Source organism: Anabrus simplex, chromosome 1 (genome assembly GCF_040414725.1).
Source record: "Anabrus simplex isolate iqAnaSimp1 chromosome 1, ASM4041472v1, whole genome shotgun sequence".
Lineage (NCBI taxonomy): Eukaryota > Metazoa > Arthropoda > Insecta > Orthoptera > Tettigoniidae > Anabrus > Anabrus simplex.
The window spans coordinates 518344938-518633295 of NC_090265.1; the positions used below are offsets into that span (position 1 = coordinate 518344938).

Below are 288358 nucleotides of genomic sequence, written 5' to 3' on the forward strand. Positions count from 1 at the left end.
TAAAAATAAGCAGTTAATAAAATGAATTGCAGAAAATGTCAAAACAATGACTGAATCTAAAATGTGGCTGAGAATGACGAATACTGGCTTAATAAACACGCATTCCCACAATTTGGGGGCTATGATAATTAATGTTCATATGCAGTAGGTTAGCAATGTCTATCATACACCAGATTATATGTCATGAAAACCCGGACCCTGATAACGTCTCCGAAGGCAGCATGATTCTTCTCATAATAAGTATCTTCCGAATATTAATGGCCATAAAATTGTGTGCTAAATCAGCGAACATTTTGTTGGTCGCAGATGTTGATAGATGGGGTATCTTGTGACATGGCATGAGAATGTTGTGCGCTGGATCAGCTGCCGTATTGTTGGACGTAGATTATGATGCTACGTATTTCTTTTGATTTGTCGGAACTCTGTGTGTGGGTGTGCTTGTGCAGTAACAGAGGAACAGCTAAACAATCTGTACTCACTCTCTTCTCTCCTAAACCCAAAACCATATCTATGATTCTATCCTTTTCCATGCAGTGGAGAATAATATTTTTAAAAATGAGCTAACAATTTAGGCAGCTTATCCACTTTGAAGGGTCCTCTCTAATTTTGTTTCCGACTTGCTCTTCTTTCTGTAAAACTATTTACTCCCGTGATAAGCTATCACCTCTGGTGAATCTTGCCTACCAAGCGACCTCCGCTCAGCCCGAAGATCTCCATTTTACGAGGTACGCGTGGTCAACTCTCGCCTACTACCTTACCGTCAGATAGATCCTCAGTTGTTCTCACGTTGGCAAAGTGGACCTCGACCTAGCCTTCAGATTCAGATAAAAATCCTTGAGCTGGCCTCGAATCGGACCCAGCGCCTCTGAGTAAGAGGCAGAATCTTAAGGCCTAAATCGCGGTGGCGGCATAAAAATATATTGCCTATAATAATCTGGAAGAAACAGTCTTTCTAGTGCTGAATTTTTTTCTGAATTTAGCTTAGTAATTCGCGAGATAACACAAACAAACTTCCTCTCTTTATAATATTAGTATAGATTTAGAGGATATTGACATTGTCGTCAACCTCATGGCGACTTCAAAAATCCAATTTACGACAACTGAGTGCTTTACGTGAAAGAAGACAAAAACAGTAGGAATATTGAAAGACACGCTATAGCCTTTATATCCTACGCAGCTAGGTTCACAAGTGTTAAGCTTTGATAGTTGGACATTATACATTTTTAAAAGAGAAATTGAAAATAAAACCCGCTCATACTCAGTTTTGCCTGCTGCCATTTCTTGATGGATACAGTATTTTTGTATCCATCTCTTGGCACAGGCCAGAGTAAAGTGTAGCTTTCACCGAAGTCCCAGTCTCAACCATGGCTGTGGCAATATGGAAGCTGCTGGGGTATGGGTGGTGCTGAGTAATGACATTCAGAGCACGACTAGTGCATCTGAGTGTTATGAAAGGTGTTGCTCATAGGGTTAGTCGTGCTGTAATAGCACTTTCTGACCCATTGAGGAAAGCAATGGCAAACTACCTCACTCCTCATCTTGCCTAGTACGCCTCATTTTGGTGCTGCCATTGGTTTTTGCGGTTTCCTTATAACCGCATAACCTTTGGTGGTGCTATTTGAGGATCCAACCAGCCTCTGGGCTGATGACCTAACAGACAGACATACTCAGTTGTGAACTCGGGCCTGCATGCAATTTTTAAGTAGGTCGCACTGAAAATAAATGACACAAGAGACCGAGTGAGTTGATTGCGCGGTTCGGACCGTGTAGCCGAAAGCTGATATCGGGCGATAGTGGATTCGTATCTCACTATCTTCAGTCTTGAAAATAGTTTTCTGTGGTTTCCCATTTTCACACCGGGCAAATGCTGGAACTGCCAGCTTATCTAAGACCACGGTAACTCTCTTCCCTATCATATCGTCGTCAAAAACGTATCTTAGTTGCTAGGCCCTATGACGTTAAAAAAGGAGTAACTTAAACGCCTTTTCAAAACAGAATAAATCTACTTTAGATGTGTAGAGCTTGGTGGTTGCTTATCCTCTGACTGTCTCATAATCATCACAGATAAAAAAGGCCACGGACGCTTCCTCACCACTCTTAACCCTTTCCTATCTCATCGTCCCCATAAGACCTATCTGTATCGGTGCGACGTCAAACAAATTGTAAAAAAAAAAATAGTATTAGTATACTGAAATGGCGTATGCCTTTTAGTGCCGGGAGTGTCCGAGGACAAGTTCGGCTCTCCAGATGCAGGTCTTTTGATTTGACACCCGTAGTCGACCTGCGCGTCGTGATGGGGATGAAATGATGACGAAGACAACACATACGCCCAGCCCCCGTGCCAGTGAAATTAACCAATTATGGTTAAAATTCCCCACCCTACCGGGAATCGAACCCAGGACCCCTGTGACTAAAGGCCAGCACGCTAACCATTTAGCCATGGAGCGCGATATTAATGTACTGAAAAAATGAAAATTCACAGCCTGTTTCCAGTCATTCGACCGGGTCAGGAATGTAATGAACGAAGTCCCCATCTAGCGGCGAGGATAGGGACTGTGCCGGCTGCCGAAGCCTGTCGCACTCCTCTGGGGCAATGATTAATGAATGACCGATGAAATAAAGTGACATTGGAGAGTGTTGCTGGAATGAAATATGACAGGAAAACCGGAGAAAAACCTGTCCCACCTCCGCTTTGTCCAGCACATATCTCACATGGAGTGATATTAGTATACTAATGAAAACAAAATACTAAAAGGACAAAAATAAATGTACGACCTCATCTACTTTGTGTAGGAACTTCAGTCTGACGCAATTTAAGTTGCCTGCGTGTAAATTTCAACGTTCAGTTTTATTTTTCTAGATGGCAGAGAAATGTAAATTCCATTGCATGACCTATTGCTGAGTTTTAGTTAATTTTGTCGGGTAAACACAAATTGTGTCACCAGAAACATTTACATTCCGACATCGTATTTCGAATAGACATTCTTCCACCTTCAGGAAGTCCGACTATTTGTGCTGGACTTGAAACTGTGATCGTGAGATCCAGAGACCCGCACTCTACTACTGATCCTCAGAGAGAGTTGCCAGAAGACAAAGGGGAAAAAATGGTTCGCTCTTCCGTTTAAAATCAAGGGCTATGTATAGGATAATTGTTAGGTTACGTCAGTGTGGTGTAGCGGCTTCACAAGGCCAACCACGGGTGTGGCTCTTCAGCCTGCAGCAAGTTGTGAACTTGAGAGGAGTGCAAGAATGAATTGTGATTGCTCATCGAGACTGAATATTATGAGGAAATTTTATATTTACAGTTAGTGACACTCATATTCTGACACAAAGAATTAAGGAGTAATTTTTTTAAAAAAAATCATTAAAACTTCATGCGTAGAATACATTTTATAACAATGAAACGACATAAACATGTAAATGAAAAAAAAAAAGAAATATTTGTAATAATATGTTAATGTCTGACTTTATTCACTTCTTCTTTATAGAGGAACTTTCGCTTATTTCAAATGAAAAGAAAATGAAAATCCACAGCCTGTTTCCAGTAATTTGACCAGGTCAGGAATGGAATGAATGAAGCTCCTATCTAGCGACGAGGGTAGGAATTGTGCCGGCTGCCGAAGCCTGTCGCACTCCTCCGGGGCAATGATTAATGACTGACAGATGAAATGAAGTTTGCCCCTATATTTTTCCTAAAACATTAATATCTCATTCATGCCGAAGAAACCACGAAGACAGCGCAAGTAGGCCTACCCATACGACGATGAGTGTCACATAAATTAGGCCTACTATTTTATTCGCACGAAAATGAATTTCAAACAAACAACCTGTGAAATGATACGCCATTGCCCTTTATGAACCTCCCTGTGCAGCCATGAGCTGCCCAGGAGACTGACATTTTCCTTAAGAGAAGTATAAGACTTCAATTTATCGAGAAACTCCAGTAGTGACAGCAAATACAGTAGAGACCAAGACCAACTACAATATCTCAGACCTTAACCGACCTATCGAAACTGTCCATAATGGCGGCAGCTGGAGTGCTAGCATGCGTTTGTTTTGATATGTGTAAGCCGTGTTGTTACCAAATATTTACGGAAATTTGAATATTATTCATCGTACATTATATTTATTTATAGTCTTAAGAAGGTTACAGTGCCGTAAGAAGCTATTTGTTCTCAAAGAGCTTATTTATCGGTGGTGATACGGTTAATGTGTTCTTCTTCTTCTCTGAAAGGTTTTTTCTTCATTTTTAGTCACCTATGCAAAATGTTTATAGTTTAATGTGCTGTGTGCCTGGATGAGTAAGAGCTTCAGTGTTTTCATTTCCAAAAGACCTAATATTAAGACAAAATTGGGTTAAGAACATTCATAAGGAAAACTTCGAACCGAATCATAGGACTAATAATGTTGTGTGGATTAATCATTTTATCATTTTTTAAATCAAATGTATTGTCAGACATTATATACCCATAGAAGTGGTGATCTAATTCGAGTGCCGCGCAAACTTCCGAAGTTTAAACTAATGATGCCTATCCTAGCATTTGCCTTATCAGCCAACGTACCTTACTACAAAGAACATTAAATCATTCCCAGAAATCATGACTAAAATTTATGATTAAAGACTAAATTATTCTTAAACGGTGGTGCAAGAATGATGTAATTAATTTTCAACGTTATACAATGAACATGCGTAAACTAAACCTAACCCCATTTCCCGTGGAGTGAACATGAGGATTATGTTTTATATATAATACAATTATACCATCAATTCTGGTGAGTTTTAAGCTGACGAGTGCTTTAGATGATCAAGTGTATCATACAAATGTCGCTTGTACCTACTCAACAATACAGGTAGATTTTGGAGGGTTGAAATTTTGTTAGAGAAATTTGTTTGCGTGTTTTACATAACGGGCTGTGGTTAATGGTAGTGTGGCATCTATATATCGTATTTGCTGACCGGAGATTCATATGTGAAATATTTTTGTACTCTCTGTCTGTTTCAACCTGACGTTGATACAATAATTCTCCCTTCGTTATTTTCCCCTCTGAAATTTCATTTAGACTTACAATACGCTATCACGCTACTTTTGGTTTTTAATTATTCATATTTTGAGTTAGTGAGTTGCATTTCATGACGTTCGACTTGTGATATTTTCTTTAGGTGACTCGAAATAAACATGCATAACCTTTCCCTCAACCTCTCATATCGCACACCGATGTCCGCCATGTTTATTCTGGATTATGGTCTGATGTAATTGTAGTTGGTCTTGGTAAAGACAATACGCGACACTCAGCGAGATATCGAGGGACAGCTATTAGAGCTCTCTCTAGCGGGTAGACCTGAGAACTACTGATTATGTCATAAGAGCACGTGTATTTGTGTGTGAAGTTTTTGGTGTCATTTATGCGTTTTCAGTGAGTTGACATAATTAAATAGTAGCGTGTGTCATTCCTTGATATCTCCTCTCAACATGAGGGGAAAGGTATGTGCTGTGTTTGGCTGCAGTAACTATGAAGTAGAGAAGAATGCGCGGTCTTTCTTCCGTTTGCCTCGTGACACGAAAATGTAAGTAATATTGTGTTTGCATATATATTCTTCCAGTGACAAAGAGATTTTTATAGTACTTCATAATCTTCTGACCTGCTCGACCCATATTTTAACTGGCTTAAAATATAATACGCATATTTTATTGCAGAGCGCAGCAGTTAACTGTCAATACCGATGTGTTGTTGTAGGTGTGATCGGTGGGTTTTAAAACGTCACAGAAGTGGCTTGGATAAGGTGTACAAGAAAGAAGGGACGTTACGCTTATATAAGAATTATAATATCTGTTCAGATCATTTCCAGGCCAGCGACTTTAGAAGTCCTCGACTATACAGCCAAGGGCATGTTACATTTTTTACTCTAATTGTACGTAAATATTCCTCAAAGCATCACTATCGACAACATTTTCATATTTTTCTTTCTTTTATCCCTCTTCTCAGATTAAAGCCGGGATTTTTTAGATTTTCTTTCTGTTAGTAGGCTTCATGTTAAGAGGAAAATTGTCCAGCTTTTAAATGTTAATTCATTGCGTCATGTGTGTAAGGAATGTGCCGATATTTTTATTGACAAGTGTCTTAATGTGATGATACAATGTTTTTTTAAATGAGAAAAAAGACAAATCTAACCGTAAAAGTACAGGCAGGAATGCTAAAGCAAAAAAGTAATGCATAAATGAAAGATCAAGCCCTTTCACAGCAGTCCATTTCACATCTTGTTTATATGTCTAATTTCAGTCTTTAAATAATAACCTTTTATATGATTCTTCATTCATTCATTTATCCAGAATTGCTTTAGCAACTTCGAAGTTAATATCTCAATAATACTTTCTTTCTAGACGTAATTTATTTATCCATTTTCGTATATGCATTTCTATTGATATTTGAATTTAGCGCGACTTTTCAGGTCAAGTCACTAGGAGCGCCACCGTCGAATTGTCTCCCATTTTATCAAGGCTAAATCCGTAAATGTCGCGTATTGTCTCTACTGTATTTCGTGACAGTGCCAAACAATCCAGCTTTTGCCAAACAGCGCGCTCGTTCAACTTCGCATGCGACTGCAGCGCCAATGCTACCTCTAGTGTATTAGTTACTAACTCTATACTCGAACCAGCCCTCAAATACAGGTAAAAATCCCTGACCTGGCCGGGAATCGAACCTGGGGCCTCCAGGCAGGAGGCAGGTACGCTACCCCTACACCGCGGAGCCGGTTATTGCCTTCTACGATACAATCAAAGCTTTACATCAAGAACTGCAGGATTTTAAAAAAAAGCGAATATATGGATAGATTTTTACCAAACAGACGGCGTGATAACGTCAGAAGATTAAGTCTAACTACGAACTGCGGCATACCATAACGCGCTTCTTATTAAATGTTCATAAAACTACTGAAAAGGGCAGGCAAAACAATACGACTATGGCAGACATATCAAGACGAGTTATCTGACTTCTTTATAACGAATGCAGTGAAGTAGCACGGCTCCTCTAATAATAATAATAATAATAATAATAATAATAATAATAATAATAATAATAATAATAATAATAATAATAATAATAATAATAATAATGTCCGCCTCTGTGGTGTAGTGGTTAGTGTGATTAGCTGCCAGCTCCGGAGGCCTGGGTTCGATTCCCGGCTCTGCCACGAAATTTGAAAAGTGGTACGAGGGCTGGAACGGGGTCCACTCAGCCTCGGGAGGTCAATTGAGTAGAGGTGGGTTTGATTCCCTCCTCCGATATCCTGGAAGTGGTTTTCCGTGCTTTCCCACTTCTCCTCAAGGCAAATGCCGGGATGGTACCTAACTTAAGGCCACGTCCGCTTCCTTCCCTCTTCCTTGCCTGTCCCATTCAATCTTCCCATCCCTCCACAAGGCCCCTGTTTAGCATAGCAGGCGAGTCCGTCTGGGCGAGGTACTGGTCATTCTCCCCAGTTGTATCCCTGAACCAAAGTCTGAATCTCCAGGACACTGCCCTTGATGCGGTAGAGGTGGGATCCCTGGCTGAATCCGAGGGAAAAACCGACCCTGGAGGGTAAACAGATTACGAACGAACGATAATAATAATAATAATAATAATAATAATAATAATAATAATAATAATAATAATAATAATAATAATAATAATAATAATAATACTTTCTTAAACTGTTTAGACCCCAAGGTTGGTTTTTCCTCGTTCTCAGCAAGGGATTCCATCTCTACCACCTCTAGGGGTGTGTCTTGGAGCGTGAGACTTTGAGTCGGGGATACAACAGGGGAGGAGGACCAGAACCTCGTCTAGGCGGCCTCGCCTGCTTGCTGAACTGTGGCCTTGTGGGGGGGGGGATGGGTAGGTCGGAAGGGATAGACAAGGAAGTGGGAGGGAAGCGGCCGTGGCCTTAATTAGGTACCATCAAAGCATTTGCCTGGAGAAGAAGTGAGAAACCACGGAAAACCACTTGGAGGATGGCTGAGGTGGGAATCGAACCCCTTCCCCCACTATACTCAGGTGACCTCCCGAGGCTGAGTGGACCCAGTTCCAGCCTCGAACCACTTTTGAAATTTCGTGGCAGAGCGGGGAGTCGAACCCGGGCCTCCGGGAGTGGCAGCTAATCGCACTGACCACTGCACCACAGAGGCGGACAACAACAACAATATTTATTAATAATAATTTTCTATGGCTATTGCTAGCCTGCTGCAACATTTGGAAGGCAAACCCTCCGATGGGTGTGGGTGGCATCTGCTATGTATAAAAGAGTGTGTGTTTGCGTGGTGGACGGTAATGTTACGTGTGGTGCATGAGGTGTTGGAATGTGTGAGACAGCTTATACACCCAGTTCCCGAACCAACGTAATTAACTGTTTACGATTAATAGTACTTCGACCTGGCCGGGAATTGAAGCCAGGGCTCCGAAAAATCAAGGCCAAAACTTTGATCACTCAGCCACGAAACAGGACGCGAGCGCCTTGACAGAGTTGGTTTTGGATGTTAACCTTAATTTAAGGACATTATCGGAGAAATGAAATGGCGTGTGGCTTTTAGTGCCGGGAGTGTCCAAGGACAAGTTCGGCTTGCCAGATGCAGATCTTTTGATTTGACGCCCGTAGGCGTCGTGATGAGGATGAAATGATGACGAAGACGACACATACACCCAGCCCCAGTGCCAGCGGAATTAACCAATCATGGTTAAAATTCCCGACCCTGCCGGGAATCGAACCCGAGACCCCTGTGGCCAAAGGCCTGCACGCTAACCATTCAGCCATGGAGCCGGACTTTTATCTTCTCTTTCCACGGTTGAGCGTAATACTGACTACACGTCCGTCGAATCTTGCCCAGTACGTTTTATTCGCCGCGTTTTCGTTGCAACATAGTGCAAAAGTGTCGATGCAGAAAGCTTTTGAACTAAAGGTGGTCCGGGAGTGGAATATACGGTAAATCAAACGCTATTTAACGAGCGAGCGCTATTGAAATGAGTACTGGCGCGTGTAATAGCGTGGACATTCTGACGATGTCCTCCTCTGTTTCGTTTCCTGTCATCGATCAGTGGATGTCGTGCTAACGCAATCGACCCTTCCAACATTGCAAAGTGGGTCTCTATACTGACACAGAAACTTCTTCACTAATGCTTGCCCCATATCACAAATCGCCTTTTGTTCTCATAAACACCGGAGATGACGATGTCTTAGGCCAGTGCTTCTCAAACTGTGGTACTCTTTAGAATGTTAGAGGGGTACTCGAGTAGCCTTCGGGGAAAAAAGAGAAGAAAAATTGAAATATGGAAATAAATAATAAGAAAAATATGTTTACATGGAACCATGCTTCGCTTGAAAGTTTCACCTGGACTACGACACATCAGAAAAGTGTGTCACGAGATGCAGGCGTTCGCAATGTCTGAATTCCAGAATTAAGATCGAAAAGGTCTCATCCTTATTAATTAATTTGATACTGAGGCTAGAATCTATCGTTCTGTGAAACTTTCATACAAACAGGGTATTCTGTGTTACTTGATTATCAGTGTATTATACTTGATACAGACACAAACTCATAAATTTCTTGTGATGTGTTGTAAAAATCTATTTCATTTCACAACCTTGCCTTTTAACGATGTGTATTTAAAAATGGTTTATAATAAATTAAAGGGCTGTAATATTTTTGAACTTATCATTTAGGAACTTTTGTGTGGGGTTACATTGAACTTTCAGACATGAGTGAGGGATACAGTCTCCTAATAGATTGAGAACTTCTGCCTTAGACGAACATAAAGTCATTCAGAAATAAATAAATTAATAAATATATCTTGGTCTCTCCGGCCTTTTTTCCAATTAACTGGGATCGACAATTTGTGTGGATTTAACCCAGTTTTATGGCCGGATACCTTTCACTATTGCGTACTTCTGTGGCAATTTGTAGTTTGATATGTTCAAGGTAAACGGAAACACCCAGCCCTCGAGCTAGACGAATTAACCAAAGAGTTAAAATCTTCGGCCGGGCCAAGAATCAAACCTGTTGGTATGTGATCATAGTCATGGAATTTCCAGCTTTTTATGGAATCCGGAAGTGACTTGAATTTTTAAAATGCCTGATATGTTGGTCAGGATTCGAACCACGGCTACTTCGGTGAAAAGAAAGTGACGATGTCACTTGGCTATCATGACTCCAACGAAAATAAACTATTGGGACGGCTCTAGACTTTGGAAGTTGCGTGGGTGGACGGTAGACGGACTCATTACAGATTCATAGGCGCTTTGAAGTAATGTGACACAATGAGCCTATCTCAGGGAATCTCATTTACCTAATGATTATTTGAATAAAAGATGAAAATCATGAAAGTTCACCAGCGACTTGAAGGGGAGTCGTAGCTAAAATCTTCGGCCCGGTTCAGAATCGAACCTGGCACCCTCTGTTGATAGTGATAACCTGCCAAATAGCCAGCAGGTATTGGAGTAACACGTAGTCGCCGTAACGATATACTCAGCCGTGAAAATTGGCTTGGGTGACGGGATTCACTGCCTCTCGTCTCGCATAGCTCGTCTCCTACTTCAGAGGGCTGGCATAATAATGATCAGTGGCGTATGCTGGTATCAAGACGTGGGCTACCACTAGACTTAGGCTACCCCTTTTCGATAGTTGGTTTAGGGAACATCAAGCCTTAAGCATTTTGAGCTGCAGCCAACAGCCAACAGCAAACGGAGCTTCCCGCTGTGTTGTCAAGGCTCCTTCACAAGCTACTGCCCTGGCCTCTGCCACCGTCAATACTCAACACCTGATTAATCGAGTTGGTAGCCTAAGGTTTAGCAAATTGACGTCCAGCTTTGAGGCTAAATGGATAGAATGCTTGTCTTTGGTCCGACGGCCCCAGTCCAATTTTCAGAATCAACCCCCTCATAGTGTTAATTCCCCTGACTTGGGAACTGGGTGTTTATGACGTCTTCGCCATTCATTTTATCTTTATTAGGTCACCACGAAGCCTATGTAGATGCCATGCACCATTATTATTATTATTATTATTATTATTATTATTATTATTATTATTATCATAATCGTTAAATAACAATGTTGAATTTTACAGCGGTCGTACCCATCGTTCAATGGTTAATTACCTTCCTCGGAAGATCAGTGGTGGTGTCCGACCCATGATCACGGGTTCGATTCCAACCAACAAAAGAGAACACTAAACCTGAAAGATTGCGTTTCATTTTAGCAGATCTACCAATAAAAAGGAAACTATATTAATCCTATAACAGCAGCCCTGCAGTGTCTTCCTACAAGGGTGTAGAAGTAAACGGGAGTGAAATGCCAGCACTCCGTTATCTATATATTTAAGGCAGAAGGATGAGGTGAGGAAGTATATACGATGAGTAACGCATGGTGATAGTTAGCAGTGGCGATCTGACGAACCGAAGCCTAGCACAGCTATCCTCCGCCGGTCCCCGCGCCTGTAGGCAGACAGCAACAAGCCGCGTGAGGCGAGTCGATGGGAAGGGGCGAGAGTCTGGGCTGCAATATCAGTCTCCGAAGCCTTGATCTCAGAAATACGTGCGACGTGTTTTCTCATTGCTTTCAAGTTTTGCAAATGGAACAATGTGTCAGATGCTTACAATATAATGTGCTTTAAATTTCCATCGCTCGCATTTGAGGTTTGGGCTTCACTGATAGTCTTGGTAGCCCTCAGTATACGCCACTGATAATGATATTAAAATCAAACCTAAAAATGGATGTGTTATTGTCAGAAATACAAAAGCATATTGCTTTGTGAACTATTAAATATCTAGCAGGTAGAATTTTATTCAAGGCAAAATCTGAAATAGTCTCCGTTCTTCACGCACGTCGAGTGGTGTGAACGGGAGCGCTCTAGCTCATGAACACCCTGAGCACGCGCCCGAACCAAACCCCATCAACTGTTATGAATAAATTACTCAAACAGAAATTCATACCATATTACAGCAAGTAGCCTACTACAAGTGCTCTTCTGTAATCTGTAGACAAGCAGCCAAATACTGGTCACGATGAATATCTACAGTACAGAAAGTTGTAGAGATCCGTCACTTTTTGAAGGAAGCGATCGTGACCTTGTAAGGTACAGTACCAACTTTTGTCTGGTGTGTGAATAGGAAATCACGGAAAACGATTCAGGACCGCCGACAGTGGTGTCCGAATCCATCAACTCCCGAATGCAAGCTGAGAGTGACGTGACTCAAACTGCGCAGCCTCTCACTCGGTGTCTTTGGTCTGTATACATTTTGTACAGGTTGATGACGTTTCGAATAGGACTACATTACAGTATTCTTTATCAAGGTTCCAGAAAGTTAAAATCCAGTGTAAGCTGTCTGGTGATCAGTCTCCCACAAAGCTAAATCTAGCGTGAGCTGTCCGGAGGTCAGTCTCCCAGAAAGCTAAATTCAGTATAAGATAATAATTTCGTGTTGGCTATTTCTAGCCGAGTGCAGCCCTTGTAAGGCAGACCCTTCGATGAGGGTGGGCGGCATCTGCCATGTGTAGGTAACTGCGTGTTATTGTGGTGGAGGATAGTGTTATGTGTGGTGTGTGAGTTGCAGGGATGTTGGGGACAGCACAAACACCCAGCCCTCGAGCCATTGGAATTAACCAATGAAGGTTAAAATCCTCGACCCGGCCGCGAATCGAACCCGGGACCCTCTGAACCGAAGGCCAGTACGCTGACCATTCAGCCAACGAGTCGGACAGTGTAAGGTGTCTGGTGATCAGTCTCCCAGCGAGCTAAATCCAGTATAAGTTGTCTGGTGACCAGTGTCCCATAACGCTAAATCCAGCGTAAGCTGTTTGGTTATCAGTTTCCCAGAAAGCTGAAATCCAGTGTAAGCTGTCTGGTGATCAGTCTCACAGAAAGCTAAAATCCAGCGTAAGCTATCTGGTGATCAGTTTCCCTGAAAGCTAAAATCCAGTGTAAGCTGTCTGGTGATCAGTCTCCCAGACAATTAAATCTACTATAAGTTGGCTGATGGCCAGTGTCCCAGAAAGCTAAAATCCAGTATAAGCTGTCTGGTGATCAGTCTCCTAGAGAGCTAAAATCCAGTGTAAACTCTCTGATGATCAGTTTCCTAGAAAGGTAAAAATCCAATGTAAGGTGTCTGGTGATCAGTCTCCTAGAAAGCTAAATCCAGTGAATGCTATCTGATCACCAGTTTCCTAGAAAGGTAAAATCCAATGTAAGGTGTCTGTTGATCAGTCTCCTAGAAAGCTAAATCCAGTGAATGCTATGTGATGATCAGTTTCCTAGAAAGGTAAAATCCAATGTAAGCTGTCACCAGCTAAAATATAATGTAAGGTGATCGGTCTCCTATAAAGCTAAAATCCAGTGTAAGATGCTTGGTGATCAGTCTCCTAGAAATATAAAACCCCATGGCAATATAGCCCTTGAAGTACCTTGGCCTACCAAGCGACCGCTGCTCAGCCCGAAGGCCTGCAGATTACGACGTGTCGTGTGTTCAGCACGACGAATCCTGTCGGCCGTTATTCTTGGCTGTCTAGACCAGGACCGCTATCTCACCGTCAGATAGCTCCTCAATTCTAATCACGTAGGCTGAGTGGACCTCGAACCAGCCCTCAGGTCCAGGTAAAAATCCCTGACCTGGCCGGGAATCTAACCCGGGGCCTCCGGGTAAGAGGCAGGCACGCTACCCCTACATCACGGGGCCGGCCTCCTAGAAAGATAAACTCCAGTATAAGCTGCCTGGTGATCAGTCTCCTAGAGAGCTAAAATCCAGTGTAAGCTGTCTGGTGATCAGTCTCCCCGAAAGGTGAAATCGAGTGTAAGCTGTCTGGTGATCAGTCTCCCTGAAAGGTGAAATCGAGTGTAAGCTGTCTGGTGATCAGTCTCCCCGAAAGGTGAAATCCAGTGTAAGCTGTCTGGTGATCAGTCTCCCTGAAAGGTGAAATCGAGTGTAAGCTGTCTGGTGATCAGTCTCCCTGAAAGGTGAAATCCAGTGTAAGCTGTCTGGTGATCAGTCTCCCTGAAAGGTGAAATCGAGTGTAAGCTGTCTGGTGATCAGTCTCCCCGAAAGGTGAAATCCAGTGTAAGCTGTCTGGTGATCAGTCTCCTAGAGAGCTAAAATCCAGTGTAAGCTGTCTGGTGATCAGTCTCCCCGAAAGGTGAAATCGAGTGTAAGCTGTCTGGTGATCAGTCTCCCTGAAAGGTGAAATCGAGTGTAAGCTGTCTGGTGATCAGTCTCCCCGAAAGGTGAAATCCAGTGTAAGCTGTCTGGTGATCAGTCTCCCTGAAAGGTGAAATCGAGTGTAAGCTGTCTGGTGATCAGTCTCCCTGAAAGGTGAAATCCAGTGTAAGCTGTCTGGTGATCAGTCTCCCTGAAAGGTGAAATCGAGTGTAAGCTGTCTGGTGATCAGTCTCCCCGAAAGGTGAAATCCAGTGTAAGCTGTCTGGTGATCAGTCTCCCCGAAAGGTGAAATCGAGTGTAAGCTGTCTGGTGATCAGTCTCCCTGAAAGGTGAAATCGAGTGTAAGCTGTCTGGTGATCAGTCTCCCTGAAAGGTGAAATCGAGTGTAAGCTGTCTGGTGATCAGTCTCCCCGAAAGGTGAAATCCAGTGTAAGCTGTCTGGTGATCAGTCTCCCCGAAAGGTGAAATCCAGTGTAAGCTGTCTGGTGATCAGTCTCCCCGAAAGGTGAAATCGAGTGTAAGCTGTCTGGTGATCAGTCTCCCCGAAAGGTGAAATCCAGTGTAAGCTGTCTGGTGATCAGTCTCCCTGAAAGGTGAAATCGAGTGTAAGCTGTCTGGTGATCAGTCTCCCTGAAAGGTGAAATCCAGTGTAAGCTGTCTGGTGATCAGTCTCCCTGAAAGGTGAAATCGAGTGTAAGCTGTCTGGTGATCAGTCTCCCTGAAAGGTGAAATCCAGTGTAAGCTGTCTGGTGATCAGTCTCCCTGAAAGGTGAAATCGAGTGTAAGCTGTCTGGTGATCAGTCTCCCCGAAAGGTGAAATCCAGTGTAAGCTGTCTGGTGATCAGTCTCCTAGAGGGATAATATCCAGTGTAAACTTTCTGATGATCAGTTTCCTAGAAAGGTAAAATCCAATGTAAGCTGACACCAGCTAAATTATAATGTAAATTGTTTGGTGATCAGTCTCCTAGAAAGCTAAAACCCAGTATAAGCTGCCGGGTGATCAGTCTTCTAGAGAGCTAAAATCCAGTGTAAGCTGTCTGGTGATCAAAACCAAAACCAAACCAAACCCCATGGCACTACAGCCCTTGAAGGGCCTTGGCCTACCAAGCGACCGCTGCTCAGCCCGAAGGCCTGCAGATTACGAGGGGTCGTGTGGTCAGCACGACGAATCCTCTCGGCCGTTATTCTTGGCTTTCTAGACCGGGGCCGCCATCTCACCGTCAATAGCTCCTCAATTCTAATCACGTAGGCTGAGTGGACCTCAAACCAGCCCTCAGGTACAGGTAAAAATCCCTGACCTGGCCGGGAATCGAACCCGGGGCCTCCGGGTAAGAGGCAGGCACGCTACCCCTACACCACGGGGCCGGCTGTCTGGTGATCAGTCTCCCCGAAAGGTGAAATCCAGTGTAAGTTCCCTGGTGATCAGTCTCCTAGAGAGCTAAAATCCAGTGTAAACTGTCTGGTGATCAGTCTCCCTGGAAGGTAAAATCCAGTATAATCTCCCTGTTGATCAGTCTCCTAGAAAGCTAAAATCCAGTGTCAGCTGTCTGGTGATAAGTCTCCCAGAAAAGTTAAAATCCACTAAGCTGTCTGGGGAAACTCATTACTTCTGGTCGGGTACATCAGTCGCCTTGATAAAGGATACTGTAATGTATTCGGAATATCAGCAATCTGTACATAAGAAATTACATGTTAAAGTTGCCATTGCATTCGGCCATGCCAGGAACTACTGCTTGCTTACGTCCGGTGCTCTGTCATCTTGCTCTGTCGCCAGGTACAGTAGCGCGGTAGGTCTGTGACTGCTCAGTTAGTCAGTCGATCAGTCGTTGGTGATACAGTGGTTTCTCTCGCTCTACCGTTCCGTGGATATACAGTTATTTTATTGTTGGTTAGATAATTTTCACATTTCTTATTTTTCTTTTGCATTTGAATATTCTCTAAAATTCAATTTTTTCTATCAGTAACGCGATTCTCGTTCTCGATGCAAGCTCCTCGGGCCGCTGTTCTCTACCCAGTGCAGTAAACAAACATTAGCGCCACCTCATCCAAGTGCAGTCATGTTTTGAAAAAGTGAATACATAGAACTACAACCCATTCTAACCCGGACGACAAACGTAACAATATTTTAACAGACCGTCGCAGATTCACGTCTGCGATAGGTCAGATATATCCGTCACTTTTTGAGTCATCGAACAAATCGAGATTTTAGGCCTACAAAATTGTATAGCGACCGCGTTTTTTTTTTAATTTCCAGGGCATGGCATATGGATTTGGAAACTGGAACATGGCGTGTCTGTGGTGATTGCATGTCTGTCAAGGAATTCGCTAAATTCAGTTAGAAATAGAAGGTCGTGACGGCTTTTATGACCGATATAAACTGTTCTTCATTCCATCACAGGGTCAAAGTACAATTCTCTTGTGCACGTATACAACAGTGTATTGAATATGAGAGACAGGGAAGTCCCTGCTAGGAAAGGCGTGGCGTGAACAAGTATGCTTTTACATTTTAATAAAGGAAGCTCAGGTGTTGCAGTTCCACTTAACATTAATTTAATTTGCGTCACATTTGTGGTTTGAAATATTTGTTTAAGGTTCTTGAACTATGTAGTATATACAGGATGGTTAAAAAGGTTGCGCAGAAACTGTAGTATCCCATAGGGGGATCAAAATACAACCCTACGGCGATGTCATGTCTGATTGAATGTGGCGGATAACAGCTCCAGTAGCTTATTTCTAGTGTCTCACTTAACTGCGTCCACAAACGATTACCACTTCACTGATTTCAATTACTGAATACATAGTTTAGAAACGCAGAGTATTTTGGAAAAATATAACAAATTGTCCATTATGTCATTCCTGACATTCCAAGACTTGCCCTGACGCAGTGTTTCTTCTTAGACTATAAGTTTCTATTAGAAATTTGAGTGTGGTTCTATTGTACGGGAATGTCACCAGGAATACTTCATACAAGAAAGCAGCACAGCACGTTTTGTTCTGGGTGATTTCCGAGAAAAGGGTAGTATTACGAAAATGTTGCCAACTCTGGGCTAGAAAGACTTGGGAGTAAGGAGACGAGCTGCTCGACTAAGTGGAATGTTTCGAGCTGTCGGTAGAGAGATTGCTTGGAATGACATTAGTAAATACATAATAAGATTCTGTGGAGTTTTTAAAAGTAGGAAAGATCACAAAATGAAGATGAAGTTGGAATTCAAGAGGACAAATTGGAGGAAATATGCATTTATAAGAAGAGGAATTAAGGATAGGAATAATTTAATCAAGGGAAATGTTTGATGAATTTCCAACTACTTTGAAATTATTTAAGTTAATACTAGATAAAGAATTGAAATGAAATGGCGTATGGCTTTTAGTGCCGGGAGTTCAGCTCGCCAGATGCAGGTTTTTTTTTTATTTAACGCCCGTAGGCGATCTGCGTGTCGTGATGAGGATGAAATGATGATGAAGACGACACATACACCCAGTCCTCGTGCCAGAGAAATTAACCATTTATGGTTAAAATTCCCGACCCTACCGGGAATCGAACCCGGGACCCCAGTGACCAAAGGCTAGCACGCTAACCATTTAGCCATGGAGCCGCAAGTGCAGATCAATGATTGATTGATTGATTGATTGATTGATTGATTGATTGATTGATTGATTGATTGATTGATATGTGTTTTACTTCGACGAAGCTACTACAGTTCCTGCACAAACCGTTGAACCATCATGTGTACTGTGCACATTTACATCGGTTGCTACTATTCTGGTTTCGTTAAGATCAGCGGTAACTCTGTCGACCTCCGTTGGTTCAAACCTCACAAAGGCTGTTGGATTTTTGAAGGGCAGAAAAAGGCTGTGTTGTGTTGGAATATAAAATATCTCCAGTGGCACATTTGGGGTTTACCCAGCAAAATCAGCCATAGATCGTCCAACAGAGATGCGGCTGATAGACCAAAACAGAATGTCGAAAATGACATGTAAGTGGACTATATGACGACAGATCAAAATGTCTATAGCGCGGTAGGTGAGACCCGACGATTATTATTATTATTATTATTATTATTATTATTATTATTATTATTATTATTATTATTATTATTATTATTATTATTATTATTATTATTATTATTATTATTATTATTCGCTGTGGCTCAGATAAGTGTGAGTTGTATTATTAAATGTCTGGATGCTGATATACATACATACATACATACATACTTGTTGTATAGTCCCAGGGGCTCTGAACCACGGGGAGCTTAGCTGAGTCCTGGCATTGCTTCCACTTACTTGTGCCAGGCTCCTCACTTTCATTTATCCTATCCATCCTCCCTTGGTCAACCCTTGTTCTTTTCCGACCGCGACGGTATTAGAGCACTCGAGGCCTAGGGCGTCTTTCATTTTCACTCCCTTTGTGGCCCTTGCCTTTCTTTGGCCGATACCTTCATTTTTCGAAATGCTGGGTCGCTTCCATTTTTTCTCTATGATTTGCGTTATATATAGGATGGCTGCCTAGTTGTACTTCCTTTCAAAACAATAATTACCACCACCACCAAGTTGTATATAATGAAAGACTCTTTGACTCAAAGGTCTGCATCGCGGCCTTCCGTTCAGAGATTGCCAGGTTCGATCCTGGGTCGGGATGAGGATTTTAGCCCCGCCTGGTTAATTCCTCCGGTTCCGAGACAGGGTGTTTGTTACAATGCACACACAACATACAACTTTACTAACCACCACAGATATATGCAATAATGAATATATCTCTCTACATAGGATTAGCATCAGGAAGGACATCCGGCTGAAAAACAAGGCCAAGTCCAGATGTGCGGAAGCAGTTCGCATCTATGTCCCATCAGGGTGTGGGAAAAGCGTCAGATATAAAAGAAAAGGAATGCTATCAACTTTGTAGTTTTACATGCATGGCTGTTAGTATCGTGATCATAACCACAGATCTTTCAGTTTTACATGGAATCCGAACCACAAAAGACCTGAATTCTCATTTCAAAAATCTCACAAGCATTAGCCGGGATTCGAAATACGGTCGCCTTAATCAGAAGCTTGTGTTTGTATCATTCCGCTATCACGCCTCCTTTATGTTATGCTCGTCAGTGCTTAGCTAATAACTCGCTCGTGAATGAACTTTAGAATAAATCCTCCGTATTTTATGAAATCATTTCGTTGATTAGTAATAGTTGAGTCCGCTTCTGTGGTGTAGTGGTTAGTGTGATTAGCTGCCACACCCGGAGTCCCGGGTTCCATTCCCGGCTCTGCCACGAAATTTGAAAAGTGGTACGAGGGCTGGAACGGGGTCCACTCAGCCTTGGGAGGTCAACTGAGTAGAGGTGGATTCGATTCCCACCTCAGCCATCCTGGAAGTGGTTTTCCTTGGTTTCCCATTTCTTCTCCAGGAAAATGCCAGGATGGTACCTAACTTAAGGCCACGGCCGCTTTCTTCCCTCTTCCTTGTCTATCCCTTCCACTCTTCCCACCCCCCACCAAGGCCCCTGTTCAGCATAGGAGGTGAGGCCACCTGGGTGAGGTACTGGTCATCCTCCCCAGTTGTATCCTCCGACCCAATGTCTCACGCTCTAGGACACTGCCCTCGAGGCGGTAGAGGTGGGATCCCTCGCTGAGTGCGAGAGAAAAACTAACCCTGGAGGGTAAACGGATTAAGAAAGAAAGAAAGAAAGGAAGAAGTAATAGTTGAAAGTTAATAAGATCCTTTCGGCTGAGCAGGGATTACTTTTTCCACTAATGTTACGTCTTTTTCTAACCTTTTCTCTATAAAAAAAAGTGCATATTGTGGTGAAGAGTTAGTGTTCCCTCTCCATAGGATTGTATTCAAGTGACCATGGGTTGAAACCCAGCCGCTGGCAGCCGTGAAGATAGTTAATCTTAGTCCTTTTCCGTCCCAGTATCCTCGAAATCCTAACTGTGTTAGTGTGCGTATGTGCAATAACGAACACATCTCTCCACATAGGATTGGCATCAGAAAGGGCATCCGGCTGAAAAACACGGCCAAGTCCAGATGTGCGAAACAGTTCGCTACTATGATCCTATCAGGGTGTGGGGAAGGCATCAGATATAGAAGGAAAGAAAAAAGAATTAAATTTATTGGGGTCGGCACTTGATGTGAATTTGGCTCAGTGTGTTTCTGTTGTGGATAGTAATGTGGTGTGCCGAAGTTAAGTAAAGAGATGTGTATTAAGACGAACCCAAACGAGTCAGAGGAAGTAAGTAAACACACTTAAATCCTCGTCGCAGCCGGAAATCGAAGCTGAGGCTCTTTGAACCGAAGACTTAACGCTGACCATTCGTCCAAGGAGCCGAACGACCGCCCAAGGATCCGAACGGTGATGAATATCTACTGATAACAGTACAAACATGTAATAGCCTGGCTGAGTGGTTCAGATGGAAGAGCACTGACTTTTTGAGCCCAAGTTGGCGGGTTCGTTCCCGGCTCAGTTTTGTATTTGAAGGTACTTACTACGTAAATATGTCAGCGTTGTGTTAGCATATTTACCGTCACGTAAATATGTCAGCGTTGTGTTAGCATATTTACCGTCACGTAAATATGTCAGCGTTGTGTTAGCATATTTACCGTCACGTAAATATGTCAGCGTTGTGTTAGCATATTTACCGTCACGTAAATTCCGGAACATCGACGTCTCCGAAAATCATAAAGAAAGGTACTTCATGAGACGTCACACCATGATTATTATTATTATTATTATTATTATTATTATTATTATTATTATTATTATTATTATTATTATTATTATTATTATTATTATGTGATATATAGTGGTTATCTCTATGTCCAGCCCCATCTTTTTTACCTTGAGAAACGAACACCATATATGTTTTAGGATGAGTTAATTCCAGGTTCATGGGTGTCTGATAAGAAGTGGAAGTCTCGTTTCTGAATTTTCTCTACTTCCAGACAGGAACCAAACCTTCATCCTTCCGCGTGAAGTGAGTGTGCCGTTATCAACATAATATATCAGTGTGTCTGCGTAAATAGAGGTCTCTTACCCAGAGGCCCTGGGTTCGATCCTTGTGTCTTTGATTCGATCCCAGTGACTAAGTAGCTACTTTGCAGCATTCAGTTCACAACTATTACAAACTGTCTGTGTTCAAGCGCTACGGACTGCAGTACATGCTACGACCTCCATATCACTTGGAACGGATATCCCATAATACTGATGATTCCATCGAAGGACAGTTGAACAATGAAAGAGGTATTTATTCTAATGCATTGTACTGTAATTCAGTAGTTGCTACGATTAAAATTCCAACCCTCGTATGTATACAAGATGGGCGAAAAGTCGCTTTCCCCAACATTCCTTTAGGTCTCGTACACATTTATACAGATGTCACAATTGGAATTAACGAATAGCTCGTCTGTAAGTAGTCGATTGGCAACCGTGCTCGTGCGTCAATTGCTTTCTGATGTAATGTTTTATTATCGATCGATAAATAAATAAATAAATAAATAAATAAATAAATAAATAAATAAATAAATAAATAAATAAATAAATAAATAAATACCGTATTTACACGAATAATCCCCGCCACCGAATAATCCCCGCACCCTAACTTTAGGCAGGCTGATTTTGAAAAAAATGCCAACATTGACTGAAACAAAACCCGCACCCCAATTTCGTGCCTCAATTTTTTCAAAAATATTTACGCGAAAATTATTCGAGTAAATGCGGTAAATAAATAAATAATCTGCATTTAGGGCTGTTGCCCAGGTGGCAGATTCCCTGCCAATTGCTTACCTAGCCTTTTTTAAATGTTTTCAAGGAACTTGGAAATTTGTCGAATATTTTCCTTGGTAAATTATTCGAATAACTCCTCGTCCTATACATGAATATTTGCACCAATTTGTTCTCTTGAATTCCAACTTCTTCTTCTTCTCCTTCTTTTGCTACCACTTCCTCCCACACCTGTGGGGTCGCAGGTGCGAACTGCGCCGCACATGTGGATTTGGCCCTGTTTTACGGTCGATGCCCTTCCTGACGCCAATCTTATATGGAGGGATGTAAGCACTATTTCATGTTTCTGTGGTGGTTGGTAGTGTGGTATGTTGTCTGAATATGATGAGGAGAGTGTTGGGATGGACACATACACCCAGTCCCCGAGCCAGAAGAATTAACCCGGACGGGAATCGAACCCGGGACCCCCTGAATCGAAGGCCAGTACGCTGACCATTCAGCCAACGAGTCGGACTCCAACTTCATCTTCATATTATGATATTTAATACTTTTAAAAGCCCCGCTCAAGCTTATTCGTCTACTATAGTCATTTCAAGCCATCTCTTCACTGACAGCTCGGAACATACCACTACTGGAGCATCTCGTCTCCTTACTCCCAAGTCTTCCCAGACCAAAGTTTGCAACATTTTCGTAACATAACTCCTTCCTCGGAAATCGCCCAGAACGAATCGTGCTGCCTTTCTTTGGATCTTTCCGAGTTCTCGTATCAAGTAGTTCTAGTGTGGTTCCCATACACTGGAACCATACTCTGATTGGTGTCTTGCAAGAGACTTACACGCCCTCTCTTTTACATCCTTTACAATCCCTAAATACCCTCATAATCATGTGAAATCAATCAATCAATCAATCAATCAATCAATCAATCAATCAATCAATCAATCAATCAATCAATCAATCAATCAATCAATCAATCAATCAATCAATCAATCAATCAATCAATCAATCAATCAATCAATCAATCAATCAATCAATCAATTAATAAATCACTACTGATCAGCATTTAGGACAGTCGCCCAGATAGCAGATTCCCTATCTGTTGTTTTCCTAGCCTTTTCTTAAATGATTGCAAAGAAATTCGAAATTTATTGAACATCTCCCTTGGTAAGTTATTCCAATCCCTAACTCCTCTTCCTATAAACGAATATTTGCCCAAATTTGTCCTCTTCAATTCCAAATTTATCTTCATATTGTGATCTTTCCTACTTTTAAATACACCACTCAAACTTATTCGTCTACTGATGTCATTCCACGCCATCTCTCCACTGACAGCTCGGAACATACCACTTAGTCGAGCAGCTCGTCTACTTTCTCCCAAGTCTTCCCAGCCCAAACTGTGCAACATTTTTGTAACGCTACCCTTTTGTTGGAAATCACCCAGAACAAATCGAGCTGCTTTTCTTTGGATCTTTTCCAGTTCTTGAATCAGGTAATCCTGGTGAGGGTCCCAACAATGGAACCATACTCTAGTTGGGGTCTTGCCAGATGTGATTACCCCCAATGAAGCTCTTTCCTTGTATTAAGACCTAGGTACTTACAATGATCTCCAAAAGGAACTTTCATTCCCATCAACGCAGTAATTAAAGCTGAGAGGAATTTTCCTATTTGTGAAACGCAGAACCTGACTTTTAACTCCGTTTATCATCATACCATTGCCTATTCACCATCTCACAACATTATCGAGGTCATTTTGCAGTTGCTCACAATCTTGTAATTTATTTATTACTCTGTACAGAATAACATCATCTGCAAAAACCCTTATCTCTGATTCCACTTCTTTACACATATCATTGATATATATAAGAAAACATAAAGGTCCAATAATACTGCCTTGAGGAATCCCCCTCTTAATTATGACAGGGACAGATAAAGCTTCGCCTACTCTAATTCTCTGAGTTCTATTTTCTAGAAACATAGCCACTCATTCAGTCACTCTTCTGTCAAGTCCAATTGCACTCATTTTTGATAATAGTCTCCCATGATCTACACTATCAAATGGCTTAGATAGGTCAATCGCGATACTGTCCAATCTGTAACGTTTCTTTACAACTTCATTAATGCGATTACCTCAATGAAGGTACAGTGATCCCCATGACGTACCAGCACCTTATCAACACAATAATTAAAAATGAGAGGAGTTTTTTTCTTGGTGAAAGTTTATTGTTTTGTGTTTGTTGTGCTGGGGGTTACGTCTCAAAACTCACGAGTCTCAAAACTCACGGGCTGTAATTAGTAACAAATAGTACCAAAACTCACGACTACAAACTGGTAGCTAAAGTAAACATTCTAATAAGTCTCAAAATTCACAAATCCTGACAGCAGGTGCTTGCGATGATTGTAGGAGGGATGAGGTGCGCGGTGACTCACGCTTCCCTTCAACCCATGATTTTCCACAGACTTAGGGCAGTCACCCAGGTAGCAGATTGCCTATCAGTTGTTTATCTAGTCTTTTCTTAAATAATTTAAGAGCCCCTGGGGGCCGTTTATAGCCGCTTCTTACGACAGGCAGGGGATACTGTGAATGTTATTCTGCCACCCCAATCCACGGCGGGAAAATAATGGTTAGTGAATGAAAGAGACCAAGGTGTATTATTATCATTATTTTAAAAATATTTTGCTGTTGTCTTAAAGTTAATATAATGCATTTCTTACTGTACCGGGCGGTACACCTCCACGCCGCTAATTCAAACTTTGCGCCAGTTGAAAATCCTCTGCTGGAGGAAGTCCGAACTTTATCTAATGTATTAATTTTCAAGTTACCCAGAAGATGTCACTACTTGGAAATTTTGAAGTTTCTGAACTGGGTCGTTTTCGACGTATTTTTGTTTTGCTTGTAGTAAGAAGTGTGAACTTTCTCTTCTAGAGGACACCACTGAAGAACTACAATAGTGCACCCTAGTGCAAGGTGAAAGAACTGTTTTTTGGAGAAATTTTTATTTCAAAAGTTTGCTTCTTGTTAAATTTCTTTCTGGTATTGTTTAAGTTGGCTGTATTCCCCTTTCTTTCCCCTTGTTTTGAATTTAGCCAATCCCGAATTTCTTTAATTAATTTACGACCAATAAGGGGTTTCTTCTTCAAATTGGATATGCTGCTTAACCCTAACCAATAAATGATTGTGGGCGGGTGTTTTCTTTCCTGAAACGCCTCGAACTTTCCGCGAGAGTATATAAACTGCTGATTTTAGGGTCTCTGCGCCACTTCTCTACCATCTTTCAGTGTGTAAAGTACATAGCAGGGGGCGGGAAGCGCCTCTTTCTTCGGGCAGCTGTTCAACAACCAGGTAATGGCCGTTTAAGAACTTCTTTTCTTGCTAGCTCAGCAGTTTAACTCTCGGGGCGGGTCCGAAGTTTTTTTTACCATGCAACCTTTCCCTAAAATGTAAAGACTCTTGGTATCTATTCTCTTTTAAGCTACGTATTGGGATAGAGAGTGCTTCACCCTCTCGAGCTCCCTCTCATATTGTTTTGAGGTGAACTTATTTCTCACAACCGATTCTTCCTTAATGTAATGTAAATTGTTCTTTTCTAAAGTCACCTCCGTAGTATGGGATTAGCCCTTGCATTTGCGGCCTAGAGCCAGATTAGGTTTTAAACCAAATGTATTAGGAGTGCAGATCGCCTCCTCTCAAATTGTTATTTTAGAGGTCATGTAATTTACCCTTTTTCTCACTTAATAGACCTCAGTAGGTTGGGTATTTTACCCCGGTGTCTATGTCCTTAGAGGACAACTTGAAGGTGGAGTTTGTTTGGCCTTTGATAGGCTTAAAGTTGAGAGCGAGTGGCTCTTTTTTTGAAAATTGAGTACGTATGCCTCGAAGAGGCTTTTCTGTGCAATTTAGAGCAAGTGCTCCTGGGCATGAATGGGGTTTTCTGCCCCTCTGTTAAATCTTGTTTTGGGGTAAAGTTGGGCTAGTTGCCCAAGAATTGTGAGTTCGGGGCTCGAAACCCAAATCCTGTAAATACTGTAATTGTACTTTTGTTGCCTTGCTATACTGTACCTGCCATTTTTGTTATTTCTGCATTTTGAAAAGAAAATATAACCTTGTTAAATTTTAAATTAACTTTAATTTCGTAGCCTGAGACCTGTTCACCCCCCGCACCTTCTTTCACCTCTACCTACCACAAAAACTTGGTAACACTTACCATTCACATAAATTTATAATACTGGCATGTGGCCTCCGGGGTGGTGAGGTGCAGGTCTTTTAGAGTTGACGCCGTATAGGGGACCTGCACGTCTGTGAGGATGAAGCCCTACCGAAGATGAAGTCTAATGCTGAAGACGGCACGAACACCCAGTTCCCGAGCCATAGGAATTAACTAATGAAAGTTAAAATCTCCCACCCGAGCGGAAACCGAACTCGAGACCCCTTGGACCAAAGGCCAGAATGCTAACCATTTATGCATGCAGCTGGACGACATAAAATTTAAGTAGGTATATTGTCCGCTGCTAGTTAAAAGAAACTGTCAGTTGTTAGTACTGGAGCTTAGCTCCATAATGCGGCCAGAAGGCGGCATTTACTTGAATAAGGAATTTTATTTAGAGATATTAGATGTCAAGCCAGTTAATTCACTCATTTAGTTTCAACATTTGGAGATTCATTTGGAAAATGGCGTATTTTTATAATTTTCGTAAGCGTTCATCTATTCGCTTACTTTAGTCGGTTATCTACCAGACACATTTAAACCGAAAAAAGAATATCCGTGTCGCATCCTAATATTCCGCGCGATATAACTGAATGATATTTGAATCATTCGATTATTTTATTTGATTATTTATTCGATTATTTAAATAATCGGATGGAAGTTATTTGATTATTAAAAGTATTCGATTACCGGGCGAGTTGGTCGTGCGTGTAGAGGCGCGCGGCTGTGAGCTTGCATCCGGGAGATAGTAGGTTCGAATCCCACTATCGGCAGCCCTGAAGATGGTTTTCCGTGGTTTCCCATTTTCACACCAGGCAAATGCTGGGGCTGCACCTTAATTAAGGCCACGGCCGCTTCCTTCCAACTCCTAGGCCTTTCCTATCCCATCGTCGCCATAAGACCTATCTGTGTCGGTGCGACGTAAAGCAACTAGCAAAAAAAAAAAAAAAAAAAAAAAGTATTCGATTAACCCATCACTAATAGAGTGGACATTTAACCACTCAAAGAAGAACTGGTCCTGCTTGTGAGTTTTCAGACTGGCGCAGGTAGAGAAACTTACTCTTTCCAATCCTCTTCCAGGAATTCGTGAGTTTTGAGACTGACCCAGGTAGAGAAACTTGTTCTCACTAATCCTCTTCCTGGAATTCGTGAGTTTTGAGACTCGTGAGTATTGAAACTCGTGAGTTTTGAGACGACACGGTGCTGGGTTGTGTCTGTACGTATTTTTGCAATGAATCACAAATTAACCACAGAAAAACGAGTTTACGTGCTACAACATTGGAGTAAGCACAGTAAGAACACACCACAGGTGACAGAAGATTTTGAGATACCATTTCCTCATGTTCAGTCACCATCTTGCAAACGATTAGAAACTTAAGCAAACGATTGGAGCAAACAGATACTTAGTGTTACGGAACTACCGCGAAGCGTACGACTACGAACTGTTAGACCGGAACAAAATGCTGAGCTCCTTGCTTAGAGTTGCATCAATAATCCATCTAAATCCACTGGGACCGGGCGAGTTGGCCGTGCGCGTAGAGGCGCGCGGCTGTGAGATTGCATCCGGGAGATAGTAGGTTCGAATCCCACTATCGGCAGCCCTGAAGATGGTTTTCCGTGGTTTCCCATTTTCACACCAGGCAAATGCTCGGGCTGTACCTTAATTAAGGCCACGGCCGCTTCCTTCCAACTCCTAGGCCTTTCCTATCCCATCGTCGTCATAAGACCTATCTGTATCGGTGCGACGTAAAGCCCCTAGCAAAAAAAAAAAAAAAAATCCACTGGAAAGGGGTCTCTTGAACTGGGATTGGCCGTGCCACTTTAAGAAGCTTACTGCACCACCTGAAACTGGGACCATATCGAACATAACTTTTCAAGTGCTACGCGAAGATGATGCAAACAGTCGTTTAGACTTCTGTAAATGTTTTCTTATTCGACAAGAAGCCGGTCCAGACTTTTGAAAAACAATTATATGGACCGATGAAGCCATATTTAAGCTAAACGGTCGAGTGAACCGCCACAAATGGGCTAGTGAACATCCATATGAAATTTTTATCTCAAAATAATTAAATACTCCTAGTGTGACTGTTTGGATTGGCATTTGGAGTGGAGGGGTCACAGGACTATTATTTTTTTGAAGGAACGGTTACTATCGACCGTTATCTTCGGATGTTACAGGAGATGATTATTCCAGAACTTGGAAACTTTTTTATTTTTTCATTTGTTTTTTACGTCACACCGACATACTAGATAGGCTTTATGGCGATGACGGGATAGGAAAGAGCTAGGAGTGGGAAGGAAGCGGCCGTGGCCTTAATTAAGCTACAGACCCAGCATGTTCTTCGTGTGAAAATGGGAAACCACAGAAAACCATCTTCAGGGCTGCCGACAATAAGGTTCGAACCCACCATCTCCCGAATGCAAGCTCACAGCTGCGCGCCCACTTACTCGGTGAACTTGAAAACAACCACCGTTTTGCTGATATGCAGTTGATATGCAGCACCGCCTCATTTTCGTGAATCTCCATGAATGGAACACCCACCCAGATCATGCGATCTGACATGCCATTTTCGACTGTGGAGTGCCTTGAAGAATGATGTTCTTACTCACCGCAGGATCTGCATCAGTTGCAACAGATGATCGAACAGTCATTTGCGAAAATCGATTGAAGTGGGAAGTTATATTCTGCCATCTGTAAATCAGCGCCTAAACTTTGTCAAACTGGGCTGCGTAGCTGAGGTGGCCTTATCTTGCGATTCGTTCATTCAATGTATTATTATTATTATTATTATTATTATTATTATTATTATTATTATTATTATTATTATTATTATTATTATTATTATTATTATTATTATTATTATTTTTGCTATGGGCTTTACGTCGCACCGACACAGATAGGTCTTATGGCGACGATGGGATAGGAAAGGCCTAGGAGTTGGAAGGAAGCGGCCGTGGCCTTAATTAAGGAACAGCCCCAGCATTTGCCTGGTGTGAAAATGGGAAACCACGGAAAACCATTTTCAGGGCTGCCGATAGTGGGATTCGAACCTACTATCTCCCGGATGCAAGCTCACAGCCGCGCGCCTCTACGCGCACGGCCAACTCGCCCGGTATTATTATTATTATTATTATTATTATTATTATTATTATTATTTTTGCTAGGGGCTTTACGTCGCACCGACACAGATAGTTCTTATGGCGACGATGGGATAGGAAAGGCCTAGGAGTTGGAAGGAAGCGGCCGTGGCCTTAATTAAGGTACAGCCCCAGCATTTGCCTGGTGTGAAAATGGGAAACCACGGAAAACCATCTTCAGGGCTGCCGATAGTGGGATTCGAACCTACTATCTCCCGGATGCAAGCGCACAGCCGCGCGCCTCTACGCGCATGGCCAACTCGCCCGGTTGTATTATTTTTGTACTACATTCAGATATATAAGCTTATAATACACTAACATTTATATTATAGCTTTATTGTTCGTCGCACCGATACAGACAGATCTTACTGCTTTAGGACAGGTTTAGGACTGGGAAGGAAGCAGCCGTGGCCTTAATTGTGGTGCAGCCCCAGCATTTTCCGGATGTGAAAGTGGGAAATCACGGAAAATCATCATCAGGGCTCCGACAGTGCGGTTCGAACCCACCACCTCCCGAATACAAGCTCACAACTACATAACTCAAAGCGCGTGACCAACTTGCTTGATTTATATTATAGCAATATCAATAAAATATAGCCTATAGGCTTATATCATCATCATCATCATCATCATCATCATCATCATCATCATCTTACACTCTGCTATGCGTGTTACTTCGTCCACCATCGATTTTCTTGGTCTTGGTCTTGCTCTGGTTTTCTTTCCCAAAATCTCGCCTCAATTTTATTATGTTTGAATAAAGGCATTGTTGCTTAGCAAATGACTAAAATGTGATGTCTTCTTTTTCTGAATGGTATTTATGAGATGTCTGCATTCTCTGATTAGGTTTAGGACATGTTCTTTAGTTTTCATTTCCTGCCATTGGTATTTTTCTCCAAATCGGCTTCTCCATTACCTCCATATGATCTGTTCTTCCTTTAACAACGTCCTGCTCTCGCAGCCATATAGAACCTCACTCCAGATGAAAGTATTTTGATGTTGAATCACAATGAAATTTTCTTTTCTCTATCGATTCAGGCATGTATCGCACTAGTCATACCGAAGTAAGACTCTTGTTGCTAGATATATTGGTCCTTCCTCTTTAACATGGCATATTATTCAACACTAGTTTGAAGATGCAGCTGTGTAGAATTCGGCCGGTTGAGCCCGGAACCACCGCCGGACAGCGGTCTTCGTGCCGTCCTCGGAAATGATCTTCTGGCCTGTTACGAACTTTTTCAGTGGATTTACCCGGGCAATGCTGTCTGGTGTGAGCGAGGTGCAAGGCCGCCATGACCAATCTTTGTCATTAAGGTCTTCTCGGCCATTAATGAACTCACACCACCATCACTACTGCACACTTCTCAAAGCGAGACTGTCCGCTTACTTCGGCTCTATTGCGCTTTGAATCTTGATGGATGTTCGTCCCTTACTCCGTAGAAAACGAAAAATTCTTCGCTGTTCACATGACGTAGACATGTTTACCATATTCAGCGAATGGCAGTGGTACCATGGTCAGTGGTGTCAAATTAGCTTATTCAGAGCCATATCTGGTTTCTATTTTAAATACTGTTTAGCAAGTGTGAGATTTAGCCGTCACGGGAAGTCTGGTTTTACTAAAAATGAAAATTTAGCCTTCCTTTTCGGCTTTTTAAAGTGAAATAATACCATTCCTGCATATAACAACACAGCTGCATACTTTATTTCAAACCGTTTACATCTGTTTTCCACACGGCATAAATGCAAGGAAGCTTGAAGTAAATAAATACCGACATGCTTGTTGGTAAAACTCATTGAAAGAGGTAGCTGGTCATCTGTCCCCATTTTGGCGGGTTCGATCCTGGCTCAGTCTTGTGGCATTCGAAGGTGCTCAAATACGTCATCCTCGTGTCGGTAAATTTACTGGCACGTAAAAGAGCTCCTGCGGTACTAAATTCTGCACCTCGGCGTCTCCGAAAACCGTAAAAGTAGTTAGTGGGACGTAAAGCAAATAACATTACTTAAGAGGTAGCTTTAATCGCAATATTAATGCGTGTTCTCCCGTGGGCTAATGGGGAACTAGAAAAGGTATTTTATCAGATGAACATTGTTAAGAATAAAATCGCAATAGAGTGAATTCAGCGACACTGGGCTGGTGCTGCTGTCTTTGAGAGGAAGTACCATTCTCTCTCCTAACATTTATCGGAAGAGATCCAATCCTTCGAAGAATGAAGGCACTGGAATAAAAAAGAGAAGGGCCACGAAGGGGCGTAAAAATTAAAAACTCCTTAGGCCTCGCAAATCTCATAGGTTCCGGGTCAGAAGAGATCACAAGTTGACCAAGGGAGGTCAGATAGAGAATACAAAAAGTGAGGAGCCTGGCAAGTGGAAGAAATACGAGACTCAGGTAGGACTCTGTGACCGCCAACCCACACTCCCAAAATTGAGAGCCCCTGGTGTCCCCTTGTAGTCACATCTTACTACAAGCAGGGAAAACTCTTTCTCTTCATGTGTCTTGTCCTCTCAAAGCGTTGGCGATCGGTAGCATGATATGTTTCTTATTCGTAGCTGTTTGAAGCAAAGAAACTGTATTTAGCTCCATTCATTTTTCGTGGGAGTAAATGGTATTTACCGCGGAGTAGGGATAGCGTCCCTGTCTCTTACCCGGAAGCCCCGGTTTGATTCGCGGCCAAGTCAGGGATCTGAGGGCTGGTTCGAGATCCACTCAGCCTACGTGATTACAATAGAGGAGCTATCTGACGGTGAGACAGCGGCCCCGGTCTAGAAAGCCAAGAATAACGACCGAGAGGATTCGTCGTGCTGGCCACACGGCACCTCATAATGTGCAGGCCTTCGGGCTGAGTAGCGATCGCTTCGTAGGCCATGGACCTTCGGGGCTGTTGCGCCATGGGGTTTGGTTTTAAGATGGTACGTATTGTTTCGTAGCATATGGCCAAAGTATTCAAGTTTTCTTCTCTTGGTGATATTGACAATTTCACGTCTTTTGTTCATACAATTCAAAACTTCTACGTTGGTCATTTTGTGTGTCCATGGTATTTTGAGTATCGTTCGGTATGTCTACATTTGAAATTCCTCCAGTCTCTTGCAGATGCATCCAGAGGCAGGCAGTCTCGATTCTTCGCGACTCCGTTTGCAGCCCATCCCTACCAATCTCACAGGTAACGCTCTCGCACAGTACACCCCGTATTTAAAGCAAACCTGATGTGCAAAATCATGGGGCCGCTACTAGCGCCACGCTAATGCGATTTGCAGGAAATTTGAATCAACATCATCTTTCAGATGTATAAACACGCCTACTAACGTTCGTTAATCTAGCAAAACCCCTTCTCGGTGTTTGGATACTTTTCCGCCAGTGTATTATTTAGAGTTTGGCAACACTGGTCGTGTCGCCGAGCAGCCGATAATTAGTACTGAGCCGGTCGCAGTATACAGTGTTTCATCGAATTTATAAATCGGTTACTCAGTCACACTCGTATTTTTGGCTGAAAAAATAGAGGCAAAAAATTTAAATTGCCCTCGTAGTAAAAACAACCTTAAAATTAGCAACCATATTTTGAGACTAGCAAATGTACCCGTGCTTCGTACGGTATTCTACATTGTATACGGATTCTCCGTAAATTACTGTAAATGCAGTGAGTAAGACTATATTAAACTGCACCTACAAACGGACTTCACAATCAGGCGACTCGTTCAGTGTTCTACATGGTTGGTCCTGTGACATTTTCCTGTATCTCCTATATTTATGCGTTAGATTCAGTTATTCAATGAATGGGGGGAAATTTGGTACAGTTTTCACATACTACTTTATTTCTTTGATAGTCGTGTGACCCTGGAATCATAAAATTTTGCGAACATTTGGCCACTGGTCATGCCAATGTGCTTGCCCAATGTGATGATTGCATCTTTCCCATAAGTGTGCCAAACAATAACATATTTTTAGGTAAACAGACAAAATGGAAAATGGATTATAACTGAGGATAGGCGGATGACGACAAATATGTAAATACCAAGTGAATGTATTGGAAAATCAAATGCCCCTCAATAAATTATGCTGGTGTGAGTTATGGATACAAGAAAGCGGTAACAGAGGAGAAATTTAGGCGTAGGGATTCTTAGATAAAAAGATGAGAAGATGAGTAACGGTGTTATTACTTGAGCTATTCGAGGACGGTTATAACCTCCAACGATATTCCGCCAATATCCCGCAGAATGGCCGATTGACGCCTCTCTTGCCTTCTACCCAAGGAACAACCACAAATTTAAAGGCATGATGAGGAAAATGGCAATACTTTACTTCCCTGCTGGCGTGCAGTCAGAGACGTTGCCATGGTAACCTGTAGGTTCGTTGTCGGTCTGTCGGTCACTCAATGCAGAGCATGATACCCGCAGAAAATAGTAAATTTCTCCGTCATGTGAAGAGTAAGGTAAATTATGAACATAACGAAAGTTGTTTATAATGAAGATGCGTTTCACATACCGTCCACGGAGTTTAGAGAAAATCAATAGTATAAGAGAAAATGGAGGAAAACCATTCTGATTTTCCTATAAACCCCCTATATTCAAAGATTTTAATATGAAATGCATATCGAAACCTTCCTCGGGATGAGTATAATCCAAATATGAAGTTTGGTTGAGATCTATCCAGCCGTTTCGCCGTGATGGTGGAACAAACAAACAGACAAACAGACAAGAAAAATAAAAACCACCGATTCTGTCTTGAGTTGACCTAAAACGGATAAATATATGAAAAATTGGCAAAACAAACGAAATTACAGACAGCGGACCCCTACAACTTTATTTATATAGATTAATCATGTACTGCTTATCATATTACATTGTTTATTCACTTTAGTGATCTAATTCAAATATCTTTTACGAATGTCCTTTACATGTATATTTTAGGAGGTATCGTCGTTTTAGTGAAAGTGCAGGGATGGTTTAAATATCGCAGGAAGAGAGCTAACAGACAGGTGGTCGGAAGTACTTTGAATAAATTGCACCCCGAGTGACGTGTATGCAACAAGAAGGAAAAAACCAATGCAATCTAGAAGGAAGTCTTACACGCCTATCCCTGTAAATTCAAAATTGCTTGCGTGTGAAACCAGGACCGTTCCCTAGTATATAACTAAACCATAAAGCTGATAGCATTTCTCAGGATGTATACTGAAGGCTTGTTGGTTCCTCAACATATACTGTATACCGTCAGCAGTGATAGGACAATGAGAAATGAAGTATTTTCCCTTTGCTTTCCTCACCGAAGCAGAAGATGCAGTTACATATCAGTCTGCCAAGCCCACTGAAACACATATATCGACCGACCCTATAAGCAACACTTTCACTCTATTCACTGCGAAGACTCACTCTATAAGGAAAGGCGTTAGTAGCATCGCTCATACATCATTCACTCCATTGTCGAAGCCAAGGTTGATACTTCCACAAAACAAATTAAAGTAACATTGATTTCATCTTCTTACCGCGTGTACATAATTAATTAGTTTGAATATGGATCGCCTAAGAACTGTTTTTCTTTCTCTGCTATCCACTGCCATGTATAGACTACACAATGGCAGTCGCTGTCGCTTGTAATGGAATCTAATGTGCTGAGTAAACACGATTGTGAACATTGTGTAGTCTTTCAGCATGAAAGAGATATTGAGACCCTACTGAACTAACAAAGCTAGATCATTTTTCACTTTCAGACTGGTTTGCATGGCCACAAGAACGATCTTTAAACACACTTCCATTTCAGATAGTTATGTTATTCGGTATTCAGTCTGCAAGCCTCCGTTAATGAACAAACCCCATTGTGATGAAGATGATGCTTGTTGCTTAAAGGGGCCTAACATCTAGGTCATCAGCCCCTAATGGTACGAAATGAGACGAAATGTAATGACCAATTAAAAGTCAACAATCAGTGGTTTCAACTCGCAATGCCTCACATTCACAGAAACTGACGAAAAACAATAATATTACTGACCAAGGGACTGCTTCTATAGCACAATACTGAATCGATGATCCTAGTAGTCTAAAGGGGTCCAAAATCCAAGTCATCGGCCCCTCATAAAGGTATTTATCGCTAGGAAAGTAGAACCATGGTATTTGTCATGTTACGGTGCTAATCAAAAGTAGCCTTGACTCGCGGTATTCCACACATTATGGTACTACTCACAGGTAATGAAACTCGCACATGTAATAGAGACCTATTGTGTTTCGCACATTGCAGCTCCATTTACAGGCAACGCAAACAAACCTATGGTGTTCATCACAGAAGTGTATTAACCACAGGGACCCGCACTACCCCGTGGTGTTCTACATATTGTAACGGTTCAAATCCCGTTACAAGATGATATCTGTATTTTTATTATTTTATCTGTATTATTATTATTATTATTATTATTATTATTATTATTATTATTATTATTATTATTATTATTATTATATCAGTATTATTATTATTATATCTGTGATATTATTACTTTTTTGTTAGGGGCTTTACGTCGCGCCGACACAGATAGGTCTTATGGCGACGATGGGATAGGAAAGGCCTAGGAGTTGGAAGGAAGCGGCCGTGGCCTTAATTAAGGTACAGCCCCAGCATTTGCCTGGTGTGAAAATGGGAAACCACGGAAAACCTTTTTCAGGGCTGCCGATAGTGGGATTCGAACCTACTATCTCCCGGATGCAAGCTCACAGCCGCGCGCCTCTACGCGCACGGCCAACTCGCCCGGTATTTTTACTATTATTGTAATTATCATTCTTATTCAATTCAATTTTGCAATGCTTGTCGCTTGCAGGATTGTACTTAGATGTATGCATATATACGTATGTGTAGAATAACACTCAAGACATGTACAGTGAGAATTATTATATATCAGATGTTGGATATGACGTTGCTATATTGTGCAATACTGCTGGCATTTCTGTCAAGTCATCGCCACGTCATGGCTACGTCATCGTGCGTACTTAGCACTGAGCTCAGTTCCTTTGAGTTTCTTAGGGAGCCCCAGGGGATTTCACCATTACATGTAATACTTGTCGCGTATGTGGGAGTAGGTCATTGTTATTTCTGGAGGTTACGTAGCTGCGTCAACCAACGTCTATAAAAGGTGGCTGCATATTGTAGTGTCAGTCATTAGTTAAACGGAAGCTGAACAGTGAAGAAGTCAAATGGATAAGTGGACAGTTAGTATTCTACTGGAAGCAGAGGCCACAGTTGGTCATTAAGGGAACAAGATGAAGAAGACTCAGTGAGGCATTAGTATTTGGTCATTGAGAGAGTGAGGCCTAAGTTGGTCGGTCACCTAGTTGAAGATACGGACTCAAAGGCTTACCATGGAGTCATCGAAGGATACAACTTTCAATGAAGTAATACCATCCAGACTTACAAAGAAGTCATATGATATGGAGAAGAAGCAGTCACATGGATACATCACCAAATTAGGCGTGACACATCTACAGTAAACACCCGTTTTAAGGAATACGTCGTAATTACACTCGAAGTGTTGAAGGTACAGTCAAGTGAAACAGTGAGGGATATATTTTGTATAAATTGTTGAATGTCCGGTCAAGAAGAATTCAAATTCATGCCTAGTTTCTTTCAGTTGCAATGTCATAATTTCATATTCTCATCTGTTTTATCGCAACAAGACTCACTGTTTTATATATTATTTAAAGAATATATTTTGTTCTATCAAACAAATTCATAGTTTTATTTCAATGACAGTAAAATATCTTAACCTCAAAATTAATGGGGAAACCGAACGCCAATCTCCTTTTCCCAGAACTTATATGGTATGTTGTCAAAAGTAAGCTTATTACCCCACACCCTAGATATAGTCAAGATTCTCATTCTATTATTGCTGCACTGAGTGGTAGCTGGCGCCCTTCAAATAACGTATGTGTAAGTAAGCAGGTAAGAAGTAAGTGTGAGTACAGGGTTCGACGATTGTGTATTTTATTTAATGAATATTAATTTTCATAATTTCCATTTTAAATGCAGATATTTCATATATTTCAATATAAATGCAGTTTAATATGTTTGTAAATTTAGTAGGAGAGTCACGAACATCTTACAAAGTGTCGAGGCAACGTGGGACTCGAATAAATTCAGAATTTGTTCGGAATGACAGCATATCATAGGTTCATTTTGGGAAGAGTATGCACAATATAAGCCAACGGAATTATTACCGGTAAATGTCAGGAGTGTAATTTTGATTATATATATATATATATATATATATATATATATATATATATATATATATATGTATTTTGGGGTTATGTCAAAGGAATTGAAGAGGGAAATTAATTTGAGATCGCGCACTATCACTAGTGAACCAAAGATGGACAAGGAAGACAATAACAAGTCATGTGACGACGAGGTTGTTGCTTCTATGAACATCCAAGGTGAGGTGGGAAATAGGGAGCAGGTGAATACGATGGAAGCTTCTGAGGTGATTCAGGAAAGTGCAGAAGTCGAGAAACACACTGAAACTCAAAAGGAAGTTTTAGGGGGAAGGGACCTACAACTTTTTAATTTGCTGATGGCCAAATTTACCGAGATTAGTATTAAGTTAAGTAATAAGATTTCTAGTAATCGGGAAGAAATTCACGAGATTGTAGACAAAAGACTAGACAAGATCCATAATGCAGTGGGGCAAGATATGAGGGAATGTGTCAGTAAGGTAGAAACGTTTGAAAAAGAGCTTGGGCAGGTCAGAGAACTAAAGAACAAACAAGAAACTTTGTCGCAGAAGGTTACAGAGAAAGAGGAAAAATTACAGGAAGAATTGAGAATAATGAAAGAGAATGCGGAGAAAATGGCGGAAGAAAAAGTTTTGAATTGCCAGAGGGTACTACGGCAAGAAATGAGAGAAGGTCAGATTACAAGAGAAATAGTAGTAACGAGTAACGAGTGGTTTATACAATAGGGACCAAGATTTGCCTACGTTTACTGGAAAACTGGAATTTGTAACATTAGTTGAGAAAAGATTTGCAAATAAGCTGAGGGATAATATCATCGAATGGGAATACGTGTTAGAGATCTTATCTAATTCCTTCATCGGTGAAAGTAAAACCTGGTTTCAAGTGTACCGTAAGGATATGTCTAATTTAGGAGAATTTAAAGAGAAGTTCGTTGACAAGTTTTGGGATGAGAATATACAAGATCGTGAGAGAGAACGGATTATGCTTGGTAAATATAGACAACATGAAGGAGTGCCTATGACAGAATACTTTCTGACACACGTGCTTATATGGAAAAATCTTAATAGTATTGGTTCAGAAGTTGATATCGTAAGGATTATGTTAAAACGTTATTCTGATTGGATTAGGGAAGCTGCGTGTATGCAGAAAGTCAGTACTATCAAAGAAATGGAGGTATTGTTAGATAGTTTCGAGGCTCTGAATGGTAGCGTAGGTGGTAATCGACCACAAAGTAGAACTGTAGAGGGACCGGGAAACAGGTCAGATAATTATCAGAGGAGAGGTAACAATTATGATCAGCCGAGGGCTAATAGAAATATCAATAGTGATAGAGGTCAGCAGAATTACCGGAGAGAATCGGAAGATGGGAGGCGTGCAGATGTGAATTATGTGAGGAATTATAGACAGAATAGCTGGAGAGGGAATAATTATGATCAGCCGAGGGCTAATAGAAATATCAATAGTGATAGAGGTCAGCAGAATTACCAGAGAGAATCGGAAGATGGGAGGCGTGCAGATGTGAATTATGTGAGGAATTATAGACAGAATAGCTGGAGAGGGAATAATTATGATCAGCAGACGACTAACAGACATTTCAATAGTGATAGGGTTCAGCAGAGTTACCAGGGGCAATCCGAAGAAGGAAGGCGAGGAAACTTTATAGGCCAAAGTGACGGAAGGCGTGAGGATTTAATTAATCAGAGAGAGAGAGTAATAGACCAAATACGAATGTTATTCAGGAATAGTCATCGAGCCAGAGTAACGCACAGGGAATCGGATAAAGTAAGTTAAATGAACAGGCAGAAGGTAGAAGTTGAACAGGTATGTAGTATAAGTAGTTATGTAGTGAAAATAGATTTAAGAGTACAGTGTGATTGTGACCTAAGTAATTTTAAGTGAGATATTTAAGTAATGACGTAGTCGTAGATAATGAAGTAATTAATAGTAGTAGTAGTAGTAAGGTAGACGTAAGAAGTGTTCTGTTAAGTGATGGAAGTACTTATAATACTGAGAATATGATGGAAATAGTGAGGTAATAACTCCGATGATGGAAATTGTGATATGAAGAAGGTAAGTGAAGGTACTATTAGATTTTATAACAGCCGTTGGGTAAGTCACAGAGAGTAAATAAGATGATAGCGTTACCAATCACGATAGAAGGTAATTGTAAGTTTCAACCATGCCTTGTTGTACCAAAAATTGTGTATTCAGTTATTTTAGGAGCTGACTTGGTTGAAAATCATGGAAGTAGAGTAGACTTTAATTTAGGTGTGTGTGTTTGTTCTATGATAAAACTAGCAAAGAAGTACGTGTTAATTATGATGGTCTGAGGTAAGTGTTTGGTAACGTGTGTTCTTTAAAGATACATGAGAGGTAAGTGAAGGTGTTCCTAGTGAGAGGAAATGTTCTGAGGTGTGTCATGTGTCTATACAACCAGTATCCGAGGGATAGTCGTATGAGGCAGTGACGTGAGGTAATTTGAAAGAATTGCAGGAGGAGCAATTGTGTTCGATGTTAGGTAAGCATCGAGATGTATTTAGTGGTTAAGTGAGGAAGAACACGTATATGAACATAAATTTGTAGTACATGAGCATTCTTCATTTGTGGGAGGTAAGTACCCCATTCAACTTAAAAATGCTAGTAACGTCTAAGAACAAATAAACATTATGCTAGATTACGGAATAATTGAACCAACTTGTAGTCATAGTATTGATTTTTAATTATTGTTGCCAAGTAGGATGTGATTTATTGAGATATGTTAATTAGGGCAAAATTGGACGAATTTAGTTTGGGTGACAATGTGCTACTCAGAGTTCCATTCCCATCATCTGCAGAGGCGGGAAATATGTCTAAATTCTTTCTTTGGTATCAGGGGTATTTCACTATTGTGAACCGTATCGGGAAGTGTGCATATTCCTTAAAAGATCAGGAAGGGAAGATTGTCGGTACTTATAACATTAGGAATTTGAAGAAATACGTCACGTGAGATTTGTTGAGATAATAATATGATTAATTTTGTGAGAAACTGGCAAAATAAAACTAACATATGTGAATCTGCGTGTGAACCAAGTGTCGTATTGGTGCATTGGAAGAATAAGTGCTACATTGTCATGGGTTGTATGGCAAAGTGGAGAACAAGACATTGGACAGTTATCTACGAAAACAATATGCGAGAAAAGTTCTCATATAAGTGATATATCACAAAAAGTTTTGATATGTTAAAAAAGAAGAATGTAGTGTAATCATTTAAAATTATTTGTAGGTGTTAAATTGAGTGCTGTAATCTTGTGATTTGTATGAGAGAGACAGAGAGAGAATGGGACACTGGACAGTTATCTACGACGACAATGTGCGAGAAAAATTCTCATACCTTTGATATTTTATAAAATGTATGGATGTTGACAAAGAAAATTATTGTTGTATACTTCTTTAAAGTGTTTATATGTGTCAGTGTTTTATATATATATATTATGTTGTTCATAAATCAATCGATCCTATGTTCTTCGATTTATTTATGAGGGAGGCGAATTGTAACGGTTCAAGTCCCGTTACAAGATGATATCTGTATTTTTATTATTTTATCTGTATTATTATTATTATTATTATTATTATTATTATTATTATTATTATTATTATATCTGTGATATTATTACTATTATTGTAATTATCATTCTTATTCAATTCAATTTTGCAATGCTTGTCGCTTGCAGGATTGTACTTAGATGTATGCATATATACGTATGTGTAGAATAACACTCAAGACATGTACAGTGAGAATTATTATATATCAGATGTTGGATATGACGTTGCTATATTGTGCAATACTGCTGGCATTTCTGTCAAGTCATCGCCACGTCATGGCTACGTCATCGTGCGTACTTAGCACTGAGCTCAGTTCCTTTGAGTTTCTTAGGGAGCCCCAGGGGATTTCACCATTACATGTAATACTTGTCGCGTATGTGGGAGTAGGTCATTGTTATTTCTGGAGGTTACGTAGCTGCGTCAACCAACGTCTATAAAAGGTGGCTGCATATTGTAGCGTCAGTCATTAGTTAAACGGAAGCTGAACGGTGAAGAAGTCAAATGGATAAGTGGACAGTTATTATTCTACTGGAAGCAGAGGCCACAGTTGGTCATTAAGGGAACGAGATGAAGAAGACTCAGTGTGGCATTAGTCTTTGGTCATTGAAAGAGTGAGGCCTAAGTTGGTCGGTCACCTAGTTGAAGATACGGACGCAAAGGCTTACCATGGAGTCATCGAAGGATACAACTTTCAATGAAGTAATACCATCCAGACTTACAAAGAAGTCGTATGATATGGAGAAGAAGCAGTCACATGGATACATCACCAAATTAGGCGTAACACATCTACAGTAAACACCCGATTTAAGGAATACGTCGTAATTACACTCAAAGTGTTGAAGGTACAGTCAAGTGAAACAGTGAGGGATATATTTTGTATAAATTGTTGAATGTCCGGTCAAGAAGAATTCAAATTCATGCCTAGTTTCTTTCAGTTGCAATGTCATAATTTCATATTCTCATCTGTTTTATCGCAGCAAGACTCACTATTTTTATATATTATTTAAAGAATATATTTTGTTCTATCAAACGAATTCATAGTTTTATTTCAATGACAGTAAAATATCTTAACCTCAAAATTAATGGGGAAACCGAACGTCAATCTCCTTTTCCCAGAACTTATATGGTATGTTGTCAAAAGTAAGCTTATTACCCCACACCCTAGAGATAGTCAAGATTCTCATTCTATTATTGCTGCACTGAGTGGTAGCTGGCGCCCTTCAAATAACGTATGTGTAAGTAAGCAGGTAAGAAGTAAGTGTGAGTACAGGGTTCGACGATTGTGTATTTTATTTAATGAATATTAATTTTCATAATTTCCATTTTAAATGCAGATATTTCAATATAAATGCAGTTTAATATGTTTGTAAATTTAGTAAGAGAGTCACGAACATCTTACAATATAGAAGGTACTAATCATAGGCAAGCCAAAACCATGGTGTCGCTCACCCGTGGTGTCGCTCCTAAAGTAGTACTAATCACAGGTATTGTAAAAGCTGGCAACGCACTCTGTTGCTACTAATCACAAACCTGTTATGTACCTAACGTAGTGGTACTACGCGCAAGTAAAAGCGACTCATGGTGTTCCCCGCATGGTGGTACTAATCACAAGTAGTTTCATGGGTCTAAAACAATCATCCCTTGGTCGCCCCTTTTAGTCACCTCTTAAGACACGCAGGGGATATCGTGGGTGTATTCTTCGGCTGCGCCCCCCACGCACAAGGGGTTGTGTGTTTGGTCTGGGAGAGGTATTTTATTTCCCTCAAGTCCGTCGGCAAACCGGTTAGGACCCCTCTATCCGCCACCTGGGACGCGCCACATGGGAGTATCACCTCTCCCTCTGCTACGCCAGCGTAGTAGCTTCGTGGAAACCCCATTGTGCTGCAGCCCTAATGGGCTTTGCAGGGCCAAGCAACCACTACTCAGCCCAGAGGCCTGTAGACTACGAAGTGATGCGTGGTCAGAGAGACGAGTCCTCTCGGCCGTTTTGCTTGGCTATACAATGTTGCACAATCGTGTTTACTCAACACATTAGATTCCAATGCAAGCGACAGCGACTGCCATTGTATAGTCTAATTATACATGGTAGTGGGTATTATACTATCGGATAGCTCCTCAGTTGTCCTCATGTAGGCTGAGCGAAATTAGAACCAAGCCCTCAGATCCAGGACCCCCTGTGGGTGGGGGCGGTAGAATAACAGCGACGGTATCCCCTGCCTGTCGTAAAAGGCGAGTAAAAGGGACCCCAGGGGCTCTGTACTTTGGACCGTGGGTTGGCAACCACGGGGCCCTTAGCTGAGTCCTGGCATTGCTTCCAGTTACTTGTGCTAGGCTCCTCACTTTCATCTATCCTATCCGACCTCCCTTGGTCAAATCTTGTTCTTTTCCGACCCCGACGGTATTAGAGCATTCGAGGCCTAGGGAGTCTTTCATTTTCACGCCCTTCGTGGCCCTTGTCTTCCTTTGGTCGATACCTTCATTTTTCGAAGTGTCGGATTCCTTCCATATTTTCTCTCTGATTAGTGTTATATAGAGGATGGTTGCCTAGTTGTACTTCCTCTTAAAACAATAATCACCACCACCACCACCACCTCAGATTCAGGTTAAAATCCTTGACTTGGCCAGGAATCGAACTCGGGACCTCCCGGTAAATGGCAAGCTCGCTACCCCTAGACCGCGGGATATAAGAGTGGCCAAAAGTGTCGCAATTGGAGATCAGACCGATTGATCGGGAATGAAGTCTTTAATGCCCCTTTCTTTTACAAGTGCATTATCGTTCCAGGATGTGCACTTTGTATACCCTGTTGTATACCCTGTTGTCCCGAGACATGTTTCCTTACAGTTTTTCATACTAAATCCTGTGAACAACTCATTATAAGTAGATAAATATTGATATTTGTATAGTAGAGTAGCCACTGACGGCAAAAATAGGAATACCAAACTAGGAAGACCTTTCTTAAGAAAATAAATTCTCTTACGTTACACAGTAGATATGCGTGTTATAAATGTATCAAAAGACTTCATGTTGAGGTGCCATTGTATGGAGTGAAAAATGGACAATACCTGGTATTTCTAAACGGGAATGTGATGTTGTGGAGGATGTTGAAGATAAGATGGGTAGGTCATATGATGATGATAATAATAATAATTTCGTGAGGCTATTTCTAGCCGAGTGCAGCCCTCGTAAGGCAGACCCTCCGTTGAGGGTGGGAGGCATCTGCCGTGTATAGGTAACTGCGTGTTATTGTGGTGGAGGATAGTGTTATTTGTGGTGTGTGAGTTGCAGGGATGTTGGGGACAGCACAAACACCCAGCCCCCGGGCCAATGGAATTAACCAATGAATGTTAAAATCCCCGGACCCGACCGGGAATCGAGCGCGGGACCCTCTGAACCGAAGGCCAGTACGCTGACCATTCAGCCAACGAGTCGGCCATATGATAAACTGAGTTGTGATAAGAATGATTCGGTGAAAATTGACCAGACGAAGTTATATATTGATGATTTTCTTTTTTTCAGAGAAGTGTGAAGGAGAATCGATTACAGTGGATGTAGGATACAACAATTACGTACAAGGTCTCTCATATAAACTCAGACCGAACGCACGGTGTTTGTACTCTGTGCTACGGCAGCTGCCCTGCTTTAAGCTTGTATACAATATCTTATAAAAGATGCTGGAAGTGTCGCCTTTCCTGGGTTATACAGACATTGTATCTGGTAACCACATTCTGGATGACGCGAGTGAGGTCTGCCACTGTAATGTTTCTGATTTCATTCGTAATATTTTCTTTCGATTCCTCCAGTGTGTGAGGATTTGTTCGATACACATTTTCTTTCAGTTAACCCCACAAAACTCATACACTGTTAGATCTGGAAAACGAGGGGAAAATAGACCACCACTGATGACTCTGTCTGCAAACACTTCCGAGATTGTAGGAAGGGAATCTTTTGCTGTGAGCAGGGGCTGAAACTTGTTGAAACCACCCACACGAATTTTCTTCTTCCGTTAAATGATGGAAGAACGGAGTCAAAATGTCAGCTTGGTACCTCTCTGCATTTACTGTCATCTCGAAAAAGGCTCAATTATTCGTCTTGCACTAACAGCAACCAAACACCAATCTTCCTGTCATAATGAGGGACTTCATAAACATCATTAGGATTTTCTGCACACCAATAGCGAGACTTTATGACTGTTCAAACGACCATAAAGATGACCTCATCCGAAAAGAACGCAAGCTGTTGGTCGAATAAACGATCATTCAATGATGCAAGACACCACTCACAATATCTCACTCTTGTGGCTCGATCAGCAGGTTTTAAACAATGGGCCCTAGTAAACCTGTACGGTTTGTGATGTAACAGCTTTGTAGCTCTGGGTGCAAAAGAAACCGAAACCCTACTTGTTGTGCTAATTCTGTGAGTGGTTTATTCGGTGACCGTTCAAGATCCGCACCAATGTCATCTAGCTTTTCCTATGTTAAAACTCTTCGTGTGTGCGCATGTGTGAGCACTGAGCCAGAAGTTCCAAATTTCTTTATAATTACGTGAATCTGTACTCATGAAGGTGGCACTTAAACAGGAGTTTGCTGAACAAATGCATCGCTTACCCGTCGAGCTGACTCGTACTTAGAATAACTTTTACATACGAAAATACGGCGTTGAAATGATTACTGTCTCACCACGTTAACAGCTGAGATTCAGACTGGCGACTGATGAGTGCGAGGTCGAACACATGCACACTGCTTGCAAGGTCAAGAAATATGCGCGCGCCTCCAGTACTGCAGTTCACGTATCGGAGTGTAAAAACGCCGCCTGGACGGTCTTAGTTTATATGGGACACCCTGTAGATATCAGTCCGGCTACTTGGCTGCATGGTCAACGCACTGGCCTTCGGTTCAGAGGGCCCTGAATTCGATTAATTCCTCTTGCACGGGGTCTAAGTATATGTGTTCGTTCTTAATACGCTTCTCTTCATCTACACACAACACATCACACTACCAACCACCACAGAAACACAAAATAGTGAATACATTCCTCCACAGAGGTTTGGCGTCTGGAGGGACATGCGATCGTAAAAATGGACCAAATCCACGTGAAGAAGTGCTGATCCCAAAAAATCTGGAAAAGGCTAATAATAATAATAGTATGTTAATAATAACAACAACAACAACAACAATAATAATAATAATAATAATAATAATAATAATAATAATAATAAACTTGAAGTCAGTAATTCATCACAGACAAATGACCTCGAAAGACATAGTCGTTACGTTCATCGATTTAAAAAAGAGCTTTTGACTCTGTTGATAGAGAAATATTAGATAAAACCATACGTGAGTTTGGAGTTAAAACCAAATTGGCAAACCTGATCCGCGAAACCCTTACAGACACAGTCTCGAAAGGTAAATTTATGGGTGAGATATCACAACCTCTTAAAATAACACAGGCGTCAAACAAGGTGACGGCTTACCTCCACTCCTTTTCAACTGCATCTTGGAAAAAGTTGTGAGAATTTGGAACGAAAAATTGAAGCATCATAATGTTACCACTTACGCTGGGGAGAAAGAACAAAGGTGTTGCAATAAATTGCCTAGCATTTGCAGATGATTTTGCCACATTCTCTGAAAGCCTGACTAATGCAGCAGTACAAGTAAATCTTCTGGAAGAGACAACCAACATAGCAAGCTTAAGAAGTTCGGTAGAGAAAACAAAATTGATGACGAATATAAAAAGTGCTCCAAAATTGCTAGGAACAGATATTGGTTCAATCGAAAGGGTAAAGCAATTCAAATATTCGGGGGAAACAATCCAAGAAAATGGTTTGGAAAAATAAGCTATAGGGGCAAGGATACAAAAAATGGAAAGAGCATATGGTATAATAAAAAATACATACAACAAAACATGTTTATCTAAAAATCTTAAAATGAAGCACTACAATACAGTTGTGAAACCAGAATGCTTATATGCCAGTGAATGCGTAGTACTCAATTATAAACTTGAAAGATTGGAAGTACTAGGAAGACGAATTACGAGAAAAATACTAGGCTCCCTAAAAACTACAGAATTTTGGAAATTAAGTAATAACGAAATTTATCAGAACACAGAAAACATATGTATAACAGTCAACAACCAGCTGGATTCAAGAGATCAAAAAAGACTTCTTTTTTTTTTTTTGCTAGTGGCTTTACGTCGCACAGACACAGGTAGGTCTTATGGCGACAATGAGATAGGAAAGGCCTAGGAGTTGGAAGGAAGCGGCCGTGGGCTTAATTAAGGTACAGCCCCAGAAAATGCCTGGTGTGAAAATAGGAAACCACGGAAAACCATCTTCAGGGCTGCCGACAGTGGGGTTCGAACCCTCTATCTCCCGGATGCAAGCTCACAGCCGCGCGCCTCTAACCGCACGGCCAGCTCGCCCGGTCAAAAAAACAGACTTGGAAAGAAACAATATCAGAGAAGGAGAAGTAATGGAAAGATAAATTTTCAGGTAGAAAGTTTTAAAGATAGAAAGATTCCGAGGGAGGGAGGCACAGAAAACTGCCACAAAGTTGTCTGAAGAAAGAAAAAAGAAACGTAGTGAAACAATGAAGGAATACTGGAAGAAAAGGAAGGAACAACAACAAAGGACGAAGAATTGAAATTGGAACGTGGTCCCTAGTAGGCCCTAACGCAAGAATAATAATAATAATAATAATAATAATAATAATAATAATAATAATAATAATAATAATAATAATAATAATAATAATAATAATAATAATAATAATAATAATAATAATAATAATAATAATAATAATGTGGTAATTCTATCCAACAACAGGCAAGAAGCGAGTCAGTCCCTGGAGAAAACTTCATGCGATTGCATGTAAATCTGGACACCAAATCTCATATGAGAAAACCCGATACATGGAAGGATCACCGCGATACTTAGATAAACAAGCTCTGGTAACTCAGTTTGGTAAAATCCCTCACATAAATAATTTCAAATGCTTAGGGGAAATCATCCAGCCATCCGCATTAAATCCTGAAGCAAACAGAGAGAGAATTTGTAAATTACAAAAAGCCTATGGAATCACATGCAACAGGTACAACAAAATGAATATATCGGAACGCTAAATTAAAACACTATGACACTGCAATTAAGCCTCAAGCATTTTACGCATCAGAAACCTTGATGCCGGGCGAGTTGGCCGTACGGTTAGGGGCGAGCAGCTGTACCTTAATTAAGGCCACGGCCGTTTTCTTCCCACTTGTAGCCCTTTTCTACACCATTGCTGCCATAACACCTATCTGTGTCGACGTGACATAAAGCAAATTGTAAAAAAAAAAAAAAAATCTGATCATTGGAGGCAGATCACTAACTAAAACTTTAGAAAAATAAAAAAAGGAAAATTCTCAGGAAAATCTTTGGCCAGTATGCATAGAAGGAGTGTGGATGAAAAGGTCACCAGAATTATACCAGACTTCTGAGAAATTATCAGACACTATTAGAAAAAGAAGACTGAAATTTTACGGCCATATTCAAAGAATGGACAATGAAATACTTCGTTCGTTCGCCTCAAGGGCAGTGTCCTGGAGCTTCAGACTCTGGGTCGGGGATACAACTGGGGAGGATGACCAGTACCTCACCCAGGCGGCCTCACCTGCTATGTTGAACAGGGGCCTTGTGGAGGGATGCGAAGATTGGATGGGACAGGCAAGGAAGAGGGAAGGAAGCGGCCGTGGCCTTAAGTTAGGTACCATCCCGGCATTTGCCTGGAGGAGAAGTGGGAAACCACGGAAAACCACTTCCAGGATGGCCTCTACTCAGTTGACCTCCCGAGGCTGAGTGGACCCCGTTCCAGCCCTCGTACCACTTTTCAAATTTCGTGGCAGAGCCGGAAATCGAACCCGGACCTCCGGGGGTGGCAGCTAATCACGCTAATCACTACACCACAGAGGCGGACAATGAAATACTTACTAAAATATATTTAATTATGCTTCATCACTAAAAGTCAAGAATAATTGGATATTTTCAGGAAGTCAGCATAACAGGAGAAATTATTTGACAGGCTGCCTGGCCGGGGAGGTAAAGGTAAAGGCGTACTCGGTTCGCCCGGAAGGACGTGGATTCGAATCCCCGTCAGGAAGTCGTAAAATTTAAGAAATGAGATTTCCACTTCCGGAGGTGCATATGGCCCTGAGGTTCACTCAGCCTACACCAAAAATGAGTACCAGGTTAATTCCTGGGGGCAAAGGCGGCCGGGCGTAGAGCTAACCACTCTACCCCATAGTGGAAGCCTTTACCTTCCACCCCTCCCAGGGCCTTCATGGCCTGTACAGAGGTGACTTTGCTTTGCTTTGCTTTGCTTTAGCTAGCTATAGAACGTTGGTGAACGAACATCATTTTGCTGAAAAACAGATGAGAACCACCACTGCATAGACGGAAGAACGAAATTCACCTGTCAAATATCGGGCTCCTTAGTTGGGCACAACGTTGTAATAATAATAATAATAATAATAATAATAATAATAATAATAATAATAATAATAATAATAATAATAATAATAATAATAATAATAATAAACTCCTTCTGCCACTTTTACCGCAGCTGGATGGGATCGCGGGTACGATGTATACGGCTCATATGGCCATGGGCCAGTTTTACGGTCAAATGCCCTTCCTTTCGTCAGCTCTATGTGGAGGGAACCCGACTAGTATGTGTTTCTATGGTAGTTGGTTAGTTGGTAGTATATTGTATTGTGTGTATTAAGATAAATACAAACATCGGTCCCCAAGCCAGACGATTTACCTAAGCGTGGCTAAAAATCACGGCCTACCGGGAAGAGAACCAGGGACCCTCTGAACTGAATGGCGCTATGCTGACGATCCAGTGGCCGTTGTGCCAGAATGTTAGTGAACAAGAGCTGTTTATAGCGCCGGAAGCCAATGACGCGGCATTGTCGCATTTAAACAGTTCTAAATACCATCGACCTCAGCCAGAATTGAACCTCGAGAACAGAAAAGAACAGGTGACTAACTATGCAACTAAAGCCAATTGTTGCTGATTAATCATAATAACTAATGATTGTCTGACTGATGAACAAGGAAGTGTGAAGCGACAGCTAGGCAGCCGAACTCCATCTGCCGTTATAAATTAAAGGGAGGTGTCAAGAGCTCTCTGTGCTCTAGCTCCTTGGCTGGATGGTCAGCGTAGTGGTCTTCGGTTCAGAGAACTACGAGTTCGATTCCCGGGGGCTGAGGATTGTAACTACATTTGATTAATGCCTCTGGTTGGGGGACTGGTTGATTGTGTTCGTCTCAATAAACTTCTCTTCATGTATACATAACACACTCTACTACGGACCTAACCACCAGAGAAACACGCATTAACGAATACACCCCTTCAAGAAGTTGGAGTTAAGGCAGGGAAGAAGAAAAAGAAAAAGAATCAGGACTTAAGAGAAAGTCTGCTCAGCGGGATCCTTACTGAAATTTTGGCGTAGAAAAGGTCCGTAAACTGAAAATGAGATTTTGGTGCTAGCAGATAATCCAAAACTTGTGAGCCATAATGTCATCTTTATTTTTCTTGTGCTACTGACCACGCTGTTCGGGTCACGTAGCTGTGAGCTTGCATTCGGGAGAGGGTGGGTTTGAGTCTCACTGTCGGCAGCACTGAAGATTGTTTTCCATGGTTTCCCATTTTCATACGAGGCAAATGCTGTGGTTGTACGTTAATTAAGGCCACGGTCGTTTCCTTCCCAATGAAAAGTAATCTTAAAGAATTTTTGTCGTTGCCGGTACGACGTAACACAAGGAGGAAAAAATCGTATAACGCTATGCTGTTAAATTTAAATGGATTGTATTAAAGATAATTTATATTTTTGGAGCTAACGAGTGAGGCTTTAATTAAAATGGAAATTGATGTTTTATATATCTGTACTTTTAAAAAAAATGAACAGGTAATTTGTCAGAAGAATAAATAATTGAATGTCAAATACTGATTGTTTTCCTGCCTTCAGATGAATACGGTAATTAGTTTTAGTTGGTACGATATTTTTTACATTTTTGAACCTTACACATTGTATATAAAGCACTTATTTTACTCTTTCTTTCTTTCTTTCTTTCTTTCTTTCTTTCTTTCTTTCTTTCTTTCTTTCTTTCTTTCTTAAACCATTTTCCCTCCAGGGTTGGTTTTTCCCTTGGACTCAGCGAGGGATCCCACCTGTAACGCCTCAAGTGCAGTGTCCTGTAGCGTGAGACTTTGGGTCGGGAGGATGACCAGTACTTCGCCCAGGTGGCCTCATCTGCTATGCTGAACAGGAGCCTTATGGGGAGATGGGAATATTGTCAGGGATCGTCATCGTCATTGGACGTGGCCATAAGTTAGGCACCAACCCGACATTTGCTTGGAGGAGAAGTAGAAAACCACGGAAAACAACTTCGAGGATGGCTGAGATGGGAATCGAAACCCCTTCTACTCAATTTACCTTCCGAGGCTGAGTGGACCCCGTTCCAGTCCTCGTACCACTTTTCAAATGTCGTGGCTGAGGCGGAAATCGAACCCGAGCCTCCGGAGGTGGCAGCTAATCACACTAACCACTACACCACAGAGGCGGGCATTATTCTATCTTCTACTCAAAAGCTGTAGAATGTAAAGCTTCACATGGGAGACATTGCCTTCTCAGCTCTTCATATCATTCTACAAGGCATTCTTATACAATTACTAGCTGTAGTACCCGGCTTTGCCCGTATAGTTTTGGTCTGTTTACCTTTAAGATTTGTATTGCCCATTAGTTACTGTATGTGGGAAGTGAACTTTTATAGAATTCATTATGGATATGTTGATTGATATTTTTTATGACCTATTGTGTAGTTTTAGAGTTATTTAGATGTGTTTGATTTCAAGTTTTATTATTTAATTTACTTGTCGCGCTATAGATATGATGTGCACGATGCCAACTGTCACCAATCTGCTTTGCGACCCCAAAAGCAGTGGATTCAACACTAATCTCGGACATTTTAGACTATTTACTTTTAAGCCTCTCTCAGCCCCCTGTCCCAACGGAGGCTGAATGTGGACTTAAACGGTATCCAGAGCGTCACAATTCGTCTCAGCGACACATAAACAATGGATTCGATATTAATATAAGTTAGGCTATTTTTCATTATTTTTACATAGCATCCCCTCCTTCCACCGGCCCCGTGGTGTAGGGGTAGCGGGTTCGATTCCAGGCCAGGTCAGGGATCTTTATCTTGATCTGAGGGCTGATTCGAGGTCCACTCAGCCTCCGTGGTTAGAATTGAGGAGCTATCAGACGGTGAGATAGCGGCCCCGGTCTAGAAGCCAAGAATAACGACTGAGAGGATTCGTCGTGCTGACCACACGACACCTCGTAATCTGCAGGCTTTTGAGCTGAGCAGCTGTCGCTTGGTAGGTCAGTCGAAATAGTTCGTTGTACAATGTATACGTAGATGAATTGCCTTTTGGTTGCTTCTAGCAACTGTTATCATAATTATGTTGAGTGTGACACAACACAGCTGTAAACAATGCTTGCCTTTGCCGTCTCTCGCAACACCACGACACGCTCCTCACAAAAGACTTCCACTAAAGTATTTAAAAATAATTACAGCAATGAACATTGATACCACAATACCATATTTTATTTAGAAAATTATTCTTTCTTGATGTGTAGTGCACCTAAAATCTTATTATGTACAAATGTTGCTGAACATTTTAACTTTTGTCACACATTTACTCGACAACGGGGTATAATGCCAATAAGAAGTTGGTGTAGTAACAATCATTCAATTCAGTTTCGAACCAACTCTCTTTGAGCGATGTGGTGGTGGTGGTGAGTATTGTTTTAAGAGGAAGTACAACTAGGCAACCATCCTCTATATAACACTAATCAGAAGGAAAAATGGAAGGGGTCCGACACTTCGAAAAATTAAGATATCGGCCAAAGGAAGACAAGGGCCACGAAGGGCGTGAAAATGAAAGACTCCCTAGCCCTCGCAAACCTAATAGCGTCGGGGTCGGAAAAGAACAAGAGTTGACCAATTTAGGTCGGATATGATAGATGAAAATGAGGAGTCTGGCACAAGTAAGTGGAAGCAATGCCAGGACTCAGCCGAAGGCCCCGCGGTCGCCAACCCACGCTCCATAGTTCAGAGCCCCTGGGGCCTCTTTTAGTCACCTCTTACGACAGGCAGGGGATACCGTGGGTGTTATTCTACCGCCCTCACCCACAGGGGGTCTTTGAGCGAACGTAATAACAAGCTTATAAGTTGTGCGGTTTGATATTTTTCAAATTTGATTTGAACAGTTTTTTATTTAACTTTTGTTCGTATAGTTTTCTGTGTTGTAATCGAGTCAGAATTCGGTATCAGTTAGATATTATAGTTCTGAAGTTACTGAAAAAATGAAATCAATTTTAAATACGAACAGCTAAGTGATGTACGGTTGGCATTTCACCACCTTAGCCGTTAAACTATGGAGAGAGTCAAATAAAACCTATTAAACATTTTTTAATAATCTCACCATATTGATAAATAATCCCTTTGTTTATATAATTTGACAGTACAGTATATTGCATTAGTTCTACCTGCTTTAATTACATTTATTAGTTATCAATAGGTTTTAAATTTAATTCTACCGGGCGAGTTGGCCGTGCGCGTAGAGGCGCGCGGCTGTGAGCTTGCATCCGGGAGATAGTAGGTTCGAATCCCACTATCGGCAGCCCTGAAGATGGTTTTCCGTGGTTTCCCATTTTCACACCAGGCAAATGCTGGGGCTGTACCTTAATTAAGGCCACTGCCGCTTCCTTCCAACTCCTAGGCCTTTCCTATCCTATCGTCGCCATAAGACCTATCTGTGTCGGTGCGACGTAAAGCCCCTAGCATCATCATCATCATCATCTGTTTACCCTCCAGGTTCGGCTTTTCCCTCGGACTCAGCGAGGGATCCCACCTCTACCGCCTCAAGGGCAGTGTCCTGGAGCTTCAGACTCTTGGTCGGGGGATACAACTGGGGAGAATGACCAGTACCTCGCCCAGGCGGCCTCACCTGCTAAGCTGAACAGGGGCCTTGTGGAGGGATGGGAAGATTGGAAGGGATAGGCAAGGAGGAGGGAAGGAAGCGGCCGTGGCCTTAAGTTAGGTACCATCCCGGCATTCGCCTGGAGGAGAAGTGGGAAACCACGGAAAACCACTTCCAGGATGGCTGAGGTGGGAATCGAACCCTCCTCTACTCAGCTGACCTCACGAGGCTGAGTGGACCCCGTTCCAGCCCTCGTACCACTTTTCAAATTTCGTGGCAGAGCCGGGAATCGAACCCGGACCTCCGGGGGTGGCAGCTAATCACGCTAACCACTACACCACAGAGGCGGACAAAGCCCCTAGCAAAAAAAAATAATTCTAGGGCGTCCGAAATTTTATTTTGGCATCGGGCCCAAATCATATTCGTTACGCCCCTGTGTTTACGCGATACATGCGTACAGTTCACGTGTCGTTATTGTTTCTGTTGTATTCCTAAACAAGCACAGGATATAAAATTCATATTTGTGTATTGACAGCTAATCTCTATGACCCTCCTAATCAATACACAATGCAAATTTAAAAATTGATTGGCTTTCTTCCTTGCCTGGATGATATTTATACCACAGTATGTCATAGTAGTTCCTAAACAAGCTTTGATGTTGGCCTAAAGTAGTCCCATGTGTACTGGTAGTAGTCAAAGAAGTATTTAGTTATCACATGTCAAAGGAATTCATTTTGTTTCCTACATATAACCTAATGAAATGAATGTAATTAAACGTATTTACTTGTCACATAGAGGCTGCCTGGCCGAGGCGGTAAAGGCGTGCTCGGTTCGCCCGGAAGGACGTGGGTTCGAATCCCCGTCAGGAAGTCGTAAAAGTTAAGAAACGAGATTTCTACTTCCGGAGGTGCATATGGCCCTGAGGTTCACTCAGCCTACACCAAAAATGAGTACCAGGTTAATTCCTGGGGGCAAAGGCGGCCGGGCGTAGAGCTAACCACTCTACCCCATCACGTGCCGAGGTTAACAATGGTGGAAGCCTTTACCTTCCACTCCTCCAAGGGCCTTCATGGCCTGTACGGAGGTGACTTTGCTTTTTACTTGTCACATGGCGTCCGTATACAAAATAGCATATTTTGTTTTCTCGCCACAATCTAATGCGCTGGATGGAACGAGACACTAGAGACAATAAATCTGTTAAAACTTGAAGTCTTCACTATTTGTAACTGAGAGCCGTGCAAGCAGCTGCTTCCGTCTGCTCCTGTGTCTACCTGAGCTGGAACACTGCTTACTGTGCCGAATTGCGCCCACCTTTCATTTTTTATGACATACAAAGGTCACAGCACCGTTTGAGGATTAAAATTTCATTTTTTGTTCTTCTAGATTCGCATGATTATCGCACATTCCTTCGTCTCTGCATCACTTTTCACGCAAACATTCCTAGTGATTTTCTTTTAGATATTTAGATTTTATCGAAAAGTTGTGTGTTCCGTTCAGAACAGTGGGGTTGGCATATGAGGACAACACTGCTCTGTACTTTGCATGACGTTTGTTGAGTTGTATTATTTACTCTCTTGATCAGTTAATAAACAAATGATCAAGGTATTCTTACCTCATATTTCATAACTTAATTGGATGATTCATTTAAAATTTCGCAGAATTTTTTAGGTACCGGTTCTTCAGGATAAACCAAAATGGTTACATTTACAGTAATTAGAAGTTGAAGGATTTATAGCCCGAAAACCAACAAAGATTACAATTTTAATTTCTGAAATATATGTCAGTGTACCTGTTAGACCGGCTCCTTCACTAAATTTTCAGTGTACTGATCTTCACTTCAGAGGGACCCGGGTTCTATTTCCGTCCGGGCGGAGGATTTTATTCCCTTATGGTTGATTCCTCCGGTTCGCGGACTGGGTATTTTTATTTATCTTCTCTTATACACAACACATCACACTACCAACCACCAAAGAAACATACAATAGTGAATACATCCCACCACAGAGGATTGGGGTCAGGAGAAGCATTCGGCCATATATAGTGCCGATTCCAATGAACTGAGAAGATGATGAAGATGATGTGATGTGATGTGATGTGATGTGATGTGATGTGATGTGATGTGATGTGATGTGATGTGATGTGATGTGATGTGATGTGATGTGATGTGATGTGATGTGATGTGATGTGATGTGATGTGATGTGATGTGATGTGATGTGATGTGATGTGATGTGATGTGATGTGATGTGATGTGATGTGATGTGATGTGATGTGATGTGATGTGATGTGATGTGATGTGATGTGATGTGATGTGATGTGATGTGATGTGATGTGATGTGATGTGATGTGATGTGATGTGATGTGATGTGTACCTATTAATCTCATAGTGATTCATCACCTCTCTATTTCACACTTGTTCATCAAAATATATTCCTACTTTTAAAAGTTTTTAAATCCTGGATTTTCAAAATTTTCATTGTAAAACTGGCAGTAAATAATTATTTTCAAAATTACTTCCAAGTTTTTTAACATTTTGAAGCGATTTTGTTTTAATTCTAAAGTCAGTAGTCAGGTTAACAATCTGAACCTCAATGGTTAAGATATTGACAGTGGAAGATAAAGAAATATATTTTTACAACTTTGAAATTTTGACGTATTTTTATCAGATTTTAAAAAAACAAACTTTCTCTTAAAGATGGCTGAGATTGAGTTTGATGATATAGACAGCTCTAGAAATGGCATTCATGCAAAGTATATTTCAGTTATCCTGAAAATTGTAGAAGTTATGATGTAAACGGTCTTTAAAAAATACATTTTTGAGAAAATAAGGGATAAATGTAGGCGTGGCAAGTTGGAGTTTGAATGTCCACCCATCAACTTTGATCACATTGGAGAATATTTTATTTATAACTTGGACAATTTCATAGATATCTGGAAGAAAGTTGACAGATATGAAGGTGAAAGTTCATTTTAGTTTAATATGGTAATAATGAAAAACTGCTGGACTTTTTTTTTCCTGGAAGATGAAACTCAAGTGATTAATGTTGTGTGAATTCGTGGCTAGAAATATGAAATAACAGCATGGTCATGGTTACTCACTCAACATTCCTCCTGTCGCATCATCAACTAGGTTTCCTATGATAACTATACGCACCTTTTGAATCATGGGAAGTGTTTCATCTAGTACCCCAAAACACGTGGGCCCTGTTGTACCGGTACTGTACGAGCGGCACTGTCACTCGCTAGGCACTGATGGCGTGCGGCAAGGCCTCCTAACACGGACCGTACCGTAGTGTTCTTCGTAACCATGACGACGCCAGCGTTTATACAGCGTGCGCTTACGAGCGAATATTGAGCTATACAAATTTAGTCTTCAAATAGCGCTTCCCGGGCAACCCACGATGTCATGTCAGAAATATCTATATCGAAATTCTCTCTTGTTGTGGATTCATATCAGAGAGAAATAACTGTACCAAAATTGTCTCCTATTGTTGATTTATGTCACGGACGGCCTCGTGGCTAAATGATTACCATGCTGGTCTTTGGTCCAAGGGCTGCTGTTGCTTTGTTCGATTCCAGGCTGGGTCGGACATTTTAACCTTTATTAGTTAATTCCTCTTGCTCGAGGACTGTGTCTTCTTCAGCATTAGATTTGCCCTAGCTAGCCCCCCATTCTCACAGACGCCCAGGTCGCCCGCGAACGTCAGCTCAAAAGACCTCCACTTTGCTTTACGTCGCACCGATGATGGGATAGGAGTGGTCTGGGAGTGGGAAGGAAGCAGCCGTGCCTGCTGTGAAAGTGGGAAACCATCTTCAGGGCTGCCGGCAGTGGGGGTCGAACCCACTACTCCCGAATGCAAGTGGATAGCTACGTGACCCAAACCACCAGGCCACTTGCTCGGTAGGGGTAAAAAATCAATGGTCATTATTCACATATGTTTGTATGTGTATCTCTCTGTTGCTCTGCATATTTTAGATTCGTGGAACGATCGTTTTCTAATTTTCGGTGTTTTGGTTTGAGATAAGTAGTGTGCGAAATAAGATTACTATCCTAATATTCACTAGAAGTGAATATGAAACTCGGGTGAAATTTCACACTTGGAAGAGCCACTGTCAGCGCTGTGGCTCACGTCTGGAATCTCTGAACGATGCTGATTCCTAACGCCAACCAGAGGAAAAGAATGGAAGACTTTCGACTCTTCGAAAAACGAGTGTATCGGCAAGAGTAAAGGGAAGAGCCGAGAAATGAATGACTCTGTAGGCTTCGCAAACCTAATAGCTTCGGAGTCGGAAGAGAACGAGCGTTGATCAAGGGCGGTCAGATGGGATAGATGAAAGTGAGAAGCATGGCACAAATTAATGGGCCTGGCTGAGTGACACACTCCCAATGGAAGCGAGCTGCATGTATCACATAGCAACCCCCTGTCAGTTTTAAATATCTGGCAGTACTGGGAAGAGAAACTGGAATTCCTAGCGCTAACCGTTACACTACGGAGTTGGAAGCTAAACAGCCGGGCTGAATGGCTCAGACGGTTGAGGCGCTGGCCTTCGATCCTGGCTCAGTCCGGTGGTATTTGAAGATGCTCAGATACGTCAGCCTTGTGTTGGTAGATTTACTGGCACGTAAAAGACTCCAGCGGGACTAAATTCCGGCATCTCGGCGTCTCCTAAAACCGTAAAAACGTAGTTAGTGGAACGTAACGCCAATAACTTTATTATTATTATTATTATTATTATTATTATTATTATTATTATTATTATTATTATTATTATTATTATTATTATTATTATTATTATTATACAAATTTGTTACTTTCATTGACCTGCCTCAGTCTCATCCTTGGGCTTGACAATATGAAAGTGACTGAGGTATGAGTGATGCTAGTAATACCATTGCTTATGCAGCCAGTCCCTGTTATAAATGGTGTGAAAATATCGCTCATAGGGTCGGTTGGTGCATGCATTTCAGTAGGCTTGGCAGACTGATATGTAATAGCGACGGCTGGCTTGGTGAGGAAAGCAACGGGAAACTACCTCACTCCTAATTTCACTAGTACGCCTCTTCAGTGACGCCTAGGCTATTGATGACAGCTGTTGGCGGAGCTGCAGATGATCAAACCAGCCTTCGGGCTGAATACCCAACATACATTATTATTATTATTATTATTATTATTATTATTATTATTATTATTATTATTATTATCCTCTATTTCGACTGGCTATAGACCACGTTATTTCAACCGTTTCCCAGTTTTCCCGCATTCGCTTTCTCTAAGCCTCCTTTCTTCCATCAGCCCACTTCTTGCCTGCTTTCAACTTCGGCTTTTTTTGGATTCGCTGGTATGCTCGAAATTTCTTCTGGTGAGGAACACGTTCCTGGATGTCCTCATGCGTGATTCCTATTTCTTGCAGGTCATTTTCAACTTCGGTGAACGAGTCCCTTGCTTTTCTTGTTTACAAAGTAGGAAAAGATCCGCTTCGTCAATCTCTGCGGGTTCATACATGTTATATGGCCCTAAAATGAATCCCACGTTGTTTCCGATTGGTGTCCGTTATCCTTCCCACATGCATTATTATTATTATTATTATTATTATTATTATTATTATTATTATTATTATTATTATTATTATTATTATTATTATTATTAGAGTCTCCGTGGCTCAGGCGGCAGCGCGCCGGACTCACCGCTGGGTTCCGTGGGTCAAATCCCGGTCACCCCATGTGAGATATGTGCTGGACAAAGCGGAGGCGGGACAGGTTTTTCTCCAGGTACTCCAGTTTTCCCTGTCATATTTCATTCCAACAACACTCTCCAATATCATTTCATCTGTCATTCATTAATTATTGCCCCAGAGGAGTGCGACAGGCTTCGGCAGCCGGCACAATTCCTATCCTCGCAGCTAGATGGGGGCTTCATTCATTCCATTCCTGACCCGGTCGAATGATTGGAAACAGGCTGTGGATTTTCATTTTCATTATTATTATTATTATTATTATTATTATTATTATTATTATCTTGTAACTTATCCCTGACATTTCTGGGATCGTTGGAGCCCCCAGGCTCATTTTGTGTTTTGGCCGGGAGATTAAGGTCGGATGCCGTTCTTGACACAACGTGATATTTTAAGTGAAAATCCCAACCTGTGATCGGTCGGCAATCGAACCTCGGTCTCCAGGTAGAAAGCCAACTGTTAAGTCACTCTGCTAAGTACAACCCATCTTCTGATAACAATATGGCGCCAAATACCGTGTGTAGGCATTTTAGAATAACGCCGTTTAAGCTGCTTGATAGTCAGTTTCGACGTTCTATTTAACCGCATCTCTGCTGGATGATCTATGGTTGAGTTCTAATTAGGTTGCCAGGCAACACCAAATATGTCATCAGATATCCTTTACACATGCCTTTGCTGGTGAGATGTAGTGTTTACAGTGCACTATGTCTTCTGGTTTGGGCTAGAATAAATTTGTTACTTTCATTTACCTGTCTCATTCTCATCCTTGGCTTTGACAATATGAAAGTGACCGAGGTATAAGCAATGCTAGTAATATCATTCCTTATTCAACCAGTCCCCGTTTTGAATGGTGTAAAAATATCGCTCATAGGGTCAGTTGATGCATGCATTTCAGTGGGCTTGGCAGACTGATATGTAATAGCAACTTCTGGCCCGGTGAGGAAAGCAACGGGAAACTACATCACTCCTCATTTTCCTAGTATACCTCTTCAGTGATGCCTGGGCTATCTATGGCAGCTGTTGGAGGAGCTGTGGAGGATCAAACTAGCCTTCGGGCTGAATACCCAACATATACGTACATACATCCTTTACACGCCGACATTGTACGACATGGAGAGTCGAATGGACTTTTTTGCGCCCTTTAAAAATCCTACTTCCTCTGCAGGGTTTGAACCCGTGATCTTCCGATCCGGAGTCCGACACTATCACTGATCCACCGAGGAAGCTAAAACTTCCATTGACCCATTAGGTTCCTGTTCTCCTTTTGAGTTTGCCCTGTGCTCTTGATCTTTTGCCACCTGCATGCACCTTTTCCTGTGTTTTTTCGGTCTTTTTCTCATCCCACAAGTCCCACATCAAGACAAGGGCTGTCAAGATGGCACCTCAATAAGTGTACAAGCTCGCTGGGGAGCAGGAACGAGCTGGTCGGGATGCTGAGAAGGGATGGATGAAAACGAAGTGAGATTGATGAGAGAGACCCTATCTATTTGAAGATGCAGTATATGAGGATGTGGCGAATCCCCCTTTCAAGTCTGTCCTTCACTCCTCCACCATCCGTTGCTTCCTCTTCCGTCAACATTATCTGAATTCGTGTCTGGTAATCGTCGTTGCGCCTGCGAAAACCGCCACGTGATGATGTGGGATAAATAGTGACCCGCAGAACATCTATCATCAAGAGCGAGCATTCTTTGAAATTACTCACACAAGATTGAGCCTTAAATGACAAAACCTTACCGGGCAAAGTTCTTCGCTGAAATACAGCGAGATCAGGTGAGATCATGGTCATTGTTACTCAGCGTTGCTCCTGTCATATCACCACTGTAGTAGCCTATGTCTATACGTAGAACCATGCACGGATGCGGATATCCGCATTCGCGAAGTTAGTGTCTTGACGGATACAAATTGTATGACAGTGCGGGTAATTTTGCTGATAATTTCTAAATAATGAAATGAAATGGTGTATGGCTTTTAGTGCCAGGGAGTGTCCGCGGACAAGTTCGGCTCGCCAGATGCAGGTCTTTTTTGATTTGACTCCCGTAGGCGACCTGCGCGTCATGATGAGGATGAAATGATGATGAACACGACACATACACCCAGTCCCCGTGCCAGCGAAATTAACCAATCATGGTTAAAATTCCCGACCCTGCCGGGAATCGAACCCGGGACACCTGTGACCAAGGGCCAGCTCGCTAATAATCCCTCATAATCATGTGACTGTAGATGCTAACCATTTAGCCATGGAGCCGGACGAAGTTCATTGATTTACACTCAGGTATAGGCCTATTCTTATTTTTGCTTGTGGTTAGGCAACCCTTGATATTGGTATGGGAGAACGGTGATACATAAAGAACCTCGAGACCATAAAGCCTAACTGACTCCTGCCCGCAGTTAGTAGAAGGAAGGGGCCAAGGTTCCGAAAGAGAACCGCTCAATATGTTGGTATCGTCGCGAGAGGAAATCCCTCATAATCATGTGACTGTAGATGCTCTGGTGCCAGGTGTCAGGCCTGTTGTATCATGTTTACAGATCTATCCGTTTCAGTACCTAGGGTGCAATATAGTTAAATATTTAAAATACCCTGGATAACCATTGGCGGATGTGGATGTGGGTGCGGATGAAGGAAGTGTGGATGCGGAGCGGATGCGGATAATATTTTGTATATCCGTGCAGGACTCTATCAATAAGCACCTTTTGAACCAGGGGAAATGTTTCATCCAGTACCGTGATTTCTTGCTTGTCCTTGTCTCCTCTTTCTGTTGTTCCCTCTGTAGTGACATGTCCTTTGTCTTCTTCTTCTTCTTCTTATTATTATTATTATTATTATTATTATTATTATTATTATTGTTATTGTTATTGTTATTATTATTATTATTATTATTATTATTATTATTATTATTATTATTATTATTATTTCAATGTTACTTTAGTCTGCCCATTATCCAAGTCTCTTTAAAGGGACTGTTGGAGCGTGACCGTCCCCCTAGCACCTTTTCATCTCTTCCAGTCTTCGTGCTTGAAAATATTCGTCTTGTAAGTGTCTTTCTTTTGAGTGTGAAGCGGATGTTTGTGTCCTGGATATTTTAATTGTTATTTTTTGGTATAAGTTTACCTTATCTGTAGTGTTTTATGGCGTAAGGCCAATTTCCTTCAGATCCTCTCTTATTTCTGTGATCTATTTTCATCCTATTTTGCTCTCTTTATGTATTACTTAACTCAGGTATAATAATGTTCTCATCACAGCCGGAGATGGGAAGTAATTGAGTAAAAAATCGAATTACTTGTACGAGTACCTTTTGAGGAATTTTCTACTTGTGATTGTTGCTCTTTACAAAATATAATTTTTACTCGTAATTTACTTCTTGAAATAGTATTGCAATCATGACATTACAGTTTAGTCATCGTTACATTCTAGGAATAGATATACATCAATGGGAGCAGAAACTGAAAATTAAAAAAAAATAATAATTGATGATGAAGATTTTTTTCTGTTCTACTACGGCAGATTCAAAAGTTTCACCAGTGCTGGATGAAGTGCTTTATTACCTCTCCAGTATTTACAAAGACATCAAACTTATCCTACAATATCCATCACTGCTGGAGATGTTCTTAAACCTAAACATAGTTATTGTTTCAAGTTCCCCTTAGAGCGTCTTGTCAGCAAATGCAATGATGTAGGGTAATTAAGTTTAGCGATCAGAATTTTAAGAACCAATTATTAGTTTCTAAAGTAAATGGCAAATTATCTGAAATGCTAGAAGTCACTAGCTAACAAAATACAGTGCAACCTCGGAATGCGAGTAGATTGGTCTAAGAGTGTTTCGCAAGACGAGCGAACATTTTAAATAAATTGTAACTTGATAAACGAGTGAAGTTCCGCAATACGAGCGTCACGTGTGCCTATGTTTTCCCCTCCCCTGTTCGCTGTTCGTTTGTTGAATGGATGAACGAGATCTTATGTCCTGTAGTGAAGAAATACCTTTCAGAAAATAATCTGCCGCTCAAAGTCTTGCTGGCTATGGACAATGCTCCTGCTCATCCTCCAGAGCTTGAGGCCTTGAGGACGACTTACTGGAGGAATTCAAGTTCGTTGAGGTTAAGTTCCTTCCTCCCAACACTACTTCACTACTACAGCCTATGGATCAGCAAGTCATTTCGAACTTCAAGAAGCTATACACCAAAGCACTATTTCAGCGATGCTTCGAAGTGACCGAAGGAACAAACCTTACCCTCCAAGTGTATGGGAGTAATCATTTCCCCATCGTGAACTGCCTGAAGATCATTGATAAAGCCTGGGATGGAGTCACCAAGAGAACTCTCACTTCTGCTTGGGGAAAGCTGTGCCCTGACTGTGTTCTTGGGCGTAACTTTGAGGGGATTTTTGGTGACAATGAGCCGCCGATTGTCGATGAAATTGTGCCCTTAGGGAAGACTATGGGGCTGGAGGTGAATGACATGGACTTTCAAGAACTGGTGGAAGAACATAGCCAGGAACTGACCACCAACGAACAGATGGACCTGCATCGCGAACAACAGGTCGTGGTTATGGAGATCTCGTCTGGGGAAGAGAACGAGGAAAAGTGAATGGAATCTCTCACTTCAACTGAGATTCGGGAGAAGTGCAAAATGTGGGAAACGGTGCAAAATTTTGTAGAAAAACACCACCCGAATGAGGCTGTAGCAGTGCGTGCGATGAATCAGTTCAATGACAGTCCAATGTCACATTTTCGTGAAACTCTCAAAAAGAGGCAAAAGCAACAGTCATTGGAGAGGTTCCTCGTTAAAGTTGCACGAAAAGAAAACAATCCCAGTAAGCCAACAGATAGCAGTGAGTCCATTAGTGAAATTCGTGTTACACAGTAACTCTTCCCATGTCATCTCTAGTCTCCCTCTCACCAACAATGATTCTATTGTAAGGAAAAGTGCACTTTAATTTGTTTTACGTTATATTATGTTTCAGAAATGGTATGCGAATAAATATTTTTGTGTTGTGAACGAATCATCAGCGTTTCAATTGTTTCTTATGGGAAAACTTGCTGTGATATACGAGCGCTTTGGATTACAAGCATGTAGCCGGAACGAATTATGCTCGCAATCCAAGGTTCCACTGTAATTATGGGAAAAATCATTTTGCAAGTTCCCAGTGCCATGCTGTCTCACTTAGTGATGATAGTAACTAATTGCGTGTCTCCTAAAAATGGCGGTAGGCTGTCACTATTGTAACAGACGCAGAGTTTTGAGAGTTTCGCAGACTTGCTTACTAGAAACTGACCACGATGTATTCACAACGGTAGCTATTCTCCAGCTGAGCGCGCGAGTCAACACAGCGCCATCTTATAATAGAGTATGAGTGTTACATCACATACAGTAACTCCCATAAATATTCGGCCACTGATAAAATCCACGAAAAAGTTATGACAATAACACAACCATGAGCAGAATGTGAAGCCAAATGCGTCTAAGTAATGCAACTACATGTGGTTGCTTATGCCGAAGAGGAATCACGGAGCATTGATTTACAGTATGCTGTAAAATCAAGGACATTGCTCACATGAGTGAAATGACACGCCTCAAATATATTCGGTCACTCGGAAAGGCCGGGATTGTCGTTGTGTTCATTGACAGAAACAGGGCAGATAGCGTTGCAGAACGTTCATTTCAGTAGTGCGGTGCTGCAAGACACGACATTTGCTGCAGTGTTGCGGACTGGTATCAAATGAGGTGCAAAAGACAACACAATACCACGTTTGAAGAACGCCAGCTCGTGATATTCCATCATGCTCGAGGTAAATCGCATAGAAAGATACCGCAGATGCTTAACATGCAGAATAATAGTTGGAGATATAATCAGACGATTGAAAAATGAAGACGGAATTGATTCAGTTCCCCAGACAGGCAGACCAAGAAGGTTGACAGAACGAAAGGAGCGGTTTGTGCTTCACAATGTGAAACGAAACCCGAAAATTAGTGCTCCGAAACTGGCAGCAGCTGTTTTAGAGAAGTGTGGAAAGTGGGTACTGAAACCGTGCGAAGAACACTGCTAAGGAATGAGTTCTTTTAGGAGAAGAGCTAGGAGCAAACCATTCATTAGTGTGGTAAATAAAAAGAAGCGGTTAGAGTTCGCAAAAACGAACGTAAGCAAACCCAGTGCTTGGTGAGAGGATGTGTTACTTGTCGATGGGTAAACGTTCAACGTCTTTGAGTCCGATGGAAAGCGATTGGTGTGGCGGAAACGTCACGAGGAACTGAAAACAAGCAATTTACAAGGAACTGTAACATATGGTGGAGGAAGTGCAATGATGTGGGGATGTGTTGCATCGAAAGGGGTTGGTGCACTGAGTTTCACTAAACATATATTGACAAAAATGGGCTATTTGGCTATCGTCAAAGACAATTTGCGACAGTCTGCGGAGCAACATGGTATACAGCGTACTTTCAAGTTCTACCAAGATAACGACCCCAAGCACAAGTTGTAACTTGTCAGGGAGTGGCTGCTGTACAACTGCCCGAAGGTTTTGAAACTCCACCACAATCACCCGACCTGAACCCCATCGAGAATGTGTGGAGTCAAATGAAGGCAGCTCTGCAATTGCGGCTGCCAAGTTCCCTCATAGACTTGAAGAAGAGATTACCACAAGAATGAGCGGCATTAAGCCATGATTATATCAAGAAAGTTATCGCCAGTATGCCGAATCGACTGGAAGAGGTCATAAAACATCAAGGTGGACCTACAAAGTACTGAATGTGTAACAAGGTTGTGAATAATGCGAGTTTATGTTGCTTTTTTTGTAATAGTGGCCGAATATTTTTGAGGCGGCGCTGGAATTATTGCTTTCATTTAATGTACGACAGATGGCGTACTAATGACTGTCAGAAGAGTTTGACTCACATCACAATGTTTCTAGAACGTGGTATTATGTCTTTCTACATGTTTCGTTGTATTATACAGTATCAGTATAGTGTAAGAGTAATTGCCCAAAAAAATTATGTCAAAATCAGACTGACCTAATATTTATGGGAGTATCTGTATTTAGCACAAATTTTGCCTTGCTTTTTCAGATTTTCATTTTATTTTTATTTTTGCAACAGGTATTCTCTTCTTTTACCTGTCAATTGGGACGTTAAACATAATCGTAAGTTAAATACTCTTGGCGATATACAAGTTCTTCCCAAACACTAAAAGCGCCTTAAAGTTTATCTTTCCATGTACTCGTTCTCGAGGAACCTTAGTCTACGTTAAAAAGAAGAAGACCACACAAAATTAAGTAATGTATTTTTTTTCTTAGTGAACTTTGCTATCATTTCACCCCCGTGCGAAAAGAATATCAGTGATATCTGTGAAGTTATTGTAATTTTACTGATCACTTTTTGAAAAAGGCATTTGTAATTGTAATTGAGTAAACCATTTCACTGGTAACTGTAATTCAGGCCATTTTTTTCCTATCTTCTCATCTCTGATCACAGCATTCACCAGAAGAGAGTATGAAATATTGGAGAAGTGCCGCACTCGGAAGGACCACTACTGGCGCTGTGGTTCACGCCGCGAATTTCTGAACAATGCGGATTCCCATTCCCAGCGGTGAGCATGAATTAATTTGGTAAAGCAAAAAGATCGTTCCCATAAAACTGTCCTTTCGACTTTAAACACTAATTGTTCCCGCAAACCATGACTATTAGCAGAGACTGTTCGTAACCTAAACGATATTTCAGTACGATAATTTCCTTACACCCTGTTTATTCTCAAATATAACAGCGGATCGCGTATGATATCCGAAACCAGAGAACGGTACACAGTGGGCGACCGGCAATTTCGTGTGTTTGTCCTGTACAGCAAATGAAATCTAGACCGACTCATGCACTCTGCCAAACTTACTCGTACACTCTTAAGTATATTCAGGCGTTCTACAAAAACTGTTAGTGCGAAAAGAAAAAAGGAAATGGCCCTTTTCGTCGTAATTTACATGTTGTATAGAAGTTCCAGGCTTATCCAAGAATTTTCATTCCCGCGTGAGTTTGGAACGGGTTTCACTCAGTCTCCTGAAGTTAATTGAGAAGCTATTTGTTATGGGAGACAACGAGGCCAGTCCAGAGTGTCAGCAACAATGGTTGAGGAAGTTTTCACGTGATCCAAACCAAATCAGACCAAACTCCATGGTGCAACAGCCTCGAACCTATCAAGCAACCGCTGCTCAGCCCGAAGGCCTGCAGATTACGAGGTGTCGTGTGGTCAGCACGGCGAATCCTCTCGTCCGTTATTCTTGGCTTTCTAGACGGAGACCGCTATCTCACTCTCAGATAGCTCCTCAATTGTAATCACGTAGATTGAATGACTCAATCCTCAAAACCAGGCAAAAGTCCCTGATCTGGCCGGAATCGAACCCGGGGCCTCCGGATAAGAGGCAGGCACGCTATCCCTACACCGCGGGCCTTCACTCTGATCCATTGTCTTCAAGTGTCCAGCTCCGTGGCTACCTGGTTAGCATGCTGGCTCGGTGCTATCTTCAGCGTCAGATTTCATTCCACTGCCAAGCTATTTCAGCATATTTAAATTCTCTAAAGTTATAACATGTAAATCGGTATAATAATTTCAATTCCTTTCCATGGTCACCAATAATACTTGCTATTTCCACTTCACGACGCGAAAAATACTATTCTTACCTCACGTCTCCCTAGCCCGCCCTCATTTCTTGGCCAGAGAGAGGGCGAAACCCTCTAGGTGGCCCGCCCCATCCCTTCAGAGTGGGGGAATGAAGGCTTTACAAAATAAAAGGTAAAAAATACTAAAATGTTGGCATTGTGCTAAATAAATATGCGGTTTTAAACATATGAAAAACTGTGTTGAATATTGAGTTGAGTGTTGAATGTTCAACTGCTGCGCAACTTTCCATCCAAGTCAGTCTAACCTCTGCCTCTCTTTACTAAAAACTAAGTTATATCAAGTGTCCTTATTGCTCGTACATTTGTTGACATTCAGTCCGAATGACGTGTAATATAACCCGAGTCATACTCTGTGAGTAGCTTACATACAACCCCTACTACCTGGGTTTTGCTGAGTGCAGACTACATACCCTTTGTGTATTGCATATGTATGGAATCCTTGAAAAGTTTGTGTAGTTTACCTTCACCCATACAGGCAGTCCCTGTGAAAAAGGTGTAAAAGTATGGCTTAGAGGGTGTGCAGTGCCTAGAACTTGGCGGGTCTAACAGCCTCCTCTGACTCAGTGAGGAAAGCAACTTGAAACTTTTCATTGATACTCGGGCTTTCTGCGACAATCCATAGGAAAACAGTTGGGGATCCAACCAGCCTTCGGAATGCAGTATTATTGCATTCCTTGAACCGTCGAATAAGAATAGAGGGTGTAGCGTGTTCAATCGAGGATGTCTTACTTGTGGCAATTTTCCCACTAGAATCTATCTTGTCTTACCTTCCTTGACCAACTCTTGGTCTCTTCCATTTCCTCTATATTAGATGTGTAACGCCTAGAGTGCTTCAGTTTCACGCTTTTCATATAGTAAAGAGAAGATTATTATTTCGTTCTGTTTCCCTTATAATAATAATAATAATAATAATAATAATAATAATAATAATAATAATAATAATAATGGCTAGCGGTACCTTTTTTAAATTACTGCCAAGATTGCTTTTCTCTTTCATCCTATGAATGTTGTAAATGTCGTAAAATACTTCGTATAATCCCTCCTCAGAAAGAATGTCTGTCTGTGTGTCTTCAGTTTACTTTTATCTCACAATGTAAAATCTATTTAGAAAGCTCGCTTAATATAATGGCAGTATGTAGAAAAGTAATGCCTGGCAGTCCTTTTCTTCCAAGATGCAGTTTCTAGTACTGTTCTCAGAGAATTGTTCCTTCCCCATCGCCATACGTGATTTGGCCTTAACAGGGTTATTGTAATAATGTTGGATATGCTTCATGGACTTGTTTGACGAGGAGCAGGGAGAGCGTTTACAGGATTTATTCTGCACTTTTCTCCAAGAAAGATATTCTGTTGTCCTAGACAGCAGAGAGGTATTTTTAACAAGGGAACGAAAATACCAATATAAATTTACATCCATTCAAGATTAATCTCACCGAGCGAGTTGGCCTTGCGGTTAGTGGCGCGCAGCTGTGAGCTAGCATCCGGGAGACAGTGAGTTCGAACCCCACTGTCAGAAGTCCTGAAGATGGTTTTCCATTTTCACACCAGGCAAATGCGGGGGCTGTACCATGTTTAAGGCCACGGCCACTTCCTTCCCACTCCTAGCCCTTTCCTACCCCATCGTTGTCATAAGACCCATATGTGTCGGTGCGACGTAAAGTAAAAAAAAAAAAAAATCTTCGAACGTCACTTATTGTAATGTAATATGACAAAATATATCACAAATCACGTCAATGCCATGCGATAACTTATTTCGGTATCTTCTTGTAATTCGTATGTTTGTCGTATAATATTTCAGTAGATTTAGAACCGTACCTCGGCCGGTGAGCGTTACAAAAACATGAGAGTTTTAAAATATAAATAAGTTCTAGACAACACGTGCGATGGCGTTTAATATAGTTACGTGCCAGCCCTATTTCCTGAAGGAACCAGTGAGTCAGCTGGGAGCCCGCAGCCTGAGGGCATGGTAATAACCTTTCCCTTCTATTGCACATTCTGGAATACGAAAGCGGAATATTCCGTCTCTAGCCGAGCTCCGAATATTCTAGTACCCCATCATCAGGCTATAAAAAGGAGAATAGCCGTGAAAAGTCGGTCAGTGCTGGAGTTCGGTAGCTGGACTGGGACGGCAGTGGTGTCTGCCGTCAGTCTCCCACCGGTGTCGGAGTATCGTTGTTTTAGAGTACGGAGTACTGTGTGTGTACTGCCTTGGAGTACTGTCTGTGTACCGACGTGGAGTGAGTGACTGGAGCTTGTCGGCAGTAGTGCTGGTTGTTCGTCTGTGTCCCACCGGTGGCAGAGTATCGTCGTTTTTGGAGTACGGAGTACTGTGTGTGTGTACTGCCTTGGAGTACTATACGTGTCCCACCGTAGTCAGAGTACTGTGGCGTACGGATTGGAGTACTGTCTGTGTACTGCCTTGGAATACTGCGTGTGTGCTACCGAGGACTGTAGACCGTGCGTTGAGCGTTTGAAACAGTCGGTGTGAGTAGAATTGGAGCAGTGTTAACTGTTATAGTTGTAAGTAGTATTGTAGTGCTGGCTAGTATTGTTGAGTTGCTGCTGTTGTGAGACTGCTCTTTAGTTTTCAGTGTGTCCGGCTCCATGGCTAAATGGTTAACGTACTGGCCTTTGGCCACAGGGGTCCCGGGTTCGATTCCCGGCAGGGTCGGGAATTTTAACCATCATTGGTTAATTTCGCTGGTACGGGAGCTGGGTGTATGTGTTGTCTTCATCATCATTTCATCCTCATCAGGACGCGCAGGTCTCCTACGGGCATCAATTCAAAAGACCTGCACCTGGCGAGCCGAACATGTCCTCGCACATTCCCGGCACTAAAAGCCATACGCCCTTTCATTTTTTCAGTTCTCAGTGTTAAGCAATTCCCTGTGTGGAGCGGCCACGTGAACTACTGTATAGTCTGTGTGAATTACTGAACTTTCTCTGGCGTCGAACCAAGGAACAGTCATCATATGTTGTAGGGGTCAACAGCGCTGTGTGCAAACCTCTGCGTGCAGCTGAGTGAGGTGAGTGAGCGAAAGTGAAAGGTAGCCTGTCAGTAAGGATTATCGCCCGTCCAAGTAGACCACATAACTGGTGGCCCGCTGTGAGGAGGACAGAGATCTGTAAATAGGCAGCCATTATTGGAGTCTGGTCATTCATGGTTGAATAGAACTGTGTGTGTATAGTATTTCACTCGTGACCAAGGACCAAGGGGGATGTTTTCATTCCCCTTCCCGAAGGGAAGGGGCGGGCCACCTAGAAGGTAACGCCTTCTCTCTGGCCAGGAGATTCGGGGGGGTTTGGGGATTTAGTTGGTTGGAAGAAAGGAGAGGGGTGCTTTTAATTTAGTGATGTGGGGGATTGGCCCCTTGGCTAAGGGTGCAGTATCTGTTCTTGTGCTTTTTATTGATTCTTGTTACATAAGTTGGTTGTTACAATGGTTTACAAATTTTCGATGAATACAATACAGATTTGAAATTAATTACAAGTTACAAAGATTTTAATTAATAGTGGGGTTGTTGGATAGGAGAAGGTGAATGATTTGTTGATAGAAGGAGGTGATATTGACGAGGGAAGTGAGCAGTAAGAGGAGAAGGTTAGAGTTATTAGGTCAGTTAGGTTGGTGGGGGAGGCGGGGATGGTTCCGTGGTGGGTTAGGGTTAGGGCGGGTGGATGGGTGGTTGAGGATTGGAGCGAGATGGTTCCACCCGGTGTTGTTTTCCGAAGAGCTGGATACCTTGCTGTATTAGCCTTTGTGCATCTTCGGGTTGATGGGGAAGGAGCCGCACCATATAGGTGGGCCCGGCTGTGTTGTGGATCCTAGCTGCTTTCTTTAGGTTGAGTCCTGAGCGTCGTATTTCCTGCGTGATGATTTCCGAGGGGATGGCCGGGTTGATTCCTCTGATGACGCAGCTGGCGTTGGGCTGAGGCGCTGGTGGAGGCGGCGGAGTTGCTTCGTTGGACTCGGGAGCTGGTGGTGGTGTCTCTCTTCTTGTTTCCATGGTAATGCTGGTGGCGTCTTCTTCTTCGGTCTGTGGGTTTACTGGACTAGGCTGTGTGGAGGGTTGAGGGGACATCATTATAGGTGAGGAGTGTGTCATCACTGTGGTGGTTATGGGAATGTTGATGGAGGGTGGAGGGGGGTAGTAGCAATGGTGGTGGTGATGGTGGTAGTGGCAGTGGTGTGTGGATAGGTCAACGGATGACGTGGAGGGGTGTATGGAGGTGGTGGTCTTGGTGATGGTGGCTGGATTTGTTGGGGTGGCTTGGCTCCCGGGTTCGGTTCGAAGTCATTTTCCATGTAAGATGGGCATGGCTCTGCGTAGTGTGGTTTTCCGTTGATGTAGATGCCCCATCTTATGGCTTTTTGGACGGCTTCTTCTGTGACGAGTTGGATCAGGACTCGGTCGGTGGGTGCGAAATCCACCAGTATTCTGCTCAGGTTTGTTACTGGAACGCCTTTGTTTTTGAGATATCCGAATAAGGCAGCGTCAATGAAGGAGCGATCTACGCCTGGAAGTACACAGTTGGGCATGGTGGAGGGAGGCCGACTTCCAGTTTGGTGTCTGGCCTGTTATGTTTTATTGGCACGGCTAGGGTACGAAGACAGAGATGTAGTGTTCCCTAGCCGTAGTAAAAACTGCGTAGATCGTTTCTCGACTTTGGAGAGGCGATGTTCACTCGTGACAACATCACATTTTAAAGAGGAAGGATAAACTTGTTTCTTAAATAATACTAATTGCAAAACTATCATGAAATCGAAAGCTTCCAGTAGCATTTATTTATGACTCCAGTTATTCGTCGGGTCGTTACCCCATCTGCGCAGAGATTTGAGAAAAATGATTATTATACTATTGTATTAAAGACCATAGGTAAAACGTACGTTATTCATTAACTCGCACTCGTTTATTTTCCAGGGAAAATAAATACTTCGTACAAATATAACATACTTGTGGTTAGGTGATATCGTAACTGTAGATTAGTAACAAGTAAGTTGTTTACGTCGCACCGACACAGATAGGTCTTATGGCGACGACGGGACAGGAAAGTGCTAGCAGTGGAAAGGAAGCAGCCGTGACCTTAATTAAGGTACAGCCCCAGCATTACCTGGTGTGAAAATGGGAAACCACAGGAAAATATCTTCACGCCTGCCGACGGTGGGGTTCAAACCCACTATCTCCCGAATACTGGATACTGGCCGCACTTAAGCGACTGCAGCTATCGAGCTGGGCGATTAGTAACAAACGTATCTACTAGGATTAACTCAACATCGTTTATCACACTAATGTGTGTGACGACTACCTGCTGAGCGTAACCTTCCAGAGAGTATCCACCCCGAAATACAGGCCAAATTCCTGGATCATGGTATGGGGCTCAATAAGCTATATTCCCGTTCACCTTTGGTGCTTGTGGAGGCTTCGACATACAGTGTCCACTGCATCTAAGACATTCTTCAACCCGTCCTACTGCCATTCCTGCAAGACGAAAGTGATGTACCGTTTCAGCAGGATGATGCTCGTCGACATACTGGCCCTACTATTCGATGTGCTCTTCGTAGTGTTCGACAACTGCCTTGGCCATCACGATCCCCAGACCTCCTCTCTCTCTTTGAACAAGCTTGGGGCATGATGGGACGATGTCTGGCCCAATTTGTACGGCCAGCTACTAACCTTGTACATTTGCGTCTGGGAACACTACAGAGCACTTCTATGATCGTCTACTTGCGAGGATACAAGCCTGTGCGGCCGCCCAAAGAGGAAACACTGTACAGTATATTGTTAAAAATAAAACGCCGTCTGTTTTATCGCTCTAATTTATTTCAGGATGACCCAGTAAATACACACACACACAATCACACACACACACGTACAACTATGAAGGACCACACTCGCTTACTGCTGCCTATTTACAAGTCTCTCACAGCAGGACTCCAACTGCACAGTGTTTGCCTGAACGAGGCTATAACAGTCCTTTCACTTTCCCTCCTGCAAGTTCAATCCGTTCACATACGCACAGAGCTGCACTCAGAGGTTTGAGCACAGAGCTGTTGATCCCTACAACACACGACGACTGTTCCTTGGTTCGACTCCAGAGACAGTCTAGTAATTCACACAAACACAGTGAGCTACTTAACACTGACAACCAAATAGCAACAGCTCAACAGTGCTAACCAGCAGGACAATACTCCTCACAACAACGACCATTAAGACTGTTCCAATTACACTCACGACAGCTGCTCCACGGCAGTCCACAATACACGGTAGTACATACACAGTACTTCAAGGCAGTGCACAGCTAGTACTCTGCTCAGTATGCGACGATACTCTTGACTCCGGCGGGACACAGACGACAAACAGCACTTCTGCCGTCAAGCTCCAATCGCTCACTCCGTGTCGGTTCACGTACAGTACTCCAAGGCAGTACACACACCGTACTCTGCTCAGATACCATGACACTGGTGGCAGCCGGTACCACTGTCGCCCCAGTCCAACTACCAAACTCCAACACTGACTGGTGGGACACCCACCACACACTCGACCTCCAACATTACAACTCCTCGTTCGCGGCGGTCTTGTATTTATATCTTGATGATGGGTTACTAGAATATTCAGGACTCACCTAGAGACGGAATATTCCCACTGCATCTTCCAGGAGGTACAGGGTAAAACCAGACGAAGAGAAGAATACAAGGAAAGACCGGCCATGCTCTCAGACTGGGACCTCCCAGTTGACTCACTAGCCCCTTCCAGTAAGTACCGAAAGGGGGGTGACAACTGGACTGGCACGTAACAATATTGATGTGGCGTTAGGTATCTTCAGTACTTAGCGTCTATTGCTTGGTTTGGTTTGTATTGTTGATCATGTAATGTAATCAAGCTATATTAAGTTACGTAACTAAAGTGATGAGTGATGTACACTTTTTTCCGCCTGGGTGATATTTCGGAGCGAAAGGTTACGGGCTACCACAACAGTTAATTTTTATACTGCTAGTATCGTTGCCCTTTCCATGGTTTTATCCGCGTTATGGTAAGCAGACCATATCTTCAAATGGAGCAGTTGGCTGCTTCTTGTTTAATTTTTTTTGGATTCAGCTTGTTGCACGTTGCAAAGAATTTGGTAATCCATTATTTAAAAATGTCTGTCAAGTGTGTAGTTCTTCCTTACTATGTGGTGGCTGTAAGGGAATTCCTTCTATCTTTCTCGTTTGATCAACGGTACAAACAAACGTAACAAAGATGTTAGAGTGGGTGTAGTAAACCGTGTATCTTCTAACCGGTGTACTGTATGTTCAAGCCGTATTATATAACATCGACTGGAGATTCCTACAAGAGCAAGGCCGAGTACTTAGCTGTGATGCCAAGACCCACCGTGTTCAGTACAACTTGTGAACTGAAGCTGGGCGACGAGTTATTTCTTTATGATCCGGGCTAGGATTTTGATGACATGTCATCTTATAATTGGTTCACAATAGAATTGCTAACTTGTACAGAAATCCTAATCACAGTTCCAAAATTGTAGAATTACTAATTTATTAGGTCATTTCTTTCTTTTTTACCATTTTGTATTTTTTTAGGTCACTTTCTAAAATTATACGTCATTATTTGGTCATTTTATGGAATTTATTAGGCTATTTTATACTTTTTTAATTCATTTTCTTACATGTTTGAGGATTTTGAAGCATTAACGTATGTGTTGAAAATAAAAATCCACAGCCTCTTTGCAGTCATTCGACCAGGTCAGGAATGGAATGGATGAAGCTCCCATCTACCGGCGAGGACAGGAACTGTGCCGGCTGCCGAAGCCTGTCGCACTCCTCTGTAGCAATGATTAATGACTGACAGATGTAAGCAAATGGTATTGGAGAGTGTTGCTAGAATGAAAGATGACATGAAAACCGGAGTACCCGGAAAAAAACCCTGTCCACCCTCCGCTTTTTCCAGCGCAAATCTCAATTGGAACCACGGAACCCAGTGGTGAGAAGCCAGCGAGCTGCCGCTCTGAGCCTTGGAAGCTTCAGTTACGTGTGTGGTATTGCATATTATCGCAACTTTAAATGAGGTTGAATACGGAGACTTAACAATCTTCACAAGGCTTCGTCAATCTGGGGACTACAGAAACTTTGTTCACTACTTCAGGGAAATGTCCACATTCCAGGAGAGACACTTCCAACTGGAGAAGTCTTCCTCGTGAACAGTCGAGATTTTCCTCTGAAAACACGGAGCAAAGTTCTCTGCGAAACGCAAAGAATTTCACCCTGTTTTCTTTACATGAAAAAAAGCCCAAACGTTCATTATAATGTCTATAACATAAGTTAAATATAGGCTATACCAACTCTATTAGTAAATTGATTGTAAAATTGCATTTACAATTTATGTCATTTTTTAAAGCTTTGGGATCATTTCAGTGGACTTTTGCCGTCATTTTATAGATCATGTTTAAAAATTTTTAGGTCATCAAAATTCTGGCCCTGTTTATGAGTTTCATTAACGAACAAAAGAACCGTACGAAGAACGGGCTATTCCGCTATTGGCCATATAAACCGTACTTGTTTATCATCCCTTCATCTGAAACAGATTTTGCTCCAGGATTTCTTCATACAACTTACAACACAGCAGATAGCGCCTAATTCCCATAAAGCAAACTTAAGAATTTAATATCTTCACCTATGCGGTTTAGGTCACGAAGCTGTTAGCTTCCATTCGAAGGATGTTGGTTCGAACCTCACTGTAGACTGCCCTAAGATGATTTTTTCCATGCTTTCCCATTTTCACACCAGTCCACGGTCACTTCCTTCCTAATCCTATCCCTGTCCTATCCTATCGTCTGCCCGTGCGACATAGCCTATACTAATAATAATAATAATAATAATAATAATAATAATAATAATAATAATAATATATCCGGAAAAGAGAAAGAGAATTGCTGAGAAAAATGTAAAAAAAAAATGGAACGAGGAAACTCGAATCTAACAATGAATTGTATCAAAGAACAGAAGAAGTAGTTGAATTGATGAGGAACAGAAAGATACAGTTCTATGGATACTTGTTGAGGATGGACAGTAAGAGACTAACGAAGAGAATCTTTGAATTCTTCATAGAGGAATTCAGAGCTGAAATAGTTCGAGAAGTGAGGTTGGACTTGACGAAGATTGCACCATGGACAGAAATCGATTTATACAACTCGTCAAAAAGTTCCGTGGTCTCCAGGAGACTGCGGAAACGCTAGTCAGAAAACGGAGATCCTGTACAGAAGAATGAAGTACGGTAGGAGAAAGATTGAAATGATACTGGCACAGAGTGAAAGCAGAGAAAGCTAAAAATATCGCAAAGATTGTCAAACGTGGTCCATAAACAGCCGAAACGAAGGAGAAAAAAATCCCTCACAAATACAAGGCTGGAACATCCTTTCGTTTCTCAACCATTGCTTGCTAAGGTTATGGGAAATTTCTCGTTGGCCTTTTTCTGAATGCCCTTGAGCGATGTTCATCGAGACGAGAACATCAGTGTTAAGATCTATACATTATACGGTACCCACGGGAAGAAGAAATTCGAATACCGTGTACTTTGTGTAAGTAACTTCATACCAGTTACAAAGCACACAGCACTTCACACGTTTATAGTAATGGGTAAATCGACCTCCACAATCGTGCGTGCTCCGTTATTATCATAGGCATCTACTCACTGGCGAATAAATTAATATCTTCGAATGCACCAGGACCATCTACAGAATTATGAGAACTTAGAAGGGTGAAGAAACCAATTCTAGAATTACATGCTCTGCCGCATTGCTGGTACATTTCTTATTATTATTCTTGTACTATGTCATCATTGGATGTCGGCTGTCATCAGGGCGATCTGGTTCTTGTTCTTAGCAACTCGGAAACGAGTGGGGGTAAGTTACTGAGCCCGTACCATTCTCGTAGATTCCATAGCCAAGATACAGTATTCTCCTTCTTCCCCTACTTCTCCTTCCTTCAATTTTACCTTGTAAGATAAGCTGAAGTTTCTTCTTTTTGATGTTATGCATTACCTTTAGCTCTTTGTTCAGGCGTTGGAGTACTTCAGTGTTACGTATTCTGTCAACAGGTGATATTGTAAACAGGCGTCGGTAGCACCGCATCTCAAAGGATAGTAGCTTTTTGATGGTATTCTCTGTTAGGGTTCGAGTCTCGGCATCATAAAGTAAGACAGAAAATACAAAACACCGAAGTAAACATTTATAATAGCCTATTCATCTTTCTACAGACTTGTACCTGGTGAATACATTCACACTCAATTATTTATTGTGACATTGGATCAAAACATGCGCCATTTCACTTCAAAAAGTATTCATCTGCAAGTATTCTGGAGGTCACCTTTTACAGCCTTAACAATTCGTGGATCTTCCTTTCTTCACTTGCGTTCGAGAGATAAAGGGTTCGAACCCCACTGCCGACAGCGCTAAAGATGATTTCCCGTGGTTTCCCATTTTCACACTAGACAATTACTGTGGCTGTACCTTAATTACGGCCACGGTGGCTTCCTTCCCACTCCCAGACCTTTCCTATCCCATCGTCGCGATAAGACCTGCCTGTATCGGTGAGACGTAAAACAAGTAGGAAAACATCTGTCTTTCTAAACGATACGCCGAGTCGATGTTATTCATCGATACACACTGAGCAGTAGCGTTGCCAGGATCGACTGATGAGGGGAGGGGGGGGGGGGGGAGGGTTGTTATAGTTACACAATGATGATAGCACACAATGAAGGAGCTTGTGCGCGTGTGGTGCGCGCATGCATGATTGTCTTTGTAAGGACACTGATACGAGTAAATTATGTTGATATTCAGATTGCAATACACTACACAATCTTACATTAAAATACAGAACAAGAACAATATGATTAAAATGAATAGTTTATAGCAAAGGATATGTTCAGATTACAATCTAAAATCCAGCTTTAGAGGTTTTTGAAAATAGATTCAAGAGATTTGTTGGTTTTACAATTTTATCTCTGAATATTTAAAAAGAGCCAATCCTTTGAGTCAACTTTCACCCGTTTATTGTCAGTTCCTGTTTATTTTCTTTTGTAAAAATTCCATGGGTGAGGGGGAGGATCTAACCCCCAGTAAACCCTTTGACTACGCCCCTGCACTGAACAATCTTTGTTGTTCTATGGCTGTGAGTAATCATTTTGTATCTCATCATCGCTACTGATCTGCATTTAGAGCAGTTGCCCAGGTGGCAGATTCCCTATTTGTTGTTTTCCTAGCCTTTTCTTAAATGATTGCAAAGAAATTGGAAATTTATTGAACATCTCACTTGGTAAGTTATTCCAATCTCTAACTTCCCTTCCTATAAACGAATATTTGCCCCAATTTGTCCTGTTGAATTCCAACTTTATCTTCATCGTAACCTTTATCGTAATCTTTCCTACGTTTAAAGACACTACTCAAACTTATTCGTCTACTCATGTCATTCCACGCCATCTCTCCAATGACAGCTCGGAACATACCACTTAGTCGAGCAGCTCACCTCCTTTCTCCCAAGTCTTCCCAGCCCAAACTTTGCAACATTTTTGTACGCTACTCTTTTGTCAGAAATCCCCGTGATTATCCTCAGTTATAGCATTTTGTAATAGCGCTGCAAGACGTCCGCTGAATGAAGAAGAAATATTACGAGTTATTACAAGTGCCGAGTCGTGGTTAAGTGTAAGAGAGGGCCGTGAGCCTTAACTTCGCCACAAATGAAGGCATGAAATAAATAAATAAATAAATAAATAAATAAATAAATAAATAAATAAATAAATAAATAAATACATAAATAAATAAATAAATAAATAAATAAATAAGGTTCAATAAAAATGACAGCAACATATTAGAGAAAGACTCTGTCAGCAAACAGTGGTGGAATTTCGGACAGTGATAGAAGTGAGTGTGAAATTATCGAGATCGATAGTTCTAATTATCAACTCCAATAACTTATCATCCAAGTGATATGTTTAGATCAGCTGTTAATGGAGAGAGTTAGGTCAGAGTGTCTCACAGTGTCAACTGAGAACAATACTACCCGCGCGGGAGGTGGACGTTCCCTCAAGTTAATGCAACTGTGACACATTCGGTCTGTAATAGAGCCACACCACAGTAAACAAAAAATAAACGCTTATCCACTGTGTGATCGACTCGCTATGTAGGCTACTTTAAGGGCAGTGACAACAAGTGGATTCCATGGTAACTTCATTGATTGAGGGAAGGGGACACACGTGTTCTGTTTGATCGTGCAATTGACTGACACCTTTGTGGATATGGTTACGCTGTTTCATAGAATTAGATGTGATACTTTTCATGACTTATTAATTTCAGTGGCCTCAACTTCTAGCCCATTACTTCTATGGCTGCAGAAGTAATAATAATAATAGACGTCCGCTGAATGAAGAAGAAATATTACGAGTTATTACAAGTGCTGAGTCAGATTAGATGAAAATGACAGCACTATATTATTATTATTATTGTTATTATTGTTATTATTATTATTATTATTATTATTATTATTATTATTATTATTATTATTATTATTATTATTATTATTATTATTATTATTATTATTATTATTATTATTCCAGAGATTCTGTGGAACCGGCGAGTTATCATGGGCACACATCCTGGTTTTATCATTTAAAAAGGTTATGTTATTTCTGGAACTGAAGCGAGGTACATGGAAATTTAGGAGAGACTAATTCAGGTTTATCAATAGCATAGTTTACAATTTTGAAAATAAATTTTACTGCATCCTTCCGTCTGCGAATTTCTAAACTCTCTACTCCGAAATTTAAAAGGATATCACTATAGGGTACCATACGGGGATAGCAACCAGTTTTTATATTGTAAGTATTTTAAAAATCATTTTTGTAATTTTTCAATCTGATAGACATATGATCGTAAATCTCCGTCACCTAGCTTGTAAGCGTAGTAGACGGGAGTTTTCCTTCTGGGGAACGACATCGATACACATTTTTCTACATTTAAGTACAGTTTATTTTCAGTCGCCCACTCCAGTACACTAGGGCTCCAAGCGATGCTAGCATATTCTACTTTTGGTCTCAGCTACAACTTTTAGTATATGCGAATTAAATGTAAGCTCGTGGTCGAATAAAACCCCGAGGTCTTTCAACTCGCAAACCGATCGTAAATCTCCGTCACCTAGCTTGTAAGCGTAGTAGACGGGAGTTTTCCTTCTGGGGAACGACATCGATACACATTTTTCTACATTTAAGTACAGTTTATTTTCAGTCGCCCACTCCAGTACACTTTTCAAGTCTAGCTGAAGCTGTTTACAGGCGTTTATGTTTTCAATGGCTTTGAACACTTTGAAATCGTCGGCGTATAGCAGACAGCTGGAATATTTCACTTGTTCAGGCAAGTCATTGATAAATGCGAGAAAAACTAAAGGGCCTAAATTTGACCCCTGAATTATTCCTGAATTTACAGGCTATTCCCCTTGCAGGATACATGAACATCGACATTTCGAACGCACATTGCGGTCCATGGATTCCATTCCCGGACCACGCCTGGCTGAGGGTCGGTTGCTAAAACTGAACGCGACATTGCGTTCGGAGGGTGGGAGCGTCGCGGTTCGTGCGGCCACGGCCGCCGCCGCGTCTCCTGAAAAGAGCTTCACCCCGGTGGAGCTGGACCGGTCGACACCACCACTGAGAGTGTGTGAGACGGGAGGGTTGGTCCGCGCAGCGTCTTTGTGTCTGCTGGCGCCGGTTCGCCGCCCTTGCTCCGCGACCAAGCTCGAAAGTGTGTGCTGTGTGTGTGCAGCGACCGAACATTTTGTGCGACACGCACAAACCAAACACGACCTCAGAGCAGGCGAGACTACCCGCTGAATTTAAGCATATTATTAAGCGGAGGAAAAGAAACTAACAAGGATTCCCTTAGTAGCGGCGAGCGAACAGGGAAGAGCCCAGCACCGAATCTCGCAGGTTTACTCTGCCGAGAAATGTGGCGTTTGGGAGGGTCCACTTATCCCGGGAACCTGCGGCGAGTTCAAGTCCTTCTTGAATGGGGCCACGCTCCGCAGAGGGTGCCAGGCCCGTAGAGACCGCTGCGGCTTCCGGGAGGATCTCTCCTTAGAGTCGGGTTGCTTGAGAGTGCAGCCCTAAGTGGGTGGTAAACTCCATCTAAGGCTAAATATGACCACGAGACCGATAGCGAACAAGTACCGTGAGGGAAAGTTGAAAAGAACTTTGAAGAGAGAGTTCAAGAGTACGTGAAACCGTTCGGGGGTAAACGTGAGAAACCCGAAAATACCTCAATCGGGGAGATTCAAGCCTTATCCGCGCCTCTTCCTCTGCTTTGGCCAGATGGGTCCGTCCCCCTGCACGGAGCAATCCGGCGTCAGGGTGGTAACGGGTTTCTACTCGGCCGGGTAGTGGTGGGGAGGTCGGTGGGCCGCACTTCTCCCCTCGTTGGACGTCGCGACCCGTTGGGTGTCGGTCTAAGGCCTGGGTGTGTAGCCTGTTCGTCCGCGTCGCAAGGCGTGTTCGTCGGACAGACCCCCGGTGTTCCGGCCGACGGCTCGACGGTATGTGTGCGCGGAGTTGATTCGCCGCCCTTCGGGGCAGGCGTCCGGCCCCTGACAAGCGAGGGCGCGTGGCATGGACGACGGACCTCCGGCCCGGCTCCGGCTCCGGCCCCGCTCAGCTGTTGGTTTGGGGATGCCTCGGACAGAAGAATCTTGTAGACTCCCGTCAGCGGCGCAAAAGCTTCGGGTAATTTCACGACCCGTCTTGTAACACGGACCAAGGAGTCTAACATGTGCGCGAGTCATTGGGTTGACACTAAACCTAAAGGCGCAATGAAAGTGAAGGTCCCGCCTCGTGCGGACCAAGGGAAGATGGGCCGCGCTGCTGTGCGGGTCCGCATTCCCGGGGCGTCTCGTTCTCATTGCGAGTTGAGGCGCACCCAGAGCGTACACGTTGGGACCCGAAAGATGGTGAACTATCCCAGTACACTTTTCAAGTCTAGCTGAAGCTGTTTACAGTAGTTTATGTTTTCAATGGCTTTGAACACTTTGAAATCGTCGGCGTATAGCAGACAGCTGGAATATTTCACTTGTTCAGGCAAGTCATTGATAAATGCGAGAAAAACTAAAGGGCCTAAATTTGACCCCTGAATTATTCCTGAATTTACAGGCTGTTCCCGAGAAGAATGTTTCTGGAAAGAAACGAACTGCTTCCTGTCACCCAGGTAAGAACTGAAAAGATGCAACAGTTGTTTCTAGAAACCGAACATGTTTAACTTACTTAGTAGGACATCGTGATTAATTTTATCGAATGCTTTTGCGAAATCTGTAAACACCACGTCCATGTGTCCACCCGTGTCAAGTTCTGTGCACACTCGCTGAGTGAAGTTACCCAAGTTTGTGACTGTGGAACGTCGTGAAAGGAAACCATGTTGTTTGTCTGATATAAGAGGTCTTAAATATGTTGTTAGTCGATTACATAACATACATTCGAAAACGTTTGCTATCGCGGATAAAATATGAATAGGCCGGTAGATGTTAATTGGTGTGATAACTACCACACGGATGGAAATATGTATGTTTTAGTAATCAAATTATAAATAAATAGAAGCGGATGCTTAAGAACATCTGAGCAACCTTTTATCACATACGGTGGTATTTGGTTCGGTCCTGCAGATGCTTTAGGTTTCAGCTTTTTAAGTGCTACTTCAACCTCTTCTAAAGCGACGTTTTTAATATGCAACGTATTGTTAGTGAAAGATGGAGTATTAGGTATGCGATATTGTGCCTTATGCGGGGAATATACTGATTGGAAGTAGTCCGCAAAACCTATAAGGTATCTAGTACGTTATTTTCATATTTGTTAGTGTCGCAATCCCTACTGTACTTTCTCCTATTGTTAACATAAGCCCAGAAAGATCTAGCGTCATTGTTGATACCTTGTTCCACTGTTTCAACGTGTCTTCTGTGTGCGGACTTAATTTCAGATTTAATTTGAGCTCTCAGAATTTTATATTGACTATCATAATGTTCCGTAGTGTGCTTGCGCTTTCTGCAATATTATTTTTGTTTCAATTTTCGAATTAATTATGCTATCTGTAAACCAAATGGGGTATGTTTTGCCGTTACCTGTTTTTTTTTTGCTAGTGGCTTTACGTCGCACCGACGCAGATAGGTCTTATGACGACGATTGGATAGGAAAGGCCTAGGAGTTGGAAGGAAGCGGTCGTGGCCTTAATTAAGGTACCGCCCCAGCATTTGCCTGGTATGAAAATGGGAAACCACGGAAAACCATCTTCAGGCCTGCCGACAGTGGATTCGAACTCACTATCTCCCAGATGCAAGCTCACAGCCGCGCGCCCCTAACCGCACGGCCAACTTGCCCGGTGGTTCACTTTTCTTCTTTTTCTTTTTTTTTTGCTAGTTGCTTTACGTCGCATCGACACAGATAGGTCTTATGGCGACGATGGGTCAGAAAAGGCATAGGAGTGGGAAGGAAGCGGCCGTGGCCTTAATTAAGGTACAGCCCCAGCATTTGCCTGGTGTGAAAATGGGAAACCACGGAAAACCATTTTCAGAGCTGCCGACAGTGGGGTTCACTTTTTAAAATTGTATGAAGTCTGGGGGGGGGGGTAGTGTTAGGTTTAGCCCGATGCAATTAATTCGTAGCTCTATTTCTAAGGTCGGGTGATGTACATCCTCTGGCAGTAGCTGGTCTGTGCTCCTTGTGCATTCAATATTTGAAATATTTTGATTAGTCATTACTAAATCTAAAGTTTTTCCGTTACAATTTGGAAGTGAATTACATAAGAACAGATAATAATAATAATAATAATAATAATAATAATAATCGTATGGCCTCAGCTACCGTGTGCAGACATTTCAATTTGACGCCATCTGGCTGTCTGCTCGTCAATTTCGACGTTCCGTTTTACTCTAGGCCCCCACTAGATGGCAGACCGAGTAAACCGAAACTCTCTTGGGCGTCTATGGCTGAGATTTAATGAATTTTGTCGGGTAAACACCAAATGTGTCACCAGAGATCTTTTACATGCCGACATCGTACGACATGGAGTGTCGAATGGACTTTTTTCCGCCCTTCAAAAATCCGACTACCTCTGCCGGGTTTGAACCCGCTATCTTGGGATCCGGAGGCCGACACTCTACCGCTGATCCACAGAGGCAGCTATAAGAACAGATTATGAAGATTAATAAAATTTCTTAATTGCTGACTTTGCGTATTTGTGTTTAAATCACTGTTCATGTTACTAATTGATGGTATGTTGAAATCGCCGACAATGACGACATTACTTTTGTGTAGCTCGTAATGAGATTCTAGCCATCCAAATATTTTACTGTAGACAGCTAATTTTGAGGCAGGTGGTACAAACACATTACCAGTAAATAGTCCTGACGCTCAACCCGTACCCAGCGGCATTCAAAGAGTTCGGCAAACGTTTGATCACCTTGGCCACTTACGGGCCTAGCAGGGGATGATTTATGACGGCAGTGGGCTTTAAAACGGAAGTTCGCATTCCCCTTCAGAAATCCTCACAGCTCTGTTGCCAATGCACCTCTTGTTAAATAGACGTCAGTCTCTCTTTTCAGCTAAGACAATTCACACTTGCTTTGTTCGCTGTTTGAAAGTTTTGGATTATTTCTTTGCTTCGTTAATTAATATTTGTGAAGTGTGTTGTTTTTCACTTCGCTTCACGCAGTAATGTGGAGGCCGTGGGAATCACACCTGAAAATTATCGCATCAGAAAATCCTGAATTAAATCTGCCAGTGCAGGCAAACGATCCTCAACCGAGCACCGGTAACAGTGATATTCGACCGAGTAGTACTGGTTCCGTGTCCGCGAGTGATACTCAGCCGGGTAGCAGTGGTTCCGCGCCCGCGAGTGATATTCAGCCGAGCAGCAGTGGTTCCGTGTCCGCGAGTGATACTCAGCCGGGTAGCAGTGGTTCCGTGCCCACGATTGATATTCAGCCGAGCAGCAGTGGTTCCGCGCCCGCGAGTGATACTCAGCCGGGTAGTAGTCGTTCCGCGGAGAAAAGAAAGGCGACTAAACTTTAAGTAAGCAAAGTCAACGGCTGGTATGTAACGCATACGAATATGTTATGAAGAACAACGTTCGCAAGGGTTATATTTCTGAGACAGCTAAAATGTTGAAACTTAACAGGAAAGCTGTAAGTAAAATAGTAAAGTGGGGACCTACAACTCCGAAAAAGTGTGGTAATAATAGGGTTATCTTTAATAAAATTGATGATTTTTGCTGTGACTTGATGAGACGCGAGGTATATGCATTCTTTACTAAAGGTAAGTCACCAACCGAACAGGAACTGTTAAAATATTTGAAAAATGTGTATGGCTTTCCTTATGAAAAAAATACTCTACGACAGCTGTTGAAAAAACTTGGGTTTTGTTTCCGTATTTTGAAGAAAAAACAGATTGTAATGGAATCTGCTAGAATAGTAGCTTGGCGATATAAATTCATAGAGCATCTCCGGAAGTTGCGTTCCGAGGGATGCAGAGTTGTCTATCTAGATGAAACTTGGTACGATACTCATGACATTGTGAAGAAAGGGTGGGATGATGGAATTTGTAATTGCATACTGAAAGCACCAACATCGCGGGGCAAGCGTATTATGGTATTGCATGCTGGAGGCAGTGAGGACTGAGTTGAGAATTGCCTTTATTTATCGGCTAAAAACATTGGAGACTGCAAAGCTGATAGCCATGACGAAATGACAGCTCAAGTTTTCGAAAACTGGTTTAGGTCTCATCTTCTAGAGAACCTACCACGTGACCGAAAATGTGCAATCGTGATGGACAACGCAAGCTATCATTCGCGGCAGCTGATTAGGTTTCCTTCCATGAACACTAATATTAAGGACATTATTAAGTTTATGGAGTACAATAACATTCCCGTGCCGCCGAAACCTGTACCCATCAAGGCAGTTATGTTGCAGGAAATCAAATTAGCCAATATCAGTAAAAGGTACGCTGTAGAGGAGATCGCAGCCTCACGTGGACACGAAGTTTTGCGACTCCCTCCATATCACTGTATTTTAAACCCCATAGAAATGATCTGGTTTCCGCTGAAGACATATGTTAGGAAAAATAATGTTACGCCAACTTTGAGTGCTAGTGTGTGTCAACTTCTTCGTGAAGGAGCTGGAACGATCGGTCCTGAGAGGTGGTCTGCTTGTGTTCGAAGCACCATTAAGACAGAAGAGAAGTACATGAAACACGACACTGATAGCAACCAAGATAGATTTGTAATTCACCTAGCAGACAATGACGAGGACGACGAATAGAGGTAAGGTAAATACTGCATTTGTTTTAAAAGTAGCTAAGTTTGCTGGCTATTTTTTGTCCGAACTACATACTCCGATATTTATTATTATTATTATTATTATTATTATTATTATTATTATTATTATTATTATTATTATTAATCTGCTTACCCTCCAAGGTTGGTTTTTCCCTCTAACTCAGAGGGATCCTACCTCTACCGCCTCAAGGGCAGTGTCCTGGAGCGTGAGACATTTGGTCGGGAGATACTACCGGGGAAAATGACCAGTACCTCGCCAGGCGGTCTCACCTGCTATGCTGAACAGGGTCCTTGGTGGGGGATGGGAAGATTGGAAGGGATAGGCAAGGAAGAGGGAAGGAAGTGGCCGTGGCCTTAAGTTAGGTACCATCCCGGCATTTGCCTGGAGGAGAAGAGGGAAAACACGGAAAACCACTTCCAGGATGGCTGAAGTGGGAATCGAACCCACCTCTACTCAGTTGACCTCCCGAGGCTGAGTGGACCCCGTTTCAGCCCTCGAACCACTTTTCAAATTTCGTGGCAGAGCCGCGAATCGAACCCGGGCCTCCGGGGGTGGCAGCTAATCACACTAAACAACTACACCACAGAGGCGGACAATTATTATTATTATTATTATTATTATTATTATTATTATTATTATTATTATTATCCCAGTCCCTAGTTCGTGATTTTACTTTTCCTTTGCCAGGCGAGTTGGCCGTGCGGTTAGAGGCGCGTAGCTGTGAGCTTGCATCGGGGAGATAATGGGTTCAAGCTCCACTGTCGGGAGCTCTGAAGATGGTTCACCGTGGTTTCCCATTTTCACACCAGGCAAAGTACCTTAATTAAGGCCACGGGCACTTCCTTCCCACTCCTAGACCTTTCCTAGCCCATAGTCGCCATAACGCCTATCTGTGTCGGTGCGACATAAAACAAATTGTAAAAAATTGTTGCACTTTTCATTTCTTTACTGAAAGCGAGACACTGATATTAGCAGCATAAAATTAATATTTTAATGGGTCTACTTTGGTATCAATTTACGTTTAGTCTTTTCGAGTTTATTTGCCAATGCCTTGAGAAGGTGCTAGCATTAGGGCCTAGGAAAATAGGAACATGCCCAGAGAGGAAGCTAGGTGGACCGAGGTTAGGGAGCTTTCCATCTGTAAATCCATTTGTCTTTTATTCACTGACAACAACATATGTACAACATTATGTATAACATTATAGCTGAAACACTCTTTAAAGGTAAACCAATAAACTTCTATTGGCCTCTTACGTATAAGACAGAACAGGAGATCTGTTATCCCCAGAAAATATAATAGAGACAAGTAGTTAACATTAAAGAAAAGAAACGGCCTTCAACTGGCCATAGGCCCCTGGACTACGAACCCGGCCCATCCAAACAGCACAGCACACACAGAAGCACAACTCAAATCCACTTACACACACCCATTCGCGGCCACAAGCATTAACCTTTCACTCAATACACACACATACAACATTCACTCACGACTTACGCTCCGATGTTCGCAGCCCAGAAGCCTTGGGTTCGAAAGGAAACTCCCAGTAGTTGCTCAAGAGAGCGATAAATAATTAGTGAGAGTCTAACGCTGGATGCAACCAGCCACCAAGACTACGTTTGAGAAGGGAAGGGGAAGGGACAGGAGGGGGAACAACCAATGTAGAAACTCACTCACAGCGCAGGCGCACTTCAAGTGTCTGTAAGAGTCTTGTGAGAGAGCGTAATAGAAGTTTCTCGTAACACAATTTCTTAAATATAAAATGAAAATATTTCTTAAATGAAGATATCTGTGATAGCCTTCTTCCTGTTTTTTCTTTCTTTCTTTCTTTCAACATCTGCGACCACCGCATGGGTTAAGCACGAAACAAATTATTCTGCGATATTGGTTTGTGCTGTGGTTCATTATCAAGTTTTTATATTTATATTTTGACTTTAGAATAAATTAAATGTTAACATGTTTAAATAATCGACGCAAAATATGACAACCTTGCTTTTGACAGAGCTCACTTGCCTTTTAAACGACACGCGCCTCTTGTGTCCAGAGGAAAGGAGCCGACTGTCAACCCTCATTATCACTAGGGCGGGCAGACTGTCAACCCTCATTATTACCAGGGTGGGCCAAGTTTTGCGATCAGAAGATACCGCTTGGGTATACGTTGAGCGTCAGGACTATACTAAACCTTTCTTTGAATGGCAACTTTCAGTAAGAGCCCCTCAAAACCATTTGTGACCTGCTCGACCTTGAGCACAGTTAATCCGCTCCTGACAGCAGTGAGCACACCCCCGCTCCATCTAGTGCTACAGTCAGCCCTGTACACTCTCTACTGCTCACTACAGACCTCACTATCGAACACAGTAGAGTCCATCCAAGTCTCTGTTAGGGCCACGAATTGATATTCATTGGCCTGAATGTTCTGACTCAGTTCATCAATTTTTAACCCACGCACATATTAAGCCAAGTGTACTCCATTAAGTTACAGCTTATTTATATCATCCTGGTTGTTAATAACAACTACTTTGGAACCCTGAGTTTTACACATTTTAATGACTCCGTTTCTTACCCATATGTACGCGTAGTCCTTCTCTCTGCGGATGACTCGGGTCTTGGCTAGCAGTTTCCTCCTCTGCGGTGACAGACTCGAGTTGATGTAGATGACACTGTCGCCTGGAAGATCTGCGTGCCTGGTGGAGAGGTTTCTCTTCACTCGCCGTCTTTCCATGAACAGATCTTTGTCCATTCGCCTTACCAGCTTACCTATAATTCCGCAGTGTTGGTGCGGGGCTTTCAGGAGGCGATGACACGCGTCCACCATCTCTTCTTTCACCTCTACCTATGTCCAGAGCCCGTCCAATCTTCTTAACTGTGTCCAGTACAGTTTCGTTCTGGATATCGGGAACCCCCTGGATTTCAATTGTGTTCCTTCTTGTGTACATTTCCGCGTCATTCACTCAGCACTCTAGGGATTTTATTTTCCCCCTTAAATTGCAGTTTTCATGACAATGAGACACTTCTCGTCCTAATTCCTCCAACTGCCAAATCTACCCGCATCATTCGCTCATTTACGTGCCTAACAGAAACTATGTTGCGTGCAAGAACAGCCCTACCCCACACTCTGCCCTTCTCTTTCTAACACTCGTCAAATACACTTTATAATCTCCTATCTCTTCCTCCCCTTACCCGAATATAATTTACTCCTAGCACATCCAGATGCATTCTCTTTGCTGACTCAGCCAGTTCTACTTTCTTTCTTCCATGAGCCCCATTAATATTGATAGCTCTCTATCGAATTCCATTCGTCAAGTTGTTTCCAAGGAGTCCCTGGCCTGTCAAATGGGAGTAGGACTCTGTTACTCCCGTAGGTTCGAGGCTTGTTTAAAATGTTCTGAACTCGGCAAATTCTGTGAAGCAGGATGGTATGCTGCTTACACATTAGTCCAAGTGAGGATCTCTCCTCTAATGGGTTAGGGACCACCGGTGGATTGTATAGTCCTAGCCGCCTGAGCACAAGGAGGGCCATGACTCCGAAAATGTCCTCGATGCCCACTCCCATTCCGTAGCAACTGGTATCCAGACTCTCAGTACCGCATACTAGGCCACTAAGCCGTTGCCCGTGGTTCACGAACTAGGACGAAACGACAGTAACCCACACCATGCATTAAAATGCTCTAAAAATTATTCGAACTTTCTAATTCTCTAAAATCCATTTCAAAGTAAAAATATGGCGTTTTAATTTTCTCCTACATTTTTTCTTCTGGGAGGATCCCCATCCCCCTCCGAAAATATCCTGGCTTCGACCTATATCGACGGCATCATCATCATCCAATCGCTGCGCCGGTGGAGTGGCGATATATCGCAACATTGGAGATTGTCACTGCGATAACAGCATACTTCCGAGATGAGACTGCAGATGAAATATCCTATGGCTGGTGATGTCTGTTCGTACACGTGACGATGAACTCTGTCCTTAAATTCATACTCGATTGCATGTACGAGTACATTCATCCTGGTACAGCGTTATAGCAAACATTAAATCCTCTCTGTTACGAAAAGCATAATCAAGATCATACTCGACTACAAAGCCGATCTTATCACTCCTACGTCCGACTCGTTGGCTGAATGGTCAGCGTACTGGTCTTCGGTTCAGAGGGTCCCGAGTTCAATTCCCGGCCGAGTCGGGGATTTTAACCTTCATTGGTTAATTCCAGTGGCTCGGGGGCTGGGTGTTTCTGCTGTCAACAACATCCCTGCAATTCACACACCACACATAACACTATCCTCTATCACAATAACACGCAGTTACCTACACATGACAGATACCTCCCTCCCTCATCGGAGGGTATGTCTTACCCGGCTAGAAATAGCCTCACGAAATTATTATTATTACTCCTATCATAATCACCGGTGACTAGGTCACTCATTACTAGACTTCATGCTTAGCGAGTTCAGTATATCGCAAATCGAAATTCCTCCGACTTAGCATTGATTATACATTTGCCAGAAATATTTATGTATGCAATTTGTATCCTAGTTTTCATTTGCAGACCTACTATTATCTAAAATTACAACGTAATAACCATTTGTTTCATTGATTTCCTTCCTGATACAAATGACAGTATTTGTTTACAAAATCAATGCTTGTGCATAACTCCCATTTATTAAACTTCTTTATTTCTTTCTTTCTTTCCTAATCCGTTTACCTACAGGCTTGGTTTCTCTCTCGTATTCCGCGAAGGATCCCACCTCTACTGCCTCAAGAGCAGTGTCTTGGAGCGTGAGACTTTGGGTCGCGAGATATAACTGGGATGGAGGACAAGTAACTCGCCCAAGCGGCCTCACCTGATATGCTAAACAGTGATCTTGTGGGTGGGGGGGGGGGGGGATTTGGGAGGGAAGGAAGCTTCCGTGGCCATAAGTTAGGTACCATCCCGGCATTTGCCTGGAGGAGTGGAAAACCACGGAAAACCACTTCGAGGATGGTTGAGGTGGGAATTGAACCCCTCTCTACTAAGTTGACCTCCCGAGGCTGAGTGGACCCCTTTCCAGCCCTCGTACTACTTTTCAAATTTCGTGGCAGAACCGGGAATCGTACCCGGGTCTCCGGGGGTGACGGCTAACCACACTAATCACTACACCACATAGATGGACTTCTTAAAACTTACCTGTTAAAAATTAACCGATTTGGAGACATTTCACATAATCAGTATTTTTTAAAGGAATCTGGATTACCGGTGGCATATAAAAATTCTAATTCGCTTGGTAATTAATGGCGTATGGCCTCCGGAGAGGCCTGGTGCGGGTCTTTTTCTCGTAGACGGCCTATCAGGCGACCTGCATGTCTGCGAAGATGAGGGCCCTACTTAGGATGATTTCAAATGCTGAATACGCCACACCCACCCACCCCCCGAACCATTGGAATTGACCAATTAAGGTTAAAACCCCCGACCCGGCCGGGAATCGAACCCGGGACCCTCTGAACCGAAGGCCAGAATGCTGATCATTCAGTCAACGAGTCGGACAATTCGCTTAGTAACTTAATGGCAAGAAGCACTAACGCATACGTGTTCACGTAATAACTCTCGACAGTGTCCCCGACACCACCACATTGACTCTTTTGTTAGGCCTTCGCTTTGCATTGCACTTCTCTTATTACTAATACTATTTGCTTATTCGTGCAATGTTTTTGAATAGAGTATGTATATGCCTAGCATTAGTTCTTATTGGTTTCTGAATTATACTGTAAAAGTAAATATACGAAGCAGTGGAGTAGATTTTTTTAAAGATCAATCGAGTTGGCCGTGTGGTTAGGGGCACGCAACTGTGAGCTTGCATTCGGGAGATAGTGTTTTCGAACCCTACTGCTAGCAGCCCTGAAGATGGTTTTCCGTGGTTTCCCTTTTTACACCAGTCATATACTGTGGCTGTACCTTAATTAAGGTCAGGACCGCTTCCTTACCACTCCTAGCCCTTTCCTGCCGTATCGCAGCCATAAGCTTTATCTGTGTCGGTGCGACGTAAAGCTAATTGTAAAGTATTTTTCTTTACGCCAAAAATTCTAATCCGATACCAATAGCACTATTATCTCATTTATCGCTGTGACAGTCTGGAAGCTGCTGAAGTACGGGTGGTGCTGAGTAAAAATGGCATTCAAAACTCGATCCCATGAAGAATGTTTCACAATCGTGCAGCAATCGCACATTCTGACTCAGTGAGAAAGGCAATGGCGAAGTATCTCATGTCTAGCACGCTTCAGTCCCTGTTTGCATAAACTTCGATGGTTCTGTTTAAGAATCCAACCAGCCTCCAGGCTAATGACTTAACAGCCATGCGGTGCTAAATTATATTATCACTAGCAAGATACCCGTGCTTCGCTACGGTATTATACTGAAGTTTATAATTGAATGCTTATTGTTTTATATATATAATCCGCCGAAAAACGCGATCTGACTTGTTTTCTGCGAGAATCCACCAAAATTCCCGATCTGACTGGTTTTCTATTATTTTACGGCACGTTTCCTCACATTTTTCAATCTTCCTTTCCAGCAATCGATTTCGTACATCCCGGGCTAGGCTCAGGTATTCCTCCCGGTCAGTTGGGTCCGTAAATCTTTGCCATCCTTTCCTATAATCATTTTTAATATGGATAAAATCCTTCAGGAGATCCGACGTGGTGTCATATTGGGTGCCTTGGCGGCACTGAACCCGCGGCCGGACTGCATTCTTAGTCATTACCCGTCCAGGAGCCGTTTCCAGCGCGGTCCGCACATTTGACGACGATCCGTATTATTATTATTATTATTATAATTATTATTATTATTATTATTATTACTTTTATGTCTTGCTGGAATGGCTGATGACAGGGAAAACCGGAGTATCCGGAGAAAAACCTGTCCCGCCTCCGTTTTGTCCAGCACGAATGTCACATGGAGTGACCGGGATTTGATCCACGGAACCCAGCTGTGAGAGGCCGGTGCGCTGCCGCCTGAGCAACGGAGGATCCTTATAAGTACATTAATAACAGTAAAATCAATTGGTCTCACCTCCTTCTACACCCCACCGCCGTTAAGTTTATTTACCGCCACCCCCCCCCCCCCAATAAAACGAAATTAAAAGAATGCTTGTTTCTTTATGTTTAAGGGAGATTCCAAACACCAATGTTCACGTCTATTACCTTCAGTTTTGAGATATAAGTATCCCCATAAAAATAATTTACTTTTTTCACTTCATTTCACAATACTCCCCCCCCCCCCAAGTGAATTTTCCCGCAAAAAATACTTGTTTCTTTAATAGTAAAGGATTTTCTAAATACCAATTATCACGACTCTAACTTCTTCAGTTTTTGATTTATGTGTCCTCACGAAAGGAATTCAACTCCTTTACACTCCCGCCCTCCAAGATGGTTTCCCCACCAAAACGCGTTTTTCTTTTTTTTAAAGGAGATCCAAATATGAATTTTCACGTCTGTAACAACTTTAGTTTTTATTAGATGTATGTATTCTCATACAATTAAGTCAATTAATTTTTCAATTCTTTCACCCCCCCCCCTTTTCATTGTATTTTCCGAGAATACGTGTTTCTTTACTTTTAAAGCACATTGCAAATATCAATTTTTACGTCTGTAACATCTTCATTTTTGAGATATCAGTAGTCTAATTAAAAGAATTCAACACCATTTTCAGTCACTTTTACCCCCACCACCACCACCACCACCCAAGTGGTATTTGCGAAAACTAAAAGTGCACGTTTCTTTATGTTTAATAGAGATAAAAAATACCATTTTTCACTTCTGTAACATGTTAAGTTTTTTAGATATACTGTAAAAATACTCATTTTAAAATTTCACACCTTTTGAGTTCCCCTTAAGTGGAGTTTCCAAAAACAAATCACCTATGTTTCTTTACATTTACAGGAGACTCCAAACACCCACTTTTTACGTCTGTAACATTTTACGTTTCCAAGATATTCTGTAGATATAGTCTTTCAAAAAATTCACCCCAATTTGTCACTCCTGTTTAATCGCCATTAATTGGATTTTCCAAAAACTAAAAAATACGTGTTTCTTTATTTTTAAAGGAGATCCCATATACAAATTTTCAGTTCTGTAATATCTTTCGTTTCTGAGATATGTGTATCCTCATTAAAGGCATTCAACCCATTTTTCACCCTTTTACACCCTTCCTATTAGGATTTACAGGAAACAAAAGAAATGCGTGTTCCTTTGTTTTTAGAGGAGATTCTAACTACCAATTTTTACATCTGTAAATTTTAAAGTTTTAAGATGTAGAGACACTCATTTTAAAAATTCATCCTCCTTTTCACCCCCCCCCCCAATATTTGGATTTTCCAAAAATAAGGAAAAAATACGTATTTCTTTACTTTTAAAGTAGATCCAAAATACCAATTTTCAGGTCTGTAATATATTCAGGTTCTGAAATATAAGTACCCTCATTAAAGGCATTCAACCCATTTTTCACCCTTTTACACCCTTCCTATTGGGATTTTCCGAAAACAAAAGAATAGATGTTTCTTTATTTTTAGAGGATATTCTAACTACCAATTTTTACATCTGTAAATTTTAAAGTTTTAAGATGTAGACGCACTCATTTTAAAACTTCACCACCCCTTTTCACCCCCCAATGTTTGGATTTTACAAATAAGGAAAAAATACGTGTTTCTTTACTTTTAAAGTAGATCCAAAATACCAATTTTCAGGTCTGTAATATCTTCAGGTTCTGAAATATAAGTAGCCTCATTAAAGGCATTCAACCCATTTTTCACCCTTTTACACCCTTCCTATTGGGATTTTCCGAAAACAAAAGAATAGATGTTTCTTTATTTTTAAAGGAGATTCTAAATACCAATTTTTACATCTGTAAACTTTAAAAGTTTTGAGATATAGATACACTCATTTTTAAAAATCACCCCATTTCCCCCACCCCCCCATTAATTGGATTTGCCACAAACAAACAAAATACGTGTTTCTTTATTTTTAAAGGAGATCCCAAACACCAATTTTCAGGTCTGTAATATCTTCACGTTCTGAAATATAAGTAGACTCATGAAATGCATTCGACCCCTTTTTCAACCTTTTCCACCCTTCCTATTAGGATTTTCCGAAAACAAAACATACGTCTTTCTTTATTTTTAAAGGAGATTCTAAGTACCAATTTTTACAACTATAACCTTTAAAAGTTTTGAGATATAGATACACTCATTTTAAAATATTACCCCCTTTTCACCCCCCCTTAATTGGGTTTTCCAGAAACAAAAAAAAATACGTGTTTCTTTATTTTTAAAGGAGATCCCAAACACCAATTTTCAGGTCTGTAATATCTTCAGTTTCTGAGATATAAGTAGCCTCATTAAAGGCATTCAACCCCTTTTTCACCCCTTTTCACTCCTCCTATTGCGATTTTACGAAAACTAAAAATACATGTTTCTTTATTTTTAATGAAGATTCTAAATACTAATTTTTACATCTGCAAATTTTAAAAGTTTGGAGATATAGATTCACTCATTTTAAAAATTCACCCCCTTTTCACCCTCCCATTAATTGGATTTTCCAAAAACAAAAAAATACGTGTTTCTTTATTTTTAAAAGAGATCAAAAGTACCAATTTTCAGATCTGTAATATCTTCAGTTTCTGAGATATAAGTACCGGTATCCTGATTAAAGGCATTCAACCCATTTACCCCCATTTTCACCGTTTTCACCCCTCCTATTGGGATTTTCTGAAAACAAAAAAATACGTGTTTCCTTATTTTTAAAGAAGATTCTAAATACCAATTTTTACATCTGTAAACTTTTAAAGTTTTGAGATATAGATACACTCATTTTAAAATTTCAACCCCCTTTATCACCCCCTTAGCGACGGAATATCCAAAAATCCTCTCTTAGCGAGCACCTACATCTTAATATGAATATATCCCCAAACTTTCATTTCTTTATGTCCAGTAGTTTTGGCTCGGCGATGATGAATCAGTCAGTCAGTCAGTCAGTCAGTCAGTCAGTCAGTCAGTCAGGACAAGTTATTTTATATATATAGATTAGTTTAATTTTTCTTTAACTTAGTATACCTCTGTTCGTGTGTGAAACCTTGAAACTACGATATTTTATTTTCCAAGCAACGAGATGTTTTTGAATGGATTTTTTCTATACTTAACATTATTTTCCATTGATTTCTGAAACACTTCATGAAGGTTGGTATGTAACGTATCATAGATAATTTCTCTTTAGCCCGTTTGCTAAACAATATACAGAGTGTACCAAAACTCGACGGCAAAAATTTAGGAATGGATTCCTCACATAGAGAGAAGAAAAAGAGGTTATGACAACATGGGTCCGGTAACGTATACTTACAGATTTATTCAAACTTTGTGACACAAATTAATTTTAGTAATAATTTACAAGTCCTAATGCAATCATCCAATCGTCTCATCAACAGAGGCTCGCCATTAACATCTGGGCAGGCATTGTTGGTGATTCCTTGTTGGGATCCTACGTTCTTCCGAATAGGCTTACTGGACAGAACTACACGAATATCTTGCGTACTGCATTGCCTGATTACTTGGAAGACATGCCACTTGCATCCCGTCGCACATTTGAGTCTGCTGCCCACAGGTACCTGAATACCCATTTTCCTGAGCGCTGGATAGGTAGAGGAGGACCGATTGCTTGGCCACCACCACGCTCTCCTGACTTGAACCTCATGGACTTTTACCTGTGGGGACACGTTAAATCTCTCGAGTATGCGACTCCCGTTCCTGATGAAGCAACTTTATGTGAGCTCATTGTGACAACCTCTCAAGGCAGTACGCACTACACCAGGCATTTTTGATTGCGTGCGTAACTCCATGCGACGACGAGCGGAGGCTTGCATTCAAGCTGAAGGTCGTCACTTTGAACATTTCCTCTGATACATGCTCAAAATGTTTCAGCTGCCGTTACAGACGCACGGTGTAAATGTACAAAAGTTTGAATAAATCTGTAAGTATACGTCTCCGGACCCATGTTGTCATAAACGTTTTTCTTCTCTCTATGTGAGGATTCAATTCCAATATTTTTGCCGTCGAAGTTTGGTACACGTATTTTGGGCTTTTTGAAGAATGGCTAATGTAAACCAATAAATAATTCATTTCAACAGTTTGAGTTTTATCACAATACTTCCTAGCGCTGGAGAGGTTATACCATTGTGCCAAGGACTATCAAACGATTGCATAGTTTTATACAGGGCCAAATATGTAAGAAGCAACCGGGAAGTGGATAGTACGTCCTATGGAAATATGCCGTACTGTCAATCGTTTAGCAGTTATTCCTGTTTGTGTTATCAAGTCGAATAGAGAGGATATTTCGTACTAATTCTGAAATCAGGAATTCTGTCTTAAGGTCACATATCATTGCATTTATCATCTAATCATTACGAGTTCAATTATGTCTGTTCTTCCTCCATGACCAAAATAATGTAAGATTCTCTCATTGATAATGTTATGCACAATTCCCAACAGCATTTGAAAATACGTTATTCAGTAGCAAAAAGGCCATCACTCGTGATACATTTTGAGCCCGCCTGGTAGCCATGAAATGAAATGGCGTATGGCTTTTAGTGCCGGGAGTGTCCGAGGACATGTTCGGCTAGCCAGGTGCAGGTCTTTTGATTTGATACCCATAGGCGACCTGCGCATCGTGATGAGGATGAAATTATGATGAAGACGACACATAAACCCAGCCCCCCTGCCAGCGAAATTAACCAATAATGGTTAAAATTCGCGGCCCAGCCGGGAATCGAACCCGGGACCCCTGTGACCAAAGGCCAGCACGCTAACCATTTAACCATGGAGCCGGACCCTGGTAGCCATGATCCAGTCTATATGGTATGACACCATGGTTAACCGGTTCGAGTCCCGTCGGTCGAAAAATTCACCATCAGAATGTTGGCCGGCAGGGTAGGGGAGGTGGTGGATTACAATTTCTAATCACTGGATTGCGTGCCAGAACCCTGGATTCAATTCCAAACCTTTCCGCAGTGTTCGTATGGAGTGAGGGTTGTTGAAAGCGATCCGTCCGTCGGATGGAGACGTAAAGCTTTGAGCAGACCCCTTGGTGTTATTCGACGGGAGTAGGCTACGTGCCGACACCGGATTTCACCCTCTCCCTACTTCATCATCATCCCACATCCAGACGAGCAAGTCACCCATGGGAGACAAATAGAAAGACCTACGCCAGGTGAGTCCAACATGTCATCGGACACTCCTGACACCTGAAGACATAACTTACGATAGATAAAAGCATTGTTGTACACAAACATGGTTACAGCTACTCGAAGATCCAAAATTCACAAATGGCAAGTTGACCAAGAGGAAAGACCAAAGAAGAAGACTAACAACCTTGTCGGAAGAAAGAAAGAAAGAAAGAAAGCCCACAGTAAAAGGTGCCACGTAGGGCCAGAACCAATTATTCTTGTACAACTTCGGAATCTCTGTAATTTGTAAAGGATAGATCATAGGATGTATGTTCATAGGAATGTTTTGTGCTGTTAAGGGTGTGCTATCCACGGTGCGATTACTTTCAAAATTGTTGGGAACTGCGGAAAATAATGAATGAATTCGATGCATATGAGAACATGGCTTTTGTTGTGTGGACATTTTCCATCAGTGGACTGAACTTTACGCGTTGTTCATTAGTTAAACAAGGTCAGTCATTCCCCAGTGCTCGATCGTATTTCGTTATTATTAAAATGTATCAGATGGCCAGTGTTCTACACGCAAATGTTGTGGCGTGTCCTGGTTCCTTAATGTGCTCGTTTACATGTTTTAAAGGTTATTGCTTTGTTTAACACCTGTGGTGAGCTGATTCGAGACCTGTTGGGGGGGAACGGAACATTTACTATGGAACGTATAAAACAGAACTTGCAGAATTAGCCTAGAGCAGGTGGAGCATTATCGGATACTGTAGTGATTAAGGGAATTCTGAAAAAATCACGAACACCTTGCTCCCGAGCCAGATGAATCAACCAATTAAGGTTTAAATCATCGATCCGGCCGACAATTGAACCTGAGATCACCTGGGCCAAAAGCCAGCGCGCTAACCGGTGTTTTCTGTACTCAGAGTCAGTTAATATGGATAGCTAATAATAATAATAATAATAATAAAGTGGTACAAGAATGGCGCAAACATAAATTGGTCTTCAAAATTCACCAGTCAATCACTTTAGGCAGAGGAAAACAAGCGATAGATTGCCTACCATTTGCGGAAGGCCTAGCAATCTTAATCCGAGACATTTCAACAGCCCAATATCAGATTGAACTCCTGAAAGAAATTGAGGGAAAAAGTCGGCATTCAGATATCTTTTGAAAAGCCAGAATACAGTACATGACCTGCATCAAACAAGCACCAAAATTCATGGAGACAAGATAAGGCAAAATTAAACGAATATCACAATATAAGTAACATGGTGTAACAAATTAGGAAAATAGTCGCGAAACAAAAGCCAATGAAGTTAGATACCAGAAGATGGAAACTGAATTCTGACTAACCCAAGATATCTATAACAAAAAATGTATCTCCAAGTACACAAAACAAAGACATTACAATATAGTCATTAAACCAGAATGGCTTTATGGGTAAGAAACACTAGTTTTGAACAGGAAAGCAAACATCGAAAACATTGTGAAAAAGGAACGCAACATCGTAATTCTAGGCCCAAAACTCACCGACGGAGAATACCGACTTTGACGCAGACAGGAAATCAAACGATACACAAATATTCACAGTGACATTAGAAAGTGCAAGTTAAGATTCTATGGACATAATAAGTGCTGTTAGGGGCGTGCGGCTGTGAGCTTGTATCCGGGAGATAGTGGGTTTGAATCCCACTGTCGGCAGCCCTGAAGATGGTTTTCCGTGGTTTCCCATTTTCACACCAGGCAAATGCTGGGGCTGTACCTTAATTAAGGCCACGGCCGCTTCCTTCCAACTCCTAGGCCTTTCCTGTCCCATCGTCGCCATAAGACCTATCTGTGTCGGGCGACGTAAAGCCACTAGCAAAAAAAAAAAATGGACATAATAAAATATGCATCCAGACAGACTTACCAAACAAATAGTCGAATTCTATAAAAACCGAAATAAAGCCAAATCAGACACAATGAAATGGATTGGGCGAAATCAAAACCGATTTGAAACAAGCAGGAATTACACCAGCAGATGTCCAAAACAGGGTAATCTTCAGATCCAAAATTCACAAATGGCAAGTTGACCAAGAGGAAAGACCAAAGAAGAAGACTAACAACCTTTTCGGAAGAAAGAAAGAAAGAAAGAAAGAAAGCCCACAGTAAAAGAATGAGAAAATTATGGGCCCAAAGGAAGGAAATTGCACGCCTCTAAGTACTTTGCGTAGTCATAATCGTCTTATTCGCATATAATAATAATAATATTAATAATTAAAATTGTGATTTGATAGTGTCTGATGGTATTCTTCCAAGAATGAAACATACCATTCTATTGTTAATTAACGGTATATTTTTCAAGTACAATCTGTTATTTATTTTTTCAGGTATTTTGTAAATGTCTTTTATTCTGAATTAGTTCTCGGCAGAATGGAGAACCTAACAGTTATAGAACAATTAAAAAAAAACAGTCGAAGCACTCCAAAGAGGTACAGAAGTTAATTTAACCAGAGGAAAAGAAAGTCCGATCCCTCCATGAAGGAAGGTATCAGCAAACGGCGCGGAAAGGCCGTGAAAGGTGTGAAAATGAAAGACTCCCTAGGTTTCACGAACTGTAATACCATTAGGGGAGGAAGAGCTGACAAAGCAGGTTGGACAGGAAGTATTATAGGAAGGAGCCTGTCGCAAGTAAGTAAAAGCTCTGCTAGACTTAGCTAGGTGCCTTCTGGTCATCACTCCACACTCACTGCTTGAGAGTTCTAGAGGAGGTGGTGTCACCCTCTTTTAATCTCGTCTTGCGATGGACAGAGGACAGTGGGAATGTATGCCATCCTCCACTTAGAACTGTGGTTTCACTGACTGTTGTAATAGAACAGCGATTATCAAAGGTGGACCGAGCTCGATAGCTGTAGTCGCTTAAGTACGGCCAGTGTCCAGTATTCGGGAGATAGTGGGTTCGAACCCCACTGTCGGCAGCCCTGAAGATGGTTTTCCGCGGCTTCCCATTTTCACACCAGGCTGTACCTTAATTAAGACCACGGCTGCTGCCTTCCCACTCTTGGCCCTTTCCTATCCCATCGTTGCCATAAGACCTACGTGTGTCGGTGCGACGTAAAGCAACTTGTGAAAAAAAGGGGGCGGGGGGAAATCGTGAAAACAAATATGCGAAAATAAGAACACGTAACAACAGGCATGTTAATAATGTTACTTATTTACTTTAGAGAAATGCAAAGGTTGCGGGGGAGAGGAGCGTGATTAGCTCAGTAGCTTCCCACTCGGAAGACTTGAGGTTCAAAATTCACGTGGTGTCAGGAAGGGCATCCGGCCTTAAGCTCCAGCCAAAACGAAAATGAGTCTGGGTGGCTCCAGCGATCCCAGAAAAAACTGGAATAAGCTGAAGAAAGTTTTTAACTGCAGGTTAGGTTAGATTAGGTACGGTGACATTGGAATACGACAGGGCTGGGACTGGGAGGGAGGCGACTGTGACAGGTACACCCCAGTATTTATCTGGTGTGAAAATGGGAAATCACGGAAAATCATCTTAAGGACTGCCGACAGTGGGGTTCGAACTCACCATAGAAGCTGAATAGTTAAGAATCTTCTGTCAGTAAATGCATTATTGTTGCAACCCAGTGGGAAATGTGCGGTTTTATACTTTTGCACAATTGTACAATACACAAAAGAATTTCAGATAATTACATCCGTAATTCTTAATTTATAGAAAGAAATCTCTCCTGTTGCTTATTTTAGTGTTGGTCAGTGCCGACAATACGCTTTTACATAGGCACGTTGTTGAAAACTGAAGTAGTATATATCCAGCATGCGTGATCAACATGTTTCTCGAGTATTTCAGTGGTCTGCGTACTTTCCACTAGAGTTCGTGAACTATCAGGACTTTTTCGCGTTTGAAACTTCTAAAATAAGCCAAATGTGCCGCAATTTTCGATAAGGCGAAACAGTGTACCGGGAACTAAAAATGTTCGAAAACTTCTGCTCTGGAATGACCCCTGTTTCTGCAAGGGAATTTATCTTTCATATACTGAGTTACGCAACTTCAGAGGACAGCTGGGCAGGTATATAATATGAAATAGCCTATTGAAGGTCTAGTCTAGAAAGTCGATATTAATGACGGTCTGATTCAACGTTGGGACAGCAAGTACAGTCTCAAGGGAGACAGCCGTCAGTCAGCAGCCTTTGACTCCACATAAGGCTGTTATTTCACCCCTTTCTGTGCCTCATGTGTTAAGGTGTAAAAGTCGCTGTCTTTATCGAGTTTAGCTGAACATCCTGCTGCCTGTATGAAGCTTTAATATTCTACGACCCATTGTTACTACAGGACGTGTTCATGATGTTAAAGTCTATGATCCACACTACGAAGGAGGCTATATCCGTCTTGTGGGTAGACGTTAATGTGCTGTACTGGAATAAGAACGCCTACATGACAGATGATGTGAGTTTAGTATGACATGGTTTTGCCGTGAGGTTTAAGCTTCAGAAGAATCTTCCGGAATGCAGAGCCAAGGCTCTTACAGAAAATATTTTCACACTTTTGCCGCAGGAATGTGCTGGTGGCGAAGGTGCTTGCTCCAGTGTACTTATTGCGTAACCTTATTAAGATTGAGATACTCCTTCCTAAACGGCGAGGTAAGGAAGTGGAAGCAGTTCGACGATACCCTAGTTCTTAGCAACACAACAGGAGACCCATCATAGCTCAGAGGTTTAGCTACCGACTTTCTATCCTGGCGAACGAGATCCTAATTCCACTGACTGCTAAAATATCACCTAAAATTATAGGTTAGAAAAAGGTCGCTAAACCTACCGCCAGGAAATTTATCATGGTGGTTCCCCTTGACGCTAGGAATAATGCGGATAAGCTGCAATAATAATAATAATAATAATAATAATAATAATAATAATAATAATAATAATAATAATAATAATAATACTGTCCGACTCAGTGGTGTAGTGGTTAGGGTGGTTATCTGCCACCCCTGGAGGCCCGGGTTCGATTCTCGGATGTGGCACGAAATTTGAAAAGTGGTACGAGGGTTGGAACGGGGTCCACTCAGTCTCGGCAGGTCAAATGAGTAGAAGGGGGGGGGGGGTCGATTCTCACCTCACCCATCCTCGAAGTGGTTCTCGTGGTTGCCCACTTCTCCTTGAGGCAAATGTCGGGAAGGTACATAACTTAAGGCCACGGCCGCATCCTCCCTCTTCCTCGTCTATCCCTTCCTATCTTCCCAAACCCCCACAAAGCCCTTGCTCAGCATAGCAGGTGAGGCCGTCTGGGCGAGGTACTGGTCCTCCTCTCCAGTTTCATCTCCCGACCCAAAGTCTCACGCTCCAGGACACTGCCCTTGAGTCCGAGAGAAAAACCAACCCTGGAGGGTAACCGAATTAAGAAAGAAAGAAAGAAATAATAATAATAATAATAATAATAATAATAATAATAATAATAATAATAATAATAATAATAATAATAATAATAATATGGCTTCAGCTACCGTGTGCAGACATTACAATTTGATGCCATTTAAGCCTCCTGATCGCCACTTGGTTTGAACCTAAAATCTTGGGATCTGGAGGCTGACATTCTATCACTGATCCATAGAGGATCCAAAAATGATGATGACCTAGAATCATACAGTGAGCACATGTTTACAGTGTTTCTTTCAGGCAGCCTAAATTGTGGCATATTAAAGTGCCTGCTCACGGTACCCGAGGTCACCCCGAGGCCACACGATTATTGTTATTATTATTATTATTATTATTATTGCGTTAGGGCCTACTAGGAACCACGTTCCACTTTTAATTCTTCATCCCTTGTTGTTGTTCCTTTTCTTCCAATATTCCTTCATTATTTCACTTTCTTTTTTATTTCTTCAGACCACTTTGTGACGGTTTTCTTTGCCTCCCTCCCTTGGAATCCTTCCATCTTTAAAACTTTCTTCCTGAAAATTTCTCTTTCCATTACTTCTTCTTCCCTGATGTTGTTTCTTTCCAAGTCTTTTTTGATCTCTTGAATCTAAGTGGTTGTTGACTTTCTTCCAAAGATACGTGAAGATATTTTTGGTTAGTCTATTGTTGTCCATTCTGTAAATATGTCCAAAAAAATAGCACTCCCCTCTTCCGTACTGTTATAGATATGTTTTCTATGTTCTGATAAATTTCGTTATTACTTCTTAGTTTCCAAAATTCTGTAGGTTTTAAAGGGCCTAATATTTTCTTATAATTCTTCTTTGTAGTACTTCCAATCTTTCAAGTTTATACTTGAGTATTATTATTTATTTATTTATTTATTTATTTATTTATTTATTTATTTATTTATTTATTTATTTATTTATTTATTTATTTATTTCTCCGTTAGGATCTTCTAGGAATCACGAGATAATTTCAATGCTTCATCCTTTGTTGTTCCTTCTTCTTCTTCCAATACTCCTCCATCTGCTCACTATGTCTTCTTTTCTTCTCCTCGGACCATTTTGAGCCTTCCATTTTTAACACTTTCTTTCTAAAAATCTCTCTCCCTGTTGCTTCTTTTTAAAATATTGTTTCTTTCCAAATCTTTCTTGACTTCATGAATCCAGGCTGTTGTTGGCTTCTTGTTCCAAGGACATTTGAAGATCTGTTTGGTTAACCTGTTGTCATCCATTCTGTATAAATGTCAAAAAACTATCAATCACCTCTTCCGCGTTGTATCTGTTATGTTTTCTATGTTCCGGTATATTTCATCATTACTTCTTGATTTCCAGAGTTCTGTAGTTCTTAGCGGACCCAGTACTTTCTGTTTAATTTTTCTGTCAGGTACTTCTAGTTTATTCAGCTTGTAGACATTCACTTGCGTATAGGCATTCCGATTTGACTACTGTGCTGTAGTGTTGTATTTCGAGGTTTTTAGATTAACACTTTTTGTTGACAATATTCCTAGTTTTACCGTATGCTCTTTCCATCTCGTGTATCCTTTCTTCTACAGCAGACTTTTCCAAACCATTTTCTTGAATTGTTTCCCCCAAATATCTCAATTTCTTTTCCTTCATTATTATTATTATTATTATTATTATTATTATTATTATTATTATTATTATTATTATTATTATTATTATTATTATTATTATTATTATTATTATTGGTAGTAGTAGTAGTAAATAATAACATGTTAGAATACTCCTAACAATGCGTATTATATTAGTGCACATTTTCTGTAGAGACATATAGCACAAAGCAATGGGTAGACTTGTTGGTTTTGTCACCGGGCGCTTTAAAAGAGTCTGTCCACTTAAGCAAGCCCTGCTAAATAGAGGGAACACGTCATCGAGCAGTTGTGTTAACGAGAGTTAAAGACGGCAAAACAGGGCGCCTACGATGATTAAACAGAAGTAGCTGAAGAAAGCAGTCCTTTATTTATCGAAGCCAAGTGTCTGAACAATAGTGGAGGACTGTCTAAATCGCGCCTGCAGTCTGCTAAGCTGGTATTAAGGACGTTGTGGATTCACAGTGCCCTGCCCCAAGGAGGGCAGTCTTCAGTCGGTAGACCAAGAGGTATCCAGGTTTCTGCTTCAATAATTGCCATATATTGACACTTTAGACACTTTATATATATATTTTTTTGCTAGTGGCTTTACGCCGCACCGACACAGATAAGTCTTATGGCGGCGATGGGATAGGAAAGGCCTAGGAGTTGGAAGGAAGCGGCTATGGCCTTATTTAAGGTACAACCCAAGCATTTGCCTGGTATGAAAATGGGAAACCACGGAAAATCATCTTCAGGGCTGCCGACAGTGGGATTCGAACCCACTATCTCCCGGATGCAAGCTCACAGCCACGCGGCCCTAACCGCACGGCCAACTCACCCGGTTATATTCAACTTAATAAAGCGTAACGATGTACTGAATAATAATAATAATAATAATAATAATAATAATAATAATAATAATAATAATAATAATAATAATAATAATAATAATAATAATGATAATAAAGCTATCTCCGTACAGGCTACGAAGGGCCTTGGAGAAGTGGAAAGTAAAGTCTTCCACTATATCCGTAACCTAGGCATTAAGCGAGATAGAGTTAGCTCAATGCCCGGCCACCTTTGCTGCCCAGAAATTAACCTGGCATTCATTTTTGGTGTAAACTGAGTGAACCTCTGGAGCTGTGTGCCTCTTCAGAAGTGGAAATCTCTTTTCTAAAATTTTCAACTTCCTGGCAGGAAACCGAACCAGCGTCCTCCCGGATGAACAGAGCACGCAGCCTCTAAATAATAATAATAATAATAATAATAATAATAATAATAATAATAATAATAATAATAATAACACGATGTAGGACCACCTTCTGCCTGCAGAACCGTCGCCACTCGGCGAAGCACCGATTCAACGATGTGGCGGAAGGTATCTGGTACCACAAGCGCAATAACAGGTCCTCCAGTTGGCGTACATACAGTAGGGTAAATGGGGCTAAGAGTACGCAGTTGGGAACACTGCAGTTCTGTTTTGGCGGTCATGCAGTGAAGTTATTAGCGATCGTGACTGTATCCCAAAAGTTTGTGGTTTTACCTCGAGTGGTTTGATTTCTACAGGTAAATATCATATTAGTACATTCTAATACACTTTTTTCTTGGTTCCTTACTTAACTAGCATTAATTTTAAACACATACCAGGGGTAATTTCAGTCCATCATGAAGTAGTGCACTCTATAGCCTCGCTGATCGTATGCATGCTGTCTGCTTGTCTGACAAGTGGTGCGATCTAGCGATGATTAAAACTGTTGCAAAGCGGCCAAAAGTGCGCACTGGTTAGAAGCCCAAGAGTATGCGCGAACTCTTACACGCTCGTCGTGGGTACTCTTTGACGCTCGCCTTGTTTAGGGAAGGAAACGATTGAAGCACTACCTCTTTCACTCACCCTAATGTCTGATACAGGCTATATGGATGCTGATCTCTTTGCTAATAACTGGCTTCCACATTTCCAACATCATGTTAAGGCGTCAAATGACGACCTGATGCTTTTGATCCTCGATAACCACAGTTCTCATTGCTCACAACAAGCAGTGGAATTCTGTAGAAAGAACAATATAACACAGCTTTCGATTCTTCCACACACTACTCATAAGCTGCAACCTTTGGACAGATGTTTCTTTGGGCCCTTAAAATCTTCTTATGCAGATGAAGTAGACAAACACATGGTAGCCAATCCTGGGACACTTATACGCAAGACTGTCATAACCAGTCTCTTCAGAAGAGCCTACAGTAAAGTTGCAACAGTTCCTCTGGCTGACAAATCTTTTGCTTGCACTGGAATTTTCCCCTACAACCCAGATATTTTTTTACAGACATTGATTACCATCCAGCCACAGTGACAGAGATTCTAGCACAGTGTGTGACCTCGGGAGAAAGTGAGACTTCGTCACAAAATGTTACGCCAAAACAGCCCGGGACTGCACCTGATCAGTCGAATTCTCCACCACGTAGCTCACTAGATAGGATTTCTGTTCAAACTCAGACAACACCACCTACAGTTTCTGCTCGTCAAAACTCTGAAGAATTCACCGAGCGGGTCAGTGTGCGGCCTTTATACCCCCTGCCCAAACGAGAGGACGAGTTGACAAAGAAAAGAAGAGATTTAGGTCTAAGGTCTGAAATTTTTTCCGATTCCCCCTACAAGAAACAGCTCGAGACAAAATTAACAGCAGCAACGGAGAAGAGTCGGATAAAAGCAAAAAGAACTCTGAAATATTCAAAGCAAAGTAGCACCGATAAACCAGCAAGTTCTCAACAGTCAACATCAGGAACAGCAGAGGGTAATGAAAAGCGAATTACATCGAGAGAGGAAGAAGAAACTTATTGCGCTGGCTGTGGTAAAAATTTCACCCAGGAATGGATCAAGTGTTGTATTTGTGATCAGTGATGGCATGAGGAATGCTCTGGTTATGAAGGAATCGATGCTTTCGTGTGTGATCGTTGCGCTTAGATGATTTCTTAAGTGCGAACTCCTAGACGGATTCATCGCGTGCTCTTACCCGACAGTTCTGCCAAGAGTACGCAAATACATATTTCATTATTTTTGTGATTTTACGATTTTTGTGCCATGTTAATAACACTTTGATACTGTATATATGTAGGCTGATAGACAATGTATATTAAGTCAAATGTACATTATTATTATTCCAAACATTAAAAATTTATAAGTGATTTTGTGTATAGTGCGTACTCTTAGCCACCTTTACCCTACTGGGCGGTAGTGATGTAGCATGAACCCGCTTCTCTATGTCGAACCATGAATGTTCAATGGGGTTCATATCGGGGCTATTTGCAGGTCGCGGCATTAAATACAATACACTATCATGTTCCTCAAACCAGTCCTTCACAGTCCTGGCAGTATGTCATGTCACGTTGTACTGTTCGAAGTGGCCGTCACCATCAGAGAACACTGTTGACATGAATGGATGGTCTTGGTTCCCAATAACGTCCAGTTACCGGATAGCTGTTAGGGATTGGTGTACCGGAATAAAGGGCACCAGTGTCTGTGTGCATGAAAACATCGCCCAGATCATCACACTTCCTTCACCAGTCTGTCTCCGCCCGATCGTACAACCAGGTGCCATAGCTTGTGCTCGGCCATCGACGTGATGAAGCGGGCGACCTTTTTCCAATCTTCCACATTCCAGTGACGATGACTTCGTGCCCACCTCATGCGCTGCTTTCGGTGGAATGCCGTCAGCATTGGTGTACGACTGGGTCTTCAACTCCACAGTCCCATGTGCAACAGTGTTCTATGAACCATGTGCTGGGAAACATTGGCCTGGTCATCACCCTTGTACATCATGGCGATTTTATACTACGGGTGATCGTTTGGTCCGCCCTGTTAATATATTATCAGTATCTAATTTTGTACAATATTTCACTCGTACATGTTTCGGAAGCCCCAACTCCCTTCATCAGCGACTTCTACATCATAAATCAATATTCCCCATATCTTAAAATCTAACGTTATTCAGCTTTATACACGACATCGTAAATATATAACATTATTTTTAACACATACACACATAATGACCATTTCTTGATAATGTCTGTTGTAATGCAACACTTTAAAACACTTATAAAAAGTTCAGCTGATTATGTTAGGCTATATAACACTTTAAAAAACGTATTAAAACGTCAGATGGTTTCTTTAAAAAAATCGGTCAAAGATAAAATGTTTATTGCTATTTGCTTTACGTCGCACTGACACAGATATGTCTTATGGCCACGATGGGATAGGAAAGGTCTAGGAATGGGAAGGAAGCGGCCGTGGCCTTAAGTAAGGTACAGCCCCAGCATTTGTCTGGTGTGAAAATGGGAAACCACGGAAAATCATCTTCGTGGCTGCCGACGGTGGGATTCAAACCCATTATCTCCCGATTATTGGATACTGGCCGCACTTAAGCGACTGCAGCTATCGAGCTCCTGTTTGTTTGCTACTGTTTGTTCTGTTGTAGCCCACTTAAGCGTAGGCCTATTAAAAATCAACTATTATACTTCCCGAGTTAAAATCTTCGCCTTGTTATTGTCAGAACACGTTCTAGAATGAACTGGTTTACCACTGAATTATTTGACTCCTTAAGATCTACTGTAAATGTATAATTAATTATATCATGTCAGATGGAATCGTGCTATGTTGGTGTTGGGCTGGAATTTCGACAGAGCGGATCAAACCTCCCGTCATGCCCATGAATTTGTGGCTAGTATTTGCTCTTCTTATTGAAAATTATCCAAGCGGAGGAAGCCTACCCGCTCACCAGCCAAATACTTACTAGTACCTACAGTACCTATAGTTTTGGTCAATACGGACCAACTAAGGGACCGAAAATGATCAAATTTGTCGAATCATGGCGATTACGCGAACTGTGGCCCCGCGGTCGCTCTGAACAATGTGCGACAGCCTCCGCTTGCTCCTGCCATCAATGAGCCGCTGTCGACACACGGCTGGATGACGCGTCATTGTTTGCCCATCGCTGCACCACTTTCGATACATGCTCACAACAGCGGCACGAGAGCAACACACAAGACGCGCCTTTTCAGAGATGCCGGTACCAAGGCGCCATGCCATCACAATTTGCCCTGTATCGAACACGAAGAGATCGGCCGCTTTTTCCATTCTGACGACAGAGACACAGAAAGTCTGTAGAGCTGTCCTATATATAATATGTCACGTTTTACTCTACCCATTCCAGGCGCGGTAAATGTTGCCAGATCAGGGTGATCATAATGCAATGGCTCGTTGTTGTATAGAATAATGATTTGTTAAACACTGGATAAAAATAATTTGCTTCTTTTTTGTTTTATTGTTCTTCTTTCGAATAAGCCTACTTGCTTGTTCAACCCTTACGCTTTGATTTTTGCCGAGTATTAACATATCTTCTCCCGGTGTAGCTTTCTTTTTCTTCTGACCAGGGGCTACCTTACTTCTTCAGAGGTATTTTCTAAAATCCACGGACTTTCTTCAGAATCTGTCACACAGTCTGTATGTTTTTTTTTAAATTTAAATTTTTAATCTGTCAGCCCCAGTTCTTTTAAGTCTTTTTGAGTCTCCCTCAGCCCTGTGGTACGGACTTGGACTTTCTTGTTTTGTCTGTTGGGAGACAATCTTGCCACTTGACCAGAGAAAGCTACCCTCCTTTTCCTGTCACAGTCAGATAGCCTCTCTATCAGGGAGTAGAGACCTGAATTTTTGACGTCTCCGGTATCCCCCATCTTCTAATAACGGATCTAGGATCTTCCTGAATATTTTTCTCTCTCTGACTTCCAGTTTTTCAATCAAGCCTTTTCAATTTAGTAACAGACAATCCATAGAATACAGGGCTTCCGGACAGATAACTGTTGTGTAATGTGTTAATGTATCCGCTTCAGATATCATGACAAGCACCACTTGTAGTTTTGTTTCTGTCGTTGGATCATTTCTAGCTAACTCACGCGGAGATTTGTTTGTAATATATACAATATTTTGAATTTTACAGAGTTACTAATAGCCCGCTTTTTTGCATTTGAGTAAACCGAGCTAGTTGGCAGTGCGGTTAGGGACACGCAGCTGTGAGTTTGTGTTCGGATCGGATGATAGTGGGCTCGAACTCCACTGTCGGAAGCCCCAAAGATGGTTTTCCGTGGTTTCCCATGTTCACACCAGGCAAATGCTGGGGCTGTACCTTAATTGAGGCCACGGCTGCTTCCTCCCACTCCTAGACCTTTCCTATCTCATCGTCGCCATAAGAACTATTGGTGTCGGTGCGACATAAAGCCAATTGTAAAAAGAAAAGCGTTTGAGTAGTCTAATGTTAGTGAAATAGAGGGCTACTTCACATTATTGAAGTAATTTTGTATAATTTTTTTCACTTCATTCTTCAGGTCTATCCGTCACGAATTAATATTTCAAAAAATTATGGATGAGGATCTTTTAGTTTTGCTGTAAGTACCGTACCAAGCCTTTTTATATAATTGTGTAAGGAATAAATTGTTCATAACATTTTTTCCGATTTTAGTGCAGATACATTCACTGATACGTACTTTTTGAATAAGAAAGACACTTTTTTGCTTGCATACAAGAAATTTCTGTAAGAAAGGTTATATTTTTTCAATCGTGTACACAAGTAATTGTATACAGATTACTACGCTACTGATTTAACAGTCTCATTATGCCTGCTTACATAAGCATATTGCTACCTATAATCTACTTAGAATAAATTGATTCCACACTCCAATAAACTATAACACTTAACTCAAATAAATAAATAAATAAATAAATAAATAAATAAATAAATAAATAAATAAATAAATAAATAAATAAATAAATAAATAAATAAATAAATAAATAACGTATATTATAGGAATTTGTATAGTTTAAAGTAATTCATGAAAATAAAATTGTGTGTGTTGTGGTGTTAGAATAAATAACTCGCGAGATCGTGATCAAACTATCACTATTAACAATAATTAACAATTTAATTGGTAGTCAGAGCAATGCTATAGTGAGACTTGCAATGCCCAAATACGACTTCAGACTGACAAAATAATGTTACTGCATTTCTCCAACTATTTATTGCAAAAATGACCCTTCGGTGGGGAATTCAAAAAGAAATGTGCCCAACATGTGTTGGGTATTTGCTCAAATTTCTGTGGCTCTGAATCTGTACGACGCCTGTTGGATTTTCCTCGGGCTAGACGTTCTCTTTGCGAGCCTTTATTTTCGTGTTTCTGAGTCTGGAATTAGCCTCTACTTTATATTTTTTAAACATATTACATTTTACTGGGACGCTATTTCCTTTAATTCATGACGAAATTCATTATATCGAGTTGTTCACTCGCCCTTTGCGATTTAGTTTTATGCAACCCGTCGCGTTTACTACAATTTCTTAAATACATCGGTCCCTCACCCTAAACCGTGGTAAATATAACGAGATGTGTGGTTACGGGCTAAAAACCGACAGGAATCGTGAACGCCACTTTTAATTCATTGTGAGTACCACGAATGAAGCCGTAAAACTAGTACAGAGACGAAAAATATGTAGCCTTCCTTACAACAGGTATAGGCTGGAAACTGCGCACCGCATGCCAAGCCTCGCAATAGCTCACTTGGCGGTGGGGGTTGTGGTGCTGTGATAGTGGATGATGCTCGAAAGTTTGAATCCAACGCAAGGTTGTTTTTTTTTTTTTTTTTTTTTTTTTTTTACGCCCGTTGACTGGGATGCAGCAAGGTTGCATACTTAATAGTTTCCCCAGACTTATCTGTTTAGTGGTCCTAAAAGGGGTCTTTCGTATGGTGGTATATGGTACGGAGCTGGGTTGGAAGAGGCTAGGAAACATGTGACAGGATTTCAGTCACCTAGGTCTTTTAACGCACCACCTTCTCGAACTGACTACCTCCGTGGTCGATACAGAACTGTGCGCAATGTTTTGAGGACTGTCTGGCACGTTGCAACATCTCCGACGTAACGGATCGGTATGTCTCGGTGATGAGTTATCTTAGGTGACCAGGATTGCTCGGCTCCTGTTCATACACCAGATGTTTTACATAGTCTCACGGAAAAAATCCAGGGGCATAGATCGGGTGATCTGACGGGCCAGGGATCAGATCCTTCCCTTGCTATCCATTTTATCAGGATACGTCGCGTGGAAATGGTTTCAGACGACCACCGCCGCGTGCGGTGGAACTCCGTGATGTTCATACCACATTCTGCAGCGGCCAAGGAGTGGCATATGTTCCAAGAATGGTGGCCTTGGAGAAATCGCAGATATCATTCTCCCATCAGAGGTCCTTTAAAGAGATGGGGACAAATGTGGTGATGCTACACTTAACGTTCAGGTCCCATTGTACCTGAAAAGCTGCCCGTCGTACACGATGGGGATTATCCACACTCCAGTAATGCATATTATGGTTCCATTGTTGTGGAACAGAGCTTCGTCCGTAAATAAGATGATGACACCATAGCTAAAAAGGCAGGATCAGTGGCCACATGCTGTAGGGTCCATTGCCACTATGCACCCGTGCTTCGAAACCATGGCCATGGAGCTCCTGGTGTATATAAGTGCAGATGGTACGAGTGAGACCGCTGGGTATGCAGTATCCGCATAGCAGATGACCAGCTGATGTTCGTTTCCTGTGCAATGGTCCGTGTACTAGTGTGAGGGTTATGCCGGTCAGCGTCCAACATATCCTCTTCATTGTGAGCAGACGTCACGGGATGATATCAAAAGATCGTGTCCTCTCCAGGGACGTAGTAGCCCGCAGACCTCTTTCCACACTCCGAAATGTTATGCCTGTCGGTTGTCGCCTATCCGGATAGAGTTCTTGCTACAGGCGTTGTGCCTGATATGCATTATATCTAGTCTATCCATGGATGAGTAACATATCCACATGCTCGTCGCTGGAATACATCGTGTTGTGTTGTGTTGTATTGTGTTGTGACTTGCCTCGAAGGAGGGGAGTTCGCACAGTGACTTACCTACCTGCCATCGCATGTCGCAAGTCGCTATCGTTCCAATGGGGCAGACTTTGCCCTACCTGTGGTCTACGATGCTTGAAACATGTACGATATAGCTAATTGGTTGTCTGTATCCTAGCCACAATAATCACCTCCTCATCCACGTCCAACCCAGCTCAATATCCTATGCCGCGATATATAACGCCCATTACAGGGCCAAATAAACAAATCAGTCTGTGGAAGCTATGAAGTATGCAACCTTACTACATCCCAGGTAACTGACGGCAAAATAAAAAGCAATACCTGCCTGGGATTCGAACCTTCGAGCACCGCGCTCCTACCAAGTGAGCTATTGCGATGCTTGCCACGCAGTATGCAGTTTCTAGCCTATACAATATATGCTCCTGGTCTGTGTTTGCACCTCCTGTTTTAAGCTATATGTTCTTCGTATCTGTCAGTCGGCACTGAGAAGCTGTGTGTTGGGACATCAGTCCATAGACTGACTTGATGCAGCTGTCCATGCCACCCTACCCTGTGCTAACCTCTTCATTTCAGCGTGAATACTACATCCACATACTCTCTAATCTGTTAGCCATACTCATGCCTTGCTCTACCCCTACCGTTCTTACCGCCAACAATACCTTTCACTCTATTGATCGAGGTACTTTAGTTCTCTTTGTTCTCTGCTTAACTCCGTGTGGGTGTGGGCGATAGAATAACACCAACGGTATCCCCTGCCGGTCATAAGAGGCGACTAACAGGGGACGCAGGGGCTCTCAACTTGGGAGCGTGGGTTGGCGACCAATGGGCCCTTAGCGGAAACCTGAAATTGCTTCCACTTACTTGTGCCAGGCTTCTCACTTTCATCTTACCTATCTGACCTGTCTTGGTCAACGTCTGTTCTTTTCCGAGCCCGACGGTATTAGGTTACGAGGTCTAGGGAGTATTTCATTTTCATGCCCTTCATGGCACTTGTCTTTCTTTTGCCGATACCTTCATTTTTCGAAGTGTCGGATTCCTTTCATTTTTCTCTCTGATAAGTGGTAATAAAGGATGGTTGCCTAGTTGTACTTCCTCTTAAAAGTGTAATCACCACCACCACCCCTGTTTTATGATTAGCCGACAAGTAACAACAAGCCTGCCCACTAACACCGCCAGTGGTGGTGTTTAGGGGGAGGGGGCGAGGGGAGGACAGCCGTCTTAGCCACCTAGAAGTAGGAATTACAAACAAAAAAATATACAAAACCGGTTGTGTTATCACCTAATTCTTTACTTTCTTTATATATTAAAAAAATACTTAGCGGAAATACGCACATTGCATTGCGCCACAGCAAGTAGCGGCGTGTAAATACGCGATTGCTATCTGATGGCACACAACCTTAGTTGCGCATAAATGAGTTTTGTATGCGGACAACTCCATGTGCTGCAGAATGCGTGAGAGGCGCTAGTTGCTACCGAAGTGTCCACGTTGGCTCCCGGCGACTACATTAGGGTGACAAGGCTTCATTTCGCCCCCAATAGTTCAGCAGTACCTAGTTAATCCTTCCACTACCCCCCTTTTCCCTACTTTCCCCTCCAATCTAGGGGCTTCGCTCAGGTTTGTACCATCAGATAGTAATCAAATTTCTAGCATGTGCTGTGAGGAAGGGAAACAGTATATTTTGGCCAACGCCATGGACAATGAGGTATAATATTCATCCTGTTGTCGCGTACATTCATCAGTCTGGCAGCCTCACTCAATTAGTGTGTCTGTGTAGTTCTGTCTAGTGTCTATTATTTTCTTAGTGCGTAGTAAAACATGAATGACTTTTTATTGTATAATCACGCCGTAATTCTATTTATTCAAATCGCAAAAAGCTATTATTACCGCAGTTAAGTGGGTGAACTGTTAACCTTTATTTCATTATCGAAATTCGCTCAGAGAGCATCAAAAACTTACCATTTTGTAGCTTTTATTTTTTTCAATTTTTTAGTCTCGTCTCCTCCACATCTGGTACGTTTTGTTGTCTACAAAATATTGTTCCCCTCCTCCCCACCTCACGCCACTTTTAATTCTCAATCCCTGCTACCGATCACTGGTAGCTGTCCGCCCTGCGGATGCTACGTTTGCCGCATGTTGCGATACAACCTCAGTTGGCGGTATTTTTGCACATTGCGTGCTTACGAGTGCAATGTTGTTAAAATAAGTTAACCATGTTACGATAGTTTGCCGTTTTTCAAATAAGGCTATAGAAATAAAGTTCCAGGAACTAGTTTTCATGAATTTCCTTGCCAAGAGCCAACTAGGAAATCATGGATCAAATCAATAAGCAGACAAGGTGCATACGGAGACCATGGACGACCAAAATTAGGTTACTTTGTGTATTGTTCCAGTTCTGATTAGTTTCCTTATTCTATTGTGTAGGTGGTAACAAGGGTACGTTTTTGAACCCTAATGCCCAATTCGTCTTGCGCGTTAATCACTTTAGCGAATATTACTACAAACTAGGCTTGGAAGCAGTGGTTAAGGCCTGATGTGGTGCCCTGCGTCGCAAGTCATTGTCCACTAAGTAAGAAAATTAAACTGCCACTGTCAAGAAGATGCATTGTAAAATCAATTGTACCATTAACACCCAGAAAATCTCTCAATGTTGGTTCTGTTCCGCTTCCGAATTGTTCTTGTGCTCCTGATGACATCCCCGCACCTGATGTATTAAGTGGCAGTAATTTAGTAAAAAACAAAACAAAAAAGATGTGTACCAGCTCAACGATTCACGCAGATGAACCAGTAGCAACGAATCCAAAGTTAGCAATAAATTATCAAACACAATTGGAAAGCATCGAAAATGAAGCCGAAGGAGCACCATGAGTTTCTATGGCGAGTGCTGCAATGGCGTATGTTGGGCGGTATTTGGCAAGAGTTGTCGAAAACCATATACCATGTCAAGAGTGTCTGGATGAAAAAATGTAGTATCTAGAGTCCATCTCTAGTAAAGGCACGAATAATAAAAATTAAAGACAAGATGGTCTCCGGTATCCAAAGCCAGGTTTCATTTCGCTGCTGATGAGACTGGAACAAGTAACGAATGAAATGATACCGCTAACGCTCGGTAGTCCAAAGATAGAACAAACATTAACCGAAACACTGCCGCTACATGTTGATAAAAATCCTATTCTACAGTGTCGGAAAAATGATCATTCTGAGGAAATGAGCAGAATAATATTGCAGAAGTTTCTGCGCTCTTCTGTCACTAAGGGCATGACAGACTCTCTTGGGAAGAAAGAATCAAGGAAAACTGTTAATGTCGTTTCTTTTCTATGAAAATCTATGGACCGAGCTCGATAGCTGAAGTCGCTTAAGTGCTGCTAGTATCCAGTATTCGAGAGATAGTAGGTTCGAACCCCACTGTCGGCAGCCCTGAAAATGGTTTTCCGTGGTTTCCCATTTTCACACCAGGAAAATGCTGGGGCTGTACCTTAATTAAGGCCATGGCCGCTTCCTTCGCACTCCTAGCCCTTTCCCGTCCCATCGTCGCCATAAGACCAATCTGTGTCGGTGCGACGTAAAGCAACTAGCAAAAAAAAAAAAAAAAAAAAAAAAAATCTATGGTATGGTAGTAAAATGAAATGGCGTATGGCTTTTAGTGCCGGGAGTGTCCGAGGGTCCGCCTCTGTGGTGTAGTGGTTAGCGTGATTAGCTGCCACCCCCGGAGGTCCGGGTTCGATTCCCGGCTCTGCCACGAAAATTTGAAAAGTGGTACGAGGGCTGGAACGGGGTCCACTCAGCCTCGGGAGGTCAACTGAGTAGAGGTGGGTTCGATTCCCACCTCAGCCATCCTCGAAGTGGTTTTCCGTGGTTTCCCACTTCTCCTTCAGGCGAATATAGGGATGGTACCTAACTTAAGGCCACGGCCGCTTCCTTCCCTCTTCCTTGTCTACTGGTCATTCACCCCAGTTGTATCCCCCGACCAAGAGTCTGAAGCTCCAGGACACTGCCCTTGAGGCGGTAGAGGTGGGATCCCTCGCTGAGTTCGAGGGAAAAACCGAACCTGGAGGGTAAACAGATGATGATGATGAGTGTCCGAGGGCAAGTTCGGCTCGCCAGATGCAGGTATTTTGATTTGACACCCGTAGGCGACCTGCGCGTCGTGATTTGAATGAAATGATTATGAAGACGACATCGAATCCGGGACTCCTGTGCCCAAAGGCCAGCACGCTAACCATTTAGCCATGGAGTCGGGCATGATATGGCAGTAAAAATATGCAGTGCAAACCTTATATCCTTATACAAAGTGTATCGGAATTATATATTTTTAAAAAGTTCAAGGATGCTTTTCGTGTTATGTCAAGAACGATGGTGCAATCGGATTGGCGCAGAAAATGTTTATTTTTGTTACTTCCGGGCGCACGATTCAAATTGACGAACTCACTGTACTGAAAACGCCAGAACACAAGCCGCTGTTGTGCTTCATCGAAGAGAAGGGGCGGGAGGGAAAGTGGGGTGTATGATGGAGTGCCAAGTATGAACAAGTTGTTTCCTCGTTCGACTCGCACAGGATTGTTCTTGTCTCGTACAGGTAATATCCAAAGTTCGTTCATTAAACAGCCGTAACTGCACACACAGTACAAGAACACTCTGTAATTAAGTCACACTTGTCAGTCAAGGAATGCACCAGATCGTTTCTCCTGTCATCTGTTGGTCGCAGTAGGCAACGTTCTTTATTATTTAACAAGCTCGAAGATGCAACGCTGCCGCCCCACGATTGCGTATTCCTTCACTCACAAAATTGTTAATGGAATGAATTGTTTCAAACAATACGCCCAATAGTTTGATTACTGCGGATGTTCAGTACTTCGATGCACGCTTCACAATGGTGTAGTAGTGAGCTTTGGACTCTGTTCAGTAAGTGTGGTGTGTCGCGAACGACGTGGAAAGCTGCCTGAATTCTTGGTACAAGTTCACAATCGCTTTGTGCGGAGTTCGCATAGTAGTCAATTTGTGCAAAACTAACTTTACACTGCCTACTGGGGCTGGGAAGCGACTACACGGAACGAAAGAGAAACTCGTGCATTCGTACCGAACATAACCTCTGCCTCTCACTTCCTCTCCCTTCCCTCCTCTGACGCACAGCAACAGGCAGGAGTTTGCTTTCTGGTGTAGCAAATATGGAAAGTTCGTCAATTTGAATCGCGCGCTCGGAAATAACAAAGTAAACTCGTTTTCTCGAAAAGAAAACTTTTTTCTCGTCCAATCCGATTGCACCAACCTTCTTAATATAACATGAAAGAGCATCCATGATTTTTTTTTTTTCGTCGGTGTACTTCTGATACATCTCGTTTGACTCCTAAGGGGTAAAAGCAGTAACGGTGATTGGGAGTTAAAAGTGCGGGGGCAAAAAAATATACAGAGAACAAACAGTACCCGGGTTCGTGGGATATGGAGGACGGGGGTGAACTGAAGAAACAAGCCACAAATAGTAAGTTTTTATGCTTTCAGAGCGAATTTCGACAAAGAGGTAAAGGATGACTGTTTACCAATGAAATTGCGGTAATACCTAATAGTTTTTTTCTTTTTAAGATTTTCATTCAATACTATACAATAAAACTTTCACCAAAGGAACAATATTACGCATTTATTACAATTAAATAGAAGTACGGCGTGAATATACAATTAAAATCATTTAGTATTTGACTACACATTTAAAAAACTGACAGACAATGCCCAGACTGACGAATGCGCGCGGCAAGCGGATGAATCACACTTCAGTGTCCATGACCTTGGTAAAAAGAGATATATACATACCCCTGCCACCCTTCCTCGCAGCACGTGCAAAGTCTTCACTACTTGCTGTGGCGCTGTACAAATCGGTGAGCCGGGACGAATGACGTTTTTGTGCTTATTTCCGCTTATCATTTTGTTAAAGAAAATAAAGGAAAGAATTAGTGGATACGACAATAGGGCTTGTACAGATTGCTTCTTTAAATCATTCCTAGTTTCCTCGCCGGCTAAATTGCGAATAAAAATGGAATATGTTCTCCAAAAAGTGGTAGGGGGCGACTGCCCCGCTCCCCTCCCCCTTCACGCCCTAATCGCTGCTACTGGGTAAAAGGTGAACATTTGTTATTTTCTATTTCCGTCTACTCAGTAACGTATATTGATGTGCAGGAAATACAGCGTATAAGTACATTTGTGATGGTTTTAGTTCCTGATAGCAATGCTTGCGCATGTTAATATGAAGTACCTATCCTAGCGTTGCAGTGGTCAAGACGCGCACTGCTAAGCGGACACTTTATGACGAGAACGCCTCGAGTGAGCACACTTTATATTACTTTTAAGCAGCGGCAAACTACTCCATTCTTCATCCTATCAAGTAAGCCTCATTTTGGCGCTCCATCGGTTTTTGCGGTTTCGTTATATCCACGAAACCTTTGGTGGTGCTGTTTGAGGATCCAGTCAGCCAAAGAGAAGCGGTGCTGCATGTAACTCCATGTTTTACAGCCTACCAACAGATGGCAGTACAAATGCAAACGTGTGTTTTGTTTACAAACGCACATGTTTGAATGTGACAGGTGGAATGTTTATGTGGTGCAATGTTTGTGTGGTCGTTAAAATAAACCCTTAGCATGAAGAAACGTGACACTGACGAAGAAGAAATTCCACTCACTCACATAACTGACGCAACTCGTGCTAGATTTGACTCGCTGCTAAAGGCAGCTCTGAATGGTGGGCAGCAAGGGCAGAAAAAGAAAGGCCAGAAGAAACGTAACAGACATGTAATTATGAACTGTTTATTTACATATTAATAATAGGACTTCTTTAAAGTAATTCCATGTAATCTAACCTTAGTTCTGAATGCATTAGGCTAATGTTAGGAAGAGGTTAATTTTGGAACCTTTCTCTATTTCCTTTGTGACTTTTCTTAACTGTTCCCCATAGAATGTTAGGAATTGTTGAATGTAATATTAAATGTTGACGAGTTTTGCTCTCGGAGGAAGAATCCTTCAACTCTAGAAGAATGAAAAGGAAAATCATAAATACTGGTCAGTGACATCTTTTGAGATATTTCCTGGGAGGTATGAAATTCTCCTGTTTCTTCAGATGTGATCTAGTACCAGTGTACCTAGAACCAATACCTTGTTTACTGCGACACTATCTCTGTAGTGTAACGGTTAGCACTTTTAGTGCCTGGGTTCCATTCCCTTTACAGTCAGAAATTTAAGATTGGCAGGAAGGCTGGTATGTTGTTAAACGGGTACATGCAGCTTATCTCCTTTTGGGGGTGTGCGTGAAAAGAGTTGGACCACCTTGGGACATACACACAAGTTTACTAACAGGGACATAGTTGATGAATGTCATTTCTGAGGTTATTTTAAGTAATAGAAGAGAATGAACTGGGAGTGAGAAACGCCACAATTGAATAAAGGCAGTTGACAATAATCCATTTCACAAACAGACAAGTTTTGAACTTGCTGGATACTGGACCATCCATAAACCAGAAAGAAATATCATAGCACACAGCAGTTAATTTCAAGTTCCGTCTGCAGCTACACATCTTTTCCATCAATCGTTGAGTTTTTTTAAATTACTGATGATATCATGATCACATGATCTCCAGTTTTAGCTTGATTTCAAACCTAATAACTTTTAATTAAAACATTTTAAAAAACACATGCTTTGGCTGAGATTTGAACTTAGCCACTTTGAATTTGTGTTTATTGTCTCTATCTTGTATTTCAGGTAAGTTAGTTGTTCAGGTGTAAGAACAACCAGTTGATGTGTGGGTAAAACTCTCGAACGGTGATTGCCCCTGCCATCTCTACCAACAGGTTTTTAAAAATGTATACACACTTTAATGGGGTCTAAAACTTGCTTAGTGAATGGCAAAAAATTAATGCATACACATACCTGATCAAATGCTAACCCCTTATGCTGAATAGAGGCTAATAATATGACATTCCATATGAATTCCCTGTCATAATTTTGATGAATCTTGCTACTCAGCATTCATCACATTGTCCGGCTCCATGGCTAAATGGTTAGCATGCTGGCCTTTGGTCACAGGGGTCCGGGGTTCAATTCCCGACAGGGTCGGGAATTTTAACCCTAACTGGTTAATTTCACTGGCACGGGGGCTGGTTGTATGTATCATCATCATTTCATTCTCATCACGACGCACAGGTCGGCTACGGGAGTCAAATCAAAAGACCTGCATCTGGCGAGCCAAACTTTTCCTCGGACACTCCCGGTGCTAAAAGCCATACACTCTTATTATTATCACATTGTTGAATTGGCATCCACCAAAGAGTTTTACTGAATATAGTTTTGTCATAATGGTGTTTTCTCAATCAATGCAATTATTTTGAGCCATTTATAATGTATCAAGTTTTGCCTAATCGTGTAAGAGTGTAATGATCTTCCTCTTCACCAGAGATAACATTTTGTTGTTCTTATTTATAATTTTTATTTTTGCTTGGAGCTTAACGTCTCTCTAACACATACAGGTTTTTAAAATCAAAAATAGGACAATTCCATTATAAGGAAATGGTTGTGGCTTTAATTAAGATGCAACCCCAGCATTTGTGTGGTGTGAAAATTGGGAACCACAGAAAGCCACTTCAGGGCTGCCGATGCTGGGGTTTGAACTACCATCTCCTATTATCTACACGGTCCAAACTGAGCAGCCAGCTTGCTTGATCAGATATGCCACAATAGGGGAATGACATTCAGGTGTATGGCACGTTACATTGCCAACTACAATGCCTATCGCAGAGGTTGACATTATTCCAGCTGTTGGGCTTATGAACTTTTCACACACACTAAGGGAGAGAGGATAGGATGTACCATTAAGTTATAGTCTTGAGACCACAAATCCAAGATAATGCACAATAATAATAATAATAATAATAATAATAATAATAATAATAATAATAATTGATACGGACTTTTGGTGGACCAGCAGAGGTGAAAGAAGGTGCTGGGTGGAATAGGTCTCAATTATGAAATTAAAGTTAATTTAAAATTTAACAAAGGTTATATTTTCTTTTCAAGATCAAGAAATAACAAGTACAACAGGCACCCAGTACCATATCAACAAATTAGGAAAGTACAATTACAGTTTGTTACTAGATTTGGGCTTCGAGCCCCAGACTCACAATCCTTGAGCAATGAGCCCAATTTTAGCCATATACAAGGTTCAACAAAGGGGCAGAAAACCCCAATCATGCCAAGGAGCACTTGCTCCCAATTACCCAGTAAAGCCTCCTCGAGGCACACAGAAAATCCACTTTTAAGAAAGAGCCAACCCACTCTCAAAATTCAAGCCTATTCAAAGGCCACACCAAACTCCACCTTCAATCTGCCCTCCAGGCACACAAGAACAGGGGTAATAATACCCAACCTACTGAGGTCTATTCAGTAAAGAAACAGGTCAATAACATGGCCCAAAATTCTGAGTTGAATGGAGGCGTAACTTGCACTCCTAATACATTTTTTAAAACCTACTTGGCACTAGGCCGCATACACAAGGGCTAATCCCATACTAAAGAGGTGACTTGTATAAAAAGACTTAATTACATTAAGAAAGGAAGAAACGGTTGTGAAAACAAAGTCACCTCAAAACAATAGGAGTGGGAGCTCGAGAGGGTTTAGCACTCTCTATCCCAATTTATAGTTAAAGAGACGAAGTTTTACCAAGTGTCTATTACATTTTAAAGATAGGTTACATGAGAAAAGTTTCGAACCTGCCCCGAGGGTTAAACTGTTGAGCTACCGAGAAAAGAAGTTATTAAAAGGCCATTACCTTATAGATGAACTGCTGCCCGAAGAAAGAGGCGCTTCCCGCCCCCTGCTACATAATCACACTAGGAAAGATGTTACTGAAGTGGCCCCGAGACCAAAAAATCAGCAGTTTATATACCCTCGTGGAAAATTTGAGACGTTTCATGAATGATTAAAACCCGCCCACAAAATTTTATTGGATAACAGCAAAAACTAATACACCAGACGAAGAAGAAACACCTTATTGGTGGAAAATTAATTACAGAATTTCCTCATTGGTCAAATTCAAAACTGGCGGAAAGAGAAGAGTTATACTGCCAACCCAAACAATGACTGAAAGAAATTTAACAAAGAACAAACTTATGAATACCAAATTTCTTCAAAAAAAAGTTCCTTCACTTCGCACTAGGTTGCACAATTGTAGTTCTTAAGTAGAAGGGAATGTTCACACTTCTTACTACAGAGCAAACAAATACACATCGAAACAGACATAGTTCAGAACACTTCAAAATTTACAGTAGAGACATCTTCCGAGAAACTTTTGATTTAATACAGATTGTTAAAGTTCGGGCTTCCTCCTGTAGAGGAGTTTCAACTGGCGCAATGTTTGAATTAGCGGCGTAGAGGGGTACCGCCCGGTACAATAATAATAATAATCATAATAATGAAGAAGTCCAACAAGCTATCAAGGAGAAAAAGGTAGCTTATAAGACTTGGTGGAAGACACGCCTAGATACTGACCTTCAGAGGTATAAAGTGCTGAAATTAGCAGCGAAAAGAGCAGTGGCTGCTGCAAAAGATCGTTGTTACCAGGATCTGTACAACCAGCTTGACACACCAGCAGCCTTGTGAAGTCCGGTAACCATTCAACCCAGAACATTGGATACGTCATGCATATCAAGGGAGCTGACAACAAATTACTACGAGACCAACAAGCTATCCTTCAGCGATGGTCAGACTATTTTGCAGATATCAGCAACAAAGAATTTGATCATCCACCGATTGCAAACTCTGATCCCGTCTATGGACCTGTGCCTTTGATTATGGCAGAGGAAGTAATGATTACCATAAAGAAGATGAAGAATGGTAAAGCAACTGGCCCAGATGACATACCAGCAGAAATCTGGAAAATTCTTGGCAAGCCACTGCAGAATTCCTTGCTGCAGTCTTCAACCAGATCATCATCGAGAACAAACTGCATGGACAACTAGCAAGACAGTCCCAATCTGAAAGGGTAAAGGAGACGTGAGCGACTGCTCAATATACCGCCCTATTGGACTCCTCTGCCATACACTGAAGATATTTGAACGAGTGCTAGACAACAGGCTCAGAAACATTGTCACAGTAACATCCAACCAGTGTGGATTTGTTAACGGCTGCAGCACAATCGATGCCATCCATGCCACACGTCTATTGATGGAAAAACATAGGGAGAGGCAGAAAAGTGTACACATGGCATTTCTCGACCTAGAAAAAGCATTTGACCGAGTCCTGCATGACCTCATCTGGCAAGCTCTTCATAGTCATAAGTCCCGGAAGCCTATGTAAGCTGGGTACAACTTGTGTATCATAATACAACTAGTGTGGTCCGGAGTCCAGCTGGAATCTCTCCGCCTTTTGATATCATCGTGGGTGTACATCAGGGCTCAGCTCTATCGCCTTTATTATTTATCCTCTGTTTGGATACAGCAACGACTGACATACAGACATCGCATCCCTGGACCCTTCTTTATGCGGATAATGTGATACTTGCCCAGCAAACACGCCTTGGACTCCAATGCCAGACACAAACTTGGAGCGACAAATTAGCTGAGAATGGTCTGCGCCTCAACACCCAGAAAACCGAATATCTAGAATGTGGACTCCAAACTAGTAGGACCATAAGGATCAATAATCAAGACTTGCAGAGAACGATGCATTTTAAATACCTAGGGTTAGTTGTCACTTCGAACTGTGATGCCACTTTTGATACCCGAACGCGAGTAAATGTAGCTTGGCTCAAGTGGAGACAAGTCACCGGAGTCCTCTGCGTTATAAAGATGCCTCACCAATCTAAAGGCAAATTTTACAAGACCGTGGTACGCCCAGCAGCTATTTACGGGGCAGAATGTCGTCCAATGACAAAAAAGCACGAGCAGACTCTTCATACAATGGAAATAAGGATGCTTTGATGGACTCTTGGACTGACTCGATGAGACCACATAAGAAATGAAGATGTTCGACAAAAGACTTGGCGTCGCTCCAATTGTGGAGAAATTGAGGGAAGCGCGTCTCCGCTGGTACGGTCACGTTATGAGAAGGCAGGATGGCTCAGTTACTAAAACAGGAACACGGCCATGTGGAAGGCCTTTAAAGCGGTGGACTGACAATATCTAGGCCGACATGCACGACGTTGGTTTAAAACCTGAAGATGTCAGCAATAGGACAAAATGGAGGAGATGTAGCAAAGCAGCGGACCCCATGCTTTGGGATAAACGCTAGGAAAGAGAGAATAATAATGGTGTATGGCCTCTCAAAAAGTATAGAACAGGTCTTTTGACTTGGTACCGTATAGGTGACCTGCGCCTCTGTGAGGATGGGGTCCTACCTATGATGAATTCTAATACTGAGAACAGCATACACCCAGACCCCAAGCCATTGGAATTAATCAGTGAAGATTAAAGTCCTCAACCTAGCCAGGAATTGAACCCACGACCTCCCGGGCCAAAGGCCAGCATGCTAACCATTTAGCCATGGAGCTGGACATGATCAAAAATGAGGTTGTCAATCAACTGATTAATCATCATTGATCTGCATTTAGGGCTGTTGCCTAAGTGGCAGATTCCCTAACAACCGTTTACATAGACTTTTCTTTAATGATTTCCAAGAACTTCGGAAAATTTATCAAACATTTCCCTTGATAAATTATTGTGACCCCTAATTCCTCTTCCTATAAATCAATATTTGCTCCAAATTTTCCTCTTGAATTACAACTTTATCTTCTTATTATGATTTTTCCTACCTTTAAAAGCTTAAACACTATTTTGTTGGAAATCACCCAGAACCATTTACGCTGCTGATTATTATTATTTTTTTTTTTACAATTTGCTTTTACATCGCACCTACACAGACAGATCTTACGGTGATAATAGGATAAAAAAGGGCTAGGAGTGGGAAGGAAGCGACTGTGGCTTTAGTTAAGTAAGGTACAGTCCCATCATTTGCCTGGTGTATAAATGGGAAACCATGGAAAACCATTTTCAGAGCCATCAGCAGTGGGGTTCGAACCCACCATCTAGTTCCTAGGTATACCTACTAGCCTGTCTGGAAAGGCAAAGGTGACATTGGTGACAATTTAACCATTAACTCACCTTGAGCAGCATGTTGAACATATGTGCTGGACTGATGAAAGGAGCTAGACAATGTGTGTGGTGGCTGAGGTAGTTAGTGGGAAAAGGCAAGGAAACAAGAGGAAGAAAGGAGGCGGAGCACCTGCGGGGGAATGGAATTATGGCGGGGCGGAAGGGTGGGGTAGTGGGGGTAATTGATGGGGAAATGGAATTATGGCGGGGCGGAAGGGTGGGGTAGTGGGGGTAATTGATGGCAATTTGTATTACGAATGGTTTGGAAGATCGAGTTGTTTTTCAATAGTTTCAATAGTTTTTCATTAGTTTGATGGTTTTAAGCCAGCTGATTAAAAGATCAAAAATAATATTGGGTTTCTCATATATTTCATTAAGGCTGTAATTGGGGTTGAACTACTGATCACACTTAATGTAACAACTTTCAATAATATTCATAATGGGTCCCTTATTTGCTGTTTGAAGAATTTGCATGTCTTGTTCGATGTCGATGAATTTATGATTAGTGTCATGCGTGTGTTAACCTATGGCGGAGAATTTGCTGTACTTCATTGCATTGACGTGTTCTGAATAAAGCTACGTCCTGTTTGACACACGTACGAGCTGCTGCATTCATTATATTTGAGTATGCAAATTCCAGATTTGGAGTAAATGTTGAGGGTATTAATTGATGTAGAGTTTGTAAAATTTCGGAGGTTCTGTTGTTAGTTCTGAATAAAAGTTTCACATTGTGTTTCCGGAAAAGGTTGGTGATTTTATGGACGTCGTTATTATAAGTAAAAGTAGATGAAATATGAGCTTTTGATTTTTCTTTTATGAGAGTGGTCTTGGGCCAGTGCCTGTATTTGTTGATTATTTGTTCTATGAATGGTCTGTTGTACCCATTGAACTTGGCAATTGCCCTTATGGTATTAAGTTCATTATTAAGGTCTTTCTTTGTCATGGGTATCGCAAAAGCCATATAGACCATACTATTATATGCTGCATGTTTATGCATTAAGGGATGTATGGAATCTTTGTGGATAGTATTAGCAGTTTGTGTATGTTTTGTATTAATTTTATGACCAATTAAACTTCTTTGCAACCACTTAATTCAAGTGAGCAAGTGCCAACTCATATAGACAACATAAAAGTAGTATAGATTTCACTTAACGTGGACATACACAGGCTGGACACAACATAATAACTTTTCAATGGAATTGTCAAAAATTTTATGAATGTTATACCGCAGCATTTCAATTGTACCATAATTTTTTTTTTGTTAGTTGCTTTACGTCACACCGACACAGATAGGTCTTATGGCGACGATGGGATAGGAAAGGGCTAGGAGTGGGAAGGAAGCGGCCATGGCCTTAAGTAAGGTACAGCCCCAGCCTTTTCCTGGTGTGAAAATGGGAAACCACAGAAAACCATCTTCAGGGCTGCCAACAGTGGGGTTTGAACCCACTATCTTCCGGATGCAAGCTCACAGCTGCGCGCTCCTAACCGCACGGCCAACTCGCCCGGTACCTTAATTTTAACTCATTTCATGCATCATTGTAGTTGCTAGTAATGTGTTTTATAACATGTTTTTCTTCTTCTTGCTAGTTGCTTAACGTCGCACCGACACAGATAGGTCTTATGGCGACGATGGGAGAGGAAAGGCCTAGGAGTTGGAAGGAAGCGGCCGTGGCCTTAATTAAGGTACAGCCCCAGCATTTGCCTGGTGTGAAAATGGGAAACCACGGAAAACCATCTTCAGGGCTGCCGACAGTGGGGCTCGAATCCACGATCTCCCGGATGCAAGCTCACAGCCGCGCGCCTCTACGCGCACGGCCAACTCGCCCGGTAACATGTTTTTAAAATGTGTTGTAGGTTGCTTCAGGTACATATATGAAATTGTTCAATTTGCATCTAGGGCATTACAGATGCCGAAACTAGTACCCTTATGACATGTGATTGACTCACAATAAAATATTATTGTATTGAAAACCTTAATTTACTGTAATCCCACTTCAATGTGGAACACAATGAAATTTATAACTACGTATTAGTAATGAGAAGGTTACGGAAAATAGAAATGTGCTTATCGATGTTGTGGTGTTCCTTGGCAAAGAATAATATTCATTTAAGGGTCAGGATGAAAGTGATGAGTCATTAAATAAAGGGAATTACCATGTAGAGAGAGAACTTACTACAGCTTTTGGCTAATGACGATCGGGTATTTTCTCAACATTTGAGGACAGCTATGGTTTTTAAAGGCACCTCAGCTGTTATACAGAATGATCTAATTGATGCTCTGGTTAGTGTTATAAGTGACCAAATTATATCAGCTGTCAGTAAAGCAACATTTATTGAAATTATGCTTGATGGAACTACTACTGGTGTGGCAAATGGAAGTAATCATTGTACGTTATGTTGATGATGGAGGGAATTACAAATAAAGGTTTCTTCATTTAAGGTCTCATCGCAAAGCTGGGTGGTTTGTTTGAACACGTTAACAAAACTGTAGACTATATAAACTGTTCCAAATTACTAGTGGCACAAACATTTGATGGCATTGCAAAAATGAATGGTTAGTGTCAGGACTCCAAGCTTTAATTAAAGCTCAATACCTGTTGCCAGATTTATTCACTGTTACAGTCACAGGCTGAATCTCATACTTTCATCTGTAAACTTCAGTTCTGTTTTCCTTAATGAATTTATTAGATATTTTCATGGGAGAACAGGCACTTGACGAAACACTTTCACACGATCGCTCTTTACCCGTGTGAATTGGCCACTTGTCCAAGATTATCACAATTCTTTTACCACTAAAAAAAGGTTAACTACCCCTAGTCAGAACACACAGAAATCCATCTGTACAGCACAGTATACTGTTTGCTCATAGAGTTTCAGGCTGAGAAAGAAGAATCTACTCTCATATTGTCAAGTGCTTATTGAGTTTTGATCAAATGATTGCACCTTTGGAACAGTTTTCTTATTCAAAATTCTTGACACTACCATTCACAGTTCTTTTGTAAATCAGTCATTGACAAGTCTTTCATTGAGGTAGGGTTCAGTTAATTGTCTAGCCAATGTTTTCAGAAATTGAAAGCGATGACAGGCATGTCGTTTCTGAGTGATGTCTGTACAATGAAAGAATTTATTCCATTAATATTGAGGATGGTGAAGAAAATAGCAAGAGGCCATCTGCACGTCCTTCTGCTTGTGCTGTAGGTAATACACAACTGATCAAGGATATCCACTCCACCTTTAGTATTATTATAGAATGTTGTGATTCACCTTTACCAGTTTCAGGGTCTACAGTTTTGCAGTGGTGCATACTGGACACTAATAACACAGCTTTCCCTTTCTTCGGAACGTGAGAGATTAGTGTGAGGTTGCCAGTGAAGCCGTACTCTGTAAAGCCTAGAGTTCATTGCTCATAGACAAATAACAGACTACATAACGACTTACAACTTACTTGACCCACTACAATCTGGTTTTTGTCAAGCACACAGTACTACAACGGCACTACTGAAGGTCACAGAAGACATCCGAGAAGCTATGGACAACAAGGAAGTGACAGTTTTAATACTCCTAGACTTGAGCAAAGCTTTTGACTCTGTTGACATTGACATTTTGCTCTCGAAATTGTATTCCCTCCATTTCTCGGACAGCACCCTCCTCTGGTTTCATTCCTACCTGTATGGCCGTCGGCAGTGTGTTACAGATAGAATAAACAAATCAACTTGGCGGTCTGTGCAGTATGATGTGCCCCAAGGGTCGGTGTTAGGACCCATTCTTTTTTCTATTTACATTAATGATGTCTCCCAAACCCTAACGCACTGCAAATACCATATTTATGCCGATGATGTACAAATGTACCTCCATACATCTCCAAATCTAATATTTTCGGCCACAGACAAAATCAATTAGGATCTAACATCGTTTTCTTCTTGGTCTTTGAGATGTGGTCTTAGGTTAAACCCAGCAAAAATGCAAGCCATCATCCTTGGATACCCGAAACTACTCGCGAAGGTCAATCAACCAGAGATTCCATCTATAAGGTTGTGTAATACTAACATACCATTCATGCCATCAGTAAAAGTCCTAGGCGTTACGTTCGTTGATGACATGTCATGGAAAACGCATATTACGAACATCACTCAGAAAACATTATCTGCATTACACATGCTGCGTGGGTATAAATACTTATTTCCTGAAAAACTCAAAAAAATACTGGTAGAAGCTCTGGTTTTCCCTCATTTCGACTATTGTGACGCGATTTATAGAGATGCTCGGGGCAAGTTATTGAGCAGATTACAACGTGGTCAAAATGCATGTGTGAGATACGTCTGTAATCTACGGTACTATGACCACATAACTCCCTCATATAACCACCTATCTTGGCCCCGACTAGAAATCCATCGCACTGTGCATACCCTATGCCATCTCCATAAAATCCTTAATTCTTCACAGCCATTTTACCTTACTTCATATTTCAAATACCTATCCTCTTATCACAGACTTAACATCAGATCTGCTAATAATTCCATCCTTGCTTTACCTACCCATAGAACTGCCATCTACGATAAATCATTCACAGTAATTGCCTGCTGTGAGTGGAACCTCCTTCCCGAAAGTATCAGGGGGGTTAAGCTCTATTCGCACTTTCAAGGAAGCACTTTGGAGACATTTTATGCACCAGTAAGGATCATCTGTAAACTTGATGCTGCTACTTACAACCATTCTATTGTTATGGATGTCCTGGTAGAGAGCCTAAAATTCTTATCCGATTTGTTTTTAAAAACAAATTTTATGTACTGCCTCTTTTTTTTTATGAGTAGGATATTAGTATTAAGAATTTATCCTTTTATTATATCTGATTTATTTTATCTTAATGTAATCTCACCATCCTTGTATTATTAATTTACTTTGTATTAGATCTAGTTATTGTAAGTAATACAATGTACTGTACATATATTTCAGTTCCTGGTTAGATGGAAGAAAAGGCCTGAAGGCCTTAATCTTGCCAGGTAAAATAAAACATTACTAAACTAAGCTAAAGCCCACCATACGCTTCCTGTTTGGCTGGAATTGAGGAAGTATTTCCTTTTTATTCTTTCTGATCGTTCCTGTGTAAGTTAATTTGCATTTCTTCAGTTCTGACACGAGTTCTATTGAGGTGAAGTAATTGTCGGCTGTAATATTGTGATTTGTGCTGCAGATTGGTTTTGCTAGTCTAATCATAGACTAAGTCGGTTTCTGAAACTTTCTTTCTTCCTCTTGTAAGCCAACTTCATCGCTGTCTTTTCCAACATATAGATAGGCATTCAAGAGATAGTTTGTGTGAGCATCAGCTAGTATCATTATTTTCAGTCCATACTTTTCTGGCTTATTTTGCATGTGTACTCAAAATTTACGACGACCTTGAAAGCTGACGAGCATTTCGTCTACACAAGTATGAGCACCTATGTTGTAACATTTCTGAGAATTTTTGACCATCCTCTGAAACAGCCATGATACTGCTGCTGCAGGGTCACTTTCCTTCCTTTCAACTCGGCTGGTTAGATCATCAAATCTCAAGCAATCTATTAAAGTCAAGAATCTCTTCTTCGATAATGTCCCATAAAAAATGTCGCTTCCTGATCCGTCTGTGGCGAACATTGATTTAGTACTTTCTTGATTCGATTTAAAAATAGCAGTAAAATAAAGTAACCCTATCAATGCTCTAATTTCTTTGACGTTAGTGTCTCAGAGTTCTGTTTGGGTTTGATCGGAATAATGTGACCGGTATGAAGCAGTTTTTTCATTTGTGTGTTTCACGATCGTGTCCAGCAGATCTTCTGTAAATAAACACTGCCATGATTCTAGTGGGCTGCACAAATCTCCTAATCTGCTCACACTTCCTTTTAGGGTTGGAAGTTTGACAATACTGTTGTGTCTTTGACGTCTCACTTGCCTGTTGGGTTCGGTAGCTGACCACTTATATCTGTTCCTACCATAGAAAGATGACGGCTGGTTATGGACTTCTAGGTTGTCCGTGAAACTTCCCTCTTCGTCTTCCTCATTCTTCTCGTTCCGAATCCGTGTCATGCTCGGAATTGTAATATGGATCGTTTTCATCTGAGAGATCACTGTCGTCACTTCCTTCGGCATCTTCCTCTAAACACTGCTCATAAAGTCTCTGATCCTAGGATCACACACTGACATGCCAGGGCGAGATGTGGAAGCCATAGCAAGGCTTACACAAAGAAAAAGTACCCAACATGCACTTCGAATGAAATATGTACACTTACAAAATTTTAAATCACGATGAACTTCGCAACACAAACACCGTTATAGGGTCGTGAACGGCACCACACAATATTTAAATCAAGTTTCTGAGAAAACCAATATTTACTAAATGCTACAACTCCAGATAGCAGTTGACCTTGCACTAAGTGACAGCTACAGTAAACGGCGATAGCCAGAACGGAATGCGGAAGGAGCGCCAAGGTTGTACAAAATCACTGGTATCTTTAAAGACCTCACAACGTCAGTCGAGGGTTAACACCTAGGTACCACAATGATCCTCAAAAGGAACTTTCACCCTATCAACACAATAATTAAAACTGAGAGGACTTTTCTTATTTGTGAAACTCACAACCTGACTTTGAACCCCGTTTATCATCATACCATTGCCTACTGTCCATCTCACAACATTATCGAGGTCATTTTGCAGTTTCTCTCAATCTTGTAACTTATCTATTACTCTATACAGAATAACATCATCCGCAAAAAGCCTTATCTCTGATTCTATTTCTTTACTCAAATCATTCATATATAAAGAAAACATAAAGGTCCAGTAATACTGCCTTGAGGAATTCCCCTCTTAATTATTATAAGGTCAGATAAAGCTTTGCCTACTCTAATTCTCTGAGATCAATTTTCTAGAAATATAGCCACCCATTCAGTCACTCTTGTCTAGTCCAGTTGCACTCATTTTTGCCAGTAGTCTCCCATGATCTACCCTATCAAATGCCTTAGATAGGTCAATCGCGATACAGTTCATTTGACCTCCTGAATCCAAGATATCTGCTATATCTTGCTAGAATCCTACAAGTTGAGCTTCAGTGGAATAACCGTTCCTAAACCCGAATTGCCTTCTATCAAACCAGTTATTAATTTAACAAACATGTCTAATATAATCAGAAATAATGCTTTCCCAAAGCTTACATGCAATGCATGTCAAACTGACTAGCCTGTAATTCATAATTAATAACTTACAGTTCCATTTTGACGTTAAATAATAATAATAATAATAATAATAATAATAATAATAATAATAATCGTATGGCCTCAGCTACCGTGTGCAGACATTTCAATTTGACGCCATCTGGCTGTCTGCTCGTCAATTTCGACGTTCCGTTTTACTCTAGGCCCACTAGATGGCAGACCGAGAAAACCGAACTCTTTTGGGCGTCTATGGCTGAGATTTATGAATTTTGTCGGGTAAACACCAAATGTGTCACCAGAGATCTTTTACATGCCGACATCGTTCGACATGGAGTGTCTAATGGACTTTTTTCGCCCTTCAAAAATCCGACTACCTCTGCCGAGTTTGAACCCGCTATCTTGGGATCTGGAGGCCGACACTCTACCATTGATCCACAGAGGCAGCTATTTTGACGTTTGACTTATATAATAGGAATCAATCGAGAGATGTTCCACCATTCAACACTTTATATAAAATATAACATTTATTAAATTAAAAATACTGGTTTCAATTCACTTGGAAACATCAGTTCACGGCAAATACATAAATTGAAAGGGTATTAACACACACTCAACATGAAATCTGCCTTTAAACACACTTAAAATGGTTGACATGGGTTATGCGTCATAAAAACACGTTAAAAATTAAAGAACGTCCTAGGATCCAGGTCACAAATAATTTGAGTGTGTTTGTATAATATTTTAAACACAAATCTGAACTCTAGTTACAAGGAAGGTAATGAGCAGACACAGAGGTATCCAGAGGTATCCACAGAGCAATTGGTCTACAAAGACAAGTTAACTGACTTGCAAGTCAAAGCAGCAGATGCTGGGCTTAAGGTCAGTGGCACAAAGACCACAGAGACGTGGTGCATAAATCTGAACTATGCAAAGTCTACCTTGAAAAATCAAAAGCCAGACCAAGTTGATTAGTTCTGCTATTTGGAAAGTACCGTGACTATTAGTGGATGCACTGGAGAAGATCAACAAGGTAAAAATAGGTCTGCACTGTTGTGACCAAACTGGAGATCATGGGAGCTTCTTACTAGCATGAAACTGCATATATTTAATATCAAATCAGCTAAGCTATAAGGTTGTGAGGTGTGGGAGGTGACCAAACTGCAATTCAGAAGCCTTCACATATCCATTAACATGTGCTTGACAAACATCTTGAAAACATGAAGACATGTGGTGCAGAAAAAAAACCACACATGCGTGCGCGCGCGCGCGCACACACACACACACCCCACCCCCCACCCCCCACCCCCCGTACCTACTGGCATTAAGATGAGTTGGGTTGGGTACAAACGTAGGTTCAACAACAATACCATCATAGGACAAGCTTCAGAATGGTACCCTTAAGGCACCAGGAAATGAGGCAAGTTGATAAACATCTGGAAGTAGAGTAGAGCAAAGGAAGGAATGGCGAAGGAACACAAGACCCGGTAAGAGCACACGATAGAGATCAGAAGCTAAATATGCTTCTCTTAGGAGTTCAAGGAGCAATATCTAAGCTTAGTCCCTGAATTGCAATGGTTCCTGAATGGAGTGGTGCACTCATATGTATGAAGGACTGCCTTGTCAAGCCCAGCTTGCTGGTGTACCAGCAGGAATACTGCATAACAATACAAGCAGTGCTCAAAATGCCCAGAATGTGCTTATATGCACGCCTCACTGATTGTCGGACACATTCAAACACTCCAGGCATTGCACATATTCGATGGCAACTTTGTTCCACGCTGGTGAAGTACTGTAGTGTCCGTAACGGCATGCGTGACTCCAAACTTAACCTTAAATACAAACTCTCCCCCCACACCCCCATTCTAGCTAATAACTAGAACAGGCTTGCCTTGTAAACTATCAACCGTAGAGCATATGTTTATAGGGACTTTTTGTGTTGTTTTCAGGAGTACCATCCATCGACTGATTACTTCCCACATGTTTGGGAACACCCTGTGTGGGACAGGCGACAATCTACTTTAAACATATAAAACCAAACAACCATTTGCATACAAATGCAGACTCTACTTCACAGCAAATCTAGTCCCATTAGGCACAGGACTGATGAAAAAAGACAATCCCAGAGTTGGTTGAGATAGATGGAGCTAAACTGAGCAAATGAAATTTGTTTGTTATATTCTGATTTGGGTGTATTGATATTTTTACTTTTTAAAATTATAAGTCTTGATCTTTTTTAATGTGATATTAATGTGATATTAATGAAAAGATGTGAAAGAATACTTGACAGTTGTTAACTCGGAATCATACCTCTGTGTTTTAGGTGACTTCTGGATCTCCCCAGCATCGGGATGTTGAGGAGGGAATATCAAGTGATTCACGGTACAGTTCCCCTGTACACATTCTCAGACATGAGGAAGAAAGAAAGAAGTCACCTTCTGGTGGGTATTATAATAGTATGATCGGCAGTGATAGTGACATTGATCTGAATGAATCTGCTCAGAATGAGGAGCTAATTCATCATACCATTGAGCATATCAAGCAGAGTACTGGCTCTAGCCCACAGTTTTCAGGCAACAGAATTAATGTTGAGGCTGATATTGAGCGGGAGAATGTTCAAGAGAAGACAGAGCAGGAAGAGGTACCACGTAGACCTAAAAGACCAGTCCCTCTTCCCAGAATCAAAACTGGGAAAAGAAATAAAGATCAGCCTAACAGTGAAACAAGACAGGTATTAAAGGATGAAGAAAGAAGACAAACGAAACAAGAAGCCGAAGAGGAGATCACAGTTGTGACTGAGGAACCTGAAACAGTAAAGCCCTCACCAGTCAAACAGAAAATAAAGACTCCTGTGAAGAAGTCTCATGCTAAAGTGAAAGCAGCTGAATTTACATACGAAAAGATTATCGGTGTGTTTATTCACCGCAGCGACCATTTGACAGCAGATGCTCTGGTTACTCATCCTCTGGTGAAAGTTCACCTAGTCAATGCAGATACAGGCGAGTACCTCAAGAAGAGTGATCCTAACCGCTCTGTCTCTTTCTTTTATGAGAGTAAGGAAACGGACTATATTCAACCCCTTATGACAGATGTATTTGACTTTCAAGCTCGCAAGTAAGTAGTTCTAATGACTTTTTAAATGGAATAATACTAAGTTGATTGAAAAATATTTTCAACCAACCCAGTATTATCTTTCTATTTGTTATTGGTTCTGTTTCGAAGAATATTTCAAGACAAATATTCACCAGAATATAATTTTTAAAATGTGATGACAAAATGCAATTCAGGTAAGTTTGGAATTCTTTAGGAGACTAGTTTGAGTGTCAGGTCAGCTGATGAAGAGATATGTGAGAAGAGTGATTAGTAGGAGTAAAACTGCACAGTCCATGAAGGTCTCTTAAGGCGTAGACCTTCAGCACTAAAAGGGATAGGGTGGTACACATTTCTTTATTTTTAAAGGAGATTTCAAATACCAAATTTCACGTCTGTAACATCTTCAGTATCCAAATTAAAATAATTCAACCCCATTTTCAGTCATTTTTACATGTTTCTTTATTTTTAATATGGATAAAAATGCCATTTTCACTTTTGTAACATGTTAAGTTTTTGAGATATACTGTAGAAATGCTCATTTTAAAATTTCACCCCCTTTTTAGTTCCCCTTATGTAGAGTTTCCAAAAACAAATCACCTATGTTTCATTACTTTTACAGGAGATTCCAAATACCAATTTTTATGTCTGTAACATTTTACGTTTCTGAGATATACTGTAGATATTATCTTTCTAAAAATTCACCCCAATTTGTCACTCCTGTTTAACCCTCATTAATTGGATTTTCCAAAAAACAAAAAAATACGTGTTTCTTTATTTTTAAAGGAGATCCCAAACACCAATATTCAGGTGTGTAATATCTTCAGTTTCTGAGACATAAGCATCCTCATTAAAGGCATTCAAACCCTTTTTCAGCCTTTTTCACCCCTCCTATTGGAATTTTCCAAAAACAAAAAATATGTGTTTCTTTATTTCTGAAGGAGATTCTAAATACCAATTTTTACATCTGTAAACTTTTAAAGATTTGAGATAGAGATACACTCATTTTAACCCCCCCCCCACATAATTGGATTTTCCAAGAACAAAAAAATATGTGTTTATTTTTTAAGGAGATCCGAAAACCAATTTTCAAGTCTTTAATATCTTCAGTTTCTGAGATCCTCATTAAAGGCATTCAACTCCTTTTCCACCCTTTCTCACCCCTCCTATTGGGATTTTCTGAAAACAAAAAAATACGTATTTCTTTATTTTTAAAGGAGATTGTAAATACCAGGTTTTCTTTACATCTGTTAACTTTTAAAGTTTTGAGATATAGATACAAAGCAAAGCAAAGTCATCTCTGTACAGGCCATGAAGGCCCTTGGAGGGGTGGAAGGTAAAGACTTCCACTATCCGTAATCTCGGCACTTGAGGGGGTAGAATGGTTAGCTCTACGCCCGGCCGCCTTTGCCCCCAGGAATCGACCTGGTACTCATTTTTGGTGTAGGCTGAGTGAACCTCAGGGCCAGGTGCACCTCCAGAAGTGGAAATCTTGTTTCTTAAATTTTACGACTTCCTGATGGGGATTCAAATCCACGTCCTTCCGGCACCTTGGCCAGACAGCCCCTGAGATATAGGTACACGCATTTTAAAAATTCACCCCCTTAGCGATGGAATATCTAAAAATCCTCCCTTGGCGAGCACCTACATTGTAATATAAATGTATCCTCAAAATTTCATTTCTTTATGTCCAGTAGTTTTGGCTCGGTGATGATGAATGAATCAGTCAGTCAGTCAGGACATGTTCTTTTATATATATAGATTTGTACATTATTTTGAATTTATGTGGTCAACTGCATCTACCGTCAGGTGAATATATTTATCTCTCTCTAACAAAAATATACTATTTAATACTAAATTTTATTTAGTTTCATGGAGACTCCAGTACTGCTGATGCACACAGACTGATCGGTTACAACTGAGCCACTCCTGAAGAAATGTTGTGCGACTAGGACAGTACTTGCACAGGAGCTTATCTAGCTGATTAATAACTCTGCCATCTTCTGCAGTTTTACACTACTGTAACAAATTTATTTAAATGAGTATAACATGATCATGATTAATAAAAGCAAAATTATATTCTTCTTGCACGTTTTTTTACACTCACTACCAGCTACAGTACATTCAAATGAAACGAAACTAATTTTTATATGTCTGTATTTCATTGCCCCCCTCTCTCATGTCGCCATGTCTCAAACTATCTGGGATACACTGTAGTACTGTTTCTCTCTCGCATCCTTCCTACATACTTTAAACCCCTTTTGTGCTAAAATCTCCCTGTTAGCAGGAGTAGATGTCACGACTGGGCTGTACTTATCCTCACAAGACTAAACCAATGCAGTTTGGATCCTCGAACAAAGGCAGAAATCTTAGGTTGATCTGATAATTGAATATAGACCAGGCTAGATAGCATTAATTTATGCTAATTAGTAGATCACATTAGTGGTTGTTGTCAAACTAAAGTCAGAAGCAGTGAAATTGAAGACAAACAAGTAGTACTAATGGCAGACTCCAGACTGAGCTTGGAACCTGTCAGTTTATTAGTTCAAAGTGTTGTGTCCTATAGCAGGCTTTCACACAGCATGTAGTTCTGTCTTCTGCCATCCTCTTCATTTTCTGGTACCTTCCTGCTATTTTGACACTGTCCTCCATCTGGTATTTTGTTCATTCTCTTCCCCTCCTGCCTACTGTTCCTTCTAGTACATCCACTAACAAACATTCTCTTCGTAGCCAGTGCCCAAGTCAGTTCCTTTTCCTCATTCTGATAAACCCATTCTCTGTTCACCAACTGTCCTCAATACCTCATTCCTTATCCTTTCTAGCCAGGTTATCATCCATTCTCCTCTACAATGACATCTCAGATGCTGCCAGTCTTGTTTCATCCTCCTTCCTCATTGTCCAGATATTGGTTCCATATAATACTATGCTCCAAACAGAACACCAGTCTCTTCCTCAGGCCAATGTGTAAGCATCCACAGAGGAGTCTCTCCTTTCTGTTGAAGGTCTCCTTGATGATACAACTTTTTATCTCCTTTCTGCATCTTTTATCCTCTATTATTATGCCTCCTAGATATTTGAAGGTTAGCACTTGCTGAATGTTATTAGAAATGTTATAAGTTTAATGAATATGAATGCATGTATGCTCACATACTTTCATACTTCATTGACAAAGGAGGGATTTCTCTGGTTTGTCCTCACATCTACGACACTGTCTGGAATGGTAACGTATATATTTACTCACATGTTCTTGTTTCAGGTCATTCATCCCCGCTTGGGAAGAGCTACTTATCTTCAATGAGGACATGCAATATCTGTTGAGGAATGATCCTAAAGTTCTCATTATGTTTGAAATCCTTGACTTTGTTAGCTCTTCTGTTGCCAGTTTGCAATACAAAAAGCTGGGTATGTTCATTTTTAGTAGCATTAATATCACTAGACATCATATCTTTTGGATTTATGCTGTGCGAAAGAAACAGAATAAAGGGAAACATTATGGTTTGCAAAGACTTAAGTCTCCTTCTTCAGGAGTGAAACTTGACTAACTATGACTTTTCTAATAATGCTGAATGGTTTGAATTCAATTGACTGTTGCTTTATGTTTGTAATTATATGCTCGTTCATCACCAGAAAATGGAACACCTTCATCTAGAAGGCATTGTTGATCGATTTGGTTATGAATCTATCCTTGCTGGTCATGTACACCTATACTTACCAGTTGTCTTCCCTGGGGCAGATGAAGTCTTCTAGCAAGACAATGCAATGTGTCACACAGCTAGAATTATTTGACATTGTTTGGAAGAGTACAGCCAAGACTTTCAAGTACTTTCCTGGCCCCCTAATTCCCCAGACCAGAACCCAATTATCTGTAGGACCTCCTCAATCATCATTTTCACTCTCTGAATCCTTTTCTCTCATGACTTCAGGAAACTCTGACAACCTGCCAGCATTTCCTGTTGACAGATTGAGAGCTACACACAATGGTTACGCTAGAAATTAGCTAGTAGAAATGTAATGGTGAATGGCTTTTAGTGCCAGGAGTGTCCGAGGGGCATGTCTTTTGAATTGACGCCTTTGGGCGACTTGTACGTCGTGATGAGGATGAAATGATGATGAAGATGACACTTACACCCAGCCCCCTTGTTGTTGTATATCCTCCGCTCTCTTCGCTCAGCGCCAGCCAGCCGCACGCACGCAAGCGTGGATAGTTCGAGACTCGACGCGCAGCCTTCAGTGCGCGTGTCTGTTTCGTCGAGTGCAGTATAAAAGGAGCTCCCTGTCTGTCACTCACCAGGATTCTCCCCAGTGTCCTGCTCCAGAATACACTGTACGTCGAACACGGAGGCTACTCCTCTTAAAAATGTGTCTCGACCAGGTGGACGGAATTCTGGTAGTATGAGGTTTCACCTCAGGTCACTGCTCCAATTTCCCGTTCCTTCATCCACGTCGAGCCCCGATGCTGTACTCTACACATCCCCAATCTCCCTGAGGCTCTGACACACACATTAGATTCTCTAATTGTGAACTTAGCTGTCATTCTGTGCAAGCTCATGAACTCAGACACTTCAAGTTAGAAGGAACTCTATTAGCTAATCAATGCTAGTGAAACTGATAGTTTTCAACTATCATGAACTGAACATTCCTACGAACTATCTTTTCAAGATAGAAGCTAGTGCAAATACATTCAAAGTGTACATAGTGTATAGAAACAGAAACTCTCTCAAGCTTAATTATCTACTTTGCTTCAAGACAATTTTATGTTTATTCCTGTAAATTTCTATGTGAAGCAAATAAATAAGTTGTGTTCTTGTAAACCTCATCTTGTTTACAACACTTGTCAGCAGAATTAACCAATTATGTTTAAAATGCATGACCCTGCTGAGAATCAAACCCGGGACCCCTCTGACCAAAGGCCAGTACACTAACCATTTAGCCATGGAGTCAGACAGGTAGTAGCCATAATAATATGACTCAGCTATGTATTACTACAATTATAAAAACTATATGTTATGCAACCTTTTAGTAGGATTAAAAATTATTTGTAGAACAGTATTACGCCCATCCCGCGTCCAGTATATAGCTGACATAAAGATGTCACAACTAGATCTCAGGGTTCATTATTTTTGTACGTGTGTTACTGCACCTTTTTTATCATAAAGATTTTATTTTTAAGTGCTCGTGGGATTCAAACAATGCTGATTCGCTATGTAAATCTATCAGTCATCGGAATTGATCAACGTTTCCATCTGACGTATCATGAAATTGCAAGAAAATGGATAATTCTACAGCTTAAATCTAAGTTGATCTTTGTCACTATGGAAAACATCAATAACACATCATATTAACCTTAATTAATGTCATTTATTCAAGAAAGTAAGAATTAAGTGGATGAGAAAGGTAAAATGTGAGAATTAAGTTTAAAATTTGATTAATATTCATTCTTCTCATATGTAATAATCATCTGTGCTCATACAATCGGCATCAGTTATGCTATTTGGCTTCTTGCCTCTCCTATCTTTCACTATTTTTACAATATATCACAACTGAAAAGGATTATTAATTATATCCAATGAAATATCCATTAAAAAATATATAAATTGCATCTTGACATGGGAAATTGTTGGTTGTATCAATCTGAAGGATCATTCTGGACATTATCATATCGTTTGTTGTTCAAGAATCACCTAAATCTCAACATGTTTCCTTATTAACTTTGCTTAGGACAAGTTTTGGTAACACAGGATTTATATTTTATTTCATAGCATTTCAATATAAGCTTCTGGAAAAGATAAGTCTCTCACTCGACATCACAAATCTGCTTCTATTCAAGTTAAAATTACTATGTTAACCATCATCATGCATTATATCAATTCATTTTAAAGTAAATAATCATTGGGTGTGTCTAACAGGATGATGAGGATTTCTCAAATATGACCAAATATATTAATAAATGACCTAATGTGCAAGTTATTCTAAGTATCTTGCCTAGGGAAAATCATTTTTGAAAACACTATACAGTATCTACTCTCAATTATATTTATCACACAATATGATAGTAATTATCCATGTTAATCTCCGTTATGCCATCATTATTTGGGAAAAATTGGATTTTAAAATAGTATTATTAAGTTAAAATATCCAAATGCATAGCCAATTATTCTTAAAAGAATTCCTTTTTTGATGATCTTGACCTACAATGACGTTCCATAAGTATATGTATTATGACCTTCCATTCACGTGTAATTACATGTCAGGGAGTCATTGAAGGTCATAATTATGATAAATGCATATGGACGGCATAGATGTAAGATAAATTGTTGATGCACGGCGAATTTATATATATTCGTAATATATGAGCCGACACAACTCGCGAATTGATGGTAGATCTTATGGAAGAGAATCGGTAGATCAAGCTCAGAACCCCGTGGTGTACATCGGACCCCATGAAAACAGTGTAGTCGCAAGCGGGTATCAATAAATACTTGCAGTAACAGCTGAGAAGAAGAAAGGCCAAACATTACATATAGTATTACAGACGTCAAGGAGGCCATGGATTGAGCCGGAATTACATACAGTTAATCATCTAACAGGCGTGTGGTGTGACGTACTTCAAGTGGAGAAGAATAAACAATAGTAGCGTTTGTTCCTTTGTGAATCTCCGTGATAACGTTTCCTCAAATGTCAAAATCATATGTAAAGAAGTCAGGATCATAGTTACGTGGTTCATGGAAAGCAGCCTCATTATTATTATTGTAAATAACGAAGTTAGAATTTGTTTCAATGTTAATTCTTGAGTAGCAAAAAAAAAAAATCGGGAAGCAAATAGTGAGCACAGCTCTTGTATGCGAGTTAAAGTCTTTAAAATTTAAGAAGTTGAGGTCTAAATAACGTTTGATAAACTAAATATAGCATTGAGCGACACTAATTTATACAGGCCAGTATTAATCGATAACAGTGGACTTGTAAATCTGTATGAATTCGCTCTAATTATTTTGTTCGAGTTTCAGATTGAACCCAAGATGTTGCCTATATTTGTGAATAAGAAAGTCCATATAGAGGAGATGTTCGAGTAAACCAGTAGGATCCTGGTGGATCCGCACTCTGCCGGGATGAATGAGATGGCTGAAAAAATAACCTGACGAGCAATACCTGTGGAGAAGCGAGGAAGTCAGATGAGTAGTCGAACCTTGCCCTTCTTGTTTACTTGTAGATGCTTATAGTAGAAGTAGATCTCTTAAATGTCACACAGGTGATATAAAGTGAAATAACTTGAATGTTCTAACGTGCTAACGGTGTTGGTTTAACGTCATATGATGCTACTGCGTATATTAGAATAATGTTTTCCGTCGGTGAATATTAGGGTTAGGCGATCTTTCCTGTGTTGTTTTCCGTGTTAGTGGAACAGCTGTGAAGTGAGTGTGATCTTGAATGCTACAGGTAAGTTTGAAGTACCGATGTGTGAGATATTTGATGTAGTGATCTTATAATATGAATAATTCCGTGGAGTGTTGTGATATGTTTTGTGGATCGATTCAGTGATGGTTGTATGAATAATAGTGAAGCTCTTCAAAGATATTTTAGCTCATTTATGTAGGAAATGATGAGTATTTTCGTTATGTGATGGACATTGTGTGGCGTAAAATATGTAGGGTCATCTAAAGGTATAGTTGACGGTATAATCAGAGAATGATTTATTGAGTGGTGAATTGCGGTAGTAATTTAATTCTTTGAGATGGCCAATGGTTAGGATAGTGTTATTGAAAGGTATTTCCGCTGCGTATGTTTGAGTTTATTAGATGAGCGAGTTTTGTAGCGTTGATTGAATGCTTTTTGAAGAGATTGGTTAGGCATACGAGCTGACTTGAGTTTAATTTGGTATCACATGGATAGCGGAATGTATTTTACGAACACACGAGTAGGATCTTCGACAAGCTACTCGAACGATAATTAGATTGTGGGAGTATTGTCACCTGTACTGTAGACCAACTTGTAGCATTGCTAGATGTAGTAAGTTGGCGCTGTAGAAGTATTTTCCAGCAGGATGGAGTGGAGCCGGTGCAACACAGATCGTCTGGTATTTGATCGTTCACTTATTTATGACAGTAGTTGGTACTTTATTTCAGGTGCAGCCATATGATGCCGTTGGTTGGATGGAGACATGCAGTTATTTATTTATGGAGCAATGATACTATTATTATGTATTTGAAGGATTTTCTGTGTTTATCATGCGCCGTTAGAAAATTCAAGTTATTATTCAGTTAGTTAGAAGGTTATAATGAAGTAATAGGAAAAGTAGAGCAGGGAGGACAGGTTCGTCTAATAAATGCGTCAGCGAATGAACAAACAAGATGAATGAAAAGAAACTGAAATTGCTGATTTTCCATTATATTAATTTACATTTATTTAAGTGAATCGGTGTTGTGTAATGATGAGATTTTAATTTAATGACTGACAATTATTTTTCAAGATGGACTTGATTCTTTTAATGCGGTGCGATAAGAGATGCACAAGGATAATTTATTTTACGTTGCATATTTAGTTGTTTAATTGTAGTCAGTTAATTTCATTTTATTAAAATTATTATACTTCCAATTTCTCATTGCAACTTTCATTTATGCCTAATTTAAGTGAACTCATTATTTCGAGACTGATGTTGGATAATTACCAGGTTAATTATTGATAGGATGTGACCGCTTTCTTTCCGAAGGGCCATGCCCTGAGTGGAGGATCATGTAAACCACTGAATTCTAGTCGAGCGCATTATGAAATTTATTATCATCTTCGAACTAGGCGTCCCACAAACGGTCACAGTATGTATAACCACGTCACCATTAATCTAAGATATGGCTTCTCAGACAATATACTGCTACTGTATAATAAACATGTATAATCCTGCTGTGGGTCAATATTCCTTTCCTTACTCTTCAAATATATCATTTATATCTCATATCTCGTCGTAGTATTATATATTCATTCAACAAATTCTTCATTCACAACATATAACGTTGTTGTGTTTTCATCATTCCTTTTACCTTATGTTACTTCATATTTCTTCATATATTTCAGCTATATATATCTTATCTTATCCTCAAATAACCGTATTTCCATTTACTCACAGTATCGGACCAATATCATATCAAATAACATTAACATGTTTTGAGTCTGCCATTATCTCCATATTTAATGCATATCCTAATTTATTACGGTAACATATAACCTCTACACATCATAATATCATTTGGCATTGTGTATCGAAGATCCTAAAATTATTCCTCTTATTAACATTTCACATATGGTACAGTATAACATGGCTAATTGGGGTTCTTTGTTTTCATTAGAACACTACTAACACTTTATTACACTTCCTAACTTGGGTTTGTCTTATATTTGGTGAAGACTACCTATTCCCTTATGTCATTGGCATAAATAATCACTCGCAAGAATATAATGTAATTTAAGTCATTTTGAAAACTCTAAACGCATATCTATCAATGTACGCTTTAACTACAGACATCCTAACCTTGTTATTATTTATTTATACACATGATTAAATTATATTATTGGCTAACCTCTTTTAGAAAAACTTATCTTTTTCCATCGCTTTCCGGAACGATATTTATCATTTGGTCATCCTCTACAGCTCGGGATTCTGTTCATTCTGCTTGTCCACCATCGTTGGTGTCATCGTGGGCCAGGGATCGTCTCAGCCATGTCGGTCCAGTTCGGAATCATCCAAATAGTTGACTCTCAATCATCTTAGTAAACCATAGTTTCCTTCAAAATCTCGAGTGAGAATATAGAATACAATGATGAGATCAGCTGTGACATTATAACAGTTCCAAAGCCTTCTAACATGAATTATATAATTGGGTTCCACTTAATTAACTTTGTATAATAGCAATGTTTCTATTAGATCTCCAGTATGTTTGCAGATACTTAAATTTGTTATAATAAAGAATGGCTTTAATAGGTGTTTATCATCTCTAGTGCGGTATAGTGAATATTATTTCTTGAAATCACGGCCTTGTCATTGCTCTTCTTGTTTGCCGCTGCAAATCTGTTTATGTGGTGTATTTTATTACTTTACACGTATTTGGTAAATCTTATAATATCTTCTTATGCTGTAGGCTTATATATGTCCTATAAAGAGCTTTTCTTATTTCCTTCCCTGTTTCTGAGAATTTGACGCGATTTTACTACTTCTTCTTCAGAATACGTCCATGTACTTGAGTTAGGCTTTCATTTGTATTTTTAAACAGTGTCGTCCTTAAGAATTTGAATATATATTTTGTCTTGGTCACTGCCACCATGATTTTTTTTCATTCCGAATTTGTGTTGCTCTCATTTCCTTGATATCTTATGTAATTTATTCATTGTATCTAACTTCATCACTAGTAATTGCATACATCTTAATTTGATTGAGCTTAATTGCTGGAATAGTGGAATGGCACAGTATTGGTACCATGTGTTTTTATACATAATAAGCAGGTAAGAAAATCCAAAGGGGCTGTCTAGCCAAGGTAGTAAATGTTCACCTGGAAGGATATGGATTTGATTCCCAGCCAAGAAGTCCAGAATTTATAAATGAGATCTCTACTTCTGGAGAGCCATGTGTCCCTGACATTCACTCAGCCTATTCCAAAAACGAGTATTAGGTTAATTCGTGGGAGCAGAGAGGGCCGAGCTTAGGGTAACCACTCTATCCCACTTAATGTTGCGGTTACGGATGGAGGAAGGCTTTACCTTCCACTCCTCCAAGGGCCTTCATGGTCAGTACAATATTCATCATCATCAGTTAACCATCTCCCATCTCATCTCCACCATTCTGCCGTGTGCATCATAACTAACCTCAGTGTACAAGCATGAGATAGAACTGTATTACGATCTCCGTATATACTCTACGTTTCCCTACCTTGCCTGGCGCTGCTTGCTTCTACTCCACGCTCGCCGCATGATGTACACTGCTCATCTACTGTCAACTCGTCTGATTACGTCAGCTGTGCTACACTTTGCCGTGCTTGTGTACCGTGCACCACATGACCTTCTTCTTTCTAGAACTCGCTAGTGTGTATGCCTTCGCTTCGTTTCTGGAAAGTTCCTTTCCTCTTTAAATTGCCCTCTCCGCCCATCCATCCTTGAGTCGGGCTTACGTGGCGGAGTGGTGGATTACACACGCTAACAACTGTACTGTGTTATTATGTCAACTTCAGCTGGACATTATCTGCTGCAACTCGGTGAGCAAGGCTTATAACGCATTTGTTTACATTTGGACTTTACCTTCATTCTGGCATTTGCCTGTTATAAATACTTTACTCAGTCGAGTGGCAATGCTTCGCTTCAAAAACTTTCACATAGACTTTTTCTACTTATGAACTGCGCTACGGACTATTTGCAAAAAGAAAGCTTCTTCAGTTCTCATTTATGATCTATTGCTACTGCTGAACTATTCAATTACCCGGTGAAGAAGATCCCTTCTCATCCTAGTCCCCTTTCCCTTCCCATGCATCCCTTTTCTTTTCAGGGTTCTGGTTTCGATGCATATTGTATACTTTTGTAAATGTGGCACATCTTTTTTTTTTTTTAGATTTTTCTTCCATTTCCAAATGTGCATATATTGAATTGTTTTTTTTTTTATTTCCAGAATGTCTCTTTTGTTTTTCATTTGTTCCTTTATTTTTTTAACACATTTTTAGCTTCTATTATATAAATAACTTTAACCCCTTTTTTCACTGAAGGTGGCTCAAAGAGTCTAAACATGTTTGACTTTTATTACTCCATCTAATGATGTATTGTACCAGGAATGCCTATGGCCTGGCTCATCATATTTATAATTCATTATTTGTTAAAGGACTGCTAAGCTTTAACATTTGAAACAGCCTTACGAACGAAAGTTCTCGACTCCACTGCTTGCTGTAGGAGTGAGAGAGAAAGCGCGATGTCACAGAGCGAGGAACTGGCTGAGTGACATAATCGCCACGTGTTGTCGACCCATCCCTATGGAATAGTCTAGAAAGATTTTAATATCTACCAAACGGCTTAAGTTACAGAAATATGAGCTACACCAGTGTGATGCCCGCATTTAGAAAGGGAAGTAGCCAAAATTTGAAGTCAGTCCATTCAGTAATTTCGGAGATATTAAGGTGGAAATGAAACCATATGTTCGTCGCTTCGAGCAGCGAGCCAGTCAGCCACAGGTATATAAGGTCAACGACTCGCCGTGTATACTCAGTTGAAATCTACAACTCGTCCACGTAAGGCGATAATACTGTCGTGTCGTGCTATACGAAGTTGGAGTGAAAGCCGTACATAAATACTTAGAAAGTTTCCCATACGGGAACACGATACTTAGAAATTTCAGCCGCGTCGTGGGCTTGTGAAATATTTCAAAGTGCATCTAAGTCGAACTCCGTGTTATACAAAACTTAGGAATTTGCTACCGAATTTTCAAGGTGCATTTAAGTTGAACTCAATACAGGGCAAGACTTATCAATTTCTACCGTGTTGTGGACATGTCGATTTTTCAATATGTATTCGAACTCTGTCACTCTCAGGTACAGCGTTACGGACATTGAAAGGACTGTGTGTGATAATTTGAACCTTTTATTGTCGATGCATTTCTAAATTTAAAGACGTTTCTACATGTGTTTTCATATTTATGACTTTGAACTGTTTAATGGTTGTGATAATCAGACACTCAGTGATTAGTGGGATCGAATGTGGACAATTGTCACTTATTTAACAACTGTTTGAACAGTGCTATTAGGAAATTGACTGAACCTTAAGGACATTTTATGTTGGTTATAGGGAGTGTGGACTTTAGTAAGGCTAACTTACATGGAAAATCCACTTAAGACGTGTGTTTGAGATTTTTAGAGACAGTTGAATACGTCGTGTATGAACTGAATCAGTGCTTGATATTTCCTTGAACTGTAAACTTGACATTTCATTCTGGATTTATTACTACGTGTTTTAAATGTCATGAACTGTGCTCAGTGTTAAAATCTCGCATCACGTAGACTGTGCATTTAGAAATTGTGCATTTAAAACTCTTGTGATTTAAGATGTGAGAATATTTTACTGTAAATACTTCAAACAGAGACCTGTGTTTCTAATATTTCAGACTGTATTATTTTGAGTATTACGTTAACTGCTGCATTACGAAGGGCAATTATGAACTGTGATTTCAGACTCACATAATTTCAAAGTGCAATGCTAGTCACTATTAACAGACAGTGCTACACTTTCATGTTATCGGTCAATTGAACTTTTTCGTGTGTCAATTATATCAGATGGGAAATCTTGACAACGTGTTAAAACCTCGTAATTTGCTCGAACATCTAATTCAACGTGGGACAAATTACGACGGAGGAGATACGTGATACATCGAGGGTTAATACAAGGTACGTCGAGGGATTTGGAACGTGGTACGCCGCTGTTGGTGCTTGGTTCGACCTCATGCAGAACATCGTGGAAGGTCCAGTCGCCAATCTGTGGAGACGCATTTCATCAGTTCCAGTTTGCAGAACTCAGGTGATATGAGTGCACTTTACAATTTTCTCTGGTGAATAAGTTCAAAATATTGCACTAGACAATAACTGACTCATTGCAAAGGGACTTTTTCAGTCATAATTCTTCAGTGCTACGTTAGTCAAATCCTGCCTAATTTGTAAAAATTTTATTATCGTGTGAATTTTAATTCTACAACCTAGATAAACTGTAGGAATTAATTTAGATGGACTGTAGGTCTATTTATGAAAACAAGTAAATTTAATTGGACTTTAGGATTTTCTGAAGCCAGTGTGTATTTTCTGAAACCATATTCAGTCTGAATTTCAATTTAAAAAGACTCTAGGATTTCACAGGAGTGATTTATGAGAATCAGTGTTTAATTTTGAACTTTTTGGAAACCATATTCAGTTGATGAATTTAATTTAAACTTCAGGTTTTCATAAGAACAATTTATGAAATAAGTTTTTATTTTGAGTCACATTTAATTTATGAGTTTATGAGTCAAGATTTTAATTGGACTTTAGGAATCAACCTATATGAACTGTAGGGTTTATTTAAGTGGAATTATTAAGAATAAGAATTGATTTTTGACATTTTCAAATGTCAAGGAAACATATTCGATGAAAGGTTATATTTCTGTTCAACTTTACGTGCATTAAAGACTTCTGTAGTTTAATTTTAACTTGAACATGTTAATGAAATGATATATTTTCAAGACGTCGCTAGTATTTAAATGCGACATGGAAGCAGGGTGATTTTCATTCAAATCTTGAATAAATAAATCAGAAAAATTTATACCATCTATTATTCGCCCTGCAAAAATTCCTTCTCTGTACCGGCTCCTAAGTACCGCACACTACCTGAGATCTTTCCCATGCTCAAGAACCCATCAACTTTTCCTGGTACAGTATTGAATAGGAGCACATTAAATTTTCCTTTGTAAAGTAAAAACTGTCAATACGGAATGATTCTGATATCTTGTAATTGTGGGGAAGTGTTCATAAAACCAGTCCATACGTGTCCAGCCCAATGAACTTTGCTGTTGTTTTCTTGACAAATTGAGGTTTCTATAGCATCATGAAGATGTTGACTGAACTACAACACCTGATCATATACATGTTGATTCCCATAGGGAATTTGAAATATTTATCCGGAATGAGTAAATTTATAATACCAATATAAATGGTCCGTTATTGGACATTATAAATTTTCCAGCTCACTCATTCCTGGTTGCCAGCGTTTCGCCCTCGTGTGCTAGATTTGGCTCATCATTTGGTACCTAGTACACCTACCAAGATGCTGGCTAGTGCATACCGTGGAGGTCACTGCGTAGGCTACTTGGAGCCACCGGCAGTGCCAATACACCATGAGAGACTTTGTCTCTTTACCAAAAATATCTATATCATCTGATAGCCAAGCAGGTATCAGTTTTACCACCTCATAAGTTAGACATGAAAGTTGGATGCATCGTAATATTCTTCTTCACAATCTAAAAACCAATGCTGTTGTGTGCAATAGAATAAGATTGACTGAGATAAAGCTAGAGAAAAGTATTGTTAATGCAGAAATTCTAATGAACTCAATTTCAGGAAGAACGTGTTTTATTCCAAGAACAGGTCCTTGCAGGTTCTTGGACATTGACGTACAACTCTCATCTAGAACTACACTTACTATGGTTCATAAGAAAATTTCACAGTGCCGTGCTTGTTATGATTCTGTACAATTGACATTTATGTAACATGGAAAGTGTTCATTTTGTCATAAATTTCAAGCATTAACATGTTCATTTCAATTTTTCAATTACATTTTATATACTAATTTTGACTGTCAAAGACAGGCTTACTTACTAGTTATATTGGTGTTGACAACAATCACAATTGAAAAGTGGAGAAATATCTTGAATTTGATTTAGAAGTGCTCTACTGAAGAGATTATGAAGACTTTTCCTGCATTTGCACAAAATCTAACCTGTTATGGATTCATACAATTTCCTAGTATTTCAGAAAATTTATATTTACTATGAGGCAAGTTTATATAAATCAGTCGCATTTAACCCTTAAGAAATCCATGTTGGTAAATTTTTTTTCCAGTGGCTTTACGTTGCACTGACGCAGATAGGTCTTATGGCGACGATGGGACAGGAAGGATATAGGAGTGGGAAGGAAGTGGCCACGCCCTTAATTAAGGTACAGCCCCAGCATTTGCCTAGTGTGAAAATGGGAAGTCACAGAAAACCATCTTCAGAGCTGCCGACAGTGGGGTTCAAACCCACTATCTCCCGAATACTGGACACTGGCCACAATAAAGCGACTGCAGCTATCGAGCTCGGTGTTGGTAAAACTGTTGTGTTGTAGGATGTCATTCTAAATTAAATTTCTTAAGAGACTATTTTACTGCACACTCAAGGGTGAGTATCTGTACCCAGTGTACTGAACAAATGTAATTATTCTTTCAAACTGCACAGAACTGTATACGAGATTGTCACTTCATTGAACTGTTGCTGTTATCAGCCAGTGTAATTCTGCAGGAACAGATTCTATTTTAGCCCCCTCATGTGCATATCTCATCTTCTTTTTCTACTACTGTGTCATACAGTGGGCTTGGCACTGTTTTATGGCCAGATGCCCTTCCTAATGTCAATCCTATGTGGAGAGATGTATTCACTATTACATGTTTCTGTGGTGTTTGATAGTGTGGTGTGTTGTATGAATTTGAAGAGGAGTGTATTGGAACACACAAACACCTAGTCCCCAGAGTAATTAATCAGACACAATTGAAATCTCCAACCTGCCCAGGAATTGAACCCAGGACCCTCTCATCTGAAGGCCCAAATGGTGACCATTAGGTAAGGAGTTGGACCCCCCTCATGTGCATATGTTGTCCACCAAATGCTTTCTCATGGCTCACTGAAGTTGTTTGAGGAGTGTCCTTTGGTCAAGATTTCACTTAGGTGTCAAATGTTGTCTGAAAAGTTTTAATAACATGTAAGTAATATGCTCCATGCAAATGCCTTTGGTACTTTTTTCTTGATCTTCAAGTCAGTTCAATGCTTGTTAACTTTTTCATTTTTTTAAATAGAACCTAGAAAACTGTTAATCTAGAATTTTGAATCTGTGAGTGTTGACTGTTGCAGGTTCGGAAGGGGGCTGGCACAAAGTGGCGTGGGCATTTTTGAAACCTGTTGGTGCGTCTGGACATCTCAATGTGGAGAAGAAAGTGAGACTGCAGTTGTACAAACATCATCATTCAAACAAGTCTGACCACTTTGGTTGTTCGGTGAGCATTACAGTATTGCTTTTTAATTATTTTTGTGTCAAGCATTAATTGAAATATACAATGAATGAAACTAGGGTCAAGCTAACCTAAACCCTGGTGATCCAAATTTTTTATTAATCCAAAAATGTTAAAATATCAAAATATTTATGAAAAATTAAAAGTATGCTTGTAGTTTTACAAGACTCTTTACATCACGATCGTAGCCATGTGACCTTCAGTTTTACATGGAATCTGAACCATAGGGATGTGACTTTTCGTTTCAAAGAAAGGCATCTCGGAAGAAACATTAGTAACCCAAGGGAAAGAAAAATGCTCTTCAGTGCAGCAAAGTTAATTGGATATCATAGAGTTTGGTTACACAGAAACTAATCAAATACAACACCACACGAATATCAGTCCTAAGTTACTTCTCTGCGTATTATTATTATTTCTTTTTTGGACAGAACGTTGAGAACCAGGTGGATGAGACGATGTTATATCAGTATCTCGTTTACACATCTGTTGACTTAGCAGCAGTGTAGGACTGGATGAAGGTTGGTCGCTATCTAAACACACTTATAACAAATGTTTGCACAGCACTCTTCATATTTTAAGTTCAGTGCATTTCAAGAGTATTTTTAGGTGACCAAAAAATTTTCCAACAGTCCTGGTCCCAGTTAGTTCAGTTTTGCATGACTTTAGCCTATTGTAATTAATTTTATGCAAAAGGCCAACTCTAACCTGGAGGATAGAATTCAGAAGAAAGCAGCAAATTCATGTAAACCATTTAGGCAAATTGAAAGATAAATGTTTAAAGTATGCTTAAAACTGTCCGACCAGAGTTTTGTTGATTGATTGGAGGTATCAGGTATCTATGGATCAAATATTATTAATATTATGATCAACATTCAGAATTTCTCTCTCAGTTCTTCTCTGTTAAGTCATTCATGATAAACCATTTAATGCTCTACATGCTTTATACCTTGATCATTTTCAGGTATATTCATATTGGATAAAACGCCCACTAACTCGCTACCCAGGCACACTGTACGTGACTATCACAGGAATATCTCCTCCACTTGATCTGCCACCTGTCCTGCGTTCTCGTATGGCTTTGCAGGAGGAGTTCACTGCTGATTTATGTGGTGACCCAAATGACAGCAACAAGAATCAAGAAGAAGAAATGCTGACAGATCACACGGGAGATTCAAGCTCTAAGGTAAATGTCGACTTCAGTGACAAAATCAGTTTGTTGTCCCTGTGTTACCATAATAGCAGGTTCGATCTGACTGAGGTTGGTGGCATTTGAGCGCATTTAAATAAGGTATTGCTTTGTCTTTGGCTTGCAGCTCGCTAAGGAACTCCTGCTGGATAAAATTCTGAGACACTGGCATTTCTTAAAATGCATAGAAATTTACAGGATGTTAAATAACATTTCTAATCTGAGATTTTAAAATAACATTAATATTTGCTGGATTTCAGTTCCCTCTTCTTATTGCACAGTTTATGTTAACCCTAGAACTGGCAACTGTCGAATATTCAACTCTTTGTCCGCTGCTGTAGTGGTACTGTCGAATATTCAACATGTTCGGATTTCTTCTCATAATTTCCTCATTTCTTCCACAGATATCATGACAGTCTACTTCTTGTCGTTCTCGATGTCCATAGCAGCCGCGAGTTCATTTCATTCACATTTACAACCTCTTTGGGCCCAGTTTCACAGAAATAAATGAGTGCAGTTTTCCGACCATCTGTTTGAGCGCCAATTCTGTAGTGTTTGTAAACAAACCTTCACAGGCTCTGTTTTGCTATTCTATTTAATTTTATTTTGTAGTTTCCCATTTGGTGTGAGTTATTTACTTATGTATATATATTGTTATTTGATTGATTATATATATCCCATCATCACCATAAGACCTATCTTTGTGGATGCGATGTAAAGAGTATATACACCTTTCAAGCATTTTTGATGCAATGCAATTATCTCCAAGACAGTTACCAATAGCTATGCTACTGGGCGAGTTGGCTGTGTGCGTAGAGGCGCGCGGCTGTGAGCTTGCATCCGGGAGATAGTAGGTTCGAATCCCACTATCGGCAGCCCTGAAGATGGTTTTCCGTAGTTTCCCATTTTCACACCAGGCAAATGCTGGGGCTGTACCTTAATTAAGGCCATGGCCGCTTCCTTCCAACTCCTAGGCCTTTCCTATCCCATCGTCGCCATAAGACCTATCTGTGTCGGTGCGACGTAAAGCCCCTAGCAAAAACAAAAAAATAGCTATGCTACTTGCTACCAATGAGACCACACATTTAGTAACAACTAGGTGTTCTACCGTTGTCAGGTCAGGATCATCCTGGTACTGCATGTGACAGTAGATGGTAGTACACAAGAACCTTGTTTATCCGGCCGTCATTAATCCAGATCTCCAGTTTATCCGGATTGAAAATAATATTTTTTTTTACTATCAAAGGTACCGTCCTGGCGTTCGCCTGGAATTGAGAATGGGAAACGGTGGAAAAGCATTCCCAGGACGGCCAAGGTGGGATTCGAACCCACGCTGTTCTGAATTCAACGCACTATTAATTCCCTGGTGGTGAGTTCGAAAATGAAACCAGCCCTCCATCAGAAGAAACAATGACTCATGGAGAGGCAACAGTGCAGCTGGACAAACTGATGCCCTATTTAGAATCCTTGACTGAAACCACACTGGCAGAAATGTTGTTAGTAAAACGTCTTTGTGATCGTGCTGCGCGCAAACTTTATATATACAAATGTAAAACAGAAAAAACTCGCACATTATTTTAGTGCATAAAACAGAGTCGTAAATGTACAAAAAGTTTTCTCATATTTTTTGGTACAATTGAAAAAGGTATTACTGTACAAATTATGTTAATAGATTTATAACATGTATTGTATTTCTTTTTTAGTTTTTTCTGGATTATCCGGATTTTTGATAATCCGGATCTGTTCCGGTCCCACTTAATCCGGATAAGTGAGATTCTTGTGTACCTGTAAGAGTCTGAACTGAGGGCCTGGTGGCCAGTACCAAACCACGCAAACTAAAGGCGGAGGAGTTTACCTCTAACAGGTTTTGGTGAAACCTGTGTGTAGGAAGTGACACACAAATTTATCACAACGCTGCTGCCTTGCAGATTGGATAGCAGTCTATCAAAAGCTAAGGGAATTAACCCTGACAGAGAAACCTCACCTTGTGTTAGGCCCAGCAAGCCAGCAACGGGAGAAAATTGTCAAATCGCTTTCAACAGTAAAATGAGCCTCGTATGTGAACAAAAACCAATACATAGACCACCTTCTATGTATGATTCTGGTAAGGATGACAGTGACAAGCCCAAATTAAACAGAATTATTCAAAGAAAACTCCTGGACAGAAAAACAAAGTCAAAAGAGAAGCATTAAATACTGTAACCTTGACTACATAATGTGAGGAGCTTGTAGATCTCATGGAAAGAAGAAAGGCTGAGGTCCTTGGACCGAGTGAAACAAAGTGAAAAGGGAAAGAAAATAAATTGCTGGGGAAAGGTTACTAACTCTACTGGGATGGAAATGAGAAATTGTGTGGCATTCATAATCAGCAAGGATACCAATGCTATGGCTGATATTGAATATGTTCATTAATGAATTATTAAGCTACATCAGAAAATCAGGTTTGTGCTTCACAGACTGGTTGTAGTCAGGAAGAGAAAGATGACTTTCTTCAAGAAGTAGAGGACCACATCGAACAAGATAATATTCTTGTTATGGGAGACCTAAATGCTCAGATGGGAACTGTAAAGACAGGGTATGATGCAGCAATCGGTCCTCATGGATGTGGATATAGGAACCACAAGGGTAAATGCCTCCTGGACTTCTGCATACGAAACAACCTAGTAATCGAAAACACCTGGTTCGAAAAGCAGCTGAGCCATAAGATCGCAAGTTACAGCTGGAATGGAGAGCAGAAATCTTTTATTGACTATGTCATTTCAAACAAAGAGATGTGAAAGTGCTGTAAGGAGAAAGTCTAGGTAGTGATGACAAATTTCTAGTAGTTACCTTAGAAAACTTGGTAAAAACAATTAATATCTGACATAAACTGAGGAATTTGAAAACCAGAAAAGAGGTCTAAATACCAGCTGAAAATTAGAGACCAACTGCCCAAATGTGAAGTAGGAACAGTTGAAGAAGAATTGCTTGGATTTAAGAAAACCCTGGTGGACATTCTTGGCAAAACAAGTAGCAGAGTAAGAGAGAAAGAAACCCCATAGTGGAATGAAACTGTCCAAACAGCATTCAAAAAGAGAGAAATGGGGAAACTAGAGAGTGTCAGAAAGGTGTGGCAAGGAATTAAGAGAATTTAGAAGAACTCAGTCAGGTGTACGTGAAGCTTAAAGTGAAAAGAATCATTTCTAATTAGCGTGAACTGAATTCACGTAGAAACTAGATGAGGACAGCTAGAACAACAAGAAACCGTTATATTAGGAGGTGAGAAGTAAGAAAAACAACTATGAAGGAATAAAGGAATGACAAAGAGATAAGAAAAAAGTGAGAATTTAAGTATCAAACAACAGCAGACCACAGCAAAAAATTGTATTCAAAATGTGGAGCCCCATAACATGGATGGAAGTGGAAAATGCGTAAAGAACATGAGTAAAGCCAAGGCAACAGGCACAGCTGAGATCAGCGCTGGCATGATCAAGGCTGCTGGAGTTCAAGGATTGCAGTGGTTGTTTAGAGTCCTAAGCACTATTTGGAAGAAGAAAAACTACTTGAAGACTGAACTGAAGGAGTCATCGTCACTCTACTTAAGGCGACAGATGGAAACCCAGCAACTACAGGGGCATCACTCTATGCATGGACTCAGAATAATGAAATGCATCATAGAACAGAGATTAAGAACATTCATTGAATTGCAGCTTGAAGAGGAGCAGTATGGTTTTAGAAGGAATATGGCAACAGCAGATCTAATATTTTCTATAAGAATAATCATGAAGAAGCGCTGGGGAAAAGAAAAAGGTGCCATCTTCATGTTCCTAGATATTGAGAAGGCTTACGACAGTGTACAGAGACATATATTTGAGAATGCCTTGAGAACAGATCTATAACATGTGTTTTAATTAATAAAGTCAAAATGCTGTACGAATATTGCCAGAGTTGTATCCAAATAGGCAATGGATATTCAAAGGGATTTGAGACTAGGCAGGATGTACAACAAGGCATTCTTTTTTACCTATTTTTTATTGTTAAAATGGAGTGTTTATTGAAAAACAGTGACAGTGGTAAATTTCGCGAACTTAACAATGAAATATGAACCGCTGAAAAGTTCCTGTTTTAAAATCCCAAGTATACTCTTGATATTTTTATGGGTTGTTCTTTTAACTTATATGTAAAATAAATAACACAGCGCTAAAGAGATGGCAAGTAAGATAACATGACACTCAATACTGTACAAGACAGACATTTTTCATATGTTTGTGGCTGTGTGAAATGCCCTAAAACAAGGATCAACACACAATGCTACATCGCACTCCTTACACATGTACCTGGATTCCCTTTATGCCTTCTTCCCTCTAGCATCACGTACACAGAACTATCAGACTCACTAAACTCAGTGTCAAACTCTTCTTCACTCTCCATTTTCACCTAACAGACGAAGTACACTTAGATAGCAATAAATACAGAAAAGCTGCGAAAACAAGCTGCCTGAGTCACAGACATCCACTACGGTTGAGTCAGAGACATCTTTTGGCAAAAATAGGAACCTGAAATAATAATTTTATAAATATCTGGTGGAAATACTGAAAAACAACAAGAAACAAGTAAATTCGGGCCTTTTTTATTCCACCTACTCAATACTTTACAATAATTGTTGCTTTTTGCTATTTTTGCTTTACGTTGCATCGACACAGATAGGTCTTATGGCGACAATGGGATAGGAAAGGCCTAGGAGTGGGAAGAAAGCGGCTGTGGCCTTAATTAGGGTATAGCCCCAGCATTTGCCTTGTGTGAAAGTAGGAAACCACGGAAAACCATCTTCAGGGCTGCCGACAGTGGGGTTCGAACCCACTATCTCCCGGGTGCAAGCTCACAGCTGCGCGACCCTAATCGCATGGCCAACTCGCCTGGTACTTTACAATAATTCCAATGCCTATGTATACATTACAATGTGTTGTTAAGGGACTAGTTTCTACCTGTGTGAGTCATCATCAGCCTAAATAAGGTACACTCCTTATACTATAAGAAGTCGTTTATATTCAGCCTGTATGCATTTTTTGAATCATAAAACACTGGACTTTAAGCAAGATAGATACCCTCTGCGCCAATGTTGTACATAACAGATATTCAGCATTTTGACAGAAGATGTAATTGAACGATAGAATTCACTAGAAGCATCTGGACTTTATATTCAGACAGGCATTTTATACTTTTATCATTATGCAATTTTAATGTAAATGTAATATTTCAACCATTATTGTAAAAATCAATGTGGTACTATATTTATAGTCTCACTGCAATATATGTAAACTTGGCCGCTTGTCAGGAATCATGGGATATCTAACCACATTAGTAGGTCCCCACCCTGATATTCAACGGTTTTGAGGTTATTTTCAACTTAACTCACAAAGGGAATCTTAATGTGATATTTCAAGTGTTCTAAGGGTGTCCAAAATATGATTACCTGGTTAAAATCATTGTAATGATTAATTTAATGTGTTACTGATCAATTTTTATTTTCCAACAAAGTAAATGTAAAATTTTCCAGTCTAAACTGAAATTTTAATACAGGGTCTTTATTTATGCTTGGCAGGGACTTTCTTGCTCAACCTTGTAGAGTATTAATTTTGATCTTAATAGAACTTGCTTATCCCAAAGAAGTTTTCTCACAAGATGATATGCTCTATTCTGGGACTGGGAAGAACAGTTAATGCATGGGTTAAAAGTATCAGAAGATCATTTAGACTTTGATTGAATTGAGTGATATCAAGATTACTGGCAAATTTAGCCTTCAACTTGAGAAGATTATCCTTATATTTTGATAGATCATCACATTTGGATGCTATGGAACATGGTACTTCCATGATCCATGGTCTGTGCGAAATTTGGGATTGCCTCTCTACAAGAATGTTCCATTTGAGCATAAACTGTAAACATAGTGAGTAAAATGCATGATGATGATTTTGAGCACCGTATTTTGCCGTACATACGTACGCGTGGTAGCCGGCAACTGACAAAGGATGTGTCACATTATCATGCATTTTACTCACCATTTTTACAGTTTGTGATGAAAATGTTCCCCATGTGCTGCCAAAATAATCGGCATCTCCTAATGACTACCAAGTTCTTCAGCACTGATGGATGCAATTGCAACTCTTATATTGTCTTTAAGTTCATCTAGTGTGTGAGGGTTGTTCCCATAAACTACGTTTTTTAACATTCCCCACAAATAAAAATCACATGCCGTTAAATCTGGGCTACGAGGGGGCCACAGATTTTTACTTATGATCCTCGTACCAAACACGATTCAGTAAGGAGATAACGACCTTTACGTCTATTTTTATTGTTTACTGAACCTGTAGGTTTGAATCTCTTGGCCAGTTGTTTTATTGTCCGATTGTCCCTGGAAATTTCGCTCGAAACTTTTGTCTTGTCCTAGCGCACGATTTTCTGCACTTAATGTAAGTATTGTGCAGATATACACGTTCACATAATGAATATTTCACATACATTACAGCACTATACACAATCACAATAAAACACTATACAATACGACATACAGTACTCAGTAGCTTCGTACTTCGTTGAACACCCTACTATCTCGGAGCTCAGCTCTCAGCAACTGCAGAAGTGCTCAAATACATCAGCCTCATGTTGGTAGATTTACTGGCACATAACAGAACTCCTGCTGGACTAAATTCCAGCACCTTGTGGTCTTCAGAAACCATAAAAATAGTTAGTTGAACATAAAGCCAATAACATTAATTATTATTAAGTGAAATAAAGAGGTAGAGAAAAGAGGATTTTTGTAATAAGAATGAATCAGTACTTTTTCTTTTCTTTTCATTTCTTGTGTTTGTATCATGCCATTGGAATTCCAAGTACAGTACAATAATTATATTTTGAGACATTTTATATAATATGTAAGAAAATTTTACTTCATAAAACAAACACCGCAAAGATAGATACAGTTTTCTTCACAGTTTTCCCATTTGAATTTATTTCTCTGCTCTGCACAAAATTCCTTTTTAATTTATTAATTATCATCTTTCTCGATCTCTAGTCGTTGCCATGGATGTATTTATTGCTGATGTTATGATTGGCTGATGGGTTTTCCATACCCCCCCTCCACATTTTTTTTTTTTCCAGGATCTATAGGAGCTTTGCTACTTGAATGGTTTGCTTTTCCTCATCCCCTGATTGCTGGCCATTAGCTCGCACAAAGATCAAGAAGAAAATAGCAAGCAGGAGAGCCAAGATGCTTACTACAATTCCAATGATGGTGGTGGCTCTCAGTTGTAGGACTTGCAATTCATCACTGGTGGAGAGTACTACAGTGTAGCTTACTTCACTGAACTGGTTCCTAGCTGTCAGTACATAATCACAATCAATATCTTCTGATGTGGCTGATGAGATGCAGAGCTTTGCTTCCCATACACCATTCCCCAAGTTTTTGGCTGTTGAGGCCTCAGAATGTCCATCTGTATCAATTTGTTCCTCAGAAAGTTCTTTGCTGTTAATTTTCCAGCTGATACAAAGTTTTGGGTTTGCATGAACATTATAAACCAAAACCCAGGTTGGTCAGCGATGACACCAAGTAGCTGAACAGGTTCTTTTTCTTGACATGTGCCAAACTGCAGATTATCAGATGGTGTGATATTGACATTAGTGAACAAATAAGCTTGAATGAAGTTTTAAAAGCTGGCACCGTGGTGTAGGGGTAGCGTGCCTGCCTTTTACCCGGAGGCCCCGGGTTCGATTCCTGGTCAGGTCCAGGATTTTTACCTGGACCTGAGGGCTGGTTCGAGGTCCACTCAGCCTATGTGATTAGAATTGAGGAGCTATCTGACAGTGAGATAGCGGCCCCGGTCTAGAAAGCCAAGAGCAACGGCCGAAAGCATTCGTCGTGCAGACCACACGACACCACGTAATATGCAGGCCTTCGGGCTGAGTAGCGGTTGCTTGGTAGGCCAAGGCCCTTCAAGGGCTGTAGTGCCATGGGATTTGGTTTGGGTTTTTTGAAGTTTTAAAAATTAGAAATATCATAATATAAAGATAACATTGGTATTCAAGAGGACCAATTAGGACAAATATTATTTTATAGCAAGCGGAATTAGGGACTGAAAACATTTACGGAGGGAGACGTTCGGTGTATTTCCAACTTCTTTGACATAATTTCAGAAAAAAGTAGGAAACAACTGATAGAGAATCTGCCACCTGGACAACAGCCCTAATAGCTAATCAGTGGTGATTGATTGATTGATTCATTCATTCATTCATTCATTCATTCATTCATTCATTATTTTATTTTATACTACATAGAGTTTTGTGTGTTCATGCTATTCAAAATAATCTGGAAAGTGGAACTTTGATTCTGTGATTACTTACCACACCCAACTTCTACCAACGTAAAAACATGGCATCAGATATCTTTTTCAACACGTGTAAAACCGTTACTTATATACCAGATGACTACAATGAATTCCTAAAATCAGTACTATCTATTGGAGCCTCCGTGGCTCAGGCAGCAGCGTGCCAGCCTCTCACTGCTGGGTTCCGTAGTTCAAATCCTGGGCACTTCATGTGAAATTTGTGCTGAACGAAGCGGAGGCAGGACAGGTTTATCTCCGGGTACTCCAGTTTTCCATGTCATCTTTCATTCCAGCAACACTCTCCAATATCATTTCATTTCATCTGTCAGTCATTAATCATAGCTACAGAGGAGTGCGACAGGCTTCGGCAGCCGGCACAACTCCTATCCTCGCCGCTAGATAGAGGCTTCATTCATTCCATTCCTGACCATATCAAATGACGGGAAACAGGCTGTGGATTTTCAGTACTATCTATCGACTGGTTCTTGAATTATATCCATTTTTTTGTGGATGACATTGACTGTTTGAATGGTGGGTTCTGAATTGAGCATAATGTGTTCATCATAATCTTCTCTTCTGGGTTCGCATCCCACTGTCGGCAGCCCTGAAGATGGTTTTCCATGGTTTCCCGTTTTTACACCAGGCAAATGCTGGGGCTGTACCTTAATAAAGACCACAGCCGCTTCCTTCCCACTCCTAGGCCTTTCCTATCCCATCGTCGCCATAAGACCTATCTGTGTCGGTGCAACGTAAAGTCGCTAGCACTCTTCTTCTCTTCTTCTACTTTTTCTTCAACATTGTCCTGCTTCAATATAGGGTCTGCTACTCTATTCTTGGAATGCCACTTACCACAGTCACGGACATCCTCAGAATGAAGGGCGATGATAGATTTCATACCTGCATTAACTGTGTCAATCCAGCAATTCTTGGTTGTGAGCAGTACTGATGTCAGTGGCTGGTGGAGCATGAATTACATGACCACACTATTGAAGTCTCCCTTCTCACATCTGCCAGCACAGTCATTCGCTACAGTACTCACCTGCTGCCTTATATCATTTTTCCGTACATGGTTGAATAGCAGACGCTATCAATCTGTGCACACCTCCAGTATGTGGAGGCGTTGTTAAGTGAATTTTTCTGGCTAGCCTGTGTTCGTGGGTGGATCTCAATATCATTGATATTATTTAAATACCAATAAAGTAATTAAAGGATGAAATTGTTTTAGAAATTCATTTCAGAATTCCAGTTGAATCTCAACACACATTTAAAACCTCACTTTCAGCCCTTGTAATGTAAATAACTATTATTAATGTATGTTTATTTGCAGGCCACAGCTTTCCCATCAATAACCCCTGTCTCGTGGTCTCGTCTGCCAGCACAGTCATGCAAGATACCGAATCAACTGTTACTCTCATTGCGTACCCCATCAAGAGGTTGCATGGGAGTGAGGTTTAGCCATTCTGGGTACCTTCTGGCTTGCTCTATGGTGAAGAAACAGGATTACCCTATAGTCATTTACACAGTAAGTACTAATGATGATGCTGATGGTGTAGGGTTAGCATACTTGCCTCTTACTTGGAAGCCCCAGGTTTGATTCTTGGCCAGTCCAGGTATTTTAATTTTAGACTGAGAGCTGGAATGTGTGGGTCGCTCAACCTCGTGAGACAAGCTGAGATGATCTGTCTGATATGAGATGCACCAGACTTAGCCATGAAAGCTGAGCAATACAGCTGAGGATATCATCATCCTAACCACGTGGAACCCCACTATCTGGAGGCTATCTGGCCGAGCAGCAGTTTCTTTGGCAGGCCAAGGCCACAATGGGCTGTTGTACCACAGAATTTTATATACCATACCTCAGAGAACTAAAAATTAATTATAGAAGAAGAGTTGCTCAGTGAAAAGTATTTTGACAATGAAGGCAAAGAGTGGGGGGGGCCACTGGCAAAATGACAAATGTCAGTGCAGCGATTACAGTGTGTGTGAGGTCAGCAGCAAGCCAAACAATACCACCAGAGAATTAGTGAGGATAGCGATTACAAAGCTCCTCCAATTGAGCTGGGAGCTAATTAACAATAGAGGAGGCACCCAGAATCTTCCACAGGCCTATATAAAGATGTCGGCTGTGGAGTGCAGAGTCAGTCGCAAATGAATACAGGCAGTTACGAGGCGGTTGTGAGTCTGTGATGATTCATTTTAGCAAGGAGTGAATAACATATTTTCTCCCATAATTAACACACTTTTTTTACTAAAACTACAGGCGAAACTTTGGATGCGTAAATTATTCAAGGAATTCAGATATTTAAAAAAATATTTATAATTCATTTATATTTAAACGGTACATCAATTACAATATACACACAGTTGGTTCAACTAATCTTCTGTTACTGTCATTTGACGTAAAATTCCGACGTGAGGAAAGTTGGACATGTGGATTTTAAGTATCGATACTGGAAAATATTTTTCCTGTTACGAGCTGGCAATACGACCTGGACTGATATAAACATGAACTCATACAAGTACCATTCATGTAAGTGCATAATAATGACATACCAGCATATAAAGAAAACTGTCCAACACAAGAAGCGCCGGGCATCGAAGGAGGGACCCCAAACCATTCGTATCTAATCTCGTACGAGTGACGTGTCCATCCATCCACCCCCCTCCCCTTTTTTAATTATTATTTTTTATACGAACTTGGATCCCTCACGAAAATTTTACTTCAGGCATAGTTTTTAGTTTTAGAACAACGTAAGGTACAAGCTTTCTGCCATCACCTGTTACAGCAAGCATTGCAGTACATTGCTGTTTTTCGCTTCCGGTAGTGCATATGATAACACTCGATGTCCCCTTCTTATCGATTGTTTGACTTTGTGGCATATGGAAACTGAATGGCGTCTGACCTGCAGTTCCTATTTGGGAGATCAAATATTCCTTCACTTTACACTTCTCAATGACAAAGCGATAGAAGGCTATTACTTTTTCGTTGAAATCTTTTGGCAGTTTTGGCCGAAAGTTGTTCTTCCGAGAGAAAGGCCATTTTTTTTTTCATAAAAGTAATCACCGGGCGAGTTGGCCGTGCAGTTTAGAGTCACACAGCTGTGAGCTTGCATCTGGGAGATAGTGGGTTCGAATCCCACTGTCGGCAGCCCTGAATATGGTTTTCCGTGGTTTCCCATTTTCACACCAGGCAAAGCTGGAGCTGTACCTTAATTGAGGCCACGGCTGCTTCCTTCCCATTCCTAGGCCTTCCCTATCCCATCATCGCCATAAGACCTATGACCTATCTGTGTTGCTGCGACGTAAAGCAAATAGCATAAAAGTAATCATCCCGCCTCGGTTAACCTTCAAATCCAAGATACTGATTCCACGTGCAGCAGCTATTTCTTGTCCTTTAAAATACAGCATTCATGAGAAACGGCATATCCAACATTGTGTAACGAAATCATATATTTAAGCAGATATTCCTCTACTTTTGGAAACTTGCCGTCTTTTGGTTCATGAAATGCTTTGCAAGACTTGTTGGTCGCTTGAAGTGCACTTCTCTGTTACCGCGGTATTGCACGTTGCATTTGGACACTGAATAGTTGCGGCCCGCTGCCCTATGCCTGTATGTTTTGGCGTAACTGATCACCACGAGTTTATGTGATGCAGTATTACTTGAATTCTTGCTTACTTTGGACTAAAAAACAACTTTGGGATCAAAGAAAATGCATGTCCGGTTCCCGAAACACTCATAAAATATGTTTGTACCAGACTGGAATAGAGCGTCACTAGTCACTTCTGCATTGATTCACTCACTGAACTAGTGCAGTGGTATTTCCTTCCGGCTGATAACAGCACGTTGCCAAGTATTTGGAATGCCCGGTTTCGCAATGGGAAGTCTGCTGTTACCTGAATAGTTCAGATCTTTTATTTCTAAACGCATATGGAGCTGTGTGATGGACGTTCAAAGAATTGGGCTCGTCAAATTTGTGAACATTTATTTTTCTCCACTTTGCACCCAAAAATATTGGGATGCACAAATTATGCAAGGGCGTTAATTATGCGAGAAAATACGGTACGTCAGTGATGATGTAGTGATGATGAGAAAACAGAGTTCCTGGATGATTTTGAAGATCACATACAAGAAGACAGTGTTATGATAATTGGAAAAAAATGCCCAAGTTGGAGCCAATAGATCTGGGTATGTGTGGGGCCCTTTTGGATATGGAACAAGAAATGTAGATGGCGAACATATTCTAAATTTGTTTGTAAGAACAAAGTTTTAATAAAAAATACATTCTTCACAAAACGGGATAGCCATAAGAGTACCACATATAGCTGGGATGGGAAATGAAAGACAGTTATTGATTATGTGATAACTGATAAATTAATTGGAGAAAAAGTGAGAGATACGAAAGTTATCCCAAGTGAAAGCTTGGATAGCAACCACAGACTTCTAGTAGTGGATCTAACTTGCATACTTACAGCTGCACCTGCAGTAAGGAGATTGCCAATGATTAAAGAATGGAAACTGAAAAATGGAATCAAGAAGGATTTTCAGAATTTGATAGCAACTAAATTGCCAAAATATGAGACAGGTAGTGTTGATAAAGAGTGGAATACATTTAGAACAACAATAATTAATTGTGCTATAGAGGTATGTGGTAAAACAAAAGGTAAAGTCAAGGAGAAAGAAATAAGTTGGTGGAATGATAGAGTAAAGCATACAGTACAATTGAAGAAAGAAACATGGCTAAGGAAAACAAAGATGTTGAGAAACATAATCAGGCTCAGGGAATGGTACCAAAGGACAATGAAAAGAATAGGAAGACTGGAACAGGAATACAGGAATCAGAAACTTCAGGTAAAAAGAGTAGTGAAAGAAGAGGGAAAAAATTAAAGCTATTGAAACAGAGGACGGGATCATTATCGGAGACATTGTAGGAATCAGAGGAGAGTTATTTTGAAAAATTATTGAATGGGGAGTGTGATCAATAACAAGTTACCAAAGTCTTTAAGGGGACCCGGAATGCCTTATCCTTACAATGCTAAATTGGCAATGTTTGATGTACCTTTTTCCAAACACTACCTATGGCAGACGTATGCAATTTTTATATGTTTAAGATGTGAACCTTGCCTAGCTACTGAAGCATGCATAATTGAAATTGTGCCTCGGGTGTAATAAATATAATTTTTTCTTTCCAAGTGGGAAAGATTAAGGTGAACATTAATTTGTAGGGACCTGAAAAATTAGCATCTATTTGTTTCAAAATTAGCATCTATTTTTTTTTTTCCAAAATTAGCATTTATTTACAAAGTTAAAATAATCGCATGGTATTATTAATTTTAATGATTCCAAGTTTATGAAGTGCAATTATTGTCCTTGGTTCACACACAATACAAATTCATTGTTCAAACGATAGCATTGTCAGTACTTCGGCATTGCTATTTTTCAAATTGCACCGTCTGTCTGTGACCACTGTGTTGTAATGAGACAACACGTGCTCGCTATCTACATTGTTCGTTGGGGTCCACAACAACTCAAGACAGTATTTAGCAAATATGCTGAACTCTGTCTGAACTGCAGTTAATGCAAGCATGACATCACATTTTTCACTTTCTTTCATCTGGGTTTGAATTGCATGTTTCAGAGAACAGTAACCAGACCAGATATCGTTTTGTGAGAGATCTGTTACTCCAAACAATTTCTCAAGCTCATCTAATTTATCATTGTTATTCAAAACTATATTTTTTGGATACAAAGCTTGAGAAATTGACACAAAATGCTTATGGTTGGGGTCTTTAGCTTTCAGTGTGGCTAGCTTGCACTGTGAAGAATGAGCAGCTTTGACAAATGTGTCTCTACATGCAGCCTGCTGTAGAGGAGTGAGCTTAATCAAAACATCATTAGTTGCCACAGAAAAATTTCCCTCACAAATTAAGGTAAAACTGGCGTCAAGGTTATGCAGTTTGGGGTAAAGTAGATGAGAGGTAGGATACAGAGACCCTTTAAGTTCAGTAAGGAGGTCAACCAATCTAGCTGCATGATCTGTGACAAAAACCATGTGGGAGCAAAGCCTATTCACTTCTCGGTCACTCAGATCAGTCAGGTACTTAATACCACAGTTGTTGATGTCTTTCATGTCAGACATCTTAAAAAATGTAATAACATCAGTAAAGTAAGCACTCAAATAGAAGACAGCCTGAAACCAGCTATTCCATCGGGTTATGACAGTTGCAGGAAAAAGCTTTGCTTCCTTTGAAGCACCATACTTTGATGGTAAGAATTGTAAATAATTATATTTTCACTTTCTTGTGTTTAAAAATGCAGACTTTATCATGGCAACCACATGATTTAGATATGTCATCACTGCGACCCAACTACTGCCAACCAAGCTGATCTTATGTGCCCAGCACTGTACGTGCATTAAATGATCCCCTATGACCAAACTTAATGTTTCATAACACCGGGTCATGTACGGGGCAGTCAAAAATAAGTAAACTCCCGAAAAAACAGTGTCCAAAGTTGGAAAGTCAAAATAAGCCTGCCCCATAACTTGGATCATCTTCTTCCTCTTCAAACTGGTCCAGACGTTTTCTTTTTGCAGCTCTATGTCTTTTTCTGGCTTCTTTGGTTAATTCCTGGAACTTTCGGTTAGCATTTCGGAGTCTTTCCTTGTCACATCGTAGCATGGTATCAACAGTTTGACTCCCGACACCCAATTCCAGGTTTTCCAAAACCTTGCATCTTGTTACATTCCCGTCATTGAATGCTGCTACTGCATCAAATACTCCGAAGTGTAGGGTGTGACTACCCACAAACACTGTCTTGGGAATCAGACTCCAGACAACATTGTTTACACTCTGGTTTGGATTTTGTGTTCGGCCGTGCAGACATTTTTTCAGGAGATCGGGGTGTGCTACGTCCCTAAAAACTGGCTTTATTATTTCCATCACAGCAGGAGGTAGAGTGTGTGGATGGTTATACTTTTTTCCAGTTAACAAAGCACTGTTATACTTGCACCAGCTTTTAGGACTGTATCATTAGCACTAGGTATGTTAGTGAGGTTAGAAAACACTGGCTCCTGAACTTGTGGTTGTAACGCAGGTTTTACCGCATCTTCATTTACACTACTAGTTATTTTAGATTTCTTCTGTCAACACACCTGCTTCTTAAAAACTCTTTTCTCACCTCTAGGCATACTGATCTTCAAAAATAATGTTAGAACAATATACGTTACACACACTGAACAACAGTCAAAGATGACAATTTGGCGGGAATAGAGGCAAGCATTCACCAGGTTTGCCAACCACTGAGGTTAAAATTACTTTCCTGAGTTTAAAATACCTCTACAGAAGTTAAAATACTCTCACAGACCACACACTGAAACCTTAGAGAACCTTAGAGATAACTCCATCGGCCATGATTGCTACCAGCTGACAACTTTTCATGCATGAGTTGTTTGAAAAATAAAAAACTTTCACGTATCATACAAGAATGATTTATATGTCATTTGAAAGCAGAGATTCCAAAGTTAATTTTAGATTTAAAAAACAAAATTTGATTTTTTGGCGCTATATCTCCATTCCGGGTCCCCTTAATGAATTACAGAAAGAGCAACCTCCAATTACCTGGAAAGAGACAGAGAATGCCCTGAAGAAAATGAAAAGTGGAAAGTCAGCAGGAACAGATGAACTAACAGCAGCCATGATCGAGGAAACTAGAATCCCTGGAATACAGTGGCTACATCGAATACTGGGAGTTATATGTGTTCCGAGGTATCTGTGGAACGGCAGAGGTGAAAGAAGGCACTGGGTGGAATAGGTCTCAACTTACGAAATTAAAGTTAATTTAAAACTTTAACAAAGGTTATATTTTCTTTTCAAGATAAATAAATAACAGAATATAACAGGTACCAAGTAGCAGATCAACAAATTAAGAAAGTACAATTGTAGTTCATCACAAAATTTGGGCTTCGAGCCCGACACTCACGAACCTTGAGCTATAAGCCCAACTTTGCCTATATACCAAGTTCAAACAAAGGGGCAGAAAACCCCAATCATGCCAAGGAGCACTGGCTCCTGATTACCATATTAAGCCTCCTCGAGGCACACAGAAACCAAATTTAAGAAAGAGCAAACCCGCTCTCAAGGTTCAAGCCCATCAAAGGCCACAACAAACTATACTTCAAACTGCCCTCAAGGCATACCAAGAACAGGGGTAATAAATTAATAAATACCCAACCTACTGGGCCTATTCAGTAAAGAAGCAGGTTAATTACATGGCCCAAAATAACAACTTGACTGGAGGCGTAACTTGCACTCCTAATACACTTTTAAAACCTACTTGGCACTAGGCCGCATACACAAGGGCTAATCCCATACTAAAGAGGTGACTTGAATAAGAGGACATTATTACATTAAGAAAGGAGGAAACGGTTGTGAAAACAAAGTCACCTCAAAACAATAGGAGTGGGAGCTTGAGAGGGTTTAGCACTCTCTATCCCAATTTATAGTTAAAGAGACGAAGTTTTTATCAAGTGTCTATTACATTTTAAAGATAGGTTACATGCGAAAAGATTCGAACCTGCCCCGAGGGTTAAACTGCTGAGCTAGCGAGGAATGAAGTTATTAAATGGCCATTACCTTATGGATGAACTGCTGCCCGAAGAAAGAGGCGCTTCCCGCCCCCTGCTACATAATCACACAAGGAGAGATGTTACTGAAGTGGCGAGGAGACCAGAAAATCAGCAGTTTATATACCCTCGCGGAAAATTCGAGATGTTTCATGAATGATTACAACCCGCCCACAAAATTTTATTGGATAACAGCAAAAACTAATACACCAGACGAAGACGAAAGACCGTATTGGTGGAAAATTAATTACAGAAATTCCTGATTGGCTACATTCAAAACAGGCGGAAAGAAAGGATTATATTGCCAACCTACAACTGACAGAACAAAATTTAGTTAAGACAAAACTTGTGAATACAAAATTTCTTCAGGAAGGTACATTCCTTTACACCAGAGTGCGATATTATAGTTTTTGTAGAGACATCTGTTAGGGAACGTCCAAACTTCTTGATCCAGAGGAAACAAACACAAGTCGAAATAGACACCGTTCAGACACTGCAAAATTACCAAATTTACTGTGGTGACATCTTTCCAGAAACCATCGGATTAATATAGTTGTTAAAGTTCAGGCGTTCTCCTGTAGAGGAGTTTCGACAGGCGCAATATTTAAATTTGCGTCGTGGAGGTGTACCGCCCGGTACAATATGGAAAGAGAACAAGTTGCCAGATGACTGGAAAAAAAGGAATTATAATACTATTGTTTAAAAAACAGAAGTAGAAGGAAGTGCACCAATTTTGTCACATTGCCTTAAAATAATGGAGATTATAGAACAGAGACTGAGGGAAATAGTGGAAGATCAATTTGAAGAGGAGCAACATGGATTTAGGAGAAATAGAGGAACCACAGACCTAATTTTTTCACTCAGGCAGCTAATGGAAAAATTTTGAGAAAAAGGGAAGGACTTGATAATAGTGTTTCTGGAATTGGAAAAAGCATATGACAGCGTGAAGAGAGTAAAAATATGGGAATGTTTAGAAAAACATAACATCCCAGAAACACTAATTTAAAAAAGTTCATATGTCGTATGATAGTTATGAAAGTAGTTTGCACGTAGGATATAGAAGATCTCAGTGGTTTAAAACAAGAAGAGGTGTCCAACAAGGGAGTTCTCTTTCCCCATTGCTCTTCATTTCACTCATGGATACTATTATAAAGTAACTCAAAGAAATAGATAAGGAAGATCTTATTGCATTTGTTTCTGCTGCTAATGTTGCCATTTGGGGAGAAACTGAGAGAGATATTCAGAGGAGACTGGATCTTTGGAACATCAAGGTTAAAGAATATAAGTTAACTGTGAACAAGATCAAAACAGTGGTAATGAAAGTTAGCAGAACAAATATACGTTGTAACCTCACCCTCGAGGGAGAGAAGATTGAATGTGTGAATACCTTTAAATATCTGGGGAGTACAATATCAAATGACGGAAGTGCCAAGAATGAAGTGTTGAACAGGGTGCAAAAAGGATCCAACTTCTTCCATCAAGTACGGAATATAGTATGGGACAAGGGAGTTCCTCAGAGGGCTAAGCAGACCCTGTTTAAGACTTATCTTCTGCCCATCATGACATATAGTCTGGAGAGTTGTGTCATGCATAAGAGAAGTAAGTCAACTGCAAGCTGTTGAAATGAAGTTCCTTTGATCAGCTGTACAGAAAACAAGGAAGGACAGAGTTAGGAATGATCAGATACGAAGAGACCTGCAGGTCAGCCTGACCATGGAAGAAGGGCTGATTGTTGCAAGGCTGAAGTGGCTAGGACACATTAAGCAGACGCAGGTGTCTCGAACACCAAGGAAATATTTTGAAAAGATCGTTCCGGGATGAAGACCAAGTGGACGCCCGAGAAAAAGATGGTTAGATCAGATAAGAGAAGACCTACAGAAGAGAGGAGAAATATGGGATGTCCTAGAGAAAAAAGAAGCATACCAGGACCATAATAAATGGAGGCACATCGTTCTTAAACATCCTTCCCAGCTCGCTGGAAGGAATTCATGATGATGATGAATACGTCAGACACGTAGGGTTCTGTGAAGCTTGTTAGTTGTGAAGTGAACTGCTCTAGGAATGGGCAGAGGCCTTATGGTAGGTGAGAGTTCACTACACCAGAGGGCTGTGTGTTCCAGTGTGTGAGTAGAAAACTCAAATGTGCGTAAACGTGTAAGTATTGTTAAATAGTAGTTTAATCAATTTAGTGTATAGTAAAACACACCTCCTCTTTCAGTAGCAATTTTAGTTTTAAGAACCCTCATAACCTGCCACAGTATTGTATCACATAACCGTAAACAACCTTAAAACCTAGGTTAGTTTAGTGGCTAGTTACAGTAATGTTATTGCAGTTGATTGTCTACCTGGAAGATTTTACTGAATATTATTGACATCAAATGCAGTTTGAAGTTTATGAAAAGTTAACTTACAGAAGTTTCAAACATTTATATGTACAATAGTTAATCATGGATAATCAAAATAGTTGAGATCTGATTGTATTATTATTCCTCAGTGATAATATCTCGTGTCATTTCAGTGTCAGCTTAGATTGAAAATTTAGGAACATTCAATATCTATCATTTTCTTTAAACTCTTAGCTATTTAGTGTTGGTAATTTCTCCCCACCATTACATGAAGCATACATTGAGTGCTTTATAACAATTATTGTTTGCAGATCCCTGATGGTGCAGCATACGTTTGGTTCGAAACACATCAGGGGCTGGTATATGACCTACACTGGTCCAGCTGTGACACATTGTTAGTATCTGCATCTGCTGACTGCACGGCGTGTGTCTGGGATGTGACAAAGAGGAAGACTAAATGTCTGCAAGTAAGTTGTTTTTAAATGCTGAAAACTGCAGTATTATATTTAATAATCATATTGGAAAATCAACACCAATTAGGATCATTGGGATAATTTAAACATTAGTCTCTGAGGTAATGTCTACAGACTTGTGAGTTACAGTAGATGTGTTCAAGTTCTGCTAGCAATCATCCTTGACATGATTTTCAATTATAGAATGAAAGGGGATCAAACCAATACACAAATAGTTATGAAGGACAGAAAAGAAATACTGACAGTTGCATAGCTGTAAGCTAGGTATACGAGAGCAAGAGGAGAAGGTGTTTTTTTTTTTTTTTTTTTTTACAAGTGGCAATGATGGGACAGAAAAGGGCTAGGAGTGGGAAGGAAGTAGCCGTGGCCTTAATTAAGGTCCAGCCCCAGCATTTGCCTGGTGTGAAAATGGGAAACCACGGAAGACCATCTTCAGGGCTGCCGACAGTGGGGTTCGAACCTACTATCTCCCGAATACTGGATACTGGCCGCACTTACGTGACTGCACAGCTATCAAGCTTGGTAGTGATAAATAGAGGCCAGATGTTGATGATATACAAATTTTAAAAAATGACCTTTATAAGTATTGGCCCAAATATGCTTTTAAAATGACCTCCATTTTTTTAAATGACCTTGTAATAATTATTATTTTATTTCATAATAATTGACATAGGCAAATAATGAATACATGGTTAGACTAAGTTTTGAAATTTCTCTCTACTTCCACTGATATAATGGGAGCATATTTGAAAAACACTTTATCTGTTAAAAATATGTTCTGAAGTCTTCTTCTGACAAAATACTGGATCTTTGACACACAGTTTGATATCCTTTATTTTGATCCAATACAAATTTTATTTTCTGTCTGACGGTGTCCCCAATCTCACTTTTTACATTTTGTATATGATCATCATTCCTGACTAACTCTCTTGACTTGTCCAGTGCCATGCCACTTTCTTCTAGGCAGGTAAAGGTTTCTGACAAAAATGAAAAAAATTGGATTTTATGCGAGCAGTTTTACTTCCTATTTGAGGATCAGAAAACAGGTCCTTTGCACTTCCAATTGCTTTAGCATCTGTCCTATCAAACCTAATCACTACTTCTCTCACTGTTTGAAAATTGTCACAGTGATATATGTATGCATTCAACCAACTACCCCAGCATGTTAAAACTGGTGCGGTGGGGGGGGCAAAGCTACATCAGGGGCCTTGTCTTTGAAATAGTTTGGAATGGTGCTTTGAAAAATATTTCCTCTACTGTAGAAACGAGTGTATCTACTTCTGAAAATTTTTATCTGACCTCTTCTGCGATTCTATGAAAAGTATGGGCCAAACAAATAACCTGCACCATCTTACTGTAAATGGATGTGATAAATTTTGCCACCTTTATATTAAGGCGTATCTTTTACGAAAAGGAGCACGTTCTCATGTTGTATTCCACGTGGCCATGTTAAGCACATGGATTTATCAAACAGTTTGCATATCTGGGTGTGGTTAACCACCTCCAAAACCTCTGAGGTTGGAAGAAAAGTTTGTATGTTACTGTTAGTTTCTAGTCTCTATCACTGCATCCCTTACATAACGTCCCTCGGAATCTGTAGTCTCGTCAATTGATACACATAATTTCTTCCATTCACACATTCATGTATTTGGTAATTTTTACGCAATGTTGATTTGCCTGGATTAGTATGACCTGTGTGGCATTCAAGGAAATTACTTGATTTAGGATTGCTTAGCTTTCCTAATGGATTACTTGCACTTACAAACACTTTAAATAATTCTTTATAAAAGGAAGAAGACTTGTTACTTGATGGTTTTTAACAGTAATTGAGATTCGTTCCTCTTTTTCATGTTTTCAAGAGCTCACAAATTTTGTTTGTGCCTTACATGTTGTGCATTATACCATTTATCAGCAGCAACTTTAATTTGCTCACTTTACAGGACTATGTAGTTTCACCAGTGGAGAAACTGTTTTCAGTAAATTCTGACCCATACCGTACTGTTTTGAACTGTTCGCATTGATTGTTTTTGTTTTGGCATTTCAGTTGCACTGCACAACAAAATGTCACACACCTTAAAACTCCTATAGTAGCTGGCTAACTACGTGAAAGAGTGATACTATAAAATGACTTAAAAATGAACATTTAACCATATCTGATAAAAAGAATGATCTGTAAAGGTATGACATTTAAAAAAATGTAAAATGCACCTCAGTGACTTTATTGTGGGAAAATGCATTTTGATGGCCTTTAAAAACCCTATATATCAAACATATTGCATACACTTAATTTCCACAAAGCATCATCTCTGTGTAAGCCAAGAATAGTGGCCGAGAGGATTCGTCGTGCTGACCACATGTCTCCTCGTAATCTGCAGGCCTGCAGCAGCGGTCGCTTGGTAGGCCATGGCCCTTCGGGGCTGTTGCGCCGTAGGGATTGGGTTTTTTTATCATCTCTGAGTACTTAGGAGAAAAAAGATAAAGTGATAAACATGAAGCAAGTAATTACAGGCTAGTCAACTTGATATGTGTTAAATTATTGTGTTGAAAATCATCCTTTCTGATTATATGACATGTTTGCAGAATTAATGACTGTTTTGATAGAAGGCAGTTTGGGTTTAGGAAAGGTTATCCCAGTAGAATTCCAGCAAGATAAAGCAGATATTTTAGATTCAGGTCAAATGGACAGCACCATTATTGACCTATCCAAAGCTTTTGTTAGGGTAGATCATGGGATGAAATGAGATCATTGGCTTAGACAAAAGAGGGACATTTCTTGAAAATAGATCTCATAGACTTAGAGTAGGGAAAGCATTATCTGATTATTTAATTATTAAGAGTGGAGGTTGCGCAAAGCAGTATTATTGGACCTTTCAGTTTTCATATACAGTATATATACGAGGAAAGAACTGAAATCGTAGATAAAGCTTTTTGTGGGTGATGATGATATAAAGTAATAAATATTTTGCAGGATTGTGAGTGATTGCCTAAAGACCTCAACATTGTTGTGAGATGGACAGCAGATATTGATGTGATGGTAAATGGAGTGAAAAGTCAGGTTGTAAGTTTCACCAAGTGGAAGAGTCCTCCCAGTTTTAATTACTGTGTTGTTGAAGTGACAATACCTCATGGGGGTTACTGTAAGTACAGTATTTACTTAGGTGTTAATGTAAGGAAAGATCTTCATTAGTGGGATTGTGAGCAAGGGTTGCAAAACTCTTCATATGGTTATGAAGGTATTTAGGGGTTGTAGGAAGGATGTCAACTGTACCATATTGCAGAAGACCAAAAAGCATTAGCTGTTGTGATTGCCAACATCCTTTAGACTGGGCATGGCTCATAGAAGAAGAAGAAGAAGAAGAAGAAGAAGAAGAAGAAGAAGAAGAAGAAGAAGAAGAAGAAGAAGAAGAAGAAGAAGAAGAAGAAGAAGAAGAAGAAGAAGAAGAAGAAGAAGAAGAAGAAGAAGAAGAAGAAGAAGAAGAAGAAGAAGAAGAAGAAGAAGAAGAAGAAGAAGAAGAAGAAGAAGAAGAAGAAGAAGAAGAAGAAGAAGAAGAAGAAGAAGAAGAAGAAGAAGAAGAAGAAGAAGAAGAAGAAGAAGAAGAAGAAGAAGAAGAAGAAGAAGAAGAAGAAGAAGAAGAAGAAGAAGAAGAAGAAGAAGAAGAAGAAGAAGAAGAAGAAGAAGAAGAAGTAGTAGTAGTAGTAGTAGTAGTAGTAGTAGTAGTAGTAGTAGTAGTAGTAGTAGTAGTAAGGATGTAAAGGAAAGGGTGTGCAAGTAACTGGTAAGACACCAATTAGTGTGGAACACATCAGAACATGGAAACGTGACGGAAAACTTCTAAATACGCAAAATCAAATCGTACGCTGGGAACTTATAGGCCTAATAATGACAACTAAGACAGGATTGTGGAACGTGCGGGGGCCCTATGAGGTCCATGGGAACGTATGACGTTATGGGGGAGAAAAGACTTATAATAATACACCCAACAGACAAATAATTATTGAGAAAATGAAACATACAATTATAAATGAACAAGATAAATGAACTGCGGATTAACTGATACTTGAGGCACTAAAACAAATGATGTGTAAGGGAAACAAGCTCTTCGGTCACGAACAAACTTTGACAGAGGTTCACATTAAAGTTAAGTTTACAGAATGAAAGGAGACAACCTCGAAAGAAACAAAAATTAATTACATTATTCAAGAAAGAGTGTTACAGTTACTTACAATTACAACTAGAGTTAGAAAAGGAGGTCTGCCTCTGAAAACAACACGTTGCGGACTAGCATAATAGCTAAGTCATACAAATGCTCTATTTTGGAAAATGTGGAAAACTAGAGGAAACTCCGGCACACAAAACGAAATTCTACATAATTACTGAAGTTGTGGGACAAGAATGCATTTAAATAACATAAGCAACAGATCTGGAACCTCAAGATGATTCTCCAACATCGCCAATCAATTCGAACAGTGGTCACTTTTGTCGACTTTAAAAAAGCTTACGACTCGATTAGATGTACTTCATGAATATGGTGTTGACAACAAAACAACAAAGTTAATCCAACAGACTTTAACTAACACAACTTCTAAAGTGAAATTCATGGGCGAAATCTCTGAATCATTTGAGATAAGAACAGGCGTGAGGCAGGGTGATGGATTATCTCCACTGCTGTTCAATCTTGTACTAGATAAGATCATTAGAACATGGGAGAAAGAAGTACACGGGATAAATATGGGAACGAGAGATAAGCGAATCAATATTAAGTGTCTTGCCTTTGCTGACGACCTAGCAATAATCACCCGCACTCCCGAGGAAGCCAGAACTGCTCTTGAGAATCTGCATGAGATTGCTATTAAGACTGGCCTCCAAATATCATATGAGAAAACACAATACATGGACTCCAAGAACACCAGTATGGAATCACTTGGGACCAAATATGGCAATATCACACGAGTTAAACATTTCAAGTACTTACTGTAGGTTAAATTATCGGAAGCACTGGTAACAACAGGATAGCCAACAAAACCCGTGCCGAAAAATTACGTAAAGCCTACACAGTCACCTGGAATATCTACAATAAGAAATCCCTTTCCATCCAAGCCAAGCTGCGTCACTACCATACAGTAGTTCTTCCTGAAGCACTCTACACGATTGAAACATCAACACTGACCATCAATATCAATGGCATCGAGAAAATGGAACGGCAAATACTTAGAAAAATAGTTGGACCAAAGTTCCAAGATGGAATATGGATGCGAAAAAGCTTGGTTACTCGCTGACCGAAAGATTCACTTCAATCGCCCGGAAAAGACGTATGCAATTCTACGGACATCTAGCACGAATGGACGACTCGCAACTGACCAAGAAAATCTTCCTCATCATCAGCGGAACCCGACAAAATAAAGTACGGTGGCTTGCTGACACCCAAAAAGATCTCGCAGAAGTCGGCGTTGACCCACTGACAACTACACGGGCTACATTTAGACACAAAATTAACTTGCACAGCTTTTCAGCCAGACAATGTACAAGAAACTTGAAACTCCAGGAGGCATGGACTCAAGAAAGACGACAGACTCACAGTGCGAGGATGAAGAAGTTTTGGGAGGATAAGAGAAACAAGAAGAAGAATGCTAACTAATGGTTCTACGTGCTCCTTAGAGGGCCTAACGCATATATATATACATAAGGCAATAACATAGTGCTTACCTTGGCCGGCTGAAGACCCATTGCGGGACGGACGCAAAACACGTCCGTCTGCTGTAGTGATCCAAATTCAAAGACGCGGACAAATTAACTCACACACGCGAGGAGCCACAAACAGGAAATCGAGTGATTACAAATAACCAATAGCAACACTCCAGTTTGCCACATTCACCAATTAAAAATCCTAATATACTGGCCAATAAAAACACTTGTATTTTGGCTGATGACAGTGATCTAGAATAATCCTTTCTGCTGAGTTCGCATATTAGCAGATATTACAAAATGACAGGAAGGGGCCACTTACACGTGGCACACTCTGCCTCACAAGTCATGTGTAAAAATTCACATCCTTTTATATAATTTACAGATTAATTCAATGTAAAACAGGAAATGTAAATACCCAGATCTCTTTGAACATAAATCTTCTTCATAGTCCATTTCTTCATAGGCCTAAATATGTAATAATTTTTAAATAAGAAAGCTACATACAATAATTTGCTTTGCATAAACGCTTCAGTTCTTTAAATGTTTTTGTTTACCCAACATGATGACCAGACGCATAACAAGGACTTCTGTTGCTTCACTGGTTTCTGTTTACTGCTGTTCAACAACGGCCACAAGTTTCACCAAGAGGAAAAGGTATCTGTCACCCGTGTGAAAGCTCTTAATCTAGGTATTTGGTTTTCTTTCCGTTGACAAGTCCGTTGTATGTTTTTGTTACTTTCATTATTTGTGCTCACCACATTTTTCTCTGTGGCGTCACGACTTGAGATGACATCCTAACTTCTCCATATACTGATAGTTGGCGGCCTCACACCACATCTGCTGTGGAAAATTTTCCTTTCCACCAGATATATAATTTTTCTACTTGACGAAATCGTTGTTGATTACTTATTGGATTGATTACTTATTGTATCAGGAATGATGGTCCGAGATAGAGTCCCCAATGTATAAAGTTATATTCCGCGCCAAGCGATCATATACAGCAGCCTGCAAGCAAGCCAGCTTAGAGCGAAGTGGAGTTGTGACATCACAACCTGAGGAACACGGTAAGGCCAAGTTAGGTCAGCCAATAGAAGATTCTAAACATTCTATTGTCATTATCTTTTGATTGGATTAACGTACAGGAAAATGAACTACATCACTGTGTAGCCCAAATTTTTGTGATCATTATTCCCGAATTCGGAAGAAATATGTCAAATAGTAAGGGAGATATTGAATGAGATAAAATAGCCTCAATTCTCCGAGATCCTGTATATAAAGGCAGGCATTTTGCTTGTTAAACCAGTCTACTTTGTGCCACAGTCGAGGCCGATTGGTCGGCTGTTGGTCATTCTCCGCCGCCGTAATGTAAGTCTCCAGTTCGACCTCGACGAAAGTTTAAGTCTACGTTATGGAGCTCTAACTCTGCAGTGCTTCGATCAAACGTAGAATATTTCAGCATCATGTTGCGTGTGACAATAGAAGTTCCTCCACAAGACGTGTACATAACAAGTGATTAATTATTTACGTGAACTGTGGTTCAAACTTTTTTTTCTCTCTCACAAATACGATTCTACTTTACCAAGCACTTGAACATAAGTTGATGTTTGAATTTCATGAGGTGATAGAATTTGTATGACAGTGAAACGTCAAACACTACGTTTTCTTGACAAAGTGATTTAACATACCCAGTATTTGAATTCCAAAAGTGATAAAACTTTTCTGACGGTGAAATATCGACTTGTACATATTTCAGTATTTAAATTTAACAAGTATTAGAACTTTTCTGACAGTGGAACGTCAAACTGTACATAATTTAGTATTCAAATTTACCAAGGTGATAGAATATTTCTTCGAACTGTACGTTTACTTTACCAAGTTAATGATATAATTAATTGAGTCTAACAGTGCCAATGAACTTAGATTTCTTCCAAGTGATCAGAGTCCTTTTTTTTTGCTAGTTGCTTTACGTCACACCGACACAGATAGGTCTTATGGCGATGATGATCAGAGTCTTGGTAGAACTTAGTCTCAAATCTGTGATTAAATGAACTGGTGTAGTTAACGTGCATAAGACATTTATTATTAGGATAGGACTTGTGTCAAACTCAGGACAGTTCTAGAACAAACAGTGTTTTCATTTTAAAATTATTTAATTGTGAACGGAACTAAATTCACAGAATAAGATTCTTTAGTTAAAATTTATTTCAAGGATCAATTCGGAATAGAACTGTGTGAACTTGAAAGTGATAACAAGTGAAATACTTTCTTTCTGCATTATTATTCAGCCCACATTATTCAGATTTGACTGTGATAAAGTGACCTGTTTATTTTCTTTCTTAAGTGGCTGGTACATCACAGATTCAATCTCAATTAACATTACGAGTTCAGTTTGATTTCTTATTTTATTGACTGTGTAAACTTAACGTCGGTGACATTATATTATAATTATCAAGTGCAATCAGACTTTAGGGTCAGTCTATCGTTACCTGTGATCTGTTTGAAATCGTTAATGATAATAACTTTGTTTGTGCAGAGATTAAATACCTTACAAGTTCGTTCAAACACTAGTTCAGTATCGTTCCCATTGCTCCTAAATCATCGAGAACTTCCAGAAATTACAAGTAACAACTCTCATTATTGTTCCGTATTGAAGATGACGTTAGGCATAGATATCAAGGATAATTTAATAAAAAACCACCTATTCAGTACTTTCCACGTTTAATGTGGTTATTCTCTATATGATTTTATGTAGACTTATTTGGTCAGGTACATGTTTCACCCATTATTTTGGGCATCTTCAGCCTGTAAACAACCTTTAGGTCAAGGTTTGGGACCTTTTTAACCAATATAAACATACCAATATATACACTATATACAATATATACATTATATACAATATATACAAACATAAGTTAATACAGTTAAGTTTTTTTGGCCCTAATCTATTGCCCCCGTTTTGCCGGGCAGCTCAGCCGGTAAGCAAAAGTTCCCAAGGGTGGAACGTTCGCTTACAGGCGACGCTAAATTATAGGGGTCAGGGACAATCTAAGGACTGACGACAAATGAAAACACTAAAAAGAAATGGGTTTTAACATTTATTAAAATAAATATTAGCACTTTCCAGGTTCTAGAAATATTTTCAAAATCTTGAAATAAAATTATTTAATTCTTCCTTGCCGGAATTCTTCCGCAGTTCTCCATTAATTTGAATTCTGTAAACAGACGAAGTTTAGCCTTAATAAATTGTCTTAAGAAAATAAACAAATTATTATTTGAGAAAAACCTGTCTCAAAATCTCAAAATATGAATTATTTTTCCTTTTCTTGAATTATAATTTAAATTGACAATACTCTGCGGTTCATTTAAATTGTGAGTCAAATTTCTACGTCACACGAAAATCCAATAACTCCCTTCTATTAATCAAATATTATTTCAATTAATTATTTAAGCTTCAAATTATATAACAAAATTATTTTGAAATCAAATATCTAACTCATTTGATTCTTATTCTTACGTCAATTGACCTAGTGTTGTGCACAACTCACAATAAAGGCTTAAAAATCTCGCATTATAGCGTTAAACATTTTACATTTTGTGAGCTTATTTCATTGACGCGATCCTTGCTTAAGTATTTTTTCTCAAAGCAAAGATCCTAATCTATCTTATTTCGTCATAAAATCACTTAAAGATTCATAATTGAGCTAAATATGCTCGCCACAAAACAACAAAATAATCGAAACTTTACGCGCTCAGCGTACACACAACATGACGAAATATAACCATGGAAATCACAATTATAAACAAAATCAATCATTCATCCATCTCACATTCAAGCTTTGGTCCACGGTAACATTATTAAATAAATTTATCGAATCCTATCTTCTGATTTTTATTTTTAAATTTTATTTGAAACATGAGAACTTCTCTCGATGACCATATCATACAAGGGCTACCATTATAATCGTCTGACGTGTGATTGTGACAGGATTATCACTTTTCCAATGAAATAAATTCCACAACGATGTTCCAGGATAATTTTGTAGTAGAAATCGTCACTAAAAATTCCATAGAACTGCCTACAGTCACAGATAAATAAACATTCGCGCATACGGTCTATGAGTCACGACTACGTTATTTTTAATCCCTCATTATCACAAATTATTGACCAACATGTGCTGCACAAGAAGAAATTATGTTCAAAAACACACTCTCTTCCTTAATTGACTCATGTAATGGACACACAAATAAAAACCTATCTTAAGATCCATTTACAAGTCTCAAAAATACCAATAACAGTAAATGCAAAATCTGTGGACATTCAAACCCCGACCAATATTCCAGGTCAACATCTACTTCAAAATAGCACATATTAATCACTTATAAGCACAGCAATAATTACACTCATGACCTTTAAACATCTTATTAGACCGTAATAATGTCTATTATTATTATTATTATTATTATTATTATTATTATTATTATTATTATTATTATTATTATTATTATACGCGCGCGGTCGCGTCATCGCAGGCTATGGTTTAATGAAATCATAGATGACTCTATTCTATCTCGGATCTATGGTAAACCACAAAACATCAAGGAAAAATCCTAAATTCACAGAACACGTCGATATTCTGTCCCAAATAAATCAAAATTTATTCCATCATTAATTTATAAATTAATAATTATTATCGCGTGGGTCAAATATTTTTAACATTTCCCTAGACTTAACATGGGACAGTGAGAACATGTCACGAAGCACTCACTCACATAGAACAAATTATAGGTCCCAAATACACTCTCACACACATCAAATCTACCAACACCAATGAAAGAAGAGTGAAATTCCTAACTACAAAGACTATTAGAAATGACTTTAAATATTCAAGCAAGGACTACGTCTACATAATTATTACAACAGAGAAAAGAGAAAAGTATAATTTAAAATCTTAGCTGTAGTAGACTTGACTTCTGGACTCGGCTGATGATCAATGAATATTTAACCAAACTCCATCTCCGATGTTATTCTCTCCCGGGCTGAATTATGCCTCACATTTTAAAGATACATGGCCGCAGCAGGCGAGGACTTAGGATAAACACACACTTCGTCGTAACGCTGAAGTTCCATTCTTCCAAACTATTTTTGGGTTGCTGGGGATCTTGCGTCTTCAGGTAAAAGCTGAAACTAAAAGATATGTCTTAGAAAAAATACTCCACACACACTCGATTCTTCAAGATGGCACAGTTTTACCTACTTTATAAATTCTCTTCAGATTTATAAAACTAAGGAAATCTGAACTGCTGCGTTTCCGATAATTTTATGTCCCAAAATTTCCTCAGAAGCAGAAATTTTTTTGTCTTTCCTTAAATGAATACTGGTAATATTCCACGTCGAATACGTCGTTTCTAGTGACACATGTGCTCAAACAACTATTCCCGTAGACAACTGAGCAGAACAGAAAGCGCCGAACAGAATGCAACTGAGCAAAGAGAGCAAAGAGCGCAAAGAGAGTGATTTCCTCAAGTACATGGGTATTTATTCCTTCAAGACGTAGGTGTGTCTGTTAATTAATTTTTATTGGCTAAGACTTTGCGATCAGGCTAACCTTGCGGTCCAATTGGTTGAATATCATGACGTCAAAATCTCAAAGTATTGATCGCTTTTAATCTGGTCGGGTTCCTGTCCACGTGCCACCTTCTGCTGTCTTTAACAAGGCACAAAAAAAAAAAAACCCAGACTCGTATGCACGGCACGGGAAAAACCTGTTTCCCCTGCTGGCTAACAGACTGTGCAGAGTTGAAATCACCTTCCTGGATGATAAATTTATGCATGGTTCCACACTAGAATTAAAATATTCTTCCCAAATAAACTAATAACCAATTTTCAAGGGTGCACTATCTAATATGAAAAATGTCCAAAACTAAAATGGATCTTCTTTTCGGTAAAGAGGATTGCATATCGGGGTTTATGTGACCCCTATATCATATTAAGTTCTTGACGTACCGTGTCTGGTGACAGGATATGTCGTCAACAATAAGTGGAGATTTGAACTGATTGTTGCTTGTAGGTTGGTCAAGATTGAAAATATAAATTTAAATTAAATGTGTTTTAACTTGGCAGTTCTATTCTGGTTAACTTAAAATGTTCAAAAATAAAAATAAAATGAAACGGATCTTTTTTTTTTTTAAACCCGCCCATATTGCTTCTGGAAACTCCCCTCCAGCAACAGCACACACGCCCATAGACCAGCCTACCCCCACTCTCCCTCCATGCCCCGCCCCTCCATTACCGCACCAGTACAACACCAGGAGTAGTATCGATATAATTTATAATTTATATTTTCAATCTTGACCAACCTACAAGCAACAATCAGTTCAAATCTCCACTTATTGTTGACGACATATCCTGTCACCAGACACGGTACGTCAAGAACTTAATATGATATAGGGGTCACATAAACCCCGATATGCAATCCTCTTTACCGAAAAGAAGATCCATTTTAGTTTTGGACATTTTTCATATTAGATAGATCGATACTACTCCTGGTGTTGTACTGGTGCGGTAATGGAGGGGCGGGGCATGGAGGGAGAGTGGGGGTAGGCTGGTCTATGGGCGTGTGTGCTGTTGCTGGAGGGGAGTTTCTAGAAGCAATATGGGCGGGTTTAAAAAAAAAAAATGGTGATAAGACAGGCGCTGCCGGAACAGACAGGTCCATCTAGTCTTAATTGAACAAGTAAGTCATTTTACAGTTAAGAGGTGTTAATTTAATACATTTTATCACAACGCGTGCTCTAAATTTTTAATTCAAAATTATTTTTCTACTTCATTACAGATATTCTTAAGATCCTTCCCAAAGACCAAGCAACACATCAGCGGGAACAATTTTCACACAAGACTGTATCAAGTGTCTAGGAGTTTCTTCTCAATTAAGCAGCAGCCTAAAACTATGAAACAGCTTAATATTGTACTCTTGTCAATTCCTTGACGTTACATGAGACCCAAAGTCAAGACGCTAACAGTTTCATTCACAACGTTCTTGACCAGTCTACCTACAACAATCGGCTTTTAAATCTCCACTTGTGCATGACAACACATTTAAATATTAGTTACGTCAAGAACATGAAAATGAAAATCGTGGGTCAAATAAGCCCCAGTTTTAATATCACCCTTTCTCAAGACTTATAATTTTAAAAAAGAAGATCCGTTTCATTTTATTTTTATTTTTGAACATTTTAAGTTAACCAGAATAGAACTGCCAAGTTAAAACACATTTAATTTAAATTTATATTTTCAATCTTGACCAACCCACAAGCAACAATCAGTTCAAATCTCCACTTATTGTTCACGACATATCCTGTCACCAGACACGGTACGTCAAGAACTTAATATGATATAGGGGTCACATAAACCCTGATATGCAATCCTCTTTACCGAAAAGAAGATCCATTTTAGTTTTGGACATTTTTCATATTAGATAGATTAGGACCAAAAAAAAAACTTAACTGTATTAACTTATGTTTGTATATATTGTATATAATGTATATATTGTATATAGTGTATATATTGGTATGTTTATATTGGTTATAAAGGTCCCAAACCTTGACCTAAAGGTTGTTTACAGGCTGAAGATGCCCAAAATAATGGGTGAAACATGTACCTGACCAAATAAGTCTACATAAAATCATGTAGAGAATAACCACATTAAACGTGGAAAGTATTGAATAGGTGGTTTTTTTATTAAATTATCCTGATATCTATGCCTAACTTCCAGAAATTCGAGATCTTCCAGAAATTTGAGATATTCCAGACTTTCTCAGAAGATGGTGCAGCTGTAAATGAACATTGCGAACCCGCAGTGTACCAGTTCCAGCCCAACCCAAGGAGAGACACTTACTGTAACCACTGTAATGAGGTGAATTTTGACCTTTACTTTATGAATAAACTCTTCAACAAACTTAGAAAATCTCCATTATACTTATTTCTTGCTACCCTCTCTTCTGTAACAATTCAGATAGAGACCGGACATACCCTGTGTCAAGTCTCTTGCATTGCTAGCCGACATAATCTACACTTAATGTTACATTATCTTTATATTTCTTGATTTCTTGACAGCGAAATGTATCACCTTCATGATGAGTGATTATCTTGTTTTCGCATTATTGGATTGTATTTGATATGTGCCTTGCTATTCTATGTATGTATTGGTACATGTCCTTCCGGTTATATGTGATCAATGTTTTATGTACAACTGAGTGGTCCATATATTTATTGTGCATGTGTGTTCCTTGTGTGGATTTTCCCTTTCTCTGCCATTCATAATCCATGTCAATGCTGGGTTTTACTTACATTGTATGGGATAGACACTGTTGAAATTTGAAGGTAGTTATGAGATTGCTACTATTATTTTGGAAGAGGTGCAGATATTTATATATATCGTGTGCCTTTTGAACCTATTCATTTGACTTGTGAATTGATCTTGTTTGAGGCTGTAGATGAATGTGCGTGACCACCAGTTTTCCTTCGGTTGTGGCTCGTTTGGCATATGTGCAAGTGTGGTTTGTGTGTAAAAGAGTAGTTTAACGGGGCATATATCAACTATGGGATTTCCATAGATATTTATTTTGGTTTTCTCCTTGTTGTTGGCATGTTTTTCCCCTTTCTCCCTAAACTTTTTTGTATCTGAAGTAAAAAATGGCGAGCATGTTTGTCTAATTCTACAGTTCTTATGTTCATGTGCTCTGCTTAATATTTGGCCCACTAATTACTTTTCCATGATTGGCTTTGATGGCTATTACCTAACTACTCCTTGAGTATTATAAAAATATTCTTATTGTACATGGGAGTTGGGTTTTATATGTGATGAATATCTGTTGGAAAGATCTAGTCCCCTTTTGTGATTTATAATCCTAGTTGTAGATTATTGTTGTATTGAGATGAAAGTATTACACAACTACTATGTAAGAAAAGCGATTGTTTTATGAGTAGGTCCTCACCATATGAATATGGTCTTGGTAAAGATGACATGAAAGCAGAGTCTTATGTAAGAACCATACGACATATACAGAGAAACCTCGGAATGTGAGTAACTTGGTCTACGAGTGTTTTGCAAGACGAGCAAACATTTTAAATAAATTGTAACTTGATAAGCGAGTGAGGTTCCGCAATACGAGCATCACGTGTGCCCACGTTTTCCCCTCCCCTGCTCGTTTGTTGAATGGATGAACAAGATTTTTGGTCCTGTAGTGAAGAAATAATTTTCAGAAAATAATCTGCTGCTCAAAGTCTTGCTGGTTATGGACAATGCTCTTGCTCATCCTCCAGGATTTGAGGACTTCTTACTGGAGGAATTCAAGTTCGTTAAGGTAAAGTTGCTTCCTCCCAACACTACTCCACTTCTCCAGCCTATGGATCATCAAGTCATTTCAAACTTCAAGAAGCTATACACCAAAGCACTATTTCAGCGATGCTTCTAAATGACCGAAAGAACAAACCTTACCCCCCGAGAGTTTGGGAGAAATCATTTCTCCTTCGTGAACTGCCTGAAGATCGTCGATAAAGCCTGAGATGGAGTCACCAAGAGAACTCTCACTTCTGTTTGGGGAAAGCTGTGGTCTGACTGTGTTCTTGGACATGACTTTGAGGGGATTGTTTTTGACAATGGGCCACCGATTGTTGATGAAATTGTGTCCTTAGGGAAGACTATGGGCCTGGAGGTGCATGACATGAACATTCAAGAGCTGGTGGAGGAACATAGCCAGGAACCGACCACCAACGAACTGATGGACCTGCATCGTGAACAACAGGAGGAGGTTATGGAGATTTCGTCCAGGGAAGAGGAGGAGGAAAAGTCAATGGAATCTCTCACTTCAACTGAGATTCGGGAGAAGTGAAAAATGTGAGAAACGTTGTAAAATTTTGTAGAAATTCGCCACCCGAATAAGGCTGTAGCAGTTCAGCGACAATGCAATGTTACATTTTCGTGAAATCCTCAAAAATAGGCAAAAGCAAGTCATTGGACAGGTTCCTCGTTAAAGTTGCACGAAAAGAAAACAATTCCAGTGAGCCAACAGATAGCAGGGATTCCGTCCGTGAAATTCATGCTACATAGTAACTCTTCTCATGTCATCTCTCGTCTCCCTCACACCAACAATGATTCTATAGTAAGGAAAAGTTCACTTTAATTTGTTTTATGTTATATTTTGTTTCAGAAATGGTACGCAAATAAATATTTTTGTCTTGTGGACGAATCATCCGCGTTTCAATTGTTTCTTATGGGAAAACTTGCTTTGATATACGAGCGCTTTGGATTACAAGCATGTTGCCAGAACGAATTATGCTCGCAATCCAAGGTTCCACTGTATATATATATATGTTTACCCTTTCCTATTTTGAGTCATTATGCTTTTCTCCTGGTTTTTAAAATAAACCTTCCTTTTAAATATTTCTTAGCCTACAAGGTCCAACTCCAGTTCATAACCTGTTCGCTGGTCATTTCCAGTCACGGTAGTAACCCATCCGTTTGGTATCATGATTGTTGTTATGGCACTCAATTTTCACTGCGCACTCTAATCTTCATAATCACGTTTCTCCTGAATTGGGTGTATCATTATATCTTCATGGGAATTTATCATAGTAGAGATTCGTATAATTAGTGGGCATGGGTGGTTCAAAACACAGTGACAGGTAAGCGTCAGAAGAGGGAACAATATAAAAAGGAGACAAGAACAAACATGAAATTGCAAATTCTTCTTCCTCTTTTGGTTCCTATCCCTTCCAGATATTGGCAACTCTTGGCTGTGCTGTTCTTGTCACCTGTGGCTCGGATGAACTCTCTAGATGTTTCGGAGGTCCAAGTTCTGATATTTTGTAACCAGGATAGTCTCCTCCGAGCAACACTTCTCTTTGCTGGTATTTTTCCTTGAATAGACTGTGGAAGATGGTATTTACTTTCATTCCTCATGATATGTTCAAGGTATTGAATTTTTCTTGAGTTCACAGTGGTCAATACTTCCTTCTTTTTTCTTCATTTTCTGGATAATCTCAGCATTTGTGACATGATCTGTGTACGGCATCCTAATATCCTTTTGTACAACCACATCTCAAAAGCCTCCAATCGTTGACTTAATGACTTTGTCAGAGCCCATGTTTCAGCACAATAGAAGAGGGTAGAGAACACATAGCAGCACAGAAGTTTAGTTAATTGTAGTCATTACTAACCCATGTCCGACTCGTTAGCTGAATGGTAAGCGTACTTCGGTTCAGAGGGTCCCGGGTTTGATTCCCGGCCAGGTTGGGGATTTTAACCTTAATTGGTTAAATCCAATGGCACGGGGGCTGGGTGTATGTGTTGTCTTCATCATTTCATCCTCATCAGGACGCGCAGGTCGCCTACGGGAGTCAAATAGAAAGACCTGCACCTGGCGAGCCGAACCCGTCCTGGGATATCCCGGCACTAAAAGCCATACGACATTTCATTTTCATTACTAACTGATGATTCTTAAACAGATTACTCATCTTACTGAAAGTTACCGCAGGCTTTTCCAGTTCGATACCTCACCTCATCAGAAGGATCCCACTGGTGTCAAGATATATGTACTTATTTACTTGTTTGATAAGATTCTGGTGTATCTTAATATAACATGCAGGGACTTGGTTTATACTAATTATGATAATTTTCATTCATGTCTTTTTTGTGTAACTTTATTGATAAGATAATGCAGGCTATTTTAACTATCTGCAAAAGTTACCATGACATTAGCATATGAAATGTTATTTATCCAATTGCCATTTAAGAGCACTGCCATCTCCACATCCTCGACAGCATCCTTGAAGATGGATTCTGAAAAAATGTTGAAAATCAGTGGGGACAATATACAGCCCTATCTTACACCCTGTAAAATGTCCACCTTTTCCATGTTCTCTCTGTCCAACCTCACAGAAGCAGACTAGTTCCAATACAAGTTTGCAATTGAGGAACATCGTTTCAAAATGTATTAAATGCATTTGAGGTCAGAATATGTTTTGATGCGGTTTCCCGCCAATTGGGATATGCTCTTTAACGCTGTTGAGTTAGATTGGGTCATTTCGTATTCTTTCATATAGGAATTCAGTGCTGAAAAACATGATTAATGGTTATGAATTTCATGTTTTTGGTCCGTATTGAACTGAGAATAAAATATAAGTAATAATAATAACAACGTAAACGTTTCCACCTTTTCACCTAGATGGGTCGAAACTAGTACCGTGTAATTTATAATTTTGTGAATATATTTTAGTATTGAAAAGGTGGAAACGTTTACGTTGTTATTATTATTACTTATATATTATGAAAAACATGATTCGGAACAAATCGTATTATGTGCACCACGGCGAGCGGTTCAAAACGTATTATGTTGATGAGAATGTTTCCCAGCCTGCATTTATCCCGCTCTGTTCTTGGCTGTTCCCGATATTTTTATATTGTACTTGACAGTGTGGTATTGCTTGCATGCCCGTTCACTTTCCATCACCATGGAGGGCTACTTACCTGTGTGAGAGTGTTTCCGCAGACCTGAAAGTGAAAAAATGGTTCTTCCAGAATATTTTTCGTACACAGTTCAACATTGGGTTTGGGACACCATCCACGGATTCTTGTAGTTACTGTGCTTGAATGCTCTTTCAGATTAAATCTGAAAAACGGAGTGCTAAAAAGAACCGTTTACTACCTGATTTGGGAGCAGATAAAATTCGCTCACAGGCTTTTCACAAACGTATTAGGGAACGACCTGCTGACACAATGTCCTTCTGCTTTGATTTGCAACAGGCATAACCACTTCCTAAATTATCAGTTGGAGAAGCGTTCTATTTGCGCCAAATATCATTTTACGCACTGTGTGTTAGCGATGTCAGTATTCAGAATCCAAAATTATATGTATGGAATGAGACTGAGGCTGGAAGAGGGCCAAACGAGGTGCCATCAGGTGTTATTTCATTTTTAGATGAGGTACATTTCGATAAATCGATCACCTGTATCAGGCTGTCCGCAGACGGATGTGGAGACCAAAACAAGAACATGCATGTTATCCATACTCTAGTTTACTGGCTACAAACCAAAGCACCCGCTAACATTTCCATGATTGTTGTAATCGTTCCTGTCAGAGGACACTCATTTTTACACACAGATAAGATTTTTGGTGTTGTAGAAAAGTTTCTTCGTAAGTGCTCCGACATCGTTCCTCCCGAGGAATACCGAGAGATCTATCAGTCTGTGGCGACTGTAAAACATCTAGGAAAAGAATGGGTTATAGGGGACTACAAGATCCTCGTCAAGCATTTTAAGAAATTGGACAGGATTAAAGAAATGAAGACGGTGATTCTGAAGAAAACCGAGAAAAGTGGTCATTACCACGTTACAGCAAAGATAAAACCGACGTACAGGTTTGATGACCCTTCAAAGCAATTCGTAACCCTTCTGAAACGAGGCATAAGGCTGGGCCAGGTACATGAATCTCCCGTAATTGATAAACCGAGAGCACTACCTGACGCTAAAAACTGGATGACGAGAACCTGCTGAGAGCCAGATTTGGAGACCACTGGAAGGAGTTTGACAGTTTACAATTTTGTTTCAGCACTAAACATCGGTTCAACGTCAGATACTGGTAGGCTGACTCATGATGGCGACTGTGACTGTTTGCATGAGGAAGAAGGTTTATTTGCAAGACTGTAAACATCAATATAGCATTAACAATGTGTTAATAATAACTTAATTTACTGTACATAATGCGCTTCACTCATTAGCTATTGCTTTGTAGATGCTCTGGACCACACAAAGCGGTAACAAGCTTCGTAATGATGCCTTCCCGCGTTAGGCCCTTGTATAATGCATAGAGAGGCTCTCCTTTCTACATGCAGGACTGCCATCTATTGCGCAAAGGACTTCATTTTGGCCTCCCTTTGAACGAAATGGGTTATCATAGACATTCGTACACTGGAGCTGTCTAATCAGCGAAAGCTATTTTTAGGTTTACCGCAGTTTGCGAGAACCATGGATAACATACCACGCTACCAACCACCATGGAAACACGTTGGTGTTAACCCATTCATGTGGTTGGCGTCAGGAAGGGAATCCGGCCGTAAAACAGGGCCAAGTCCACATGTGTGACACATTTCACATCCAGGACCTCATTAGGCTGTGGAAAAAGTTGTAGTAGAAGAAGAAGGAAGGTCAGAACAATAAAGTCAGTAAAAACTTTTTGAATCAAATGAACGGTTCAGATCGTATTATGTGAATAAAAGGCTGTATCAAAACATATTTTGTTCAGTGAATTGGTTCAAAATGTATTAAGTAAACTTTTATAATTAGAATGATGCCTTCATGTATTGAGAAATGATTTGAATCATGACTGATTCGGGAACATAACCTCAATACCTAGATTTTGCCGTTTAGAATTTTGACGTGTCTTATTTGGTTAGGAAGTAAAACTTTTTTTAAATTCCTGTAAAATTATAATCTGTGCACTTTATACGATTTGAAATGATGCTCCTCAATTATTCTTAGATCTTTACCATCTCGGTCAGTGTTTTTTTAAATCTCAACCATCTTCTAATGGTTTACTCTGTTGGAGGATTTCTGGCAATTAATGAAGCAGACATAGATGTCGCAATTCACAAATCTACTCTTATGAAACAGTACCTGGATGCTAACAAAGCTTCAGGTGTTCCTACCGAATTTCTGAAACCAAATTGTGTTGAAGAAATTTGTTCTTCGCAGATCTTCTATATTATTCGGTGAATAACCTTCAGAAAAATCTTCAGTATGTGGCTCATGAGCCTGATTATCCTGTATTTGCCACATGACTTTGCTCCGATTTTATTAGCAGTGTGATAAATTTGGATTAAAGCCATTCCTGAGGAATGTTGCCAGAGTTGTAGATGTCGTTGGAATACTGCAGTCAACCATTGCCCATTATCTTCACTGAGAAGCTTTAGAAATTCAGCATTCACGTTGTCAGGGCCAGGAGCTTTACCATTTTTCATTACTTTTATCACAGCTTGTATTTCTTCCATCAGAATTCTTGGTCCTGTTTTGCCATCTGTTTGAGAAGGTTCTGGTCGATTATTAAAAAACAGCTGTTCTATCTTTTCCATGCATCTTTACTTTCTCCAACAATACATTTTTTCTTTGCTATCTACCAGCTTGCTCCTTATTCCTGTTCTGTACCTTCCTTAACTTTCCAATAAACATTGAAACTTTCATATTTCAATTGTAAGGTATCTATTGATTTACATTTTTCCTGTATTTTTCTTTTCTTAACTGCTCATATATCTCTCCTTATCTCCTTTTTGATGTTCCTATATTCCTATATTTAGTGCTTTCCTCCTCTTGTACATCATTTGAAGGATCTCTTCAGTCATCCATGACTTCTTTCTTGGTAGCAACTGATTTCAAAAATTCCTCATCAGTCCTCATATTTCTACATCCATTTCCTGTGTTTATCTGGCTTTCTTCTTATCTGTAAAGATTTTCTGTGGTTTCCCATTTTCACACCAGGCAAATGCTGGGGCTGTACCCTAATTAAGTCCATGACCGCTTCTTTCTCACTCCTAGCCCTTTCCTATCCCATCGTCGCCATAAGACCTATCTGTTTCGGTGCGTCATAAAGCAAATAGCCAAAAAAATTACAATTATATTTTTAATCATTGTTATCCGGTCGTTTAGATTAGCAGTTTGCCTTTTTCTACCACTACTACTGCTAATGTGAGTCAGTGCATTGTTTAATTTAAGCACCACTATGAGCGCTAATGTGAGTCAATGCAGAGTTTGACTTAAGCCCTTATAACTACATTTGGTGTGGACATTTTAAAAAAAATCAGAATCACTTGAGGATATTGAACCAAGGAATACGTTACAGAAAGGATTATGTAAATAAGTTCATTTGGCTACAATTTGAATAAAAAAAAGAAAACGAGTGCAGAAACAAGTGATTTTAGGCTGTTTTTCCGGAACTGCATTTAGGCCGGAAGTGATTTTCAAAATTTATTTTAGTTTGATAGAGCTATCCAAGACTCAAAATTTGAAACTTTTCTGGGCCTTTTAGCCCTTCAACTTTCGGCACAATTGAGGAAATTGCTTAATTTTATGTTTTTCATAGTATGGGGAAAACTTTGCTCTTAAGAAATGCTTTCAGCATTAAAAATCAATATTTCTCACCATATCATGTTTTTTCCTCTACCTGCAAAATCTGTGGTATGGTTTCCTCAAGAAGGTCTCATAGGCATAGGTTCCTGTGATATTGTCTCAGTTGATTACTAAGATTAATAACTCATGACCTAGCATATCATGATTCGCTTAGCAAATTTGTTCTCCTGGAGCTAGAAGCGTATGTTGAGTGTTCATCCCGAAGGCTGGTTTGATTCTCAACAGCTCCACCATCAGTTGCCATAGATGGTCTAGGCATCTTTGAAAAGGCATACTGGGGAAATGAAGAGTGAGGTAGTTTCTCGTTGTTTTCCTCACCAAGTCGGATGTTGCTGTTACATATATTAGTCTGACAAACCCACTGAAATGCGTGCACCAGCTGACCCTATGAGCTTATGCCTCAAGCCACTTCCATATCAGCAAAGCGAAGGATGAGACTGAGACAGATCAGTAAAAATAACTGTTGCATTCTAGCCTATACCAGAAGACAAAGTGTACTGTAAACTCTTAGTCTCATCATCAAGGGCATCTGGCAGTGTAGAAAATCTAATCTTGTTTGTGATGGCATTATCAGATACCTTGTAATGAAAGTGGTTAAATTTTTTTGCAGACCCTGCCTCACCCTTCACATGTGTACTGTGCTGCATTTCATCCTGCTCATTCCTCGTTGATTGCTACAGGCTGTTGGGACGAGGTTGTACGCTTATGGTGTCGTGGTCGTAAGGCTTCTCGCTATGAGGTTGGTATTAATGTGTCCATGATTTACTCTTCCATTTATTTATCTAGTTGATCTCATTTCTCCACCTATGAAACATCGTAACATCTGCTTAACTACAGTCAACCGCGAGAGGCAGGCCATTGTGGCCTGAAACAAAAAAGACCAATCAGCAGGAGTATAAGTGTTAAGATTGCATTATTATTAATTAATTAATTTATTTATTTATTTACAGTGGAACCTCGATATCTCGAATCACCTCGGGAGCTAAATTTTATTTCAAGTTATTGAAATTTCGAGATATAGAGAATACTGTTTTTGAGCATTTATAGCACATAATTAAATCATATGTATCTACGGGCTTATTCTGAATACATTATTTTTAGCAGTATTTGAAAATATACAAACTCTATTTTAGGGCATCATTATTACTATTATTATTATTATTATTATTATTATTATTATTATTACTATTATTATTATTACTATTATTATTATTATTATTATTATTATTATTATTATTATTATTATTATTATTATTATTATTATTATTATTATTATTATTATTATTATTATTATTATTCCAACTCACAGTACTGCACAAACTGGACATGCTTTTGCTTAGAAATTATATCCTTTATTGAATTCCCTTCTTTTATAAGAAGAAATTTTTTTAATGTATCTCTATGTAAATGTGATGTCACAATCTGAATTTACAGTTTCTTCAAAAAATTTGGGTGCTACTATTATTTTTTCCTTCAGCTAAAGCACACCAAATATCAAATTTTACATACAACAAAAAAGCCTCCAGCTCAAAAAATGTTTTAATGACCACCACTTCAGATTTTTAACTTTCATTATTTTTTGAAGAAAAAACTTCATGTTGTGTGTCTAATGTTTTTAATGTGTTATATATTTTACTGAGGATAACCCTACACTGGGTAGAATCTTGTATAATCTTGTCTGTTTCAAATTTCATCTTAGTTGGATGTAATGTTGAGTATTGCCTAGGAGGAATCAACACAATTTTGTACAATTAGTAAGAAATTCAACCATCAGTATGGATCTTACATGAGATTTACAGTCTGTAATGGGAATGCCATCCAGGCAAGAAAGAAAGTTTATTTCTGCTGTAACACACAAGTGAAATTAGCAAAAATAGGTAAAGACATAACCTTTCTAAGAGATGTCTTAATGATGATGTGACCCCCTGTGGGTGGGGGACGCAGACAAAGATTACACCCACGGTATCCCCTGCCTGTCGTAAGAGGTGACTAAAAGGGGTGACCAAGGGATGATCAAATTAGAACCATGAGACTACTTGTAATTAGTATCATCACGCAGGGAACCCCATGGGTCGCATTTACTTGCGTGTAGTACCACTATGTTATGTACACAATAGGTTTGTGATTAGTAGCAACAGTGTGTGAATCAGGATGTGGGTCTTACAGTACCTGTGATTCGTACCACTATATAAGCGACACTGTGGAATTAGCGACACTATGGTTCTGCCTTACCTATGCTCAGTTCCCACTGTGTGAGGAATACCACGGGATAGACGAGTCCCTGTGGTTGGCCCACTTATGTAAGGAACACCATAGGTTTGCGTTGCCTGTAAATAGCGCCGCAATGTGTGAAACACCATAGGTCTGTGTTACATGTGCGCATTACTCTACCTTGAATAGTACCATAATGTGTGGAATATCGTGAGTCTATGCTAATTTTGATTAGTACCGCAACATGACAAATAGCATGGTTCTACTTTCCTAGCGATAAATACCATTATGAGGGGCCAATGACCTGGATTTTGGACCTGTTTCGATTATCAGCATAATCGATTCAGCATCATGCTATAGAAGCAGTCCCTTGGTCCGTAATACTATTGTTTTGTGCCAGCTTCTGTGCATGTGGAGGCACTGTGGGTCGGATCCACTGATCATTTTAAATTGATATCCATCCATTCATTCTTCGTCCTCATGCTTTGAATTCTGGTCAGTGGAGGATTTTGGACTTTTAATTTGACATCTCATTTCGTCTCATTTTGTACCATTAGGGGCCAATGACCTCAATGTTAGGCCCCTTTAAACAACAAACATCAGTCAATCATCAATAATGATGTGGCACCTAAATTCCTAAAGTTCATTAAAAACATGCACAGAAACAGCGCAAAAACTAGAGTCACTCAATTAAAGACAGATAAGATTTGGATACGGGTGGAAATCAAGTTTTTACATAAGAAAAAGTCAATTTTGAACAACAGACATTGAGGCCCACTTAAAATTGCCACACTTTTCTTCCCATTAGAATGGAGTTCACTACAAAAACGTGTTAGAAATAAGCTAGAGAATACACTATCCAATAAAGTAAAATACATTAGACAAGAAATGGAACTCACTCATAAACTCAAAAAAAAAAAAAAAAAACTTTGTCAGTCTAAGCAACACAACTGAATCCAACATTGAATCCAAAGGTTTTCATCCACCTGTTATGAACTTGAGTAAAGTAAGTCTTAGTAAGGGTGACCTTGAAATTCTGAGTTGTGAGCCCAAACATAATAGGCTCACCATCTCCAAACATGACAGTTTAGTTACTAACTTTAGTAGAAACAGAAATGGCCATCAACAAATTACCATTAGATAAACAGGAAGAGACAAAATATGTTATAAGAATCAAAATCTTATCTTATCATAAACAGGTATTTAATCACAATACAGACTGCTCTAATAATGTGAAAGTCAAAAGCCTCAAGAAAAAATTAAAAGTTAATGATCTGATAGCAACTAAATTGGATAAAGGGAATGCAATAGTAATCATGGAGAGGAGCGATTATATTAATAAAACACATTCATTTTTCACAGAAAACCATTTCGGCATAATTAAGAAGGATCCCACAAATAGGTTACAAAAAGAATTAAAATCATTAGTCAAGAATAGTAACTTCCTTTTCAATGAATTTGAAAAGAGAAAACTCACTACTATGAAATGTAGGTTACCTGTAGCAAAATCGTTACCAAAAATAAATTATCTCAATTTATTCAGAAATCCTTAGTACGCATTATCACTACTAAGCAAATACTACGATAGAAACTCTATAGAACTTTGCGAGAGAATGAAACATCTGAAGGTACCTTTCGTTTGATGTTGTTAATGTGTATTCTAATATCCCTGTTAAAGCCACTATAAATTTGATACGGAATAATTTAACCTAATTCCATACATTGAGCACCGGTGAAATAGAGGAGTTCATAGGCTTATTAAAATTCACTTAAGTAATATTGTATGGTAGTTATTTCGTCTTTGAGAGTAAAATCTACCAGCAGACAGGGTTACCTATGGGAGCACCGTCCTCGAGTATCTTGGCTAATATATGTATATATGAACCATATAGAACACACAGGTATCATCGACAAAATCAAAGCTTAAAATACTGGACATGTTACGTCAACGATGTTCTAGATGCTATAGATAGTAATGTTAATGAAGGAAAGGAAATTTTGGAACTACTCAATAGTTTTGACCATAGTAATAAATTCACTATGAAAATGAAGAACAACAACATGCTTAATTATTTAGACATAACAGTATCATGCCAAAAGAATAATGACCTGTCATTTAACATTTACAGAAAACTAATTTATATTACTGATACCATTAAACAAAGTTCAGTACATCCTCAAGCTCACAAAAAGGCTGCCTACAACAGCATGTTAGAGAGAACTTTAAAAATCCCACTCTCAGCGAAAAATTTGAAAAAAGAAATAAAAGACCTTCCGCGAAATAGCCATGAGCAATAGATTTAACACAAAGTTTATAAATAAACAAGCCCATAACCACTTTGACAAAAGAGTCAAAAACTAAGGAAATGTATGTCATATTAACATTTAGTAATACAAATATACATATAATTACTAACGCCCTAAGAAAACAAAACCTAAAAATTGCTTTTAAAACCAGCAACACTAATGAAAAAATAGTATTTAACCCTCATACAGTAAATAGTAACAATAAATACACAAATTCTGGGATATATAAACTGTAATGCCAGCGATGCGGTTCATCTTATGTCAGACAAACTGGCAGGGACTTCTTCAAAAGAAGATATACAGAATACTGCAATACTTTAAAATATAATCGTTTCTCGGCCATGAGTAACCATCACAAAGACCATAATCATAATTATATCACAGTAGATGAAGATCTAAAAATTCTACATAGTGAACAAAAAGGTCCAAAAAGCCCTCAACTTAAATGAGATAAATGAAAGGAGAATATAAATGGGTAACTTAAATTCCAATTATTTGTTGTAAAAAACAAGACCAGAAGATTTCACAGTTATTACACTCAGTTTCAGTTACCTCCCGCATACTCCCACACTCCCGGAAGTCCCGCCCCATTTCCCCACTCCACCTCCTCCTAACTATACGTTGTACATTTCGACTGTGGGAGCACTTCAGTGGAGAGCTGGACTCCGTACTCGAAGAACTCGAATAAATCAATCAATGAATATTCAAGATAAACTTAAATATTATAATTAAGCGGTCCACCTATTCGATACAATATATAATTTATTAATATCTAGGACATGTTTCGTCCCCTAAGGGACATAATCAGCTAATAATAAATTAATATATCAGAAATAAATATTAAAATTGGAAAGGCACATTAAATTTTTGACAATTTAAATAAGATCTTCAAATTTTGTTAAAATTGTAAGTCATAAGACAGGTAAAACAGTTAAATTGTCCATATTTCTCTTGTATTAGTATTACGAATCTATTCAAAAAACGTAATTTAGGAATCGCTTTTAGGACTAACAACACAAACTCGAAATTGTTTTATAACACTCATATCGTTAATAATAATTATAATAATAATAAATTCCAAAATTTGGGTGTTTATAAACTGAAATGTGCTAGTTGTTTAAAACGTTACATAGGACAAACAAGTAGGAACTTCATTATAAGATATCAGTAACACACCAGAGCCAGGAAATACAACAGATACTCGGCCATGAGCGAACACATGACCGACTCCAATCACATGTTTACAAACATAGATAATGACCTCAAAATACTGAAAACCGTAAAGAAAGGTCATTTATTAAACATATATGAGGAAATCTACATTTATCTGGACCAGAGAAACAATCCAACAAATAATATCAATGAGCTTTCTGAGAAGTATAACATTTTATATGAAGAACTGTTAAAAGCGAAAGTTAGGAAGAAACGCCAGACTCTAACACGTCACACGCTCGGTGACACTCAGGTTGTTCAACTTAGGACATACTCTCCTACTTCCCCTCCACACTCCCCGCTCAGTGTAGCAACTAATAGTACTTGTTTTAAAGCAGATACACACTTACCTCGGTAGAAGTGAGTCCTTCTCCGCACATCGGGGCCAATAATAAGGAGTAAGTAATATGATTTTATTACATTACATTATATTTATTTCATCTTCCATTTCACGTTACTTATACTTATATTATTTTTTATTTTTTAATTTTATTTCAGATAAAATTATATCCATTACCACACAGAACTTTACCATCACGGCCCCGATCTGACTTTAAATTCTGAAGCATTTAAATTTTAGTATACCATCTAAGGAATAACAAATCTTTCACCAAGGAATACAAATCAAGTGTGCTATTTACAACAAATGATATTTTAAGATTTTATAAGCAAAACTGGTATTTTCCAAGAACATCAACAAGAGAAATATGGACAATTTAACTGTTTTACCTGTCTTATGACTTACAATTTTAACAAAATTTGAAGATCTTATTTAAATTGTCTAAAATTTTAATGTGTCTTTCCAATTCTAATATTTATTTCTGATATATTAATATTAATTTATTATTAGCTGATGATGTCCCTTAGGGGATGAAACATGCCCTAGATATTAATAAATTATATATTGTATTGAATAGGCGGACCGCTTATTTATAATATTTAAGTTTATCTTGAATATTCATTGATTGATTATAGTCAATACGGGATTAGTATTACTTGAAATGAAGCTGTTAAAGCTTATCACTTGAACACGAATAATACAAGCGGGTCAAGTAACGTGGGTTAATTTCGTTCACCAAAACTTACCTTAAATGTTTCCTGTCATTCACCATTTTTTATTCCTAATTTTATTTTTATTATCCACTTTACAGACTAAAAACAGGCAGTTCAACTTCAATAACAACTTATATTATCAGCCTATGACTGAACACATTAATTAATTCAACAGTGTACAGATATGAGTTGAACTGCATCAGGAGACAATGGGAATATCACAACAAACAGGCCTCTGGCTCAGAAACTGTTTAGACGAACCACCACTTCACATTTTAACTTTCATCATGTTTTTTAAGGGAAAACATTTTTAACGAGCACTTTATTTTGTATCTGATGTTTTTAGTGTATTATATATTTTACTGAGGATGACCCTATGCCAGGTCGAAACATGTCTATTTAAAATTTCATCTTAATTGGATGTTATGTTGAGTGTTGACTAGGAGGATAATCAACACAGTTTTGTACACTTTTTAAGAAGATTAATTAGGATGATCATGGGACCATGTGATTTGACCTAATAATCCGGGAAAACGTAGTTTCCGAGAACGGATAATCAAGGTTCCACTGTATTAACATGTAGACTTACTTCGTTTATTATCACTTTCAGCTTTACTGCCATCATCCATCAGAGATTGTGGTGCACTACTCCTGGTCGACTCACAGGACAGTCCATATTGATACACCAACAATTCGGGCAACTTCATTCATTGTGTGATCTTGGGCACACTTTGGCCCCCTTTTGCCAGTCTGTCACATCCTTGCGTACTCCTTGCAGTAACAAATAGTCTTACTCTTTCCCATTTGAATTATGAATTTTTGGACTTTCTGTTCATAGTCTTATGGCATTTATTGACAAATGGAATTTTATCTTTGCAGCAAAAGGCCATTTGTTGTCATAAAATGAAGGGCCCATCCTTTCTTACCAACCAGTAATCAGTCTGTATATTTTTTCCACTGCTGCTGTAGATAATTAGATGTGACGGACACTTCTTGCAAAATATGTTTTAAGGCCACTGCCCCTTCCTTCCCAGTCCTAGCCCTTTCCTGTCCCATCTTTGCCATAAGACCTATCTGTGTCGGTGCGACGTAAAGCCAATAGCAAGCAAAATATGTTGGTCTGAGCTAAATCATAATGCTTTGGCACAATCCAAGATTTGGTTTCCATCCTCATTCTTCAATCCAAAGCCCCAGCCACCATGTATCATAGCAGTTTTAAATATATCGTAAAAACATATCTATGTTGTTGGTTATGTTCACAGCTGGTTCAGGAGTTAGAAGGTCATTCTGGCTTTGTGAGTGCCTTATGCTTCAACAAATTTGGTGAGCTCTTCTCGGGAGACAGTAGAGGAATGATCCTCATATGGAATTGTATTGAAGCCAAGAAACATTTCTCTCCATGGAAACTGCAGAAGTAAGCATATTTCTGAAACTAGTATTACTTTCTACATTGTAGAAATAACTGGATCATTTCAGGTTGAAAAGTTCTGTTGATTGGTTTCAGAACTGCATTTTCTCATATATGAGGTTTTAAAAATAAAATACTTTATGCCCAGTTAGGCAGCACATTTGAATCTATTTAGCACACTGTTTCTTCTTTTCTTGCCATTGTATTTCCATCTGTTCACTGTGTTTCTTTTTACCTTCTTTGTATATACTATATAATTTTATTTAAGCTTTTGTGTAAATTTTATGTTTGATTATTAGCATTATGAATTTTGTTCTGTCTTGAATGCTTTGTTCATACCAATTTTTTGTAGGTCTTTATTTATCTTTGGTAGCCAGGTATTGTGGTTTTTTAGGAATATTCTGCCTGTAGTAGCGACTAGGAGGATTGACTAGCTTATTGATTACTGCTGGGGATGTAACTTAATTAAGGCTACGGCCGCTACCTTTCCAATCCTAGCCCTTTCCTATCCTAGCATCGCTGAAAACCTTCATTGTGTTAGTGCGGCTTTAAACTACAAGCAAGAAAAAAGTTCTGTAGCGTCTGTTGCCAGTACCAGAAAAAAAAGGAGAATTGGTTAAAAGCTGTAAAAGAACAGCCAGAAAACATCTTGAGGGCTCTTAAGGCTCATTACCTTAATGAAACACTGAGGTCGACTATGATTGATCTCCTCATTACTTTCAATTGATTAGCATGGTGGAAGAGGTGGGACAATGATAAATAATAATTAATCTGCATATCGTACATCCTCAGGTATAAGAAGTATAATTTTTTTGAAATTTCTATTTTGAAAACTGGTGATCATGTGCATTTAAGATATTCCAGTATTTATAATAATAATAATAATAATAATAATAATAATAATAATAATAATAATAATAATGTTATACAAAACATAGCTATCAACTTGCATTCAGGAGATGGTGGGTTCGAACCCTACTGTCAGCAGCCCTGGAGATGGTTTTCCGTGGTTCCATTAGCACATGGGGTAAATACTGGGACTGTACCTTAGTTAAGCCCACGGTCGCTTCCTTTCTGCTCCTAGCCCTTTCCTATCCCATCATCGCTGTAAGACCTATCTGTGCCAGTGCAATGTAAAACAAATTGTTGTCTTCCATTTATCTACTTGCATGTACTATGGTTGTCTCACGAGAAGTCAAGTGAATGCGGGGTAAGAGGTGCGAGGGGTGAATATGGCTGCCGCGCATATGCCTATCTCAAGTCTCAAGGCCTTATAATGAATACCTGTTCCTTCTGTGGTGATTCTTGAGAATTGAGGTGCTACAAATATACTTAGTTATAAAATGTTTTATTCTACCTATTCAATTTACCTGCTGCCATTTCTTGATGGATACAGTACTTTTGTATCCATCTCTTGGCACAGGCCAGGGTAAAGTGTAGCTTTCACCGAAGTCCCAGTCTCATCCATGGCTGTGACAATATGGAAGCTGCTGGGGAATGGGTGGTGCTGAGTAATGGCATTCAGAGCACGACTAGTGCATCTGAGTGTTATGAAAGGTTTTGCTCATAGGGTCAGTCCTGCTGCAATAGCACTTTCTGACCCATTGAGGAAAGCAATGGCAAACTACCTCACTCCTCATCTTGCCTAGTACACCTCATTTTGGTGCTGCCATTGGTTTTTGCGGTTTCCTTATAACCACATCACCTTTGGTGGTGCTATTCGAGGACCCAACCAGCCTCTGGGCTGATGACCTAACAGACAGACACCTATTCAATACTATACATCATTTGCAGTGCCTATGCTTATAATGCTTTGCTAGGTACTAGTTTCGACCTCAGTTTAGGTCATCATCAGCCTAAAAATAATTGCACTTTTCTATCCGATGTCCTGGAACATTACCCTCTTATGAAGTAATAAAAAACTAATAGACTAAACTATATGTACATTGTGATAACATTCATTATAAAATGTGGTTGAATATATGAACGAGATTAAAATAGATCGTCACGCCGATGATTGGATAAAACATTCCATGGGTGCTTGCCCCCCCTGTAATTCTAAAAAGGTTGATGTTCAATTGCTTAATACCATACCAGATTATTTCATGAACTGAACTTACTGGCAGTCATCTAGCATCTGTTATAACCGGAAATTTCTGTAAACAGTTTAATGTTGCTGATGTTATATTGGTTTTTATATTCAAGAAAATTGTTAATGTGCCCTCTCCTGGAAAAGATCCTGCGGGCGCCCATGAAACAGTCAGTGAAAATGTCTAAGTTTAAAGTACAAAATATTGTCTATGAATCTGTAAATCAAATGTACATTACGTCAATTTTAAGATGATATTATAAAATTACATAAACATTAAGTATTGCGCAAAGATAAAAGTATAGAAAATTCATGACATTCTGATTACAATGTCCAGGTTGTTCTGGTGAGTTCTATGACTATTACACTTCCTTATAAAATTGTGGATTAATTGTATGTTACATCAATTTTATGATGATGTTAGGATATATGTAGACATTGAGTATTGTGCAAATATAAAAAACATAAGAATTTTTTTGATTATGATGTCCAGGCTGTTTGTAGTGAGTTCTATAACTTAATTGCACATCCCTATCTATGATTGAAAGTTTTAATTTTATACATCACTGGTGCAGAGGGTATGTATAACTTGCTTAGAATCCATTATTACTCAGTTTCAGAGTTCAGGTAAAATATACGTAGACCGTGTATAAACTACTTCTTGTGATGAGAGGTGGAATTCCCAGTCCAAAACGGAATCGAATGGAACCTGACGATAAAGGAAGAACTGTGTTAGCGCAAAGTTCTCGAGAGAAAAAAAGAAATTAGAGTGAGAATAATAGTGAAGTAGAGCACTCACCTTGCGCGGTGATGTGATGGACTTGGCCGGTAATGTACAATTAGTGTGAGTGTGAGTTGGAAATGACAAGGAAGGAAGCAGGGGAAGTAGAGGGGGAGTGATGGGAGGAGCTGTCTGGTGAACCGGGCCGTGTGGGATGAAAGAGGAAGGGAAGAAATGGCAACTAACTTAAGGCGGGCTGAAGGATGTGGGAGTGGTAGTAATTGTTTCGGCATGGTAGCCTTAATTAAATTTAAGAACAAGTTCTGGTCAACTAAATTATTATTTCTGAGAAAAGAAATGAATAGATCAAATAAAATGTTGGATTTCTCCGTGATTTTGTTATGGTTGTAAATGGCATTAAAATACTGATCTAAGTGTATGTAGTAATTTTCCATTATATTGAGTAAAGGACCCTTGCAAGAATGTCCATGTCCTGTTCAATGTTCGTGAAATTATGTTTATAATCAACCATACGCTGGCCGATAGCTGAAAATTTGTTGTATCTTGTTGCATTGATATGCTCTTGATATCTTATATTAAAATTTCTACCATGCCTTCAACGTACCCATGGCCAAGAAGGACAACTGAGCATAATCTGCAGTATAGCAAAATGCAACGGCTTTGACACCCTTTTCATAGAAAGCATAATTAATAAACATAAACACTTACAAAAGAAGTACCAAAATATACATCATTCTCTACCTTCACTTTCAACAACAAAATTCACAAAATTACGAATATTTTTAAGAAGCAAGGAGTCAAATTAGCAGGGGCGTATTCTCCTTGAATGCAAGGCATTCATTGCATGCGTTATGATAACACAAAGAACTGTCTGATGTACGATTTTAGGTTGTTTCAAGTCAAATATTAATGATTTCATCTCTCAGAAGTTCAAAATGTCCGCGCAACTGTACTGGTTCCGTTGCTTGACTACGTGTGGTGCTGGTGTAGTCTCGCCGTCTACTCCACTCTAGGAAGAAAGAGACAGCGAATGGAGGAGTTAAGGATGTAAGGCATTCAATCTTAAAATTGCATTCGGTGGCAGACGTAGTTCTGAAACCCTCCGAACGATGTCGCTGCAATTGAAACGTGGTCAGAATTTGTCACCCCATACCCGTGCTACCCTCTGCCATCTGTTAGCAACTTGGAGAAAGTCGGCATCTTTACAGCGAACGGGACCCGCAGATTACCCCCCCCCCCCCCCAGCGAGAACCCAACGTGACGAAACTGACCAATGCCACTGGGGTGACTTACCTCCAGTGCTTGAGTTGTGGCTAACTAGTGAGTTAATTCATTGTGTTTTCGGTGTTTTATTATATTTTGCGCACATGTGGTATTAACGATGGATGAATCTAAAACGGATATAATTGTAAATCAGTTTGAAAAGCCATTTACTGGCTGTTCGTTTGAGGAAAAGATTCAAATAGTTAAAGCCGGGAGACCTCTACCTTCCCTCGTAAATTTCTTCTTCTTCTTCTTCTTCATCTGCTTCCTTCCTTGTCATTTCCAACTCACACTCACACTAATTGTACATTACCGGCCAAGTCCATCACATCACCGCGCCAGGTGAGTGCTCTACTTCACTATTATTCTCACTCTAATTTCTTTTTTTCTCTCGAGAACTTTGCACTAATACAGTTCTTCCTTTATCGTCAGGTTCCATTCGATTCTGCTTTGGACTTGGAATTCCACCTCTCACCACAAGAAGTAGTTTATACACGGTCTACGTATATTTTACCTGAACTCTGAAACTGAGTAATATTGGATTCTAAGCAAATTATACATACCCTCTGCACCAATGATGTACAAAATTAAAATTTTCAATCATAGGTAGGAATGTGCAATTTAGTTATAGAACTCACTACAAACAGTCTGGACATCATAATCAAAAAATTTCTTATGCTTTTATATTTGCACAATACTCAATGTCTACCTATATCCTAACATCATCATAAAATTGATGTAACATACAATTGATCCACAATTTTGTAAGGAAGTGTAATAGCCATAGAACTCACCAGAACAACCTGGGCATTGTAATCAGAATGTCATGAATTTTCTATACTTTTATCTTTGCGCAATACTTAATGTTTATGTAATTTTATAATATCATCGTAAAATTGACGTAATGTACATTTGAATTTACAGATTCATAGACAATATTTTGTACTTAGACATTTTTTATCTGTTTTATCCAGTCATCGGCATCACAATCTATTTTAATCTTGTTCATATATTCAACCACATTTTATAATGAATGTTATCACAATGTACATATAGTTTACTTTATTAGTTTTTTATTACTTCGTAAGAGGGTAATGTTCCAGGACATCCGATAGAAAAGTGTAATTATTTTTAGGCTGATGACCTAAAATGAGGTCGAAACTAGTATCTAGCAAAGCATTATAAGCATAGGCATTGAAAACAATGTATAGTATTGAAAAGGTGGAATAAAACATTTTATAACTACAGTAATTATATTTGTGATCTCAGTTCAATACGGAACCAAAAATGAAATTTATAATCCATGAATTGAGGTGCTGTCATGAAGTTTCAAAGTTGTAGAGCAATTGCGCCTTAGTTACACATTTACTGTATGTACTGTTATAATGAACAGTTTGATAATGAATATGCATTGATTCAGAGAACTTGCATTGTCTGTAACGACTGATGTTTGTAGCTCGTACTCCTGCCGTATCTACAAGCTGCCTCGAATTCTCGTCAGACGCAGATAGTAGCTTGTCATAAATTTGTCTCATCTCTTCCCTGTATCAATCAACTGAAATTGGAAGACTTTCGAGGCCTCAAGAACCTAATACAGTCAAGGTCAGAAGAGAGCAAGAGTTGGCTAAAGACGTACAAGTAAATGGAAATGATGCCAGATTCGGGTAGGGAATCTGTGCTTTCCAACCTACGCTCCCCAATTTGACAGCCCCTGAGGGAAGGGAGGACACGCTCGAACCATGGTACTCTCCAGAAATAAGTTGTTGTATCTAAGTGTCTAAGTGTATGTGTGTGGGGGGGGGGGGGGGGGAAGGGGGGTCCCTGTTAACCTGGTAGAACTCAGCCAGCGAACATGAAGATCCCTAGGAGTGGACCGTTCGTGTTGGCCAACCCAAATTTGAAGACATAAGAAAGTGACAGAATGAACAGGATATAGATGACACTCGCCAATCAAAATGGATTTACAAATTTACTTACAAACATCTTGTGGGAGGACAAATGATTTTACAAAATGAAATCTGACTTGAAAGACTGACAGAATCCTTCCTTGGATGAATGCTCATTGCCATGCAATCTGCAAATAAAACAGACTTCAATTAATTGATGAAGTGGAAAGTCAGATGCAGACAAAATAAATTAATTCATTTCCACATCTGCTGGAAATAAAATCCACGCCATAGCCGTATTGAAACACTGGATCCCGTGAGATTTCCGAAGTTAAGCAACATTGTGCGTGGTCATGATTTGGATGGGTTGCCACACGCTGTTGGTGGGGGGGGATGTGTGTAAGGGAATGGATGAGCGGAAAGGAACTGGCTACCCTGCCATACGTAAACTCCAGCTCAGGCACACCTCTGCAGACGTTCGGACCTGCCTTTGGGCAGAATACACCCTTACCTTTACCATCTGATATTCAGGTGAAGTTATCCTAATTGTCTCTTTAATTAATTTATGAAGAGTTATGCTCACACTTGCAGTAAATTAAATCTTTCAAAGATTGAACTAAATTTAACCTTCCTCAGTAACATATTTACAAATTTAATCCCTTGGTTAAAGAATAACAAATCAACTAATTCCTTCGATGTTCACATTGACTGTATAATGTAGCCTGGTGGGGGTTGTCAGCTGTGTCATTCAATTAGAATTATTTATTAAGGAATAGATTTCATATTCGCTAGGCAATAATATCTTACATTATATATTATAGGCCTACTGGCCAGTTTGGAAGGTATTGTGAAACCTGCACAGACTTCTGTCTCCACTAGAGATTATGAAACACAATGGCCAGAAAAATTAGTATTCCAAGAATTATTGCCAAGTTGGAAAGAGAAGGGTTGGTTATTTCTGAGTTAACAGAAAATCCCGAGCCTGAGGTCCAAGTGATATTTAGAACAAGGAAATAACGGCGCGCAAGATTCTTGGAAATGATATCAGGGAAAGTCCAAGGCTGGAGACGGGTGTGTAACTGGCAGTTGGTTTTTAAGGGAAAAACATGAGATTTCAAATTCCTGGTTAACTATGGACCAATAGTAAAATTTGCCAGGGAGAAGCAGTCACGCCAACATCATATTATAGGAGGTGCTATAAAAAGTAACTTTGCTGATAAAATTTATAAAGAAAAACTGAATACAGATTCGTAATCAGGAACCGGGCGAGTTGGCTGTGCGTGTAGAGGCGCGCAGCTGTGAGCTCGCATTGGTGCGACATAAAGCAAATAGCAAAAAAAAAAAAAAAAAAAAAAAAAAAAACACGTAATTAGGAAAATTCTAGAAACATTACCAATTATTAAAAGTTATTAATTAATGAAGATTTACTGTCATAATTCTTAGAAATTAGTGACGCTATTCACTGATTGGTTAAAGGCAAGGGACGTCATAAATAGCGCATATTTACCCGCCAAGAGTACAGGAGCTAAATTCGAATTATATTAATTACCAGCGATCGAATTGAGTTGAGATTTGACATAGATGCTAGAATCATATAATCACATCGGTGGATCCCAATTTCAAGTCACCGGCAGGTCTGCATATAGTCAAATGAGGAAATTGGAACTGCTCACTCTAACGTGACCTCTCGTGAACTCAGAGAGGGGATGAACATTCACTTAAATACCAGGACAGGGCAACTGAGGAGACACTTGGTAAAAGTTCGTCGAGCAGTTACTACGTCAGTGTGTGTAAACATTCTGTGAAAGTTATTAAAACTTTCACTACGTCAGTGCATAGACAGACTTCGTAAAAGTTTGTCGAGCATTTACTATGTTCGTTAGCACAGTGATCCAGTACGTGAAGTAGTACGCGTTACAGACTTGAACACTCAACAGTATCATGAGTTTGAATACCAGAGAAAGTCACAAGTAGTTGCCTACCAACAAATCAATAGAAATGTATAAACATTTACAGAACTAATTAAATATAAAACTACGGGTAGGAGTGATATATCTAGGGAACAGTACATATTACACGAGAACGGTCGCGGTTGTTCGGCATAATTAGACGCCAGTGAACAGTCGATTACAAACTGATACCTGGTCAGCCAAGCGAACGTAAGCCGCAGAAACGCGAACATTCACGGAATAGCCGGGTTCGAAACTCGAGTGCGTGCCGAGCCGTTGAAGGTGGTACCGGTGTATCACGCATTCCTTATTGCCGGGAAGGAATGAAGAATGTATATTTACATTAAGTGGGCCAGATAAAAGACCAGCAGTGTAAAAATTCCTTTGTTAAAGTTAGAGTGTAAAATCGTCCCAAGTGTTAATTTTTATTTGTTTTTCTACAATTTAAAATGTGACAAGTGTAAAGGATTACCTCTACGTACTGGCATGGTGACCAGCAAGATGGCATGCTAAACTAGACGGGCCATGTGGTCCTCGTCCGATTTAGCAAACTACAGGCAGGGATGAGTACCATATCAATTTAATTACGGAAGAATCATATTCTTTAATTATGGTAACTTGAACATTAAACGAGCCGCTTCCTGGCATGTCCAAATCAGATATAGGTAGACAATGGGACAAATTAATATGTAAATAATTATATCAAGCACCCATAATATTCTTGATTATTTTAGTAGAGTAAATTAGCGTTGATTTTGTTTTGTTCAAGTGCTTGAAGTGTTCGTGACTGATTGTGTAGGAGCCTGTGTCACTTAAAGATAAATTTTATAGATGTTAGGGCATGTTGTAAGATTACCAGAGGTACAGGGTTACCAGTGAATTTTAAATATTGTGGGACTGGAATGATGTCCGATAGTTTTGGATGTAAATAGCAATGATTGTGTGCCACGAAGTTTCGCCAGTGGACAGCAATAATAATAATAATCATTAGAAGTATCGGAGTGATAAATGGATGGGTTATGCCTAATTGAGTGTTTAATAATAATACTTTGTGAATAAGGCACGGGCCTGGTTTTATAGAATGATTGCAAGTTAAAGTCATTTAAATGTGGAGATAACATGCGGCACGTGAAAGCTTTTAATTCGGACAGTAAATTTGATTTTAATATTATTTGTTGATTTAATGCTTTGGACTCAATAATAATCAAAATGATTTGTTTAGAAGCAATAGAGGCACTTGTGAGACGCCAGAGTGGGTTAAGCCCATTTTTTATTTTGAAGTCGAGCAGGACAAAAATCCGGCATGAGATAAAATTGAGCCGTACTGATGATGATAAAATAGAGGAATCCTGAGGTCTTCATTGATGTTATATGATGATTCCAGTGTTATGAGTAGCAGAAGAATCCGCGCACCAAGGATTAATAAATAAAATGTTTTGAAGAGTTACAATGGAATAAATGGAATTCAAATGAGAAGGAATGAATCATTTAGCACTCGCAGGGACTGGATGAAGATTCCCAGCCATGAGGTGTCATGGGATTTGAGATTTGTCTTGGGATAACATGGTGTCCCCATAAATTAATAACAGTACGAAATGAATTAAGGTTGCGGTTCGAATTCCATCATTGTGTCCTGACCGATATGAAATCGGATCTTGGTTGTTCATATGAGATTTAACATACGTGACTAAATTCTAAAGATTGGAAATTAAAATTTCAAATTAATAATAATAATAATAATAATAATAATGATAATAATAATAATAATAATAATCCAAGTAAATCATGTCTTAACTGGTTGCTTAGTGCCAAACAAGACCAGAACCATAAAGGGTTATGCATTAAAATTAATAATGGTTATCTGCCGTGTAACAAGTGAAATTAATTTATCAGAATAATAACAACAACAACAATTTGAAGAAGCATATACAATGTTATTTCTGAGCATATAATAATGGTGGAAAATGAAATTAAAATATTAAATCAATGATGATTAAGTGTTACGATAATGATGATCTCCACTGATGATAATAATGATGATAATAATAATAATAATAATAATAATAATAATAATAATAATAATAATGAAATATTTTTTAATGGATTTTTTCGGATGATGATGTTGAAGGAGACTAGGCAAGTCAGCTGGCAAAATGACGTAATAAGGTCAAGTTGTTGTAGGTAATAAGCTAAATTTATGATGTTAAATGTGATGGCAAATCCCTACATCTGGAGGTTTAGGTTAGAATCCCTTTGTCGTTTCTTTCAGTTAACAATAGCATATCTTGTTTAGGAACCCGGGGATGGTATTGTACTATCCCAGGTAGGTCTCATCTCAATAAAGGTGGAGGCAATGACATAATTCATGTGATCATGCCCACCTTGCCAACAGGTAAATGGTCTCGACCAGAATTGGTCGTGGTGTTGTCACGAGGGTTGTGTTTCAACCCTCGGCAATCAACAGTTCAACCACCCAAGTGGATGGGTGATCTTCTGTGTCAAATTTGTTATGTAAATTTGCAGGAATGATTTGCTAAATTATGGGGGAAAATAAGGTCAACAAATGTTTGTGTATGTTCCAGTTTATCTTTAAATAAAATGCTCCTTAAGCATTTGCAAGGAAACAGTTCCAAGTTCTTGTTCTTATAGAATAGTAAACCCTTGGTGACCGTTTAAAATATCTGTCCCCTTTCCTAGGACAGAGCCTCCAATTTTTCCCTTTGATCTGTTTTAATGTATTTTTGTTTGTTTTTATGATGAGTCTTGAAGTTAATAATTTGAGTGTCCCATTCAACCCTGTAGTACTAATTAGACGGCGCCCATATATTTAATTGGAAATTCCGTATCTTCATATTTTTTTTGTTGATGTTTATTATTTGCGTTAGATTCGAACTGTAACACCCCTGAGATAAATGCTGGTTGGGACTCAGGCTTTGAGTGGGTGCAATAATCTATTTACAGTTTAATCAACTAAGTGTAATTCCTCACTGAGCCAATCTTTTTTCAGTTCACATTCAAGTTGTAAATTCCTTATATGGTTTATCTCAACTAATAAAGTCACAATAGTTTTTATTGAGTTTCAGTTACTCTGGAATTTAATTGTATAACTTGGCAATTAATCAGCCTCATTGCATTAATTTACAATTAATCAGACCATCTGAGTTATAATACATGTTGTAATTTAGTTCACATCCTTGCGATGAATCTAATGAGTAACTTAAATTGCATCAAGTTTTATAGAACCCTATGGAATCTTATTGAATCTTGTTGAATCTTATTGAATCACATTGAGTTGCCTTGCCAGTTAAACTGTTGAATGATCCTGCTATCTAAATAAGAAACTATGTTAGTTGGAATTAAATTATTAATCATACCACACATGTACCATAACTGAAATAAATACACAGATAATTACTTCACCTCCCTTTGTAGAAATGTTTAGAGAAAAGTCTAGCACTATTCCATGGCCTCTATACATGGCTTAAAATAATTGCTACACTCTTTCCAGTCAAACAAAACCTAATCAATGCCAAAATGTCCGTCACTGTGACAGAACACACGATGAATCAAATTCCAAAATATCACAAAAATAAATCAAAGTAACAACATCAATCAGCACAAAATATACCACTTAACACCAACAGTCACATCTTTTATCATTCATTACACGATCACAAATTTATCTAAGTTTAGGTCATGAGTTTTAATTAATACCGCGCAATGAATTAGAGAAGATAGTCAACTTGCATCATGAATGATCGCTTATTTGTGGAGTCGTGACCAAATTAAATAAGTCACTGTACAGGTCTATTCTCTCAAAATTACAACAGTGTTTTATGAACTTTATTTCGAAGAAAATTATGCTGAACTTTCTATTAAATATGCATTCACATCCCGTGGGTAAAATTGTAACATAACAATTTACTAGTTGAGTGTGATTAATGTTACATTTAATTTAACAGACAGTGTAGCATGGTAATCATCACCACCAGTGGGTTGCATAAGTTCTCAAGTGCCTAATACTAAAGTGCTAAATGCTCAAGTACTCCTCCATTAAATTCTACGAAGACCTCTGCTCCAACCGTATATTCCACCGGCTAATATAACAATATCTAGAGCGGATTTCACATTTTCAAACTCTGCTAAAATGTCAGTTAAACACTTAAATTCATTTAAATAATCATGTTAAATTGGTAGGCTCATTTATTATTAATCACTGTTTATTAATCATACCACACATGTACCATAACTGAAATAAATACACAGATAATTACTTCACCTCCCTTTGTAGAAATGTTTAGAGAAAAGTCTAGCACTATTCCATGAAATAAAAATCATCACTATCGTGGAAATAAATCAATAATTTATTTTATTTTAGTGTTTTTGCTAGTGGCTTTACGTCACTCCGACACAGACAGGTCTTATGGCGACTAATTTAGTTCATATACTTGAGTAATATGTTTAAGTCGTGATTATTAACACAACATTGTTAATGAATTCTGATGTTTGAAGATTGCACACACATATCATATTCCTCCAAATATTACCAATTCTACCTCAACAAAGATAGAGGAAAATAGGAAAGAGTACTACAGTATGCAACTCACTAATAGAAACAAAATTACTATCTAGAAGGATCATTCTACGTTGTAATAGGGTGAAAGAAAATATAATTTGTACAGGTACTTAAATTTGTACAGGTACAGAGGCTCGAACTGCTGTCTGTTGTCCTTATGCCTCTGGTAGCTCCATTCTAGGGGATGGGAAAGTGCCCACCATTTAGAAGTTCATGTTCGCTGTGTCAAATGGGTTGGAAATCCTCTTGAAAATCGTGTCCATCGAATTGAACAGGATTTTGACGTTGGCTAGTACCATTGCAGTTTCTTAATCTCTCGTGGTGAGAATATCCTCTTCATGCATTGAAACTGACTGATAACATTACTATCTGTACACGACCAATTAAATAATTTCTACTGAACACAAGTTTGAAACTTAACTTGCGTCCGTTGATGAAATATACCACACATCTTGTAGAACCAAATATCAAGCAGATCTGAGCTCAAGCAAAACAAAGTAGACCCTCATAAGTCGTTGGCTTTATTTCCATAAAGTCTGCACCGTAGTATCGACGAGCAACTCAGTGTATCAAAATTTAGGAATGATAACGTAAGAGCAAGTGAGTAAGTATCGGAGTCCTGTACCCCACGGCTTATAGTTCCTCAGTTCATGAAGGGGTGCATTTAAAACACATTCATAATTGGTTATTCGTATGCTTGAACAACACCTGATAGGCTCGTGCCTGGCTTTCTAGAATGCTACACTCTACACATGTGCGGACTACGTAGGTGCTTTGAAAAGTTCTTGGAATGTACTAGAATTATCTTACCTCCGTGGAACTGCTTTTATTCTTCAACATAGTCTCCCTGTAGACTAATGCATTTGGTCCAGCGATGTTCCAATGCCTTGATCCCATCTCGAAAATGAGATTCCTCCAGGCCTGCAAAATACCTCTCTAATTCGGTTGTCAGTTCTTCCCTTGTAGAAAATCTCCGTCCACCGAGGAAAAATTTCAGCTTGGGGAATAGGTGAAAGTCTGATGGTGCCAAATCAGGTGAATAAGGTGGATGTGGCAAAAATTCGTACCCCAGTTCATGAAGTTTTGCCATGGCAATAGGCCTAACACTTGTGTGCGACGGAGCATTGTCTTGATGAAAGATGACCTTTTTCCTTGCCAAACCAGGCCTTGTTTCGCGTATCTTTTCCTGTAGTTGGTCTAGGAGGTTTGCATAGTATTGCCCCGTAATTGTTTGGCCAGTAGGAAGATAATCTATCAGCAGAATGCCTTTTGCATCCCAGTAAACAGGCCATGACCTTTCCGGCCGAACGCACTGCCTTTGCTTTCTTTGGTGGTGGTGAATCAGCATGTTTCCACTGCTTTGACTGCTGTTTTGTCTCTGGGGTATAGTAGTGGACCCAAGTTTCATCTGTAGTCACAAACCGGCACAAAACATCTTGTTGGTTGCACTGAAAATGGGCCAGACTTTGTTCGGACATTTCCAATCTGGTGCGTTTATTGTCCAATGTCAAGAGCCGCGGCACCCATCTTGCGGATAATTTTTTCATACCCAATTATTCAGTTAAAATATAATATACCCGTTCAGAAGACATCCCTACAGCTTCATCAATCTCCCGCACTTTCAGTCGACGATCCTCCATGACCATTTTATGCACTTTTGCGATAAATTCTGGGGTTGTAACACTTATTGGCCATCCACTACGCGGATCATCATCCAAGCTCTCCCGACCAAATTTAAACTCGCTGGTCCACTTGGCAACAGTTGAAAATGAAGGAGCAGAGTCCCCCAGTGTGTTCTGAAAGTCGGCATGAATTTCCTTTGCTTTCATACCTTTCTTTACAAAGTATTTAATCACTGCTCGAATCTCAGTTTTTTCCATTGTCACAAATCACTACGCGGGAACAACAACAAAGAGTCGTCACTACCACACTCCTGCAGCTAGAGCACTGACACCCCACATGTTCACTCACAAAGGATGTGTGATTATTGCACGGGAACCTCGTTGCTCTAGCACTGACATCTAGCAGTGATTCTGAGAACTTTTCAAACCGTCCTCGTATACTGCCTCGCAGCTCCCCGCTCGGTGACACATGTAGCTGCAATAGGAGAGCTGGACAGCACAAAACTGGTTTGCTTGTGGCCAATGAGAGCCACAACAGCCTAATTAGCTGTGAATACGAAATAAAATATTCCTGTTAATGTGATGGGGACAGTATGTATATATGTATTTCTGGGAGCTCTGAGTAGATGTAATAGGTATAGGTTTGTATTATTTGTTCTTTGTAGCAAGATGTTTAATCATTTTTCTTTTAATTCCATTAGGAGTAGTAGAAAATTGTCATCCGAATTCACTTCATTTTATTTAAATCCAACTTTTACTGTAAGACCTGTTGACTGTGACGCAAAGTGTTTATGAAATATGGTGTTGTCAACTAGTACATTAAGCTACTTACTTTAGAACTTGAAATGTCCTCTAGTTTTTATCAAGTCTTCCTTGTCTCTTCTTTCTTCAATATTGTCCTGTTACACTTCAAAAAGTTGTTTTGCTACTAACGTTTATAATAGATTTAGCTTTATCCTGCTGTGGATGCACTTTCATTCCTTGAATTTCATTTTAGATTATCCCTTTGATTTGTTTTTCTTCCCAATAAAAAAAGGGACATTCTCTTTCAGATGAACAGCTTCAGAGAATCTTGTCATTTATTGATGCCTTGTTACCATAATATCAAGTTTTTACATTCCTGCAACACTACTATCTGTTAAAAAAAGGAAACTTATTTGTAATATTAATGTCAAGATATCTTCATGCCACGTTGCTATATTTCGTATTAAATGTCTTCTTTGTCAGGACAGTTTTCCTACTATGATCTGTATTCTGGTGCAATAAAACTACCCAAATTACAGAAGTGATCGACTTGCTCAATTGTGATATTTCTCAATATGTCGGTTTTATATATTGTGTTCTAATTTGAATACTGAAACAAAAATATGTTATAGTTATCCTTTGATAAGTCCAAGGTAATATTGTTGTGTACTCATTTTCATAACTTGGTGATGCTTACTCCTGCTTTACCATTTTTTTTGCAGACGAGTGGCTTTACGGGACCTCCAAGAAACAGTGATCAACAGGTTGGTGACTCACCCTGGAGGACAGCGGTTACTTGTACATAGTCGTGACAACTTACTGAGGATGGTGGACCTAGGCACAGGCACTTCCATACAGTGGTACCGTGGCGCTCTTAATGATAAGTACGTCATTAAGATTGTGTTTCCTATTATAACATATTCTATTCACATGTTAGAATGTGATGTTCCATATACAGTTGAAACTGGTTAGGGCGTCCCTCTTTAGCGTGTTTCCCTGGTTATTATGTCATTATTCCTAAGTTCCAATTCATGTCCTATTAAATACATGCTAAAGAAACCTGGACAGCACATTTATGTCACTCTTTAGTACGTTCATAACACTCCCACCATGAGAAATTTAAATTAGCGTTCCGGGCCAAGTTGCGCGCACGACGCTCCAGCCACAGCTGGCATGCGTAAGGATTTGGCAGAGAACTTAATTTAATGGCGGCGGACTACCCAAACAACATAGCACACTAGCATGTCGGCCTACAGCTAGTTGCCTTGGCTACAAGTAGCGTCAGTCCCAAGCCAGTCTTTGCTGTGGTTGTTTGGATAGAGCAACAGTACTTTTTCTGAGTGTTGTTTCTTAATCTTAGTGCTTAATTTTCATTCATAAGTGAATAGTGTAACGTATTAAATTAGGTCTGCTGTACGTTTTTTGTGAGAACCGAAGGGGAAAAAAATCATCCTGGTAAAACATACACGTTCAACGATAAGAAATGCCATGGGGATCATCTCAGTATAGAGAGACTGCCAGTGCTATTATGCTACAGTGAGAGTGGTACGGAGAAATTAACGCCGCTCGTAATAGGGAAGTGGACGAATCCACATAGTTTTAAGAATGTGATGATAGTGTTGCCACCTGCGAAGTGCAGACGGTAGATGAAATTCATGAACAGTTGATGATTAACAAAGACAGTAACGAGCAAGAATCCGAGGATGAAAATGAAACAAAGGAGATCTGCGCAGCAGTACCAATGCATTCAACAGCAGTACATAGTGCGGCATTATGTATCAAGTTTTGTTGTGGATGACAGTGTAATGGATTGCGTTACCAAACTCGATACTGTTGTATGTAATTTGGAACCAAAGAAGAAGCAGTCTACATTAGATATGTTTCTTACACACAAGTGATACGTGTTTCTTACATGCAAGTGATTTTCTGTGTATTTTTAAACATGTGTTGGTTTATTCTGAATCAAATTCTTGACAATTTTTGTATATTTTAATTTTTTTATGCAAATATGGACGTATAGTTCGCATTTCTAAGAATGTTTTTCTTTGATGTTTTACTGTGTTGGTGTTCTTTAAATGTATTATTTCTTTATTAATTTCATTAATTATAATTGTAAACACTTATTTCTTTGTCATCATCATCATCATCATCATCATCATCATCATCATCAATGTCCCACTCCAGTCTTTATCATCATTATTTTTACGTTCAGACCTAACTTTTAAGTTTAATAGTGTAATTTTTTAGCAAGTTTCCTCTTTATGAAGTTTTTTTTACCTCGGTACCCACAAAAACGTCCTAACCATTTTTTACTGTATAGGGCCTCTCTTATAAACTCAGGCCAACTGCATGGTGTTTGTTCTCTGTGCTACAGCAGTTGCCTCAGCCCAACTTACGTCGTGCGTGGCCGCCCTGCTTTAAGCATGTATACAATCTTATTTGAAATCTTACCTTATAAAAGCTGCTGGAAGTGTCACCCTCCATAATGAGGGACTTCATAAACACCATTAAAATTTTCTGCACACCAATAGGAATAGTTATGACTGTTCACACAACCATTAAGATGAAACAAGGCCTCATCCAAAAACAACACAAGCTGTGGGTCAAATAAACGATAATTCAGTGATACAAGACACCACTCACAATATCTCACTCCTGTGGCTGGATCAGCAGGTTTTAAACAATGGGCCCATGTAAACCTGTACGGTTTGATGTGTAACAGCTTTGTAGCTCTTTGTGCAGAAGAAACCGAAACCCTTACTTGTTGTGCTAATTTTGTGAGCGATTCATTCGATGACTGTTCAAGATCCGGACCAATGTCATCTAGCTTTTCCTCTGTTAAAACTGTTCATGTGTGCACATGTTTTTTATTGAGCACTGAGCCAGTAGTTTCACATTTATTTACAATTATGCAAATCTGTGCTTGTGAAGGTAATTGAAAATTTCTGAACAAATGCATTGCGAACCTGTCGAGCCGACTTGTACTTAAAATAACTTTTACATACTAAAATACGGTGTTGCAATGATAACTGTCTCACCATATTAACAGCTGAGATTCAGACTGGCTACTGATGCTTGCAAGGTCGAACACGTGCATGCTCTTTACAAGGTCAAGAACTATGCATGCGCCTCCCATACAGCAGCTTAGGTCTCCGAGAGTAAAAACACCGCTGGACGGTCTGAGTTTATAGGAGAGACCCTGTATTGTCAAGAATGTGTATTGGAAAGGAACAAGGAAAGGAAAACATTGGTGGACACACTGCAGGTCAGTGTGAGAAGAGGGAGCCGTAGAAGGAGGATACAAGGACAAACATGAACATTAGGGCATTTTTTAACACCATTATGTGATTTGACATAGATTCCACAAGCTTTGAGCACATATTTTTAAGTTCATCGTGATAGCACACACTGATTAGAGACTCAATCTTGCACATTTTTTCAAACAGTCAAGATTTATGAGTCTCCTTTTCCAAATAGCTCGCATGTTTTCCATGAGAGAAGTTTCCAGGGCACACACCTTCATGTGTGAAATACTCCCATAATATCTTCACAGGAGTGTCGGTGTCTGGATCCCAAGCTAGCGGGTGCAAACCCGGCAGAGGTAGTCGGATTTTTTAAGGGCGGAAAGAAGCCATTTAATGCTCTATGTCGTACGATGCTGGCATGTAAAAGATCTTCAGTGACACATTTGTTATTCAGGTGACAAAATTAATTAAAACTCTGCCATAAACGGCCGAGAGAGTGATTCAGTTTACTCTGCCATGTAGTAGGCCTGGAGTAAAACGGAACATCAAAAGTGACAAGCAAGCAGCCGGATGGTATCAGATTAAAATGCTTGCACACGGTAGCTGAAGCCATACAATTATTATAATATACTGTCAGGTTAGAATATATTCTGCTACCATATGCAACAGTAGGCGGTACTACCTGCGACTGTCTGGCCAAGGGTCTGTCGTCCATTACAAGATATTAGAATCATTCCTTATTGATAGTTTTCACTGTACAAAGGAAAATTTAATGTGTCCTCCTCCTCCGATACAAACCAGGCAAACTAAGGGAAAACCAATAGCTGTGAGCAGAGGAGTTTTCCTTTAAAAGGTTGGATGAGATGAGACCTTTGTGTGGGAAATAACACATAAATTCATAAGCTGCTGCCTTGCAGTGAGGCAGGGGACTGCCAAAGGCTAAGGAAGACCACCCTGAAAGAAAATCATCTAGTACGTTAGGCCTAGCAAATCAGTACAGGAGTACAATGCAGTTCTTTCAGAATGAAAACAAACCTCGGAAAGAAACATCTTCTGAATGTCGACAGTACTTCAAGTACTCTTGGAACTAATGACGATGTCATGTCCGATGTTCATTCAAGATGCACGAGAAGAACCAATCATAGAAACTACCTTTGGATTGGAACCTTAAATGTTATGACTCTAACAGGAAAAGGCAACAAAATCATGGATTTAATGAACCGTAGACATATTCACATTCTAGGGCTAAATGAAACCATATCAAAAGGTTGCAACATAAGAATGTTAGAGGATGGATATAAATTGTACTGGAGTGGTAATCCTGCAGTGGCGAGGAATGGAGTTGGTTTTATTCTCCATAAAGACATTGATAGTGTAACCGACATCTCATTCATCAATGAGAAATTAATCAAAGCTAAAATATGCCTAAATGGAGAAACCCAAACTGTGATCCAAGTTTATGCTCCCCAGCAGGGTTGTAGTGATGACCAAAAAGCAACCTTCCTAGAAAAACTAGAGGACATCATTGATGAAGAGAACATAATGATAATTGGGGATTTTAATGCCCAGGTAGGAACGGATAGGTCAGCTTATGAAGGAATTATTGGTCCATATGGATTTGGTAATAGAAATGAGGAGGATGAACTTCTGCTTGATCTATGTACACAAAACCAACTTCTGATGAAGAACTCGTGGTTTCAAAAATGGAATAGCCACAAGGTAATGAGATACAGCTGAGATGGTCAGTATAGATCAGTGATAGACCTTATCGTCACAGATAGGCCAAGTGGAGAAAAGGTGCATGTTGTAAAAGTGATACCTAGTGAGAGCCTTGATAGTGACCATAGACTCCTCATTGCAGACCTGAGAGTTACCAAACCTATTATTAAAGTAAACGAGAAGAAAAAACCATGAATTAAAGACTGGAAATTGACAGATCTGGAAGTCAAACAGCAGTTTCAAGAGGAAATCAGAACTAAAATACCAGTAACAGACACAAAGAAAGGTAGTGAAGAATGGAATGATTTTAAGACAAGTCTGGTTGGTAGAGCAGATAAAATATGGGGAAGAACAAGCAGAAGGGTTGGAGAGAAAAGAACACCTTGGTGGAATGATAAAGTGAAAGAAGCCATTATGAAAAAGAATAAAGCCAAAAAAGCTCTTGATGTGGCTAAGCCTGACAGAAGAATCAACAGCGACCGAATAGACAAGACTACATTGGAAGAGATGGCGAAAGAATATAGACACAGGATGTTGGAAGTCAAGAGAATTGTATGGGAAGAAAGAGAGAAAAGTTGGTAAGAATTTACAACTAAACTGGAAGAAGACAATAAAGGGAATATGAAAATGATATACGGAATAGTAAAAAGTAAAAGATCTGATAAAGAAGCAATTACAGCTCTGCAGACAGCAGATGGAAATATAGTTTGCAATATGAAAGAAGAAGCACAACATATCTGGAATTTGCTTTGAGGATGTTGGCAGAGAAACACTGGGAAAGAGGAAAAGACCTAATTATTGTGTTTATGAACCTTGAAAAGGCGTATGATAATGTTCCTAGATCAACTATTTGAAAAAGTCTTTGAAAACTTGGTGTACTGGAGTACATTATTAGGAAGATCCAAATGCTATATACTAATTGCAAAAGCTGTGTCAGTATTGGAGATGGTCACTCTGAATGGTTCAATACGACCAAAGTACAACAGGGAAGTGCCTTATCACCTCTTCTATTCATAGCAGTTATGGATACCATTTTAAAGGAACTAAAAGGAAAAGGTAATAAAGATCATCAGGCTCTTGGTTTTTGCAGACGATGTGGCAATATGGAATGAAACGGAGGAGGGAGTGCAAAATAATCTGAATGCATGGTGTAAGAAGTTTGATGATTATGGAATGAAATTGAACCCATCGAAAACAGTAGCACTGAAAATCAGCAGACATAATACAGAATGCAACATAAAACTACAGGACCACCAAGTTGAAGTAGTACACCAATTCAGATATTTAGGAAGCGTAATGGCTAGTAATAATAGAGCTAAAATAGAAATAACGAACAGAGTAACCAAAGGCTCTAACTTTTACAGCATTTTTAGACACCTACTATGGGATCAGAAAGTCCCACAAAGAACAAAAATGACCCTGTACAAGTCATATTTCATTCCTATCCTTACATATTCTCTGGAAACCTGCACACTAACATCAAAGGATTATAGTAGGATTCAAGCCTGTGAAATGAAATTTCTTAGAACTGCCCTCCAAAAGACACGACTTGATCACGTGAAAAATGATGAGATGTGAACTAACCTAGGTCTAAATGAATCGATGGAGGAAAGACTTAGGTCATCTAGACTTAAATGGTTTTGAGTATGTGAAACAAATGAATAGCACAAGGTTACCATGTGCTTATTTGGAAAAGAGAATAACAGGTAGAAGACCAGGTGGAAGACCAAGAAGAAGATGGATGGACCATCTGAGGGAAGACGTGGAGAGTAGAGGATGGAATTGAGAATCTGTCATGGACAACAAAATCTCTTTGAATAGGCAACTTTGTAAGATGCTCGTTTTCAAACACCCTACCCGGCTTGCTGGAAGGGCAAACCGATGATGATGATGATGATGATGATTGTCCATGGGAAATGTGCTGAATTTATTGGCTCATACTGGTGCAGGCTGATGTCAGTCGACAAGTTTAGATTTTTCATCTTGACAAGGACTACCGCAGTTGATCTGAAATGTCAACACTTTTAAAATGTCTACATAGTCTAATAGCCCAAAAAACAAAGCTTTTCTTGGCTCATTCTTCACTTGGTGCACATATTTACCCTCTGCCCCTGCAATTCAAAGTGACTTTAGTCAGCGAAAAGAACTTTGTTATAGTTTTCAGTGGTCCAATCCTGATGGCTAGATGCCCACAAGAGATGTTTCATGTGCATTTCTCTTTCAGAGGTTTGTGGGCTTTTTCCACCTGCTAACAGTTTATGACAAACATTTATCACGTATAGATTTAATCCCATCTCCCAGTTTGCGACTCAAGTTCACAGAGGTGAGCCTGGGGTTTAATTTGCTTCCTCTGAGGTGAAAGTGGCCATCACTTGGCATAGTTTTCTTAATCTTGCCATGGCTCCCCCCTCTTTGTCTTCAGTGAATTTGAACCTATCTGTCTGTGCTGCTGAATAAATTGGTTAACAGCAGTGCGTATAATGGCACAGTATTTAGTAGCTATCTCTCTTTGTTTCATAGAAGTATTCCGCAGAAATGCTTCGATTGCACTATGCTTCCTGGGAATGGCATTCGTTGAAGACAGACATTGCGAATCTCACAAGGTAACCCCAAAATACCTCAAAAGTACAACACATGCAAATAAGCACACATCTAATGTAAACATAATCAAAGAGAGCATTTATTATTCAATTGAAGCAGTTACTTGAAGAAGAGTCCAAGTTGATATTTTATAATTTTATAGTAGAGAGAAAAAACAAAGTATATCATTACCAAACACGGATTCAAAAGTTAATTAATTATAGTTATAATGATGGCGGTCTAAGGCTATTTTCATATTTCTAACATGTTTTGGTGATGATGCTTGTTGTTTAAAGGGGTCTAACATCTAAGGTCACCATTCCTCCAACATGTTTAAAAATGGAGATATCACATTTTGAAAAAATAAAAATTGGACCCTTTTTCTACAATCTACCTTAGTAAAAAGTCTATTCAGAATATATTTTGAATAAGTTCTATGATCTTCAATGACATTGCTTTTTAAACATACCAAACACATTTGTTTCTTCTATATTGGAATGTTGTATTATTGCAAGTCTTACTTTTCATCATCCTCACTCTGCACACATTACCTTCACAAGATGTCAGCTTCTAGTAGAAGTTCAAAGCCTGCTTATTTGTGACGTCTTGTGAGAGATTCATGATATCTCCTAGCTTTGCTGCCTTTATAGGTAGAGTCTATATGTATAGAGGCACAAAAGATAGAGGGACGTGATGTACTTCAGATTTCAAAATGTCAAACCAAAATGTGGCCTCTGGTACTGATTGAACTTGGCACCTTTAGCATTTTTTGCTACAATACTATATCTGAAAAAGAGTTCCAAATGCTTTGAATAATCTTTGATCATGAATCCTTTCAATGCCACTGTCATGAATTTCTTTGATATTACATCATCTATCCACTCATCAGGGCTTTCAACACATTTGAGTTTTCTCTGCATATATTCTTAACAGCAGGTAACTGTTTCCATGTTCTGGAAAGAACTGTGCAGTTTCTTCAAATCTGCCATTGATGACCAACCTGTTCCAAAATCATATCATTGTAATGTTAATATTCTGTCCACGGCAACCATCTGTGAATACCAGAAGCTTTTTTTAATATCATTGTTCAAAAATGTCTGAAAGTAGTGATCTAATACTGAAAGAACTTCATTAGCCCCCCTTTCTTTGCCTCTGACTCTGGCCAGCAATACATTACACTCTTTTCGGTTTTTCCAAAATACACAGACATTACTGGCAACTGTAGAACATATCACTTGTCACTAGGTGTGGACATACTTCGTTTAAAATCAAAACATAGCACATCAGCTGCCTCTTCTGCCTCAGCAACGGTTTCTGCACCTTTCAGCTTAACATAAAATGCATGAGCTTTACATTTGTAGCTCTTAAGATCTTCTTCCAGTGATATCTTAACCATTACACTAACTTCTAGCTGGATTTTTGCTTTCAGTTCTTCCTCACATGTTGAGCAGACGTCTAGGCTGACCAGATGCGTAGTTGTAGTTGTCCCTATAATATTTTAAGAAATATTGTTGAGTTGAGAGTGTGTCTCAGGCTGCTTTGCATGGTGTAGTTTTTTTGCAGGAACATGTCATAGAGTTTTACTGTATCTAAAGCAGGTAAGAAATAGCTCACTTACAATGTGATCCCCAATTTTCTGATATTTTGCACAATGTCTATGGTTTTTCCCTTTTTTGGTCTTGTGTTGGGTTTTCCTTACTAGGCTTTTGGGACCTTTCCATACTTGAGATCAGAAATCAGAGTAAATACATATGTGAGCAATATAAATATTGAGAAGAATGCATTATTGTAGTAGAGTATTAATAGTATAAAACACCCCAGAATAAGGGTCCAAATGTAAACTCTTCGACCCTACTTCTGCAAACTTACAACAATATAGTGATAACTAAGTCCCAAGTGGAATAATTGGGCCCTTCTTCTACCAACCATGTACTTCAACATGTGATTTCTCTAGCAAGTACAAGCATGGCTGGGCTTTTGTTCTACCTACCAAATGTGCCTCCTGAGGAAATGCAAGAAAAAGGGAATAAAACTAATTTTGAAAAATTTATGACTTGGGCTCTTCTTCAAGTAACCACTTCATTTATTAAACAAACAATGCATAGAAAGTGCAGAATCTAAGAATAAGCAATGTGTAGTACACTGTTTCCCACCATTGGGACTTCAAAGTTGGAATATTGAATCCTGATGCATAAGAGTGTTTAAATGCAAGAGGCCTATGTCAGCAGATTTAGTATCCTTTTCAAGGCAGTCTGCCTTTTTTTTAACTGATAGCCATTGGGGGTACAGGTGGTGGTAGTAGTAGTAGTAGTAATACGGTATGCGCCAAAATATACAGTACTCATTTTCGCGCCTGAGCGTCTGCGTGTTGTTACATCGCCATGATGAATTGTTAGTTGTGTAAAGAACGTTGTGCTCTGTGATTGGAAGTGACAATGGGTCTCGCAATGGAGAAAAAAGTGTTTATAGTGGAGTATTATTTTCGCTCGTACAAAAACGGTTACCAGGGTGGACCGAGTTTAAAGTTAGTGGTGGAGCAATATTGTGAACACTTCAATAAGCCAGCACCTAGCAACACAGTTGTGCTATCTATTGTTAAAAAATGTTGTCGTACGGGTAGTGTATTGTGTCAACGCAAGGGAAGGTCTGGTAGGCCACTAAATGTGTCCACAGATGAAAATCATGGACGTGTCCTTAATCAGGTGTTGCAGTCTCCAAAGCAAAGTCTTCGGCGAACAGCCCTGAAATTAAACATCAGCCCTACGTCACTTAGACGATTGTTTAAAGACATAGGTGGATTTCCGTACCGATTACAGGTTGGGCAACGATTGACGGAGCATGATAGGCATGTCAGGGTGGAATATTGTGCACGATTTTTTGCCATGGTATACGAAGATCCAGATTTCTTGTTCAACGTGTGGTTCTCCAACAAAAGTCACATTCACTTGGACGGTTTTATCAATCTTTTTTTTTTTTTTTTTTTTGCTAGGGGCTTTACATCACATCGACACAGATAGGTCTTATGGCGACGGTTTTATCAATCGCCAAACAACTCGCTTTCTTGGTTTCGAGAGGCCAGACATTATAGTCCAGAAACCACTACATAGTGTGCATGTGACGATTTGATGTGCAGTGTCAGGAAACGGTGTGCTAGGTCCATATTTCATAGAAAATGATGATGATGCACCTCTTACTGTTAACCAGGAAACTATAGGAACATGGTGATCAGGCCATTTATTCAGGATCTAAGAAGGTTTTGTCGTGCCAGGAACATGCAGATGAATAGACAGTGGTTCCAACAAGACGGGGCGACCTGCCACACCGCTCGACAGACTGTGGCTATGCTGCAAGAAACCTTTCCAGGACGAGTAATTTCCCGCGGGGCTGAGTTCTCCTATCCATCACATTCCCCCAATCTCAGAATGCTTACATGTGGGGAATGTTAAAGGAGCAAATTTTCAATTGTCCAGGTCCACCCAAAACTTTGCCTACATTATGTCAGAAGATTGTCTCGTTCTTCGGGACTCTGCAGCAACTTATGTTCCAGAATATGTTGGAAAATCTGCGTGATCGTTATGATCACTGCCTACAGTGCAATGGAGCACATTTTGAACATTTACACTATCATCTCGATAAGTAAGATAATGACAGTAAGACTAACATAATTTCCATTACTGTATATTTTGACGCATACTGTACTACCACTACTACTACTCGTGAGGCTGATAATCCCATTATTTACTTATTAAAATAGCAGTCATTTGTCTTAACATATGTCAATTGTTTCAGGGTGCCAACATCAGCTTGCATCTCACCATGTGGTGGCCTAGTCTTTGCTGCTAGTGAAGATGGAACTGTTTTTGTGTGGGATGTGGACACAGGAGAGCAGCTGGCAGTTTACAACAACCTTCACTTCAAACAGGAAACCTATGGTGTGGACTACCATCCGTTTGAACATATGGCAGCATTTTGTTCGTATGGAAGCAGTGGACATGTAATCGTGTGCTCCTTTAGTAAACAAGCTTCAGGTTTAGAGCTTGGGCTTCAGTTCTCCCTCAAGCAAAACGATACAATCTCAGTGTCCAAATCTGAGCCAAATGTACTTAGTGATCTTAAGACAAAAAAGAAGAAAAAGAAGGTTAATGGGGGAGAGAATAGTGTTATTCCTTCAAGAACTGAAGATATAATGGACAGTCAGACTAACATCTCGTGGAATAGTGAGTCTCTGTTGGCAAGTTCATGTTTATCAGTCAACAAACCACCAGATGTACCTAAGTTGAATCTTGCTAAGATAATTGATAAAATGGATGAAGTTTTGTCTGTGAGTTCCTCAAGAAGTATCCATACTGTGGTTTCAGAAACCAATGTATCTCAGACAAGTTCAACGAGATCTGCTGCACGACAAAGAAGAGATAGACGGAAGCATGCAAAATCTAGGAGTGGTTCATGATACTATGTATGGGTAGTCCTTACTGCAAGTGTATAATGCCATCATTAATGCAGAAAGATATTTGAGAAATGCCATGCAGCATTTAGGCAGAGGTGGTGTTTCTTTCATTAGTCCATATTTGTCTGTGTTTACAGTAAGGTCTTGATAATTCCCAAAAGAGTAAATAGTTTCTCTGGATTGATTATTCAGATTTGGTCGTCTCAAGAATGTGGCTGTTATAAACTAGGTGAATGAGATAGTTATTGTTATTAGTAATTTCTTAAAGTTGTTTTTCTACCTAGTTTGACCATAAATACCACCATGTTCCACTTTTTATTTTTTCTGCTACACCATGTGGTGGAATATAGGAAACTTATTCTGTAAACAGTGTGCATTAACCTCCAAAGACTTTTTTTGTATCCTTTGTCTCCATAATCATGGAATGGGTTGATTATGAAAATCATTCCATGGTAATAGCACTGCACAAGTTTGGAAGACAATTTTCAGACGTCCTTGATGTCCTTACCCTATTCGCCTCATATTTAAAAGGCCTCTGAATTTACTCGGCAATCAGATTTAAAGCTCTGTACTGCAGTTCAGCACACGGAGGAATTTCTTCATGCTGTATTTTAATTAAGCATGCAAAGGATTTGTACTCGCCAGTAATGAGGATTTGGTATGATAAACTCCAACAATCAAGGATACAAAGAGGCCCTTACTGCTGATTCAGTGCAATTAAATATACAGAAGAGTTTTTGAACCTGTGATGTTAGAATACAGAGAGATAAATAAATAAGGCTTTAGTTCATCCTGATTAGTGTCAGTTCACCTAACATCATCTAGTCATTTTTTTCTGTCGGGATTGGACGATTTCCTAGCGTAATCACTTGTTTCATGTGCATTAACTAAAAAAGGGTCCAGATGATCTACAAATACTGAACTGTTTTCCTCTGCCACTCATATTCAGCCACCTTCATCCTTTCTTACACATTTTTGTTGTACCTGCACTAAACCAACCAGTACCGGGTGAGTTGGCTGTGCAGTTAGGGGCGCGCAGCTGTGAACTTGCATCCGGAAGATGTGGGTTCAATCCCCACTGTCGGCAGCCCTGAAGATGGTTTTCCGTGGTTTCCCATTTTCACACCAGGCAAATGCTTGGGCTGTACCTTAATTAAGGCCATGGCCACTTCCTTCCCATTCCTAAACCTTTCCTATCCCATCGTCGCCGTAAGACCTATTTGTGTCGTTGCGACGCAAAAAAAAAATCTCAACCGGTGAAGGGAGCTTAAGTCCCTGTAGCCACTCCTGTGGTTGTGCCACTGTTCCTCTGTAATGATAATATCTTGTCTATGTCTTTCGGTAATTGCCCTAGAGGTGTTGAAATCTGTGGCAAAGCTCTTTTATATCTTTTCATTTTCATGACTTTACTTCAAGAGATTTGTTCTCATTCACATACAAGTTAAAAGGTTGTTTCTGTATGATTCATTCCTTGTAAATCAAGTTGTGTGTGTGGACAGCACACGCGTTCTGTTGGTTGAAAAGGGAACTAACTGTTAGTAGTGGGGGAAAGATCCACTCTCTTCTTTGTCCACAATAATAAGTCAACTGGCAGTTTATTGTCTATCTCCGTTGCAAGATGTAGATGTACACGTTCTTTAGTAAGGCAACTTTTTACCTTAAAAAGAAGATGAAGATGAGAAAGAAGAGGCCTGAGAGGCCAAAATAAGTTTATAAAACCTAAACTACTCTATTTACGTTTAATTGAAGGTGACAAAGCTTTCATGATGTAACTAATTAAATTTTTCCAAGGCGGCCTATAGCTTGCCGTGTTCAAGATTGAGTCCCATGTGAGGGACATATACTGTTCTTATGGATTAATCATACATTCCAGGTGGAATAAGTACTAGGGAATAGGTTATTTAATTGTATTTGGTGCTCTATGTTGGTTTAATATTATCATTCTCGGTCTTTGGTTTCTATATTTTTCAACATGGCGATGGGCCACGTGGTCCATGTTGATCTTGCTTATTTTGCTTCCTTTATGTCATGAACATCATCATCATTTTACAGTTCCAGTTTCCCGGCTACTGTTGGCGAGCCTCTTCCACTCTGTCTTATTGAGATACATTCTGTTGTTAATGACGTCCTCCATTGTCCTTCCCTGATCTGCGTTGTCCATCTTTACGATGTCCATCCAGTGGTTTCTTGGTCTTCCCACCATCCGTTTTCCTGTCACATATCTCCCCAAGGTAACATATGCTGTCCTTATTGGCTCCATCCTCATTACATGCCCAAACCACCTCAGTCTGGACATGCTGACCCAATCTAACAATAATGTAACAATCCCAGCTTCCTTCCTAACCACATCATTCCTTAACTTGTCCAGTTGGTTTTTTGGATTGTGGACCAAAGGAACTTCATCTCGGATGCCTGCAACCTTGATGAGCCTTTCTTCGTGAGGGTGCAGGTTTCAATACCATAGGTTAAGATTGGTATGAAGTACTGATTGAACATCACCAGCTTTGATTTTGTTGGTACTTTGGGATCCCAGAGGAGTGTTCGTACTTGCTGGTAAAAGTGAGAGCTCTTCTGCACTCTATTTGCCACCTCCTTTGTGGCTAGTGAATCTCGAGATATTACACTGCCGAGGTAAGTAAAGCTTTCCACATTTTCTAGTGGGTGGTTTCTTATTATGATATTCGCTGGTCGTCCTTCTCTGTTTATTGCCATCACTACTGTTTTAAGTTCGCTTATCTTGAGATTGAACTCCTGGAACTTAACCTTCCATTCATTGAATCTCGACTGTACTTGTTCCTCAGTTTCTCCCCAGATCATAACATCATCAGCGAAGACCATTGCATTTAGTTCACCAGTGGTTTTCTTAATGTTCTTCATTATGTCATCCATGATGGTGATAAACAATAATGGGGACAGTGCACTGCCTTGCTGGACTCCACTTTCAGTCTTGAACCAGGATGAATGTCTGTCACCCAATTGCACACAGCTGATACAGTTCTCATACAGCATCTGAACTTTCCTCACCAGACCCTCTGGCACATTTCTTTTTCTCAGGCATTCCCATACCTTCTCTCTTGCAATGCTGTCGTATGCCTTCTCAATGTCAAGGAAAACCATAAACAGATCTTTGCCTTTTTCCCACTATTTTTGCATTAACATACGGACACTGAAGATTAGGTCTGTTGTGAGCCTGTTAGGCCTGAAGCCATACTGTTCTTCTACAAACTGTGGCTTTAAGATGACTCGCAATCTGCTCTCTAAGATTTTCTCAAGAATCTTAAGCCCATGAGAAAGGAGTGTTATTCCCTAGTAGTTGGAGCATTTTCAGCGATTTCCTTTCTTAAACAGGGGGATAATGACACCCTTGCTCCAATCAATAGGTATCTTGCCATCTTTCCAAATTGCATTGAGCACTCTGTGTAGCCACTGTAAACCCTGGACTCCAGCTGCTTTAATCATGTCCATGCTGACTTCATCGATTCCTGAGGATTTCCCTTGTGGCATCTTCTTAAAGGCTGCTTCTGTTTCTGCCCATGTAATGGGAGGTTTCTCTGTGCAGGTTTCAACAGCTGGTTCTCTTGTTCTCTGATCTGCTTCTGTCCTGTTCAATAGATGATCAAAATGATTCCTCAGAACCTCTCTGATGTCCTCTTCTTTCCTGGCCAGGTTTCCATTAGGATCCTCAATTGCTTTGATGGTTTCAACTGAAACCATTCCTTTTGTTTTTGATTACTCTGAACAATAGTTTCATATTTCCTCTGCTGTCTTCCTTCAGTTTTTGAGTAAATTTCTCCCAGCACTTTATCTTCGCCTCGTCTACTACTTTTTAAACTCTCAATTTCTTGTCCCGGTAAACTTGCTCGAGGTCTGTGATCTTCCCCTCATCTCTTACCTGTTCTGGCTTGGATTTCTCTCTTTCTTTTTGTGCTATGTTCCTTTCCTTTATTGAGGATCTTACTCTTTCATTTCAGCAGGGTGTGTCTTTTTCTGTTACTCTCGTACTTGTCTTCCCGCAAAGCTCTATTGCTTCTTTTATCAAGGTGTTTTTAAATCTTGTCCACTCTACCTCACCACTGTCCAATTCTTCTGTAGGCAGTTGTCCTCTTATACGTTCCTGATATTCAGTCCTTTTTCCAATCTGTTATAGTTCCCACATCTTAATCTTAGACAATTTCCTGCTTGTTATCTTTGGTACATTAATGTCTTTCAGATCTGCAACTAATAACTGGTGGTCGCTATTGAGGTTCTCACTTGGAATCACATTGACATCAGTCACAAATCTACTTCTTTCTTTATCTGTAATCATACAGTCAATGACCATCTTGCTCCTTCCATCCCAGCTGTAATGGGTAATCTTGTGACTGACTCTTTTGTTGAACCAACTGTTTTTTACTACCAAACAGTTTCTTATGCAGAAGTCTAGATAATCCCCTTCTGAATTCCTTCTCCCACAGCCATGTGGTCCCATCACTTTCTTATAACCATTCCTGTCTGTCCTGAGCTGTGCGTTGAGGTCCCCGATGATGATTGCCGTCCCTCCACTGATGGTCTCTTCTAGGTCTTCTAGAAGTTCTTACTTGCAGCTTCTCTTTCCCAAGATGAACTGTTGCCTTTATAATCCTCTCATTGATGTACTGGATCTCTGTTATACCATCTAACTTGTTTTGTTTCTTTTGCTAGTGGCTTTACGTCGCACCGACACAGATAGGTCTTATGGCAACGATGGGATAGGAAAGGCCTACGAGTTGGAAGGAAGCGGCCATGACCTTAATTAAGATACAGCCCCAGCATTTGCCTGGTTTGAAAATGGGAAACCACAGTAAACCATCTTCAGGGCTGCCGACGGTGGGATTCAAACTCACTATCTCCCGGATGCAGGCTTACAGCCACATGGCCAACTCGCCCAGTATCTAACTCTTTAGACAATATCAGTCCTACTCCATTTCTCAACTCTCTGTTGTTACCATTCCAGTAGAGGGTATAGTTTTTCCTCAACTCCTTGTTTCCTTTACGTTTCCATTTAGTTTCACTCAGTTCTAGGCTTGATATTTTCATTCTCTCCATGATGTCCATTAACTCCTCACATTTCCCAGTCAAACTCAGTACATTGATTGTATTCAAGTGTGTTGTCTTCTCCAGGGTTGTTGCACAATCGCAAGGCTTGGCCTATCGTCAGGCTGTAAGCCATCATACCTGGCGTGGGTCTGCGGGTGCTGTTGTCTACTCCGAGTTCTTTGTTTGCATCCGAGGCTCATATAAATGTCAATTAGTTACTCTCCAACTGACTTGCTGGGCCTAACGTTTGAGAAGATTTTCTGTCAGGGTTATCTCCCTTAGCCTTTAGCAGTCCCTTGCCACACCTGCAAGGCAGCAGCTTCCAGTTGAATATATGCGTCATTTCCTACACAAAGGCATCAACAAGCCCCCTAAGGGCTCTGCCCATAGCCATTGGTTCTCCCTTAGTTTGTTTCTATATTGGCGTATTTGATTTAATATGTTCCATTCCTTTTTCTTCTGCATTTTAAGTACCTTTTAATGTTTCCTTTGCTACTGTTCTTTTTTTCTTTGTTTTTAAGATTTGATTACCCTTAGCATGTAACTTTATTTGGTTTGTATACTGCCCTTGTTTAACACCTTTTATTACTTCGTAGGTCAGTACATTAAGGGCATCATTTTCTATTAAAATTAAACTTATTCCCTAGAGCTTTACTTACACTGCTTCTAATTTTCTTTACATAATTTCTCCTTTTTTCACTTACACGTAGGAAATTGTTAAGGAACTTATTTTATTTCTCACTTTGTCATTTATCTACCAATCAGTATGTTTTGTATTAAAGGGTTACCAGTTCTATCAATGGAATGCACTACTACGTTTCTGTGAGGTCCTAATTTTGAAATATTCAAAATCTTTATTTTCTTATTGTTATTATTATGATTATTATTATTAGTAGTAGTAGAATTTTTTCTTGAACTTAATACATCAGATTTTCACAAAGATGGTCAGTAATTTATTGTAATGCTTGGGGTTGATTTGAATGTGTTGAATTGAGTAACATTCATGGTTTTGTTGTTTTCCTTCCCTGTTGAGGCGTATCTCTGTTTTATTTTAGACGTTTCTTGGATATTACCTAACCTGCAACTGTTTCTATTAAAAAAGGTGAAACATGCTGAACATGATTATTAAGGGGATTTCCATTTGATGTTTCGTGAAGGTCAGTCATGAAAGCTGTGTCTTAGGAGTAAAACCTATTTCTTTGTATTAACTTGTGTGTTTTATGGTGATATGCCCGAATGTTGAAGGAGATACGTACTGCTACCTTCTGCAATTAATATTATTGCGGTGATTAGTTTCTTAGATGAGTGACATCGAGTGGTGTTTCTTGAAACCGATATTATCTCATGATTTTTTTTTTTTTTTGGTCTTCGTCTTAACATTTTAATTAACTCGTAATATTGACTCATTTGGAAGTTGTGTTTGGTTCTTTTAATTTATTTAATAATTTCTTTCTCCAAAACATTGATTAATTTCTCGATACTGGACTCAGTCTCGCCGGCCCCATGGTGTAGGGTTAGCCTGCCTGCCTCTTACCCTTAGGCCCCAGGTTCGATTCCCGGCGAGGTCAGGGATTTTTACCTGGACCTGAGGGCTGGTTCGAGGTCCACTCAGCCTACGTGATTAGAATTGAAAAGCTATCTGATGGTGACATTGCAACCCTGGTCTAGAAAGCCAAGAATAACGGCCAAGAGGATTCGTTGTGCTGACTACACGACACCTCGTAATCTGCAGGCCTTCGGACTGAGCAGCGGTCACTTGGTAGGCCAAGGCCCTTCAAGGGCTCTAATGCCATGGGGGGGACTCAGTCTATTCCTGATATTTACTCAATTTAATACAGTCGGGGAAACTCCATGCAAAGACAGATTTTAATTTCAATCAAGATTTTAGTGACGAAAATTTAATTTAAATCACCCACCAAGTTCTGTATTCATCCAAATGCTAAATTTTTCTTTTGTAATATGACTAATTTTATTGAAATGATTAATTAATTTCATGAGGTGTACAAGATCTTATTTATCAGAAGTACTTTCAGTTTTTTTAATTATCTTTTGTCTTACATTGGTGATTTAGTCTGAACTTATCTGTGAATCAAAGATTACTTTTCGTCTAACGACTTCATGTAATTGTTTAAAAAAATTAATAAAAAGAATGGTAACCCAAACAGAAACCTGTGGCATTTATTTATATTTTGTAGGTTTTTTTTTTAATTTTTTTTTTTTTATTCTACTGATTGATCTAATTGATACAGTACAGAAAACCACGTGATCTTCTTCCTCCGGTTTTATCTGGGTTTGGTACGGGATTGCATTTCTTGAAGTTTCCACTCTGTTTCCAAGGTGAGTGATTTTCCTTATTATTTTTCCTGTGTTTTTCCTTGTGTATTTTAATTACTGTATGTTTATTTTATCATTCCTTGTTAACTGTTTGCCGTACCTCTGTTTATTTGTTAATTTGTTTCTTATTTGACGAGTTTCTGTGATCTTAAAAGTTTTCTTGGGGTTATCTTCCCAATTTCTTCAGTGGGATTTTCTTCCTTTTTGTAATTTTCGTTCTCGTGTGATATTATCCTACTATTATTTGGAAAGGGTATTACATCCTCATTAATCTTGTTTATAGTATGTATTTGTGGAAAGTATGTATAATATTTTTCTATTAGCAAATGTAAATATTTCAGAGAAGCTGAATGATGTAATGTTTTCTCTTCACCTTGGACATGTGCCAGTTTCAAGATAGTTGATTGTAATTTAATCCTGGATGTCACAAAATTCTACAGCCAGCCTTGTTGTGTAGAAGTAATGTACTTGCCTGTTACCCAGAGACCCCAGGTTTGATCCCTTACCAGTTCAATGTTTTAAATTTTGACTGAACACTCGTACAGTGTTAATTCATCCTCGTAAGACCAAATGAGGCGCTGTCTGACAGGAATGTCAGCAGTACAGTTGAGGACATTGTCGGGCTGATGTGGCAGTCCAGTATCTGCTGACTAGTTAGCAGCCTTCTTGGCAAGCCAAAGCCCAATACAGACTGTAAGTGCGATACAGGTTACAATATTCTCTGTAACCATACTCAGAGAAGATCATTGGAAGTAATTTTTGTTTATGAAGACATGTAGGATACAGGAGGCCATCAAACTGTGGAAGATGACCTGTACATTTTTTTCTGTTGAAGTTGAACTGTTAATACAAATTTCCTTTCAGATTTGTGCATTTGGATTTATCAAATCCTGGTTGTGACTTCTTGTATTTACAAATAATTGTCTTTGTTTTTTCATCAGTGTTTTGTTCTGTGATGCAGGGCTATGGAAAGCTGTGGACATGTTCACAAAATCTATGAATAATGACATAACATTTAGTCTGTCCTTTGTCATTGTAGGATTTATCCTTATTACAACAGTATTTATAATCAGGACAAGCAACCATCTGTGAAAACTTACTTTATGATGAAAATGAAAATCCACAGCCTGTTTCCAGTCATTCAACCAGGTCAGGAATGGAATTAATGAAGCCCCAACTAGTGGCAAGTATAGCAATTGTGCCGGCTGCTGAAGCCTATCTCACTCCTCTGGGGCACTGATTAATGAATGACAGATGAAATTAAATGATATTGGAGAATGTTGCTGGAATGAAATATGACAGAGAAAACCGGAGTACCCGGAGAAAAACCTGCCCCGCTTCCACTTTGTTCAGCACAAATCTCACATGGAGTGACCGGGATTTGAACCACGGAACCCAGAGGTTCTGTCACCTGAGCCACGGAGGCTAATTTGCTTTATGATAGAAGACCCTATCTCTTGTGGACGTTAAGAGAGTGTGTGTTCGGTATATATGTAAGCTAGTCGAGTTTGTAAGTTTTGTATACCTGAATTGAAAATACAAACATGCCATTTATTGATAATTAAGTTTCTTAAAGCCAAATGAAGGTTCATGACTTTTTAAGCTTTACTCTGATATTCTCCTTACCCTTAAAACCAAACCAAACCAAACCCCATGGCGCAACAGCCCCGCAGAGCCATTGTCTACCAAGCGACTGCTGCTCAGCCCGAAGGCCTGCAGCTTATGAGGTGTCGTGTGGTCAGCACGACAGATCATCTCAGCTGTTATTCTTGGCTTTCTGGACCAGGGCTGCCATCTCACTGTCAGATAGCTCCTCAATTGTGATCACGTAGACTGAGTGGACCTCGAAACAGCCCTCAGATGCAGGTAAAAATCCCTGACCTGGCCAGGAATCGAACCCGGGGCCTCCGGGCAAGGAGCAGGCACGCTACCCTTACACCACAGGGCCGGCCCTTACCCTTAAAGCAACTCATTTATATACAGTATTCATGCCTTTTCAGTTCTTTCTAATCATGACTGAAGCTGACTTAATTTTTATCTATCTTCGTCTTTTGCTATCGCTTTTCCCGCATCTGTGGGGTCGCGGGTGCAAACTGAGTTCCACATGTGGATCTGGCCCTGTTTTACGGCCGAGCCTATATGGAGGGATGTAATCACTATTGCGTGTTTCTGTGGTGATTGGTAGTGTGGTGTGTTGTGTGAATATGAAGAGGAGAGAGTTGGACATACACAAACATCCAGTCCCCGAGCTAGAAGAATTAATCAGAAGCGATTAAAATCTCCGACCTAGCCGGAAATCGAACCCGGGACCCTCTGAACTGAAGGTCAGTACGCTGACTGTTCAGCCAACGAGTCGGACCAATTTGTATCTATCTAACCATTCATAATGTCTTACCTGTCCCTTTTCTTATTTCTAGCCTTCAAAAATTCAAGTCGATTATGAAAGAAAGAAGATATCTTTATAAGTTGTTTCACTTATTCCTTTTCTGAGATTAGATGGTGGTGGCAATTGTTTTAAGAGGAAGTACAACTGGGCAGTCATCTTCTATTAACAATAATAAGAGGGAAAAGGGGTGGTTCTTCCATAATTTTATCCAGTGGGATCATTGACCACCATCCACTTCTCACAACTCCTTAGATACACAAGATGCCCTTTGCTTCTGGGGTACTCTGTAGCTCTTTGTCCTGATCCAATTTGACACTTCATATAGGCTGTTATTACGGTGTACCTAAATGCTAGGTTTCGGCAAGGCTTACCCTAACCTGAAGGAAAGACGTTTTCTGCAGCCACCCCTGACCTGGAGAACAGACGCTACCTGCTGGATTTCAGTGGCATTTCCTCCACTGGGGGATCAGCACCCAGCTGAAGGAGCTCCTCTGCCCTAAGCCATTGACCCCTTTAGAGAGTTGGATTATTTATCACCGCCCAACACTCTGCTTTTAGTTGCTTGCTGTACAGCTACTCCATCCCATAGCTGATGGTGTTGATCAAACTGTGTTTTCATACTTAAAAATAGTAATTTATTACTGCAGCTTTAAATAGAACGTAGTGTATCGATGGCATTGATTGCAATAAATCTTGGCAGAATGAATTAAGACATCAGAATATCGCTGTATAGTGTATGAAGGGTATGATAATGAAAATCTCTATAGGCCTTGCAGTCCTAATACAGCAGGTCAGAAGAGAAAAGAGTTGACCAAAGGAGGGCAGATAAGAAATACGGAAGTTAGGAGCATGGTACAAGTACAAGGAAGTAATGGAAGACTCAGCACGGGATCCCAGGGTCACCAACCCACGTTTCCAAGATGAGATCCGTGGGGTTTTTCAAGATTAGGTCACATCATGAGGAGTAATCCTCTCATTTAAAACCAAATGACATATATATAGCCAAATGAGTCGTTCTTCTTGGCGGACATTAAGCCTACATTTGGACTCCCTGATACTGTTGAGGCTGTACCTTAATTAAGGTCTTGATCGCGTCCTTCCCACTTCTAGCCCTTTCCTATCCCACTGTCACCATATGACCTATCTGTATTGAGGTGGCGAAAAGCAAATTCTAAAAGAAACGGCTTTCTTTTCACCTGACAGTATTTTAGATAATCCTGTATCTTCAGACATTTGTCATGTTTTGAAACAGGTTGTCTTCTCTTTAACTGCAAGTTGTACCTTTGCACTCCATCACCAAGTTTCTTTTTTGCTAGTTGCTTTACGTTGCACCGACACTGATAGGTCTTACGGCGACGATGGGATAGGAAAAGCCTAGGAATGGGAAGGAAGCGGCCGTGGTCTTAATTAAGGTACAGCCCCAGCATTTGCCTGGTGTGAAAATGGGAAACAACTGAAAACCATCTTCAGGGTTGCCGATAGTGGGGTTCGAACCCACTATCTCCCGGATGTGAGCTCACAGTTTCCTTTTGTATCACATCGCTTATACTGACCTTGGTAAAACAATATATATTCTTTAAAATAATACAAGGGCGAATCAGAAAGTAAGTTACACTAGTTCGCTGCAAGAGCATGCTGTGTGCTGTGACTGTGGCCAATGCGGAGCAAGGTACAGTAACTGCTGATACGTCCGATAGGAAGGTTGGTGTGGTATACCGTCATGTTGTGTGTGCAGAGCGGGCTAGGCTCAATGGTGCATCAACTGGATGTTCACTCCAAATTGAGGTGCGTGCAACAGTCAGATTTCTATGGGCTAAACAGCTCAATTTCACAGACATTCATCATGAAATCACTGCTGTATATGGTGAGCGTGTAATTTCTTGCCCAGGCATTGTAAAGTGATGTAAGCAATTTGACGTCGGACGCACGGATCTCACAGGTGAATATCACGAAGGCAGGTCCGCAACATCAAGTATTGTTGCAAATGTTGACCATGTGGGTGGGATCGTTAGAGAGAATTGGCACATAACCCTACAGGAAATTGTCAGCATGCTGAACGTTTCGTATGGCAGTGTGTTCTCCATTGTTTACTAGCACCTTGGATTTTGTAAACTGTGTCAAAGATGGATCCCATGTCTGGTCATCGATTATCACAAAGGACAGCGTTTCCAATTGTCACTGGCATTTTTTGCAACAGTATTCTGTGGAGGGAAATTAATTTCTGGGGCGAATCATCACAGGGGATGAAACATGGGTCCGCCACTTCACCCCTGAAACAAAGAGAACATCGATGGAATGGATGCACACCACATCACCACCACGGAAGAAGGCCAAGCTCCAACCTTCAGCAAGAAAGGTAATGGCGACAGTGTTCTTTGACATGGAGGGTGTGCTGCACGCGGAATTTATGCCAAAAGGCACGACAATTAACTCGGCTTCATATTGTCGAACGTTGAACCGGTTGCATAAGACAATTAAAGAGAAGCGGTGAGGAAAATTGACCGCCGGTGTGATTTTGTTGCATGATAATGCAACACCTCACACAGCCCGCCAAACATCTAAACTGCTGCAGCGATTCAAGTGGGAGGTATGGCAACATCCTTCATACAGTCCAGACTTAGCATCATGCGATTGTCATGTGTTTGGTAACCTGAAAAAGGATCTTGGTGGATGATGATGAGGTAAAAGCAGCTGTCTCTAGGTGGTTACATAGCGCTGGAGGTGATTTCTACGCATCCAGAATCGAAAAGTTGGTTGACCGTGCCGAGGAATGTTCACAGTCTCTTGGGGACTATGTGAAAAAGTGAACTTACACTGTATGTTGTCACTGCCGTGTTGCCTATGTGTAGGTGGCTTCATAAATGGCCATAACTTGGAAGTGTTAACTTACTTTTTTATTCGCCCTTATACCATTGTACTCCAGGAAGATAATAGGTCTTATTTCATACGTCTTCACATCTCTTGTATTTCTTGCACTAAAAATGCAACTTCACAAACGACCTCCATGTTAATGAAGATAGTAGTCAGCTAAACTACCTCAAAATTATAGCCTCTATAGTTTTCTTTCTAGCTTGTTGGGTTTAACCAAATATAGTAGAGACAATATGCGACAGTCTGCGAGATATCGAGGGACAGCGATTAGAACTCTGTCTAGCAGAGTGACCTGGAGTTACTGATTGTTATCATAAGAGCACGTGTATTTGTTTGTGAAGTTCTTGGCATTGTTTATGCATTTGCATTAAGTTGACATAAGTAAATAGTAGCGTGTGTCATTCCTGTAGGCCTATATTTACTCTCAGTATGAGTGAAAAGATATGTCCTGTGGTTGGCTGCAGTAACTATGAAGTGCAGAAAGATTCGCGGTCTTTCTTCCGTTTCCCTCGTGACAAGAAAATGTAAGCAAATATTGTGCTTGCATATATATTCTTCCAGTTACAAAGGGAGTTTTATAGTACCGGTACTTCCTAAACTTCTGACCTATGTGACCCATATTTTAACTGGCTTAAAATACGATAAGCTTATTTTATTGTATAGTGCAGCAGTTAACCTTCAATACTGATGTGTTTTTGTAGGTGTGGTCTGTGGGGTTTGAATTAATGCAGCAAAATGCATATATATGTGTGTGGCTGGTTGTGTTCCGAGTTACCTCATTTGGAATGCTGTAATGCGTTGTCAAGAGCTTTGGCAACTTTGGAGTTAATATCTTAATAACACTTTCGTTCTAGACGTAATTTATTTATCCATTTCCGTATATGCATTTTCATTGATATTTGAATTTAACGCGAATTTCCAGATCACGCCACTAGGAGCGCCACTTTTTAATTATCTCCGGAAGTGTCGCGTGGGGTTTAACCAAATACAATAGAGACAATACACGACATTGAGCAAGATATCGAGGGACAGCTATTGGAGCACACTAGCGGATAGACCTGAACGGTACTGATTCTGTCATAAGAGCACGTGTATTTTTGTGTGAAGTTTTTGGTGTTATTTATGCGTTTTCAGTGAGTTGACATAATTAAATAGTAGCGTATGTCATTCCTTGATATCTCCTTCAACATGAGGGGAAAGGTATGTGCTGTGTTTGGCTGCAGCAATTACGAAGTAGAGAAAAATGCGCGGTCGTTCTTCAGGTTCCCCCGTGACAAGAACATGTAAGTAATATTGTGTTTGCATATATATTCTTCCAGTGACAGAGATTTTTATAGTACTTCATAATCTTCTGACCTGCTCGACCCATGTTTTAACGGGCTTAAAATATAATACGCATATTTTATTGTATAGTGCAGCAGTTAACCTTCAATACCGATGTGGTGTTGTAGGTGTGATCTGTGGGTTTTTAAATGTCACAGAAGCGATTTGGATAAAGTGTACAAGAAAGAAGGGACGTTACGCTTGTATAAGAATTATAAGATCTGTTCAGATCATTTCCAGGCCAGCGACTTTAAAAATCCTCGACTATACAGCCAAGGGTGTTACATTTTTACTCTAATTGTACGTAAATATTCCTCAAAGCATCACTATCGACAATATTTTCAAACTTTTCTTTTTTTTATCCCTCTTCTCAGATTAAAGCCGGGATTTTATAGATTTTCTTTCTGTTAGTAGGCTTCGTGTTAAGAGGAAAATTGCCCAACTTTTAAATGTTAATTCATTGCATCATATGGGTAAGGAATGTGCCGATATTTTTATTGACAAATGTATTAATGTGATGATACAATGTTTTTAAATGAGGAAAAAAGACAAATCCAACCGTAAGATTTCAGGCAGGTATGCTAAAGCTAAAAAAGTAATGCATAAATGAAAGATCAAGCCATTTCACAGCAATCCATTTCACACCTTGTTTATATGTCTAATTTCAGTCTTTGAATAATAACCTTTTAAATAATTCTTCATTCATTTATCCGGAATTGCTTTAGCAACTTCGAAGTTAATATCTCAATATCACTTTCTTTCTAGACGTAATTTATTTATACATTTCCGTATATATATTGCCATTGATATTTGAATTTAGCGCGATTTGTTCAGGTCAAGTCACTAGGAGCGCCACCGTCGAATTGTCTCCCATTTTAGCAAGGCGAAAGTGTCGTGTATTGTCTCTACTGTATTTGGTTTAACGTTGCACTGACACATCGACGGTTTTCGGATATGCAAGGATGGGAAAGAGCTGGGATTGGTAAGGTAGCGGTCGTGGTCTTATTAGCTCTACAATGCATAGTGATTCATATATGAATCGTACGATTTTCCAGCTTGCTGCTTTAGCCTGTTACTGTAATTTTACGGTACCGATGGTACAGCTTCAACTGTACAGCCAATCCAACACATATACCAGAAAATATGGGTGACTTAAGAAATGTATATATTTTGTTAAAACAAATGTTGCAAATTTGCTTTACCCTAATGTAAAGGCAAGTATTGCTTATAGGGAAATTTAGAATGTTTTTCAGGCTTAATTTATAGATTTTCTTTCTGTTAGTAGGCTTCAAGTTAAGAGGGAAATTGTCCAGCTCTTAAATGTTAATTCATTGAATCATGCGATATTTTTATTGACAAGTGTCTTAATATGATGATATAATGTTCTTAATGAGAAAAAAATGACATATCTAGCCTTGAAAGTTCAGGCAGGAATGCTAATGCTAAAAATAGTAATGCATAAATGAAATATCAAGCCTTTTGAAAGTTGGCACACCTTCACAGCAATAATACACACGGAAGTAAATATACAGTTTAATTTCAAAGTGCATTTCTGTATAACCACTACGTAATACACAGTATAATGTTCACACGTGTTGTACTATTGAAGTGGTGGTATGCAGTTGCATTCCTATTATGCCACTGCAGTGCTGTCGTTATCAATGTGAAGAATGATGTCATTCTCAATTCCAGCATTCCTGTTCCTTCTCCTTCCTGTGAGATACTGACGCAGAGTCAAGTCCTGTGGGGGAAGTTAATCTCGGGTCTCCACAGCAATACTGTGTAATACCGCTGTTGCTACTATTACGGTCAATGTAGTTTCTTTTAGTTCGCAAGCCCAAGTTTGTTTCGATCAGCTGTGTGTTCTAACCTCTCGCGAACTTCATCGACGAATTTTCTGACGACGGTTTTTGAAGTCTATCTCTTCAGAAATTATTCCTCAGATAGATTTTCAAAGTCTTTCCTTCTTATTATAGTCCTATTTCTGTTAGGAACACCGTTTAACAAATCTAAATAAAGCAACTTTGCATCAAATGCATGATTTACCGTGGCCATATTGCTTTTAACCTCGAATAAACAGTTTAACCCAGGTGAAAGGCGGGGTTAACTTAACTCCGGTCTTAACCTAGAGTTAAAAATAACCCTCCTTGATGAAACGGAATGAACAGTCAAACTCAGAGTTAAAACTGTGTAACTCGGGGTTAAGGTTTAACCCACGTTGATGAAACCGGCCCTTAAGAATTGAGGTAAGTCTATAGTAACTACTACTACTACTACTACTACTACTATAGGTGGGCCGACACAAGGTTGCACTTGACAGTTGTAAGTCATGTTGGCACCACTACAAAAATCAAATGAAGAACGTCACCCGTCAGTCAGAATCACCAATCTACTACTTTTAATGTCAGATACAGTTCCACATTTTATTCACGTTAATTCGTATTTAATTCCGCATATTGCTTATAAATTTGTATTTGCTTACACAAATATGAACTTTTTTAAAAAATTATAAGGTTTAAGCGAGCCACAAAATAAATACGAACTATTTTCAGTTGATTGTTTTTGGCAATATGGGTAGTATAGTGGTGCCATCTACAAGTAGCTTGACTACTGTATTGAAGTGTTGCCGTTTTGTCTGTCGCCGCTAGCACGTGGTCGGGTGTGATTCGCGCGTTTATGAAAGTTCTGTTTTCATTGTGAGATAATTGTGAAATTTTATTTTAACGAATGCAGTGCAATGTCTTGGAAATGACAACATGGTCTTGAAGTGCGAAGTGGAGTGTCCCTTAATAGTCAGGCATTAGAATTAGTGCGGAGAATTCGTGAGTTTTACGAGAGGGGGAGGAAATTCGTAAGCTTGTATAGCCGTCTCTCTGTTCCTGCAGATCATGTTGTGGAACGCATATGTCAAACATTAGGGCTTTCAAAGCGTTCTGTTATTCAGAGAGGGTTTGGCCTCGAGGAACAGAAGGACAAAGGGACTGGGGAACATAGCAGTAGCGGAAACGGGGCTGATAGTAGGGACTTGTTTCACAGCACTCCGGGAAAGAAACGAATTAAGCCAACTCCTATAACAGGAATTAATTATTTCCAAGCTGATGCACGATTATTACAGCTCATAGTCCCTTCTGTCATTGTTATTGTTATGCACTTTAACACTCCATAATAATGGACAAGACCCCTACTTCGAGCGCCCGTAAAGAACTGTTAGTGAAATGGCTGCAGGAAAGAAATACCCCAGCGCATATGTGTATGACTAAATTAGTCGACGAGGTAGCGAAGGAACAAGGGCACAAGGTTATTAGGTTGCCGCCGTACCACTGTCACTTCAACCTCATTGAGTTGGTATGGTATGGGGTGAAGTAAAACATTACGTACGCACTAATAACAAGTCCTTCGCAGTTACTAAAGTGGAAGGACTGTTCCGGGAGAGTATTACTCGAATGGATGCGGCTTTGTAGAGGAAAAAAGTTAGCCATGTCGCAGCATTCATTAACTCGGCAGTGGCAATGCATGGCAACATCAGTGACTATCAGGACTTGATGATCTGCCTAGACGACGATGACAATGACAACGAAGGCGACGGTAGTGATGGCAGTGATCTGGAGGGTATCAGGTATGAAAATAAGGTTTCTGAATTTTCGTAAATTTTATAAATTTTACTGGAAACATTTTGTGTTAGCACCGGTGTATATTATTCTAACATTTATTGGTGTATTTAAAGTGAGATCCTTGTCGGCCGATTTCTTTCGTATTTTCTAACATGGCGATAATGAGAACTTCGTAGTATATTTATCTCGAATCATTTTGTGTGTTGAATAATCCGTGAATTGAAAGTTCGATTTTTGTCGGCCGATTTCATTTGTATTGTGATATTAAAAACGTTTCTCCCATGTTTTTAAAAACTCACGTGTCATACAATCAGCTGTTATTATGGCGGCAACATCGCTTCGTGTGCCACTGCAGTGTGACCAACATTGTGCGCAGCTGTCATCTGCAACCTTACGCCGGCCCACCTATACTACTACTACTACTAAGCCTACTACTAAACGTTTTCATTCCTCTCAGGCCGGGAGATTTGTTACGGTGAAAGAGATGTGCGGAGAAGGTGAGGGGGTGGGCGGCCGTGGCCTACACTACAAACTGTCCCGGCATTCGCCTTAGTGCATGTCGCCGGTGATGGGACGGAGAACTGGAAATAAACATTGTGTTTTGTGAAATTATATTATTGAGTTTGAAAATGTAAACTATTTGCCTTTTAGTTTAAGAAACACCAAGAAAAGAATATGGATTCACAAACCTTTGAAAATCATTGATTATAGTATTTCTTACTATGTTGTTTTATCTTTTGGACAGATCAAGATGATATATGGAACTGTAAATGAACATTGTAAGATGCGAGAATTATTTTTGAAGTGATTTTTTGTATTTAAATTTTATGTAGTTTATCATTTAAATTAATGTCAGGAAGTGTGAAGAAAAGACATTCTGAACGTTTCAATGTAATTTGAAGAATTTATAGAATTTTTGTCAATTATTGTATGAAGAAGAACTGAAAGGTATTATCATTGTATATTCTGTATGCCAAAAATTGTAACATTGTGCTTTAAACACGTGCGGTACATAACTTTTGGAACTGTAAGTACTGCACATGGAGAGTTTAGGTGATGCAACTCCTCTTGCTTCAGCAAGTTAGGAAATGACCATATATGGTCATGCAATTGGATTGGCCAAAATAACGACCTTTCCAATTGGCGAAAAAACGGGAATCTAGAAGAATTTGGTGTCCCATTGGTTGTTTGTGATCGGGCCATTTCCGGCCTTCTGCCGGGTTTGTGAGTGTGATGCGAGTCCTTGGCGTCATTTCCATCCGACCGCCCTAGCGAGCGTTCGCGCTCGGGGCCTAGCTCCCCTCGGGAACTCCTGCCCTTCTTGGTTAGTGCTATTTCTATGCTTTTCTGATTACGTTTGTTTTTATTTTAATTCCTTCTGTGTTTTGGTATTTTCTCGTTTAATGTAACTTTCAATGTTTTAAATTCAACGTGTCTGAGCTTGCCCTAGATTCCCGTCGTCATTAATTTCACTTTCTGAATGACTCTGTTTTCTGCAGACAATCACCTGCATTTTGTTTTTGACAATACATTGTAATTTAGTATCACCTTACCTACTATGTTAAACCGTGTGTTTTACAAATTTAAGTATCCTGATTATGTCTTGATTTCAGTTTCGTAGATGTGTATCTTTTGTTAAAGTCTATTTACATATCCTTGGTTTTAATATGTTAAATATCTGCTAATCTGCAATTCTTTTATTTGTTTCTTTTGAAGTCGTATTTTGTTCATTTTAATAATATTACGAGTTTCGAGGTGGATGATCGTGAACCTTTTCTTCCCCATAACGTCATACCTTCCCGTGGACCTTAATAGGGCTCCTGCACGTTCCACACTCGACTTCTGTCCTAAGTTGTCGTTTATTAGGCCTGTAAGTTGTTTCCCTTGCATTTGGTTCAATTTTACGTCTTGATCAGTTAACTGTCACGTTTCCACCTTTTTATTTTCCGAGTTCATTTAATTTTAGTTATTATTATTAATTATTATTATTATTTCGTTTATGCGCATAATTATTTATCGAGTGCGTCTACAGTGCAGGAGAATGGAAAGCCACGGAAAACCATTCTCAGGAGAGCCGAAGGTTGGGGTCAGCCGTGAGGTCCTGCCCTGTCCCGTCTCCCGAATGCAGAGGCGTAGAGCCACGGTGGAGCCGTAGCCACCTCTCCTCTGCTCGGTTGGCCGGTCAGAGTGCAGAGCTGTTGGACCACGGACCAGCCGCGGCTACTTAAGGGCCGAAACCCACTCTACATCTACCGTCCGTAAGTCTAAGACAATGAGCGCAATTTGGAACGTCAATGATCGGTCTTTGAATGTTGAAAGCATAGTGAAAAATTGTGAACCTCTGTGGCAAACCACATCACATACGAGTGTTAAGGTATTAGCCCCCCTTAAGAATTGGTGGTAGGCCTAACTCTAAGACATTGAACGCAATTTGGAACTTAAATGTTGAAATTTTCGTCACCAAACGGAAATGAAAAATAATTCATGCAGTGAAGGATTGAGGTACAGCTCCAGCATTTGCCTGATGTGGAATGGAAAACCATCTTCAGGACTGCCGAAGGTGGAATTCGAACCCACCATCTCCCAAATGCAAGCTCACTGCTACGTGACCCTACCGACCAACTCGCCCAAAACACAGAAACTGGCTGCATAAGAAATGAATGTAGCAGAGATGATACAGTACTGTAATACTAAGAACAGTATTACAGTATTGTATCACCTGTGTTACTTTCATTGTGTCAAAGGCGGACACGGTTAAAATTAGGAAATATTGAATCATATGTGGTAGGAACTGCTTGAAATAAAAAGAGGCAGGCTTTCCATCGTAATACACCGATGCCCATAAGGTAAGAGATCTTCGAGATCCACAGATAAACATGGAGCAACGGCGATAATGCGTTCACTAAAAGATGCCCTTGTAACAATGTGACTCGTGACAGAGTGACACAAGGTACACAGGAAAACTGGATATGGACAGTCAGTGGCACTGATCGTGTGTGATGTTCCTCCGCCGCGCGTCATCGGCATACAGATCGTCAATACGGGGTGTGGTGTCCACGCACGGCAATATGAGATGCAAAATGGCTCCTCACACTGTGGATCAGGCCATCCAGAATAGCTTGCGGTAACGCATCCCATTGCTCGACAAGTGCGTTTTGAAGGTCAACAGTGGTCCATGGTGGCGGCGTTAAGAGCTGCAGTCCTTTGGCATAGAGATTCACACGCATGTTCTGTCAGATTTAAGTCCGGGGAGCGAGCTGACCACTCCAGTTACGGCATGACCTCATGTTGCAGGTACTCGTCCACCAGGCCATCCCTGTGTGGGTGGGCATTATCATTCATCAGACGGAACCCAGGTCCATACGTATGCATCTGGAGGGTCACCGAGCGTACAGAGCAACCTCTCGAAGTGGACGATACACAGTCTAACGGGAGACATGTGACCCAAAGGCTCCTGCGAGGTCTCTAGCCAGTGCAGATGCTGTGCTTGTTGGACACCTTAGGGTACTTAAAAACATGATAATGATTCTGTCGCTGGGTTGTAGCAGGAGGTCGACCTTTATAATGACACTACGGGCGACATTCTACTCCCGGCCCACGTCACGCTGGTTGTTGGTCTCAAATCAGTGGATGATACGACCACACGTAATGCAATTCGCATGTTTGCTGCCCCGCCCTGCTTCCCTATGCCTCGAATACTGTGTGCCAAACGCACACAGGACCGCTGCCACGTATATCACGTGTCACCGTGTTATTCAGCCACAGTTTAGTCCGCACATTTGGGTCTATCACCATGATGAAACGTTTTCTCGTGGATCTCGAAGATCCATTAACGTATGAACATTAGAGTATTTAGTCTGAGCAGCGAGTATGCGTCCATCTCCATGGCTGGTCTTTGGTTCAGAGGGTCTCGGGTTCGATACCAAACCGGGTCGGGGATTTTAAACTTAATTGTTCGCCTGGCTCGGGGGCTGGGCGTGTGTGCCACCTTCATCATTATAAATCACCTTAGGTAGGGCCCCATCCTCAGAGACATGCAGGTCGCATATAAACCGTCTACTAGAAAAAAGGCCGGTACCAGGCCTCTCCGGAGGTTATACGCCATTATTATTATTATTATTATTATCATTATTATTACGAATTATTATTATTATTATTATTATTATTATTATTATTATTATTATTATTATTATTATTTGTGACATAGCAGACTTAGTAGATTCAGTAAACTAGGAAAATAAACTATTAATGTACGCTGATGATATGGTCTTGACATCAACGTCAGACAAGGAACTTCAGGAATCATTCAGCCAAATAGTAGGTTGGGCAAATAGAAATGAGCTGAAGCTGAATGTACAAAAGAGTGTTTCCATGACATTTAGAGGAGGGAGGCCGCATGGAGTCTTCCTTTTTTGGAAAACAAGAACTGAAGTCCGTATTTTTTGTTAAATACATGGGTGTAATTTTTCAAACCCAAGATATTACATTCACCCTCCATCTCACGGACCATCTAGAAACAGCCATAGAACTATTTCACCTAAAAATTAGCCCTATAGCAACATATGGCTTGAGAAACATTTTGGAACATTTGAGTCCAAGGCAACTAGAAAAGATGGAGTAAGTTGAAGGCAAAGTACTTGAAACGTGCACTATGTCTCTCCAAATATTCACCTTCCCGGCTTGTGTACGTGTTATCCAGAGAGGAATTTTATGTGGAGCTAAGAATGCAGTCGTTGCTCCCAGCCACAACATCGTATGCACATCTGATTCGAGACTTACGGACGAAGAGAGCCGACATCTGGGCAGACTTCTACTCCGCCGATGCCATGATAAATCGCGAGTGGGTTTAAGGTGGATATATGGTCTGCGGCATCTAGTGACAAGGTTCTCCGTCCGTGGGTTTCGTTATATATTACGTAACATACAGCATTATTATAAACCAGGTCCGAACTGCGTCTGCTTCGTGGCACACACTGTGTTTCAAGTTGCAAACAACGACTCGTAAAATTTTGTAATGAAGATCGATGTACCGGTAATGTATTTGTTTTGCTCATTGTGCGCATTACATAAATTATTTATTAGTGAGTATGCCCTACATCTACTAAACCTATAGCTTTAAAGGGATGCCAGAGTGCCGACAGCCTACCCTTAACAGAGATTCTTTAAGTACCGTTAAATCTACTGACAGGAGACTCTCGCACTCGCGAACCGACTGCACCACATTCGATTCCGGAACCTGAGGGTCTGGATGCATGGGCGCCGCAGGATCTTTTCCGGGGGGGGGGGCATTAACAATTTTCTTGAATATAAAACCAATATAACGTCAGCAACATCAAATTGTTTACAGAAATTTCCAGTTATAACAGATGCTAGATGACTGTCAGTAAGTTCAGTTTATGAAATAATCTGGTATGATATTAAACAATTGAACATCAACGTTTTTAGAATTCCAGGGGGGGCAAGTGTCCCCCCTTGCGGGCGCCCATGTCTGGATGCGATCAACTAACCAACTACTGTACAACTACGCTATTCCTAGGTCTGGGGTCGAACAATAACGTATGCCACAGCATTGATTTGTTTTCCTTTTAATATGACCACTTTCCTCACAACGATAACTACGACACTAACCTAATATTTGTAACAAAGTATGTGTTCTATGCCTCGGCTTTAATATTTTCCATAGTTATCAATCAATCAAATAATCAATCACTACTGATATGCATTTAGGGCAGACGCACAGGTGGCAGATTTCCTATCTGTTGTTTCCCTAGCCTTTTCTTAAATGATTGCAAATAAATGTCCGACTCGTTGGCTGAACGGTCAGCGTACTGGCCTTCGGTTCAGAGGGTCCCGGGTTCGATTCTCGGTCGGGTCGGGGATTTTAACCCTAATTGGTTAATTCCTACGGCACGGGGGCTGGGTGTATGTGTTGTCTTCATAGTTTCATCCTCGTCACGACGCGGAGGTCGCCTACGGGAGTCAAATAGAAAGACCTACGCATGTCGAGCCGAACCCGTTCTGGGATATCCCGGCACTGAAAGCCATACGACATCAACATTGTGATTTTCTACAATAACTTTCAACTGTTGGATCGTATCAAATCTCATTGGTTATTTCGTCACAAAGAGTGTGTTAAGGTGGGGATTATCATATTTTATCATATCTTTATTTTCCTCCAGATCTACAGTATTAATACCTTATTGATCTATTAAAGGAGAAAAATAATAATGCCCAACCTAGGCAGCTTAAGCTGACATACACATATAATAATTCTCGTAAAATAAATAGAACTAACATAATCGGTATCTGCTGCCAATGGCGCACGGGCATCTCCCTCACGGAGAGCCGATACCCATGATACTACAGCAATAAATGAAAACAAGAGAAAGAGACAATAATAAAACAAATAATATTAATAATAATAGAATGGCAATGTGGCAGGATAAACACTGTCTCTTGGCGCAAGATCGAACCTTATTGGTGGTCTGTTGGCCATGGCATAAGGCAGTATGGCAGTATGATAATAAGAAACTAAAATAATAACAATATTACTGTGCAGAGTACAATAATAATAATTTCGTGTGGCTATTTCTAGCCGAGTGCAGCCCTTGTAAGGCAGACCCTCCGATGAGGGTGGGCGGCATCTGCCATGTGTAGGTAACTGCGTGTTATTGTGGTGGAGGATAGTGTTATGTGTGGTGTGTGAGTTGCAGGGATGTTGGGGACAGCACAAACACCCAGCCCCCGGGCCATTGGAATTAACCAATGAAGGTTAAAATCCCCGACCCGGCCGGGAATCGAACCCGGGACCCTCTGAACCGAAGGCCAGTACGCTGACCATTCAGCCAACGAGTCGGACTGCAGAGTACAATGGTGTTGGCAGATGGCATCTGCATTTTAAACAAAGTGTATATCACTTCCGGCCGTGTTTGCAACTCAGCGCAATCTTTCCTGAACACTGACCTCTCTGTTTCTCTACTTGAGTTGCAAACCTGGCTTTGTGTTACATCCAGTTTTTCTCCTTACGTTTCATTGCTATTGACCACTGTTAAACTCTTATTATCTCGCTACACTTATTATCTCTTATAATTCCAGACAACTTTCCACATTAAATGAAATCATATTCACACACAGTTAACTTAGACCATCAGCTCATATACCATCTATCTCCACATATTAAATTTATCATGCAACCTCACGATTATTTACAAACTTACCACACATGCCCTCGCAACTTTGAATCACAATCATCCTGCAACCACTTGTATTCTTACCATTAGCTTTGCTCTTATCACCTATCCAACTTACTATCACTCTCTTCCTTATTCACTAGCCAAATACCCGCCTCATCTTGATTACAGCCTTCCAATACCATCTAGTGCCAGAAATAACATACACACTTTACCGCCTACTAATTTAACTACTTAATCACTGTTGTCACAGTTATGAATAACACACCCATTCCACTATACTCATGTGTTAAACAATTTACTTACTACTGCTGATTGATTTTTGCTTCTTGTCACTATGCCTTCGTCCAATTTGTTCTTCTTGCCCCATATCTCTCTTAGGCTCAAGCTTCTCCCTTTCGCCAAGGCACATCTTGCTTCTTCTTCCTGCCTCCCAGCCGTATTTTTACTTCGTTTATGAGCACTTGTCACATCTTGTGTTTCCGACCCTCACAATCACTCCCTGTATCTTCCTTTCTTCTCTCACACTGGCATCCGTCATCAGCTCATTAACTATAGGGTTGGGCAGACCGGAACATTCAGCTGTTCCGCAACATTAGGAGCTTGAGGCGGAGTGTTTCGGTACAGAGTGCCGGGACACGGGACACAGGACTGTGACTGTGTCGTAGAGAGAACTTCGAGAGGCAACATGTCATGCTCCGCGTCAGTTGGAATGTGCCTGTACCGAACGTGCTGTGTCAAGGCCGCACTAGATAGGTTGTTGGCCTTGGCTGTGTGACTGTCGATACCGGCTGTGTGCCGCCCTGTGCTGGAGTGTAAACGTTTTTTCCATCCAGTTATATCATTAATTTCAAAGCGATGACCTATATTTTTTGGGATTAAAATTTTCCTTAAAGTCCAAATTAATTTTAACGTCAATCCCCGACGAAGTGTTGAGGGAAATTTTCGAGATATTAAAGAAAGTAAATGGAAGTTGAGAGGGAAGGAATTCGAAGTGCAGAGAGCATAACAGTACGAAAGTACAACAATGTTTTCACCCAGTTATATTTTTAATTCCAAAGCGATGACCTATATTTTTCTTGGGCTTAAAAGTTTCCTTAAAGTCCAAATTAATTTTTAACGTCAATCCCCGAGAAAGTGTTGAGGGAAACTTTCGAGATATTAAAGAAAGTAAATGGAAGTTGAGAGGGAAGGAATTCGAAGTGCCGGGACACGGGACACAGGACTGTGACTGCGTCGTAGAGAGAACTTCGAGAGGCAACATGTCATGCTCCGCGTCAGTTGGAATGTGCCTGTACCGAACGTGCTGTGTCAAGGCCGCAAAGAGCATAACAGCAGAAAAGTAATTAAACCGTACGAAAGACGGTAAACTTTGCATAATGTCGCATCGGAGTCCTGTTCAGGACTTTTTTACTGAAGAAAACCGGACAGAGTGAAATGCAATTTATGTTCTATTTTGTCTGCAAAAGGATATTCAACCAGCACAATGACAAGACATTTCAAACTTAAACATCCCACAGTTTTTATTTTCGTGTTCCGCTTGTATATTGAGTACGTGAATAGAGCACTGACAAATGTTTCTTCAACTGTGCGAGTATACTTTTAACTGGTGGAAATAACATCGTGACATTTGTAAACACCTGTACTGCCAGCATGACGAATATAAGAACCAAGTGTGATGACTCATCGAGTTCAGGCGCGCCCCGCCAGGCAGCGCTAGAGTTTGGTAGCTCCACAATGCCTATCAGCTGGTCTTAGGAATGGTGACACAGGAAACGTATTACTCCGTAACTGATAAGTATATACACTGTCTTTTATTTAAAAAATGAGAGATTACAATTAAAATACCACGGCAGAGAACAATGGAAAAATATCATACACGGAAATAAGAGCTACGACTTTCATCACATGTTGCGAAAAGCACAAGTTACTCGAGTGTATATATACGTAAATAACACAACTCCCAGCATATTAAAAAAAATCATCTCAGTTTGTCGGTTACTGGACTTTCGAAAGCTTGCATGAAGATTTGGCGGATGTTCGAGATTGTAAATCTCGCCGGATTTCTTTCACTCTGAAGAAAAATCGGCACTTCAGATAATGATAAACAAGGCTGGGGATTATATCCATAACATGTTGAAGACAACAGCCAGCACCTGAAGGATCAACTGAAATTTTGTCTATAGAATCGATACAATCAAAAATATTTCGCTCCACATCGATTTTGAGTTCAGTTTTTCACTAAATACTTTCTCGGCCTGGAAAAGAATGTCACATACACTTTTCGAAGGGCTTGTTAAAAACACTTCATTATTGCTTGAACCGTAGTCTTTTATTTTGGAGAGAATTGAAAATGTACCATGATTATTGTCACGTAGAGAATGGGCACAGGGCGAACACTTAATAAATTTAGAAGAGTGCTTGAGCTTGCATCCGGGAGATAGTAGGTTCGAATCCCACTATCGGCAGCTCTGAAGATGGTTTTCCGTGGTTTCCCATTTTCACACCAGGCAAATGCTGGGGCTGTACCTTAATTAAGGCCATGGCCGCTTCCTTCTAACTCGTAGGCCTTTCCTATCCCATCGACGCCATAAGACCTATCTGTGTCGGAGCGACGTAAAGCCCCTAGCAAAAAAAAAGAAGAGTGCTTAACAACGTACCCAGCCAAATGGTTCACTAAACACTCCTCAATCGAAGAGTTTCGAACTGTGTATTTCTAACCTGCTTCTCCAATAAATTGATTCTCGATTTTGCTGAGTTTAGACTGGATCTAGCTCGACTTAAATTTCGATTAGCATTTTTAGGCGCCTTTTGAGCGATAATATTGTCTTTTCGGCATCACAAAGCACACTAGAATAACCCAAATTTTGATCAACATTAGACTGACATTTTAATTCTCCACTTGCTGCTACACTCCCGTCTTCAATCTTCTTTCTTCTTCTCCTAGTGGTGTCTAGATTCTTTTTTCCTGTTGAGAGTTTCACGGGACTTAATCTCACTTGAAAGGTATTTCGGCAAATTAGGGAAAATGTGAGGCACTGCTCCTGGACGTAATTTCCATCTCTCACGAGGCATAACCACTTTTTCACCATTCACTATAAAGTTATCTGATTTTACTATCAAATCATCAGAGAAAAGAACTTGACAAATTCTACTATTCCTTTCGTGGAATAGCTCTGGCCCATTTTTCAAATTTATTTCTATCCTTCGGTGGTGAAAATAATTTTATACCATTAACTCCTCTACCATAGCCTGACTTACAGCCACGCACAAAACAGTACGGCATGTTGAACTATTAATTTAATCAGGCCACATAACACACGTGGTTTAAGTGCTCAATACACAATGAACTGAGTTTAGGAACTGAAAGCAAAGGAAATTCAACTTGCTGACTTGAAATATCTCGCACAATAACATCTCCCGCCCTTTCCAACACATGGTCTGCCGGTCTATTCAAGCACATGTTGGACACCGACGTTTGCAGTGCTCCCAGTGGCGGGTCCACAAACTACCACGCTATAACAGTTGAGTCATCACACTTGGTTCTTATATTCGTCATGCTGCCAGTGTAATCGTGACAGGTGTATTTCTGATTGAATGAAAACATTCTTATCCTAAAAAGAAAATTTAGACATGATTTTTTGGGTGAGTATTCCATTCAGAGTTCCGACTGCTTTCTCGCGTGACGTGAAGTTTTATCCTGGTCCTAATTTTCAAAATTTTAAAATAAACACATTCAACTGGTGAAAATATTCTTGAATTAGTTACTTTTAAACACCTGCACTGCCATTGTAACCGTGTTATGTGTATTTCATACTGATCGGAAAAATCTTAACCTAAAAGCAACCTTTAAACTTGATTATCGGGCGCGAATTTCAGTGTTCCGACTGTTCGTTCACGTTCCGTGCAGCTTTATGCTGGACATGGCCATAAGTACACACAGGCACACACCACACAGCACGGTCCGTACAGGCACATTCCCGCTGGTGCGGAGCATTTAATGTTGCCTTTCGAAGTTCTCTCTTCACTGCGCAGTTACAGTCCCGTGTCCCGTGCGCCCACTGCACAGTTCAGATAGTAGGAGAAGGGCAGTGCATAGTGGCGCTTCTGACGGGACAGCGAGTCAGTGTCTCCGTCTCGCTTGAGAATGTTTCGGAACAATTGACATTCGGTGTTCTGGAACAACGGAACATAACTGCACCGGCACAGTGTGCCGAAACAGGGACATAGTGCCCAACCCTACTTAACTAATTCCCTCGTCTGCCTGGTCTCCTTCCTTATCTCCCTCCTCATCTCAGTTGCTGGCTCCTTCTGCGATGGATCTGAAGATAGCATTTACTCCTTCCTCTGTCCTGCTAATTTCTTCTTGCTGCAAGCTCTGTTCCAATGCCCTATTTTCTTTGTCCCCATGCCCGTCTTCACCAACTTTACTGTCTCTAACTTGCCTTTCTTCCACTCTCTTCCCCATAACCACTTCGTTTTTCATAATCTCTTCCATTTCTCGTAATTTCATCACTGTCCAAAATCTAGTCCATTGTCCATTTGTTACCACTAATTGTTGACCCTTAATGTAGGCTCTTAACCCTTGCATTTAGCCCTGACCAAATGTTTCTTCAGGGTGTTCATATTCTTTACCCCTTCTCTTCACATATCCCTTTTAATCCATAATTTTGTGTTCCGTATATTGTTGCGCCTCTCATCACTACTGCCGACATCAGGGTGGAAAACGGCTTCACTTTTATCGGCCTATTACCCCGTTTTTACCTATCCTTTCCACATCATCAGTATCTACTTCACTGAAATTAATTTTCATAATTTTCTGGATGACTTCCACAACTTTGTAGGTTGTCAGCACTTTGTCCTCATCTTTTTCCTCCGGCACTCCACATATAAATATGCATTTCTTCCTGCGTTCTTAGCTACTGTCTTCTATTTCTGACTTCAGCTTCACCACCTCTTCCTCCATCTCCCTTATTTTTACCTTGAGTGATATAATTTCTCTCTCGCTGATTTCCACTTTGTTCATTGTTTCGTCTGTTTTCCCTGTATCCAACGCCTCATATGTTCAAATTCTTTCACTTGTTCCTTCATCATATTCTTAATCTGCTCAAACGGACATACTTCTTCCACAACTTCTTTAACCACTCGTCTTATGACCTCCACGTCTTCCCAGTTCATGTTGCCACTGGAAGTCGGGCCGGGGTTAACCTCCACAACCCCTATAGCTAGCAGTACTACGACCACTGTTGCCACCAGTATCATCTCGCCCATCATTCTTGTTTCCACTTTACCTCCTTCATTCCTGGCTGTTTCCTTCTTCCATCTCCCCTGCGATCTTCCAATAACTACCCGATAGTGATCCACACCAATCATCATCTTCTTGTTCCCTCCCGTCTTACTTTTCCACTCACCGGTCACGCTCCACACCGGCTCTACCGGCACCTCAACTCAGCATGCCTGTTCCCGATCGCTGACTAGGTTAGACTAGAGGTGGGGATTAAGCTATGTTCTGTCTCATTCTTTCGTCTGGAACTATCGTTTTTTGGTTTGAAGGAGAGTTCTTGGCAGATCACCACTCTGCGTGGTGTCCTATTTTACTCGATGCTTGTCGGTCTGCGTTGAAACTTGAATAACTCGCTGGTAAGATTGATATTTTGTATGAAGTAAATTGGTAACAAATTCTCGTCTGCAGGGGGCTGACGACCTAGATGTTATGCCTCTTTAAACAAGCATCATCATCTCTTCTGTAGACAGCATTTGTCTGGTGTGAAATTTGGAAACCATGAAAAACCATGTGGTCGGCGGTTACAGAGTAGACTTCGACCCACAGGTGACCACGGATGGTCCGTGGTTCGACAGCTCCGCACTCCGACCGGCCAACCGAGTAGAGGAGGGGTGGCCGTGGCTCTACGCCTCTACATTCGGGAGACGGAGAGGGACTGGTCCTCGTCGTCGGCTGTTCTGAGAATGATTTTTCGTGGTATTCCATTCTCCTGCACTAAGGCGAATGCCGGGATAGCGCTGTGAAGAGGAGGTGGCTGTCCTGTTGATTGAATCGGATAATACGATTACAGCGCTCTTCCTGTGATCTCCGCTACTACTGTACCGATGGAGGTAAAGCAGTAACGGAGCTTAGGAGATTAACCGGAGGACCACCTCCTGTTCGCAGCACTAGTTCGGACTGTACGGACGTATTGGGCTGTAATTTCAAACTTACACCCATGAATGTAGGTACCCTATTAAAAGCGTTGCCTATATACGCAGAAATTGATTTATATCATTGATATTCCATACAATACCCCTTTATAAAGAACTATATTATAGTCGTTCAGAAGAATGCATCCTTACATTTTAATATCTTTTATCAAAAAAATTATCATCGATAGATAATTCTTATCTCATTTAGATACAAACCCTATGGATATCCACAGCAAACATTATATCTAAATGTTCAAATGTTTCTCAGGAAAGTCTAGGCCCTACATGTGAAGAATTAGTTACGAGCTGACGGAAGAGTTGAAGTCTTTGAGTGCTGCGCTGTAAAACATGGCACAATCGAATCGGAAGCTCCGAGTGAATGTGCACCCCCGCTCCGTTAAAAGCACTGCAAACTTTCAGCTTTTCGCAAGAGAATGGGTTGGATATAAGATTCAACGAAAGAGGATATAACTACCTACTACTATTGCTACTATCACCACCGAAGTTTTCATTCCAGCGTGATGGGGACGGCGGGCCTCCTAGACGTTAATGCCGTCTCCAGGCCAGGGAGATTTTATCCAGTGAAGGAGGTGTTTAGTGAAGGTCAGGGGGTTGGCGGACGTTGCTTATACTAGGAACTGTTCCGGCATTCGTCTTAGTGAAGGAGAATGGAAAACCACGGAAAACTATTGTCAGGACAGCCGAAGGTAGGGACCAGCGCAAGAGAATATAGTTTTGTCAAACAGCGATGAGGGCAGTAGCCAAACAGTTTATGGAATCGGACGTACACTTACCCACCAAAGGCCGCGCGGTTTAGGTTACGTAGCTATCAGCTTGGTATCTGTAATACCGCCAAATAATTCAAGTATTAACTTAACGGAGGGGTGTAGTTTCGCGCATAATAGCGATACGTTTTAAATTTCCTGTGATAATGCGCGTTCATTTTTTTTTTCGTACCAAGTTCAAACTACACGCGTGTCATTCAGTTGGAGGTTTCTCCGGAGGCACCGATTGAAAGCGCACAGAGCCTCCGCTCCGTTAACAGCGCTATGCCGGGACAGCTTCTAGTATAGGACACGGCCACCAACCCCCCTCACCTTCTCCGAACAGCTCCCTGGCATGAGAGACAGCGTTACCGTCTACGAAGCCCGCCGTCCCACTCAGGGACGGTATGAAAACGTCCCCGTAGTAGTAGTAAAACCATCTTCAGGGCTGCCGACATTTGGGTTCGAACTCGGTATCTCCTGAAAGCAAGCTGATAGCTACGTGAACCAAATTACGCACCCACTCGCTCGGTTACAAAATTTGTATTTTTTCGTCTATAAAAAGGACATATCCTCATTTATATTTTAAAAAAGCCGCTTTTATGGCGTTAAAAAGAGGATATGTTCGAGGAAAGGACGTATGCAGTAGCGGCGATTATGAGGGGCGATTATGTGGAGAAAACGTTACATTTGTATTCCATTTTAGCTGCCTGAAACAAGGAATTAAGCAATTGTTCCTGTTGAACTATGAGTTATGAACTTGAACTATGAAAATGAAAACCTACAGCCTGTTTTCCAGTCTTTGACCGGGTCAGGGATGTAATTAATGAACCATATATAGGCTATTATTAGTCTACAATGGGGCCGCCACTCGCAAAGTGACTTATTAGTGACTGATAAATGCTATGAAGTGATAAGCCTAGTGGACAGTGTTGCTGGAATGAAGGATGACAAGGAAAACCGGAATACCCGGAGAAAAACCTGTTCCGCCTCTGCTTTGTCCAGCACAAATCTCACATGGAGTGACGGGGATTTGAACCACGGTATCCAGTGGTGAGAGGCCGACGCGCTGCCGCCCGAGCCACGGAGGCAACATTTGAACTATATTTCTTCCTTATATCTGTTGTTTTTCTTTTCAAATTGTGAACTTTACACTTTGGTAAGCCAATAGTACACACGGTACAGAAAAATGTTAGGGCATTTAGAATAATCAATCAATATCCAGTTAACAACCTGAGCTTGAAGTTCCCTAATTACAAATTTTACATGAGCACTCTTGCTCCTTTTAACCAACAGTCAAGGAGACGGATCTCCCAAATTTTACATCAGTGGAGGAGCGTCTTCGCTCTACAAGTTTACACCTTAGGAGGTTATTCTCGAACTTTACAGGTTCCAGGCCTATCAAAGGCACAAGCTACATTTAACAATACAAACAGTAGTCACTGTCTTAACTGTTCAACAGTCTAACTGCCTAAAAATGAAATGAATGAGGTTAACTGTAACAGGAGTAACGAGTACCCATTCTACCTGGCCTTTGGTAAAAACAAAAGGTTAAAGTTACTGGCCGAAAATCAAATTGGTGAGGAAGCGAACACTTGCGCTCCTTGAAATTGACCAGAAATGCTTAAAACCTTATTTGGGGTTATGGCCCGACGTTGCACATGCTAAGCCTATACTACGGGGGTGACTAGATGGAGAGAAATATTTAAGTTACAGAAATTATAAGATAGATTCTAAAGGTTACAAAATCATAGTCACCTCAAAATCAAGTTGAGAGGGAATACAAGAGGGTACCTCACTCTCTATTCCAGGATTTCGGTTAATTTCTTTCAACTAGTTGGAATTTAAACTTAAAAATTGAAATTTACATTTGAGAAAATAAAAGTTACATTACTAAAGATCTGAAACCTTCCTCTCGAGCTAGCTTTGAAAGACTATCACGTGTTAATCGGAATCTGCCATTACCTTGAGCTGGTGGACCTCCCGAAGGTGGATGAGGCAGCCCCCGCCTCCGGTACGAACACACTCTAGACTGGAACGATCACAAAGACAACATGGCTCACCAGCCCTCGGATTTTATAGAGGAGAGGAAAGTTTCAGAAAACTCTGGGCCAAGGCCCTGACACACACCTAATTCTTATTGGTTAATTTAATAAATATCAGAAAATTTTGATTTGTAGATAAATAAATGTACAAAATGTTTCATTGGCCAACGTCTTAATTTGGCGGGAAAAGATAGAAGTGTTGATAACTTTTGAACATCAAAAACAAACATTAAATATTCCAGTATAGGAAACCTTCACACACAAAATTTATCTTGAATTTTAATAGGTCACCTTCACCCCAGAGGGCGTGACATAAGTTGATAGTAGCGACATCTGTTGAGAAATGTTCACAGTATTTCTAAAATGTGTTTCAGATTTCCTGATCTAGATGGCCTTCTACAAGGCGCTAGTTTTAAATGCACGGGGCGGGTGTATGTGCGGTACAATTAAAACAAGCAATATGCACAAGCCCTGTTGTCTCATCAGCTAATTATTTCCTTTATCTTCTTTAATTATTAATGAAATTGTTAGTGGAAATGCGCAAAAAGAATGTCGTTCACGCGACTAATCTATTTGTATAGCGCCACAGCAAGCAGTGGAGACTTTGCATGTGCTATGAGGAAGGGTAGCATGAGTATATTTTTTGCTAAAGTCATGGACACTGAGATATGATCCTATTATTCTATCCTCGTTGGGTATTTTTTTTAAATGATATTTGTTCGTGGCGTCGACCTCTGCAGATCTTTTGCCACTACTTTCACCATATGATATGAACTTGCGTGTAAGTGGAATTGCAGAAGTGTAGAGTGTTGAATGTGAGGAAAGGATCATTAAGGACGGCACGAACACCCAGTCCCCAGGCCAGGGATATTAGGAAAATTAAAAACCCCTGACCCGGCCGGGAATCGAACCCGGGGCCGCCGGGTGACAGGCGGACGCATTGCCCGCTACACCGCGGGGCCGGACTCTTTGGGTATGATTTATCTGCTTGCCGCGCGAATTCGTTAGTCTGGCAGTCTCATTAGTGTCTGTTAGTTTCTTTTAGTTTCTTAGTGTGTAGTTAAATACAAAATGATTTTAATTGTATAATCACGCCGTACTTCTATTTAATTGTAATACATGTGTAATATTGTTCCCTTGGTGGACGTTTTACTGTATAGTAAAAACCAAAAACCAAACCCCATGGCACTTAACACCCTTGAAAGGGCCTTGGCCTGCCCAGCGACCGCTGCTCAGCCCGAAGGCCTGCAAATTACGAGGTGTCGTGTGGTCATCACGACGAATCCTCTCGGCCGTTATTCTTGGCTTTCTAGACCGGGGCCGCTATCTCCTCAATTCTAATCCCGTAGGCTGAGTGGACCTCGAACCAGCCCTCAGGTCGAGAGGAAAATCTCTGACCTGGCCGGGAATCGAACCCGGGGCCTCCGGGTGAGAGGCAGGCACGCTACCCCCACACCACGGGGCCGGCTTTACTATATAGTACTGAATCAAAATCTCAAATAAATATGATCACCACAGTTAAGTTGGTAGACCTCTCGGTCGAAATTCCATTTTGTAGCCCTTTTTTTTTTTTTTTTTTCAGTGTTCATGCATATACACCCTTTACCCCCACCCCCGCTATATCCCACAAACCTGGGTAGGCCTACCGTACTTACTTTGTCGTCTTTACATTTTATCCCCTCTTACTTCTAATTCCCAATCGCCGCTACTGGACGTACGGTAACCCTAATTAATTAGAAATATCTGCCCTGGAGTAATATTTTAGTTCACTTCTTATTGCTTCCATTATTAAATGGAGGCTCCAGCGTTAATAGCGCTATTTGCCATGCTGCCCACCTCCAGTGGGTGTATGCTTGAAAAGACCTGAACCACCTCGGGGCGAGGACAGTGTCCGACACGAGTAGAGCTGGGAACGGAACAGGTGCTCCTATTATTGCAATCGGTAGTGCGAGTGCAGCGCTCCCTCCGGTATTCTCCGGTAGTAAACTGTTGCTTGGAAACCAATCGGTGTTTTCGGTGGGCGAGGGCAGGACGGAGGAACAGTATGCAGTTACAGCGGATTTTTTGACGGATTTTCAAACTTCTTTTAGCGATTTTCAGCGGTAACAATATCACCTTTCATCGCCAGGAAGATAAATAATAATTATAGAACTTACTACGGTAAAATAGTCTCCTTATTCCCATTGTATTGAACTTATACTGCATACTACGACTCGTTTTCTAGACCAGCTCTGGCCCACAGCCTCAGTCAGAATTTGTTAAAATCGTTACTGTACTCTTGAGGAGCCGGCTAGTGTCGTGTTTGATAACGTGTTTCTTTTGACATCAGGTTCTTTTTGGCACGTCAGTATGTCGAAAGAAGAGGTTAAAAAGTAGTCAGATATTTCGTACAGAGTGGTTAAATAAACTTTAAAATACTAGTTGGTTGAGCTTCCCGCTGATCCAAAATACCGACGATGCATCTATTGGTAGTGCAATATAAATGCGAACTTGTTTGACATTATTTCTTTCCGCACTTATCAAAAACAATGAAAACAGTAATGAAAGTGAAAATAACTTTCGAAATAGATTTGGAAATTTCCGTATGTGCTTTGTTGCTGTGAAGTGCCAGCATATTCTTTTACCATATGAAACCACAGGACCTCAACCCAGCACATCTGCTTCAAAGATTATATTGCGGCGAGGAGAAGAAGATGAACTCCTGTTCTGAAACTGCTGAGTGTTGAGTTAATCTCGTTAATTAAAACAGCTGGTATATACGATTTTGCTTCAGTTCGAAATTTAGCGGAATTTAGCGGATATTCAACTAAACTTTAGCGGAAAGAAAGATTTATGGGTTGGCAACACTGTGCGTAACGGATGTGCTAGCGACATAGTAAATACTGCTTTATAAGTATGACGAAGGCGAATATATGAAATATATACATTCTTATTTATCGTTCGTGTTTCATTTGTCGATTACTTTTGTAACAATTTGCCTTACGTCATGCCGTCTTATGGCTACGATGTGATAGAAACGGCTAAGCAATTTCTAGGAGTGAAAATGGAAAAAAGACGTAAAACCATCTTCAGGGCTGCCGACAGTGGGGTTCGAACCCACTTTCATCCGGGAGATAGTGGGTTCAAATCCCACTGTCGGTAGCCCTGGATATGGTTTTCCGTGGTTTCCCACTTCTCCTCCAGGCAAATGCCGGGATGGTACCTAACTGAAGGCCACGGCCGCTTCCTTCCCACTCCCAGGCCTTCCCTATCCCATCGTCGCCATAAGACCTATCTGTGTCGGTGCGACGTAAAACAAAACAAAAATGTATCCCCGACCCAAAGTCTCACGCTCCAGGACACTGTCCTTGAGGCGGTATAGGCGTGATTCCTCTCTGCGACCGAGGGAACACCCAACCCTGGAGGGTAAACTGATAGAAAGATTATTATTATTATTATTATTATTATTATTATTATTATTATTATTATTATTATTATTATTATTATTATTATTATTATTATTATTATTGTACTCCAGTAACCACTTCTGTGGTTTTCTGCGACGTTAAGGTGCCGGCATTTTGTCCCACAGGAGTTCTTTCATGTGCCGGTACATCTGCCGACATGAGACTCGCGTATGTGACCACCTTCAAGTACCGCCGAGCAAAGTCGGAATTGAAACCGCAAGCTTGAGCTCAGAAGGCCAGCGCTCTACCGTCTGAACTACTCAGCCCGGTGCAGCATATAACTAGTTCCAATCAGTTCGTACTCTTCAGTAAAAATTGAAATGTCGTATGGCTTTTAGTGCCGGGAGTGTCCGAGGACAATTTCGGCTCACCAGATGCAGGTCTTTTGATTTGATACCCGTAGGCAACCTGCGCGTTGTGATGAGGATGAAATGATGATGAAGACGACACATACACCCAGCTCCAGTTCCAGCAAAATTAACCAATCTAGGTTAAAATTTCCGACCCTGCCGGGAATCGAACCCGGAGACCCCTGTGACCATAGGCCAGCACGCTAACCATTTAGCCATGGAGCCAGACGTACCCTTCCGTAATAAATAGCTACGAGTATAATAAAATGTAAGAGCATCGTATATATTACATGTTTACATGCAATGAAATTTAATTATTAAACTTTTTTACCATTAATAATATTGTAAATGCATTTGCAACGGTATAATATATGCTAATATTCAATCTATAGAATTCTATCCACCTGCACCTATTGCAAACTGAATGTCAACAGATCAAAATCTGTTATTCATAGCGTAACAAATAATGCGGCGATCTTGAAACGACTACAGCATTTGAATGACAAACGTACGGGAACACATGCATCTGTGGAATTAGTACTGAAATCTAAATTGTAATTCCTCCTAAGATCACTGTTACAACATTGCCCACATTAAAGCATTTGAATTTTCCGCCAGTGAATTCAATCGGAGGTCTACCGGAGGTCTCCGGAGGACGAGCGAAACAACTGCTCCGCTCCGCTCCTACCGTTCCCAGCTATAGACACGAGTTTATCTTGTCTTGTGATAATTTGATGGGCTTCGCGTAGGACACGAGTTTACTTTGTCTTATTATTAAACGGGACATATTTATAGGAACTTAATAAACTGTACAGCTCTTACATTATCAGCTGGTGTGGCATTACAATGAGTACGGATTCTATTTCATGGTACCGTATATTATACTTAAGCCGAAAATGTATCTCAAAGGAAAGATTTTCTTATACTGTAGCTATAAGACTTTTATTCAGTACAATGACAGAACTATCGCGTTTTATCTTTATCACCACGAAATAAAATGTACTCTTAGTTTAGGAGGAAATTTATTTACTAATTGCTATAAAAGTTGATGAATATTGTTGTTGTATACCGGAACTGTACGAGTGTATGCTCTTTAGATTCGGAACAATTTGTACTGCGTCTGGTCACTGGTGGTTGGTCGTTCTGGTAGGGGTGTGGATCGTATCAAATCTCATTGGTTATTTCGTCACAAAGTGTGTGTTAAGGTGGGGATTCAGCTTTGTTCGGCTTCTGCCTCAGTATTTCGTCTACAGCTGTCGTTGTTGGTGTGAAGAGTTCTTCGGCTGATCACCACTCTGTATGGTGCGTGGTGTCCCATTTTACTCGACGCTTGTCAGACTGTGTTACAACTTTAATAACTCGCTGGTAAGATAGATATTTTATATGAAGTAAATTGGTAATAAATTCTCGTCTGTAGGTAGCATTTCGTACGTAGTCTAGAAGTAAAGATTAGACAAACTGATCTATAAAATTGCATGCGTAGGCTACGTCAATCATATATCCAGTAGTTACTAACGAGATGAAGCGTTAGAGCTAGTTATTTTTTTTAAGTGGATTCCTTTGGTTTTCTTAAATCCTAATTGTTCTTTTAACTTTCTGCTATTGAGGCTACTGCAAACTCTGAAGAATATTGTACAATACAAATGGTTCTTAATAATATTGCAATTTACTTTAACTGTAAAGTAAAATTCGTTTAACTTATTACAAGGAATTCTGGCAAACTTTTTCGAAAGGCACTCGTACCGGTAACGGTATAGAATATTTTTCATGACACATTTATGAACAAAAAAGCTTCGCTGTATTTTAACTTACGTGGTGGTTTTTATCTTCCTTACAAGGATTGATATCCGAATATCAAATGGTTAAAATTTAAACCTGAATATCGAAGAGATTTTATGCAGTACACGTTCATCTTTCGTTGAAATATCCCTTTATACTTCCATGCGTCCGCCTAGCCTATTTGCTTAATTAGATCTCTTCAGAGTGTGCAATGCTTTGCCTACGGTACTACTTTGCACACAAAATTTGCTTAGTTAAGGTTTTTGTCTACTAATTACCAGACATAACTTTCTGTGGAGGACTGAGTAGCCTGCCAAAATCTGTGTGGACAATGTGGACAGACCATATATATGCGCAAAATTATTACTCACGAAGATACACTGCTGGACTCAAACTCGACGAACTCTTGTGCGGAAGAATTAGTGTCAAACTTTCCTTTCATATGTACCTTTCTCAGTTACTTTGCCAACAAACTTTCGGAGTTCTATTATGTTTGGAAAGTGACAAGCGGTGGGTGTTTGTTTAAACTCTAAAAGTACCGTATCGAAGTGTTTATTGGCAAAGTGTAGATATACCACCTCCGTGTATTAAGGGTACCCAAGATTTACCTGATGTGCTAAATTTCGGTCGTGCTTGTGCTTAGGGGCAGTATTATTTTTAGCCTATCACTTCTTGTCTGGAAATGTTCAGTAAATCATTTTATATGAAAAACATCGAAGAATAGCAGCCCGTTTTGTTCTGGGCGATTTCCGGCAAAAGAGTAGCGAAAATGTTCCAACTTCGAGCTGGGAAAGCTTGGGCGAAAGGAGACAAACTGCTCGACTAAGCGGAATGGTTTCAAGCTGTCAGTTGATCACACTGTGAAGATAGGCTAAGTCTCAATTCAAGAGGACGAATTTGGGCAAATATTAGTTTATAAGAAGAGGAGTTAAGGATTGAAATAAATTGCCAAGGGAGATGTTCGATAAATTTCAAACCTAGGCAACTTCCCTAAACATAGGTGATTTATTGAATTAAAATTTTGGGAATGACTTAATGTGGTTGTACATCAATGCGACACAAATCAAAGTATTGCTTTGCGACGTAAGACTGTTGGTGCCAATTGTCAGAATGGACAATGCGAAATTCAGTCCTACGCAACGTATCTCAAAATTTGATAGTCTGGGTAGATTCCAAGGTTTCCTTCAAGAAGAAACTTAAACTCAATCTCGGTGGCACAATCTCACAATCTGTTCTTACCTTCCCAAGGTAAATGGTTCAATCCAGACTTCGTGTTAAGCAGACTATCTGTTAAATTGGCAGAATTCTACCCTGTAAAACGTTTTCCGTAAGTTGCCAGTACGGTAAATCTGACACTGATGACATAGGTACTGCAATCCGCAACGCATGTTAGCATCTGAGCTGCATAGCAAATGCGATTTTCCCCCTCGAAATTCAATGTTTGTTAGGGAACCAGGCTAGTAATATGACGATCCATCGCAATTTAAATGTCGGAGAATCTTATTAGATTAGTGATACTGTATCCTAATTGAAACTACTGCTTTAAAAGTCGTGCTCATGCCAGCGTTAGGTCTATTTGTTAAATGCGCTATCAATGTTAAGATAATCCAGAGCGTCTGTATTTCATTTCCCAGGAATTATTTTACAAACCACCGGGTTGCGTACCTCAGGCAGTAGAGCGCTGGTCATCAGAGATAAAGTTGGCGGGTTCGATCGTGGCTCAGTTCGGTGCTATTTGAAGGCATTCAAATACGTCAGCCTCCTGTCGGTAGATTTATCGGCACGTTAAAGAACGCCTGCCGGACAAAATTCCGGCGCTTCGGACTACACATAGTTGCATTTATTTTAAAAACACGAATGCAGCAGACCTCCGCCAGAATAAAGGTCGTTGAAGGGGGAGTACACATATGCGCCGAAGAGCAAATGCGCATGTATAGTGAGGATTTCGCACGTCACAATCACTACTGATCTGCATTTAGGACAGTCGCCCAGATGGCAGGTTCCCCATCTGTTGTTTTCGTAGCCTTATGATTGCAAAGAAATTGGAAATTTATTGAACATCTCCCTTGGTAAGTTATTCCAATCCCTAACACCCCTTCCTATAAACGAATATTTGCCCCAATTTGTCCTCTTGAATTCCAGTTTTATCTTCATATTGTGCTCTTTCCTGTCTTTAAAGACACCAATCAAATTCGTCTACTGATGCCATTCCATGCCATCTCTCCACTGACAGCTCGGAACATGCCACTTATACAGATGTTGATTCCCATAGGAAACCTGAAATATTTGTCCTGAATGTATTACATACCACTTACTTGAGCAGCTCGTCTCCTTTCTCCCAAGTCTTCCCAGCCCAAACTTTGCAACATTTTTGTAACGCTACTCTCTAGTCGGAAATCGCCCAGAACAAATCGAACTGCTTTTCTTTGTATTTTTTCCAGTTCTTGAATAAAGTAATCCTGGTGATGTCCCATACACTGGAGCCATACTCTAGTTGGGGTCTTACCACAGACTTATATGCCCTCTCCTTACTACAACCCCCATATACCCTCATAACCATGTTCAGAGATCTGTACCCTTTATTTACAATCGTATTTATGTGATTACCCCAATGAAGATCTTTGCTTAGACTAACACCTAAGTACGAAAAATGATCCCAAAAAAATGTTCACCCCATCAACGCAGTAATTAAAACAGGAATTTTCCTATTTGTGAAACTCACAAACTGACTTAACCCCATTTGTCATACCATTGCCCACTGTTCCTCACATTAAGGTCATTTTGCAGTTGCTCACAATCTTGTAACTTATTCTATACAGAATAACATCATCTGCAAAAAGCCTTATCTCTGATTCCACTTCTTTATTCATATCACATATATATATAAAAGAAAAAATAAGATCCAATAATACTGCCTTGAGGAATTACCCTCTTCATAATCACAGATCTAAGATCTATTTTCTAGATATATAGCCACCCATTCAGTCACTCTTTTGTCAAGTCCAATTGCACTAATTTTTGCCAGTAGTCTCCCATGATCTACCCTATCAAATGCCTTACATAGGTCAATTGCAATACAGTCCATTTGACCTCCTGAATCCAGGATATCTGCTGTATCTTGCTGGAATACTAAAAGTTGAGCTACAGTGGAATAACCTTTCCTAAATCCAAACTGCCTTCTATCAAACCAGTTATTAATTTTGCAAACATGTCTAATATAATTAGAAAGAATTCTTTCCCAAAGCTTACATGCAATGCATGTCAAACTGACTGGCCTGTAATTTTCAGCTTTATGTCTATCACCCTTTCCTTTATACACAGACGCGACTATAACAACAAAAATGGTAAGTACTTCAGATATGGTACTATATCAAAGAGGATGGTACTATACCCCAACCCATTCTTTAGTATATCCCCAGAAATCTTATAAATTCCAGCTGCTTTTCTAGTTTTCAACTTTTGTATCTTACTGTAAATGTCATTATCATAGGTAAATTTTAATACTTCTTTAGTATTAGTCACCTCCTCTATCTGGACAATATCCTTGTAACGAACAATCTTACATACTGCTGACTGAATAATTCTGCCTTTTGAATATCCTCACATACGCACTCCTATTCATTAAGATTCCTGAATGTCCTTCTTGGAACCTGTTTCTGCCTTAAAGTACCTATACATACTCTTCCATTTTTCACTAAAATTTGTATGACTGCCCATTATGCTTGCCATCATGTTATCCTTAGCTGACTTCTTTGCTAGATTCAATTTCCTAGTAAGTTCCTTCAATTTCTTCTTACTTCCACAGCTATTTCTAAGTCTATTTCATTTCTACCTGCACCTCCTTAGTCTCTTGTTATAATATAGTGGATCTTTACCATTCCTTACCATCTTTAAAGGTACAAACCTATTTTCACATTCCTCAACAATTGCTTTAAACCCATCCCAGAGTCTGTTTACAATTTTATATTTTTCCACCGATCATAGTTAATTTTTTTTAAACTCCCTCATGCCTGTTTTATCAGCCATATGGTAGTGCCTAATTGTCCCAATTTTAATACCTTCCTTTCTTTCACATTTATTTTAACTACAACAAAGAGAGCTTCATGATCACTAATACCATCTATTACTTTGGTTTTTCTGTAGAGCTTGTCTGATTTTACCAGCACTATATCTAGGATATTCTTCCCTTTAGTTGGTTCCTTCACTTTCTGAATCAGCTGCCCTTCCCATATTAACTTATTTGCCAATTGTTGGTCATGCTTCCTGCCGTTCGCATTACCTTCCCAATTGACATTTGGTAAATTGAGATCACTTGCTAATATCACATTCCTTTCCATATAGTTTCCAACATAGCTGATTATCTTACTGAATGATCACTTTGTATCCTCGAGTACTGTTAAACAAAGAAGTAAAATATCTTGAGTGCAAATGACAACAAATCGCCTATAGGTACACACGTATTTTATTTTAGTTACATATTACCTCTGCAACTGAAAACAGCTGTCTTGCAAGAGAATTGATGCTAATATTCCAGTAACGACATTCATTTATAAATTCCCCCTTCGAAACAGCATATTCCCAACTGTTGGAAAATGGCCCTGGTACAGTTTTTATGAAAAACTAAATCTCCTAAAGTGACTAGACATATTAATATACTGTCAATAGTAGCCAAGAGACTTGGAACACATTGTACACAATCAAATTGCACTACTGGAATCTCAACGACTATCGCATAGTAGACAAACACCAGTAAGATTTCTGATGCAATCACAGTAAAAGTACTGCCTTACTTAGCGTGACTGACAAAGATAGGCTGTTGATGAGCAAAAAGTGACAATTCTAATATTATTGGACTTAAGCAAATCATTTGACTCTGTAGACCACAAGTTTTCTCCTATCGAAACTTTACTGCGTAAGTTTCTCAGATAATAATCTGAGATGGATAAGAATCTATTTACATGTACATCATGGTGCTGTCAATCAAGGTAGGCTACCTATCTTTTCTTCGTGGCAACATGTAATAGGTGTGCCACAAGGGTCAACCCTGGCTCCTTTACTGTTTTGTCTTTACAAACTGATATATCGTAAGTCATATTCACACTGACAATGTAAAACTGTATATCCATGCAAAAGACATTTCAACTACATGGATCTAGAACCTATAAGCAAAGTTGGCCATGTGGTTAGGTGAGTTTGCTTTTGGAAGATAGTCACCAACCCTGAAAATGTGTTTACAGTGGTTTCCCATTTTCGTACTGTACCATTTCACTGCCCTGATTACCTAAAACAGAATGTTAGTAATCATTTGCCGTGAATAACGCTAAAAGTTTCGTATATCAAGCGGCAGGAATATGAGAGTTAAAAGATACAGACAAGTAGAATCAAAGTGGCAGTGACTGAGATAAATGTGCTAATTTCAAGTTGTTAAAAATCAACAGTGAGAACAATTGAACACTGTACTGAAATAAGACACGGAGAATTACAAGAGACAGGTTACGTGAAGAAAATAGTAATTTCAAGAAGAAAATTTAAAAATTTACCGATAAAGTCTTAATATGAAGTCTTAACGCTGTACTTCACAAATATGAGTTCCTAAGTGAAACATTCGGAAGATATAAAGAAAATAACTGAGCGAATACTAGGATTGAATTATTGATGAGAGTTTATTAGAAAAGACGTTAAGAAAACGCTAACTTAAAGCATATTAACGTAAAATAAGAACATTTTTAAGGCACCATTAATATCATTGAAACTACAGTAGCAGAATTTTCGAAGTCATATTCTACCTTTCAAAAAGTAGTAATAGTACAAGAAGGCTTTGTAACTAAGATTATGAAATTAACGATGTCTTTGAATATGTTTTTCATGCATATCTCTGAAAATGTCATGATGGCCTGCTAGACTGGAGATGGGGTTGGCAACTGACTGAAATCCAGCAGACTCTTCCTGAGAATACAAGTCCAGCTACCACGACTCGGAGATGGCACAGCCGTAGTCCAGAGATGATCGTCCTTGAGGTGGGACGAACCAACAACTATCCCAGCCCAAAAACACACACAGAATAAGATAAGTTTTATGAATTATATTCAAAATTAATTATGTTTATATTGTCTTGTAGTGAGTTGTTGTGTTGTTTATAAGGAATAGGTCGTTATATCTTCGAGAAGTGTTTTAAATATGTAGTTTCAATGTGAGTGTATTGATAATGATGTTTAAAGGAAGGTTATAGGTAGTCTTCCGAAATATATAAACACATCCAAGTGTAGGGAAAGATGCGTACATCAATGAAGTGTTATGCATGTAAACTTGGAAGAAAAGCTACAAAGTGGAACATTTTTTATGCTCTCTGGGCGAATTTCCACAGAGAGGTAAAGGTTTTACCAATTTTAGTGTGGTAATAACAGTTTTTGAGATGTTGATTCAATACTAGACTACACAATAAAACTTTCACCAAAGGAACAATATACATATGTATTACAATTAAATAGAAGTACGGCGTGATTATACAATTAAAAATCATTTAGTATTTGACTACACACAAAGAAACTAACAAAGAGACTGCCTGATGGATGAATGCGCGCGACAATTGGTGAATCATAACCTCAGTGTCCTTGATCTTGGCAAAAGACATACCCCTGCTACCCTTTCTCATAGCACATGCAACGTCTCCACTACTTAATGAGACGCTATATAAATCGGTTAGCCATGACAAATTATATTTTGTACGAGTGTCTGCTAATAATTACAGAAAATAAACTAAAGAGCTGGCAGATAAGGTAACGGGGCTCGTACAATTTTTTAAAAAATAATTCCAATAATTCCTAGTTTCAGTTGGCTAAAATGGAATAAAATGTAATGTTTCCTCCACAAAGTGGGGGGGGGGGGCAACTGTCCCCTCTCGCCCCCTTAGTTGCCGCTACTGATTATCCTGTTGTAAGATGAACCCTTTCCTTATTAAGTGCAATCCACTTGGTGTTGCATGATACTGAAGCATGCCGTGGTACTGCTTCTGATCCATACATCCTATTTTCACAATGTTGCCAACTGTCTCCAGCAAAACATCCCCAAACTGTAATAGAACCTCCACCGTGTTTAACTGTAGGTAGAACACACTGCTGGGCTACCCTTTCCTCTACAAATCGGCAAACAAATATTCTCCTTCTGGTTCCAAAAATCTTGAACTTAGATTCATCGGTGAATATCACCTTCGTCCACTCTTCCAATGTCCAATTACAATGTTTTCTAGCCCATTCAAGGCTCTTCTGTTTATTTATGGGCCTTAGAAGGGGTTTTCTTGCTGTGACACATCCTTTCAAGCCAGCTTCAATCAGTCTCCTTTTTACAGTTGCAACAGATATTATGTTCATTTCTACCAATTCTGCACACATTTGGGGCACTCTTTTGAATCTTTCTCTTACTGGTAATTCTGATATATTTATAATCACTTAGTTGTTTTACGAGGTCTTCCTGGTCTTGGTATGTCCTTATTGCTACCTGTTTTCTGGCGGTGAAGGGTGTATTGCACTCCCTCTATTGACACACTACACTGTTTTGCAATTTGGTGAATAGATAAACCTGCTTGGCTAAGTGCTACAATTGCAGCACGTTTTTCTATGGATATCTCCACTCATGGAGCCATACTAGCGGTGTGCACACTTCAACTGTCACGAAGGAACTGACATGCAGGAACCACATGTTATGTATCGTAGCAATGCTTGCCATTCGCTACAGATATCACGTCACTACAGGGAATACAGGTGTCTGTTGGCAAATAGGTAAACATATCCGATAGGTAAATAACGTTTATGTACACAACATTGTTGGATACTATTGTATCTCGATGACCACAAACAAAAATCATGAAATGTGTAAAACTGTTGTACTATTCCTTTGCTTCCTCAACCGTACCCACAGTGCGGTAATAATTTCTGTGCAGTAATAACAGTTTTTGAGATATTGATTCAATACTAGACTACAGAATAAAACTTTCACCAAAGGAACAATGTACATATGTACGGGTACAATTAAAAATAATTTAGTATTTAACTACACACAAAGCAACTAACAGAACTAATGTCAATTATTGGGTGTATTGAAATTAATGAGCAGTAGTGTAATTCAGTGTTTTTACTGTGTATCTAAAAGCACACGCATCGCATAACACTGGGATCCAAAGTGGAACTTTGAATATATTCATTGTTAAAGTGTGGCCATAATTTTTTTTTTTTTTAACTTTTGTTCATTTAATTTCTTGCACATCTAACCTATGATCATATACTGATAAGCTCAGTAAGCCAATACTCCAGTGTTTTGAGCCTAAGTTGAATTCAATTCCAGCTAAGTCCAGTGGTACTGTAGTTGAAGGTGCTGAAATATGCTAGCTTATGAGAGTAAGTTTCCAACATGTAGAGGGACTATGGTACAAAGGCACCTGCACATATCTGAAAGAGTTTCATTTTTTATTCCCAATGGCAGGTACACTGATTAATAAATCATTAATCCATGCATCCCCTTACTTCTCAATTGCAGCCTGTCAAAAGCTGCTTGGAGCAGTGCAGGTTTTCAGGTGACTTCTGCAGTGGTGGCTCGTGCATTTAACACTGGGGGGGGGAGGCTGGATGTATAATTACTGAATTTTACCTTATTTATATATGAGCTGCATTAGGTGAGACTTGTAGGTTGAAAATATGTTGATAACCTTCTCATTGAAGTTTGGTATATTTCTCATCAAAGTAGTTTCCAATGACAGCATTGCCAGAGCTGTCATCTTTCTTCATCCATAGTGCTGCGGAGGTACGTTTTTATCCTCTTCATCGCTGAAAAACACATTTCTGGTTCACTCTTGGTAGTTGGCACAGTTGCTGCAATGCGAAGAAGTTTCACTACTTCTGAAAGTGATGACTGAAGATTGAATGAGATGATGAACTGAAGCAGGTGGATAGCACCAAACAGTGACCTGAATTCATCTCTGGAGTAAAAAACAGATAGTTCAGTTTGTAGTTTTTCTTTGTCAAAAGTAGGAAAAAGTCGTACAGTCATTTAGCTCTTTCTCAGGAAAATCTGATTTGAAGGAAGAAAAATTTGATGGCATCACCAGAGTTGAAACTTTGAGATGATTTGTAAATTGAAACCGGCTATTTGCCTGGGTTATGATATCAGACTTTCTTGGCCACAGACACTCTTGTCGCAGTTTCCTGAACATGTCGTTTGTTTAAATTTCCAGTTTCAGAATTTTCGTTGAGTCCAGTATTGTATTTCTCAAATCATTAACAGTTTTAACAAAGTTTAAAACATGGCAACGAATTTTTGCTACATCTGCCTGCCGATTTTGAAGTTGATTGTATAAAATATCAACATACGGCATGATATGATGAAAGAATTTCAGCCAGAAGTTGAACTCTTCATTCTGAAGGTACTTGTACAAAGCCGATGCTTCTCCGATTGTGATGTCACTTGAAAACTGATTCCATCAGTAGTTCAAAGCAAACTATTAAAACATCTTTTTTCTCAAATAGAGTATTGACTGTTCTTGATTTAAAATTCCATCTTGTGGCTCCAGCAGCAGGTATCCTTTTAACCACACAAGAATCTAAAACACACTTTTTGGGGTAATCGGGAAAAGAATGCTGGTATTGAAGACTTTTGCAAAAAATATTCCTTGCTTTCATGTTTTGTTTAGCAGCTCTCTCCATTATCAAATTAAGTTGGTGTGCAAAGCAATGTATAAAATGGGCGTTCGGGTACACTTCCTTAACTCTCATCTGCATGCCACTGATGGCACCACTCATAAGACGCACCATCGTACGTCTGGGCAATGAGTTTATTCTTCTTATCTTTCAGAATAACACCAAGCTGGGAAAGAATACATTCTGAAATAGCTTCTGCATTTTGACCAGAAGGATTAAAAAATCACAATATGAAGATAGTTAGAATTCAAGAGGACAAATTGGGGCAAATATTCTTTTATAGGAAGGGGAGTTAGGGATTGGAATAACTTACCAAGGGAAATGTTCAATAATTTTCCAATTTCTTTGCCATCATTTAAGAAAAGGCTAGGAAAACAACAGATAGGGAATCTGCCACCTGGGCAACTGCCCTAAATGCAGATCAGTAGTAGTGATTGAAATCCCCAAAACTGTTCTGCAGCATTACCTTGCGAATCACAGTACCTTAGCACAAGAACAAGCTGAAATCCATCCGACACATCAGTCTTCTCGTTAGCCATGATTGCTAAAAATTCAGACTCGGATACATCTTCCAAAATAGCCTCTCTGCATAACTCCAGCATACAATGCAATAATTCCTGGATCATTTCCGATGTTCCTTTGAAACACGAAGCACTCTCTAGATGTGACTTAAAAACAGTCTAGCTCACTCGTGTATTTAAATTCAGAAATATACCAAGATTTTCGAAGTCTAGTCTCTCATCATGTCCTCTCAACACCAGTTCGTTTGACCCACAAAACTTAATACAGTTTATTATTCTGGATAGTACTTGCTGATTTTTGCTTACTTCAATGTTATGACGCTGTACAGATTCCTCATAAGCCTTACTTAAACCCTGCCGCACATCTACGGAACCTAGCAGAGCTAAGTCTAGCACACTGTTCACATGTTATTCTTTATTTTATCACTTAAGTCTCTTCAGATCACGAACTCCTGCATCAACCCACGCACTGTTTGCTCCTTCACTGGCACTTCCAAATATACGGCATCGGAAACAGTGCATTTTGAACTTTGCACCCACATAACCATTCATGTTTACTAAATACATCTGGATTGAAAATTCTTGTGTACTCTTTGTCATGGCTCTTACCAGTCTGAGAGATTTTCTATTCTGAGGTAGGTCTTCCTCGAGCTTTAATATCACACTTTTCATTTAGGGTTAAACTGTTAAGTATGATAGTTTTTAAAAACTGCACTGAGTTAACAATACTCATGTCATAGGTAGAACTTCTATTATTGCTATCGGTGGACAACAAATAGGGCACACTGGTCTGCAATGCATGCAGACCGCTAGAGCGGGGTTGGAGGGTGCCTTATAGCGCATACAAAGGGGGAAGCGGATTCAACGCCTTGTGGCCTGATAAGAGCCATATCCTGGCAGTCCCAAGAGAGGGAAGTGGAATCGTATGACATTATCATGTGAAGAGAAGCATTCAATTATTGCGCTATTCCAGAGTTGAAAATCAAGTGTTAAAGGAACTCTCAGAACGGATTGGAAATCCTATTGAATATGTAATGTTGTTTTGTGTAAATTACATGTGAAGAACCAGGGGTGCTGCAGTCCTGCAGACCACCCACTAAATCTGCCACTGGACTTCTGTCCATTGTCTCCTGTTAATTGCAAAGCTTAAGAGTACTGCATGGGAAGAATGCTGAAGTGCTGTCCTGTAGTACAGTAATATTTTTAATCATTTTTTAACAGTCAGTTTGGCAGATTGGAGGGATTTCCTTACTGATAACTGCTTAAACCTCAGCACCCTTCTTGACAAGTGTCAACTTGTTCATTGCCATTGATTAGGCAGTATTCTGTATCCCCTGCAGAGCAGCTGTTTTATAAAAATAACAGTAACAATTGTAGTTTTGTCCCACTATCTATCTTTTTATGGTTTCTGTAAATGCTGAGGTGCCATAACTTTTCCCTGCAGGATTTCTTTTAAATATCTAAATATCTAAATCTACTGACATGAGGTGGACTTATTTGAGCACCTTCAAATACCACCAGATTGAGCCAGGATTGAACTACAAAGTTGGGCTTGGAAGGAAAGTGCTCTACAGTTGGAGCTACTCAGTCTGGCTGACTGTTTTATCTCCTGTAGAGTTGTTGCATCAGAGTTTGACAATACTGATGTGGTGTGAGGACTTGGACCTATTGATTGGATTCCAGCTTACGAATAAGATAAAATGACTACTTCCTCAAATCTTACCCAGTGTAGTAAATCATTTTAATGTAATGAAGATGGCTTAAATTTCATAATCATAGGCTGTTCATTAATTCCATGGATATGGAGAAGGCAACCAGATTACAGAAAAAGTAGTTAGAGGATGTAAAACCCAAGAACATGATTACATGTAATTTCATGTTTAGTTCTGTTTTGACTTAAAATTGTATGCGTATAGGTATATCTACACTTTTAGTCCTGTTTCTTGATAAGGGGATGGGGTGAGGTGAGGCAAGATGAATTTATAAGGCATGTTTTTATATCTGGATGTCCTGACTCCAACCTCAGTTGAGGAGCCAATTGAAGATGAAATGAATGATGGTGAATGAAATTGGGTAAGAAGGTGGAAGGAATCTGTTGTGGCCTATGAATAGGAACTGTCCTGGCATTTGCCTGCAAGTGAAAATGAGAAACCACAGAAAACCACCTCAAGGGCTGTCAAAATTGTGATTTGAACCCCTTTCTCGAAAGTAAACTTCCTGCTGCACAGTCCATACCATGCAGCTTGCTAGCTCTGTGGCCAATAAAAAAATTATATACTTCTATGTTATAAAGCACTTCTTAACACCCAAGCCCTCACATTAAATGGAATGGCTTGTATAAGTCAGCAAAGGCATTTAACAATAACAATACTGTTATTACAACTTCCCACATGCAGAGGCTGCCACAAGGACAAAGTATGTCGACTACACAATATTTTGTCTTCTAAGTTACTGTTGAGTTTGCTAGTATGCCAGGTAGAAATAATCACCACAAGGCTCAGGAATAAATTTGCATTATGGTTCTTCAAATGTTATATAGATGATTGTGGAGTATGGTCACTGAACCTCGTATTGCGGCAATAGCGATAGCGATGTCGTGAAGTCATGTCTGGCTGAGACAGAGAGAATCTCATAGCTGTAAAAGAAATTTAGGGATTGTGCCTTGAGCTCCGATCCTGAGTCCATGTCTTGATTGATATCTTGATTGATAAATTTCATTTTTTATTCTGTATTGATAGTCACCATAAGACATAAATGAAAGAAAAGTTCCACCTAATCAATACCATTTTATTGTCACATGCAGGACTGGTTTCGACCTCTCAAAAGGTCATCCTCAGCTACACTAGAATTGCATTTACATATTACGCCTCATATTGAGAGCTAATGACATACTCTAGAATTCAACGATTTTAAAGTGGTTATACCCATGCTGAGAATTCAATATTATACAATTACAAAAATTAATTGCTCTTATTACACTCAATGTACACATGTAAGAAACTAATGAGTTCGTCTTTTCTATAATGTGATGAGTATGTCGGAGTATTTTTTAAACATAGGCATTTGCCTAGTCAGTTGAATTGATTTCCAATCTTATGAATATTTAGTCCTGTGTGAAATGAACTTAGTTGAACAACTGTAAAATAATCAGTATTATACTTGTTTTAACAATAAATTACACTAAATGTAGAGGTATACATGTTGATAGTTCAATAAAACAAGTAACTAGCCAAAATAAAACATTAGTAAATGTAGTTTAATGTGCTAGACTGACTTGTTGATTGTCTAATGCAGCAGGTAATAGTGGTTCTTGCATTGTACAGTTCGTGTTATATTAGAATAATAAGTACATAAACAAACACTTAAACACATTAAAACAATAAGTCACAATAAAAATTAGTGGATATGGTTTAACTTAATTGCACTGTTGACTGTCTAAATCGGCAGATAATAGTAGTTCTTGCATTGTTGCAGTGCGTATTATGTTAGAATTATGTGAAATAACTCATAAGCAAAACTCTTAAACACATTAAAACATTAAAATCACTAATGTGTGTTGGATGTAAACTTCAGTTGACAGTCCAAATTAATAAGAGACAGACACTTTCTTATGTTGTTTGCAAGTTTTCAGATTAAATTATTGTAACAATTGCCAATTTGTATTAAATTACTCAACCACTTTCCAATTTAGTATTTGTAACTTTTGGATAATCTAATGCCTGCTGTCATTTCTTGATGGATACAGTACTTTTGCATCCATCTCTTGGCACAGGCCAGAGTAAAGTGTAGCTTCCACCGAAGTCCCAGTCAACATCCATGGCTGTGACAATATGGAAGTTGCTGGGGTATGGGTAGTGCTGAGTAATGACATTCAGGGCATGACTAGTGCATCTGAGTGTTATGAAAGGTGCTGCTCATAGGGTGTTGTGCTGCAATAGTACTTTCTGACCCAGTGAGGAAAGCAATGGCAAACTACCTCACTCCTCATCTTGCCTAGTACGCCTCATTTTGGTGCTGCCATTGGTTTTTGGGGTTTCCTCATAACCGCATAACCTTTGGTGCTATTTGAGGATCCAACCAGCCTCTGGGCTGATGACCTAACAGACATTTGTTTGACGTTGATTAATGTTCTAGAAATTGTTCACTTTTTGAATCCAAGGTCGTTAATGGTGGCTCTTTCCTTTCTTATGATGGTGAATATCTGCAAGTTGAAATGATTGAATTAGAAATTCTGATTGAAATAAATAAATAAATAAATAAATAAATAAATAAATAAATAAATAAATAAATAAATAAATAAATAAATAAATAAATAAATAATAAATAAAAGTTGAATACTAGTGTGAGTTCTATGAAAATTTACTTACTGCTATGGGGTGGTTGAGATGTTTGCTGTTTGGCTGTCGCATATAGTACCTTGTGTTTCTGATAATGTTGTCGGCTGTTGTGGAGGGGTTGGAGGGGTGTGTGGGGGAAGCCTTGTTGTGTGTTGTCCTTGTGGCAGCCTCTGCATGGGGGAAGTTGTAATAATAATAATAATAATAATAATAATAATAATAATAATTGTTGTTATACACACAAGGCTTCCCCCACACACCCCTCCAACCCCTCCACAACAGCCGACAACATTATCAGAAATACAAGGTACTATATGCGACAGACAGCCAAACAGCAAACATCTCAACCACCCCATAGAAGTAAGTAAATTTTCATAGAACTCACACTAGTATTCAACTTTTATTTATTTATTTATTTATTTATTTATTTCAATCAGAATTTCTAATTCAACCATTTCGACTTGTAGATATTCACCATCATAAGAAAGGAAAGAGCCACCATTAATGACCTTGGAT

General features: G+C 40.0%; 1 protein-coding gene and 1 long non-coding RNA gene across 2 annotated transcripts in view; both read left to right on the plus strand.

Moving 5' to 3' along the window:
• Positions 1 to 122483: 122483 nt before the first annotated feature.
• Positions 122484 to 236871, plus strand: LOC136875920 (jouberin). Its single transcript, XM_067149570.2, has 11 exons — positions 122484 to 122633; positions 138481 to 139271; positions 142504 to 142649; positions 155887 to 156029; positions 157006 to 157227; positions 166918 to 167112; positions 176868 to 177023; positions 199504 to 199632; positions 206939 to 207090; positions 222678 to 222839; positions 233289 to 236871. Exons 1-11 carry the CDS (start codon positions 122484 to 122486, stop codon positions 233947 to 233949), a joined length of 2907 nt encoding a protein of 968 aa, XP_067005671.2. The 3' UTR covers positions 233950 to 236871.
• Positions 236872 to 272806: 35935 nt separating this feature from the next.
• LOC137499109 (uncharacterized) overlaps positions 272807 to 288358 on the plus strand; it is a 19165-nt gene continuing 3613 nt past the window's right edge. Inside the window, exons 1-2 of the long non-coding RNA XR_011018011.1 lie at positions 272807 to 272884; positions 279200 to 279315. This is a non-coding gene — a long non-coding RNA (uncharacterized lncRNA). The remainder of the gene's footprint in view (positions 272885 to 279199; positions 279316 to 288358) is intronic.

Bases quoted from the DNA above. Each gene is read 5' to 3' on its own strand.
- LOC136875920 (XM_067149570.2), top strand. From the start codon at position 122,484: ATGAAGAAACGTGACACTGACGAAGAAGAAATTCCACTCACTCACATA. The intron at 142,650-155,886 runs GTATGTTCATTT...TGACTGTTGCAG, and splicing joins TTTGCAATACAAAAAGCTGG to GTTCGGAAGGGGGCTGGCAC. The intron at 156,030-157,005 runs GTGAGCATTACA...GATCATTTTCAG, and splicing joins CTGACCACTTTGGTTGTTCG to GTATATTCATATTGGATAAA.